The sequence below is a fragment of the Chiroxiphia lanceolata genome, chromosome 1 (assembly GCF_009829145.1).
Source record: "Chiroxiphia lanceolata isolate bChiLan1 chromosome 1, bChiLan1.pri, whole genome shotgun sequence".
Lineage (NCBI taxonomy): Eukaryota > Metazoa > Chordata > Aves > Passeriformes > Pipridae > Chiroxiphia > Chiroxiphia lanceolata.
Window position 1 is genome coordinate 139,478,507 of NC_045637.1, and position 243,793 is coordinate 139,722,299.

Consider the following 243,793-nt stretch of genomic DNA (forward strand, 5'->3'; position numbering starts at 1 on the left):
ATGGAAATACAGGCTGAGACTGCAGTAGAGGACAATTAGCCATCTGGACTCAGGTGTTACAGGTTGTCTGGAAAGCCAGACAACTGGAAAGCCAGTGCAGTGCAGATAACCTCCACACAGGAGCAGACAGGCCCTGTGGCTGCCCCAGTAACCTCTTCAGCTGCTAGCTCTAGCATCAGTAAATTGACTCTAAGCTTCTGCCAGAGTGAAATCAGGCACAGATCCTGGCAAATGAGTTCAGAAGTTACCTGTACTTCCACTGTGAGTATGCCATGACTGCAGTAGTCTAGCTTGATTTGCAGACAAAAGGAGACAAACTAAGTTACACAGTACTAGACTTACATAGCTGCATTTCAGTATTTGCACCAGTGTGTTCCGATGTGCAGCAGAGACACTGATTTTTCCCAGATGCCAGCCAGTGGAAGCACTGCAGGGACAGGACACAATCAGGGAGAAAAAAGGGCTCGTATTGCCTCTCAGCAGCCTCCTCCAACCTCCTGTGCTCAGCATGAAGTTGAGAGCAAAAGGTGGAAGACCCTCTAGTGTTTCTCTCCTGGGAGGACACTTGTCAGGAGATGAGGTTTGCGCCAGAGCTGAGAGGAAGCAACTTAACACAGATCAGTTTAGGTCACAGGAAACAATTTATGAACCTATCATGTTCTGCTTTTCACTAGATTGAATGCTGAGTACACAGACATTACCTGGTCAGGTTTCTTCACCAACACACATATTACACACCACTTGCTGCGATGGATGGTGACATGCCAGGCAGCTGGATTTCAGATGTGCAAATGTATAAAGCACAGATTAAAAAAAAAAAAAAAGATACTGTTTATACAGTGAAAGGTTCATTAGCTAGGACTAGAAAGAGTTTTAAAAGATAGGTTAGAAAAAGCCACATTACAATGCTTTAGATAAAAAGAAGTATCACAGACTTTACAGAATTAGGATGAAAAGCCCATGTACTTTTACTGAAATATTTTGTGTTGCATTTAATTTGTAATAAAACTAGAGTAACTATGGAAAAATGTCCATCCAGCCCTTGATTGCTTACTTAAGAATTTATATACAGACCATGTCTCATCTCAGACATCACATCTGTGGCATGATCAATATGTATGTTGAACCAGCTTTGGAAGAAAAGTGCAAAGTTTAAAAGCTGTAAAAACAATAAATAAAACATGACACTACCAGAAGATGACAATGCTTATTTTACTTTTTATCCATTCCTCAATTTTTCTCATTTTCCCCCTCAAGAGTTAAAAAAATTCAAGCAATTTCTATACTTTTAATACTCTTGAAGTCCTGCTGTATCAGAAAATAATCTGTGATCCTTTACAGAGGCTTGTTAGTTCAAAGATTCTGAATTTTGGATGCCTCCTAAACTTGAAATATTTAAATATTCAATGCAAAATTCCTCTTCTAACATCTGTTAGTAAAACAATAGTTAATGATCTAGTTCACAGTGGTGAGAAGTATCTATGTTCTCAGCAAATCATCAGACTTTATCAGTCTCTGAAGAATTTTTAGAAAAACTTTTCTTTCTTTCCTTAAACAATCTGGTTTTGACTTTGATTGTGTCAATCTCTATACCACCACTCAAGAAAAATTAAACTAGACAACAAGTTTGGAGTTATATATACCCCCAGAGTAATTTAAAAACAATGGAAGATTGTGTCACCTGTGGATATATGATCTGATGGTTATGAACTCCCAGGACACTGCAATGAGCCCAGTAGTGTATGTGATGTCTGGAGAAGATGTCAACCACTACCTGAAGCTGCTAGTTCCTGTTTCATGCACACAAGGGCATTATAAGGCAATATATTTTTGGTGATGTAATGTTTGCAATTTTGTATCCCATTTCCATAATGTTGGTGGGTGGAATTCCTAGACTGAAATTACCTTTATGTGGTTGAATTAATATCTCCCATTGAAAAGGTTGTTTTTATCAGTTGTCTGCAGAATCTAAGATAGTGGTACTCCAAGTAGATGGCTATCCTCCATGTTACAAGATAAATTCTGACTTACAGGTTCTGTTTATGAATCAAGACAGATCTTGGTGATACCTATTTGCTTGTATAAATATTTGCATAAATTTTCCAAGAAATAAAGCTAAACTAAAAATGGAAGAAAAGAGGTAGAGATAAAAAGTCCCTTTTTTCTGCTTAATTTACATAAATAATAATATTTACATAAATATTAGCTACTCTAATAGTAGCTTGCAGTGGAAATGAAGGTATTTTCTTACTGACTGTAGTGGGTTTCTGTGGCTGGGTCTTGGTAGCAGGGGGGCTACAGGGGTGGCTTCTGTTAGAAGCTGCTAGAGGCTTCCCCTGTTCAGTGGAGCCAATGCCAGCCAGGTCCAGGATGGGCTTCCTGCCGCTGGCCAAGGCCGAGCCAATTAGGAGTGATTGTAATGCCTCTGGGATAACATATTTAAGAACAGAAGGTTGTTGCGCAGAAATAAAATTCCAGCCAGGGACTGTGGGGGGACCCCCTCCTACCCTTTGGTTACATGCTCCTGCCCCTCCACCTGTGCCAGCTCTGCCCATGTAGTGCAGCCACAGGGAAATGAGAACAACTTGCTGATCTGACTGGAACTTTCCTTTTGCACAGTTTGTTTTCAATCACGAATTGGAGCTTTCCCACTGCTCATAAACAGGAGGCAGTGGGGCCATGCACCTGTGAGTGGGAATAAAGTCCCCACTTTTGGCAGCATTGTGGTTTCAGAGAGGCTTCTGTAGTGTGTGTGCTCCCTGGGTGCTGTGCTGTGGAGGATATGACATTGTTTGGGCATCTAATAAAGTCACCCCCTTACCTTTAGTCAAAATAAAATTGTAGATGCTATGCAAACTCTTTTCCTCCTATTGTAGCCCCTCAATCATGTAACTCACTTGTTTTATTGACAAGTATATTTCTTTCCTGAAAAAGCACTACTGAGTATTGATGGATTAGGAAGGAGGCCTTGGTTTTGAGAGGTGAGAGAATAATAACACTGCATGCTTCCTGTAATATAGATGGTTATAATCTCAACTTTTGCCCCAGACCTATTCAATCTCTTGTACAAATTAATAATTAAACCATGCTTTAGTTTTTGCTTAAGAGTCTATAACCCTTTAAAGCCTGTAGTTCCCTGTAACGTCCAGACAGAACGTGTCAGGTCCTTTCCTGATACATCTGAGTGTCTGAATTACAAAGCAGGATGAGGTTTATTTTGTTTATACCAGTTGAATTAATGGGATATTTTTACTAATAGCCACACATCTTAATTTACCACACATTTATGAGACAAAGAAGAACTCTTCTAATTTTGTTTCTTGAAAACCTTGTTCTGAAACCTCTACTCAGCCTGATCCCTCATCCTGGCACAAGGGCCTTTCCATGGAAGCTGTGGGGGAAAAAATGAACCTTTTCTATATTGCTCGTACAGTTGTAGGGTTACATTGGCTTGTACAGCTAATCTATTGCAACTCCATGGAATTAGTGAGGGAAGGCTGGCAGATCTGGGCTGCCCTGTTCTCCCTAGTAGTAATAGCTTCTGGCAGAGCGTGCCCCTGACCTGTCTGCTTCCAAAGCACCGAGACCATGTACAGTCTCCTTTTGCTGTTCCTCAGATGTCAAAGGCAGCACAGCAGGACTATGTCTTCATCTCGGATTAAGGAAGAGGTAGGATCTGACTGAATTTGGCTGGAATATGATCTTAGCAGACAATGCAACTTTAGAATAAAAAGAAGCCATGGAGTTGTAGCCAGTATGTCTATAATGCAGGAATTGCCTTTCACATGTCAGCTAGTAGCCATCTGCCAATATGCCCTGCAAGTAGAAAGCTTATGGTGTCTAAAGGTCAAAAGGAAGTTTTATAATATCAACTTTCTTTGCCTTTGTAGTCTTTATAAGACACAATGCAGCATACAGAGCTAAGGTTTCATGCTGTTTCTGCCTCACAGTAAGGTTCTATAGCAATATCTAGCTCTTTCATGATGCTTTCCATCGCTAGAAATGTTCTGTAAAGGACCTTGTTTTCCTGTACTGAATTTACAGATGAATAAAGGAAGGGGACAATAACATAAATACATAATGACATTTTTATAGGTCATCCAACCACCTGCCTCACAATTGCATCCTGGGCACCAAATCACCATGATGTGATCCAGCCACTACATAACAGGGCCTTGCCTGTGTGTACTCATCCAGAGTGGCACACCTATTGTTTGTATGGGAAGTCGTATATTATGAAACATCCTGTAGCCATAGTCAGGGAGAGATTGTTTATTTTAAACAGAAAGGGTAAAATAATAAGCTCTAAGCAAATTTAAGAGCTGTTGGCTTGCATATGTATATAAAAGATACTACTATAGAACCCGTGCTTCTTTATTTGGCTAGAAATTAGATTGCTGCATAGATTTCAAGGCAGCAGGAGTTTCTGATCTGTTCAGACCTTTCTATGGGGCTTAAAAGAATCCTCTGGTTTCCTGACTAGCCTTCTCTCTTTTATCTCCCCTTCACAGATTGATCTCCATGGTCACTCTTGTATCCTGACCTCAGGTCATAGCTGTCCCCATTTCCAAGATCCCTTCATCTAGATAAACTCTGCCAAGACTTCCCTGAGAACAGCTCTACACTAATTCTTTAACACATTCATGTTTCTTTGTACTAAGAAGTTGACATTTCCTGATAAATTACATCATTCTTCCTAGAAGAGTACAGGTAAATACTGGAGTATCTCAAATAGCTCAAGATGCTGACTGTTAGTTATCATTAATAAATGAATCTCCAGCTGTTTCTGTCTATATAAGTCCATGAACACATCCTGAATAGCAAAATATTATGTAAAAATACCTCCCTATGTATAGCATTGAACATTCTCCCTTCAACACAACACACTGAATCAGACTAAATAAACAAAAACTTACTGAAAATATATGCTTGCAACTGCTTGTTCAGAGAGTCTTAAAAAAACTAAGCAACATAAGGTGATGCTCTGAGAAATCACAGCTGCGATCCAAAAAAACGGAAAGAGACAAAACCAACAGAAGACACTTCAGAATGTGAAGGAAGCAGAGGGCGTGATTTATGAGAGGAAACCATTGTGACTTAGTTCTGCTTATACAGAAATCAGTGAGATTTATTAGCAGTTCTGCAGGAGCAGGACCAAACCCTGTATAAGTGAGTAGTGAATGAAAACAAGAGGTCTAATACTGCCTGCTAACAGTTTACATCCTCTTGTTGTCAGTGTGTGCATTCAGATATTACAACATATGTAGATTCAAAATAACAAAACCTCATGGTTGAATAGCTCTATAAAAAGTTGCCAGGTTCCTGGAAGGCAATTTAACATCAAAGGCTTTTTTCCCCTATGGGAAAAAAAGATCTACTAAGTTCTTAATACCATATGAAGAATTTCTCCAATTTCACAAACTACACTTGCATGTAAATGTATTGAAACAGACTGTAAAGCTCAGAAATGAAGTGCAAGTAGAAAACTGTATGAAACTTGTCGTGCTGACATTTCAGTGAAGATGAGACTAATTTCACTGATCTTAACAGGAGATGAGAAAAAGCTAAAATATGAAGTTATCAGAACTGTTTATATTCAGTAATAAAGATGAAAAAGCACCACTGTGTTGTCTACTAATAACTAATAACACTACGGATATGAAACTCATGGAAAAACCAACAGCCAAACAAACTCAAAAGTTCACAGAAGTCAAGAACCCTGCCTGCCTATGGAAAAGCCAAATAACATGTTTGCTGAAATGCAATAGCAATAAGTATTTGTGCATTGTCAAGTATTAGTCAAGACAGGGACACAGGTATTGCATGTTGAAAAAAATATTTTGTTTAAGGAAGTTGCACATATTATTCAGAAATCACAGAAAACAGGAAATTGCTCATATTATAGGACTTCAGAATCTCCTGCCACTTACAGGGGTGAACATACTGTGCCTCACCAGCTCAAATAGTAATGGAGGTGATTTAAAGCTGTATTATCTTATTAAAACAACTGTGAATGCAAAGGATACTTAAGATCAAAGGATCAAATATATATGAGATCTGCAAAATTGCTTCCAAAGTTCAGTGTACTTCTAGGACCTGAGGTGGAAAGCTCAAGTGACAAATGGAAACCAAAAGCTTTAAAGTCCTTAGCAAATACTAAGTATCAATTTGTAATTGAAACGCTTGTGGGAAAAACTGCTTTGACACAATGGATGGCAGATGATGGAACGAAAGATCTTAAAGGTTGAATACAAGACCTTGAGGCCTCTAGCAGTATATCCAAAGACTAAATGACAGATCTAAAAGCTGTAACTTCATTCAGGTTACCGGATGCTCCATAAACAGAGTGGAGCAGATGAAACCAGAGAGTCAAGGGGAAGTATTACAGTGACGCAGGAAACCCAGTGGAAAAGTAATCTTTTCAAACCCAGGGGAAACAAAAACTATGTGTAACTATATATACTGTATAACAGAGGAGGATTAGGTGAAAGACAAGGAATAATCCTTTCATGCCAGGAAAATTCAGTCATCTAATTCAAACTCCTGATCCAGAAGAAATTATTTTGGTTTGTTTGCAAGTGTTTTAGCTTACATGTTGTCACGAGATGATGGCAGATAATACTTTATATTGCTATCCAGGACATAAAGCCTGATCACTATTTGAAGACAGATGTCACCAAGAAAAACTCAATATGTTATAGGGAAAATTCCTGCCTGAATAACTAGGGCTAGTTTTCTCTTTCAACAGTTTCAGAACCCTGAATTGCAGAAATGAATACAGTTGGGCTCTGTTCTAATGAAAGTCTCCAGGCATTTGTGCAGTGGAAATACAGAAATAATAGGAAATCAGTACCTCAGCTTGGTATTAAGGAGATTTGCTCATTTACTGGCACTGTTCTGTATAAGATGAGAAGTAAGGAAAAAGATTACGAACTTGAGCTGTAGATTCCCATTGCAATTTTTGTAACAGTATAAGGGTACTATTAGTATCACTACACTTTGACTCTCTCCATATAAGTTTTGTCTTCAGTTTCAACTGGAGATTGTATTTTGCCTTGCTTTCTCTTCTAAACTGGTCTTTAAGGTTGACGCATCTCACAATTTCTGGCTTCTACCTCAAATAGCTGCACTTTAGTGGATGTTAAAGAGCCTTCTACAAAGTTTACAGATAACACTCAGGAAAAAGGGATTATACAAATATATTATATAACCACTGTATCTTTTTTCATAGACTTGACAGCAAGCTGAAATGGCTACCTGCACCTTTTCTTATAAGGGAGTTGCAATAGGTTATCAGCATGCCTCAACAGATTGTTTCATAATATTAGCATATTATAAGTGCAAAAGAAATGTGATGAAAGTGCAGTCATGTTACTGCAAATCCTTCCCAAACCCTGATGTGCTGCAGTTTTTATAAGGGAAGATCTAATGATACACAATGTTTGTTATCATGCTGCCATGGCCACCTAGTGAGGAACGTACTTAAAAAAATTCAAATTACACTGTCCTTGGCATAAGCCCCCTCTTGGACAAAGAAACAAGGGTCCTTTGCCAAATACATTGGTGGATGAAATAGAGGGATGAAATAAAGGCATTTCTATGTGGTTTCTCTCATAGGCTTTTAAGTTCCTATTGTATCAGCTGTCTTGTGTTCGAGCAACCTCTGAGCCACATGGATATTATTACTACTAGTATTAAGTCTTTTCCTGATTGGAAGCTGATTACTTAACATGCAAACAACAACCATGTAGGATTAGGAGTGTGAAACGGATGGCCTGACCAAGATGATCACAAGGCACAATGAGGTGACGAGCTTCTCAGCCATGGTGAGTCTCTCAGAGAGGCAGAGAGGACAAGAAAATCAATTAATAATGAAAACTACAGTTAGCTCTAAAATATCATGTCTGGACATGGTGCTAGGAATGAAGGCTTGGATTTAGAAAAATAACTTCTCCACTTGTTGGGAATGATTGGTTTAGATCACTTAAAGAATCTCCATCAAAGCTATTAGCAAAAGCAGGTTTAATATAAACTTGTGAAAGCACGACTTAACAAAGTTCAGTGGCAAGGTTCACTCTATTATTTACTACATGGCTGAAAAATACTAAGGAAAATTGGATTAGAATCGATTTAGAATGGTTTATATGGAGACCAAAGATGCAAAAGGACATGGATGTTTTCATCCATAGGAGTTAAAGGGGGTGGGGATTCACAAGTGGTATCTGAGAAGGAAGATGGTACTGAGGCCTAGGACGCACCATGTACCTTTCTGAACAAGGGGGATAGCAGAAGAGAATGCGGTTTGATTCTGCTGTTGCAGAATCATTCAGAAGAGTGAAGAGGAAGAATGAAGAAGAGTTGGAAGGATCTCGTACTATTGAGACATTGGGAGACACAATGGCTAGACAAAATTCAGCATACGTAGGTGAAAAGTAATTAATCCTGGGAGAAACTGCCACATGAACAGAAACGGAGAGCTGTGATTGTTTAGCCTGGAGAAGAGACCGTTATCAATGTGGATCTTATCAATGTGGATCAACACCTGATGGGAGCAGAGTGAAGAAGAGAGAGCCAGAGTCTTCTCAGTAGCGTCCAGTGACAAGAGGCAACAAACTACAAATGAGCCACAAATTAAAATGCAAAGAATTCTCTCCTTCTGCTCTGCGATCTCGTTTTAAACATATCCTAAAAGTACATTGGTAATGAAGAGCACTGACCTGGCTGTTACCACCCCAGAATGAATGAGAGGGCAGGATTTCAAACAGACAAATACTGTTTAAACTGTAGGAGTAAAAGGGTAGGAATAAATAGGCAAAGGAAGGATTTAGAAAACATTATAATGTACAGGTCTATAAAAAAAGTAACAAATAAAACAAATAGACTGTTAGAAAATATTAGAAAATTCTCATAGAACAAACCAGAAAACACCTCATTCTCAGTCCTAAGGGCACCCATTTTTTCTGCACTTTCTTTAGTTTTGTCCCCTCATCTGAAAGATGATACATCAGGAAAGCAACTGTACAGCAAAGTTTAAATACAATAATTAAAATTTTAATGGCTTCCATATGAGGAATGATTAAACAGATTCCTCTGACTGAAAAAATTAGAATTATGGGAGGGTATGCTGCAGATCTACAAAATCATGTGTGGCACAGACTAAGCAAATAGACAGTTGCTAATAGTTGTGCCTAATCTGAGAAGGGAAATCAAATCAAGGCAGAAAGTATAAAACAAAAATCATCATTCTGTGCAACTCTGCCACAGGAGGCTCTATGTGTTATTTTGGATTAAAAATACATGGATGAGAAACTCTCTTCTATGAAGACAAATATTGCCATTATTTAAGAGAAATACAGCTATCATATATGAAGCCACCATCACGATGGGCTCAAAAGGCCCTGGGTCACAAACTGCTGAAGTCTGCAGTAACATTGTGGTCAAGTGCCATTTCATGCTTGTCCTGCCTGTATGTTGTTGCCTAACCAAAGCTGCTGTCCCTGGTGACAGATGGACTTTGCTCTGACCCGATAAAACTGGTGCCATAGTAGGCCTTGGTTTGCCTCTATTTGAATTTACATTTCTGCATGCATTTCTTCCAATGATTGTTACAGATTTAATACAAATTGTTGTTTGGCTTACTTGGCATCTGCCTTAATGTTACGCCTCTGTCCCTTGCCCACTAGAGTCTCTGATTTATCAGGATTGCTTCACACAATGTTGTGCAAAGAGCAGGATACTGATGACAGTGGTTACTCAATCCACTCCGTCCCTTTCTAACGGCTAATCCTGCAGGCACGTGTGATCTAATGCTAGATGAGGTATGTTATCCCTTCAGAGGGGATTATGGATGAGATGGTCTCACAGCAGGGAAGGGGTTATTCCTTCCCTTCCCCCTTAACATTAACCATATTAAGTACTGAAAGCAACTGGAGAAGGAGAAGTGAATAAGGTCTTTATTAAATGCAAAAAAAATTCTTTACAGATTCCCCCCCCCCACCTTGAAATGATAATTTAAAGTACACTCTCTTTGAAAATGAGAAGAGTTCTTTCAGAACATCTGCTTTCTGAGAAGGAATCTGAGTTGCCTTGCTTGTGAGAAATACAGATCTTGCTAAAGTAGAAAGGTACTGTGCACAGATGTGTGCCTACTGTGCCTCCTTTAGCATGTTCACTGTATTCACAAAATGCATCTTCAGCTTTCCCACATAGGAAGTCCAAAGCAAATACTAAACTGGCCTTTGAAAAACTGAGGAACCAATGTGGAAATAGTAAGCTTGTATTACTACTTTTCATTTTGTTAAGACCGAGAGGAAACACTTCATATCAACATGGTCTGTCAAATATTTTGTGGAGTTTTTGTGATTTTTTTTGGTGACTTTTTTTCTATCTTCTGATCTTTTGGTGGGCCATCACAAGTGATGTTCCCCAGGGTACAGTATTGGGCCCAGTCCTGTTTAATATCTTTATTTATCAGGATGATATTTATTTATCAGGATGAGGGGATGAAGTTGTTTGTGGATGACACCAGGTTGGGTGGGAGTGTTGATCCGCTGAAGGGTAGGAAGGCTCTGTAGAGGGATCTGGACAGGCTGGATCAATGGCCCAAGGCCAGTGGTTTGAGGTTTAAAAAGGCCAAGTGCTAGATCCTGCCCTTGGGGCTCAACAACCCCGTGGGGCACTCCAGCCTTGGGGAAGAGTGGCTGGAAAGCGGCCCAGCAGAAAAGGACCCAGGGATGTTGGCAGCGGCTGAACATGAGCTGGCAGAGTACTCCAGTGGCCAGGAAGGCCAGTGGCATCCTGGCCTGTATCAGCAATAGTGTGGCCAGCAGGACTAGGGAAGTGATTGTCCCCCTGTACTCAGCACTGGTGAGGCCACAGCTTGAGTGCTGTGTCCAGTTCTAGGCCCCTCAGTGCAGGAGGGACATTGAGGGGCAGGAGTGGGTCCAGAGAAGGGCAACAAAGCTGATGAAGGGTCTAGAGGGTAAGTCCTATGAGGAGTGTCTGAGGGAGCTGGGATTGTTTAGCCTGGAGAAAAGGAGGCTTAGGAGAGAGCTCTTATCGCTCTCTAGAGCTGCCTGAAAGGAGGTTGTAGCCAGGTGGAGGTTGGTCTCTTCTCCCAGGTAACAGCAACAGGATGAGAGGACATAGCCTCAAGCTGCATCAGGGGAGGTTTAGGTTGGACATCAAGAGGAATTACTTAATAGAAAGGGTTTTTTAAACATTGAAATGGGCTGCCCAGGGAGGTGGTAGAATTACCATCCCCGCAGGTGTTCGAGAAACAACTGGATTTAGTGCCATGGTCTAGTTGACAAGGTGGTGACCAAAGGTTGGACTTGATGATCTCAGAGGTCTTTTCCAACTCACATGATTCTGTGATCTCAGTGGTAAATATATTATATATTGTGCTGCACTGGATACAATTACACTTGCTATGAAAAAAGAGAAATTCTCAGCACTGACTGTTCAGTATGTTCATGAAGTACAGGTGAAGTGCAACTGTAGGAAAACTTTAACATTGAAATATTGTTGTTCTTACTGCATCCCTTGAAATCTGTTGCCTCACCCTTTGTACATCATGTTGATGTACAGTAGACTTGATATTTTTTAATATAATATTTCTTATTATTTAAAACACAGTTAATGTTCTGTAAGGAATCTAACAATCCTAAAGACTAATCTACTCCTGTATCATTATTGTTTACAGATTTCAGTGGTTGCTTTAGAGACATTTAAAAAATAGTATTTAGGTCATCCAGCCTTAAAAGCTGTCCTTGGTTTAAAGGTTCATGACACAATGCAGAAAGATAAGCTGTTATTTTCAAGATTACTGCTTGCATTAGTTGGGATTAAATGATTAATCAATTTATCTGAAGAAAATTCAATGTGGCTAGCCTTTTTCACCATTTTCCAGCAAAGAAGCAAGACGTGCCTCTGGAGAGCTACGTCTCATATATAATAAAATAAAATTTCAAAGCACGTAACTAAGTTTTTCATATTATCTTCAGCAATCACAGTATTCTAGCACAAAATCATGAATCTACTCATGATTACTATGCAAAACTTGGTTAATGATCTTCAAATATATGTTGGTTTTCTCTGAAAAATACTAGTATATCACTCTCATATACAACCATGGCTTTTTGAGTGGCTGAAACAATATTTTTCTCGTTGTTCTTCCCCAAATAGCTAATTACAGCCCCAATGCTGTGTATAATCCACTTTTTTTAACTGTGTTGACTATAAGCAGTGTATTTTAATTGCCCAGAGCTAATGTGCTTATAGTCTTAAATCCCCCTTACTGTTCAAAGAAACCAAGCAGACACTGAAAGGATCAACAGATGGGAGTGTTCAGCTCTGGCTGCTGTTGGAAGGGCGAAGAAAAAGATTATTATGTAGTTTCTTCATAAAAATAGGCTGGATTCTTTAGAAAAGGAGGGGTCAGTCACAGCAGGATCATTTACATTGCAGTGTGGTCTCCAGAGAAATCCTGCCCCGAGTTCTGAGACTGCTGCAGCACTTTCACTTCTCGCTTTTATTTGCTCAATGTGAAATCTTATGGATGTGCTGACTGCGCTTAAGGATGTCATACAGAAAAGGAACCTCCCTTAATCTGACACACATAGCGTCACTTTTACAAACATTGCAAATTATTGCATGAAGCAGCAAAAAAGAATGAGTGTCTGTGTGTGTCACTTCTGCTGGGAGGGACTGGTGAGTTTAGAAATCATGTTTGTTTTACTGTGAATCATAACTCCTGACTCACTGCCCCAACAACATATGGGTCAGCCTCACAGCCTGGAAATCAGACAGTAGGATTGGCCTTTGCAACAGGAGACTGTAGATTGTTGTAAACTTCTCTCTGAAGTGGCTGAGCTTCTCAGCTTCTGCTGGACATTGTGCATGGCTGGCATAACTGAGAAAATCTTTGGAAGTACCAATGAACTAAGGACTTTAACACCTAGACAGGTGCATAATCCTGAGACTTTCATGTACCTAAACAGCCTAAAGATTTCAAGGCCTGATTTTACTTGTGATGGCATAGAGAGGGTAGCCATGTGGTTAAGGAGACACTCTCCCATCAAGAATTTCACAGCTTATGCTAACTAGGCAGTGCTGGCAGGGAAAACACAAACCCTTAGCTCCCTTGGCCTATCACCCCTTGCTGTTTCTGCAGTCTTTTATAGGAAATGCCATTATCCCCACATTTAAGCTCTGGAAGCTAAGGTAGATGGTGTGAGTTTACCAAAGGCTCCCAAGTGTCTTTCAGACACAGAATGAGACTGAGGGAGCTCTTTGTTGTTTATTCCAGATTGTCTCTCATGTTACTGACCTATTATTACTGACACACTCATCTCTGTTGCCAGGGTTACACTGCAGCTTGTTCAGCAGGAGCAAACTGGATGGAGGTCCTTCTGGCCTTTACTTGCTCTCAATGACTGCCTAAGGGCACTGCACTATGCAACTGGTCCAGAGCCCCCTTGAGGATGCATGAAGTGCAATTCATTATAGATCCCAACCCTAAGGGAGTGACTGTAAATAAATTCCCATCTTTTGAGAAAGGTATTCACAGTTATTCAATCCCAATGGCCTGTTTTCATGGTCAAGGATATAGCCAAGTCTGTAATACAGTCAACAGAGAACTTTAATGGTGAGAATACAGGAGCTATCATTGTCAAGATGTCTTTGCCTCTTTGTCACATCCCTGAAGTAATGAATCACTCGGGGACACTGAGTTGAGATAGACCTGACATTTTTCTACTTCTCTGAGCCCTGTATCATACCAGGAATCATGCAGCCTTCATGCAAGGCTGTAAAGGCATGAAGGGAAACTCTGAAGTGCAAATTTCATATCTCTCTCTCTCTCTCTCTCTCTCTCTCTCTCTCTCTCTCTGTATACATATACTTCTCCATACGTAGCAGTGACCTGCCTTGGAACCAGTTATGCTAGTTTTCCACCATCAGACTGCTTCCTTTAGCAATGTATGTAGAATAAGGAAAGCATATATGCATAATTATTTACAAATACCATATGCAGTCAAGTTGATCTGCTCAGTGCCTTCCTGTCAGAAATGCAGAGATCACTGAGAAGAAATCAAGAGGAAACAGCATAGTAAAAAAAAAAAAATAAAAAAAAATCTCCAGTATTCTTCTAGGAAGACTAATTATAAGGGAGGGCTAAGCAAGCTGCTATGGCTTGATGCTCCCACATCTGAGGTCAGGATCAAATGGGATAGTAAACGATAAAAAGAAAAAACCCTCCAGCCTTTTTCAAGGGATTGGGTTGGTTGTCATGAGTTAGTGAGGACTCCTGATGAATGCTGAAAGACAGGTAAGAAAAAAAACATGCACCTATGAATTTCAGCAGGCTAGATATTTCTCCTAATTCAGAGACAGCTTCACTGAAGAAACCCTAAAAAAGTCTGTTGAAAGATGTCCTGATTATTTTACGTCTTTCAGTGAATAAGTAATACTCTTGTTTCGAAGGAGCTAGGTCTGAGCTACTTTAATTATCCACTACCACTGGCTCCTGTAATAGGCCTGGCTTTCCAGAGTTAAAATAGATACATAGACAGCAAACAGGTTGACTGCAGCAGTCAGATCCAATCTCAGAGTAAGAGGACTACCTAGGTCCACCTGAGGGGGACAACATGGAGAAATACCTATTCTCACAGGGCATGCTTAGGAAAGTCTAAACCACCATATCTATAAGCTAGGGAATTGTTCATTTAGGGCAGGTTTTCCCTTCTTTCTTGCAGCTGCTCATCATTAAGGTCAAAGATCTGAATGCCATCCTGACCAACCCTTCCTTCTGGGTGAGATATAGAATTATGATCTAAATCAGGACTAATATCCATATTACATAGTTTGATTCTATGGCTTCAATAGAAAAAGTCAAATCTCCCTTGAACTCTCTGACTTCAAGGGATTCAGTAGCCTTAGTAGAATTCTTTGCTGCTTGGATACCTTCCAAATTAAAATCCTCATCCTGTTCCATGCTAAGATTCCACAGTTCTTGTACACTTCATCAAAAACTACAGAGTATAGAAACACTGCTTTCTTGTGTGACTGCAAAGCACAATCCAAACTACGAAAACCAAGTCACACTTTCAACAAATCTCAGATTATTCCTAATAAACAGGCACAGTCCTGTTGTAAACACAGCCAGCCATTTGCACATGTTTAAGTATAGAATATGTCTACATAATTTAATAGGATAATTACTGTTATTGTACTCATCCTGGGAGTTATTTTTGTAAGGTAAGAGTCAGGAGAGCTGACTGAGATCCTGGAAGTGGAAGGAGCCAGGCAACAAAGAGGTTTACCACAAAAACACAAGAGAACGGTTCCTGTGTTGACCCTGGAACTCAGTTGAAGGCAACTGCACAGCAGAATCAGGACTCTGCAGAAAGAACTGTTCCCTCTGCAGCCAGCATTCTGACAGAAACCACCACAGCCTCTCAGTGCACCTGCCTGGTGCAAACTGCTGACATAGCCTGATCTCTGTGTGACTGTGGAAGAGCCAGAGCTTGTTTATGTGTGTGATGGAGTCAGTCTCTGGCCTGCCCAGGGGCTGCCCAGCTGGGCCAAGGTCTGTAGCACAGGCCAAGGACAGTCTCAGACCCACACCTGTGATATACTCCATTAATTTTAGAAGGGTCGCACTTGCTTACACAAGGCCTGAGGTAGGTCTCAAGCCGTAACAGCAGGTTAGCTGAATTGGTTGGACTTTGTCACAGCAATCAGTTTTAGAAGAACATTTTGGGCTTTTAACGGACAACAAAAGATTCTGCTAGCAGAAAAATATTTAGTGTCCCATACTAACTGGTCTGCACTGCTGGTTTGTGACCAACAGAGCCCAATCCTTGGTCGGGGGCTCCTGACCAGCCGCTTTCCTCGGGAGGTGGCTGTTGGCTCTGCTCCCGCACAGGGCCCGGGCCGGCCGCCAGCGTGCAGAATCACAGAATCAATTAGCTTGGAAAAGACCTCTGAGATCATCGAGTCCAACCTATGAACCGAACACCACCGTGTCAAACAGACCATGGCACCGAATGCCACGTCCAGTCTTTCCTTAAACACCTCCAGGGGCGCCGACTCCACCACCTCCCTGGGTAGTTCGTTGCAATGCCTAATAACCCTGTGGCATTTTATCTGGCCTCCCGTCTCCCCACACCCCAACCGCGACCCCACGGGAACCCCTCTCCCGTCACCGCCGAGGGCGCGGGGCAGCCCCCGGCCGCTCCCCCACCCCGGGCCCCGCGCACGCGCATCCCGCGGGATCCCTCCCCGCGCGCTGTAAACAAACAGCGGGCGGCCCCGCGCAGGCGCAGTGGAGCCGCCGCAGCTGCGCAGGGAAGCGTCGGAGGGTCGGGGCAGGTCCGGGGGCGCCGCCGGGATGGACGAGGACGTGCTGACCACCCTCAAGATCCTCATCATCGGCGAGAGCGGCGTCGGCAAGTCCAGGTGAGGGGGCGTCCACCTCACCCAGCCTCTCCTAACCGCCCGGGCCCGGCCTAAGCCCCGCGTCGGACGGCGCCGGCTGGGCGCGGCCTGCGCTGCGCCGAGCGGGGCCCGCGGGGGGAGCGCCCGCGCCCCTTCCCGGCCGGCCCGCCGGCAGGACAGGGGTTATCCCTGCTTCCTCCGCAGCCGCCGACCCCGGTGTCTGCCGGGCCCAGCTGGAAACGGAGGCGCGGCGGAGGCTCTGCCGGCTCGGCCTGGGGCAGCTGGGCCGCCCTGTGCCCAGGGCACCATTGTTTCCTGGGGAGATGGGCAGCCTTGTACATCTCCATGGCGCTTTGGGGTTAATATCTAGTCCATAATGTTTACATACAGAGTCACAAGTGACCCAGCACTGGATGCGTGCGGGGGAGCACGGGGAGACAGCAGAGTAGTTCGACCACAGGTTACAAGGGATGTAAATGCAGGGCGTCTGGGAATGTGCCACACCGGTAATTTTAGATTTGGTATTTTTGTGGCAATAGTCTTGGTCTTCTACTGTGACCCTAAAGTACATAGAAGTTGCTGATTAGAAAAAAAAATCGTATTTGTTAAAAATTTGTCAATTACTCATTTGAGGTAGCTACTGAGTTGATAATTAGTGCAGTAGGCCTCTAGTGACAGGATCTGAGGAAATTTCTTGTTGTTGAGGTCATCTCTTATATATGAGTGGCCATATGGAAGAATTTTTCCTGAGGCATATAAAACACACAGTGGTTTTGTTTACCTATTTGTATACTCGTTTCTTCACATTGGAAAACTTGTTAAGAGAGGCATTATGTAGAGGAAATAAAATTGCTATTGAAAGACAACACTGCAATTGTTCAGGTACAGGAACTTAATATTGAACTGGTCCTGAATTTGTGCCCCTTACCTGTTACTTGCCTATGGAAGATCAGATGCTAAACTGGTACTAGCACAGTGTAGTAAATGGCTGGAGTCCTGACTTCTGAACAAATTCTGTCTTAAACCTGGTCCCTGTGAGTGTGCTGGACTTTGTAGAAGATGATAGCTACATATGAAAGAAAGATGGGGATGGTAGAAGCTGGCTGTACTTGGCATGCAGGACAGGTAAAATGATGATTTTATTCTAGTGGTAGTATAATGTTTCCACATTCTGTCTGTTTTGAATGAAACTAATTCTGTTTGTAACTAGGAATAGCTGCTTTTAAATAGCATCCCGATACAACCATCGGAAGGTACTGGTAAAAACCTATATGCTATGATTTATTTTAATTATTCTTTGGTAAATAAAGCTACCATTTGGTTTTGAGGTTCAGGAGTAGGGGAGAAAAAAGGATGATCTATGTTAACTTTAGAGTTGCCACCCAGTGTCATTGCAATAAAGGAATTTCAGTAGTCATTTTTTTTGTCAATGCAGGACTGTGTCCAGATGCTAAAAAGCGCTTGACTGCTGAATTCACTTGCAAAAAGAGGAGTAAAGAACAGGGGGGAGGGGGAAGACCAAAAAGTAAATAAGGTTTTGTGTCCAGCCTGGGAATGAGTAGAAGCTGCTGGGTCATAGCAAACAGCTGCCTGCCACGTGGTAATACACGCTTGCCACAGATGCCTAAGTCTGGTAATTTTAGAAACTATGCTGAGAATCTGTCTCTTGCAAAAATATTTACATTTGGCACAAGTAGAGTGGCATTATGGGCATTTGTTTAAGGGACCCTACACTACTACAGTGTGATGTGCTATTAAATCTTAGTTGTAACTGCTTTTCTATTGGTAGCAAACATACTCATCAGGATAGGGGGAAATGTGTGTGTGGAAGCCCTTATATACAAAAAGATACAAAATCATAAAACAATGGTAAGCTAATTCTACTCTTCAACTTCTGTGTCTTTATTTCTGGTGGGTGTTGTCCTTACTGTTCCCCTGTGTGCCCAATTCAAGGAGTTATTTCTGGGATGAAAAGCTGACTTGGAATTTTTTTCTCAAGCTTACAGAAATACTGTGAGGCAATATTGAAACAAAACAAAAAAAGAACTACTTTTGTACTGAATTCTGAGAGAAGAAGAATAGAGTAATGTAGAGGTAAAATGCTTTGAGAAGCCAATCATGTGACTGTTCAGGCAACTGATTAGACACCTTGTGTGGTACTTTGTTTTCAAAGGGGCATACTTGGGAACACATGCAGTGAGGAGTTGAGGGCTCAGGGAGCAGAGCATGTCTGCTGTATTCTTTCCGTGTTCCCTTCTTTTTTTCCGGAATTTCTCTCCTACGAGAGACAATGACCTGTATTTTTGTTTAGCTATGTGATCTTGCTGTTCCTTGCAGACTTGTGATTTGTAGGCTTCCAGCAAGCTATGGGTATGCTGCAGTAATAGTATCTCTTATTTTTCTTTCCTCCCTATCAGCCTTCTGCTGCGGTTCACAGATGATACATTCGACCCAGAACTTGCAGCAACAATTGGTAAGTATGTACTGATACTACCTTAGAAAAATTCATACCAGTTTCAACGGAAAACTGTAGTTTATTCAGGCATACCTGATGTGTAGTGAAGTTCAGACATGTCTGCCTTTCTGTAATGCAGGGATGACGTGGACACAGTTTTAGTATGTTGTGCTCATTGGTGTAGGGAATTGACTATACTGGCCTGTAGTTGTCCCCTTTATGCCAAAATTTATCCTTGACTGAAAAAGCAGATATGAGTGACACCCATCACCATGCAAATGGAGGTCAGAGGTGTGGTCAGGGAGAAGCTCCCGTGGAGTAACCTGCACTTCACCGTTTGCAGCATTTTGAGCTAAAATGGAAATGTAAGAGCTACTGTTAGGTCTCCTACTGATTTATCTCTGCAAGATAGCTGTAAAGTTATTTGAATAGTTGTGTTGCTGTCCAGACCTTGTGTTCTATGTAATATGATACTTAGTAGCTATCTTAAGACTGTTTAACAGGGGGTGTTAACTCTTGCAACTTCTGACAATACTAGGGTGTACTGCGCTCTGTGTGCCTTCTGCTTTTCCTCTGTAAGGAGGAAATTACAGTGTGCCTTTTTCTCTTCTACTTAGTAATCAGCTCCTTCCCAGCTAGGCTCTGAGAAAAGTGGAAGAGAGCCAAGAATCTAGAGCTGCTGGGAAAAAAGCAGTGATGTGTCATTGCTGTGCTGGTATGATACCTATCAGTGTAGGTCAGCTGTGCTGGAGGAGCGTGGCCCAGAATGCAGGACACCCTATGTAGATTGGTTGTCAAAGGAGCAATATGAAACTTTTTAAGAATGTGATGCAACTCTGTGCCAAAGTAATAACTGAAATAATGGAAAACATTGAAATTATATTTTGAATATTCTATTTTAAAAATGTATAATTCTTCAAATATTACTATTTTATTATATAATATCTAATACAATTAAATATTATATTTAAAATAGTATATAGTCAGATATATTGAAAATAATGAAAAAAGGGAGATACTTTTTCACACAGTGCATTTCTGTTGCATTTTTGGCTTTCTCTGTTGGAAGAGTTCTGTTCAAGAACTTATACAAAATTTTGTCTTTGAGTTCAGCTCTTGGTAAACAAATCCAGCTCTAATTGATTAAGAATTCTATAAATACATCTATTTTTCATTAATGTTAATAAAATACAGGAATACTATTTCATATAAAGCACTGAGCAACCAAGAGGAGGAACGTGGCCTATTTTTGTTCATTCCATTGCTTGTAAAAAATGAAGTTGTGCAAGGAGCCCCACCTCAGTTTATGAGGGAGGACAGCATGGAAGAAAACAGGAATGTTATAGATCAGGTGGTGAAGATGACAATCTTGTATTCTAATCTAATAGTTTTGACACTGTGTATACTTCATATCCTCTTACTTTCTTGATAAGTCAACCATGTGGGCCAGGAAGTTAGTACAGAATAGCTGCTTCAGCTTTCGTGATGTTTTGGATACCAGTAGGCTCAGTGTGGGCATCTTTATTGTTGGGGGTTTTTTGTTTGTTTTTTAACTGTGGGGTTTTTTTCATTCTGCTGTTTGCATGTGATATTTTTTACCACTGACATCCATACACTATTTGAGAAACAAAGGAATTATTTCTTGAAGTAATTCTTCCTCTTTGCGTTTGCCAAAATGCACAAGATCAAGTTTAGTAGCTAATCATTGGTTATTAAATAGCAACAATTCAAGGTTTACTGCTGGCAGGTCCTACCCTGCTCTGTTTCTGATGTGGAAAAGGAGGAAGTGTACTCAGTGTGAGCATTACTTCAGGTAGAGTTTGATTTCTGAAACAAATACATTAATCTGGAATGAATGTCATAATTTGGCAGGAAAAATCAGTTTCTAGAGACTGAGCAAAATGCTGGCGTAGATCACCCTGTTAGGCCCCTCTAGCTGATGTTTATAGTGTTGTGCAGTAGAGCTACTGTGACCCCAGCTGTGAAAGTCCCATAGCACGGTGTGTGGAGCACTCATTAGGGGTAGCAGATTAATTTTTTTTTTCCAGTTAACTGGAAGAGGACAGAATCTAGGTGGTTCTTACTTGTTTTCTTGTTTCCTGCAGTGGCATTGCCATTTTTCTGGTGAATGTATTTCTAAGAAGCAATATAGCAGCTTTAAATTCAGGATAGGATTTGTTGTTCATACAGATAAAGCAACTGGAGTGAGCTCTTAGAGGTAACTGTTCTGTGCTGAATGAAGACAGATCCTAGATGCCAAATTCAGGTACTTGCAAGATAGTGAAATGTCAAAACACCTTGTGAGTCTCAACTTGGAGTTCTTTTTTTGCTTAATTACACCCTACTTGTTTTGAGTTTGGTGACAGAAGAGGTTTTTAAGCCTTTCTTGTTGAAACTGAAGAGTATGGTGCTTTTCCAAAATCAAAGGACTACAAATAATGTCTTCTTTCAATTTGATCCACATACTGACTGCTGAACTGGTTAAAGGGACTATATTTTTTTATTTGGATTAGAAAGCGAAGTGATGACATGTCTGGTTTGCTTTTTTTTTTTTAACATATAGTAAGAACTGCACACAAAACCACAATACTGAGGGAAAGTCTTGACTGCAGTACAGTTGGATCCCTGAAATGACCTGTTGAGGTGTTCCTTATCTTCATGCATTGTGCAGACCTACTGGGTACAATTTAAATGAAACCCAAAATGATTGTTCTGTGTGGGCTTCTCTTCAGAACTTTGTAAAAATCCTGTGATATTCTGGGAAGAATAAGCTGCTTTGGGCAAATAGCTTCAGTTGGATTAACAGTGTTTTAGTCAACCTAGCAGATTACCTGTTCTCCTTGCATTCCTTGGAATGGCTTATTCATTCGGCTTCATCACATGGATCTTAGCAGAGTATATATACCCCAGTGTTTTCTGTTTTCCTTACTGCTCATGCTTGTCTTTACTTGCTTGCTCTTGGTATGAGAGATTCTAGATAAGTGTTCAGTGCAATCCCTGTTTCATAAATGAGGTGATGTATTGCACAGATCTGATGTCTCTTAACTTCTTAGCTTTCCTTGCATTTGGAGTCCTCTAGCTCTAAGCTGTCCGACTTGTCACTTACCTGTAACACAAATACTACACTCTAGCTCATTTTGCACTCCTATAAATCCAGCATGGCACACAGGCCTGTGTGTGAGAGCAGTATCAGTGACAAAGCTATTCCTTGTGGACTGGAAGTCCATAGTATGCTGGTGTGCAGTGCTGAGGCAGTAGGTGTTAACACACAGGAGTACAGTCTATAGTGCTGTCTTGTTTCTGGCTGCCTTCCAAGGCGTGGTGGAAAGCAGTGTCAGCTTTCTGCTTTCAGGGGTAGAAACATCACTCTTGGAAGCTCAGAACTGACACCTGTCACAAACGTGTCTGTATTTCACTGATGTATTTCGAAAACACAAGTACCGTGTTTGTTCAATTCAATAAGATTTTCTTGAGCCTTATTGTTTTCTACTTATCATCTTTTATGGCAGAATCACAATCAAAAACATAGTTATTTAAAAGTTTTCTTTTTGTTCATTGACTTATATATATGTTGAACTCCTTGGTTTGCTAGAATTATGTTTGACATGCCTTGATCACTTTAAAGGATATATCTTGCTGGGCTATTAGTTAATTTTCATGCTTTTGCTTTGCAATTACCAGTTTAACATGGGGTTTGTTAGCAATTTTAGTTTCTTATTTTACTTGCATCATTCATGCAAAATTAAAAGTAAATTTTAAGCTAGCAGCAAGGCTAACAGGAAGGTGTATATACACTTTCCATTAAATGAAAATTGCTGAGCTGTGCAAGCACAAGATACTGAATCTGTTTACTGAACGGGAGAAGGATACTGTGGCTTCAGAATACACCTAATAAGTTTATCCTAAGGAAAAAAGTTTTGTTTCTTGAAACTGCTTTGTAAAGTATCCAATAGACTTGTAATACCTGCAGTTACAAGTTCTGATGCCAGGCTAATGGATAAAAGAATGCACTGTGAACTCTGGGACATGTTGACTGAACAATAGTGATTTTTGCAGTTTAGGGGAAGAATTGTGCAATTACAGTGGAAGAAAGATTCTATTAGTCTAAAAGTTCCTGCTGAGTGCTGAAAAATGGACAGGACAGGATGTTCTTTGGGATCAATTTGTGTCAAATTGCTAGCATAGCAGTCTTCTGTGAACTAGGTAAAGTTCGAAGAACATATGTTTAAAATAAAGTTAATAGCATCTGTTCTTTTCTGTGAACATAACTCTAGAAGTCTTGTGCATGCCACTGAGCATTATATTACTGCTAAGTTGGGGACTAGGAGTCTTAGTCCCTGAAAAAAACAAAGCTCTGTTCAGTTACTGCAAAAGTTAGTGTACTTTGGGAAAATTTTGCTTGAAATAAAGAGTATGAGCTTCTTCCAGTGCAGAATGTTGTCTGAAAATCACCTGACATGTCTGGTAACACTAGTGAGCTGAAGCTGTGAAACAGTGGAATAAAAATTGTGTTTATATTTTTTTAAATAAAGCTCTTTTAAACTTCAGTGCAACATCCCAGTGCAACTAAGGTTTAAATCTGCTTATAATGTGCAGTTTCTTAGTCATCCTATATACTCTTTGTGACTTTAAGTTGAACATGTTTTGGCAGCTGTTTGCACTTTTTTGTAATCTGCATGACCTTGGGGATATAAATGCAGCACACTTATCACGAAGCGCTACTCATTTTGTGTTGGAATAGATAAATTCTTTTTCTGGTAGCAAGCGTGATGGCTGCCATTTTAATTTGGAGTGCAAAAAGGTTACTGTTGCATTTGAAAGTTGTTCTTATAAAGGTATCAGCTTTCCACAGTTATTTCACTTCAGGGCTGCTGCCTGGCGGGGAGTGAAAGTCCCTCCAAAATAGAAACATACTTCCAGTTAGTTACTTGCTATTAGTAACCTAAGGATTAAATTACAGCATAATGGATCATGACTGTACTCAGCCTCTCAAAGTGAGGTGTGTTGCTATATCCTTTAAATTTGCACAGTCACTAACGTCTTTTCCTCCTTAGCTTGAGTTTTCTGCAACTTGTCCTTGAGCAAGTAATAGGCTGCTACTTCCTGTGGGGGGAGGACACGTGAAAGGGGATGAATTTTTAAATGTCGAGGTAGATGATTGAACAGTAGAACTGTTATCATGTTGTCAGTTTGGTTTTTTTCTTGGTCACTGAGTGTGGTATTGGTGAGTTCATGGTGTTGCTGGAATCCCTGTAAGAGGTAAATAAATATCTCTTTAAATAAATAAACAAATAAGTGTTGAAATAATCCAAAGCTTATTTGACATGTTTCATAGAATCATAGAATTTTAGAATGTGCTGAGTTGGAAGGGACCCATCAGGATAATCAAGTCCAATTCCTGACCCTATGCAGGACACCCCAACAATCACACCATATGCGTGAGAGTATTGTCTGAACCCTTCTGAACTCTGTCAGGCTTGGTGCTGTGACCACTTCCCTGGGGAGCTTGTTCCAGTGCTCAGCCACCCCCTGGGTGAAAAACTTTTTCCTGATACCCAACCTAAACTGCCCCTGACTCAACTTCATAAGGAGAGAGACAGAGAGACCACATGGAGTCTTGTGTATTTATAGAGTTCAGTTTTCCCTCCCAGGCAGGATATCCGGGCAGTACCTTAAAGGCCAGAGTGAGTTGTGCTGTAGCCAGTCACAGGCTGCAGGAGTGTGGTGTGGGCGGGCTACCAGGCAGGTCTGCCTTGTCTGACAGTGTGGCAGCAGGGCCTTCAGCTCTGCATGGACTGCAGGCCTTGCCTTTTGGCTCTGCCCTGTGCCCTCAGCACAGGCCTTGTGTGCAGGCCTTACCATGTTCCTGCAGGTCTAGGCCCAGCCCTTCCCCATATGCACACACACACTCATGGTGAGTTGGTTCTGACCCATATCAGTAATTCAGTGAGATTCAGATCCAGGATCTCACATTCCACCCCTGGGTTGGGACAACCACTGGAATCATATTTAATTGGATTTTCTTCTTCTTGTAGCAGCAGCAGTAGGAGAACCTAGCTGACAGAAGAAGGAAAAGTACAGAAGAAAGAGGAAAGCAGTGGGCAATTGTTATACTACTAAGCAAAAAAAAAAAACCCAGGCATTCAATCAATATTGAAAATCCACTCTATGCAAATCCTTATCTCCCATCCCTTCAGTCTTCAATATTGCAAACGAGATGTAATTCAGAATGTGGGTAGAGAGTTCAGGAACTCAGTCTTGTCTGTTACAGTGACTGGAACAATTCTTTCACTTTCATCCATGGACAGCATCCTTTTTCGGTGATGTGCAGTGCTTCAGAGTCTTTGCTTACTTAATAATACACTCAGCATTAGACAATATCAGAAAACAAATAAATACACATATCCCAGACCACCCTTGTCCCTCCCAGAACAGGGACAGAAGACAAAAGAATCCACCTCCGCCCAGCCACGCGGAACCGGCAGTTTAAACCTTGCTGAGTCAGGGTGTATAGGTTCCCCGGCCGCAGTGAGTTAGGCCTCCACCCGGTTACTAAGCAACAAACGACTTAAGCTGTGTGACCGCTAACACCTTACCTCTTCCTTTGCAAAGACAGACTTTAGCAAGCGGGTTTTTTTTCTTTTCTCCTGGCAAAACCTGTTTTTTGCCAGGGGTTTTATTTTCTTTTGCCAAACTCTCTAATTTTTTGCTGAAAATACCAAATTTTGCCAGTTATTCCTCAGCACCTTTTCTGAGGGCTAGGATAACTTGGAAAGAGAAAACAAAACGTTTCCAAAGTTTTTGCAATTGTTGAAATATTGGCCGGAAGTTGACATAATTTAACAAAATAAGTTTCTCAGTCACGAGAGTGGAGAGATCAGTACCTGCCCCTCCTCTTCCCCTCATGACGGTGTTGAAGATCCCAATGATGTCTGCCCTCAGTCTCCTCTTCTCCAAGCTAAACACACCAAGTGACCTCGGCCAGTCCTCATGAGGCTTCCCCTTCAGACCCTTCACCATCCTTATGGCCCTCCTTTGGATGCTCCCTAATAGTTTAATGTCTTTTTGATATTGTGGTGCCCAAAACTGCACAGAATATTCAAGGTGGGGCCACCCCAGTGCAGAGCAGAGCAGGACAATCCCCTCCCTCGACTGGCTGGAGATGCTTTGCCTGATGCCCCCCGGACACGGTTGACCCTCCTGGCACCACTGACTCATATTCAACTTGCTGTCAACTAGGACCCTCAGGTCCCTTTCCACAGCTGCTCACCAGCTTTTCATTCCCCAGTCTGTATACACAACCAGGGACACCACATCCCAGTTGCAGAATCTGGCACTTGTTAAATTAGTGTAATCTAATGTTATTTCTCATAGGATAGCAGTCATGTACTACACGACTCTCTGCCTATATCAGTTTGCCAAGCTTGATGAGACCTGGTTTGAGATCGTGAAACAGAACAAATAGCTACCTAAATGCAGCTGCCTTCATTAGTTTTAAAGTATATTGTTGTTCCAGGCCAGGGGTGTAAAGAAAATATGTTTGTGAGTAATGAATAGAAAGTTAAATATGTGCTTTAATACAGGAAATGTAGTAGTTACCCTACTTCCATGAAATATTTTGAGTCAATGGCTTAAAGGCCCTTAGGCTTTTGCAAAAGCCTGTCAGCAACAAAATGTTGCATTTTGAGCAAGGTTCATAAATAGCTAATGAAACTTACTCTTCCTGCTTATGTCAAAACACAGCTTGTTTTCCGAGTTTGATTTTTTTTTTTCCCTTTCTCTTTCAAAGATAACTGTAGTATGTTTGAAGAACTAAAATAGTGTTCCTGTTCTAGGTGTGGACTTCAAGGTGAAAACTATTTCAGTTGATGGAAACAAAGCTAAACTGGCAATATGGGTAAGTCTCTCCCAAAGTTCTTAATGTATTGCTTTGCTTTAGGAATAGTGATGGTTTGTATAATGTACAGTTCATATAGAATTCTTTTCTATTAATAAGAAGGTGATTTGGAGAAGTGGGAGGTTAATACTGCACCATTCAAAAGGTAGAATGAACTGTGGGACAACTGGCTGGTGGGGTGGTTCTATTGCCTGTGAGCTACACTGACTCCAGGTCTAATTGGGATAGGAGAGAAGATAGATAAAATAGATAAGAAGATAGATAAGAGAAGGAATTAAATGGTACTAAATCAGTCAAACTTTATAAAAGTGAACGTGGCCATTCCTAAGTGTTTTTAATGAGTAATTTGTTGTTCAACGTCTAGAGAGTTGGCCCTCACTAATCTGAGGCATCCCTGTCTATATTGCTCTTGTCTGTACTTGACAGCTTTTAAAAGGGTGAACTTCTTTACTAAATTTTGCCTATAACGTTAGGTTGTGTATTAGGTTAGGAATTACTGTTGCATGCTCAAATGTTACCTCTATAAAACCATTTTTAGCCTAAACTTTGTAGCCCTCATACAAGGACATTTATAGGCTCAAGGTTAGAGTTATTTGTAGCAGATGCATCTGAAAGAGAGACAGTGTTTGTACTCATAGCTTTAGCGTATTCAACATCTACTTCAACTAAAAGTAGAATTTCTGCATTTATGGCCATGAAGAAAGAACAGGTACTTCCAAGCTATTTTTTAAATATTCTCCATAGGCCTGCAGACTTATGTAACTTGAAGCATCTCTTGAATATTCAGACCCAGTTGTGTTGTCTTGTAGCAAGAATAAAACCTTGTTTCTCGTATGAGCAAGATGCTGCACTTTTTCCTTTCTTGGGAAGTAGTAGTGAAACATGAAATATGTATTGCAATACTTGTATTGCTTTGAGGGTGGTTCATATCTCAAGTAACAAACAGGATTTATGTCTTAGTTACAATAGTAATGATCACTAAAATAAATGGGTTTGACAAGGAAAATAACTGAAATAGCTTGACAGAAAAAAAAGACACTCAGGAGGAAAACAAGACCGATAGCAGAATGAGGAATGATAACGGAATGGAAAATATTACATAGGACTAACTTAGGATTTATTTTTTTCCATATTGATAAATATAAAGAAATAATCCTGAGGTAAACTGGAAAAGAAAAGCTTGTAAATGTTCATCATTACACAGAAGCAGTTTGAGATGGGTGGGATTGACTGAGTGGTTTGTAGAATGTTGGAAGTCCAGTTTTGTTATTCAGGTTCTTTGTCACGGAATCCCGTGTTTCACATGTCACTTCTCACCTGGGTAAATTGATTAAATATTCTGTGCATAAAATCTGCAATAAGTGTGCTCTATAACTTAATCTCTGATAAGAAAACAGCAATATTTAGGGGTTTTTTTCAGAGCTTTTGGCACTTTAAATTTGAGGCTGTAAACTCAACTTTACTTAAAACCAGAGAAACCTGTTTCTCAGAGAAACCATATTTCTGCTTCTGCTCTGTCATAGTTTGTTAATGCATTTACCCTGGCACTCAATCAAATTTAATTGGAACAAGCAATTGAAGTGAGGGAACTGGTTTTGGTGCCATGGGTGTGATGCTTGTTACAAAATCTTAGTTAGTACTGCAGCTATGCTGCTCATGCTGGTTGCTGCATTACTAGGTGCAGAACAAATGCCCTTGCAGAAATGGCTATCTTACTGCCATGTAGTTCAGTTAGTTACTGCATTTAACAGTTAGAAAGTGTTTCTCAGGGTAGATTACGTAATGAAGTTAATGTGTAGTAAAACAGCAGGAGAAGGAATAAACTCAGCTAATCTGGTGGTGAAATATACACTTTAAGTCTTATTTTGTATGTTCATTAGAAGCAGAATACCTGAAAGCTAAACTAGATGGTGCTCAAATTCTGAATAATGGAACTTTCTGATTGACTTTTTAGGATACTGCAGGTCAGGAGCGGTTCAGAACATTAACGCCCAGTTACTACAGAGGTGCACAAGGTGTTATCCTAGGTAAGTATAGCCTTGCATGCTATTCTGAATGTTTGTGTTTTTCATGCATGGGAGTTACATAAACTCATATAACCTTTACATAATATCTAATTGGTATTAAAAATCATTGTATCTGTGTGGAACAGTTCATATGAAAGGATCTTGATGTCTGACTTCTTTCTCATGTAGTTAATCTGACCAGCGTGAGAACCTCTGATTTTTGCATGAGATTAAAATCTACTGCTGTTTGAAAGGATAGCTTGGAGCCGTGGTCCCTGTGCTGTCAGGAATTTGTCTTTTATTTATTTCTTTTTATTTTTACCTGTGTTTACTAAGTCCAATGTAAAAAAAAATATTCTCCTCAGTGTATTCTCTCTGTATCAGTATGTATACAGCTTTCTCCTCTCTGTTCTTTTTTTCCTAACGAAATTTATATAAACACTGTGGAGTCTGTGGAATTTTTTGTTATTTGTCTTCCTATTGATGTGATGTTACACAGTTGGAATCACTTTGAAAAGACTAGCTGGGCATATAGAAAGTGCCAATTTGTGTGGGTAAAACCCAGGCAAAATCCCTAATTGCAGCTTCAGAGTGAAGTCTCATTTGCTTTTCCTTTGTATATGGAAACCTGTTATGTAGGCATTGAGCTCTGAAGTTCTGCTTCTCCAGTGCTAGAAGTGAGGAGCTGACTAAAGTAAGGACAGGGAAGTTTAATTTTTTTGAAGGTGCACCTGACGAGAGAATTTTGGTGAGACATTGTGTCCAGTTAAATTGTTTAACTTGGAATAACCTCTGTCCTGTGACTTCTTGATAGGTTTTATTTTGTATGTACCTTTTCCCAAGTCTGAGTTGCATTGCATTCCTGTCAAGGCATGTCTTGTCAAGTCACCTAGTTTCTGGCACTGAAACTACCACTTACTGTTGAAAGCTGTGAAAGTTATGAAGCACTGTGGGAGTCAAAAGGTTCTTCTGTTGAGATTTGCCCTCCCATTTTATTAAATACCTCCCAACTATTTCTTTGTTATATTGCTTCCTAAAAATGCAAGACAAGTTGCAGATTTGATTGAAACAAACTGTTTATGCATGTCTGCACATGGGATGTGAAGGTGAAGGAAAAATACTTTCATAGCTATTGGGTAGTTGATTTTAGAGTTAGGTCTGCTTTTTTTTGTCTACCCTTTCTGCTTCTAGCATGGCTTACTGCTTATAATTCACACAAATACTAAATCATTGAAGACAGTAAAATACTGAAAACTCAGTAGTTCACCAGTATTTGTGAGGATTTGCTGATGTGTTTATTTTTTAGCTAAATTAGTAGCATTGCAGGGGTGTTAAAACAAGTCTTAATTATCGCTAATTAGTTCAGTGCTGGAGGTCATGCCATCCTTTTTGCATAGCTGTGGTATAGTGATGTTAGTAAGTATCCTATACTGGGATCTGCAAGTGCAGAATTCTTTGGAGAATGATAGTCTCTAGCCTGTAAGATGGGGTGTCTCAAGATAAATTAGTCTAAGCTCAGTAGTTGACTGAATGTTAGAGTTGCTCTGCATCAGTGATTTGAGCTGATGGATGTCTAACTTTTTCCAATTATTGGTGTAAAAAGTAGATTGGAATCCTTGGGACTCCTTCAATTTTCTAATTCAAAAAGCCGTAATTTTGCTCCTTTTATAACGTAAGCTGTCATTCTTGGAGAAATATTGTGGAAATAATATTGTTAATATCTTTCAGTTTATGATGTCACGAGAAGAGATACTTTTGTCAAGCTGGATAACTGGTTAAATGAATTGGAAACGTACTGCACAAGGAATGACATAGTGAAAATGTTAGTTGGAAACAAGATTGATAAGGTAAGCCAAATTCAACTGCAGTAAGTAAGTTGGTGTATTTTGTTAATAATACATATTAATGCTATGTCTTATTATAGGAAAACCATGAAGTTGACAGAAATGAAGGCCTCAAATTTGCAAGAAAACATTCCATGTTGTTCATAGGTATGTTATAGGTATTTGCAGAGATCTCACTTGATTTTTGTTACGAAATGAAAAATACCACTTCTGTAGGACTGTAGTCCTTGCACACAGTCCAGTTAATGATATTTCCCAGCTGCTGTAGGTACAAAGATGATGGGTATTCCCGTTTTTCAAAATTGTCCTTGAATATGTCCAGGTACCTATTCTAACTGTGAATGAGTATACTGAAATACACAAGGATTAAGGACAGAATACGGGCTGTGCCATAGCCTGATGAAACCTGTTTTGGGGTTTTGTCTGATTTCTTTTCCCAGCTGACTTGCTGAATAATAACAGAAGCAAAATGCAAGAGGGAAAACTGGCACTAGTAGCCAACCTTCAGTATAGAAAAATGGCTGGTAGCTGACAGAAATCTGTATTAGAACTGAGATGTTAAAAATAGTTAGGTATATCATTAACTTTTAAATGGTGGGTGGGATTGAATAAGGACATGATTATGACTGGAGCAAATATGTTGGTCTCATCTTGCTGCAAAATGAAATGGGTCTTGTAGGCAAGGCCTTGTAATGATAAATTAAAAAATGGTTGATGAACTGACTCTTTATGCGTATGTTTATTCCATGTTTCTCTTAAGGATCAGCAGGGATTATTTTATAGGATGATTCCAGTAGCAAAGCAGTTCATTGATGTGTCCTATACTTAGACTTATGTTCTTCATCTCTGACTGATGACATATTTTTGTTTAGTACCCTGCTGTGTTTCTTTTCAGCTACAGTGTCAGATGTGGAAATAGAAGTTCAAAGTTGAGGCACAAGCTGTTAAGTGCATGAAAGATGAAAAGCAAAATGAAAATTAGACTATAAATATATGTATATGTGTGTGAATGCATGATACATATATTAAGTATCTGCAAGGCTGTGTAGATGAACAGGGCAAGCCCTAATGGAACTGAATGGTTTTCAGTGGTGTCTGTTGCTCCATAACCTGTGAGCAGATTTCTTGGGCTTGGTCAAGTAAGGCTCCTGAATGAAATTACCTGGAATTCTACTAACTGCAGAAGAAATGAGATCCCTTATTGCTTTTTGTCAGATAGGTTTTATGACAGAGAATGGTCCAGAATCCTACAGTATGGATTCTTGCTTCTTACGGTATGGTGGTATTGCAGTTCTGACTAACATACAGAACAGCAACCAGGTTTATCAGACAAGAACCCTCCTTTTTCTTACTAGAGTGCTTTCCATGGAAGAATAAAGCTAAGCTATAGCTGCCTCCATATACTCTGGTGAAGTTCAACTTGAAAGCTCTTCTATTAAAAACTCTTTTGAGGTGCTGCCTTATGTGCTGACCTAAATCTGCATACCTGCTAATTTTGGCACTGTTATGTTTTTGTAGAATATATCGTAGAAGGTTGTAAGTGTAGGTCATAGGTTGAGACTTAACTAAAAGAGAACTACTAAAGAAGTTACACAAAGTTGTGCTAACACTTGACTTCTTGTGTCCCCTTTCCAGAGGCAAGTGCAAAAACATGCGATGGAGTACAGTGTGCCTTTGAAGAACTTGTTGAAAAAATCATTCAAACTCCTGGACTGTGGGAGAGTGAAAGCCAAAACAGAGGTGTAAAGTTATCAAACAAGGAAGAAGGATATGGAGGAGGAGGAGCATGTGGTGGATATTGTTCTATGTTATAAACTTGGGGAAGCTTATTCTTTGCATATTTAAACAGATAGTGACATCTTTCTGTACATGAAGTCATTAAATGCTATTTTTAGGGACCTTGCAGTTTGCACATATTTGTTTTGTATCATGGCAGTGAACACTTGTAGGAGAAATGTTCTGCAGCTTTCCCAGTTTGAAAATGTTATGGTAAGCATGCCCAATTTGCAATCTTCAGGTTTTTATAAGTAGCATAAATAACGTGCAAGAAAAAAATGCACTAAAAATTTTACAACTGTATACATTAATTGTGTAACTATTCTAAACAAATCCATCTAACAAACACATTACTGCATTGTCTGCTCTTTGTCTCATTTTTAAATTCTGTTGAAATTATAAAACTATATAGTGTGCACAGATCTTGCAAACAGTGTGAGCTATAAATGTTACATTTCATTTCTTCTAGTAAATGCTTTTTTTATGGTATTGAAACCAGCAGGATTATACAGTTTTTAGACAAACCTGCTAAACTTTCAGCAGAGCTGTCTGAAGTACAAATTGGCACAGGCCGTAGGTATCGGCACCTTCTTGAAGAAATGCTTTGAAAGCTTCCTTTGCAAAGCTGGAGAACGCCATGTTTTCCTTTTAATCATCACTTCAGTTGATGGCTTAACTGGAGTTTTAATCCTGTGATATTTATATGCTAAATTTGTGGTACTCTTGCATTCTAGTTTTTTATGATGCATTCTGCTCTAGACTCGCTGCAGAAAGTCTTCATTATTGGCAAGGGATCTGAGTGATGTCTTTGTTCTTTCATTGTGAATCAATTTGCTACACCTCAGTATGGATTCCTAATTTCCGAAATGTTTGTAATATAAGTTTATCTCAACTGTAGCTCACTGTGGCTGTGAGATCTCTATCACGTCTGCTTTATGCAGCTACTTGTTCAAAAATAAAACTTCCTGTCACAGACACTAAATGGGAAGCTATAGGGCTTCTTGATCTCTGTATGAAAAAATACTATTGCAATGAGTATTCACTTGAATTTACTGTATCAAAGCCAATGGTTTGTTTCAGAAGACTTGTATAGACTTAATAAATTTTTTTCCACAGTATTCGACTTTTTTAACCTCTTCCTATTGCGGAGTTGTATATATTCTAGCACATGTAGTTTAAACAGTGTCACTTCTTTCCTACAAATTATTTCTTATTTCTAAAGGACAAGACAAGGATGTGTTGTGTGCGCTTTCGGTTTTTTTAAATAATCACTGTAGTGCAGTTGATAACTGAACTATTAAGCAGTTTCTTGTAAATATAGTGAATGGCAGTACCTTTAATTACTGCAAGGTTTTGTCTGAATGTCAGCATACATGATCTGTGTTTTGCAACAGGTCTTGACTGCTTCTGTTAAAATACACATTATTCACATGGAGATTTTGTTTTCTATTCTGTTTTATACTTGATAGAAAACTACCAGAATTTGAAGACTTAACCATGCTAGTTGTTTTTACCAAATATTGTATCTAGTACTGTTAATGTAATAGGATAACTTAAATATGTAAATGTAATTAATATTAAATATACATAAATATTGTATTAAAATGCTAGATTTGCACTATTTCATGCAGAATATATGGGCTGAGTAAATCTTGTTTGTTAGCATTGAGGTCAAAGAATTTTGGGCTTTGTAGGCTAGCAGCAGAGGAAAGTTGTAGGAGCATTAAAATTCTGAGTAACTTTATTTTCTCATCAATAGTTGGCACATTCTGTAGTGCTGGCAGATGACTGTAATTTATTTCCATATTTGTTTGACCCCTAGTCTAGATGCATCCCTTTGTTGAGAAGAGACTTAACTTTCAGTTTCTCACAAAAGGTCCTTTTATCACAGGACCTGGATTCATCTTTAATTCTGTCTTTCCCAGATCTGGCAGCTTTTGTCAGAGAGAGGGAACAGCAGGGCACTCTGAATAGCGGGTATTGTTCTGCAAAAAAATTAAGTCATTTACTCCTTATTCCATTGCAGAATATTTCTGGGGAGAGGAGTGTTCTGAAACAGCATATTTACTGTGACTGTGAGCAGTTAGATTTTTTTTTTTTTAAGCAGATGTTTTCTAATTGACTTGCAACTAGCTTGTCTGTCTTCATCTTTTAAGCATGTTTGGTTACGTCCCTGAGGAATGGTTTTTCCTTTCATCATTGCTCTGTCGAGAAGCTGTGCAGTCAAATTCTAGAATTCCTGGGTCTTTGTGTTAGACGCTAAAAAAACCCCCCAAACTCAGAAGAAGACTTAAAATAGAAGTGTCTAATCGTGATTGGAAGGAAATGCTTCTAGTGTTTTCTGTGTTTCATTAGCTCTGGATTTACTTCTGGGAATATGTCTGCTTGGATCCTTTTGACAGAAGTGCTTGGTTCCCAGTTCTTAATGCTTGTCAGGAATTTCTGAGGAATGTGACTATCCAGATGTTCTTGACAGCATGAAACTTGTTCTTTAACACAGTAATGAGAATCTCCAGATCTAGCTACTCTAGGTTTAGGGAAGAACAGTAGCAGCCCCCCAGACTGTGAAGGCAGTTTTGGTAATACCTTTTATACACAAAATATAAAATAGAAATATTATAATGCACAGTATAGTAAGCATATCTAACTATCAAACACACTTTATTAATATACTTTAATAAAATACATAGCATAGAAATGTAATGTATAAATATTTTATATTGGTTAGAGGTTATATATCATCTCTGAATTTCAGTTTTAAACGTAACTGTTTTAATTCAGAGTAGGTATGAGAAAGATAACAAGCCTGTGGGCAAGTGTCATCCAGGAGGACAGAAGTAAGGATGCTTATGGAAGCAAGATGGAGGGAATTTGAGGGAATGGCCTTAAGTTGTTATGGGAGATTTAGGTTGGATATTAGACAAATGTTCTTCACCTAGTGGGTGGTTGGGCACTGGAACAGGCTCCCCATGGAAATGGTCACAGCACCAAGCCTGACAGAGTTCAAGAAGTGTTTGGACAATACTCTCAAGCACATTGTGTGATTCCTGGGCTTGTCCAGTGCAGGACCAGGAGTTGGACTTGATGATCTTTGTGGGTCCCTTCCAACTCAGAATATTCTATGAAGAGTTGAACCTTATATACTGGTAATGCCTGAGCTTGGTATGAAATGAGAAGCTGAAGTTCTACGTAGATTGGGTACTCAGGGTGCCCGAAATCAGCGATTACATTTGCCTAGATGTGATTTGACTTCTATTTTTCTCCTGAATAGAATGCTGAACACAGAGTGGTTGAGGTTGGATGGGGGCTCTGGTGGTCATCTGGTCCAACCCACCTGCTCAGGTAGGGCTACCTGACTCAGGACCATGTCCAGGCAGCTTCTGAGTATCTCCAAGGAGGGAGAGGAGACTCCACCACCTCCTTGGGCAACCAGTGCCAGTGCTCAGTCAGCCTCACAGTGAAAAAGTGTTTCCTGATCCTCAGCTGGAACCTTGTCTGTTCTGGTTTATGCCCATTGCCTCTGGTCCTTCCACTGGGCACCATTGAAAAGAACCTGGCACTATCTTCTTTATACCCTCCGTTCAGGTATTTATATATATTAATAAGATCCCCTGTGAGCCTTCTCCAGGCTGAACAGTCACAGACCATCATTTTTGTGGCTGTTCCTTTGGCCCTCTCCACTATGTCCATGTCTCTCTTGTACTAGGGAGCCCTGAACTGGACACAGCACTCAAGCTGTGGCCTCTCCAGTGCTGAGGAGAGACTAAAGATTGCTGCCCTTACCCTGCTGTCAGTCTGCCCTCTCACAAGGACACTTTGCTGGCTTGTGTTCACTCGGTGTCCGCCAGAACCCCCAGGTCCATTTCTGCCAAGCGGGGTGACCCCAGTATCTACTGGTGCCTGTCGTCGTTCCTTCCCAGAGATAGGACTTGGCACTTCCTCTCCTTGGGCTTTACAAGTTGGTTGTTGGTCCTTAAAAGGGAGTTCATCCGTCCCTGGGTGGGCTCGAACCACCAGCCTTTCAGTTAACAGCCGAACGCGCTCTCCGATTGCGCCACAGAGACTGATACAGAACACCTTTCAAGGAGCTGCATTCCTGACTCCGTGTGATAGCTGCTGGTGTCTGTACATGCTGAACAGCGAGAGACTGGTACTGCAGGCACACAACTGCAGCAAACCTGATGCGTCAGAATACAGGGGGAAGAAATGCTGTTACTCCTGGGGGGAGGTTCTTTTGGTTTGAAGTAGCTGTGCCTCACCACTTACCTCCCAAGGGACAGGAGGGCTTGGGGTCATGTGCTAGGCTGTCTGCTAGTGGTTCTGAGGTGGGTTAACAGCACTGTTTCTCTAGCCAAAGGTACAGAAAGGCCCTGCAGTACCCATGTGCATGTTAATGCAGTTAAAGCAAAACAGAGGTATGCTTCAAAATATGGATTGAGAGACATCCAAGATCCTGACTGCAGAATTCTTAGTGCATCTAGGAACTGGGGATTAGAGGTGAGAGAGCTGTTGGACAGGTCTTAACAAACAGGGAAGATTTCATAGTGAAACTTGCATTTTTATTGTAAGTTTCATACCTCAAACAAAGCACTGATAACTTCAGTGTGTAGAGGGCATATGAATTTTTTACTGTCATTAATCAACCAGGAAAAGATGGAGCCTTCTGATCTGTGTGCCCTTGTGTATTGATGGAAACCAAAGGATATAAAATACTGAGATACACGACAGGAGCTGAGTTCTGTTCAGCTAGTGAATCTGTGCTTGGTTGATATCTAGTTTCCTGACAGAAGGAAACTGTTTTAATATCCTAGCTTGTTGTTGTTGTTGTTGTTGTTCATTTGGTGAAGGAAACATAGCAAAATGTTGGTTTGAAATTGCTTTTAAAAGTTAGGAAACTTAATCTCTGCAAGGCTGTGCTTTGAAGTGCTGCTGACAGCATTTTTGGTTAAGTACTCTTGTCACTGAGCTGTGCAAGCGTAGAAGATGTGTGAACTTTAGAAGGAGCTGGAGCAATTTTCTTTTGGAGAGATAAGAACTGGTAAGTGGAGAAAAATGTACTTCCAGTAGCAGCAGCAGGTGGCTTCTCCTAGTATGGATTTTGACAGTGAGCTGCTTCCTTTCCTGTGCTGTTTTAAGCTGTACTGTAAGGGAGCATGTGCCATGGACCTCAAAGCTGTGGGGAAGGTCTGTCCTGTAGTGCACACTGGGGTTTTGTTCCTCCAGCTGCTTCCCTCAGCAGCTAAATGGGGTGGTACTCGACTGCTGTCTGGCCTGCACATCCTGGTGTCCTGCCAGGATCCCTGGTATGAGGCAAAGGTAAAGACCAGGTTTCATCCTGAGCTGAATTTGGAGGGTCGCTGGGCTGTATGGACCTGGGAGCTAAAATGTCCTCATGGGTAGAAAACTTTAAATGTTGTCATAGGGAACATAATGAGGAGTCCGGAAAGTTGCAGAGCCAAACTCATTCAGTGCTGGACCTTGAGCTTTTTAGTGGAGTGTTAGTAATGGCCTCTAAGTTTCCAACCATGATCTGTTGGAGCACTGACAGCATTCAAGCTTTGTCACGAATGTTTGAATTAACAAATGGTTGGTTTTAAGGACTGAAGCCATTACTGATACAGGCATTTCTGGAACTTGCTGTGTTTGAGTTAAGGCTTGTAGGAGAGGGAAAGAAGACTTACCAAATTAAGGCAGATGTGGTTAAAAAAGTGTTAAGACACAAGGATCCTTTTTCAGCTCTGTGAAATGGCTGCAGTAATACTGCTATTGCAGCATTTTGCTGTTTCTTGATGTGAACCAGAAGATATAACAGCAACTTTTTTTGTCAGATCTGAATGCCTGTGCCTCCCTCTACTTGTATACCAGTCCGGGTAGAAAGGTGGTAAATGAAGAAGGGCATGGAAAGCATCAATAGACTGTTGCTGTGTTACAGGTCAGGTGCCAGTGTCAGTCTGGCTGAGGCAATGCAGATCTTGATGGCTGACTGTACCCTTCCAGGAAGGAGCCTGTTTCCTGGGTCTTCTCTGGTTTGATGCTGCAGAGTGTGTTTGGGAATAGACCTGCTGTGACTATGAGGTTTGGTTGTTTGACCTTACTCTTGGGAGCAGGAGCATGTTCCTACCACGCTATTTCTTTCTCCTAAGATTATGTGCTAGCTGGCAAATGGAATGAAGGAAACTTCTGTTGTTTCACAGGGAAGTGTGGTGAAATATGATGGACTGGCTAACAGATTTCTATGGACTGAGCCAGCAGGTGAGCGGGGAATATCCTGTCTGCTTTCCTTCTCTCTTTAAACTGTAAGAAAAAGCTATCTGTTGATCTTGTAATTTCCTTTTGTCTAGAAAGGAGAGGCAAGCTGTGTAAGGCAGCAGCAATGAAAAAGAAGTGCAATGAAGTTTTCTATGTATGTTGCAGATGGATGGCAATGATACCTGAAGGCGTGCAAGGATATGCTTCCTTTCTCTTACACTCAAAATCTGAGTAGCAGCCTTCTCAGCATAGGGGCAATTATTTGCTATATATTTTACTGTGGTAGTCAGAAGCAATAAAAGCACTGAAATGTGTGTGCCATGTCCTCCAGATAAGTAAAATTTAATTGACAGTGTACAGATTGGAACATTTTATCGTGCTAGCTTGAAGTCTGAACACATTTTTGTTTGTAGATTTAGTCTTGTAAAACAGAGCAAGAAAGGACTAAGATACCACAGTAGTAGTTTTCTCTACACTAAGAAAGGATCAAATATGCTCAAAACATTCATGTATTTAAAACATTCTTACAAGAAATCCAACATTGTGGATTTTATTGCCCAACTTCTTCCACTGTTTTTGGAATCTTAATAATGTAAAGCTTGTCCTTCTGTTTAACCTTTAATTCCTTTGCTGTAATGAGAGCATGTTCCCTTACCTGGGGCTTTTACTGAAAACTGTGTTTGTGGTGCCTACATGCCTGGTGGAGCTGAGCTGAAGTTGGTTTAATTTATGATGGAAAATAAAGAAGCAGTTGCATTTCCCGTTGAACAGGATAGCTGCTTCTTGTCAAGTGATATTTATTCTTTTTTTTTTTCTTTTTGAGTAATAAATACAGAATTAGTAATATAGCAAGAGACTTTCTCTGAGCCTGAACCTCTAATGCATCATTGTCTGTGGAAGTGAACCAAAAAGCAAAAGCTTAAACCTAGCAATAGACTCAGTTCTCAGTGTGGCTCTGAGGACAGCAGCTTTGCTGCTCTGTGTCTCTCTCTATTTTGTTATACAGGAAAACGCCTCAAGGTTTTTTTTGTTCACTAAAACATGAGATTTTAGTTTAATGACCCTCTGGTTGTCCACGTATCTCAGAATGTCTACTTGAAAGTTTCTCTCCTAGCTGAGTCCTAAAAGGCTGTGATATTGTTAGTAGCTGCTTCTGAGCTGAGGAAAATCCTTGTGGATGATCAGCCCCAGTTGTGCCCTGCTGCAGCACAACAGGAATCAAGTCAGTGGACTTGGAAGTGTATGAAAGCATGTTAAGGCAAAACAAATGCTGAAGAGACCCTAATTTTTCTGGCAGATGGTGTTTGGGTGTTTTTGCTATCTCTAATTAAATCATGTAATCATAATAATATTTCAGTTCAGTTATTTAAATTCATGTTTTCTCATTTGCTCCATGCTTACCCTTCCGTCTTGATCCAGGCTTGTACTTGCTGTCTCCAATGTGTTTTCCTGCTGTGTTTAAGCCCTGGCAGTGCAGTGCAGGGCAGTTGAAATCATCCAGAGTGGCTATTATTAAAATGCTAGTGACCGCATGTAAGTGATTAACATTGGTGTGGTTTCCCTACACTGAGTGGAAAGTTCTGGATCTAATGTTAATTTAGTAATAAAAGGAGATTAGATTGGAAATATTTAGGGATGTTTAGTCCTTCGGGCATGGCTGAAAATGTGAAGGGAAGAGAGGTGGTGCTAGCAGCAACATAGTTTAATAGCAGCTGGTCCTAAAGTATACCATGATATTTTGTAACTACTTGCAAATGCTCACTGTCTGCATTGCAAGGATTACTTTGGTATCTCTAATAGGGGTTCTATTGCATAAAGCAGTTGCTATCTCCTAGTGAGGGCTTATGGACTTTCTGAATATTTTGCTGTTCAAATAACACTGTAGGAAACATGTACCATGTTGAAGGGGAGTGCTATCTTCTCCCACAAAAGAGACAGAAATCCATCCCACACTATCAGAGCTATCAGTGATGGTAGAGGGGCTGGAAAAGAAGAGCTCTGCAGCTTGACCTACATCTGTAGAGCAGGAAAAGTCTGTGGCCATCCTTGCAAGTAGAATGCACTTTTCATCCTCTTTAATCTCTAAATATTTTTACAGCATAACCAATATGGGGAAGTGAGGGAGCAAATTGGGAGTGGGACAGACTCTGGAATTAAAAAGTAGGCCTATGAATGTTAAAGAGAGGAGAATCTGATCCTTTTTACTTCCTCTACCCTCAAGCTGCTTGCAAGTCAAATGGACATAAAGGTCCCTCTTCTGCACTATGTCCTTTTTCAAGTGCATGTGTGCATTATATGACAAATTATACCTAATCATGTGTAAAATAACTTTAAGATGTGAGTTTGTGTGTGTTCTCATGCTTTGTAACTTCCTCCTCCCTTGCAGTCTCTACTGTAGGCTTTCAAGGGTTAGATGAGTTTGCCACTGAGCAGAACTCTTTTCTCCAGAGCTTTTATCTTTTAAATGACCTATTGAAAAAGTCCCCCTTTACCTGTACACAACTGATTTTTATGAAGTCTTATCAAATCTCCTAATCCTGTTTTCATCTTACGATGCAATTTACTTTTATCCCCAAACCCAGCTCTCCAGATTTGCCAAAGAAAACACTGGGCACTATAGAAAGACCATTTTAAATGAAGCTGTTTGGAGGAGCCTGTTCGGAAAGTAAAAAAAGTAAAAGAAAAGGAAAAAAAAGGCAATGTGTTTTTCATATCTTATATATATGTTAAAAAAATTCTTTCCTTTATGCTCTGATTAGAGACTAAGTGGACCCTTGAAACCACAGCCTCTCTTGTTATTGAAATTTTATATCTCTCAGTTAATAAGGGACCATGAAAGTGCTGGAATTTTTATTTAAAAGCCAATGTGAACATTATAATATGATCTTTTCAGACATAACTAAGAAATGCTGCTAAATGAGACTTCCTAAGCTGATATGAGAGAAAGAAGATAGTATATTTGTCTTGGACACCTGCAGCTGTCTGATACCATAGCCTGTGAGTTCTCATTAGCCCTCTACAGTGCTTAGCGATCAGCTTGCAGAGGCACTGCAAGATGGGTCTTGACTGCTGTGGAAGCATTTAGGTGGCAAACTCCCTTGGAGTATTTGGGCACAAATTATTTGTGTAAAATCTCTCAAGGACACAGAACTTGAACTAACATACCTGAGTTCCCACTTAGTGTCCTTGATGCCAGCCAGCTCTTTCCCCCTAGTTCAGTGGTTGTAGCTCCCCTTTGATAGCTCACTGATGCTCTGTGTAAGCTTCATTTAGATGGGCATATGAGGAAATAGGGATTATGGCCTGACCCAGGAGTAATCAGTTTGTGGACCCAGGGCTGGCTGTGCACTGTTGTTCTAGCACTGTTGGCTTTGGGAATGCTTCCCCTGGATTAGAGCAGATTTCAGTTACAGTTTTGCTCCTGGAAAGAATGATCTAGAGAGCATATGCTGGATGTATGTGTGCTTTCAATGGACTCATCTTACAGAGTTGTGCTACTGTCTGAGGTTCTTCGCTGACATTTATGTGGTAAGCAATGTCAGTTTAATTCATGGAGTGTGGTGCTTATGGATGCAATGTAGTGCAGACTTTTTCTTAGACTATCTGATGACAATTATGTCAAGCTCCTGAAAACTGCACCATTTCCCCCTCCAATTACTTTGTGTTTGACCCAAAAAAGGAAGGTAGATTTTCCTCATGCGACCCATTTCTAATGAATGGTGCTTAAAAATGTTTAATTCTGCCAGCTATTCTATCTTCTGGCCAACCTCATTTAAAGGCTTATGCTATTGATTCATCTCAGGTTGCCATTTGTCCTTCACCCCAAACATTTTGTGCAGTTACCTGCAACTCTGGAGGCTATAAAAGTCTTTCTCGGTCCTTTCAGACCCTGGCATAGTTCTGCTTTCCAGTTCATGCTTCGTATCAGCACAGTGATTAAAATATATTTTCATTCTTTATTAATGGCGTATCATCTTTCTACTGCATTGTCTGGGATTAATGTCTGTATAGCTCCAGATCTTATACTTTCCTTTTTGAATACGGATACAGGACCATAACTTCTCTCTTTTGTGGAATTTCAGTGGAATTGAGTATTTATTAGACATAGCTATCAAATGACCAGACATCATCTCAACTAAGTCTTGTAGGATCCTTGGATGCAAGTTAACTCAATATATAGCTTAAAAATGTAGGTTTAAAACATTGTAGCTGTTCCTTGCTAGTAGGAATTTTTTAACATTCGCCCTCATTACTAGTGGATTGAAAACTCCTTCATGAGGAGGAGGAAAAAGAAGAGCTCAGGTCAGATAAAAGGAAGTAAGTGTTTGACCAGTGATTGTATTTTACCTCTCAGTGCAAGCCCCAGAAGGGCTGGGGTGCTGAGGCTTGCTGGTAGAGTGTCAGTGTCAGCTGCTGTGAGGGGGACTCAAAGGACACTTGGCTTCTCTTGTGCTGATCATACTCCTTCCAAAAATGTTTATGATTTTTGAAATCTAATCATTTAGATGTTCAAGTTAAATATTGCGTCCTAGGTCATGACAAGAGCTGTGAACTTGCAGGAGTCCTGCGTTCACACAAATACAGTGTCTTGGCCTTGCTGATTGTTCTCCTTTCACAGGCAGTCCTTATCCGAAATCTTGCTTTTCTATCAAGCATAATGGGAAAACTTGTGGAAGGATTTCCGTTTCAGAACAAAAGCAAAATCTTTCAGCAAAGCTCCCTGGCATTCTGCAAATGTCTCTATTTATGCCTTACAGATGGAAAAATTGAATCTTTGTGAGTGTGTTGGCTTCAGGCTTAAGATGGCATATTTTCATTTATCTTAGCATGTTAAAAATCACACCTTAATTTAAACTGGTTCAAGCTGCAACGTAGAGAAGGCCAGAGGCGGAGCACACTGAATAACTGCCTTAAAACTGGGCAAAAATGGCTTTATCCTATAGTGGCTGAATGGCTCCAGCTGGCTTTTGTTGTATCTGTCTGGGGCAGTGTCAGGGTTAACAGCCTGCCTGGTTTGTTCCCTTTCTCAGAATGCTACTCCCTCTGTCTGACTTCTGGGATGCTCTGAAAATTACTATATGCTCATAGTAATTTTATATACGCTCATAAAATTACTATACGCTCATATTCTTTGTGAAAAAGTAACTTTCACAAAGAATAGCTCACCACAATAGGCAGACTTTTGCAAGGCAAGGAAATTCTTTAAAAAAAAAAGGTATTTATCACAGAGTAAACCAAGGGAGGTGAAGAAATGCAGGAAGGGAGGAAGAGCAGAATTGGTTTTGGACAAAGTGCTTTTCGAGGTCTCTTCCATAAGATGGCAGCAGCTTATTTTGTGAACTGGAATGGGAGACTGCTGTGAAAGGGTATCTGCTGGAAGCTTACAAAACAGACATTCAGTCTTAAGCTTTAACTCTATTTGATTGGTCCACATCCCTTATAATTGTCCCAGTATAGATCAGTTGTGAACCTTACTCTATGTGCAAATCTATTTTCAGTTGTTTGGTGCAGTGCTGATTTTATGTTATTTTTTTTCTAAATGCAGACCCAGATTCTAAGAGGCAAACTCATCAAGAGAGTTGTTAGTATCAAATGACACTTCTGCATTTGTAAGGGTTTAGTGTGCAGGATGTGGGGAGAGTGACAGGGTTGTTTGACATATTTTGATGGTTTTTAAGTGTTTCACTTTGTGCAGTTATTTTGCTAGTAACTGCCCAAAGCAACTTGAATTCTGTGAACAGAAGAGGTAGAAAAACAGCTGAGATTTTCTCTCCTCAAGGAAATGGAGATCAGTTTCATGACACTGAACTGTTTCAATGGAATCAGGCACACGTTTTTCTTTTGAAGAAGGAGACTGTGGAAAGGGGGGATTTTTTTTTTTTCCCTAACAGAAAACAGTGGAAGGAAAAACATTTGGGAAGAACTATTTTCTGAAGTCTTACGACATAAAGGATTTTTTATTTCAGCTATTTTCACTTTCCTTTCTAAATGTTTTCCACATTTTCAGTGACACCCACAGTGGTATGTGCAATACATTTATGCAGTTTGACTGCCTCCTGTTCTTTCACGCATTTTTCTCTGCAGATGAGTGTCAGACACTTATCCTACTAGTACCAAGTACTTAACAGTCGTAAGTTGCTGTGATACCCACTAATAGAAGATTCTGTTTAAGTGCAAATTATGACTAATTTTCTCAGTGTTTGTGTATATTCTGAATAGCTGGATAACATGGGAGGAGTGAAAAGCAGCCTGTTTTTGCTTTCCCTGGAGCTTATACTTACTAATGTTAGTCATCTGTTTTGGTTTCCTGTGGCCCATTAGGATCCAATCTATCAAATGTGCAGGAGTCACAGTAACAAAATTGTAAACTTGAAGAGTGGAAGGAATAAGACTCTTGTGGTATTTGCCTTTCATTAATTACTAAATTAAAGTGTTGAAGTTCCATGATTCTGATTTCTCTGTGTTACTGTATTGCAATACAGCCTAAATGGGGTCCAACACAAGCCAGTTCTGACATTGCTCCCCTGTCCTCTAGTTCATACTGTGGCTTGGTGAGGACCCCAGGGATGGATCTTGTCTGGAAGTGAATGGGCCGAACACAGCAAGTGTGAGTGGTTTCCACAGACATACTGGGAAAGAGATACACCCAAATTACCGACAGGAGTCTGATAGTTTTAGTCCTGGAGGACAACTTGGGTGTTTAGAGGCCAAGACCATCTCTTTCTTAACTGTTGGATCTGCTTTTCTACTGAAACCATCAACTGAGATGAGTTGCTTTAGCCCTTTCTTCTTTCTCTGAACTGTGCCCCAAGTTGAACTAGGAAAAGAAGGACTTTGAGCGCACAAATTTTGGCCAGTGGCTAAGTTTAAAGTCTTCAAAGAAGTTATGCTTGGCAAGAAATGCAGTATTTTAAGGGGTCATTTCATTGTTACTGGTGTGCAGTGTGTGCGTTGCCTGATTTATACCAAGGAGACTCCTGGAATGTGTGTCCTGGTGACTTCTTTCTTTCTTTCCAATTAACTTTAAAGAAATAAAAAGAGAGATGAAAGCAAGTTATTTGAATAATATTTGAAATGTATTTATTCTAGAAAGGTTCACATTCTTTCCAATAGTCCACTTTCTTTCACTTTCAGAATGGAGTCTTTTTCACCTCAAATTATTTGCATTGTGATAGCATCCAGAGACTCCGGTCAGGATGGCTCCAGAGGGCTTGGGGAGAAAAACTGGGTGAAATGAAAAGTAATGAGAGCACTTTGGAGTGTATGGGGAACAACTGCAGAGTTGGCTTGTGGCACTGAGCACAGGAACAAATCAACACAGAGCTGGCGTGTGGATGGGGAAGACCAAGTTCAAAGTGAAGTGTGCCTTGTTTATTCAGTTTAGGTGGAGTGAATGAGGTTGAGAGAGATGGCCCAACATGTAGCTGAGTGTTAGCCTAAGGATGGGGCTTTCCATGGCCTCATAAAGTGCTTTTGATTTTCTTTCCTGCAAAGTTTTGTTCCAGAACAAGTTAGTGGCAATAATTTGGTTAGTAACTAATTCCTTGGAGCAAATAGTTTTCAGTCAATTGAGTATCAGGTGTTGCCACATATTGCTTTGTTTTGGTGTTTAGCCACAAATAACTCATGACAATATTTTTGTGTTATAATACACCATAATTTACTGCTAGCAAGCATGTAATTCCTAAGAGACAGAGTGGCATTTGGCTTATATGTTCTTTGGTCTATTCTATATTGAATCCAGCACAATGGGTGCAGCTGAGTGATTTAATGCCATCCTGAAAGAATTTACACAGGCTGCTGCAAAAGAAAGCAGGCCATGGAAATAAATTGTAACTAAATGTGTTCTTAAATATAGGGATACAATGCACACAGAGAGTGTATAGTGCTATCACCTGCTGAACTTTTTCAACAGTCTTGAAGCCCTCCCCTCCTGTGGGATAAGAAAAAAAAGGCATCCACTGAAGTAAATTCCACTAAACAGTAAATTCCGTGAAATGCTTCTTTCATGTCAGACAGATGGAAGTTCAGGATTCCAGTACAGTCCAGGAGAAATGCAAAATGCATACTAAGCCTGAAGGTATTTTGTTTATTGGCACAATGGTTTAAGTAAGAGTGAGAAATCCAATAAATCTACTAAAATCTTCCTACTAGATGGAGGTAACTTTGGCAGTTTTCAAGCCTGCTGTGTATCAAAGCAGTTTGCTAGTTCACTGGCCATTCATGGGCTGAGTGAAAAAAAAGTCATGGAGCTGATCAATAGCTTTAAAATAAGTTGGCCTGCAGTGGCATGTGCCAGGGCTGGCACTTGGTACAAATATACCTGTTCCTGTGGCCGGATTCTGACAGAACACCAGCACTAGGTGCTGACTTGTGTAACAGCAAAACCAATAGAAATTCAGTGTTTTGCTTGATAAGACCAATTATCTGTGGAACACATAAAGGATTGATGCTTGTTTCATTAGAGAAATAGCTTATGCAGTCATCTCTGGCTTGCACCACTCTCAGCAAACTGACTGTTTTGATTTTGGAGAAGTTGTGTTTTAAAATTGTCAATATTCAACTCACAGAGGCTATTTACCTTTTATTTGCTGGAGAAACCATGTGATTCCTTGCATTAGGATGTTCATTAATTCTGCTCTGTTTCAACTATGTCAGAAACCTACTAAAAAGGGCTCAGAAAACTTCCGTGCCAGATATTTCAATGTACTTTAGATGATTTATTTTTTTCTATTTCTAGCTTGTTTTAAATAAAATTATGCTTGAATACTTTCCTGAACATTGGCCTAAATAAATAATTTTTATTTCAAAAACAATGGAAGTAACTTCAACCAATACACAGAAAGATATTGCTGAGCAAGTGTAATGCCTGCTACATGGATTTGTATGGTAACTCTAAATCAGATTCTTTTGGTACTATTGTCTCCAGTGCTGCAATAGGATCTGCTTGTTAGGAAGCTCACAGCCCTTGAATCCCATGGAGCTCTAGGGGGCTTTATGTGAGCTTGAGGATCTGCACCAGGATGAACTTTGTTGCAAAGTGGAGGCTGTGATGTTGAAAATGGAGTGACAAGATGGAGTTCAGAAAACACGAGTCCTCTTGTAGCATCTCCTGCCCAGGGGAATGACATTTTTATGGCTGCAAGGGTTTAAACAGGTTGCTATTTACTACTCTTCTACTATTTAGTTAAAAGATAGCTAAAAGTGGACTAAGGAGGAAAAAGGAACAGAAGTTTTCTTCGCCCTGTGGGTTGGTACAATCTGATGTCATTCTGTTTCTTGTAGAAACTGGTACCAATAAAATACGTACAAGTAAGAAGCCAATTTATGTACCAGAAATGACTACATGTGTTACATAATTAGAATACCTGTCGCAACTTCTGAAACCTATCGCTGCTGGGCCTGCTTTTAATCTAGCATCATCTCTTCAGCTTACAAGTTGAAATGTAGCTGGGGAGTGTTATGAGAACCAGATGGAAAGCTTGGCTGGCGGGGATGGAGACTACCTTGGCCTGCTCCAAGCCGAGTGTACTCTGTACCTTCGAATGATACCTTAATCCATGATAAAGACAGACAGCTCACTTTTCCAAAATCAAAACCATATTCATCAATGGTAGCCTCTTTCCAACACAGTACAGGCTACTGCTCAGAGAGATGCTGTCTGGAACAGCTTGATACAGGCAGAACTAGATGACTACACATGGATAAGATAAAGTCATTCAGCTACCTAATAAATAAATTTGAAAGATGTTCTAAGATGATACAAATTCAAGTACTAACTTGATTTATTATCCCAGAGGGATGTTTGCTCCACCTTTCAGTCACTGAATCCTGATTTATGGTACATGTTTTTAGGCTTGATTTTTTCCCCCCTTTTAAGAAAAAAGAAATTAAAAATATAGTTAGTTGATCCAGTGCTCTCTCTCCAGCTAGCTTCATGCTGCTAAAATTAATACAATTCATTCAAAAATGTAGTTGAATGGATGGGTTTTTAAGCCAGCAAGGATTCAGTTTTGGTAACTAAATGTTATTCCTACATGGTAGAATACCAGTAGAAGTAAAGTCAATAAACTCTAAAGGCAAATATATTAAAGAATTCTTATGCATCATGATTTGCCTCTTGCCATCGAGGGAAAAGATTGTATTTTATACAGGAACTGAGATGTTTCCCTTTCTGTGTTCCTATGTGGATTTAACTAAAGCAGCAATGAAGAGAAACAAGAGTTTCATAAAGAAAGCCTTGTTGATAATTATAGAGTGGTTGTAAGCGTATGTTCATAGCCTTTATTTTTCTTGTTCAGAACTTTATTATGGATCTTTAAGTTTCAAATGACTCTTGATACTTTGCATGTGTGAGACAGATTTTAGGTAAATAAACATAACTTATTATTTTGGGACAATACTTCAAATATACATTTTAAAGGGCGTGTTCTTTGTTTGACCACATATGACTCCTATAAATCTATAAACTAACTATTCTAAACCAGATTATCAGATTGTAAATAGGATAGGATGGAGCTAGAGGGAGAAATAAATACTTTTTCTAGTTAGCAGTTCTAGTTCAGCAAATTGCCTGTACATGAAGCACGTATAAATTATGAATTAGTTGTTCAAGGTTTTCATCATGGTTGGAATTAGAAAAATTAGCCACAAGACCATAAGAAGTTGTGTTCATTTGCTAAATCACAGGCCATATTTATGTTTGCAGAAAAGTAAGAATCTTTGACAGCCGTCTTTTAAACAGCATTATGTGTTTATCTTCTGTGTATTCCATCAGGAGCAGAAATTGATTGAGGAAAATGTGAATCTTAGTTTACCAAGTTCTGTCTACAAAGATAAAATATGTCTTTGGCTGGGATTTTGCCTGTTGCTTGTTTAATACCTTTTGAACTCCAATGGTGGATTTTTTATAGCCCTGCACATATGAAAAACTTGGTGGTACTCGTAACCTTCAAAAGTAAGGCATTCATTGATTTGGAAGAAAAACTTTATGTAACCTCTCTTCTTTCCAGGTAATGTTCTCCTTGGCAAACAATTTGTATTAAACTCACAGTGTCCTCAACACTAAGGCTATGATTGATACAGCCAGTACTCTGTGTTATATACCATAGTGTTTGAACCATTGTGTGTGTTGGTGAATTATTTTCACAAACCATTGATTCAAAAGGCTGTGGACCTCAGGACAGTATGTTTTGAAACTTTGAAGGCTTAACAAAAGACCCTCAATCCACCAGAAGAATGGGTCTTATGGGCACAGTTTGCACTGTTGCTGCCTATTTGATGGATATGCAGATATAAGCATCGTAGTTCTCTCTTCTCTGTAATATATTAGGTCCATGTTTTGCTGAAACTGGTAGCAAAATTAAGCATACCAGTCCTCTTTTTTTAAATATTTAAAAGGTTAAGATTTCAGGGAACCAGGCCTTCAGCTATATTCCCTCTGTTTTGAACTGGTAGTATCTCTATTTGCGTATGATATCATGAATTTCTTTGATTTATTCTTTTAGTCAAAGAAGAAGAAAAACATTCAAAGCCTACTGTAGGTTATGACAAATAAAATTCCTGATTTCTTACATCTGGAAAGCCAAGTACCACCATAGCCTGGCTGGTTCAGATTTGTTCTCTCCAAAGGTGTTATGCTGCTCCTTATTCATGCTTCATTTGAGATTCCAACCATTTAAAGAACGTTATCCTACTAGTATATACAATCCATTTATTTCATTGTACATACTTTGTTATTTAATGCCACCCAGAGTTTTCAAGGTGGCTTAGATTATGAGTAAAAGAGCAGTGTCAACTGTTAACATCTACAACTTAAACCAGACCTGATACAGTAAAGGGAAAAACATTAATCACAAGATGCTCGTGTGCCAGCAGTGGAACTTGTCCTTGCATGGTAAGACAAATTGTACAGGCTGATAGAGCTTTGCTCAGGTCTGACTCCTTGGAATGCCTTGAGCAGCAGCTGGCCAGCTGGTAATGCTGCACTGAGGAAAGTGGTGGCAGAGCATCTCTGGAAGGGTGGCTCTGACCCAAACCTGGCAATGGACAGGAGGAAGGGAGGGATGATGCCCTGTGGCAGAAGATCTAACAGTGGGGAGAGGCACGGTCCTGGGAGTAAGTTACACTTAAACCTGAGGTGGTGCAGAAAGGGGAGCTGTGAATGGCATTGGCTGTGGAGACTACCAGGGACAGAACTAAAAATGGTCTGATTTTTTATTTGTAGCTGTACTACCTGTGCCTCAAAAGGATGCTTTGCATGGCTTAAAGCAATGCTGAAATCAGGAGATGGTGAGGATATGAGCTAAGTCTCCTCTACGCCTGTGTCAATGTTCTCTGTCTGTCATTTGCTTCATATACAATGTGTTTCGGTATGAAGAACCCAGTTAGAGTGAATTGTTCCACAAAGAAGAAAGTTAAGTTTCACCACCTAAGTATTTCATGAAGAGTTGCCAATGTCTCCTGAGCAGAGTTATGATCTTTCTGCAATAAACCATGCCGTTACTGACCTTAAACCTTCCCTGCCCAAATGTCCTCTCTCCTGTCAAGTGACATTTCAAACAGGAATATTAGCATTTAGGACAAGGACAGTGTGTGCTACAAAGCACATTCTTGGGTGCTCTGCAGATAATAAACTCTGAGTTACTCATGATGAAAACTTTTGAGAATTTCAGAATGTCTCAGCAAATGTGCCAGATTCATGGATTTTGTCCGAGAGGGTATTATAAATAATAAACATCAGTATCATTGCCATCCACTGTAGCTGACTACTGTCTTGGATGCAGATTAGTTTGTGCACTTGTATTGCACCCAGACATATACAAAGTTTAGATTTCTCTTGAAAATGCTTGGTGTTTTGGTAACTAACTAAATGAATAAACATATAATCTTTCAGGAACTGGCAGAACAGCATTGAGTTCTCATTACCCTCTGTTTCTCTCCACCCTTTGGCTCTCACCGTAATTGAAGACAACTGCTCTGGCCACTCAGCTCAGCATCTGCAAGATGAAGTCCTACATCTTCCAGATGTGTCACCCAGTTGCCAGCATTTTCTTACCCTTTGGTGTGCTTTGGGCCTCTGCTTTGACCTGAGAGCTGTTTACCTGTCTCCAATGCTGCTGCTGATGCTCTTTTAGCCATGGTGCTTAATACTGGATTCCTGTGTTGCTCTATGCGATACTACGGAAAGGGAAAAGAATGGGGAATGCTGTGAGAGACAATTACATGGAGCTAACAGTAAGCTCATTTTACTTACAAACAGATCTGGAGCAATCTAGTTATTTCAGAGCTCATGTCTAGCTTTTTTCTGTGACATAGGTGCGAGCACTCTCTACCATCATGTCACAGTTCGGAGTACCTGCATATTTCTGTAAAAGCAACAGTTGATTTTCTATTTTAAACACAATGGTATTACCAGAAAATTGTTATTGTTAACATTTCTATAGAGCAGGTTAACTCTTTTAAGTGGCTTCATGCCATTAAGTATGAATGTAACAACTCCAGTATAGCAGTTTGTCCACAGAGAGGAAAAATAACCCTTCAGACCGATGGCACCAGTTTCACATTAGAGCTAAATTGCTGTAGCAGATTGAAATGACAAGACTCACATTTTTAAATGAGCATGTAAACAAGACATGCCCAAACTGGCATGGGACAGGAATCCTAATTTGCACATATGCCTTGGGATTTGTGCACACTTACAAAAACAATTAAAAAATAATCTGGCAAAGAATACATAATGGAAGACTGAAGGGATGAGTTTAATATTCTAATACAAGTAGTGTGTGAGAAGGCATAAACAGACTTTCAATATCCAGTATTTTCTTTAATAAGTAGTACTAGGACAGCTCATCATAAATGCCCAAGAAAACCTGTTACGGCATGTATATATAGATCATGCCTAGTCTAGAGTATTTATACATAAACATACTCTAGAGTAGAGGCCTATGAATTGACTTTTTTAGCTTTGTAGATGCAATGCAAGAGATTAGACATTTATCAGACAGGTCCTTTCCTGTCTCAGCAGGGATGTCATTTGTCCTGGACAGCAGCGGTGCGGTACATAAATAGAAACATTTCTTGTTCTCTGTTTCAGGTGATGTATCCAGTACCATTGTTCTATGAACAGCTCTTTAGGGGGTTGTGAGGTGCAGGCAGCCTCACTGTGCTTTCCTGCATGCTCCATGAGGGAAGCTGGGTATCCTCAGCGAGACTGAAGGTGGCTGGGCTGAGGCAGGATGTGCCCAGCTGAGGCCATGGTTTCCTGCTGCACACTGGGGAGTAGCAGGTTTGCTGCCACTTCAAAATAGCAAACTAAATTTGCTGGTTTCCTTGTGACTAGTAAATTCAGGCTTTGTAAAATTATTCTATTTTGGCAGCCATGAAAACAACCCATCTGTTTGAATGGCGGAGATCTGGTTGTCCTGGAGCACTGGGTGTGTGGTGGAGCGCAGTGACAGCTAAGGCTGGATGATCAAAGGGCTCAACCTGGCACCATGCTGCCACCACAGCCAGCCTCAGCTGCAATGAGTGCAGCAGTTATTTGGGCTGCAAGGCCAGTGCTGAGGCTGGCTGTGCAGCAGCCTCAAGTACTAATTAGTGTCCTAGAGCTAGTTGCAGAACTCCAATGTCTTGTTTCCACTCTGGTTTCGTATAATTGTTTTACATATCTGAAATTTTGATAACTGGCCAAGTTGAAAGCCCACTTTAAGGTGAAATCTATATGTTTCTCAATGAAAAGATCATGTTTTAATAGTTCCCTAACATCAGTCTGTCTGATATCATTATGCTTTATTGTTATACAGTAGCTGACTTTCAAACAATTGTGAAATAATTGTTTGTGTGACTTAGTAGAAAACTTAGTAGAAAAACTTAGTAGAAAACTATGAATAGAGGATAGAGGCTCCATCAATCTGTATCTAAGCACAGGTGAAGTGATGGACCCTGATCCTTTCATACATATGCCTTTTTTTTTTCTATTTTGAGGAAAACTGCACAGAAAGTCTTTGCTGTTGGTTATGTGTGTGTGCATTTATTCACTTCCAGCCCAACTGCTGGCAGTGTTACAACGCACCAAAAAATCACTTTTTTAAAAATTGCTTTTAAAACTGATATTAAAAACAAAACAAAAAAAAAAAAGAAAAAGAAAAAGAAAAAGTAAAAATCCTCCCCCCTACAAAACCATATAAAAAGTTGTGGGGCGGCTTTTCCAATAACATCTTGAACTTGTAATTGTAGTGTTGTCCCTGAGCCATTAATGAAATCCATATTGCAGGGATGGCCTTGAAGTAATGGAGGAAGGAAAAAGCAGCTGTATCCTGCGGCTCTGTGTTTTTCATTGCGCTCTCCCTTTTTTTTGTTTTGGGGTATATTTTCTGGAGCAAACAACCTCCCTGGGAATGGTCTGCTGCAGAGGCTAGGTTGAATTCCTGGTGCTGGCTCTCCAAGGGGTGTCAGATGTGTCACTGCAACCTGTTAAACGAAGCACCAAGGTGCTCATAAAGGAGGAGCAGCATTTTCTGTGGGTGAAAGTTCTGGCACAAGTATTTGACTGACTGACTGTGAGTATTATTACTGAAAAACCAAACCAACCAGCAAGATACTGCCAGAGTTAGCCTAATGATCCAATGAACACTTTACATAGCTGATGACCAGGACAGGTTTATCCCCTCTCAAAATGACACATTGGAATAATATTAGCTAACTGTCTGTAGCCTGGCTGGGGTGCCTCCTCCCAGACACGTAATTGGTACTGTCACCTCTCATGCTGTATGGTATGCAAAGCTGATGTCTATGAATTTTGCCCATATGTTTTTGAAGTGCAGTGGACACAGTCAGCCTTAAATTCTGAACAAATAGTGATGGCTTAACTAATAATGGACTGAAAAAGCACAAAATAGAAGCACGTTAAGAGTACATGCATTAGCAAGATGGTTTTTCAACAAGCTGTCAACCAGCATATGTAAGAAAAGTAAAGCTACTATAGTAGAGACAAAGAGGTTCCACTTAGATAACTAAAGTTCAACTCATCTTTGATCAGGTTTGCAAAACTGGATTTGCTTCATGCAATCAGAGTCTGTCCACAGACACTGTGGTTGGTGCTCATGAAGGTGAAAAGAGCCACAGAGAAGGGTTTACTGCCATTCAGCTCTCTTTAGTATGCAAACAAATCTTCTCCCTAATGAAAGACTGCAAAACTGAAATAGAATTATTAGACCTGGGCTACGTTTTTAAAGGATCAAAATAATATAGGCACATCGCTGCTTGATTTTTTGCTCTCTAGTAACTAATTTCTCCCAACCTGGATCTGCACATTGGTAATGCAAAATGTTTTACTTCACATTAAAGTAAGAGTGTTTATTTATGATGCTTCATTTCCAATAAAAGCTATACTTTACAGTGCATTATATGGAATGACAGCGGTGCACTGAATTGCAAGGTCACGCTATAGATCATACTCGCTCTGCCAAACACCCAGTCAGGAATTTTGGAGTAAGCTGTAAGAAGGGGCTGAGCAGTGAGCAGAGCCAGAAACAATACAGGTTAGAAAAATGTTTGGTTTACTTAGTGAAAGAAGAAAGAGTTTGACTGATTAGCAAGGCTTTTCCTACCGTATTCATTCTGATCCAGGTCCTGGAAAGAAAGTTTGGGATGGAACTTCCTGTAGTTGACCCTAATCTGTCCTCAGAGCCTCATGCGTCTTCCTCTAAGGTGAGGAGTATGGGGTGTGTTTGAAGATCTAACTAGCATTTATGCTCTGCATGTTACATTACCAGATCCTTGCCCTTTTCCATTTTGTAAGTGAGGCTACATGTCTGGTGAAAGGTAGAGAAGTGTCATCCTTTGCACACAGATTAGGTGTGTGCTACTGTGCAGCTGAAAGTTGTGGGTCTAAATAGTAAGAATGCCTTATTCCAGATGTTTGCAAGAGTAATTTGTCCTCCAGAAAAAAAATTTACCCTAAGACAGAGAAAGCGACAGAGATAACACTGCAGAGTGCAACCACTGTACGTGTTTGTGCATTTTCTGTCTATGGAAAAACATTTGAAGATAACTTAGCAGATGTCTGGAAGGCCAAGAAGTGCCAAAGCCAATGTGACAAATAGCCTCTTTTTTAAGACAAGTAAAGTTTTCAGGCCCTATTTCAGATGTGGGACAAGAGAAGCAGCACTAATCGTGAAAGTGCACAGGCACAAGAGCAGTTATTGTCACACCCACATGAAACACAGGAACAAAGTAGAATTTCAGTATTGAATAGGCTGTTCTCTGAATGTAGTTGGTGAGCTGCACCGAAAGCACTGAGGATGCCTATAGTAAACTGGCCTCTCAACAGAATCAGAGCCGAGCAACAACACATGGCATTCCTTAACAGACAGAGCTGATTATTTTTTTGGGGTATGTGACTTATTGATGTCTTTGTACTGCCTGAGGGGGGCACACTATGGACATCACAGAGGTGGTGGTGCCATTTTAGAAATCTTCCTTTTGACTTGGGATGCATCACGTTATTCCCTGCAGAAGAAAGTAATTGGTAATGGGGTGAGGAGAATCCTTGGTACAGACCAACTTATTTTATTTATTTATGTATTTGAATTCAAAGAAAGCACATGAAACTCTTTTGGGAATTGGCAGAAGAAGACATCTCTCTCTCACTTACTGACTTTGACAGAACTACCTGCTCTCTCAGACATACTTTTTTAGGGCTCTCATAGCACTGATTCTTGGACCAGAAGTTCAGTTTGTTATTGTCTCTTTGCCTCTGTCAGGAAACCACATCCCTCTGGGTGGTTGTTATCTTCAGGTACCATTGTAACATAGGATTGTTGGTCCCAGGACATTTGCCCCACTGTTGCAACACAAAACACTTCTCTGTTGGAGATCTCATCCAGATGACTTAGTACCTGCACTTAATGTAAGTTTTCTTGATGTATTTGCCTGAATATTGTCATCATTCTCAGATGAATCAAGGCCAAATAAGAGTGAAAAATGGAAAACTGGGATAGGGACAACCAAAATAGAATATTAAAGGACTGTTGATGGAAGTCCAAAAAAAAGATACCCTGAACTTCAGCAAACACAAGAAATAGTGATATCGGTGGCCCAAGATGAGGAGCTTTCATAAAAGTATGTTCTACCTCATCCTCTCTAGTTATTGAAGTTCTTCACACAGGCTGCACATTATATCTGTATGCTTCTGAACACAGCAGAGTCTCCAGGGTGTTACACCGGGTCAGTCTCTCATTCTCTCTGGTCAGTACACATCTCTGCTCCTCTTGCAGATGAAGTACTTGTGTTCTGTCCAAAGTCCTTCAGTCTCATGATGCAGAACGATTCTGTTCTTACCCAACTTAAGGGAACTTTGCAGTGCTATTGTTTTTATGGTGAGCTTTGCTGCCAACACTCTGATTCAAACTTTATTGACAGCTCTTCATGGAATCTGTCATGTTAGTTGTTCTTGTTCCAGCCTACCAGATGACTGAGAACCACAATATCAGGTCAGAGAAGTCACAACTTCGCTGTTTCAGCCCAGTTGTGCTCTGGCAGATCATCACTGTGCCCACCAAGATTTTACATGAAATAATATTTAGAGCTTCACACACTGAAGATATTATCCATGCTGTCTGGCAATACAAAAAGCTATTAAGAAAGGGCAACTGATGTGCAGAGCTGATGTCTCAGATCCAGGCTGCAAAAACAGCTGCAGTTCTTTCCTGGGCCAGATGAGCAGGCTGTGACATTGCTCTCTGTGCACTTGGCACTGTTGAGTCTGCCTCTCAAGTACTCTGTCCAGTTCTGGGCCCCTCAATTCAGGAAGGACATTGAGGTGCTGGAGCATGTCCAGAGAACGGCAACTAGGATGGTGAAGGTTCTAGAGAGTAAGTCATATGAGGAGCATACAAGGAGCAACTGAGGGGTTGTTTAGCCTGGAGAAAAGGAGGCTCGGGGTGACCTTATTGCTCTCTACAACTACCTGACAGGAGGTTGTATCGAGGTGGGGGTCAGCCTCTTCTCCCAGGTAAATAGAGACAAGAGGAAATGACCTCAAGCTGCTTCAGGGGATATCGGACATCAGGAGGAATTTCTTCACTGAAAGGGTGGTTAAGCTCTGGAACGGGCTACCTATGGAAGTGGGGAAGTCACTGGAAATGTCCAAGAAACGACTGGACATGGCACTTTGTGCTATGGTTTAGTTGAAAAGGTAGTGTTCAATCAAAGGTTGGACTTGGTGATCTTGGAGGTCTTTCCTAACCTTAATGATTCTGTGATTTTATGGGCAGTGCCCAGATGCAATGAGCATCCCAACGCTGAGCTGCCTATTAATGTGTTACCTATACAGATTAAGGCTGATATTAGGAGCAGCTGGAACCTAATCTGATTTCAAAAACAGTTGAAAAGTTATTATTAATGGGCTTGTCATCACGTACAGGGAAATGTCTGAACTTAACTGCTTTGCTGGGATCTGTGTTCTTGCACAATGTGTAAAGCAAAGGTAGTAAACATTACTGCCTTGGTGGACACCAGTCTGTGTACTGGTTAGGGATGGGTGGCTCTTGCTACTAGAAGTTTCCTTTTGAGGAAGACTTTCTCTGGATAGATTCATGTTTATGTCAGCGGTTACTGTTGTAATTTCATTAACTCCTCAGTAAGTGAAGAAAAAGTGGATCTGACTGAAGCAGAATAGATTGCTTTTATTGAATTCTTCTTTAATTAAAGCTTTTACTGGCTTCATGCTGTTTTGATGGCATAGTTTAGGTTTTTACGTTCAGTGACAGGAGAAGGGAGAAAAAATAGGAAATGTTTATTTAATTCATGCTATAGAATGTAATGACAAGAGATTGTTTCCATACGTACTGTTTTTGTTGACCTTTTAACATTTGGAAATGTCAGGAAATACCATTACTGTAGGTCTATCCAGCTTTAATGCTACAATAACTTTATAGCTATTCACAAGGGAAATTATTATACGTTGCCTGAAACAGTGAAGGTGTATGTAAGCATACACACAGATCTCTTTTTCTCCTTCCCTGCCAAGTAGATCTCTGTGGTTGCATGCAGTCTCTGTTAAAAATGTGACTTTCGTGTCCCTGAAATTTTGACTTTGCTTTCAAACTTGCAGGATTTACTGAGGCAGCAAAGAGGTATTTTCTGAGAAGTTTAAAGAAACTTAAAATAGTGTAGAATGTATTTTAATTTACTGTGATTAGGCATTGGCCAAAATTGTACAGGCTTTTCAACCTTTGCTTGGTTTGGGTTGTTTTGAGATTGGATTGTTAGGATTCAGAAAGGTTGAGAAGGTGCTACTTTGATCTATGCATGTTGTCTTGCCTTTAGAACTGAGGAAAAAGTTCCAGTCATGACTTTAGTATTTAAGTCTCCAAAACATGGAAGGGTCTTATGAAGCAATGCTCTTCCTGGCTGTATCCAGCAGTGTAGCACACAGTTGTGTCGTGTTGTGGTATGTCATGGAACAGCCCCCAGAGCAGTCGAGCATGGCAGGGCACCGTTACCTTGGACAGCACCAGGCGAGCCTCTGATTTATGACTGTCCCCCTGTCTACAACAGAAATAGATCAACAGAGGAAGTTATTGACATCAAACACACTATTTGTGAGATTCTGGCCTAGAAGCTGAACCATTAGTGATTTGAGAGGGATGGGGAATTTGTCCTTTTGCTAGAAAAAAAGAACAGCCACTGGTGGGAATTATTCTTTCCCCTTAAAATGTCAGCTGGGGGCTTCAAGTACAAAACAAGGGAAACTGAAAACAGCAAACACACATATATGTATTTAAAAATATTCTAAAGTGTTAAAATTAATACTCAGAATGGGTATTATTATTGCATGTTTTACAGAACGAAACCAATAAACTGTTAGGAAATTACCTCTAAGATTATAATTAACTTTACACTATCTGTCCAGAAATATTCTTGACCTTCCACTGGCTGGTGGAGAAAGCTCTTCTGTCTGCAGAAGAATCACAGTTGGTTGTGGATCTGGTTGATTTTACTTATTACACATAAAATTAAAAAACAGCAATCACCCAAAATACTCAAATAGAAATGCCCTACCTGAAAATTGTAATCTGGACTGATATTCTGTACTGATAAGGTGCAGTTGTCACTTCACAAGCTTAATTTGATTTTCAAACAAAGTAATGTTGAAATACAGCAAATGACAAGTAATTGTCAGGAGTGATTTATTACTTTGCAGAAGTTTGGAAATGAGAATTGTGAAAAATGTCTACCCTAGATTATCAACAAATCTCTTCTATTGGCTGAGGTCAAGTTGAAGTTTATATGGATTGTTCCAAAGAATACATAAAAAAGATTTAGATTTTGACAGAATTTATTGAGATTTATTTGTATGTAGCCTTTTAACTATATATATGTATGTGTTTTTATAAATATAATCTCATTCACACAGAGGAATCCAGCTACACTAAGTCTTCCTTTTCAATTCATTTGTATGATATCAGTATCAATAAATGTTACCTTCCAGATGTACTGAGAAATAAATTGAGTTTAAGTGTATCAGTCATAATTTGCTAAATGTGTTCTAAAACTATGAATATTATTCAAAATGGTAATGGATTATCCTGCTATGATTTAAACTACTTTGTTTGTTATTCATTACCTCAGTGAGAGAAAAATCTACATTACCTTTAGAAAGCATTGAAATTAAAAAATATCATTGGTGATCTTAGCATTTGTGCATATTTACACATACATGTGTATCTGTGGTATGGATACACACACAAATGCACATATGGGATTCAGCTCTGTTCTTGATCTCAGCCAGCAGAAGAAATTTCTGCTACTTGTGGATAGCCAGTTTTCACAGTTGTTGTTTCCAAAATCTTGCAAAGTTGTAAACTATACCTGACAGTTTGGACTGGTATAGTCATGCTGTCTCTAGGTTAGTAGCTTGCATGTACTTCATTACTTTGGCTATGTAATTATTTATGATCTTTAAATATAAACTCAGAGACTGTTACATGTGCGAATACTAACAGACATGCTTCATTTAGAGGTGTAATGTGCTTCCAAACTATTACATGTGATTGCTGGCAGTATCAGTTGTCTTTCTGACACCTTTTCCACCTACATATTAAAAAAGAACTTTCCATTTTTTTTTTTAATCTGGTAGATTTCTGATAAGTACAATTAAGCACAAAAATAGACTTTAATATATCTGATAATCAACCTAGTGGTGACCTATTTTGAGATAAGATTTTATTCAGGTTTTTCTGGACTATTTTGCATCTGTGAAGGACTGAAGATTTATTGGCCCAGGTTGTTGCTGCTAGTGCCTAAAGCAGAAATAGTGCTTCAGTGTGTTGGCCTGTTGAGAGTCCCCATGTGCTAGGACTGGAGTGATTCCCAGGGTGGGCCTCCTGCTGCAAGATGACCTAAAAGGAAGCTGTATAAAATAATTGCTTGGTATAGATGTCTGGTATTCTTGTGAGAGAAGCTAAAAGTCCTGGTAAGCCTCCGGAGCCCTCCAAATCAGTCGAGATTTGAAGTTGGGATGATTGCTAGGCTACAGACAGGGGAAAGGAGGAAAAGAAGACAAATCTATCTTCTGGGAGCCAGCTGATGAACCTTCTCTTCCACATCTGCCCAGGAGTTGCAGTAGATGTTTAATCACAAACTTGGCACTGTTTTGCTTGCTCCAAATCACGGGGCTCACTTTTCCTTTGTGATCTGCTGAATTGAACACCTGCTTAGCCATTTGTACATCCTTGGTAACAGTATTTGTTATTCTGTGTCCACTTTAAGTGATGTAACTGCAAAGCTCTTAATTGCATACAACAAGTACATATCAAGCCGCAGGTATATGGGTGAAGTTATCTAAATAGCAGTAGTCTTCAAAGGGTCACAAAAGCTAATATATTTGAGGTACTGAGGCCTCGGTTTTGCAAAAATGTCAACAAAGTCTGCAGCTGGCTGTGCTGGCAAGGACGAAAAATCAGCAATCCACAGCAAGGTACCAGTCATTAAACATGAGGTTTACTCCCTCCTCACCTGCACTCCCTTTGCTAGTGGAAAAGGCAAACAATACCTTTTCAGCAGAAGCTTTTGTCAAGACCAGAAAGGTCCTCAGGCACAAGTGGTAGGTGCTAAAAGAGAAAAATGTGCTTGATTTGATGCATATAGATTAGCAATGAGTGCAGTGTTGAAAATTCCTGGCTGTGGGGTCACTTTAGCAAAACATTGGGACAACATATCCCTGAACTTACGTTTCTTAGTCTGGAAATCCAAACTGGGGACAACAATTAGTTGTTCCCTTTTCTTCTGTCCTTAATTAGGAATCGAGGGTGGGGGTGTGTGGGGTAGGGTGGGGTGGGAAGGAAAAAATGAAAGACAATCAATCATTTTCAAACCTGTCAGAAGGTGAAGGTCACCTTAATTTTAATCCATGGCTTATGGTTGATTTGTATTTGATCTGAACCACCACACATCCCTCAGACTTTAATATATCCTGGCAATCAGACATTCCAGGGCTGCGTTTTTCCCATTACTTGCCAGACAGCGGCTGGGTGGCTCCTTGCAGAAGGCTCTAAGGAACAGAGAAAGATGGGAGGTCATCAGTGACCACTAAAGGATCAAAGACAGGGAAGCTGGGTGGTTTCATACAGTCAGTCTCTCATGGTAAATGATTTTATATGACTCAAAGTCCAAGTCTGGTGCAGTCCATTGTTACTGCTTTTCTGAATATCCTGACTTATTCAGAAATGCAGTAAAAAGCTTTCATCCCAGCCCATTCAACTTAAAAAATGGAAAACAAAATCCTCTTAATCCATCCTTGGATCAGCCTGCACAATGAAGTAGCCAAACTGGTAGTCACAGTATTGCTATGGTGCTCAGCCTGCTGTGATTCCTCCACTGTGTCCCTCTGAGATCACCAGTGGGATCAGTCATTCTCTATTAGGTTGGAAAAGCTCAGAAAATAAGAACAAGAAAAATGTTAAATGTGCTGTGGAATTTCATTCCACTTCTATAATAAGCTTAGCAAACCCTCAAGTAGAGAATACGTAATTTTAAACAGATTTTTAAACAGTTTTTTGTCAACTCTCTTAGAAGAGGAGCAGAGCCAGCTGACAATACTTTTTTAGGAGCAGAACTGGGGGCTTTCTGGGCTTGATCCCTATGGTGCTGACTGCCCCTGGCTTCTCCTACCATGGGCTGAACTGCACCTTGTGGGATCAGGACCTTTCAGGGGTTGGTAAGGGAGTTCCAGGGTGCTCTTACTCTCACCTGTAGTGCAGTGGTAGCAACAGAAGAAAGTGGTAATTGGGCATGGAGTCAGCCAGCTTGGCCTTGCAAATGAACTGGCTCCTTTTTAAGGGAGAATGACATTGCACAGCAGTAACTGTAGTTTCAATAATTCCTCCATCTTCTTCAGCTTTATTTAATTCCCCTCTTAACAAATGTCTGCTTTGAAGGAGAAGAGGCAAAAAGAGCTGTTCTATTATGGAATTTCTTTTGGGCATCTGAAGCAATGCCTATAAAGTAGAGGAGGAGGATCGCAAGCCAACACCATCACATCTCTCTCCAGAGTCCGTCTCTTTGTTCTTAATCTTGTTTGGCTGGTAACTGCTCAACAGAGCAATATGAAAAGCATTTGAAGAATCCCATCAATCCAACGCAGATTTTTAACACAGGCCAGTCCAATTAGACTATTATGGGTGGCCAAAATAAGATCCCCATGCTCTTGATAAGTCACAAGAATAAAATACTGGATGGTCATGCTGTAGTGAGCAATTTGAAGCTGAAAGCAAGAACATTTCTAGTCTCAGTTTCTGTCTAGAGAAGCAGATGACATGGAAAGGATCTGCTGCTCTCACTTTAAAAAAAATCAAGCTGGAAATGAAACAGATGAAACCATTAGTTTAATTCACTTGAAAGCTTCTGCTCTGAGAAGAGCTATGCCATATTGTTCTGTACAAGGACATCAGATTAATTGCCTTTTCTCTCCTTCACCTTTTATAGTGATGCTGCACAAATGGTATCAAGCTGACAGAGAAAATTATAAATATACTGTGTCTGCAATTTAACAGCATTAATCACACAAATTTAGTAGTTTTAGATGGTAGTAGGTCATCCATTAGCTGAAAAGTTGACAGTTGTAGCATAGAAGCCTGAGTTCAGGCCTCATCTTCCCCTTTCAGGCCATCTATTTCTTTCTCGGCAAAAACATCTGGTCATTTAAAAACTGTAATTTTCATACGTTTTAGCTAACAGTGGAATGTTGAAAAGCTGTTCTGAAAAACATAGTTCTTTCCTGTGCCAAACCAGTTGGCCTAGAGTTAGCAAATGTTGTTATAAATCTTCCCTTTGCTTTTTCAACAGCTCTAAAACTACAGAATTAAATGCTTCATAAAGACTAGCCAGTGGACGCAAGCTAGTATGCTAAGGAAGTTGATCATGCAAAGCCACCAAGACCTTTTGAATGCTGCCCCAGTCATCCCACAGAGCTCAAGCCCGCAGAATCCCCAACCCAAAGGAGATGAAGGATCCTTTTGATTTCTTTCCCTCCCTCCAGGCACAGCTTAGTATAAGCCACTGCGTATAGTTGCACAGAGTAGAGTCAGAAGGAAAATAACAAAGCAGAAAGCTTGCCTTCTGCCACATGTATCCTCTTTTCCATTAATGTGTGTCAGTAGAGATGGTCTTTCCCACTGCTTGTCCTCCAAAACTTACCCCAGCCTTGTGTGTACAGTCATAAGTAGTAGGCTGGAGGATTCCACCCCCCCTCATTTATTTGACAAAAAAGAAGAAAAAAACAGAGAGAAAAACAGCACAGCAGTCTTTATCAACCCAAAAGCACTAGCAATATGAAGTGATAAGATAATTTTTAACCTTTCCAAGTAAAATTTCATTCAGAGGGAACTGAGAACATCAGAGGCATGCCAGCTAGTTTGTATGTGCTGGTTTGTCCCACCAAACAACAACCCAAGAGCGTGGGAATGGCGAACTCAACTTCTTCCTCCTTCCACAGATATGTAATGGTATATGTCAAATACAAGCAGAGGGGGGAATCTGGAAGTGTTCTACCCGCCCTGATCCTACAGCACATGGCTAGGGTGTGCTGCACACAGACCTGCTTTGGTTGAAAACCCTGTTCTGAGTTAGACATGGGGATGTAAAATCCCCCTCCCCTCCCCATACAAATCCCCTGGCTTCTGTTGTGGAGGCTGATGCGGGAGAGATACCATCCCATATGCTGTGAAAGGTGCATGGATCTGTGGGCAAATCAATGGTTCTCTCTTAAGAAACACATAGGGAACTTGGATGACCCATTCAATCAGTGTAGGGTTCTTGGTTTGCTGAAAATTCAAGAAGTATTGAAACTCCAGGTCCGAGCCAAAGCAATTCTTTTTTTAATTATCATCCCGGTTTTGCAGTCCTGACAAGGACAGCAGGAATGGAATGTTCTCTGCTACCAAGTCCCAAGTGCTAAAAGCACTCGCCCAGAGCAGCAGCACTGGGATAAAGCAAGAGTAAAATACTCACCACATGGGATATCTTCCCAGAGCCACAAGGAAATTTCTTGTCAGAGGCAGGCAGCTGTATTTCAGAAGAGCCCAGCAGGGCATAATAGTTGTTGAACATATGGGGGAGGAAAGTTCAGATTGCTTGTCTGTGTGGTAAAGCCCAAACAAGTACTTGGCTGCCAGAAATGCTGGGATTCGCTCACTCCCATGCTCATCATCTGCAATTAAAGCTGTTCTGCTTTGTGTAAGGATTAACCAGAGTAAAGTTGAAAACCCAAGTGCTAAGCTGCAAGCTGAGTGTCTGTCTGTGTATCTGTTCACAAGAGTCACTAGCCAGCAAGCAACCATTCTCTTGCTCAGTAGAAGGAGGCAGATTTCAGAACCCTTTATTTGACAAAGAACAGGGACTTAGATATGTCTTCCTCAAAGCAGGCAAAACAGCCTCAATACTGGTGTCATGCATCAGACATCTTGCAGGCTCATTTTTTCTGTTTCCCTATAAAATGTATAATAACTATTTTTTCATTCTGAGAAAGACATTTTTAGATCTCCGTGAAGTAGTAGATGCTGGGAACATGAACAGGACTTTTTGTGGTCATAGAAGACAAGAACCAGTCACACATTATGTTAGGAAGAAGAAAAGTTATCTCTGGCTGCTTCTGCCAGTCCCTTATGTGATGTTTATCAGCCTGGTACCTAAACCACTGGCCTGGGATGCTCAGTACACAATAGTGAGATCACTCTTGCAGAGTACAGCACCAGCAACAAAGGTTGCCTGTTTCTTAACCCTGATACTATCATGTGCTTTCAGACAGATCCCCTCATCTCAGCCAAGGCTTTCTACAGTCTTAAAGCTATCAAACAGGCAGATAATACCCACCCTTGGCAGGACCAAGAAATAAAGGTACAGAAAGAAAGGTGTGAATCCCAGCTGTTGGCTGGACAAGCTTTCAGGCTCACGTTTCAATAGGGCCCATGTGGAAAAACACTTCTTATTTCCAAGTCCTTCAGCCAGTCATGGTTAAATTGCAAACTAGCTCCTTATGAGCCAATACCTCCTGTCATGTGCTGTCCAGGAATGTGGAAGCACATTCAATGTCTAATGGAAATGAATTGAGCAATGCTGTTTGCCTGCTTCCAGTCCAGGACTCTCAACACACTGATAATGATATGGGAGAAGGACTTCTTACCCTTCATTTCTTCTCAGTCTAAGTCCATGAAGCCCTTATGCCTGTATAAAATTTTATTTTGCTGGCATGGTGGTGTTTTATATCAAAACTACACAGATATATGGTGATTTTGCAAGCTGTAAACTAGATGGGAATCAGATTTTTGGTTACCTAAACAACACTTCAAGATCCTAGAAACAGACTGCCACTCTCCAGGTCTGACCATGCAGAATAGGGACAGGTATCTGTAAGACATCTGTCACCCAGTCTCCCCCGCAGCACATTCCGAGCCCTCCACTCTGAAGGCTGGTGTTCAAGGCAGTAGCAAAGTTATTTCAATACCGCAAAGAGATCTGGCTTTGGTTTTAACTTGCCACAAATTTAATTCCCTTATATCTGAACTAGTTACCCTGTTCTTTCTCACTGCTGGGCTTTCTGTCTGGGCATGTATACCTAAAGCATGATGACATTGAGGCTGATAGTTATTTTGTAAGAAAGGGTGTTCAGCTTGTCCATCTCACCTCTGCCTTTGCCAGCAGCAGCCACCAAGGCTTCCCTTCCTTTTCCACTCACTGGTCTTCTCTTAGAATTAAGTTTTCTGTGTGCTTTATAACCAGAGGACCTGTATTGAATTTTAGAAGCTGTGTTTGGGAAGCATGGACTTTTCCTCCCCGCTTCTCCAGGGGCTGTAACCAGCGGACCATTTATAGCTCTGTCTGTGCTGTAAGCCCCTTCTGGGCTGGGAGTGGGGTTTCCTGGCCGGCGCTCGAGGCTGGCAATCACACAGGCTGTGACTGGAAGAGCCAAGGAGCAAAAATTCAGAAAGCTAGTTAACAAAGAGGTTGCATATGTGTGGCTCGACCTGAGGAATGAACAATTACTTTCCTGACTGGTCTGAAAGGGGACTGCTTTATTTCAGTATCAGGAAAGAAATTCTGGCTTTCTCCCCAGTTACGGGCAGAGCAATACTTCATTAGTGACGCTGTGTGGAGACTTGCATCAGCCTCGGAGTAAGCTCAGCTCCTTCAGCTTCTTGAGCATGTCCTGGATCACTGTAGTTTTCTGTTAATGCTCTCCATGAGCATGAAACAGCTCTCACTGTTGGTGAGACACAACAGGGGAAGATGAGAGCCCTTGCTCACATGCCAGCACTGCCATCCAAGACGGTCCAGGAAAGGTGGTCTTGTGCATTGCAAGAAAGGTGTTGTCACTCCTTTCTCCCACTTTTTCAGCCATGACTCTTCAGTTTGGCTCTCCATACAATGCAAGAGAGAAAACTTTCCCTCCCCACATGGGCAGAGGGCACAAAAAAAAAATCTATGAAACTGAAGGAAATTAAATCCCTCTTTTTCATTACATTTAAACCTGTCACTTTTAAGATGTGCTGCTGCTTCTCCCCTCCCAGCTTTCTCTACTGCTCCTAAGGGCAGCATTTCACCTAGAGCAGGACACACAAGTGAAAGTGGACTCAAATCCCACCCAGAACTTAGCCGGAGTTAATGTAGCCCTTTGTTAGGTACATCCTTCACCTCTGAACCCCTTGCAGCAGAGAGCATCTGTTTTAAAGCTAATGCCCTGTGATGGGGTGTTGTTTATGGCCAAAGCTCCAAGAGACACTACTGTAATACATGTCAATGAGAAGGGGCCTGTGGTGGCTGCCAAAAAAGTTGTAAGAATATTCTCTCTGCAAGGGGTATCAGAAAGGATGGAAACAGTAAAGAAAGGACTGGAGGCTGAAGGGGAAGAGATAGATGAAGACGTGTATTCAGAAAGTGCTGGAGCCCTTGCAGTGAGCTCAGATTGCTTACAAGGCATCCTGTGCAAACTGTTTACAAAGGCCCAAGTTTAAATTATGGTAGTGTCAGCAACCATTAAAGTTTGCTGCACTGGAAGTATTTTATGCTTGTCAAAATTCACCTCCGCTCCAATACACTTGAAAGAATTATAGAAATAACGATAAAAGTAAGATGACTATATTCTTTTGGTTTTATTCCCCTGCCCACCCCTCCAAAAAAAAGAGAAAAAAACCACATCAAAGAGGTCCTGTAAAGGAGTTCCGTTTCATAGTCATGCTTTCACTGATGAATTGACATTTCCTGTAGTAATTAGGACAGGCTGTGCCACCCATAGCCTATACAGTTTTATACAAAAAGGAAGATAAGAGTATATAAGCACAAGTAGTATTCGTACCATGATAAAAGAGGTACATGATGCCCTCCCACCCCCCTGCAAGCATAAGGAAATTGTTACTTATCTGTGCTGAATGGAATTAAGCAAGAATTGTAACCCTGATGTTGTTTTATTCAGGCAGGATCCCCCACCAGAGGATTTAATTGATGTTTGAGCCTTACTGAGGAGAGACTGAAGGACTCACCCTGCGTCACAGAGGTTTTATTAGACCAATATAGTGGGGTCACTGTTGTTCAAGTCTTAATTTTATTCCACTCAAAACTGCTTGGGGCAGGAAACTTTAGGTCAGGTCTCACTGCAGTTTCCGAAAGGCAGAACTCAATTTGCCATCTGAGGCTACCCCCAAACTGTACAGCAGCACAGTTGGACTTGGAGCCCCTTTGTGAAGGGAACACACAGATGCTTTTCGAAACTGGTTCTCAGGTACCTGCCCTCTCCCACCTAACAAAAGCAATATTGTATTTCAATTGACTTGTCCTCCTTTTGTAGAGCTCCAAAGTAAACCTTCACTGTTACTGTTTTTTCCCCAGGTGGTAAACAAGCCTCTCAGAAAACAAACGTTTGTAATTATCCTCGGTTGCCACTGGATGTCAGTGATTGCTGGACTTTAGCAGTGAATTTGATTAAAAAAACATAAAGGACAACATTTTCAGACCTGCCTGAGCCAAACAGGATCAGAACCAGGCAGTACAAGTGCAACCAAATGATGGGGCAGCCAAGCTGAGGACCGGAGGAGCTGGTTTGTCTCAGGCTGCATTCTTGCCTTTGCACCCACACGTGAGTATGCATTCGTTTGTAAAAACATATTTTAAGACAGCTGGGAGACTGGTAAAAAAAGAGGTCCTCTTTGGGCTGATAGGCATGTTAGAGCTTAATGGTCTCCATTTGATTTGCTCAGCTTCAGGTTTATGAAAGCTTTTCAGAAGTTGTAGTCTGAAAACGTGGCATTGGCACATAGAAACAAGGAGCCCATCGAGAAAGAAAAGGCCATTTGTTCATGCTGAGTGACTCTCAAAGCAGAGTGAAGGAAGGCAGGAGGCACAACAGAGCAATACAAAGTTTTAGACAGGCATCCCCTGAGTTTTGCAGACGTAGACAGCAAAGGTATGTGGTAGCCTGCGTGTGCTGGGTGCAGCAAGCTGATGATTCCAAACTAAGTAGATCTGTTCTTACAGAGGAGCTGGTCACAGAAGCAATACTCTCCACTTTAATGTGCTTTACGGGCATACTGGATGTTTCCCCTATAGTCTGTAACCGGGGAAAAAATTCTGAATGGAAACACTTGAAGACAGATCCGTTAATAAGCTATAGCAGCTTCAAGAATGGGGAAAGAAAACCTGTAAAAGCAAACTGGATGACAGAAAGGAGGGAAGAAAGGTTGACATGCTCAATTTGTTCTGCTTCCATAGTTAAAATCTGAGGAACGTACACAAATGCATGAATGCTAAAGTAGATAATGATGTTGCACTGCAGAAGGCAGTTGCAGTGAGTAGTAGCTTCCCAGTGGTGTGGGGAGCTCTGAAGAGGCTGTCAGACAGTCCAGGCATGAGAAACAGCATGGGGCTCTGAGTCTGGAGCATCTTCTCTGAGGCATTTGCTGTCCCATAGGAAAGGTGCAGGCTACCAGCACTGGTTGGGACACTTTGCTGGGAGAAGGGCACGTAGGCTTCCCACCCTTCCCTCGCAAAGAACTTCCAGGGACAGGACCTGACCCTTCTTCTCCCAGAGCTGCTCGCTGTCTTCTGCTCCAGTTCCCTCCTGCCTTCCTGCATCTCTCCTTCACAGACCTCCATCCATACCTCCCTTTCACAAGAAATGCTCCATTTCAGCAAAATGAACAGAGCAACCCTCCCAGCAAGGTGACCACACAGCACTCTTGGTGGCCCTGTATACTCACAGGAGAGAATGTGAGAGCATTGAAGTCTGGTCCTCCAGTACCCAGCAAAATGCTCTAACCACTGGACTAGGTAGGAGTATCAAGGGTCATATCACAGGACGCATTTTAAGGAAAGGACTTTCCATGATTTCGTACTAAAGCATTATCTAGGATGCATATATGCTTTGTGAGCAAACCCAATCCTCTGGGGACTTTGAAAAAGAAAAAACTCAAATCCAGGATCCCAAGTGGTTTTAGGTATAAGATAGGACTGGCCTAAGTTGGTTCCAACCACTTTCCTTGGAGTACCAATAAAAACGAGTGGGAACTGAAGAGGAGACAGGCATTATGGGGTCTCCTCTTAATAAGGAAGCATTTTCAAGATAATCTGGTTTAGACTTAGCTATTTAAATCTTCTTTGGCTTTAGACTTTAAAATCATAAGGTAATAAAAAAATTCACCACAGATTTAGGTAAGTGTTTCAGTGAAAAAATAACCAAACACTTAAAAGGAAGGATATTTTAGTACCTTAAATACGTCTTCAGCAAATATCAATGGATTTCATGGCAGCTGGGTAGTAGAAGAAGAAAATGGTTTCATAGCATCAGCAGTAGAAGATGATGCTGGTGGCAGCCTACCTTTACAATTTATGGCATTTGAGCAGACCTATGAGATAAATAAATAAATCTACAAGGTTCTAGTCATGGTATTTCACTGTCCTTCACAGAAGCTGAAAACTGTGCACACCATGGGCCATGACTAGTAGAACACTGCAGTAGGTACCAGAGGCCAACTGCCGCTAAGAACGTGATGGAAGGATCCTACAACAAGTGCAATGAGTATGGTGAAGTAGCCCACATTCTATGTCAGCTACCTCCAGGAATTTCAACACAACAGGTACGGAAGCTTCCAAGTTGTTCCCATACTACAGAGAACCACATGTTTTTAGCAACTTTTAATGTGCTTCTTCTGGGACTACAGGAAAAGATGAAGCAAGCAGAGTGGCTGAAAGAACCTCAGGCCCTTGCAGCTCCTTTCTGAGCAGCTGCTTTTACCCTTGAGTGGTGGCCTTGCACTGTACCACAGGTTCCAGCCACATCCCATAGCACAGTGATACAGCCATGAGGAGCTGAGCCTGCTCCCCTGCATCCTCCCACAGCTGCAGCCTATCTGTGACTTTGGCAGCAGCATGTGCAACTCCCGTGGGTGAGGCAACGTGGTGGGGTGCTGCTGGCAGGCTCTGGGACCCCAGTACCAGGGCAGGGTCAGGGCTTGCTTTTGGATCCATGTGTGCTACCTCATTGGAAAACCAGCTCAGGCAGCACTGCTTGGCACTGCTGTCACTCAAGAGAAGGAGGTCCCAGAACAGCCCTTATGCTCCTGCTCTACCTAAAGAGAATATGTTCTTTCTGTTAGTTTTAGCTCATGCTGAAAAGACACCCGAAAGTCCATTACAAAGGAAGTCACTGGGGGTACCTGATGCGGGATAAATAAACCTTCCATAACAGGAATAGAGGGTAAAAGTCCTTTTCTCAAGCCTGTTCCTGAAAATAAAGACTTCTTTCACTCTATTGTTAATGTAAGTATTGAGACAGCCTTCTCTTCCTAGAGTGTGGTTTTCCCAGCCCATAGGGGCCTGCAATGGGTCAGCACCCTCCCTTTACCCACCCTCCCTTGACACCACATCTTTGATGCTGTCATTGGTAAGTGCTTTCATTAAATAAGAAACTGTTTGGATTATTTGCCACAATCACGTGCTCAGAATTGCTTGTTTTAGAACTAAAAATGATCCCTTGTCCTAGCTGTCATCATCTTGCTCGTGAACCATTTAGCCTGACTGTCATGGGATGTGAGTGAATGTTGGGCTTGACGGCAGTGCGAGCTCTGCAGAACTTTGTAGCCATGAGAAAACACTTCTGCACGGATGGTCAGCCCTCTCTCACACCAGGTACTGCAAACATAGCAAAATCAGTGGGGACACGTAGATTTCCAGCCTGCCATGCACAGGGTGTGACTGCTTTGCCTTGAAAAGATACCTGTAACAAATGAAGTAGTTTTCCTTCATGAGCGTATGCTTTCTGCTTTAATTTTTTGTGAGCAGTATTTTATATTTTCACATATATCCAGAGGCACACTTTAAAAGTCCATTGGAAAAATGACACACATACTTTATTTCAGACTCAGTAATTTAATGTCATGCTACACAGAAACTTTGGTACTTTATAGCAATCGTATTTCTCTGGATGCATTTACCATCACTATTAGTAGGTTAGGGAAAGAAGAGTGAAGAAAGCTGGCAGGTGTAAGGTTAAGAGGAACACATTTCAGAAAGTCTTTTTCAGACTACCAAGCAAAGTTGATATATAAACCCTAATCTTCAGGCTAAAACAGGCAGCACAAAAAAATTTCTCTCCCTTCTCCTCCAACATCTCCCAAATAGCCCAGTGTGATAATTACTGTCTTTAGCCTTATGGTCAGAGAGCTCTGACACTGGGCAGCAGATTAATTTTAGATCTGTCTACTCTGTCCTATTCAACAGCTCATAAAAAGTAAAGTTTCCTCTGAAAACTCTTGCACTCCCCAGCTCTCAGGCAGCTTTAGGAGGCAATATAACAAAAGGGGCTGCAAGCACTATTTCAGCAGTGATTGAGAAAGGTTTTTGGATAAGCTGTTTAACTCACAACAAGAAACATGCCCTAAACAAAGCCAAAGTCCCTAGGCTTAGCCTGATTCTCCATGTAAACTGATCACACAACCAGACAGCCACCCGGCATCTTCCAACCCGGGTGGCAGCACAGGTTTCCTGCTGCAGCCAGAGCCTGACAGCAGTGCCAGAGGGAGCTGGAGCAGGCAAGCCTGTGGTATTCACACAGCTAATTTATTATCTGCTGGGCACACACACGACTTCCTCTGCAAATAACAGACACTGCTGGCACCATGAGGGAGAATAGACTCCCAAAACTGCTGTTGCCTACTGATCTCACTGTATCCCATGTACCACTGTTGGTCTCCATCATATCCTGCTTAAGCACTTTGCAGTCATTATGGGCTTTATTCTCCACTCCTTCTCACCTTGTGCAGTCATTTGCCCCTGTGTAGAGTGAGTGCAAAAAGAGTTTACATTTACTTTGCACAGGTGTAAATGATTACACATCCATGGAAGCTAAGACTCTATATTGAAGCTGCTCTGGCCAGAAATGTCATCTCTGTTGAAGCATAAAGATCTGTAGAAGGCAGGTGATACAGTTACTCAGCAGGGGAGAATAATGAATATGCCATGAAGAGAGTATCCTTTTGTTTTAGCGTGAGCTTGCCACATCTTACAGCACACAATAGTTCTCAGAAGCACAAAGGTAATATGTAAGTTTGTATTTGATTTTTTAAAAGCAAATCTGACATGGTGTTTTGTTACAGGGGAAGAGAGGTGAAGCTGGAAATAAAAGAGCTTATTGAAAGAATTTCAGTGGCTTGAAAGAATTTCTAGATAACACAGTTACTGCTAGCACACAAATGTGCATCAACTCCTTTTGGACAAGGACAGGTTCCTGCCTTGTGTCTGTTAGTGCTACAGAAAAACAGGGTTTGGCAGTTCTTTTTGATGGGGAAAAAAAAAAAGAGTGGTAGTTCTGTCGGCAACAGGTTCACTGTGTAACAGAGATTAATTGGTTTGAGGGAATTTGACATTGAGTTATATAGGTGAAGACAATGTTATACATAAGTCTGCTGAATACTTACATGCAAAGTTCATGTATGTTAATGATACTCTCAAAAGTTTTAAGAAAAAAATAGGACTATTAATTTTTAACTTGAGTGGTTGCAACTCACAGTCCTGCAGGTGTGATTTGTTAGGAAGAGAAATTGCTCACTAAATAATATGGGATTTAGGCTACAGCCTGTTTATTCATCCAAAGTTTTTTCTCCTCAACACAGGAAGAATTAAACAGCAAGGGGTCATCATTCTGCTCATAGTTCCTTGTCCTTTTTACAGGATATTTGGTCAAAGAATTTGTCTTTTTTTGAGCTTTCCACCAAGCTTTTTGAGTCAAGATACTGAATTTCTTGTTCTTCTGCTATATGCTGTCCCTACTTCAGACACCCAAGTTTTACAAAATAAGACCAAGAGAGACATATCTTTCCACAGACACATGTGTAGTGTTGTTCATGGTTCATACTGAGGCTGTTGAAGTTGAGTTCTACAAAAATACTCAGTTCCTTCCAGTTAAAAGGCAGCAGTTATATTAGCTATATTTAATCCATTAAAAGCACCTTTGCATCATTCTCACCATCATGAGAATGTCTACTACAATGGTGGTAGTCTAAAGTGTAATTCCTACACATACAGCAAAATGGCATCTACCATAATCATATTTTAAATATAATTAAATACTGAATTATTACATAATTATGACATTCCCTCTTTTCAGAGTATTTTCATTTTGCTCTTCCACAGTTATTTTATTCCCATCCAAGCAGACTTGAAAATATACAAATAAAACTTTTACCCCACTGAGTGCTTCCATAACACAACAAATCATCTCAGAGGCCAGAAACTTTTGTTGCAATAAGGACACTTTCAGATCCCTTACGTTGCTGTAGCAATACTGTCTCTAAACTCAGTATCTCTTAACATCTGTTTCCTCTATGGTAAGCATTTTAAAATCCAGAAAAGCAAACTATGAATGGTCATAAGGGCCTTTGTAACTCCACAAATGCTAAATTATGTTCTGGTGAGAATTGCAATGGTTTTCTGCCGCAATGTCACCAAAGCTATCTGATGTTGTGCAGTATCTGCAAGCTTAGAAGTAAACTTCTTGTTAGGAACCAAAGTCCTTCCTGATCCTGGACATCTAGGAGGAGCAGCTATTTCAGGACAGCTCCACTGTCACTGTGTCAGCAGAAACTCCTCCTTCACTACCAATTGCCCCAAACAAACTGCTTTTTCATTAGGAAATACTCCCTTTCTTGGGAGTTTTATTGTAGCCTGATAGACTTAGACTTGTCTCAAGCCATCTGTAAAGCCACCAGGTAGAGATCATGGCTTTTGATGTGTGCAGCAGAACTGCCCCACCCAGGAGCCAGCGGGGGCAGTTCCCCCAGGGCACATCACCACAAGACCAATGCACCAGTGTCATGTTGAGATGCTTAAAAGCAGTGTGACTGTGTCTCTGCAGGGCTGTGCTCAAGGTATAACCCCTTGCCCCATGACAGCAGTGAAGCAGCCTCATTTAGTGGCCACTGAGGGCTTCATTCTGCCACTGTGAAACAGAGCTTTCTACTGAGGTCCACAGCTGTTTATCAGATCCAGAGAGGAAAACTAGGCTGCAGAGGTCCTTGCAGCCTTTAACAGGATGTGGGGCTCCCCTTCTTCCTCTGAACAATCAGTGATGCCCAAGGTGATGTGAGAACTCAGTCTCACCTTCCTGAAATTCCCAGTTGCCCAGAATATCTCTTGTACTTGGCTTCAGTTAAGAAGTGGCTCTGTGGCCACCTCTCTATACTTTAGTTCTGTGCTGCTTTGGCAGTGAGGGGGAGGACAACTTCAGAAGCCTTAGCAGCAGAGGTTTGTACACCATCCCCAGCACCAAACACCAAGCTCCCTGCCTTTGTCTCCACTCTTCTTTCCCTGCTAGTTTTCATCTACATATTTGCTACATCTGTTTACTTTATTGTGCTTTCTGTCCCTCATTCTTCTTTTCCTCTTTTATTTGCTCCTCATCAGAAATGTCTAGCACACAAGGGGGAACAGATTCCTGCTTCCCATATACCAACACTTGAGCAGGTAAAATCCCTTTGAGATCCTAGGTCTCAAAACCAGTTTCAGCCTGTGGGAAGTTATTTCTTTGTCTGAAAAGCTCCCATGGTATGTCACTTATAATGGTGCCATTCCCTGCTCTCTGCAAACCAATTGTCTACATGTCATTTTACTCATCTGTGACCCATATTTTGAAAGAATTTTCACAAGCAAGGTTTGTAAGACATGGTTTCCTGGCACTTACTCAGCTATTAGGCATAATGAAATCCAAACTGTTTATTAGCTCATCCACTATCCTGATTACCCAGAAATATAGCTCAAATTCCAGATGTCCAATTTGCAAACCCAAATTTCCCAACTGTTGGGCAAATGCGTGTTTCCCTGCCACTGTCTCCATTTGAGACCAATTAGTTGGTTCACTTTTGGACAGTCTACCCCTTACTGTTTTTAGCATGTCTGGTCTATTAATGGTTATCCTTTAGGCAGTGTCCACTTTTTCCATGCATTTCACAGATACCAGCAGATGATTTGTAACCAATCTCCTCCTCCTGTTGTTCAGCTGTAGGATCTGAACAAAAACCTGGGGCCTCATTTGTGTACCTCTGGGCTTCAGTGACATAATGGGGTGTCCTCGCAACTCTACAACTGGGAAAGAGGCTTTTTACTAGGCTCTGGTAATGTTTTGTTCTGGCCCAGACTCCTATTATAACAAGTTGACATTTTATAGCAAACTTTTTCACTGTACCAGCACTTAACTGCTTTCTTTAGTTTTTGCATTATTGCCAACTTCTCTTGTTTTACAAACCAAATCTATTACTTTTTCTAATTGTTCCAAAATGCCACAGACCAGACTAGAGTCACCTTTTCCATGTGACATATCTGTGCTTGTGGGGTTCCTGGCAATTAATGTCCATCTTGCTAGCAGCTGCTTCCTTTCCTGATTGGCTGCTGCACAGAAAAACTTAAATGATGGGGCAAATTCCCCAAGTCCTTGGGGTGTCTGATTTCCTTTTGCTGATCTGGCCCTGCAAGTCGAAGTCTAGCTAAATGTGTATAAGTTGTTCCACTGCCCATTTATCCTGGGAGTCCTTGTTTTAACCAGATTATGCCAAGAACAGGTCTTGTCTGGTCCTCAGCCAGGCCAGAGGATTCAGCTTTGCCCTTGATGCTAATTTTTTATCTGGCTCTTTCTGTCTGACGGCTGTCTGTGCACCACATCTCAACAGCTCCTGCAAACTTGGAGCACTTGGTTGTCTGTCATGGGCTGCTCTGTAGGACAGACAGAGCTGGTTTGTGCAGGCTGCCTGCTGGAAACTTCTTCCATTCCTCCTACTAGCCACTCGCTTGGGTGAGACACTGAGCAGAGCCAAGAAGCCTGTTAAGGAGTTTTCTCTCAAAGAAATCAGCTTTTGCATTATTCGAACTGGACAATCTCTCTTCTTCCTGACTGGCCTTTGAGGGTTACAAATGGAGTAGAAAATAGTTTTACTGAGGCCATTTGGCTAACCCACTTGTGCAGCCAGGTGGCTGAGTGAGGTCTGCTCCAACCTCTGCCTCTTTCATTGCTTTCTCAACACACTTTCTGAGATCTGTCATTCCTTACTGCTGCTCATGTCTATTAGCAGGTTTTGGGTTGTCAAGGCACCCTTAAGTCTCCCTGGCTCTGTGGAAATCCTCCTCATTCAGAGCAGACAGTTCTCTGCTTCCAACTATGGGGCTTCCCAGTCTGGCTAGACACTGTGCAGTTGTTGCTCAAAAAGCAATTCCATCTTTACCTACAAGTCATCTCTCCACCGTTATCGAGAGATTTCTGGATGCTTCTTCCTTTTTTTATGTGATGCATTCTCCATTACCGATGCCTCATTCTGATGGCTGTAGGTCATTGGAGTCCTTTTTCCTGGGGGAAGTTGAATGAGTTCAAACGTGCTGAGGGTTGTCCCAGTCCTTTCCCAGCACCATGCCAGCAACACAGGTAACAATGGCATGCTGACACACAACAGCTCTGTCTCACTGCCATAAGAGTGGAGGGAGAGAGGAGCACTGGGGAGAGGAGGAGGTGGAAACGCCATGGAGGGTGAGATGGAGGGACAGAGGTAGAGCAAGGACTTTGGTTGCCCGCAGGCTCTGCAGGATGCAGGTGCAGATCAGATGCAGCCTGTGAGCCTCATGATTCCCACTTGGCTTTCAGATTTGCTTCTGCCATGGTTGATTTTGAAGGTGTCTCCATTGCCCTATCTCTCTTGAGCTTGTGCACATACCTCTCAGTTTCTCTTCCTGGAGCCTGAATCTTGCTCCTGATATGCACAGTAATGCTTCGCACCCCAGGTCGCTCACCAAAATTCAGAGTGCTGTGGGCTATGTTGTTTAGGAGGTGGAGGTGATGATAGAATCAGGCTTCTTTTATTATGATACTCTGTCTACAAGGAATGTGCAGTGTGTAGTATCCCCAGACGTGGGAGGAATTAGGAGTCGCTTTTTTCAGGTTACAATTAGCTTTTAATCAGTTTAGCCAAAACCTCTCTCTTTCCCCACCCTACCTCTGTTCTTGGAGCCATAATCTTGATGCCTCTTTAGGCCGTGTCCTTAGCTTCTCTCATCTGCTCTGCCTTCTTTTCCATAAACACACAAAACTAATAACTAGTGAGATACGAGACATCTGTAAGTAGACATTATTTCTTTATATTATTTTTGCAAGAATGCATGTCTCTGCATGGAGGCCACTTTGCTTTTTGTGATTACACAAATCATCTTGAAGGCTTTTGTCTCTTGTATTTATCCTAAGGTAATGGTGGCTCCTACAGGCCCCTTTGACTCCTATGAGGATAATCTCAGTGCTTGCCTGGCTGTGCAATTGGCATCTCACTTTAAAGAAACAGCAGGGTTAGTTAGGTTTGTGTTATTGTAGGTTACAGCCATTTAGCCTCAGCATCACTAATTTGCTTTAGCACTAACTAAATGGGCACAAGATTACTGCACAGTCAGGTGTTTTCATGGTGGCCTTAGTCCAGCCCAGTCAGTTTGCTATCTGCAGACAAACTGCTGTCCTAGCTGAGAACTATTTTGGGACCATTAACAAAAAGTCACAACAACGTGTAGGTCTTGAAGGAGTATCCTCCTCTGCCTGTCTGAGATGGACTAGCATATCACCATCCAAAAGGCAGAGGCTTCTTGTGCCTGCTGTAGGCAGCAAATGGTGCCTTCAACCTCAAGAACAGTCTATCAAGGTACTTCTGCCAATGATAAATTCAAAAAGGTACTCACTGGAGACCTGTTCAAGTGCGATGCAAAGTAGCATGGAGGGGGAAAGAGGGATAGAGAACCAAAGAGTGGCTGGATCAAAGCTCTGACTTTGTAATTCAAACTGAACGAGCTCAAATCTTTTGAAAGTTACCCATTTGAAAACATCTCTGCTAACTTTTTCCTCACATCAATTTGCTTATAGATTCATTTTCATAAGCTTTCCATGGGGGGAAAATGATAATGTGACCCAAAATATTTCTTTTCAAAAAATGTCCAAGTTACAGTGGAAAAAAACAGTTCAGCCACATAAAGATGTGATAGTTATAAAAGCAATGTGAAGAACTTGCACAGCTCTCCACCTGCAGCAGCTAATTAAGAAGCAGTGGCTGAAGCCAGGTCTTTCCTCTTGCTTGGAAAGGACTGCTTCCTGTCCTCCAGCACAGCAAGAATTGGGGTTTGCTTCTGTGATTATCTACTGCCTCCAGCAGACTGTCATGGGAGAGATTCAAAAGCCCTTTCCCAGCAATGATTGCTCTTTCTTGGAGGCAGCAAATAAGTGCAGAATTAAGTCCTAATTCTGTTTTTCTTACAGGGTTGCAGACAGGTGAGTGGTCAATGGAGTAGAGTCTTAGGAAAGGGTTAGGTATTTACACAGTCAAATAAACTGTATAAAGAACACACACCAGCACTGCTGTGTTAGGTCTTCTACTTCCGTGTGGAGGGACAAAGGCAGCAGATTGTCCTTGGCCATGGCTCTCTTGTGGCTCAGTTCTTGCATCACAGCAACAGTGTCCAGGGTTTCACAGAATCATAGAATGGTTTGGGTTGGAAGGGACCTTAAAGTTCATTTAGCTTGAAGCCTCCTGCCATGGTCAGGAACACCCTCCACTAGACCAGGTTGCTCAATGCCCCATCCAGCTTGGCCTTGGACACTTCCAGGGATGGGGCATCCTCAACTTCTCTGGGCAACCTGTTCCAGTGCCTCACTAGCCTCATAGTAAAGAATTTCTTCTTAATACCTAATCTAAACCTATTCTCCTTCAGCTTAAGGACATTCTCCCTTGTCCTATCACTACACGACCTTGTAAAAAGTCCCTCTATGCCCTTCTTGCAGGGCCCCCTTTAGGTACTAGAAGGCTGCTATAAAGTCTTCTCAGAGCCTTTTCTTCTCCAGGCTGAACAAATCCAAATCTCTCAGCCTTTCCTCATAGGAGAGGTACCAATCCCTCTAATCACCTCCTCTGGACTCGTTCCAACAGGTCCAGGTCCAGGTCCAGGTCCGTCTTAAATCAGGGGCCCCAGAGCTGGATAAGGCACTCCAGGTGGGGTCTCACAAGAGTGGTGTAGAGCGGCAGAATCGCCTCCCTCGACCTGTTAGCTGTAATTGGTTTGATGCAGCCCAGGACATGAATGACTTTCTGGACTGCAAACACCCACTGACAGCTCAGTTCAGCCTCTCATTCGCTGGCACTCCCAAGTCCTCTCCCCATTCTCGGCTCAGCCTGTATTTGTGCTTGGGATTGCCCTGACCCAGGTGCAAGACCTTAGGGATCCATACGGTATCACATACCCCAGAACTACTGACATCTCTGGGTCTTGTCAGTGGTCACCTCTCACTGACTCCTCTCCACCCTTTGCTGCCTCTCTCTGCCCTGCCTACTCCACTGTGTTCATACTCTGGCACTCCCCAGGATCAGGCAGGCTGGAGAGGATGCTGAAATCTCTACTGAAAACTAGAAAGCCACCAGTGTTTGGGTACCAGCTATGCAGATTTTCTCATTGCCTGGGGTACATGCCAACATAAGCCATTTCAGATGGACTCAGAACTTAAGTAGCTGGGGCCATAGCCTCTTCTGGGGTTCACATTTGTGATTCATTTTTGCAGGGATCGAGGTATGGTCTATATTTGTCTGTGCATCACTAAATGTTGACCACTGCCGTGATTTATAAACAAAGACAAATGCTGGATTTGGAGACTGTGAGCACTGATGAGAGGAGTTGTGCTGCTCTCGTTAACTTTCCACTTATTGCACCTCTGTGCTGATGCCTTGCATTTTTCCCTCACACACCTTTAAGATCAAAGCCAAAATAGGTCTGCACATCTTTCCCCTTCTCTCCCTCTGCAACATACCTCAAGCTATAACCTAAAGATGGTCTCAGGGTACAACCACTAAATATCGATTATGATGCATCTTCTTATTTCTCAGCCAGGGTGACCTGAAATGGCTGAACTGAAACCACTTTGTAACTCTGAACACACAAAAATTTTGAGGAAGGTGTGCCAGTACCAGGAGGAAGGCTGACTGCTTCTTCCTGCCCTGCCCTGGGTGTTAATATTATCCCTTGCTTCTGTACCCAGCAGCACTCAGAGGACTTCTGCTTGTTGGATAGAGCTGGGCAGTGGTGGCAATTTGCTACCACAGTGTGATGGGCATGTCCCATCCAAGGGACAGCAGAGGTCTGAGCAGAGCAGCCAGCTAACAGCTGTGATAACAGACGTGTTGGAAATGGTCCGGTGCTGCTGTGCTTTACCTGTTATGCATCTCTAAGGGCAGGGTTTTACTGGTGACTGACAACTAAGTGGGGTTTTCTGAAGGTAGATGTCCACAACTGTCTGAGGTAAAGGGGAGGTGTAGGCAGTTTGACAAGGAAATTTTGCTTTAGAGGGGGTAGAATCTCTCTGTGGGCTCTCCTGGCAATTTTGGTGAGATCTCCATCACATCAATGGAGTTTAGCCGCTTGGTTCACATGAAAACCTGCATCTTTACTCACAGATTTTACGTCTTGAACTGAATCACATCTGCAGGGCTCAGCGGGATCTGCTCTCAGCAGGAGATGCTCATCCAGCTCTGGGCTGGTTCATGTACCCATAAGCCAGTCCCAAGAGTGCTGTGAAAGTCAGTCTACCCACAGTTTGCAGTTAACCTGCCTTCATAGCTGGGGTTTGGGGTATCTGTAGTCCCAGCTCCTTCTGGACATGTTCCTAGGAAAATCCTGATGGAGTATGCTCAGATGGTGCTCCAACCACTCAGTGAATGCCCTGTAAGACTAGCTGTGGCAACTCTATACGTTCCTGCAGGTAAACAACACGGGAAGGGATCAGATCCGGGCTGACTGTTCTATGCCAGCTGCTCTACATGGTAGACTGGTTCTACTAGGGCCAAAATCTGAGTCCATTCCCTGACTGAATCAAGCCACTCATTTGAACCTGGCCTTCTACCTCCTGGCTCTCTCCTGCAACCCTTAAACATCAGCATTCATTGCTACCTCTGTCATCGTCCCAATGACATTCAGTTGCCTCTCGACAGTCTCAAGAGAAAGATGTTACATGGTAGGCTAAGATATCAGGCTGAACCTGAGTAGTGTCTCACAGACACAGATTCAGCAGCTGGCCTCGGAGCTAAGTGTCACGTCTATTGCCAGCCTCTGCCTGGCAGCAAGAGAAAGCCTAGTGACAGCTTCCTCCTTCCTGTCTGGGGGTTGAGCCTCAAGTTCACCACATGCCCCTGAACTTAGATAGAGAAATTATTTCTGAAAGCTCCAACTCAACTGCCACGGCTGTGCATGAAACCAGTTGTCCTTTCTGGTTACTGCAGTTTCAGCATGCAGCACTAGTGTAGGTTTGTTCTTCACTGTCTGCAGGTGCTGTCCCAGTGCCTTCTGTGCCTTGCACAGAACCAGGCATGACCTCTGCCCAAAGGAATTCCATCAGGCAGCGAGATGTCTAGCTGCTAGAAAATCACCTGCAATTATTCACACCCTCGAAATTGCAGGAGCAAAATGAGAGCCTGCTTTTCAAAATCAGGTCCATTATGTGTCTGCAAAGTATATAATCTCCACATAATTCATCAACACCATTAATCTAAACTCCTAGGTACTGAGCTCAATAGCGCATGTGTTTTCCATGTGTGTGTAATATCAAACAAACCTGTGTTTAACTTGTCAGAATATAATCAACTTCCATTAATTACTTCAGTATGAAGTCTCCAGTACCAATGGTTCTTCATACAATCATTCAAAAAGCTTTTATTGGGGAGCTAAACAGCTCAATAACACTAATTAATTGTGTTTCTTGGACAACTGAGATTGTATAAGTGGAAAGGTGGTTTTGGTACATTTCCCACCACATTGATTTTCACATTTCTGGAACGCATTTCCCCATAATAGTCATTAGTGCACAGAGAGAAGAGTTGGAAAGGTGCGGTAGAAGCACAGCATTCCTAAAATATGATTTGAGATTTGTACTGGATCTGCACTGTTTGCCAGAAATTCTAACTCTGGCAAATAACTTAGCCTTTCTAGGCTGTTTGCCCAATAGGCTGAGTGAAAAAAACAGCAAACCTAAAAATCTGCCAATATTTATGTACCAGTGTGTTATTCAATTGTTTAATTGTAGAGTAAAAGTGACACAAGAAAAAGAGGAGGAGGACGGAAACCCAGCAGGTTTGGGGGAAAAATATGAAGCACTTGAATGTCAGCGTTAAAGAATTTTAAGACCTCTAATTAAACCACCCCAAAATTCACAAGTTCAACAAAACCAAAACAAGAAAGAGAAAGAGCGCAATTGCTCTCCTGGGGCTTGCAGGGCTTTACTTCTACACATATTTTTCTAATTCCACATAGAGGAACAAAGAATGTGCTTTTCCCACCTGAGAAGTGTTGTTTGGTGATTCATGAAGCTTTCTGCCTTGTCTGCAGCAGAGGTTTCTCAGTTACATGCCCCAGGGTTGCACCGCTGCAGAATGGTAGAGAACTGGCTGGGAGGAGGATTGCCAGTGGGGAGGGTGTGAGGCCTGGGGTACATTTTGGATCATCAGTATATTACTTGGTGTTGTGTGTGTATGAATTTATATATCAGGAGTAAATGAATTGTTGCTCTCAATAGCACAGAAAAATAAATAAAAAGCCTCTCTCAGCAGGATTGTGAATGCTGGTTGTGGGTTTGGATTCATGTTTCAAGGCTCCATTCACTACTGGGTTTTATGTTTGCAGGCCCTCTCTGCAGCTCCAGTGTTATCTCAAAAGCACCATCTTTTTGTCTACACAAAAAGAAGCACTCAAAATGCAAATCTGCTTATGCACAAGTTCATAGCTTTTTGCCTTAGAAGTGCTGGCTCCCCCCTCAACATAAAATACAGATTCCCTTCAATGGAAATGTGTGGCACAGCCAGCACCTTGGTAAATCAAGATCGAAGTGTCCTTAATCCCTACAAGATTATTCTTATTCTGTGCTGTCCTGTGCCCCATTGAGCCAGGCCCTGTAAAAGTCAACTCATCCCTGGAAAAGCTTAATTTACTAGATGTATTTACTAGGATGTATTAGGAACTGCAAGGAGGGAGGGATAAAAGTCGAAGACAAATGTATTGTAATGGTTTAGGACTTTATATTTTCCCTTGGTCTAAAGGGTAGAGTTAATTCCAACCTGGAATTAATTGAGGAATGAAGTCTGTATTTTAATTCTCTTTGAAGAAAATAATAAAATATTTAATAAGAATGATTATGAGAAACTGGAACATCCACTGCTGTGTTGCTTTTGCTGGTAACTTGAAAAATAGGAGAATTGGCAATTTTAAGAAATAGGGAAAAATCATATCTTTACATACAATCAGATTGTAATTTCTTAAAAGACCAGTTATAATTCTTGATGTTTCATGCTTTTTCATTTCGACTCTGGAGTTAATACTGCATTCTCCAGGCAGACCTCTCGAAAGCCATTTGATAAAAAGTTGCTGCCAACAGACAACAGTATCAGTATTATGCATTGCTCCTGCAAAGATCTCATGAGACTTTTCTGCCATTTCCTTAAGCAAGTATGTTTTCACAAGTCAGTTTTTGCAACTCTTGTTAAAGGAGCAGAATCTTAATACAAGAAAATAAATGTTGATCTAAATAAAGAACTAGACTTGTAGTCTCCCTGAAATATTGGCAAGTGACAATCAGAGGCTCTTTAATCCTTGACACCAGGTGAAGGTAGAGGGGGGAATTCATGTTCAGTTTCTAACAGGTAATGTATTATGTTGGCCAGATCTTTCAGGTTTAGGACATTTGACTGTTTTCCATCCTCTAGTGATCAGTAGTTTAATCCAGTAACCAGCTCCCATTAGCAGATATTCCTCTTTCCTACCTTGAGAGCCAAAGCCTATTCCTATCATGCTGTACTTGGATCCATTTCAGGTTTCATCATCCTCCTGAAAATTTCTGTCCAGATATGCGAGTTCTTTGCATCCAGAATAGCTCATTCAGCACACACAAACAGCCAGACTGTCAGTCTTGATAGTGAACACCTTGTGAATCATGTAGCTGGCAGAGAAAGGGGGTTGATTTTGCTATAGTCACTGGATTTGATACAATGGTAATAAAATTCTTGTCTCTTTTGTATCAAAAGTGACTTTGTCTCTCTTTGGCTAATGGAATTGCCCACGCTTGCAGAAAAAAAAATCTTATCATAGTGAATGTATGCAAGACTCTTAAATTCTGATTTACTTTCCCATTTTTTATTTCTGGCTCAGTCTCCATCTTTGTATATAGCTTAACTTTGCTTTGCCTCCTACTCCTAGTTTCCCTAGTTTTTTCCCTATCCCATAGTTTCTTTCTGAAGTGAGCTGCTCATACCTAGGAATGTATTCAAAATATCCCTTTGAGTCAACATACCGAGTCTTTACACTCCCAGCAGAGCTCTCCTTCTGAAAGATCCATCTTGTCACACAAGGAGCATTCCTGATGTTTTTTCGCAGATCCTGCCAGCCTGTGCACACTCACAGAGCAGCTCTGGGGATTCTCCAGCAGCAATTTTCTTGGCTTTGTGGCACGGAGTGTGAATCCCTGCTCAGACGACAGGCATTTGTTTTCCTGTTAGTTAGCAGCAGTGACCGCAAAGCAGCCTGTCAAAAGAGTGTCAGGTAACATGCTCAGCAACCCTTCCTGAAGCTTGAGGCAAACTGTGAAATAATTTCTTCCCCTATTGGCATCTTCTGTGAAACTAGAATTCCTCAACATTCACCAGATGCTCTGCAGCAAGTGTTATTTGCAGCAGCTTATAGGACCTGTTCCCGTGTTTTTCTTTGTGGTCTGTCTGCCTGTGTCAGGCTCCAGAAAACAGTGAAAACATTCAGTCTCCCATGACATTGAGTGGAGGGAACAAGGCCTAATCCTGCAACACAGCCTTCAGAAAGCTCTGTGCAGGAACTCCAGGTTCTGCTCAAAACAAACATACCTTCTGGAGGGTTTCTGCCCAAGTATTTTCTATGGAGGCCAAAAGCACTTACAGATCCTTCAGGAGCTGTTCCATTGCACCTAGCTGGAAATTTCCTTGCTTTTTTCTTCTGACAATTTGGACTTTCATGTTAAATATACATCCCTCTCTGTCAGCTTCCATGTTTTTCAAGTCTGTTGTCTTCCATCTGGGAGTCACCTTTGTCCTTTATGTTAGACTCTGAAAGGCTGTGAAAGTTAAACAGCGTCCGATGGATGGCTGCCCAGTCTCCTTTGCTGGCTGCCTGGTGGGATCAGAACTCACTGTCCTTCCCCTTCACTCTTAGGCCTGGAATGTAAACATACCTCACAAAAACAGAGGAATAAACCAGCTGCTATTCACTCTTTTAACCATCTATTGAGCAACAGACCTTCATGCCATGTTTATAAGGCAGACTGCTGAAATGGAAAATCAAGGTGGAGAGGCGACCTCGAGAGGCCATCCTGCCTCAAAGTAGGATCAATTACACCTATTTAATTCCTGATGAATATGTCTCTAATTTGTTCTTAAAAACGGCTTCAATGAGGGAAAGTCTGCCACCCACACAGATAATGTATTCCAGTACTTCCCTACCTGATCCCCCTTCTGTTGGCATGTTCTACCCAGGAACTCACCTACCACCTCCTTTGCTGCAATTAAAACCCATTACTACTCAATTGTACTATGGTACAAAGAACAGATTATTCTCTTTGTGTCTCTGCTGACCACATATACCTGAAGATCATTATCTTTACTACACTTAATAACTCCAGATCAATCAGTTTTCCCTTCCAGAACGTTTGCTCCTAATCTAATAACTGGGTGCCAACTAGGTTGGTCCTTATCTCTTGTAACTGTGGCCCCAACAAAGCTCAACTGAGCAGGAGACATTCACTTCCATTTCATATAGTACAACACCTACACATACAACCCAGTGTGTAATTTCTTTTTTCTCAATAACAGAATGGTTTTGGATCATCTTCACCTTGTGATCAGTCTTCATCTTCTGCAGAACTCCCAGCTACCCTCACCATGCTCTGTGCATGATGAATTCTGTTATTTTTCAGGCCATTTCTCCAATGTATCAAGGTAACTTTGAATTCTAACCCTGGCCTCCGAAATACTTAAAAGAACACCAATTGACAACAAAAAATGTAACAGGATTCTACAATGCAAGAGCTCTGCTTTTTCCTGCTCAAGACCACCATGGAGAACAGTGGAAAGGGGGAGCATGCCCCAGCAGCAGCAGCCAGAGGCCTTTTCCAGGCTATATGCCCTGTAGGAACTGGTTGCATGAAGCTAACAGCACATATTGTACAGCTGGGGAACCTTTACTTTATTCCTTCAGACAAGCTAGTGATGAAAATACCGAACACAAGCCACCAAGGACAGACCTCAGTGGAAGTCCTGGATGTATACTTCCATTTTGACAATGAATACCTAATAACTTCTCTGAGTTTTCCATTTGTTTTATACACTCTCAATGGCAATTTCAGCTCCATGATATTTCCTCTGCTTATTTATAAGATAGTCATATAAGATGTTGCCAAAAGCCTGAGTCCCAGTAGCTTTCTGATCTACTGCGAATCTTCCACACATGCAGTTTGCTCTACTGTCACAGAAGGAAATCAAATTGATTTTTGTGATTTCTTTATAAGAAGTCCATGTTGACTGTTACTTTCCATACCTTCTTGCCTTATGCACAGCTTGACTGGCTGTTCCTGCAGATCCCTGAGATGTCAGCCAACATTCTGGACTTTGCCAGTTTGTCCCTCATATGGATGGGCAGCACATGTTTTGGAGGATCAATTGACACCCTTGTATACTGCAAACAGCCAGATATGGGGCTGTTTATCCTGCCCTACAGGATCAAGAGCAGCTGTGTCTCTTACTGCCCCACTATTGTGAAGAAGGTGTGGCCAGGATCAGGGCACAGGTGAGCCTTCAATGTTTGTTCTGGTGGTTTCCTGGTTGATCTGCAGGGACTGAAGAAGTGGGTGAAACACAGATGAAGGTGATGTGGCTGCATCTTAGGCCACTCTGCCCTCCTGTCTGGGTCAGTGCAGCAGTGCCTCAGGCTAGAGTGATGATGAATCACCAGCACCCGAGGGCTCAGTGTGTCTCTGAGCTGCAGCTTCTCTGAAGTATAGTTCCTCCCTGAGCAATGGAAGCTATCAAAGAAACTACTGAAAGCAAGACATAGAAGCACTTTGCCAGAATTCTCAGTAAACGGTGAAAAATGGAGTCTCTGGGATCTTTCATGCTCAAATGGAAACCAGTATCAAAGCTCCATTGGTTTTGATGAAAGGAGAATTCAGGCCAGAGGCTGTGACATTTAAGACTTCACAGATGAAAAAATAATGACTCCTCCTGGTTCTACATGGGACTGGTTTTCTTTTCTTTTTCATAGAACAAGCAGAAAAAATTACACTTGGCCTTTGGTTTCCATGCTACTATTTTGTTGCTGTTAAGGGAATGCAGTAAGAAGTAGCTCAAGATTAGTTTACATAATAATGTTTCCACATGCCTGTATTTAATTTCTAGTTGTAAATCCAGGTTCTACCAAATCCTACTCTCATGTTGGTACATGTCCTTGTGAAACAGATATAGGGAATATTTGGTGTTATAAATTGGGTATAGAGTTCCCACCCCAGCTGCCCATTAGGAAATCTCAAAAAGACTGCAACCTTCTTGTATTTTTATTCCTGAAGGGGAATCTGATTGATACTTCTTAGAAGATGTTTGATATTGACTGCATTATACAGCAATGCCTATATAGCTGTTTTCACAGTAAACACTTGTCACAAGTAGCATTGTTTGAGATTGCAGTAAGAGAAATGTGGTCTTCCAGGAACTCAGACCATAAAGGAAAAGCTTTTAAATAAAAAGGTGAAAGAAGGTGGATAAATATGACTTCTAACTGTGTAACACTTCACATACTTCTAAGTGACAAAAGCACCAGACTTTCCAACTGAGTCTCTTCCAATTTGGCCCTGGGCATGGCTTGATGGGGTTATGCCAGTCTGGGCAGGCTGCTCTCAAGAAGACCTTTCTGCTGTCCACCTACAGACACCCTTCTCAGCAGATGACAGCTTAAGGACTGTAGTCAGGGGTTTAAGAGACTGGAATTGACTAAGATTTTCTTTGCTCTACACCCTGAAGCATTGTGAGACACTGTTGGCTATCTGTTGTGGTTTTTTTCCTCACTTTTTTTGCCTGTGGTTTCACTGCCAGTGAAAGGTTGGTGCAAATCTTGGAGCACTCTTGAGTTTTCTGGTTGCTATTACACTGCTCACCAAGAAATACATTTATTATTCCTGTTGCAGTCTCTTTTTAAGAGATGGGGATGCCTTCTTCAGTCTGATACCCTTGCTTTCTCTTGCTTTCTCTATTATTTGTAATCAACGTGCATGAACATCACATGGGTTCTTCCATTACCACAGTGGGTGTCTGCTCTCCAAGGTTGGGAAGTATTAGCAAATGCTGTGCTCACTATCTTAATTTTCTGTCTGAATGCAAATTAATTTCAATATCCCAGACTGCAGCAAAAGTCTCACAGTTTCTCTTAAACCTGACGTTTTTTGAAGGCAACGGGACACTGATACAAAAGTGACCTACAGCAAAAGCAGCACTGTGCTTGCTGAAATGATTCAGCATAAAACTAGTACTCTCAAAATGAAGTACTGAGATACAGACTTTTATATCCACAGGTCAGCACGCAAAAGTGCTCTCATTTTCAAGACACTGAGCATTAGAAGTTCTTCCATGTAACTCTGGAGGGTGTATTTTCCCATCCTGTACATATTTTTGAGATGGTAAACCCCTTTTTTGTTGTTTTAAAATGGGTTATATGAATATATAAACAAATTAATATAAATAGCCAAAAGGACGTTTTTAAAAAGTCAGTAAACACAATTTGGAAACCTCAATATTTTAGTAAGTTTCAATGATTTCTATTTTGGTGTTGATGTTAATCTTTTTTACTATAATTATCTTACATTTTAGGACAACAAAAGTAAATCTGAAAAACTAGACTTCATTAAAAAAAAAAAAAAGAATTGGGGATTTGATCATCTCCAAGCTTTCTAAAAAGAAATCCAAAGAAATTAAACACGGTTGTCCTGTTCCACAAAATGTTTCCAGTTTGCTGACCTGGCATCTAATTTACAAAGACCTAGCTGAAATACTGCTGACCATTTTTCATGACTACACTGGCTGCCACTGAGTACTTGGAACATTTTAAAATCCGGCCACATATTTTGTGGCCATTTCACAAGATTCCCAAAGTTAAGATTCCCATTTTAAGAGCTGCCCAAAGCATGTACTTCAGTTACACACTCTCACTCCTTCCTATGAACAGAATTTTTCTCTGTATGTGAAGAGAGCAAACAGGAATCTACCATTGAAGAGGAGCCCATCTGTGCAGTCCAGTGAAGGCACTGAAGACCCCAGTGTGGTGCCTTTTGTTTGTTGGTCCTCTCTCAACAGGACAGCACAGGGCGGGGTGGTCTTGTGCTGCATCACTTCTGGATTTCTTCTGATTGTGATGAGCACATTCTTTCCAGTTTTCAGGCCTGGTAGAAAAATTCTTTAAAAGGTGCAAGAAAGGAGCTTAAAACCTCTTAGAGTGAAGATTCTCTTCCTCACACCTGTTAGTATGAGGAAGGTCAGGCAGCTTTGCTGAACATTCTCAAGTCACAGGGTAATGAAACACCTTATCTTATGCCTGAACGTGTACATCCACAAATTCCTGGACAGCAAGAAGTCTTTCTTAAAGACACATTTCATGCTTCCTATGTGCTTCAGTGTGCTCCTCAGCTGATGTTTCAAATGAAGGCAGGTAGTGGTGGTCTGAGTGCACTAAATCTCTTCGTGGTTTTGGTCCTAATGTCTTGTTTCTTGAGAGTGTGGTTTCTCTTCCTCAACTTTACCTGTGTCAGATTTGGGTATCTGGTCTCAGTAGCTCATTCTCCTGCTGCAGTCAGTGAAGAGATGGAAGTGCTGCAGAAGGTGATACCTGCTCTGGGACACATGACTGAGATGAAATTTTAAATTATACTTAACATCAGATACCTACAGTTCCTTAAGTGCATCAAACTGAGTGTGCCACTTACAAAACTGCACTTCTCTCTCCTATCATAGCAGCAGGGTGAGACAGTGAGGGACATCTCAAGATGGGACTCCCATCCCATATTCCCTGGTGTTTAGAGCATCCCCAATGAAGAGTCAGCTTTTCTGCTTAGACTAAACTCAGGATGAGGCTTGCCTGGGCTCCCACAGGAAACCTGTAGCAGAAAAGGGCCTACACTCCAATTCTTCACCAACAATCTTTCTTATGCTCAAGATAATGTGCCTTTACTGTAAAGAAAGAAATGTCCCTAATTTGTGGTTATTTACAGCACTGTAAATCAGGCACATGCCACAAAGTACCAATAAAAATTGCTTAAAATCAGCCTTAAATAGCTAAACTCTCAACAGCAGCTCATAAAATGAGACTTGGCAGTTCTTAGGTAGTTATGGTTAAATTGACAGTCCTTTGGGGAATTAAGATAGCCAAAAGCAGTAGTAGTTAGGAGTGAAGTGATAGATGGTGGAAATTGTTGGTTGAAGAGCCTCTATTGCACACCCTTGAAGCTTCATATGTTCACTGGCCCTAGACTGGGAGAAGGGAGATACCAGACTTTGCCACTGAACACCAGCTTGAATCATGTATCCTTCACCTGTATGGCCCTAGAAACTGCAAAGCCAGAAGAATGAGCTTTGGCGTGAAGGATTCCATTGCTGCCCGCATGTAACAGGAGACTTTTCAGGCGGGAAGAAAGATAGAAGGACAGTCAAGTCCAAAGCAGGATGAAAGGAAAGAAAATCTGGAAAAGGGACCAACACCATGAACAAAAAAAGCCCATCCATAAAGAAACCAGATCTCAGCTCCTTTTAAAAAGTCAGGTGCACAAGTTATATTAGCCTCAAGCCAGGTCTAACTTCCGCTGCCAATAACCACTTCCACTGCCAATAACCCAAGCTGACATAACAGCAACATTAAGGAGGTTTGGGGTTTTTTCTCTGTTGCATTAGGCATTCATGTCTCTTTTCCACTTCTTTTTTTTTTCTTTTTTTTTTTTTTTTTCCTCAAGGTACTTGTATTTTAGCCAACCACCTCCCTTCTTGTTAAACAAGAGGAGTTTCAAGATGGGGCCCAAACCTAAACACTGGCTCAGCAACCCAGCACTATGAAAGCTGTGGGTTTGGGTTGCAATTCTGCTGCTAATGAGAATCAAGCGCACCCGGGCACTGGCAAATCAGCTCGTAAAACAGGAGCTCCCATCCAGGCTGGATTTCTGTAGCCTTCCTTGCAGTGTGTCAATGCAGCACTTTCATGCAATTCAGCCCTTTGTATCACGCTTCATCTCCCTTTCCTGCCCTAGCTAGCTAGGTTGGCTGGGTGTTTCACCAGAGCAGCTCCCAACTATTAACGTCCTCCTACACACAACAGCTCAGCCACACAAAGCTGTATTGCTGTTCTCTTTGAAATGCTGCACCAAAGCACAGAGAAATTTGTGGACATTGTGAACAAGTGAAGGCATAGAACAAGCAATGGACCAAAAGCTGCACAGAAATATTCACACCATGCTGAGTCCAGTCCATGCTCTGCTGGGGACCTTGGTGTAGCAGCTCAGGCTTGAAGACAAACTTGGTTACCGAGTTTCTGAACCAGGCCAAGTTTCTGTCCAGATGCCTCAGAGTAGGCACGCACTTCTGCCTGCACTTGGCCATGGAAACATGACTTGGCCCTTGGCTCTTCAGAAGTACTTGGACTTGTTAGGTTAGGAGTCTGTAAGCACCCTTTGAGGTGCTTTCTGATTCTCCAAGAGTCTCATAGTTTGTTCGCAGTAACACAGGAATGAAAACAGGGGCCTATCATGCTTAAAGCTATCACTGTGACCACTGAACTGGTGCCCACTGGACTTCATAGCTGCTTGTGGAGTACTGGAGGATCTGGTATTCTCAGTTTATGCCAAATCTCTATTTTCCTGCAAATAACAGGCCCAGTTTTAAGAAAGCGTGGTCACACTGAGTGGGTGCACACTTGTGTTGGAGGTTTCACAGCAGAATGTGGGGTTTCGCAGCAAGAAACATTGGCATGTGTGAGAAGGTCAACCACGATAGAAGACAGCTGCACCCTTCCCTTTGCCATGCACCAAGGGGGCATCTGGGGCAGTGCCCAGCCCCAGGAGCAGAGACAAGCTTTGCTGTTCTGCTTTTCTCTTGTGGCAGTATAGGGATAATGGCTCTGCCAGGGTTGCTCTGAGGTCCTCAGAGCTGTTTTGAATGCAGAAATTACAAATAAGACTTGTATAGTCCTAGTGGAGCTTGATTTATAGGAGCTATTCTGCAGCTTTGGAAAGGTCCATGACTACATACATTTACTCTCATCTTCAACCCCACACAGGGGATTCACCAACAGACAAACCTATCTCGCCCAGCCTTTGAAAGCCATGCAGGGGAATATGGCTTGGGACTTTCTCAAGACTGAAAGAAACAGAGGCAATATGGAACCTGAAAGTCTTTGGAAGGATTCATGAAGGAGGATCTGAGCTTGGTCGCCGCAGTCCCACTATTAGGTAGTGCCTTGGTAGGGAGGATACAGTGTGCCCCACTGGCACGCTTCCTGACCAGCTTCGAGTGATTCCTCATGCCAGTATTCACTCACTGTGGTGAAGTAGGAGAGAAGGCAGTTCCCTGGTACTTCAGAGATCCCCAGGGCAGCCACAAACTCCTTTCTGAGGTGCAGGGCTACTTTCTACTAATGCAGAATGATTCCCACACTCTCTCCTATTGCTGGGGATGACACAGGGGTACAAAGAAGGACTTTCTGAGCATTAAGAGTACAGTGAATTCAAGAAGCTCATGATTATTTTTATAATCAAAGATGCTTCCTGTAATAGCATCTCACATTTGGTTCTCCACTGATGGATCTTCACTGAGAGTATTGTGGATCTCCACTGATGGATAGTTTAGGTAGATAAAAATATAATTCATTAAAGTCAGAGAACATAATCAAAATCTATCAAAGAGATAATTAAGAAACAGGTTTAAGTCCACATAGCCTCTCCCCTAGCCAAAGCTAAATCCATTCTTCCTAGCACAGTACAGACATTCTATGAACCTCCTTTCCCTATCTTCTCCTTCTAGCCTATAGTGCAGTTGTTACTTCATGCACTTGCATGTGGGCATCCAAGTCTAGTTGCCATCCTTTGTCAAACTCCAAGTTAAAACTTAAGCCACCAAGTTATCAAATATCCTCAAAATGGCCTGTGTGTTGTCCTGGGATAGTGTCCCTGCTGGAACTGCTTCACTTGACATACATATTTATACATTAGCCCACCAACAGAGGTTGCAGCTCTTGTATGGTGCTAGAAGGGGAGACTGTAATCCTGATCCCAATGTATATTCTAACTACTGGAGCTCCCCTTACTCTCAGTGGTTTATAAGGGGTTGCGAGTCCTTTACAAATGATATGACAGAGCAGATGGGAGCAGATTGAGTTCTTTTTTCATGTCAGACTCAGGTACAAAGTAGATGCCAAGTATCTCAGCATCATTAGTATGTGGGTGCTTTTACAGATCCCCAAAAGCAAAAGTCAGGCTGTACATATCAACTCACATATCAACAGAATATCCAGATCTTCACTGATATCTGGGATGTCCCCAGATGTTACAGCAGTGTACAAAGATCACAGATCAGCAGGAAAGAAAACCTGAAAGTGCTGACTGCCCACCAAACCTTAGCTATCACCCCTCTCACGCAAGCGGAGCAATTTTAAGTTAGGAGACCACTTGCACTGGGTTTCTACTATGACCACTGAGCTTCTGGATGGGTTGATTGCATCTCCTTCTCCACAGAGTTTCCACAGCTAAGTATCCACACAGGGTAATGTAGGCAAATGCAGTCTGTACTCCCACAAAAACCTAAATGACCAAAGTTTTTCCCAACTGATGGACCTTCTGCAGTGACTCAGGTCCGTGATTAGATAGGGCTTCCCTCTGCACTCCTCCAGTGTGGAGAATTTATGAGCATCATGCCACGTTGTCATTAGCAGTCACTACCCTAACCTTGCCGCAGTCGTTTTCATCAGGGATGCACTAAACCACTTCACAAAACTGCATAGACAAGGTGTGTTAATCAGAAAACTAATATTTCTGTTTCGTCTTTGTCTGTCACATGCTTGTATCTCAGTACAGAGAAACCCTGACTATTACAGGAATCCAGAAATGCAAATGCCTAAGGACAGATAAATGAATATTTAATTCAAAACAGCAAGATGTTGTTTGCAGTTATTTATTTTACTAAAATGGTTACATATGTTGAAACAAAGAAGAGCAATAGTAATAATGTTTGGTTTTCCAGTATCATAAATAATTACTGAGTTTTCATTAGCTGTTGGCTCAGCACTGATCATGACTTTTGTTATTTAAAAAAAGACACACATAATTCACTAGAATTTGTGTTTTCAGAAAACTCTAAAGCAGCAGTAGAAAAAAATAAATTAAAGGAAACGGTAACAAGAAATTAGGCCAAGTATTTCTTAAATTTAAAACCCACTTGATGTGTTATACAGTTATTCTTGTGCTTTGATCATTTGAAAAAAGAACCATTAACAAGTTGTTTACACAATGACTTGTCTTCTCCAGTTTTACTTCAGAGAAGTCCCCAAAAGTACCTTTTTACACGACAAATTTTGTTGTTGTTTATACAGAAAAAAACACTGAATATTTCTAACAGAAAAGTTTGTCAAAACCATGAATTTATTGTCACAAAATATTTAATACCAGAATAACTTATAATAGTATGAACAAAAGTGAAGTATTAACTCTCTGCTATTAGTTATAAACTCACATTATTATGTCAAAATCCAGTAAAGTATCAAAAATTAATGTCATGGAATCTTAGACACATAATGATGCAAGTCAGTAAAACATATACTTCAACTGTTCATACAGTCACAACATACATTTCTTGCTTGGCACTTTAATGCAAATCAGCAATTTAGAAAACAAAGTAAAAATATATATGTACAAAATATTTTCATATCAAATAATTTTCATTGTACACTAAATAAACCCAACAATGTTATGTTACATCAAGAAGTTTCCTAAGAAGTCACACCAAGGCTGATATTTGCAATGTATCTTGACTATTTTAGTGCAACTGAAACAGCCTCTACTTGGAAGTTAGTTTCATCATTAGCATAGTCCTGCTTCCATTGAAGTGGGAGTTCTGCCACTAAACTCAGTAGGAGCAGAACTAAAGTCTCATCTTGTTCATTGATGGCTCACCAAAAAGAGAAACAAGGAAAGGGATAACTAGGAAAAAACCCGACAGGATACCCACAGGAAAAAATCCAAATCCTAGCAACAATCAGCTCTTTTCCAGTTTTCTATAACCGATTCAGTATAAATTGGTTTTGACTTTGCCACTGTTTATTCAAGCACTGTAAACCTCATTAGACTATTGTTATATGATTTAAGAATAACCTGTACACCTCCAAATAAAATTTAAAAATAAACCTGGTTTTATGCTAGTTATTACACTCAATAGCAGTCAACTTTAGAGACATGACATTTAATACACAGTTTAGTATCTTCTTAAAATGTTTCTGCCTTAAACGCTGAGATTTTTCAACATTTCAGTTCCCACTGTGATTCTACCTTGGGCGTTGATAGTTTATATTACAGATTTTTCTCACTGAAATATGAAATGTCAATCAACTGTCCTCATTTATGCAGTACATACAAAATAAAAATGTTTAAACCACATTAAAGGAATATATTCCACCATGGAAACATTTTCGAATTCCATTGCAAATAATAAATGGCACTATAGATTTGGTTTTGTACAAGAAGAAAAAATCAATTTTACTTCTATCAAAATTTCAGTAAGTCACTAGTAAAGCTTTAAAATTATAGAAATTTGACTTGAATTTATAGCTAGTCTGGCTAACACCTTCTCAACTAGAAATCTTTAATGAGCAACACAGCTGGGTGCATAAGTTCAAAAGAATCTGAACAATTAACTTATTTCCTAAATTTTTTGTGTTCTAGAGTATTGCACTTTTCAAAGGAATGATTTTGGTATTTTAATATACTGCATATACAGGTAAGAAACATGCATAACAACCTCATTGTCACTTTGACAAAACATACTGTACAATTTTTATAACACTGTTGATTAAAAAAAGAGAGGATGATGTAACAATTTCATTAAGACTCATCAATTTGTACAAGTCAAATAAGCACAACTCTCCAGGGCCTTCAGCAGTAATGTGTTTAGCCCTCGGCTGCTTAAGCCCACTTGGAATAATATACAAAGTTTAAGCATTATGGCATTGTCATTTTGAGGCATAACACTGTTGTACTATGCCCACGTTATAGCTTATTTTTTCAAAGCAAGGCACTTACTGTAATAGCAATGCAAACATCTTATGCGCACTTTGATTAACATAAAATAAGTTAATGTTCTGATAAAAACAGTTTTTTTATAATTTACATGCCTTTTATAGAAGCAATTGAACATTTCATTTAATACAATGGAAACGTCTGAGTCAGAAGGGACCTTATTTTTTTTAACTGACCATCCTATAAAAGGGGACCTATTTTCCACATTTGCCTCATATCTGTGAATCTGATTTTGCTGAAAACCAATCTTGTGAGGAAAATGTCCATTTGGCGTAAAAAAGAAAAAGGACCCATCTCTCAAAACTGCTGAACTAATGGCACTTTAACAGTCTTTACTTCTGATATATGTGATGATTTCTGAATGATGCAGCTGGTAGTTCCCTGCAGTTTATCCTTCCCCTGGGCAAGGTTTGTTAGGGCCATAGCTGCGTTGATCTCCTTCCAGTATGTTTCATCTTTGCTGGTTCCTTTTCTGTTAGCTGCACTAGATTCAAGCAATAACAAATATTTACACATACAGCTTACATAGCTACATGATATCAGGAAAACCATAATAACAGCAATCATTTTGGAAAACTGTGAAGTCCCTTACCTTTCACACTTATTTGGTCCATTCTCCAGATTTTCTGCAAACAGGAAAAAAAAGTCTATTTTATTTTATTAGTTTTAAAAACAAGAACGTTCAGGGAACAGGCATATTGAAAAAGGACCCAAGATTTATTAAAAAACTGATGCCAGATTTAAAATAAAATTTTGCTTTGACACATAAAAAGGACAATGGTCTAGTAACCTCGGTGGTAGTGGATCGAGGGTTGGACTTGATGATCTCGGAGGTCCTTTCCAACCCGGCTGATTCTGTGATTCTATGACAAGCTTCATGGAAGCATCTGCCTGGGGAAGGCTACACTGAGCTTGGAGCAGGGCACATGCCAACCAAAAATGCTGTGGAGAGGTTACCAAGACATGACTTTACAAAAATAGGCTTTTGTGAAGCAGAACCTCACTAAACCTCACTGTGAACCAGAACTGCACTGGTAGAACTGGTACTGAACCTTGCCCAGCATATCCCCCACCAGACTATGTCGAGGAAAAAGTTATCTTGGCAATAGTGAGAATAAAGCTGGTCTTAAAGGTTCACCGACATTTTCCAGGGTGATAAAGCAGTTTTTAAAAACATAAATCCCAGGGATGTAAGGAATTGCAAAATCTAAAAATAAAAATCAGCTTCACTGCCCTTCAGTGAATGCCTTCTTGTATGCACTAAAAATAGGACTCTCACCCACGCACACATGATGTGTGTGAGTTTTAATGTGCCCCTGCCCAGAGGCAGTCCCAGAGGCAGTCCCAGAGGCAGCCTGACAAGGATACAAGTAACAAGCACACCTTGGTGTGTTAACCCCTGAAGGTTAACAGCCTTCAGACGAAATTGCATCACAGGCATAAGCTACATTTTCTCATCAAGAGTAACATTTGTTCATTCATTAAATCCTCACATCGCAGAGAAGCCAGAAATATTTAGCAGGCAGAAATGCCTAAGCTTTATTCAGTGGGTTTGCTATCCTGACACAGAAACACATTATAGAGGAACAAGAAGCTGATGCCCAACTGCAATATGCAGGAAAACAAGTCAAACAAAAGGAACAGCAACAGCATTGAGCACTCACGGCTACAAGACCCCAAAAGCCTCTAAATACAGCATAAATCTCATAAAGTAATGCACATCTTTATGAGATCAGATTCCCAGCTACAAATCAACGTTACTGCTAGATTTCCATTAGATTATTAATTAAAAGTTGATCTTGTCCTTAAACAGAGCTTCCAGTGGAATAGGTGCCAAAGCACATGGCATCCCTTGGTCGTCTTCCACTTATGAGCAACCTTGCCCACCACAGCCAGCAGTCCCATTGTCTTATACAGCCAATAACTCAGCCCAGCCACACTGCCCAGCACATGCAGGTGATCACTGGAGACCACAGTCTCACCAAAGAAATGCAGGGAGGCCACCTGTAATTTCAGAGGTCAGCTGTTTGCCAAGCTGTTTGGCTTAGCAGGCTTCCATGCTTTCGCAAAACAGCTTTATAAAAAAATGTTCACAGGTGACCAAAGTTTGTTTTGTTTTAAAAGCACACATCTTAAATCAGTATCTCTTAAGCATTCCTAGATCAATGCTTGAATGGGATTCAAAAAGGGGAAGTTGAATCTATGCAGAGGAAAACGAACGAAGGAAAAAAGAAACATTTCATCCAGAAAGAGGTACTGAATGACACCAAAAGTCTTCTTCTTAACACTGTACTTGACTACAAAGAATTTTTCAGCCCTGCTTCATTGTTTTTTAATTAGAGACAATTTTCAAGGAAAGGTTTGGACTGAATAGGTCAGTAGGCATAGAAATGGAAATGGCATGTAATAGAGAACATCACTGCCAGAGCAAACCTAGATATAAATACACCTCTCTCCAGCATCTGTCAGTTTCTTTCACTGTTGGAAAATATTTCCTATGAACAAAAAAATTGCTTGTACAAACTTCTGAGGAAAGTAGGTGTGAATGGTGACACACATTCCAATTCCAGCATTTATTTGAAGGAGTATTTGCAAATATTTTTTACTGGTGTTTAGCCAGCTCTAAATGAAAGCTGCCTGCCCACGGTATATAAAAGCAGTAGAAAAACTAAAAAATAAAATCCAGGAGGAAAGAGCTGCCCATTCTTTAACTTTGCTGAAGATGCTTCCTGAATGACAAGTCTTTTCTTATTCCGTTCAGATTTTACGTTTTTTCAAATAAATAATTTACGTCAAAGAAACTTGAAATTGAGTTACAATAAAACCATCATTGATAATTTGCAAAGCTCTTGCTAATAACAGCTGTAAAACCACATTAGTACAACGAAGTCTGAAAATCCATCATTTCGAAGCACAGGTCCCCTTTTTCTTGCCAAAAATTCTTTTCTGTTATACCAAACCTCTGACAGCATACCCCAGTTTGCACTACCATAGCATCCAAGCAGCTCACATCTGTCTGAATCACCCTTAGTGAAGGAAATAAGCATTATCATCATTTTCTGGTTGGGGATAACCACACTGAGAGAGACAAAGACCATTCCTTATGTGCTCCTTGACATGTTGCCAGCCAAACCAACTTGATCCAACTCAAAGCAGAAGTGGGGTTCACCTCATATGCCATGAAACTGCCATCTAAGTCATGCATCTTTACCCAGGCTCCATTCATAAACAACAGAGATGTCCCCTAAGAAGTGGTTTCAGTCCATTTATCTAACACCGCAGTCCAACATCCCCGAATGCTGCTGCAAAGCCAGACCACTAAGCAAGACCTCTTCTGTGGCCACTCCTCACACACTTTCCCTTTGGACAGTATTATCATTCATGTGAATATGGTATGAACTGGGTGAGAGAGGACCACATCTCTCTTTTGGATATTTAGTACATCCATAATCCATATCTGTATTTGTATATAGATATTTAGTACACTGGTAGTATAACTACAGCCTTAATGGTTTAACTCAGCCTGGAAGAAAGGCAGTCTGGTCATGTCTGGCTCTCCATCCACGAGAGAAAGAAGACAGATGACAAAATTTTATTGAATTTATAACAATAACAAAAAAAGTGAATCTTACCTAACATTCCCAACATTTTGCTTTTTGTTCACATTTTGTAATCTATCTGGTCTACCCTCAACTACTTATTAAAGTTTTTGATAATTAAAGCTTTTAATATTTGACATATCTGCACAAGAATTGCAAAGTATGTTTCAACTGTAAAAGCAACATTTTGGTGAGATCGTTTCATGAAAATAATCAAAGAACAGCATTCTCAAAATGGAAAGTGTTCAGTTTCTTGACCATCACACAACATGTTCCTAGATTTCTTCTCCGAGGCAATGAGGAAATGGCACTGGGGCCGGGTAACTTCTCTGGAAATGGTGACAGAAGGAATGGAAAAATGATGCCGCACACTGAATCTCACTGAGCAGCCTCCACTAAGGACTCACCCCAGAGCAAGTGCTGATGGGCGCTTAACTCATGAGCCCTCTCTCAGTACACCAGAAGCAGCACTTTATAGGAGGTACCAAGGATGCACCACAGCTGTCATATGCCACCAAGCGCTCATACGCCTTAGGTGGCAGCCACCTCTGCTCTCTTCTGAAGGAGTGTCACCATCTCACTTGGATCAAGGCAGGCTGTCACACAAACTTAAAACCCTACACACTTGTCAAGCTTAGATCAATGTGTCAAGTGGCTCCAGGGAAGGCCAATGCTGATGAATTATTGTATTCCACACTGTTCTCAAGACTTATTTGAAAGGGTAAACAATGGCATTTATGCTACATACATACATACATACGTAAATACAACTCAACAGCATAGAACTGGCCAGCACAAATAACTTTACTGAACAAACCAAGTTGTGTTCAACAGCATATTTATTAACTGAAACCCAAAAGAAGCTGCTGCCGAAGGTGTTTTGTTTTGTCTCAGAAAGGATTATGCTTCTTGTCAAAGGACGTTTGTAGGCTTTCAGCATATACTGAGATCCTACAATAAATCTACTTAATATTAAACATCAGAAATATCTTTTTGTAACAAGTTCAGAAATCACTTAAAACAGCGATCACTTGTTCTACAACCAGAAAGTTTTAAACACTGTGAAAATGGAAACTCAATCGTTTATAATCAGGGATTGTCATTTATACCTCACTTTCTGGTGCTTCATTCTGCTCCCAGTTACAGGCATCCACAGAATCAGCTTTTGCCCAGCCAGGAATGTCTCATTCTGCTCTCAACATCCGCCCAAAGAAACCAGCTAGGTGGGATATTTGTTCCCTCTTGTTTATAATAGGAAGTCACTATAAATCACTTACCAATGGAATCCTGTATACCTTTCCATTAGTATGAGTTTTCAGTATACAGTTTACTGTAGGATGCAGTGCCAAGAGTGTAGATACCAGACAATACCAGCTTTGTGATACAGCATGGCATTTTTCAAGACTCACATAATTATTAATAATATAAATGGCTTTTTTTAATCATGAAATTTTGTCGTAAATATTCACTGGCTGATACTGACAACTCTCTTGCAAGGTAGCCTGCATCCCATTTTAGTAGAGATGGAAATGAGCCTCAGAAGTCTAAAGACAACATGCCTAGGCAATATTTTGACCTTTTAAAAATCATTTAAGAACACAATTTTCCAGGATTTCTCTTATATTTAAAATATAATTTTCTTTTGTTCTTCTGCTATCAGAAAGGCCTACCCAAAGGAAGTAAACTCCAGGGTTCTTGCAGGCAAACCATCCTTAAACTGCACAGTGGCATCACTTACCTCCAAAGTACTATGTACAAAGGTACTCTGGCTACATGGTGTTTGTGGCACATTCAAATGCTTCAGAACAATTCAGATCCTTACAGTTCGCCACATCCAAACTAATAACTTTCATATACTTGGACGACTTCAGAGGTGTGCTAAATAATGTTAATTACAGTTACATTTTATTCTTTGGATATAGGAATTATAGCCTAAGAATATCACGTGTGCGGTGACAAACTGACTTTACCTAAAGGCCCTGCTGAGAACAGCAAAGGCAAGACTGACCACTTATGTAGGACGAAGAAGTATCCACATTGCTCCCCTCTTGCTGTTATATCCAGCTCAAGCTGAACTGCAACAACTGGCTTAAACACTGCTTTGTGTTATCAGATAACACTGACAAAGCAAAGATGGCTTGAAACCAACAGGGGAAAGAATGTGTGAATGAGGGAATGAGACAGAGAGAAAAGGGTACAGAACATTATGTAGCAGAGGAAAAATGGACATGGAAGGCAAGACACAGCACGTCAGTCTCACATGACTGTCATATTTCTTGAAGCTACCTAAACATGTACAGATTCCTGATGAATTACGCACCTTCTATTTTAGCTCCAAATAGGGGAAAAACATAAAAAAGAACTGCTGGCCTCAAACAGTGAAACTATAAAATATTTGTGGGTTCAATAAAAGGTCCTGTATAACTTATTTTCATTTTAAAATTGGTAACGTTATTCAGTTGTTACTCTTGCTACTTCTCCTGAACTTTCTATTGTTGGTTTTGGAGACTCTGGCTTAACATGTGTTGACCAGCATTTTCAAAACAAGCAAGCAGAGGAAAAAGAGGGAGGAACAGGAAATAAACTGGGGTAGCTGAAAGAAAAATGAAGTTTACACGTGTGAGTAAATTAGTAGTGAGATGAGGTATTTCTGTAGGTCACATACTCACACACGCACACCTTGATTCCAGAAGTTTCAGATCTCTGTGTCTCCAAGAAAAAAAATCAGGTTAATTGGAGTTCCTGTATTCTTCTACATTGCCACAGCTCCTTTGCCCACAAAGGATCCCAAAGTAAACCACGAACAACACCACTAACTTGCACTCATATCTGGGGAGGGAAGGTGGCTTAGCCCAGGCTACTCAGCAATGCAAGAGAGGGGAAATTGTAGCCCAAAGCACCAGGTCAGGCTCTTCTCTCTTATAAGAAATGTCATTTTATCTTAGTGCAAACACTGTAGCATCTTTAGAAAAACAAGAAAACCTCAGCTTCTCTTACTTGAATTGGAGGAAGCAGGAGTTGGCCACCCCATGATTACACTTGCTGGCTCCTATTCTGAGCCTGATATAATCAGACAAATGAATTTCTAATCATGCTCAGCCAGCGACCCACACTACCACAGGCCTTCTACACACAGATAGGACTCATCTCATCCAGCACTGAAACTCTTAAACTCTTTTCCCTTTGCACCATCCTACCAGGTTTCCTCAGGGACAACAGATCTATTAAGGATGAATTATGGAGAAGTGTAGACAGGAAAGCTCATGCTGGAAACAACTTCAAACAGAGCCTCCTACAGAAATATTCCCCAAACTCGCTCTGGTGGCGGATCTCCTGCAGACCATGGGCCACCTCTACGTGGGATCCATTCAGTGTTGTCCCTTGTGAGGCCACTCCTGCCCAAACTAGGTGCCAGACTGGGAAGGTCTGTGTGAAACTGCCCAGGTGGGGCTGGCAGTGCTCATGCAGCAGAGCCTTTTGGCGGAGGGATGAAAGTCCCTATTGGAGTTTCAGGTGACCTGTGGCTGCAGACACAGCGAGGCAGTGTGACCTGGGAGAGCACATGATACCAATCACAGCTGGTCTGATCTCAGGGGGCTACTGGATTTCTACTGACAAAGATTTATTACTATATCCTTTAGTTGGGTGGGAGGAGGAATGCTGTCAGAAACTTGCAGGAACGAGCTCTCAGCCCCGGCTCTAGAGAAAGCTTCTTTTCAGTAAAACTTTGTTTTACCACTGCTCTCTCTTTCTTCCAGGAGGAGGTTACAGAGCAGCTTGTAATGAAGTCAGCCCCACAACCCCGTTACCTCACTCCTTTGGCTTCACAGTGACAGCAAGTATAACAACTGACTTGTCATCAGCTGTTATGTCCTTTCAGATGAACAAACTGCATAATGACAATTTATGTTCACAGTGACAGCTAGAGTGAATATTTTCCCCTGTTCACCCAGTGTTTTTTTTAAGAACAGCTATAGCTCTGGTCTGACATCTTCTACTAAGGCCCATAGGTTGGGTCTTGCCAATGTTAGAAATAGCCCTTTGCCATCATGCCCTAGGACCAAGCCTTTTCTGTGAAAATCTTTCACTGAAATTTGCTTCTTGCACCAAACTTTCAGATATAAGCTTTAACTGTGAAGGACTGCTACCACTCAAGATTTTTTCCTGAATACCTGGGAACCCAAAGATTTTTTTATACTATGCAGCCTAGAGCCTGCTGCAGTGGGAGTAGGCATCTAGTTACATTTTAATACATGTGATTTTTATAAAATGAGTATACATGCCCACAGAGACTGCGATAGGTGTATTTTATAAATCATAAAAGAGAACTGAGTTTGCAAGTCTATATTAATATTTGCATTAATAAGTGCACTGAAAGCTCCACATAATAGTAAGCATGGTGCAAATGGTCTTACAGTCTTAGACTATGCACATGAATGTAAGAATTTATGAGCTAGCAAACTAGATAAAAACCTAGCGTAAATCACTTTATTGTTCAGGCTGTCATGGCTGGCTGTAAATTTCCCATGACCAGTGACAGTGTGTTCTCCTTGGTGTGGTGCAGGGCACTGTGTGACACTTGTTTTCTTAGCCAGATCTTAGCAGAGCTTAAAATGGGAGCTAGGGCTGTGGAGTGTTGAGGCAAGCTGTTAACAAACTGACGGTTATGTGGTATTATTTTCTTTTCAAGTTTGCTGCAAAGCTGGCGGAAATCAAATCTTTTCTCATTGAGTTGGCATCTAATTAGTAGTGTAATGTTGTCAGATTCCTTGGTGATAGTCTCCCACACGCATTTCACAATGCATAAACAAACATCTGACCTAGGCTTCTTTTTGTGTGTGTGTCATTTACGAAGGGATTTACAGCGTGTGCTGTGCTGACTGACCAGATAAAGTCGAACACTCTCCTGTTGCAAATCATTAGGGCTTAACTGTGAAAATCATGTTTGGCAGAAGGTAAGCAGGAGGGTGAAATAAAGAAAAGAGGAGAAAGGGGAAGAGAAAGAGAAAAAAAGAAATAAAGGAAAGAGTATGGGAGACGTGACAAAAATGAGAAAATGGCAAATGAAGATTCATCAGGAAAAAGAAGAGTAAGGAATATGAAGGGAGAAGACAGACCACCGTGTCAATTTTCTTTAGTTTTAACACAAAAAATATCCCTTTTCCCACCCAGGAAACTTGCTGTTGTGCAGGCAGGCACGTTCAGGCTTTCACTCTGGATCTAAAGAGTTTAATTGGGAGCTCTTAAAGCCTAAAATAAGGCTTTAAAAATAAAAAGCTGAAGTAAAATGCAGCCAGGATAAGCACTATTACAATCCAGCACGATTGTTTTTCATTTAAAAAGTGGGGTGAAAGGGAGGGTTTCAAAGCCATATTTCAACCCTAGGCTGACACTACAGCAGTAAAATCTGATTTTGTTATGCTAGTTGGCTGTGGGTTTGGGAGCAGACCCTACATATGCGGTGTAACATTATGATATGAATCCCTGCACACAGGATATTTTCAGAAGCCACTTGCAGAATTTGGAGAAATGTGCCCCCCACTCCTGCGGCCCCGTTTGCAGGAGCCAGCTCCTCTCCTGTCCCTGGGAGCCAAAGAGGCTCAGACATGGCATATGCTGCAGAAAGGCAATTTAAATTACAAGGTGCTGTATTTTCAGGCAAGTGGAGGAACTTCTAAGTCAATGCCAGAACCGATTTCCACGGTGTGTTTAGCCAGAAGCATGGAGTAAAGAATGGGTAAGTCTGTCAGAAAGAGGAAATTCACAGCTTCTTTCACTCGCCTGTAAGATAAAGAACTGACTGACAAATACGATCTCTTTAAACACAGCTACTTCCATTCACTGCATGGGGTAGTCAGATGTGCACAATACTTACCACAGAATCATAGAATATCCTGAGTTGGAAGGGACCCACAAGGATCATCAAAATCCAACTCCTGGCCCTGCACAGGACAGCCAAAGAATCCATGTGCCTAGAGTGTTGTCCAAATGCTTTCTGAATTCTGTTAGGCTTGGTACTTCGACCACTTCCCTGTGCCCAAACACCATCTGGGTGAAGAACCTTTCCCTAATATCTAACCTAACACATGTGCAAATACTAAACCCCAGTGATGTCCCTAACTGATGTCCCAAACTTAATGCATTCTGTGAGATCATAAGCATAAAAATTCAAGAAGCTTGTAAGAAAAGTGTATCAGCAGGGCTTCAACAATCAAACAGCCATAAAAATGCTGTAAGCTACAAAAGAGCCTCACAGTAACCCAGACAACTTTTGTACAACAAATCCTGCAAATCCAGGGATTACATATAAAATTAAAAAAATTATTTATATCTCTAAGAAGATACAGATATTTTCAAATATATACATACCTGAATCTGCTTGTACATTATGTGTGCATAAAAACAGGAAAGACTAAGCAGTTTGCCTTCACGCTAAATATACCATGAGATAAAGCAGCAGAGTCACACGTGGTATTTTCTGTGGTCATTGCTTCCCAATGGCACAGGACAGAACTGTGCCAGGGCCAAACCCACGACAGTAGATGAGACCTTTCCCCACACAACTTCAGTGCCATGACTCTGAGGCTGTTGCAGGAAAAGGACATAAGAAAAGCCTGTCAGATGGATATGGCACCACCAAGTAAATCATGTTAGTGACTGACAGTCTCTCTGCTTGTGCTACAGGTTTATGTGGGGCTCAATTAGTTGTTCTAACAGAGCTTTTCACAGGTGCCACAGTACATTCCCTGGTCTCTAGACTCCGACTGGAGAGCCTGGGTTTTCAACTTCAGCAGTGCTGAGAACTCACAGGTGTAAGTAAGGTCAACAAGAGTGTTGCTCTGCATGTACATAAAGCCATGAAATCATGAGCATCCACAAGGTCTTATGTATCTAACATTACTTCAAATTGTAATGGTTTGGTGCCCAGATTCCCCATTTGTGAAATCCTACAGATGTCTTATGAAAACACCTTTATTAAAGTTTGCAAAGGACCACATGGAATGTATCAAATGGCACTGAACAGCATATCATGAAATTAATCATCCTGTCCTCAGAGGTGCTCAGCTGCGTTCACATTACTGCTTTGGTGGTACAGAAGCAGCAAAGAGCACTCAATGAGGATATGAGCTGGGTTTTGAGGCATCTTTCAAAGTGATTTTAGTGTTTGATTGCATTATTTTTGAATCAACTGTTTAGTTCTGATTCCTTTGCTTTCTCTGCTGAAGCTATTGCAGTCTTCATGCTCCTACTCACTTACAACTTGCACTATTATTATTTCCATTACAGGATTTCTTCCCGAACCTAAATATTCCCAGACATCTTCTAAACAGGCCCTCAGAGATTCTAGTAAGTATGGGAGGTATGTCAAGAAGGGCTGTGTTTTCAGTTTTCCTATTCACTGAGCAAGTGAGAGGCAGTGTAGCAAAGCAGGCAAAAAGGGAAAGGCTCTTGGAGCAGTTATTCAGGAAGACCTGCCTATTTGCCAAGGGCTTTTGAAGAAGCAGAAACATCTCCTTCTACTCCAGACATCATCTTGTGTTTAAAACAGTTTGAGTCCTAGTGCAGTGCAATTCTAGTAACTCTGCAGGAGAATCATACTTAGAAGAGCTTAGGGCCTATCCTGGCTACTGTTTCACGAGAGAGATTGCTGCAGTGTAATAGTTCAGCCAGACTGAGCTTGAATCCTCAAGGAGCAGCAAAACCTTAACACTGCAGATGCTCACAAATTGAAAGTTGCAAGCAAATTTCACAGCAGAGTCTTTGCCTAAGACAGATGCAGCTCCTGCACTCTGCAGAAGCACGTGTGTGAGGTCCTGAAACAGTAGTAGGCCGGTACTTAACATTGCAAAGGCCTTGAATGTGAACCACTCTGTGGAAGAAGATGGAATTGCTCCTCTGGCAAAACATATGAAACTGTCTGTGATAACGGGAATGAGAGCAAGGATGACTGAACAAATATTTGCACTGAATGCCTTGTCAGGACAGGGGAATCGCTACTGATATGATCTTTACTTTAAACGTTACTGTTTCTGACAGTCTTACAGACTTCGCAGATGTTTATTGGCCACTATATCATTCTTCAAGAATGTTGGCTCTTATCCAAAACCTGAAGAGTCTGAATGTGAAGGGGTTTGTTATTCAACACACATTGCTGCTTTTGGAGACAGCGATTTTCAAGAAACCAGCAGGGAAGCGTCGTCAACTGATAACAGCACAGGGGCTGGATTCAGACTTCTCAGCACTCAGGGCCTCAGCCATTAAGGCAGGCTCCAGTAAATGTGCACCACGTAGCAGAGGATGTGTATCCACGTGGCAGAGAACGCTGCCTGAGCCGTGACAGCAACGCTGCGCCACATTAATGGACCTATATCATAGCAAAGATTGGTGCAGAGAGACAGGGCTTACTAGCTCATCCTGACCTTGATACACTGCCTGCAATTCTTGGTATAGCACAATTGCATGAATTTTAGAGCCTCTGTGAAACTCACTCCATGATGCTGCAGAGATTAGTTCTGTTCCATTCGGCTCCTCTAACCGCAGGACACACTGCATAACAATGAGGCTCATTCATACCCCTTTGCCATTCATCTCAGGAAGAGCAGCTCGCAAAGACGCAATTGCTGAGCTGCAGAGGACTCTAAGCCATAATTTTCAAGACAAACAGATTTGCTTTCAAATAGAGAGTTTTTGAACCATGGGCAATATGCCCAGGCTGTTTCTCTGAGTGAAGATGCCGATTCTCTGAGATCATTGCAAACAGCTCTCACGTGAAAAAGCTACCATGGCCCCTGCAAGCTGTACCTAAATAGAGACTACACTAAAATAGTAATAATAATAATTGTGACAGTAATAACACATATCTTTTAAATAATGAGTGATAAAAAACAATCCATTCCCTTTGTGCTGATAAAATTATGAATTATTGAAACACAGCATATTATTACCACAGGAAAAATGTACTATCCAGAAGTATTAAACGTATTTCTCCCAAACAGGCACTGACACCTTGACCAGTGTAGCCCAAATTGCAATAGTGGACATGATCTAAAAGCAGTTAAAGCCAATAACCTTCTCTACAACCTAACTGAATTGCTGGCTATCAGCTTCCAAGATCAAAAACAACATTATCTAAAGTAGCCCCTTGTAACATTTTCCCACGAAATATGGTTAATACTGTTTAAAAATGTCAGGCCGATGCAGAGATAATGTGCTTCAAAAATATGCAAGACAGGTGCAGAAGGCATTATTGTCATATTTACTACATATTTGTTTTACGTTAGCTCATACATGTTTTCCTGGAAGCCAGGAGATTTCTGTCAGGGAATTCTCTCTTGCAACAGTTTGCTATATCAGACTTAAAACACATATGCATATTTATGGTAAAGCCATATGGTATTTATGGTTAAATCAACTGACATACTTCAAAAAAAATGAATTTTTATTAGTTTGGAAGCTCTGTACATCAAAAACAACTCAGAAGCTTTACCAGCATGTATAAATAACTAGCCTTCTCTCCTGTTACCATAAATAAATAAAAAATCCCTTCACCCAGCAGGGCTTGCAATCAGGGGAACCTGAACTACATATATGTGAATAAAAGTATGGAAAATACCTGCATTCATAGAATGCAATTTCTTACTCAGCTGCAGTTGGAAATCATTGTGGACTTTTTGTTCAAGAAGCAATCAAATTAATGTTATCTCAGAGTAATTCACACTTCTGGAATTTGTTTATGCGTCTTCCCTGACCTGCTCAGGTACTTTCCTAAGGGTAAGCAGCATCTGCAACAGACGTATTTGTACAGATAGCCTTGCATCCTCACCTCCCTTTTAAGAATTAAGATCCTGAATTTCCACTTTTACAGAGAAAATCAATGAGACAGGAAGCCATGGATCCAGACATAGAGAACATTCGTGTTTTTAGGAAATAACTATGGTGAAAAAAGAGAGTTCCTTTGGTGTCTCCAACACAGTTTAACTCTAGACTTGGACCTTTTGGATGGAGGATAAGAGAAGGACTTTCAGCAGCCACACAAGCCAGGCAGCTACCACATAAAGGCTTTAAGCTCTGTGAACTGTTGCATGTTCTCTAATTAACTTGCTGCTATTATTAGTAGCACTTCTGTTTCCACTTTTATAACAACAAAAGCTTTTTCTTTCATTTTGCAAGAACTTTTACTTTTCATTTTTGCCCGTGAGCCAAAGCTTTGTCGTAGAGCCAAAGGCCATACATCACAAATTGTGAAGTTTATGAAGACCTGCAAAGGGCCTGCAAAGCAGACACAGCAAATCCCACAGGCAGACAGGGCCTGCATTCCTGCCCACTCTCCTTTTCCAACAATGGGCAAACAGACACCACCAGCAAACACTGTAGATGATGGTCAGGATGCACAAAGAACTGACACAACCAACTTAGTTGGCTGGCACCAACTGTTTTACTTCAGAGGAACAAACTAGTAAGGTGTTGGCAAAATCAGCCCCTCAGATCACCACTGGGAGTGGTTCCCCCAGCCTGCAGGCAGGGCTGGGCTAGTGCTGGCAGACACTATCAGCCATACTGCAATTGCAAGTTCAGTATTTCTTTATAAAATACTGTCTGGATAGCACTTCCTAGACAACTATCACCTCAGGTAGGAGTATCTTGAGAGCTGCTCAATGCACCCTGAAGGCTGCTGACCACTCTTAGCCTCATCTTCAGTGAGGCTTCTGCCTTCCTCTCACACCTCAAACACAACTGGCTGCCGCAAACTGTTATAACTCAAGGAAAGTTCTGCCTGATGGTCCTAAGCTTGCAATCAGTACTTGTCTTGCACCCTTCAAACACCCAGAGGACCACTTTGGCAGTCTCATCAGCATTTGTGGTGAAGCAGATATCCCAGAATACAAAGCAGGACACTGACACTATGAGTATCTGTACCCTTAGATTCCAAGAAGCAGCTGCCCGAAAGAAACAACAAAGTCTCTAAAAACCCTGGCATCAAGGCCTTTTTCAGATTACTTTGTTTAATATTAAGAAGCCATATTGCTCAGATAGGCCTGGGAGCAACACCTCCTGCTTTTATTTCTGAAGTCTGCCTTTTAGTAGAGAGAATAAAGTATAGGAATATATAGGAAAGGATAGCCACATCCGTTGAATGCAATTCTCAATCAAAATAACTTCTCAGTCATGTTATCTTCTTTTCTATCATCTCCTTTTCTACTTCCTCCCCATTTCCACTCGGATCCTCATTTTTCTTTTGCTACTATGACAGGGAAAGAGAAAACCGAAGCAAGAAGAGACTTTGTCGAGGTTGTTTCAAAAAACACCCAAGACTACCTGTTGGAATGGCACTTGGCTTGCAAAGTCAAAGTCACACTGTAGTAACCCATCAAATACAAGGTGATGTGTATGTTTGGCTGCTGGTAGTAAACTGTTGCTGCTGTAAGAATTGGTCAGAAATTTGAAAACGGTAATTGCTGCCCCCAAAAAAGGCAGATTGGGAAATTATGACTTGTGAACATGAGGCACAGGGACTTTGGGAAAGTTCCTCCTGGCCACAACACTTTGCACGTGTCCTACCCGTGAGTTTGGTGTGTAAGCTGGTTTCTATATGGCACTTAAAATGAAAAAAAGAATCCCTTTGAAAGAATCGCCTTGAAACACAGATATTGGCAATGGATGAGACTCAGTTTCTGTAACTACTGAAAGGCAAATTTTTGATCAGGACTCCTATCTGAATTCTCTCCAAAGCCTCTCCAAGCTCCAAATGCTGTGATCTTTAAAATCAAGGGAGCAAAATGTTCTCTGTTCAAATAACTGGTACTGTAAAAGCAGAAAATCCGCATGTTAAAACTAAGGTTTAAATAGTAGTCCTATTTTGCAATAAAATCAGACTTGTTCCTTTTTGTATCTCAGAGAAAAACAGGGTCTCTAGAAAATGTTTAGAAGGAGACTAAGCTACATTCACTTGCACAGAACATTAAAAAAAAAAAGCATTTAAGTTTCAAGGAAACAACAGAAAATTTTCTCTGATTATATAATGAAGTTTCAGCTGAGTTCACAGCTCTAACTGTTGTTCATGTCACAGACACAAGCAGAAAATATTTCTGTACAAAAAATCTCTACTTTCTAAGCAGCAGAAAGGATGCCCTCCTTCAGACAAATACACACTTTTCATTTATTTGGACAAAAAAAAATTAAAATTAAACAGAACAAATTTTCAATCAACACTTGTTAATTTGAAACACTAAAAATTTTCCTATATTGAAAGCAGATTGCTCTGAAGAAACATTCATTTTCAAGGTCATAACAGCGCTGGCAAAACTCAAAAAATTGTAGTCCAACTTGCTTGTGTTCAGCTGTGTTTACTTAGCCTCAATTTGACAAAAGTCTGCCTCTGATTATACATAGCAGTCATCTGCCCACAGATAAATAGATATTACACAAATGTTTGGAGGGAATGACATTTGGCTACCATTATTTTTGGAATAATTTACTCTGCATCCTGAACTTAAAACACCAAAATGATTCATAATGGTTTTTGGGCCCAATTATTTCCATTTAATAGATAAATTTACCTCTATGACCTTTGTGGACTTTATATTGTACATGTTCATAGATGAAAAACAAAAAGACAATTTATTGTTAAATATTCTGTATGCTTGGGAAAGATGGATTTATACAGAATTCAGACCAAAGTCAGTGGCAAATCTGAGTGGCAGATGCACTCATTGCAGCAGCTCAGAGCCCAGCAAAGGACTCAGGGTGGTGCTATAGAAGGGGCTCCAACTCAGCTCTACAAGACATCCCACCCCACCAAAACCTGCAAGCACAGGTTCATTGCTCAGCTCTCTGCTGAGCACACACCTGCAGTGGAAGCCTGCAGGAGAAGAAACCGTAATGCAGTGCCTAAGATATAAACATGTTTTCTATTTCAAATGTACCTACCTCAAATGTAAATTTAATAGTTTTCTGCCCATTATTTGTAGGAGGGAAAATTAATACATATTCGATGTCAAACTGAAATTTTGCTTTACCCAAGGGAAGTAGTTGTTTAATGAAATTTTAGAATAGTTTATATTTCAAAGCAGACATACAGTATTTCTCTGATGCGTACAGAAGTCTTGTCCATTTAAAAATATTACTTATCTTAGAGCATTTTGTGTCCAGGAGTAAAGCAAAAATTCATGAATAAATTATAATCCCTACTTCCATTCCTTCCCTGATGCCTCCTCCTAATTCTCTCCCCTTTAAGCCCTGGTCAGTTCCCCAACATCAGCAACTGCAAACCATACTTCCACACCACCCACTGGAAGTATCGAGGGCCGTTCAAAGTCCATGAGGGATGTTGTTGCTGCTGCACATTTAAAGTGGAAAATGTTTCCAGAGTGTTGTGATGGATGGAAGAATAAAACCTAGACCTGACAGAGTCGGATAGATTAGTTTCTGTAAAGTTAGCATGCTTTCAAAAATGTCTCTTCAATTAGAATACCAAAATTAAAAAAGCCTCTGATGCAATAGGAACCATATGTGTTTGACGTACCCAGCTTTCCTCTTTAACATCTAAATACTCAGTTTAAAGAAAATTAAGAGACTTGTTTACAAAGAACTAGTTTATGTGTTTACAAGACTAAGCTGATTGTTTTTAGATGGAACGATTATATACAAGTCATTTCCCCTCATTCTCCCTTGTTTCAGGAAGGAATATTACTGTGAAGAAGGAATGTGTTTTCAATGTGGACAGCTGGAGGTACAAAAAACAGATTTCTGTCACGTGGAACAAATGCAGTGAATTCCTTCTTTACAGGCTGTTTCCTTACAGAGATTAAGTATTAGAGCTCATTACACTATGATGCAAAGCCCCACTCATTCAGGAGTGCGCTAACGGCTGTGACCCAAAGAAGAGTTAATTCAGATGGAATCCAGGAAAATGAGGCAGCATAGAAACTTCATCAGCAGTCCAATCACATGACAAAATATGAAGCATCTCCAAAGCCACTGCCTGCCAAAAAAAGAAAGGCTGCTGCAAGAAAAATACTTTCACAGCTTGATATCTGGGTCTTGTGACTGCTATCCAAACAAGGAGTAAAAGTGGTACTATATAATGTGGTAGGGTAAACAGAACCACCCACTCACCATCACCAATCATGTTTTTAATTCAGATAAATTCTGTTTCTTTAAAAAATTATGGGGGAAAAAGAAACAAAACCTTTTGCTGAACTTGAAAATTATATGTATAATCAGATCTGGCATGACATATTTTAGGTTCATATATACCATGAACTGTACAGGAATGCATGTTTTGACATGCAGGATCAAACTATCGGTCCATCCCAGGTGATGTCCTTTCTACACAACTGACAGATGCTCATCTCAGAGAAGGACAAAGACACTGCCCTCAGCCAACTATGCAAGGCTAAGAAGATTTTCTATCCGTAGCTTACAGATGGTGACCTGAAAAATTTTTAAACAGAATATCTGATCTGAAAAATTTACAGAAAGGAGCAGACACAGAAATTCAAACTTTCAGGAATGCTGGGTCAGGGAAGCCTCTACACTTGGCCAAATTGTCTCACAGTAGCCTGAAAACTACTTAGAGTTTTCGAAACAGGTCTTGGTCAATTCGGCAAAGTCTGGGATGGGTATGATTATGCCAAAATATGAAAAGTATTCTATACTTTTGCGTCCAGCTTAGTCAGGGATTGTGGATGCACAAAGAAACTGACAAACTAATAACCACACACCCCACATGAATAGACACCCCTACCACCAGCAGGCTTGGTTAGCCCCAGGCTAAGTTGTGCTTTTGCCCTAAGTTGTAGAGCAACAGTTTGGATTAATTTGCTTTGTATTCTAAGTTAGGTTCATATTCTTTTCTGGAAGTGTATTTGCTGTTAGTCTGTGCAGTATGGAAAAAAAATGCCAAGACATATTAATTAGATTCAAAGGTGCCTTCCAAGAAGGGTGGCAATATCTTGAATGCTTATGCATCCTAGTTTCTCAAACACTTTGAAAAGGAAAATGTCAAACTTCTCATTTTCGACTGTGAAAAATGCTAATATCTCCTACGCTTCTCTAATGTATTCTAGAGTCCTTCTCTGTTACACTCCAGATTCCTACCAGTATCTCCATATCTGTTTCCCCAGTATTTTATCTTCTTACCTTCATCCCTTTGATCTCTTCTTTCGTCTTCCTTTTCATGCCTGTCCTTAATTCTGCACTCCCCTTGTCCTCTCCCAGCACTGTCTTCTCTTTACAATCTTCCAAAAGTTTCTGTTCTTTATTGTCCCACCTGTATTTATTTCCTGGCTGTGAGTTTTCCTTTTCCCCCTTCATTCCCCATCCTTTCTTCTATCTTTTCCCTCCTACAGCTAAAATGATACTCCAGTCATGACCCACCTGAAAAAAGAGGTACATCTTTTAAGTCCACTGTCAGTACTAAAGGGATGGAAAATGTCTCAAAAAGAGCTAAATGACTATTCCAGTTACTATCCTGAAGAAAGAAGTGTAACTCCCATCAACAGCTGGAGGAGTTCTGCACCTGAGTCAAGTTATTCCCCATTTGCCACCAGTGACTGTTTGGCGTGGGAGTCCTGCTATAGCAATCTGTCCTCACACCAGGGCATGCAGAGACAGACAGAATTTCATGCAGTGGCTACAGGGTGTTGGTGATGAGAAAAACAACTCTGATAAGTCCTTTCCTCACTCTTAACTGAGAACAGCACTAACATAAGCAAAAACTTTGTTGTAAAAAGTAAGGAAGAGGGCTGTATAAATACGGAGACAGCTATGCACCGCTTCACCCCTGTGTTCTGCGGGATCTCTAAGAAGACACTGAAACACGCCACAAAGTTCCTTGTATGGCATGCATCATGTAATCAGTATCACTAGTAATTAAAGTCTTTCTGTTGGCTTCAAATGAAGTGGTGTAACATCCTGTGAAAGGACAGAATTGCACCACACAAACAGTTAGGTCAAGAGGATAAAAAGACTAAGAAGCATTCATTTCCTGAACTTCTTAAGATCTGCCCATCAAAACAGTAAATGTTTGCTTTCCAAGACAAAACAAGCTAATAGAAACATGCACTAGAAATCATCTTCATGGCCAACAGTACAGAGAAAATACTGAGGAACATTTCTGTTTTCCATGGTGAATGTATTGCTCCTGTTAACACTCCCCTGTTGAAAGCTCAGTTCTCCCTCCAACTGGTGCTGTCTGGGCAAGCTAGAGCTGCCTATGCACAGCCCAATCCAACTTGCACACCTGATCTTACAAAATTTTCTCTGTTTTCTTTGTCTCACTCTTTTTATATTGCTTCTGATGTTTTTTGGTGTGGGTTTTTGTGGCTGCTTGCTTCCCCACCCTTACTACTCTCCAACTGCTTGCTGGGCAGGCACAGCAATTCCATGTAAGGAATGCAGGGAAGAGAAGCATTCCTTGATTTTTCTGTGCACAGTAACTTGCATGACATTTGATCATAGACAGAGATTAAGTCATTCATGAATAGGGCCCAAAGGGAGGAACAACTCCAGAAAAACAACCCTCTTCACTGGTAGTGAAGCATCCAGGACTCCACAGTCATTACTGCCACACTTACAGCTCGTAGCCGATCTGGCAAAGCAAGGAATCCAATTGCAGGCTCTGTGGTTTAAATAAAATGTATCTACAGCAGCTTGGATCAATGTTTAAAAATGTTCCATGTTATTTTAGTCCAAGGACAAGCTTTTAAAATTAAAAGAAAACTTTGGCTTTAATTACAAATTAAAAGTGAAAGTTGTTTAAAAAGAATGCATATTCTGAGAAGAACAGTAACAGAAATGATTTAAAATTTAAAACTGATTCTTCTCTCTCCCAGCATGTGATAAGTCTCCTTGTAAATATTTAAATCACAAGTCTGAAAGCTATTAAATTATGGACAATATTTAGGGTGCTTCTGCCTTGCTGTTGTGGATCTTTGGCATAGCTTGACTTTTTCCTACATTTATACTTTCAAGCTAAAATAAGTGTCAGATTTTGGTGGATGTTGCAATGGCCAAAAAATAACCACAACTGTAACTTTTACCTCCTTTTCCCCTAAATTTTGTTACTCCATACGTGAGATGCACCAAATGTCACCACCCTATATATAAATGCAAAGGGTTTATTCCAGAGCAGCTATGAGCAATGGGATCCCAAAGTGGTTAGGTGCTACAGCGGAGAAGCTGCTGCTCTTGGGATGATTTTCAGCAACAATTGCCCATCTGAAAATCATTAGTGCATAGCAGTGGATTTTCCACATGTTCATATGCTGGACAAGCAGGTTGCCCTTGAAGTATGGTTCCCCAGGGGAAGAAGGAAAACCCACAGAAAAGTATTCTATTGTCAGCTCACGGTTTCGCTAGAGCCAGACAAAAATATGGTCAAGCATTCACTTGGCTGCACTGCTGGCAAAACGATAGGGTACCGAAATGGAGACAGCTAATGAGGAAGGCAAAGAATGAAGTTCAGGAAGAAGAAGATCTTAAAGGAGTACAGATTTTATTTTCTTTTTTAATTTAAAAAATCAGAAATAGGCGTAAGTCTCAGATCACTGACCTTTATTTTTATAAGGCCAAAAAGGTTTAGAAATAGTAGTCTTTTCCCAATAAAATATCTCATCTTCTAATTCAGCTGTTTGAAACACCAAAGTGTTTCAAAAAATACAAGAAAGTATTGAAGGAGCCGAAATAAAAAAGGGTATAATTCTAACTAGGCAGTATTTTCTATTTAATGCCCCATTAATCGATAATTTGGCTTGAAGGAAGAAAAAAAGTTGGCAAAAGGGAATGGAATTCTTTAGCTCCTTGTTTTACTTAAGAAAAATTCCCAACGGGCTTCACTTAAACAAAGAACTTTAGTTTTCCACTGGAAAGACAAAAAGAAAATCTTGGTCTAGCATGTCCTGCCACATGCTTTAACTACACAGTAAAAGAGTATGTACTTGGATCCCAGGCACATTTCAAACGTGTAGTATTTATTAGCTGCTCTGTTGCCAAGTTCCACTATTATCATTTTATTATAACTAAGCTATATTTTTACTAACTAAATTATATTTAGGTTTTTAGTTTAAGCATTTGAAGGTCCCAGAGTGTCATGTACAGATGACATACAATATATCAAAGGCATTTGTTGATTTTCTCCCTCCTCTCCTCTACAAACAGTTACCCTGTATTTGTGATCTCAGGGCATCTGACTTACCTAAACCCATAATCCAGCTGTAAAGATATGCAGGAGCCAAGGGAGTAAAATCCTTGGATGAAGCAGAGCTCGCCAAGGACAAACCCTGTCACTGGATAACCCACCGCATGCATGTCCCTCACACCCTGAGGGGTCCAGCACAAACCCACCTCTCCCCTCTACCCCCTTCAGACACCTTGCTCCAACACTCCTCTCCTGCCCTTCTCCCAGCTCACCCAGACCTGTTTTTTTTGCTGAGATGTGCTGTTCCCAGCTGGGGCTGTGGGATGGTTTTTCATATGCAGCAAGTGTTTTGTGGTGGGACACAGGCTCCCCACAAATGAGGGTGGGCAGGAACCAGTGGCTCATGGAGAGTTTACCCCAGCAGAGCCATGTCCTGCACCTCCTGTAAAAGGATTTTTGGTCTTGTAGGGAGTGTGGAGCTGCTGCCTCGAGGCTGTCCAGAGGGGATGGAAAGAGGACATGGCCATGAGGCAGGAGAGGGCTTTGGTGGGCTCATATCAGGCTGTGTACTGCCACTGCTCTGGACAGAGAAGGAGTGTTTCTGAGCAACCATGAAGCTCACAGAGAGATGACAGAGCTCCTCAAACCTCAGCAAATGCAGCAGTACTGTGGCACTGAATACAGCCTTTATTTTTCCTATTTTGTGCAAGGAATGAAGGATGAACCGAACCCAAATACGAGCACTTACTTTCTCTGAGGGTCACAGTCTTTGATCTGTGAGCAAAGGTCCCACTGAAAGCAGCTGGAGTTCAACAGACGAAATTTGGAAAGCTTTGCAAACACATGAACATTGCATGTCAAACCATGTAGCATGCTTTGAGGCCAAAACACTCAAAAACCAGACCAGATCTTGGCAAATTGGATGTTTGCTTTGTCCAATATAAAGCACTTCCAAAGGCTTAGTTTTAAAACATATCTGAGTGCCTGCCCATCTATTATCAGGTGAAGGTAAAGGCACTTTGAGTTGGATATCAGATGTAATTATTGGCCCCTTCTGGAGTTAGAGGGCAGAGAAACAGAGATGTGAATCTGTGAGTGGAATGAGGTATAGAGGAATGAGCAATATTAATGACCTTTTTCCTACATAGATCCACAGCAAATGTAATAAACACAAATGAATGCTTATGTGCACTTGTAGTCAGGAGAAACTATTACTGCTCACAGTCTCATTAGATGAGGAGTGAAAACAGCACCAGAAAGCCTTGTGACACAACACTAAAAGGAAAACAGGCTTATAAAGATACCCGACATTTTTATAGATTTAAAATGTTTAAGTAAGCATTTCTTTACTTCAGTTTAGCCAGCAAAAATAGGCCTTTGCATAAAACAAAGGATCACTGGGACCTGATACCTGCAGGTCAGCCTTGTCTTCTTTTCTGACCTCTGTGAAAAGAATTCTCAGTTTTTCTAGGCAATCTGGAGTAAGCACTTCAGTGAGATATGTGATTTAAAAGAGAGATATCTCATTGTTTGTGGACAATACAGTTGAGAGCCTCTTTTCCTCTGTCTTTGCAAAGTTCACTGCCATGGTGAATTACTGCACAGCTCTGGGCTGAAGGAGTAAGAACGGCAAAACAGAAAGACGGCAGGCTTGAATTCCACAGATATCATCATCATAATAGAGCAGGGAGTATGTGCACGTGTGTGTATGTATATATATCTGAAAGACTGTATGTCTTACAAACTGGTCTCAGGTGCTGGCCAGAGCAGGACAGCTTTTTTTGTTTCTCCTCACTTCAAAAAGTGTCTCTAAGCATCCAGTTTCAATAAGAGGTTCGATAATTAGGAATAATAATTAGGAAGCCCAGAGCTACTACAGTTATGATACCACGGACAGAGAAAGGCTCCAGGCTTTACACAGCATCCCTGCTCCCCCAGCAGACACAAGTCTCCCAGGCTACACTGGGCTCTCACTGACACTGCTAACACAAACAGTGCTGCAGACACACAGAGCTTTCCCTGACCAAGGAACAAAGGCTGTTGTCTTCTGGAAGAAGCTTTTATTTGAAGATGATCCTGGGGAAATGAATTAGTGATGCAGTAACCAACAGCTACAACAGCTAAACAGTATAAGAGGGAGAAAAGAAGAACAATGAATTTTAGTGTGTCCATTTAATGGACAATCCACCACTCCTCCTGTTCAAAGCTGCCATAAATAGCCAGGAGCAGACCACTTAATTTACACACCAGCTCCAGAAACTGATCCCTGAGCAGCTGCCAGTACAGACTCCCCATGGTGTAGCTCACAATGGGGTAAAGCTAGACCCTACTCCTTGGGGTAGGAAGAGCAATTAGACAAAGAGGAACCCGGGGTGAAAGTCTCCCTGAAGTCAACATCCGAGACAAATTCTCCAGCACACCAAGATGTCATTAAAACTGCCCGCAGTGTCTATCCCACAGAGTACATCTAGTGCAAGGAGAGCAATCCTGCTGCTGTTTTGCAATGCATTACAAAATACCTTGGCTAGCAGAAAGAATTTGAGGCAATTTGCTCCTGAAGAGCCAGGTCGTGAAGAGCCTTCATTTTTCCAGCAAACTGGATTTAAGTTGACAAATAGTAACTGAGAGAGAAAAAAATCCCTGACAAAGTAAGGGGAGATGGAGAAACCAACAGCATTTAACTTGATCTTTGAGGGTGTAAATCTGTCAATACCCACAAATGACCACAAGGCCTCATGCCAGTTTTCACTCTGAGATACCATAACTAAGACATTTGGCTGGTACCTCACATTGGAAAGAAAGTTTTTACATTTAGAAATGTAAAACATTGTAACATTTAAGGAATTTTGGCTACAGCCCACTAGCCAGCCTTCCCCCAGCTTCAGCTAAGGGATTATTTTGAATGTTGCTTTGCTTTTCATGCATCTGTTGCCTAAATCAATGTGGAGGCATGAGGGAGTGACTGAAAATTGGCCCTAGAAATACGGTATATTTTAGTGTCATAATTGAGAGTCTTGGCAATCCCTTTTAATTTGAAATGTCAGTGCCATACCAAACGATCTGGTCATCATAACCTCAACTTCTGGCCATCACTGAAAGAACAGAGATAGAGTCTCCAACATCAGGTTTCAAGGCCATTGTGAAAAATTAAGGAAAACACATTTCATGGCCCATTGGAATTTTGCTTTACCTATTTTTGTGTGTTTCTTTTCAGCTGTTCCAGCTTCAGCTGTGTATCTGATCTCTTTCTGTTTGAATTCTTTTTACTTTTTCCAGATTTTCTACAATGCAGTTTACCTCTCCAACTTACTTTCCTGCTTTAAACTCCTGATTCTTTTTTTTTTTTTTTTTTTTTTTAGCTCACATAAAACTCACTTATACAAGCCTTTTGCATGCCTTGACTGTTAGGATATATTTCTCCTTTAACAGATCTAAAGTGGTGATCTGATGCCAATTTAATGCCATAAAGCATAAAAGACCTCAATAGGTCTTTAGCAATCACTGGTAATTTCCACATCTGGCTCTTTATCTCATACCCAAATTTTTAAGTTTGTAGTGAAGTGGATTAAATAAAACTGAATACAAATCTGCTTTTCTGGATAATTAGAAATTGAACTTTACAGATGACCACGAGGGAAGGTTTTCCAGAACAGTTGTTTTTATGAGCACTTCCCTTCCTCCATCAAGATGGCAAAAATCTTATACACAAACGATAACCGACAGGTTCCTGACATTTTCCAAATAGTGGGTATAAAGTCTTTCACAGCCCCACATTAATCCACGCAGAGATCCCTTCAGTCCACTTCTCAAATTGTGTCAAAACCCTCCCAAAAGCTCCTCTGTGAATATACATGGAAGATCAGAAGTCTGGTCTCACCAAACTGCTTTCATCATTATGTTTCTGGTATGCACATTATGGACAAATGACCTAAAGAATTTCAGTTAAACACATAAAGGAGTGTTTTTAAATTACAGAATTACTTTCAAAAACCACAAACCTGGAAAGGGAAATAGGATTTGCTGGATCAGATAAGATTACTAGTCTATCTGGTCAGACACATTCAACGTGTAGCTTTTTAGAAAAGAAAATTAAAATGGGAGGAAGCAACAGTGAATAAAACTAATTTTGCATTACTAATTTTCAATACTGTACAGCTTTGACAGTATTTTAAGAAGAATCCAATAAAAAAAATCTCACTCTAAAGAAAATAATCTGGTCTTCTTATTTCCCTAATTTTTTCTATTATGATCAATAGATAAATTCAACCACTTGCACCAGCATGAATACAATTTCTTAGCCTACTTGAGAGTCATCAGACACTGCTTTGATGCAAGACTCTGAAGAGTTTCAAGTGTTTGCCACTCATATCAAAATATTACCATGGTAAGGAAAATGCATGTGCTTGCACAAACGTAGAAAGATCCCAAAACATTTTCTTTATTTACAGCTATATCACTGAATACAAACAGCAAGCTGCTTTTTAATATTCTCACCACAGGCATAAAATATTTCAAACTCCAGGACTACTGAGAAGCTCACAGTTTTATTCACCAGTCATCATGCTCCAAATTTACAAGCCTAACTCAGATGGTTATTACGGGGATGTACCTGCTTAAATCCCTTCCACAGATGGAAGAAGGAACACTGTTCAGGCCAAGTTTCAGTCTGGATTGAATTTTTACAGCTGGGTCATAAATTTGCAGATTAAAAGGGTTCTAATGGAAACACAGGTACAGCCTTAACTACAGCAACATGAACAGCAGCAATGTAACACTGCACGAGGGACAGTCTGCGCTACAAGCAGAACCTACCAGGAGTTACCCAAAGTTGCATTATTTCTCTCCAGCAGCGGAAGGAGGCTGGGACATGCAGGAACCCCAGGCCAGATATGAAGTTTCAATTCAGACTTTTTCCAGAAAGAAGTGAAACTTTTATGGGCCTGCCATTCCTTTAAGTTTACTACCCCACAGTATGAAAAGTCCATCTGTTGTTCCCCTCTGGCTACTACCCCATCCCACCTGTGCCTGCACCCTGTCCCCCTCCTGGTCACACTTTTTTGCACTACACACAGATTAGTGTGTTAGTAAGAATGACCAAAACCAGTGGTTACTAGTGACGAAGATGACAGATTTTGTATGTAAAAATAATTAACTGGGCAAAAAGGAAGAGGTTTGTCCCTGTAATTTCTCTTTCTTCACCCAGGTGCCACAGACAGATGTCTCAGTGCAGGAGCAGAATCAGCTGGAGTGCCCCGAGAAGCAGAACATGCACATTTCAGTGTTGGAGCCTTGCTCGCAAGCCCCTGATCTGCCTCCAGCCATGGCTTTGTGTGCTCAAACACCTCTCCATCAATGACATGTAAAGTTAAATGTGTGACTTCAAAGCCACTTCTGAGGGGGTGACAGGACACATCTCTGTGTTTCTGTCTTTGCAAATCATCCTGTGTTTTGTTGCTCTTTTTCACTTTTCCGTATATAAAATAGTGCCATATATTTTGAGTTCATTGGCCTACATCCCTTCTTTAGCACAAACAGCTGATAGTCACATTTTGCTGCTGGGTTTCCTGGGCAAAGGACAGAGCAGACACACCATCCTTTGTGCCCTCAGAAGCATATTGGGGTACAGGTGCAGTGGCAGAGCCACTCTGCATGCACATCAAGGCAGTACGGGGCATCATAAGGCAACCAGGCTATGGGGACAACCCATGGGATGCAAAACATTTCTTCTGCCTGGTGCTGCCCCACTCCATCCCTGGCTGTTGAAGCAGGGCTGTTGCACCAGTGTCCAGGGCTTTCTGCTGCTCTGCTCGAGCTGGTGTATTGCTTGGATACCTCATTTCATTATCCCCCCCCCGAGCCCCGAGCCCCTCTCTGCCCTGCTCGTTTGAACAGTGTTTCCTTTTGCAACACATGCAGCCATTCACAGAGGCAGTGGTGGTAGCTGGCCGGTGTTTGAAGGGCTGAGGAACCCCTAAATCAGTGCAGAAGCCATGACAAGGCACCATGGGAGCCTGGCATTTCTGCTGTTTCTCATCGGCACACAAATTTGGCTACTGGGGATAATCCTGCTCAGGCAGTGGAAGGGGAGACAGAATCACATTCATTTCACTAAACGAGTTTTCCCAAGCTGTAGTTTCACACACTCTTTAAATACTCCTCAAATTAACTGCTAATTTTCTAACTAATTTCCCTATTATATTCATTACTAACTATGCAGTCTACAGCTAAAACTGGAAAACAGTCTGATTTATGATCATGTGCTTTTTCATGCACATAATTTCCTGAAACATTCACATTTGGGCCGGCACCAGGTTTTAAGACCAAGCATAATTCTGAAGACGTTTAGAACAATGGGAAAATGGGGATAAATATTTTTTTCCCTTTTAAAACACCTTCACTAAACGAATGAGGCTTGAGGTTGGCCAGGGAACAGCCTTTGCTGAGGCCTGGAGCATTGACTAACTCTAAAGAGGAGTATAAAAATATATAGTTGTTAGCAATCGGTGACAGCACCACACATTTTCCCTGCTGTGTCTGAGAGAGGTCTTGGGCAAGCACAGGGGTCTGCTGCTTTTTTGGCCGCTGATGTGAACATTTGCATTGGGAAAATTTTAATGGTCCTGGAGAAAGAAAGGCAGGCTTGCTGCACCAGCACGGGCAGCGACAACATGTGGCCATGGAAACATGGCTGATGCCTTGATTTTTCTGGTGTTTCTGATTTTTCGGTCAGATGTTGTAAACTTTTCCATTTCAAATCATTCATGCAAGAACATCTAATTCTCTGCGATGATAAAGCTGTCAGGAGTCCTGAGACGTGCTGCTCTGAAGCAAGCTGATTTCATGAAAATCCTCTGCAGCCAAACAACTGTCTCCAGACAGTTTTTACTGAAGTATGCAGAAAATTTGCCATGACATCAACAGAAGCAAAGCCAGAAGAGGTGCCCACAGCCTCCCTCTGCTCTGTGGGGTCTCCATAGCAATTATACCTGAATTATAGAATAGCCACAAACATGCTGTTACTTGAAGCACATCTGGCCTGCACAGAGCCCAGCCTCTGGAATCTTTAACATTTTGGGGTTAAAGGAAAAAAAAAAATAAAATCCCCAAACATTCATAGTCATTTGCATCTGAAAATAAACAGGCAAAACAAGGATGCACAGTTTTTGCACCCAGCACCTGTGAGAAAACAAATACTCTCTTTTCCCACAAAACAAACCACTAAAAGCAGGAAGTGGAGAGAAATGACACAGAAAATTGACAGTGCTGGGAGCGTCGCTTCCCCTCCCAGCACGGCTGGCTCCAGGCAATGCTCTTCCTTGACTGCTGGCAGTCCCTGGGTGCCCAGGCTTTTGGGAGAGTGCTCTGCCCCCAACTGTTGTTGTTCCCAGCCTGCTCAATGCTGTCTTCCTTCATTGCCCCACCTGAGAGAGGTCAGAAGTGCTACCTCCCCACAAAAAAGATTCAGTTTTGATAAAGAACTGTTTTCCAGGGTCCTGTGGAAATAATCCTGACTCATTCCCCTTGCAGCTCAAATACTGAGAAACTAAAGATAATTAAACCCCATTTTGCTGTTCAAACTGAAAGAAATGCAAAACATGAACAAAACTTAACTAGCAGGGAGCAGGTAGGATCCTTAAATTCTCCAAGTTTGGGCTATCACATCTGGTATATTAAACCTGACACTTCCTGCGTAGTAAAGCCATTTCCTTTTAATCTTTCTTTAGAAAAAACAACAGAACAGTAAATTAAACACAATCTTCTCCTCAATTCTCAATTCCATGCTATTTTAGTGTTGACGAATCAGGTCATGTAATAATAAAATTCCTGCAGAAATACGATCCTAACTCTGTAACCTTCAAATTGCAGTTATGCTGCTGTGTGCATTTAATACTGTACTTGACATTCACCTTTTCCATTTCACTTCTGGATGACATTAGGATCTGCAACAACGACCTCCTTCAGCTCTCCCAGGTTACCATTTATTTCAAAGCATCCCCAAGGCCTCCAGCACCATTTAGATCAAACTTGCAAAAGTCACTGGTATGAGCAGCTCTTGCGAGTCCCTTGAGTTGTTTCTGAAAACAGGTTCCATTGTGTTCATATTATGCTTTCAAACTTTATAGTTCATTTTTAAATTACATGTTAATTTCTAAAAATGTTAAATTGCAAGGAAAAGTTGGCAAGGACCACACAAAATCATAGCACTGTTCTGCAGCTTGTATGTGTCTCTCTATAGCACTTATGTGCACGGCTACACCCTTACATTTAAGTGCTCTGTAGGAATGTGGGCCTGATCCTACAGTGTGCTGAGGGCCTCATCAGAGGTGCTCAGCGTGCTGTCATAAACGACCCAGGATCATGCTTTATAAATCACCAACTTTGCAGGCTTCAAATGGAGGAAAGAAAGGAAGGCAAGAGGAAAGAAAAAGGCAGTAGCAATGAAAACATCAGAAACAGAGCACACTCCTGAGTATGAACATCTAAAAATAGAGATCAAACACCTTCAAAAATCAGCCAGTCATTCAAGAGTTTGTTTAAAAGCCATCCTCCTTTCCAGGCCTGCAAGTCTTTACTTTCCTCACCGTTTTTATTTGTTCTGGCTTTTCTACTGTGCTAAGTAACATAAAAAGTGAAATCAATGAAAAATCTGCCTACAGAAAAAGGACTCCCCATCCTGCCATTTTGTCTCTTTTTCTTGTTTTAATTTTTGCTTTCTTCACTAGACAGCGATAATCCAGAAAGTTGGGAATTTTTCATTTCCTTGTGCTGTAACGATGCAGAACATTTTGTTCCTGCAGGTGACTGGCGTTAGGGTACTCAGGGAGCACTGCAGCGTGATTACAGAACAGTCAGCATTTTAGTGATCCGTAAACCAAAGACTGACGCTGCTGCTTTAGATTCATGGTCAGCCTCACTACAAACATTATTAGATTTTTTTCCTGGTAGATTTCTGGAGTGCTTGTTGCAGTCAGACTGCTGTTTCTGTGAGCATTTGTACAACAAATACGGATAGGCAATCTGGTTTCAGTTATTCCTGTCACACAGAGAACCTGCTGTGAGTGACAGCATGACAAGGAGTTAATAAAAACTAGTTCTCCAACATGGATCTTTAACTAAACAAAAATACTGAACCAAGCCTTTCAGTGGTGAGTTTAAGACATGTATTTGACCAATTATATAAATTTATATATTATACCTGCACTAGGATTAACCTGAACTGTAATTTTCTGACTTAAGTGAACAGATTTGTGTATGCCATAAGCGTATCAGCTTACGACAGAAACACTCACATGTGTGACATATCTGAGTACACTTTCACTCTTTCCAGACTGCTCTGTTCTCCTTGCTCCGTCCACCCACACTGCCTCCCGCTCCCCAGGCCAGAGGCTGGGGGAAATGGCAGCGTGGGCACTGCACCTGCAAGAGCTCCAACTCAGGGTTTGCTGCTCCTGCCCCAGCACTGAAGCCACTTCCCACGACCTCACAATAGTTGTGTGGAGGTATAAAATGAGGCCACTCTGCCGACAGTCAGTTATATAGCTCGTCCTTGATCTTTATGTGGGATTTCCCAGTTGCATGAAGCTGGAGTAGCATATGGTCCCGTGTTTATAAGCACGTTAATGACTGAAATGGGAAACTCTACATCCCATTTTCCTTATAAAATTTAAACAGCAATTTCTTGTTTTTGTTATTGGACACTGCACTTGCATCCTGTTAATTTGGCGCAGGCTATTGAGACACACGTGGCCACTCTGACCCTGGGCACTGGGAGAGTGAAGTAGCTCCAGACACACTGATGTACCTGGGCCCGTAACCAGAACCAGACACAACTTTCTACTCATGATCTGCTACGAAAAGTTGCTTTTCCAGGGAAACACAATAAAGAATTTGCTTCAACTCTGATGACTGCCAGTCCTTAGGAACACAACAACCTTGCCAAACATTTCTCAAAAATAAAACATCAACCATTTTTCACTCTGTGCTTTTTGAAATACTGCTTAAAATGTCTTCATAAACTAAAACATCCAGTAGGAATTTCACAATCCTGCATCACCTCCTTTGTGTTAAAAATTAGCTGTTTCATTCAACAAAAAATTGCAGTGGGGAGCTCCTTGCAAGTGGTGACATCCCACTTAAAAATACACTTGCCACTTTCAGGAAGGTAAGAGTGGTACAGTCAGACTCTGTTATTTTGCTTAACCAAAATGGATTACAGCTATTTTTGAGAACACAGATACAGGTCTGCTACACGACTGCACTGAGAACTCCTATCCCAGGTATTCAAGTTACAGAGAAAAAACATTAAAAAAAAAAATCATCCTTATTTATCTCTCCTTACCTAACAATCGTGGATAATTTAATCTGTTTGAAAGTAGGTTTCATAAACAGATGATAACTTGAAAATATATGCTTTGTTCATGAAGGGCTTAATTCCTGCACGTTACAATATCATCAGAAAATCATTAATGGGAGTGTAATCTTGTAGCTGCAAAAAGCCCATTTGTACCTATTATTTCCTGAATGTACACAGATGCATAGGAAGGATAGAGCAAATAATATTGTGTATACACATGATCTTTTTCTTTCTATATGCAGATTACTGCTTGTCTGCTTTTGAAGTGCAAAACCAATAAAACAATATCTTGAGAGCTGGTGGTGTGTTCTCATAAAAGGCAATAGCACTTCCAAACTTTAAGGAAGCTATTTAGGAACTGACTTAAATACGATCTCAAGAGGAGTTCCAGGAATGTCACTTATGAACTTTAAGGACAAATACACTAGTTTTTAGTCATTACAGCACAGCTTGTGAACTTACACAGTTACAGTGCGCCTGTTTCAGCCTTCACATTAATGACCATATTTTTCAGTGCAGCTTGAAACTTGTCAAGAACAACTTAATACAGTGGCGAATTTATTACAAATTTTAAAAAGTCATTGTGTCCATTGTGTCCATTTTTAGGTTACAGTATAAAGTACAGAAAAACATAAGTTTACATATCTGAGCTGCTGCATCTGTTCTTGAGTAACTTTTCACTTAAAAATAAAACTTGGCAGACGAGACGCCTGTAATGCAGACCAAATGTATTTGGTATGTTGAGAAAAAAAAGTTAAATGAACAGAGAGAGTTAATTTTGAAACTTATTAATCGTGCATGCACTATTCTTGCTCCCCAAGAGATCCCATTTCTTTATGAGACCCCCACTCGCTCCTTGGTCATCCCCGACAACCTACATGCACAAATGTCCTCCTACCCCCATCATGAAACTCAGCCTCCTGAAATCATTGTGGCCCCTCCACATGGACAAAAACAAAAAAAATGACAGGAAATGTGCCAGAAAAAAGAGAGCAAAGGCTGCAAACTTGAGAAGTTGCAAAGGCACTCGAACCTGCCGGCCGGGGAAGCCAAGGGGAACCAAGTACAAAATCTAATCTGTATTCACTTCAGTGCAAAGTCCTCCAGTACTTTTCATCAATATCAATCCCACCCTGCTCACAGGGTGGCACCTGGCAGAATAACATGCCAAGAAAGCCCCCAGGACAACACGTAGGACTACTGCAATGAGTTGAAACCCTGAGACGCTCATGGAAACCCTCGGAGACTGGGATGCAAAACTTCATTTTTTTCAAAATTAAAATTTTATTTTGCCTTACGTCTCAAGGAAACACAGAAGAGGAGCTTTCCAGTACTCCCTGTCCCACATGGACCTGAGCAAATCCTGATTTAGAGCAATTTACTGGCATGAACCAGGCACCCCATGTGCCTTCCTCTGCGTGGTAACATAGCAGATGATATTAAATCACATTTTTAAGTTTTTATTGATAAGACTAAAATAATAAAGTATGTGTGACCCTTCAAAAAAACATCAAGACAAGGTATTTAACGGCCACGTCTGTGGCCCCTTAGCTCAGTGCACAGTGTCTGGAGAGCAATGCCAAAATTAGTGTAATCCATGTATTCAAGAGATGCATGAGCAGCAAGGGGCCACACACCAGCCAAGCACTCTGAGGACAGAACAGATGCTGTACAACAGGAAGAGGTGTTTACCTGCACTCCATCGAGGGACATATGACTCATGTAAGTGTCACAAACAGCCACCTTGAAATTTCAAAGCCCTTCTCTTCCTCCCAGCTGGGGCCATGGAGTGCTTCAGTCCTCCCCTAGTCCTCCCTTATTGTAATAGAATGCTCAAGAGTTTTCTCCTTCTTTAGGATTGTCTTAGTGCTGACAAAAAATGGACTGTGTCATTTCAAAAATCATACCCATTGCTCCACTCAAAAAGCGAACCAGCTTCACTAATGGTCAATAACAGAACTTAACTGTTATCTGCAGGCAGAACTTCTCCAGAGAATGAAAGGGTGGACAGGATTTATCCACCCTGATACCAGAGGACAGACAGGAGTGACCTACTCTCATGCAAGAGGATAGCCAGAAATTATCCACTGCCATATGAGAGGATGGACAGAAGCCTCTTAAAAGGCACAATCATGTGACACTCATTCCAGGTAACACCATCTACTAAAGCTGGTTGTATTAGAAATGAGGTAGAAAAAAATCCCTTACCTGTCCGATAAACAAAATTGCCTTCTGTCTCTGATGATGACGGAGACACCAGTTCTTCCTCAAATTCATTGGAACTAAACGAGCCGGAGTGATTCCTTTGCCTTGTTTTTTCCATCATAGCTGCATTAGTAGCCATGACATGTCTCAGTGAGTCATTTAGGTAACGATTCAATAAGCTGCTTTTGTATTTGGGGGGTGACACATAATCCTCATTGGCACTTGTTTCTGGTCTCACTCCTGTTTTTATTACTGAACTTTCAGTTTTAATCACAGCGTGATGAACTGGTTTGTTATATCCCCCTTCATTCATATGGTTTCTTGGAGGATTTTCTCCATCTGAAACAAAAGAACAAAGATACAGTAATACACTGAATACCTAATATTTAACACAAGGCCTTCTCTACATGTTTTGAATTGTGATAAATATAACTGAGACAACAACTTCAGCATTGGACATTGATTTTCATTTTCTTCTTTTCACACATTGCTCATAGTAGTTCCCGTGGTTCTCAGATGTTCCAGCTATTCTAAATTAATTAGCTGTACAAAACAGTCTTTGAGTCTAATTCGTTCATGAGTAACACAAGGCAAGCAGAAAAAAACTGAAAAGTGCCCTAAACAATGACAAGTGTTTAAAAATATGTGTAAACAAAATGAATTCTTACTATCATTACTTGAAATTTGGTTTTCCTGAATACCATATCATATTTAGGTGTATTTGCCTAAACTGTACTCTTTTAATTGCCCTGCAACCAATCTTTTCACGGGAAGTGTATACAAAAGAAATGCGAGTACAGACTGAAACTGGAACAAAGATATTTGGAACTGAGTGCAAATTGACATGTATTCTTCTAAAAATTCACATACAGATTTCTGACAACGTTCTGTATCATTTGTTCCTGTCATTGGATCTCCGTGTCACAACTGCCTCATAAAAGTACCTATAGACCTAATTAATACAAATGTTCTATAAGAAATACAGGGTATTTTAAAAAAGTAAATCTTGCATTTGCTAACTTGAATAAGAAAGAATTTCAGTGCGTCTTTTATGGAAAACATTTGCTGGCAAAATACATAAAATAAATAACAGTAATATTCAGTCTACCATCTAATAAGCTCCATCAAAGTTAATCAGATTCTGTTGTTAATCAGATTCTCCTGTTAATGGCATGATATTGCTATAGCCCTCCCATCAAGGAAAGTAACAGTCAAGTGATTTCTCATTTCTTTATACTAATAAATGTAATTAAATTTTTCCTTCAATGCAGGTTAAAGGAATAGACTAGTAGAATCTAATGAACTAACAATTATCTGTCTAGTAACAATGAAATATAATAACATGCAGCCAGATTGCCACCTTGAATAACTTATACAATCCCGCTTTGCAAGGCTGCATAGTAGGCGGGATCCAAAAAAGGCACCTAATTCTCAAGAAAAGTAAAGGTGGATCCACTAAGGGTGTTTTGTGATTAAAAATTAGAGCTAACTTAGGGTATCTGATACTTTCTAAATATATTTTAGTCCACTTAAAATCGATAAAAAGAGCATCAACAAACCTTCAGAGCATGAGTCATCGCTGCTCACGCTGAGTCGTTCAGCATTTCCTTGAACATATTTGTTGTACAGTTTTATTCGTAAAGCCCAGCTAAGGTCTGGTTGCCTGACAGTGTTCTTCAGGCGACGTCTTGCATTGGCAAACCAGTTTGATACCTGCATACAAATGAGTGTATTAGTTTCCTTTGAAAATTACACAAATAAACAAATCCAACCCTTAGAATTTTCATGAGGTTTATGTATGCTTCAAGGAAATGGCAAACAAGAGAAATAAGAAAAAAAGTCCATGAAACGATCACTGAGTAGAGCAGGAATTTCAAACAAGAAGGCAGGTTCAGGCTTCTCATCCTTCACAAGTGTTAGCAAAACCACATTATTGCAACGTTTCAATTAAGGAGTCATAAATACTAAGTTTATATTCATATTTAATTTTTTTTTATTTTAAAGATAATGCCTTGAACTTTCAATATGAACCTTCAATATACTACTAACATCCTAAATTAAAACTAATATCTAATATTTAGTAATTTCCTTTGACATTTATATAGGTTACAATAAGGCTGTTGAACAGAAAAACTCATTCTGATTTTGTATACATAAAAGCCCAAATTCTTCCTTGTACTGTATGCCTGACAAGCAGGGGGTATCAGGAAAGTCTTACACAGAGTACAACGTACTTAAGAGTCACTGCAGAAATCAACCATATGCTCTTCAGAGCAGCAGGTTTTATTAACTCTTTTTGTTGTGTACACCCTAAAAAACAGTGAAGATGCAGATTCCTCAGAAGGTGACTACTAAACAATAGTCTGGTTTGTCTTCCTTCCCAGCTGCAGAGAGTTTTCTGGAGTTTGACAGAGCAAAATGGATATATGTTAGTATCCTTTTAGCATACAGGGTCACCACAAAGTCGGGCTCAGACACAAGGATTTCAGAGTGTTTTAGGCACTGAACAAGCAAAAAGGCACAGTCTACTCTTCTGTGCCAGCAATACTAATCAAACCACCAAAGAGGATGCATGTACTCACAGTGACTTTGCACGAAAGCACACCTAAGAAAATGCTGGCCTTGATTCTACTGTAACTTAAAATTATATAAAATAGAAAATACTGACACAGTGACATTACCATAACTTTACTACCAGCAAGAGCAGAGGCAAGCTACTTACACTCTAACGATATTTGTTTAATGATAAATCAAGTCTTAAAAGTGCTATCTACTCCTTGAAGGAATAAGTGTATTTTGACATGACCTCTGCAAGGAGGCAGAGTAGCATTACTTGCAGTGGAGAATGTAAAGAACGTCAGGAGCCTATAGCCCCACTCACATCTTTGTGTTGTGAACATGCACACAGAGAAATCAAGACCACTACCATCATATTCTGACCTGGGAATGATCATATAATTTAATTTGCAATAACCCGCAAAGCAAGTTAACACATGTTTTATTAATACATGCTACCCCACCGAACAGAGAGCCAAACTGTAGACCTCACTGTTGGATTTTGGCCATAGTATTGTCATCTGTCTATTGTAGCTAAGATTGTATAAATCACACAGAAGTATCTCTCTAATGATTCTGGATCGATCAATAACCCCTTCTAGGGCGATTAGGACAAAAATAAGCACTATCTGCTTGAAGGAAAAACAAGGCTTCAGCTCAGAGTCACACTCAGAACTCAGCAGTGGTGCCCTAAGCCTGTCACTTGGATTTTACTTTAAATCATGTTTATATGAAACAGGGTTCCACTGAAAATACAGTGAGCCCTGGATCAGCGCTTGGATGCCAAACACATAACTTTACAAGCCATGTAGTTTACTATGACAGGTTAGAAGACCAAAACGGTAGCTGGCAGAGTAAGCAATTTTCATTCTCTTCCAAGGCTACTTGCTTATATTCATCATATTGACACAGTAATTTTTATAGTAAATGAGAAAGGGTGAGCTGGAATCCATGCACTTTCTGGTGCTCTTAACAAACTCACTCCAGACTGCTTAGCTGAAGCAGCAGTCACCTGGCTACCATATGACTTAGTGTAACTCTGAAATCGAGTACTAACAATAGAGATGGATCAACCCAGGGTCTCACTGAACACGATAGCAGTTACTGCAGCATTTTACAAAACTGACAGCTTTCCAATCTCTCACAAGAAAGATTTCATTATGCTGTATTTCATTACAGATGGAAATATTTCATCAGCGAAGTGCCATGTACAGAGAAGAAAGATAGGGTAGTATTAGCATGACTCATACATAAAAGCAATTAAATTTAGCAGAGTGATTTCTGCATGGTACTCTTAGTTTATTTTGGGCTCATTCTTCCCATGCCAATGCTTTGCTTTCTGCATATCAGTATGAAAAGATGAGTCATATTTTAAGTCTTCTGCCGTGAGAGAAGGAAATAGTAGTATTTGATCATTATCTCATAATGAGACAAATATACTGCACCTTGTCCTCCTGCTCTTTATGAAGCAGATCATCTTAAGTGCCATCACATAGCACGTACAGGACAATCATGGGATCAGGCTCAGCCAGCATGGGTTTGTGAAAGGAAGGTCCTCCTTGACCAACCTGACCTTCTGTGACAAGGGGACCCACTTAGTGGACGAGGGAAAGGCTGTGAATATGTCTGCCTGGACCTTAGTAAAGCCTTTGACACAGTTTCCCACGGTGTTCTCCTGGAGAAACTGGCTGCTCATGGCTTGGCAGGGGGTGCTCTTTCCTGGGTAGAAAACTGGATGGCCAAGCCCAGAGTGTGTTGGTGAATGGAGTTACATTCAGCTGGTGGCCGGTCACCAGTGATGTTCCCTTGGACTCAGTTTGGGCCAGTTCTGTTTAATATCTTTATCAATGATATGGACAAGGGGATCAGGGGCACCCTCAGTCAGTTTGCAGACACACCAAGTTGGGTGGGAGGGTTGATGTTCTGGAGGGTAGGAGGGCTCTGCAGTGGGACATGAAAAGGCTGGATCCATGGGCCAAGGCCAATGGTAGGAGGTTCAAGAAGGTTAAGTTCCCTTCAGTCACAACAACCCCAGGCAGCACTACAGGCTGGGGGAAGAGTGGCTGGAAAAGGATCTCAGGGCGCTGGTTGACAGCAGCTGAACATGAGCCCAGGGAGCCAAGAAGGTCAGTGATTGTTCCCTTGTACTCAGCACTGGTGAGCCTGCACCTCAAATCCTGTGTTCAGTTCTGGGCCCCTCACTTCAAGAAAGACATTGAGGTGCTGGAGCATCTCCAGAGAAGGGCAATAGTGCTGGTGAAGGGTCTGGAGCACAGGTCTGATGAGGAGCAGCTGAGAGAGCTGAGAGTGTCTATTCTGGAGAAAAGTAGGCTCAGGGGAGACCTATTGCTCTTTACAACTACTTGAAAGGAGACTGTAGCAAGGTGGAGGTTGGTCTCTTCTCCCAAGTGACAAGTCATAGGACAAGAGAAAATGGCCTTAGGTTGAATCATGGGAGGTTTAGACTGGATATTATGAAAAATTTCTTTACAGAAAGGGTTCTCAGACACTGGAATAGGCTGCCTAGGGAAGTTACCATGGTCGAATCACCATTCCTGGAGATATTTAACAGAAGTACAGACATGGTGCTTAAGGACATGGTTTAGCAGTGGACTTGGCAGTGCTGGGTTAACAGCTGGGCTTGATGATCTTAAAGGTCTTTTCCAACCTAAATGATTCTATGATTCTGAAAGAACCCCAAGTCAGTTTTTAGAAGAGAAGCCTTCTTCTAAAGCACAAAGCCGCAAATTCATTCCAGATACTCTTATCCCAAATGCAATTACAACAAGGCCCAATAAAGCTGGAGGAAACTTAGGTAAATCCATTTAAGAGATTTTTTGACTAAATCTATGATGTAGTACCTCTGGGTGCTTTCCTGCTCTTGGGCACTGTTATATGTTGCTGGAAGATCTCGGTTTTTAAGACATCACGAGATTCAATACCTCTCCCACTCTTCAGTAGGGGAATACCTCCAGCCATGCAAACTGGAAGAGGCTGTACCAGACAGCACGTTCATTCTGACCCCCAGATACCACCTGGGTTATTATAGGCTATTCCTGGCTCCTTTAAAGCCAAGAACAGTTTTGTCACTAATTTCAAAATGTTACATTGTCTATCCATGTAGTCTTTTAAAAGCTGCATGCCTACGCTGTAGTTTCCACTCACAACAAATGCCTGTTTGCACCACATTTACCTAAACTATTGCAAAAAGAAACAACCAAGCTACCAAAAATGTCCATCCTTTACTACAGTCACAAGTTACATTACTGTGACCTCCAAAAATAATAAAACCCCCAAAACAATGATTTACATACAAGCCAGTGAGAAAATCTTTGTCATAGAAACCTCCCAAGAATCAAGTATCTTGAAAAACACATAAGATGAAATTCACTATTCCGGTAAAGTAAGGATCATATAGTTCTTCAAGAAGTAAAAAGACAAAAGCCAAGAGGAATGACAATAGATGTTCTTTCCAGCATTCATTTTTTTACAGTAACTCAGTTGTTCCCAAAGAGCATCAGGTACTTACATCGGCATTGTGAAATATTGACCCTTTGGCTTTACTTCAGAAGAGACTTCTTAATTTTTATTGTAATTTGTTCTGCTTCACTGCTTAAGAGTAGCCAAAGGTTCAATAAAGGAACAGACATCAAGTGATTCTCCTCCTCCAGTAATCCAGATATACTTTTATAAATCTGAATACTATTAAATCCATAGCAGCACATGACCAATAGATTAATCCTCATATTGAAAAACTTTCTCTTCAACAATACACCCATTCATATTTCTTTCTGGAAGGAATATACAGCCATTTTTCTTTTTTATTTCCCAAGAATATCTAAACTAAAATTTAAAATGAAATAAATCAAGCACTGTGGTAATAATACAAATGAAAATGTAGCATATTAATAGGACAAATTATTGGATTCTGAATTGGAATCTAATTGTAGTAAAACATAAAATGCCTTTTCAAACTATATTGCTTTTTTGGTTTCCTGCTTTGGCAGTTATAGAAGTAGAAAACTTTGGACTGTTGGACTAAAATCTGCAATAACATTCGCCTTGAGGACTCCCAAAGACCTTGTTGGCCTGCACAGGAGTAAGTCGGCCCAGAATTTGCCCCAGGTTTTGCTACTACAACTTAAGAAACAAGATGATTTATGATTTCTGCAAAATCCTACCTCCTTGAAAGACTCTGACTTTTCTTCAGCAGTGCAGTCGGACATGCAGCTGGAATAGTCCACTTGCTGTCCCATTGCACCCAGGAACAGAAGGGTAAGCCAAAGTATTAGAGAGGTAGAATAAATTAGTTTAAAATCGGCCAACCGGGTGATAGCAAAACTGATGCAAATAAAGTTGCGGAAGATTTGACATGCAAATACTGTCCTAATAACAAAAGTAAAAAACAAGGCTGGATGTTCACCTCTTCATCTCACAGAAGAATTGGTTTTATCTTTGCCATGGTCCTGCAAAAGCTCCTTTGCACTGATGGTACATAATGGAATAAGGTTCATTAGCACAGGGAGAAGAGTTACAGCTATATTATCAAAATCACTATGATCAACCTCATCTTCCAGGCAGCTGCTGAAGACCTTTTCCAAGGTCATCAGTCAGGAGAAAAACAAAATAACCCAACCATTCATTCTCTAAACAGCATTGTGGCAGAAACTTAAAGGGATTTTCAACAGCATCTTTTGCCTCCCCTAGGGCTTGCAACGGCAATCAGAACACAAGGGATGCTGAAAAGAGGAAGGAGCTGTCAGCAGACAACTGCCTCCACAGGAGTAGAAAGCTGTGGGAAAAAACACCACAGGACAGCACCAAGAAATGGAAAAAGAGTAAGAAATATGGGACATGAAGTCATGTAACCCAGATAAAGCATCATACACTGACTTCTGGTTCTTCAACAGTGTCCAATGATGTTACTTGATTAGAAAAGCAATTTGCAGGCAACCCTGGTTGATGCTTTTGCAAAATGCCCCTCCTGGGATGGAACCAAAACTTTCCAAGAGACACTGAAGCCAGCCCAATCCCAGCCTGTTCTTGGTTATACTAATCATCTGAAAGAGCACAGCCTCCAGGGAAGCTGTTTCAGATGTACCCTGTGTGACTGAGATCACAGCCAGCCATGCTCTTTCTTATTCTCTGAGAAGAAAAATTTTGATCTGGATTACAGTCTTGTTCTTTCTGGGCATCCAAAAAGTAGGTGTGTTGTTTTGTCCTTCCAGGTTCTGGAATTACTGCTGGTGCCAGACATATGTATTTACATCTCATATAGATGCGATAGTATTCCTGAGTTAAAAGAGCACTGTACCCAAATGATGGAAGAAACACCTGGGGTTTCTTTTTGATGGTGTGCTTCTTTAAATGAAGATAGATGTGCCTGTTTGCACAACTCTTTCAAATATTACAGTACAGAGAAACGAGGCTCGTCAAATTCAGCTTGAGTGATGAGGGGGTCTCAGAGAGCTAAATGTAACCCTCCTTGATTCCTTTTAATTTTAGTCTACACCTTATGTAGATCATAAAACTCTGTTGAGTAATGGCCATGGCACACTTTATGCTTTTATAGAGGCTAATACAGCTTATCCCCATCAGGATTTATCAAAGCTGCCATGAGAGAAATGCTGCAAAAACCCATCATTTTTTTTCCCACTGTCTCTTTGTTCCGAGGCATTCATATAAGAGCAGCAGAACTTCTCAGGATGATATTACTGTCTCCCAACATGGATGTATGTTTTAAATCCCACGTAAAAATAAAGGAATATTCTAAAAGCCATGGTCCAATAAAGTACTCCTATTGAATTGTGCCATTGAAAGTATAGTCTTTATGCGATCATATTTTTAAAAGTCTGAACAAACCTTTCATGTATATTTTTTAAAAGCAAGAGAAGTTGTTTTAATTACATCTTCTGAGACATTAATATTATTTTTGTCAAAGCTATAGTGTTTTTTCTAGTGTAGCAGTTTTATAGTGAGATACTAAAGTGTAAAAGTTTTTAATTTTTCCATTGCTAGAATTGAAGTTCATAGCATAGGTTTTTTTGAAGGACCACTCAAAAAAGCACTCCACTTTTTCTAATACTTTGTGCTATTTTGATCTCTTTGTGTCCTTTGCAAAGTGACATAAGGTGTTAGGCAGAGTGCCGAGGACCCAATCCTGCAAACACGTGGGTTTTATTTTATGCACCTAGCAGTAACTTGCAGTAAGAAAATCTGATTATTCACAATGCATAAATCTTTTCAGCATCCAGATCTGAGATAGCATCACTCGGCAACTGATAGCATTTAACCACATATTTCAACAGAGTGCCAGATGGCAAAGAGAAAAAAGAACTAAGATTTATGAACATTTGCAGCAAACTTTATGCCTCTTACAGTAAGACAACTGTCAGTCATTTCAGGGGAGTATTACCTGAGAGCAAAACAATTACTCTCCGTATCTAATTACACTGCAATGATAATTCCTGCAAGACTGTGAAGCGCAGTCAGTGTGTGCTGAGCCGCTGAACACAGCATGTATGGTAACGCTAATGTCTGCGCAACAGGTGATGACAATTATTATCAGAACAATAGAACAGTTTTCATCCTAGCCCATTTTCGAAAGGGAAAATAGTAGCTTCCTATAATTTCCTCAGCAATTCCTATTCTGTGCTAAAATCTCCCATCACTGCTTTTTTTTTTTAACTGAAGATTTTTAAAGACTAAGCAAAAGTATTTTCACTGCACTTATGAATGAGCTGAAAGGATGAGAGTATCTATTCCTAGGAGGGCGAGCTGATTGTCTTTAGCACTTCCCCAGCCAGGATAGCTCAGATGTGGTAATTCTTACTTGGGAGAGACATTCCCCCTGGGCCAGAGGAGCCCTGGGCAGGGTGGAGGAGGGATGCACACAAGACCCTTGGTCTTGCTGGCTGCACCAATGGTCCCCGATACCCAGTGCTGCCCCTTGCTCAGCTCACAGAGGAGCTTTGGCTGATGCAGTCTCTCCCGTCCATGAAATGCCCGAGAGCAGCCTCCAAAGGTGGTGGTAGAGGTTTCCTTACCTGCACCAGGGTCATCTGGGAGCCGAGGGCCAGCAGAATCTTCTCGGTCTTGGTGGGGTATGGGTTGTCGCGGTGCTTGTAGAGCCACTGCTTGAGTGGCCGTGCCATGTCCTGCAGCGCCTGCCGCTTGTGCCGCACCTTCCCGCCGCTCTGCCGCGCCCTGCCGCGGAGAAGGGGCGCTGAGGGCCGGGGCTAAGGGGCACCTGCCCGCTCCCCCCGTCTGGACCCGGGCTCCTCTGCGCGGCCGCTCCGGCGAGGGCGGTGGGAGCGCCCTGTATGCGGGGTGCCCCAGCCCCGGGGTGCGTCCTACCCGGGGGATCCGAGCCCCGTCCTCACGAGGTGCTCGGGGACTTTGACGGCCGCACCTCTCGTCCCGGCCGGCTGCTAGGAGAAGGCGATGCCCACAGCTCCCCAAACTCCCCGTGGAAGGTCTGAGAGAGCAGAATGGCCGCGATAATGCCGCGGGCCCGGGCGCCTGCCCTGCGGGGATTTCGGCGGGGCCAGGGCTCCGCCGGTGCAAAGTGGTGCCCAGCACCTGCCAGGCGTGTGGTCAGTCTGCTTACAGAGGGGCTTTCCTCGCACAGCCCGGCCGCGCACTCCACGGCTGCGGTGCGCGCTACCCCGGGGCCAGCCGAGCCTGACCACCCGCCCGGATTTATTTGCTGGTGATATTCAGAGATACCCGCGGCACCGAGTAGTTCCCGGGTCATTTGTCTCCTCGGTGTTCCTGGGGGAACCGGCGTGCAGTTGCCAACGCCGCCGGCAGCGACGCGAGGCAGCCCGCTGAGCCCCGCGCCTGCCGAGGGAAACGGCGTGTACCGGGGGGAACGAAACACAGGCTCCGTTAAAAAAAAAAAAAAAAATTAAAAAGGGGCAAAGGTGTCTCTCTGTAAAAAACAGCCTAAAATAAAAAGTGAGCGAACAAAACCGGGGGAATCCGAAGGGAAAGACAGGGGAGGGCTCGGGCCGGCGGCAGCGCCGCGCGGGACGGAGGGGCCTCCGTGCGGCGGCGGCAGGGGGCGCCCCGGGGCTGTGCGGGGCCGTGCGGAGCTGTGCGGTGCGGGGCTGGGCCGTGCGGGGCCGGGCCGTGCGGGGCCGGGCCGAACGGCCGCAGGCGCTGCCCCGCCCGGGGCTCCCTCGGCAGCCCCGCTCCGCCGCGACCGGCTGCAGTGACATTGCGGTGAAACACAACCCGCGTCCTCCCGGCCAGCACCGCCGGTAAAACGTGGTGGGACAGCTGATGCAATCGCTAAGGTGGAAATTCGGCAGTAAAAGCAGCTCCCCGGGGCTCCTCGCTTTCTGAGCCGCCTGACTGCGCTCCTCGGTCTTTACTTTGTGACACTGACCCGAAATGTCTGGTCAGCACTCGCCAATTCAACCCTCCGAGCTACGGCTCACAACGCGCCGAAGCTTGCACGTCCTCTGATCACCGTCTATTTCACCTGTTCCAGCACCAAAAAAAAAAGGAAAGAAAAAAAAAAAGGCAAAAAAAGCGCGAGCAGCCGCAGGCAGCTCAGCCACAGCTGCTGTTTTAGCAAAACCGATCCTAACATCACCTAACAGCTCCTGACTGGCATCGCGCTAGTCTGTTCTAAATCCCATCCCTGGGAACGAACTGACAATGCAGCTCCTTCCTGCCCGTTCGCTCGGCGCGCTGCGAACCCGCGGGGACGGCGGAACAAGTGCCGGGGCCGCACAGCGCCCGCCCTCCCCAGCCCCGAACGCGAACCGCGGCCACGGCACCGCCGCCGCCTCGTCCCCCAAGTCCCACACGTCCCGCCTGGTGCCTCTGTTTTGGAGACTTTAATTTCCTGAAGCGCCCGAAAAAGCCGGTGGAGCCCCGCTGTCCCCGGTTTGTTTTTGCTGGGAGGCAGAGGGGGAGGTCAAGCGCTCCAGGACAGGAGAGCTCTGTCTGGCACATTCCAGCCCGATCGGACGCCCCTGCATCACCTATTGCCGGAATTTCCCACTATAGCTGCGGAATGAGAGTCCCAGAGAGTACGGATCGGGGGACGGGGGGGAGGACCCAGCCAGAAACCCATCTCGCAACCCCACATCGGCGGTGCGGTGGCCGGGAGCGCCGGCAGGCAGGGCCACCCCCGAAGCCGGTGCGCGGCGCGGAGACGAGCGGTCGGCATACCCTGTCCGCCGGTTGCGCAGGCTGAGGCTCTCCTTGATGGACGGGCTGTCGGGAAGCAGCACCTCGGCGTGGTGTGGGCCCTCCACCACCCCCACGTAGGGCCGGCCGCTCCGCTCCCGCTCCTTGGCGTCCTCCTCGAAAAGCACCTGGCCGCTGAGCTTGCTGAAGACGATGGTGTTCATGGTGGGGGGCTGGGGGCCGCCGTCGTGCTGGCTGCCGTCTCCGAGGTGCGGGGACTCGCTGTGCGCTGCGGGGAGGCGGCAGCGGTGACCGGGCAGCCGCGCCGAACCGCCGAGACCCGCCCGGCGCGGCCGGCGGGGGGGCAGCGCGGAGGCACTGGGCGCCGCCTGTCCACCCACAGGGGGGAGGCGGCCCGCCCCTCCCACGGCCCGGCCCGCTCCCACGGCCCCCCACCCAACCCCAACCCGCTCCCTCGACCCGGCCCGCTCCCACTCGCACCTCGCCGCCGGCCACCGTCGCGCTCCTCGCTCCGTGTCGCAATAGTTCGGAGCGCGGGTTTTCTGTGGGTTTGGTGCTTCTCTCTCTCTTGCTCTCTCTCTCACTCCTTTTTTTCCCCCCTTCCCCTCCCCTCCCCCGGAATGATTTTCCCCTTCCCCCTCCCCAAGCGGGAAGGGAAACAAATTGTTTTTAACGACCACTAAATGCGCAGAGCCGGCTCCTGGAGGCACAGCCGCCGCGCAGCCACTCACACTGTCGGGACCGCCGCTCCCCATCCCCGGGGAGAGTCACTGCCGACGAAGGGACCCCAGCAGCCCCAGCAAGGGCACGGGGCCCGCCCGGGCAGCGCGGCGTCGAGGGGCGGTGCGTCGAGGGGCGGTAGGAGTCCGGCCAGGGGCATCCGAGGGGATGGCAGTGCACGGCTGGGCAGTCCACCGTCTGTATGGGGGCGTCTCCCGGGGAAGGCGGCTGAGGACACCCGTTAGTGTCACGCTGGTCGCGGGAGAGACTCTTGTTGGGGACGCGGGGAGCAGCCGCAGCCCTGTGCCACTCATTAACGCCGGCGTTTAATGAAGCCATACCAGGAAACATCTCCCCCCACGCTTCTCCGTCTTCTCTTGTGTGTCGTCTCTCCCCCCTTCTCCCCGCCCAAGGATTATAAATTAGCCCACAGCCCAAGCGGGGAGACAGCCCGCTGCCTTTAGCATCCTCGGCGCGGCCAGCGCGCTCTCGCAACAGATGCGATGCTCGGTAGCCGGAGATGTCTGCGGGGGCCCCGTCCCGCTCCCACGGATTTGCCCCGGCTCCCCCGGCCCTGCTGCTCCACACCCCGCACCCCGCGCCTCCCTCCGGCGGAGCAGCCCGGCCCCGGCCCCGGCCCCGGCGGGCTTAACATTTCGGTTTTCTGTGCGCAGAAACGAAGAAGACGGCCACAGTCAATATTTACAAGGATGTAATTCAGACGTTATTTGACCGCCGCGGGTGAACAGGGAGCAGCCGTCTGTGCCCGCGGGCCCGGCAGGATGTGCGCGGCGCGGACCCCCCGTGCGTGCACCACGCGCGACCCCGCGGTGTCCGTGGCACATCGCTGTCCCTGTCCTTGTCCTCGCAAGTGTGACAGCAAAGGACCTGAATCGGCATAGCTGCTACCTCTTGTATTCCCTCGCCCCCTCCCATCACCCTGGCCTTGTCCCCGCCCGTCTTCCCGGGCTGCAGAGGCCACTGCTGAGGGGTGCGCGGTTCTCCATGGGCGCGGCGCCGGAGCGGTGGGGACGAAGGGGGCAGGTACCTGCTGCGGGCGCGGCAGCTCTAGTTCGAGAACCCCCGCTCGCCCCCCCGTCCCGGGCTCAGCCGCACCGTTTCTGCCCCACCGTGGGGTGTTTTCTGGGACTCACTCCCATCCCCGCACTCCTTCTCATAGGGGCGTGACGTCACGGACTCTCTCTGCGACGTCACACAGCCACACGTACTGGGGAAAGGGTCGCTGGAAGAGAGAGGCACCTTGGCGTCGGGGATCACCGACCCGACTGTAATTTCTCCATTTGCTGAAGGGAAGCAGGAGGGAGGGTGGAGAAGGGCAATGCACTAAAGAGACCTCATCATTCAGGGAGAAAAATTGCTATCCCCAGGGTGGGAGAAAAAAAACACGAAAAACTTGCTGCCAGTGCCCTGATGAGAAAACAAAGGGTAGAAAGAGGTGTAAATGACCACAGGAGTGCTTCTCTGTAGGCCATGTATCCCACACTTCCACTGACCTTTGGGCAAGGCCCTGGTAAGGTTGCCCCACAGTGCCCTGGCCAGAGAACTCAGAAACAGCCCGGGGAGAAGGGGGCATAGGAAAGCACTGTGGGTTGAACATCTCCTGTTAGTCTGTGCTAATATGCTGTTTAGGGGCTTCCTGCAAAACACACTGCTCCAATCATGCCCAGCTGAACTGTTTTAAGAGCTGGGAAGTATTGTTATAATTATATCACAGCTAAAGGAGTCTGAGAAAGTGACAGGTTTGATCAAAAACAAGATCCTGAGGGCTCCTGCTCACTCTTGTGAAACAGGAAGGTGATCTCAATTGTTTGCAGCCTCAGAAAAGTGTTCACCCTGTTGTCTTCCCACTCCCCTCTTCCAGGCTCTCTGGCACAGCAGGGGTGATCTTCTCTGGCGAGGCAGGTGCAAGCTCTGGTCCCCAGCTCCTGAGAGGAGGCTCAGATGGGGCACAGCAGGGTCCTGTGGGCCCTGCAGACTGAGGCAGCCTCTGGAGCAGTGGCAGGGTACTGCAGGGTACTAAGCAAGTGCCCTTGGAAGCCCCTTCTCTCCTGCCTGTACACCATAGTGGAATGGATGCTCATTCAGGATGCTCAGGAGGATTTGGGAGGGCAAAGGTATTCCTTCCCTGTATCTACTGATGATGGTGCTGCTTGGGCATGGGCTGGGGGGATCGTTATCTGTGCTGGCAGGGTATCTGGCTGGCCTCAAGGACATCCGTGGTCCTCAGGAGCATGGTACTGTGTGGTACTCACCTGCCTGCCCATCCGGAGCTGAGCAGGGCACAGGCAACCAGGGCAGCAGGTTGCTGAGGGCCTGGCAGGTCCCACACCCACACCCAGAATAAATCACAGCAACAAGAGCCGATGGCAGAAATCAGCATTTGGAAAGCGGCTCTGGAAAAAACCAAAAGTCTGTGTGGGGCAGGCGTTGCCAAACGCGGTGAGGCAGTGGCAGGAGCAGTTGGCACTGCGGCGCCTTACAAGCCTCTAAAGCAGTGAGATCTCCCAAATCATCACATGTAAATCTCACACATGCCCGCCCCCTCCATATTTTATTACTTAGATCACAGTTGAAAAGCTTAAATGAAAACAGTGTTTCTATTTCCAGAGCTTGTTTAACATCGTGAATGTGATACAAACTGTGGGCTTCATGTTTTTAATTAAGGTTACTTACCCGGCCATGCACGGAAAAATAAGTCAATAGTTGCAAGCCGCATACCACGGCCTGCAGCCGGCTCCCCTGAGGATGGTGCAGTGCCGACTGACAGAACCACTGTGGCTCCCATGCATCCCACAGAGGGGTGGGGGCCCTGGGGCGCAGCAGGAGTTCAGGCACCTGCCAGGCTGGAGTTGCAAGAAGCTCATTGCCATTCTTTGCAACAGCCCTCTCCCAGCCCAGGCTTGCGTGCCCAGCTTCAGACAGCTGGTAGGCCAGGTTAGCATGCCAGAAAGTGGCAGCAAGGCACATTTCCAAGGGATATCGTGCAGAAAGAGCCTAAAAGAGGTGCTTTGGGGCCTAATGTGTCTCACTGGAAGAGCCAGGAAAAAATCAACTGTGCTGTCAAGCTGAGAGGAGAAATTGCTCCTGAGGCTGCAACTGATGGAGCTTCTCAGTGCCAGCCCTGCTCCAGACAGCAGAGAAGCTGCAGCCCCAACCCCACCGCCTGCAGTAAGCAGATACCCTGCAGAGCCCCACTGGGACTGCCTGCTCTTCCTTCTCTGACCATGAGCAGAGGACAATCCAAAACCAGTTCACAGAATCATAGAACATGCGAGTTGGAAGTGACTCATCAGATCACTGAGTCCTGTGCAGTCCTATTTGCCCTGTGCAGGACACCCCAATAATCACGCCATGGGCCTGAGAGCATTGTCTGAATGCTTCTTGAACTCTGTCAGACTTGGTGCTGTGTGATCACTTTCCTGGGGATCCTGTTCCAGTGTTCAGCCACCCTTTGGGTGAAGAACTTTTTCCTGATATCTAACCTAAACCTCCCCCAACTCAGCTTCAGTTCTCTAAAGTCACATCTATGCTCCTAAATACAGTCCTCATTTCTGGTCTGCACTTTCAGTATAATGTTGCTTTTTGTCCCTTGCTTTGTGCTCTGGTTATTTTTTAAATGCTTTCAGCAAACATTTCCTTAGCGTTGCATTCTCACAGCTCCTCCCTCCAGCTGCAGATTCCTTCACAGTAAACATATATGTTCAAAATTCAAAGAATTTCCTCATGGCCCTGGTACACTCTGCGCTATGGCAGGCTGGGTGGCTAAATAACTACAGCCATGTACGTTGAAGGGCCTGAGAAGTCAAATAGGTGAGATTTTGGTTAGGATTATGCAGAATGGGGTGTTATCTACATAGTCACACTCACAGGGAGAGCAGCTGCAGAGACCTGTTGCCATCCCTGTCAGCAGCTGGATCAGTGCTGAGCAAAGTCCCGAGGCACATGTAGACAAGGATGAACCTGCTTAACCAAGCTGGAGATTTTGTTGGATCAATACCTAGAATAGCCACTGGCTTAGAGTAAGGGGGGCTCTGTGCTCCATCCTTAGAACAGTGAGGTCATCATACTGGACATACAAAATCTGAGGGGGGACATAATTATGTTGGGCTACTAGAAAGCAAAGACAAGCTCTGAAGTTACCAGCTGATTACAGGCCTTTTTGCATGCAAAGACCTGTGGAGGAATGAGTGTTGGAAGGTTTCTCAACAGCAGTGAAGGACCACCTGAAAGGCAAAATGTGTACTTATGTCTTTTCTTGATGGGTGTTTGGTTTGATGGAACTGGTAAGAAGATATTGTGAAGTGGAACCAAGTATACAGGAAGCAAATACACCAACATTGTCTGTGACTATTCTTAAAGCAACTTTGGTGGTGCTGCTGCAGCAGGTAATATTGTTAAACTGAAGAGTCAAAGGGAGTTCTGTGAGCAGGGAGTGCAACAACAGCACAAAGGTGAAATGAGGAGGCTGTCAAGAGGATGTTCTGAAACCTGGAAGATGTGACCATTAACCAAACCCTGGTTTCAATTCCAGATACAGCAAGACCGGACTGAGACAAAATGTTAGACTGTAGCTACAGTGTAGGCTTCAGCTCAACTCAGATATTTCCTTACCGTGTACACCCAGGAAGGGTGTTCATTAAGGGACCTGCTCTGCTGTCTGCAGGCTGCTGAATGCTGCAGAACAGTGGACCAGACATCATGTGCCGAGAAAGCCGAAAACAAGAATTGCACCATGCTCTGCACAAATGTAGGGGATGACCTTATGTAAAGGTCCAGTTCTTGCCTTCCACAAATCAGGAAGAGTACCATGCTGTCTGTGTTTAGAGGAGTAGGCTGAGGGCATGGGTCGGGTTGTAGAGTGGACTCGTGCTACAACACAATATTTTGTGATCTGGCTTCTAGCTCAGTTCAGCGATGAAACCTAGAGCCAGGGTGGTGGCATGGCAAGGGGAAGTGGCTGTGCCTTGGACTTGGCCTTAGTCATGGCTGTCAGGAGTGGGGGGACCAAGACCACTTCGAAGGCAGGGAGCTGGGCTTGCAAACCTGAGGAAGGGGCAGGTGCCTCTTTGTGAGCTGCAGCAGGCAGTTGCTGGCCCCTGTTTCTTTTAAGAAGGACAGGGTCCTGTGGGTGGCCTCCGTGGTGGCACCTTCAAAGTGGGGTTAGTGGCGGCAAAAGCCCCAGACAAACTGCAGATCTAGAAACCCCCAACACTTAGCTGTTGCTTCATCTAGGAGGGTGGAAGACCCAGTTCCATTCTGCATCTTCATTATATGATTTGTCTTAAGAATTAATAAACGAAAAATTAAAAAACAAAACAAGGTCTCCAACCAATGATCTCAGTTATTTCTATTTCCATGTGAACCTACCCCCAAAGAGTCAGAAAAACAATCTTCTGACTGGTGCTCAGGATCTTTTTTTTACTCACTGCTCTGTTCCACCTCCATTTTCTATTGCATTTTTTAGGTTTCCATCCCCTTGGGCCATGTAAAACAAAATTCTTTCCATAGGGCCTCTGTTGTCCATCTGGTGCTGTGTGCAGTGGGCACAAGTAGGAGGAGGAGGGCCATGGTGTTTGCAGGTGTTTTCCCAGTGTCACTTAGCTCAGGTTCTGTTGGAACTCTGTGACAAGCCAAAAGGACAAAAGGGCTCCAGAGAGGAGCCAGATTGTTTCCCTAGGAATGAAAATTATGTGTAATGCAGTGTTAATTAGGAGGAAACGTGGTCAGCAGGAGAAACTCTGCAGTTTGTCCTGGGATAGAGTCGGTGTCTCAAGATCAGGCCTCTTGGTTATTAAGCTTCATTTATGTGTGTGAACTGGTCTCCATTTCCATGCTCCTAGGACCCAGGTGGGATCTGCATGTGCCCCATAGGAGACTCCACTCATGGCACTTATGGCCTGCCTGTTTTCTTCAGTTCTCTGCCCTTTATGGAGTCAAGATGTGTGGGTTGCTCCGGTCTGTGCCATTCCTCCTCGGCTGCTCTTTTTTGCTTAACCCCAAGGAATACAAAGCCAGAGACTCAAGCCTTAAATATGTACAGGAGCCCTTTTGTCTGTACCAATACCAGGTGAAATATCCCAAAAGAGGATGATTTTCTTAATTATGTGTAATGTATCAACATAATCAAAATTAGTTCTTTTGCTATGCTTTTATACATTTTATTCATTTAATAATCCTGTTTCTTTTAAAAGAGTTTTAAATTCTGTATTTAATATTCCCAGAGGAAAATCACATCCTTGGTGTCTTTACTGGCCAGGGAGTGACTCAGTTTCATTTAATGTAGTCTCTCAGATGGTGATGTCTGCTCTACATTTGGAAACTGCATTTGTGGATTTGTTTGGATTTACCATTAACATTGCAGGTCACATTGCAGGAATCACTGTTTTGAAAAGCTAAGCATAAAGGTTGAACAGTTGATAACACTTATAATTATAAATCTAATTTTTCTTAGGTCACCTGTGCAAAAATAAACACATCACACTGTGTTATTGAATTCCCTACTATTTATTCCTGTTCTAGTTCCACTGGAAAGCATGAAGCTAAGTAATTTTGAAATTATTATCTGCAGAATGGTTCAAACAATGAGGAATTTTTGCTCAAGTCTGTCTTTTTTGGGCAGGAAGAGAAGAGGGTGTGCATGTGGGTGAGAGCAAAGGTGGTGCAGTAATGCACAAGGACTCCTGTGGCATCTGCCTGGGACCTGTCCTCTCTACCAGCCCCAACTCTCAAGCATCCCCAAATACTCGAAAATGTGAACCAATCCAGCAAGACAGGGAGACATGCATGGGCTGAGGGGACGGAAGGGGCAGCTGTGAGGGGCTGACTCCATTCCCTGCTTGAGCCGCATGCGGCTTTGTGTGACCTCGAGGATTTCACAATCCCCATGCCTCTCTCCTGCAGCTGTAACATAGGAATAATAACGCTTCCTCCCCTTTCTCTGCTTCCTACTCTGCTTTTGGCACACGGCTAATACAAGAGAGCTTGATCTCAGTTGGAATCTATCACTGCTACTGACATGTTAATAATACCAGAAGAAACGTTTCCTCTTTCCTTTGTACTGACAGAGCTCTGCACTGGGTAGCAGCTCCCAACACGTCAGCCCAGAGCATATTCACTTTCAACCCCAAATCTAAGGCGTTTTCCGGAGACAAGACAGAGAAGATGCAAGATTCAGGCTGACTTTTAGGATTTTAAACAGGGAGAAGTAGTCATAACATGCTTCATTTTGATGGCCCTCCAGTTATTGCATAAAAAACCTCCGAATTATCCTCAGCCTCTTGGCTGCTTACACAGTGTTAAACCTCGTGCGGTTGAGTCAGGGTTTCTACGATTTTCTGTCTAGAAGCTCCTCTGGTAGATATCAAGTCCTGGAGAGGACAGGCAGAGTCAGAACGTGTTGCCTTGGCAACATGGATGTGATTGAGGAGATTCTGGATCTTGAAGGAAAACCCCAAAGTTTATGCCGGTTTTTCTAAAGACTGTGTGGGGTCAGGCATCAGAAGCTACCTGGGGAGAGTTCCCTGCGGGACTCAGGATCCTGCTCTCTCTGACTCTGCTTGGGAGTCACACAGCGGTGGGTTGGTTTTCCGCAAAGGAAGCCTGAGAAAATCTGAGGATAAAATAGGTTTGCGGGAAGATTCTTCTAAAGATGACTTGCAATTAATGTTTTTGGCCTGAGTTTGAAAATGTCCTTCCTTACTGCTTGCAGTCATATAAAAATGTGTCCCTAGATGCTCTAGCTCTTACTTAATTGATAATTTATAAATCTCTGATGATTTAAAAGTTTTCACAAAGTTGTCCAATAATAATAAATACGTTTATTCAAGCAGATCAAAAGGTCAGGCCAATCCTATTAATCTGTTTAACCAGTTCTGATAGCTGTATTATCTCCTTTTTAGTAGAACTAAGATTAAACCTCTGTAAATAGCTTTAAAACACACAATTCTATTTTAGCAGAGGCTAAAGCCAGAGGCTCAAAACGCAGTTTGGCTTTGATAGCTATTGCCAGCCTCGGATGTGGATACCCAAGGAAAGGCAACAAACTCATACTCTGTCTGTGCTTTCCTGCTTATGTACAGAATAGATGGGTTCTGCAGGGTGCAAAACATGAGGTGTAGCAGCATAATTCATGTAAACACTGCTACTATTTATTATTGGTGAGGCTGAGGCATGCAAGCCAGTGAAGGAAATAGCTGGCACATCTTCATTAATTCCTTCTGGTTCTAAAGTAAGTAGTTTTCAGGAAATAATTCTCCAAGACCTTGGCTGCACACACAGCATATTTATTCGGAGTTGGCAGGGGCACCAGAAAACATATAGTTCATAGAGCCCTTGTTTCTTTGGATCCTGAAGGTATTTATCAAAAATGATTTTTAGACAGATTAGGGCCACACACATGCACAGAATCAGGCCTATGACAGTTGCTGGTGTCTTCAAGCACTTTAGGTTTAATCATACCCTATGAACAAACTTCAGAAATTCCCCAATGTCATTAAGGGTTATTTTGAGAATGAGTAGCCATCCACCTTAGCTTGGCAAGTGAATATTGGCTTCACAGGTTTTTCCTCCAAGTTACTTGAATATAACTATTATATTTTCTTCTGGATTGTGACTATTTGACTTGTGACCTCAGGAATACTTTACTTGTTGCTTTGAGATCTAGCCATGACTAAACCCAGAAATTTAGATATATATTCAGACTTTTTTATCTGAAAAATAGACTGAAAATCTTGAATATCAGTCTCTCTCATGAGATGTCCTGATTTCATGCATTACAGCAGGGCCAGAAATAACATGAGAACAGCTTTTCTCACAGTATTTCAGTAGTTCTTTTCTGGCCACTGCCAAAAGCAGGATGTGAAGACATGCACGAACATTAAAGCAAACTCTTATTAGAATAGTTCAAGTTCCTTTTGCATTGTGGTAAAAATTTGTGTCAGTTTTTATTCTAGTCAGACTATTTCAACCCTTTCAGTACTTCAAAAATCCGTCAGTGTTTTTTCTTAATAAATCATTCTGCTAGCTTAAATGTGATTTGTGGGTTTTCATCTTTTTTTCTTTTTCTTTTTAAACACAGGCCAAGAATATGACAAAGTGCTCAGACCCAAATTGCACATTTGATTGTACGCATAAATGTTGGCTATCCCGCTGGCTACTCCATTCCTCATTGGTGTAATATTAAGCCTCCAGTGTTTGCTGGACTGGGACAGAAGGTGCCCTCAGATGCCCAAGGGAAGACTGCAACTGCCATCAGTGGGGATGTGCCCCAGCAATAAGGACAGAGTAGTTTCAGGTTTGCATAATTAAATTGTTTCCTTCAAAGCTTTCAACAAAATCAGGTGCCGGTCACCTCACAGTCTTTCCACAAAATGATGAAATGGTATAAAGTTACCTGCTTCAGCTGCCAGGGTAAACACTGGGAATAAGTGCAAGCACAAAGCAGGGTCATAGCCTGCTCCCGTGGGCTCCTCCAGTGTAGGATGTGCACTGGGCTGACAGCTCTGGCAGGGACAGGGCACAACTTGGTGCTGTGCCTGCCCCTGTTCCTGGCAGTGCCTGTACAGTACTTGCTCCCGCTCCTTTTCAGAGTGATAGGCTAAACATGTGCTCTGCCCAGACAGCAGTTTGACCTCTCCTGGAGTGAGGCTCTCCACCCACACTGGAGTCATGGTGGCATCAGGTGGGGTTACAGACCTCTCTGCAAAGTAGGGCTTTCCAGATGTCTAAACCAGGGCGCAGAGGAAGTCAGCTAAACCTTTTGGACTTCACCTTCTCCATGAGGCATATTCCAGCCTGTTTTAATAGACCAGGGTGTCCCTTACTTGCCTATGTTTTCTCTTCACCAGTTCAGTAAGGAAAGAAGCACAGGGATGTGGTGAGCAGCTTGTCCACGCAGCACCTGCAGGGACACCCTGCTGTCACTGGCAGGCTTGTCCTGATGAGGAGCCAAGCACCTCGACCATGAACTAGTCTCCAACTGGAGGGAAAATGAACAGAGTTCTGGACTGCCCAGGGCATCAGTGAAGGCCCAGATCTCCTCAACTGATCTGTTCACTAGCTGCAAACTTCAGATCACCATATGACATCAGGTGGTTGGCTTAAACACTTGGTCTCCTCAGAAAAGCTGTCACCCTGCCTGGTCCTGGATGGAGAGGGTCAAGTCATGGTTACACATAAAGAGGAGATCTCTACTTTTTTCCTGACACCTCTCCAAGGACAGCTGAGATGTAGTGTCTTACTCCAGACAGGTGAATCAGAGCATGAAAATACCTGCCTGGCAAACCAAGAACTGTCAGGCCATTTACAGGATATAGTTCAGGGTTTGCAGATCCAGCCCTGCAATTATGAATCCCAGGATCTCAAATCAAGAGGGCACTTCAGGAGCAGTCAAATCCTACTAGAGGCTTTTGCTGTTCACCTTTCTACAGACAATATCAAGACTAAAACCAGCCTGCTACATAGCATTTGAATTGATTGAAGGAAATTGATTTCCTTCTCCACATTTGCTGATTCTCCTTCAGTAGCCTGATATAATATCTGTCCCTGTTGGTTGGGATGCAGATATCTGGGGAGGAACAGATGACCTTTTGCAGTGCACAAGTGACACACTGCTGGTTTTATTGAAGAAGCCTTTCAGGAGGACACCCACTGGGCCTCTGAAGTTCAGAGACTGAGACCTTTTTCAGTGTTGTCACAGCCACTGTCCTGTAAAAGGCTGTGCCTGAGATGCCTGGGCCCACTTGGAGTGCTCTCTCCAAAAAAAAGGCACTTTGATTTGTGCCTGTGTTTATGTGGGAGACTCTCCATGGATTGAGCCATAAAGTCCCAGTTAAGGTAATTCTGTCTGGCAGCAGCACTAGATAGTTTGCAATGAGCATTTACAAACCATCCAAGAATATGATTTCTTACACAAAAGATCCAGCTTTTTAAGGCTTTTACCCATGGGAGCTACTTCAAGCAGTCCTCATACCTCAGTCCTCCCTTGGATGGACTCTGCAGCCCTGGACCAGGCAGCTGATAATACAGAAATGCTTGAAATGCCTGGAAAGGACACAGTCATGTCAATTGTCTCCAATGAAGGTAGCAGTCACAAACACATGAGTTTGCCAGGAGTCCCTGGCTGGTTCCAAGACGCTTTCGTTTGTTTGCATTGCTAATCTACCAGAGACTGAGACTGCTCAAAGAGATACCAAACCTTTTGTGAGCTTTCTTTCACCCTGCTTCTGTTGGGATCTGCCGGACAGCAGCCATCTGAGAAGGTTTTGGGAGACTGTACAGTTATCAGACTGAGACAGAAGGAAATAGTCTGAGCTGAAGGCAGGACAGCCTGTACACATATTCATTCTTTAAGTCCTCTTGCTTTCCCTGTGGCTTAGCTGCTTGTCAGGGCAGTCAAACTCAAGGTCTCACCGCAGCAGGGTCTGGACAGGCTGGAGGAATGTCCTCTTGAGATGCATCCCCATAAAATTCAGTTAATGCCGTAACACATGGAGGGCATTTGGCTCACATATCATGATGGGATCCCACTGTAAGAAAAATGTCTTTAAGGCTTTTTGAAGCTTTCTTCTCTTAGCAGAGTGCTGTGTACTTGTATTTATGGAAAGGGAAGCAGTATGAGGGTAGGATAGGGTGTATAGGGCACATGTCCCTTTTCCAAGTAGATGTAGCATTGTTTCATGCCCCTTGTTGGCCAGAATGATTTCCCAAAAGAGAGGCTGGCTTTGTATCCTGGCAGCCTGGGTTGCCACTCCACTGTGCAGGATCCCAAAATCTGTGTTTATAAGCTAACACACTAAATCATCTTTCTTTGCTTCTTACTAAAGTCCTTCCCTAATAAAACCTTTCTTTCCACCTCACTTCCTTCCACACAGTGATGTGACTAACCAGCACCTCCCCTGCAGCTGAGGATGCAGCTGCACTCACCTGGGCCCTCCAGCAAAGAGCAAGGTGAGAAGTAGAGAGTGAGTGCAACTGTGCTACCCTGGTGCTCCCAGGGCTGGAGCATGTTGGGTACCTGCACATCAGTGAGAATCACTGAAAGTGACTTCTCCATCCTTCTCCTTAAATTTTCCTTGGGCAGGAGTGATATCCTACACAATCCACGTTTGAAATTTTTGTGCTGTTACTAATCGCCCAGAGCTGCCCAAGCACAGTGTTCCTCATCACAGTAGGCTGGGTTTACAGCACATCCTCAGCTGTTGGGAGCTCTCCAGGGGTAGCCTGCAGCCCCCTTCAGCTCTCACTCAGCTGTTTTGCCATCATTTTGTTTGCAGTTACTCGAGACATATTTGCCCAAATCACACTTGCGACTGGCCAAGGCAAAATGTTACCTCTCTCAGCAAAGTGAGATTTCACTTATTTTTCCACATATTTTACTGACTGAAACCTTAAAGGGGTATCTGCAGGTGGCAGCCACATTTTGTAACCAAATTCCCTCTGCATTCTTACTACTTTGTAAAACTGCTACTAGTTGATTACAGAAGCACAGTCTCATTACTTCGTTGGCCTGTTTAATTTAGAAATGTAAATCTCATGAACTTCTGACAATTGCTAACTTTCTCATTGGATTAAATTCTTAGACAGTTTTATTGATTCATTCTGTGGGGTTTTCCAAGGTTTTCTTTGGCTGGGTCAACTTTTCTAAACTGCCACTTAGATTTGCTATGAAAATATATGCCTCTGCATCCAGCGCACACCCTGTCAGATACACAGTGGAAGCCCTGAGCCCAGGTTCCTTATCAGCCCCCTGCCCAATGCTGCAGGGTGCTAACATCTCCAGTGGGGCTGGTGGTACTGGGCAGAGAGGCTCTGTGCTTGATCTCAGCCCTCTCAGGACTTACACGCTTACTTGAGGCTGCAAAAAGATGCTTCACATCCCTAAAGCTGCTAAAAAGCCAGCACTTTCTGAGGCCCCAGCAGCACAGTTGTGTTTTGTCCTAGTTGTAATGGTTGCCCATGACATGGAATAGCTTTTCCAATGCCACGAGGGTCCTTTCTCATGTTTGCTTTCTCTGATGGAGACTCTTTGAGACTTGCAGGGTTTCTGAGGGTGCTGTGGAGCACTTGAGCTTGCATTTCCCATCTCCCATAGCAAGAACATACATGGTAGAGTACAGAGTATTTTCCTCTTAAAGCTGAAATGTATTTCAGCTCTTTGGGATGGCGGGTGTAGATGTGGCAGTCTTGTAGGAGAGGGGACACATGATTCAAATTCAGTTCTAGCAAAAGTTATAGTGGTTTCTATTACACATTCCTACAAAGTTCAGAACAGATTAAGTGGTAATTAGATATCAGTAATTGCCAGTGGAACTAAAATCATAACATAGATCTCAGTAACTGTTGATTTAGAAATGTCCACAATAATGAGTCTACACCCATACTTGTAAAACCCCAAGACTGGTGGAAAGAGCACGCCCACACAATGGAAGTGTCTTAAAGATATGCAAAAATCTGAATAGCAATGTGAGTGGACTGAAAAGAGTTCTGTTTTGGTTTGTCACTTTTTTTTAATATTGAGTTTGGAAATAATTAGGCCTCAGTTTCGTCAGACAAATCACTCTTCTTTGTTTTGTACCTCTTCACGCCACATCAGATCCAGTGCTTGGCAGTCACCTATATTCCTTAGTTGCTGTGCTGAAAAACATTCACCTAGTCATTACATTCTGGGAAGCATACCAAAGCTGTCCGCTTTTCCAAATATTTTTCCTTTTACATGACACCCCACCACAGACAGTTGTGGAACGGGTTGGAAGGAGGCATCAATCTGACCATAACTTCTGTTTCTGAACATATTTTACCCCTCATCCTCAAGTGCATATGGAATATTTCTCTCTAAGAGTTGCTCCAGCTCTACTTTGAATATTTTCCTGCCTGACCTCACACAGGGGTAAAGACTAGATAGTCTGCTTTCCAAATGGTGCAATTAAAAAAAAGTCAACCGTAAGTGAGTTCAATGAAGGTCTACAGAGCAAGACTGGCAGCCATGGAGACAGAGATTTTCCCTATACTGGGCAGACACAGCACAAAAAATGGCAATCTTAGAGCCTCTGACTATTGCACCCATTGGGACTGAGTGCAGTTATCAAGGACAGTGTGACTTTGGTTATTAGCGTGAAGCAACACTGATCTCTCAGAACATTAGGAGCTGCTTTTCTTTTGGGCTGATCGCCCCCTGGAAAGCGGACAGAGAAGAGCCACTGGTTTAATACATGGTGTTGTACTCCAGTGGGTCTCAGCTTGGCCCTGATCAACCCCAGTCCCATAACCGAGGTTTACATAACTGCTGACCATCCACCACCAGCCTCCTTCTCCTCTTTCTTTTTGACTCTCTGAGTGTCTGTTTGTCCCAATATGTGTTCCCCCACCCTTCCGTCATTGGAAGGTTTAATGCTGAGTGAAAAACCACGAACAGCCTTTGAACGTGTTCTGCCAAGTCTCTTTACAGTACAATACTGGCAGAAGTAAAACACTGGAGCCAGGCAAATATGCAAGCTTCATCACATTAAAGGAAGCAGAGCAGTACGGTTATTGCATCATTCTATGGCTTCCCAGACGTTGTTGTTATGTTTTCATTAGAGCAACAGAACTGCACTTGGTGCTTTCTGCTGAGGAGCCAAGGAGGCCCCAGAAGGCTGTCAACTGGGGAAGAGAATGCGGCAACTGGAAAGATGAGTGGTTTATTGCACTAATTTTATAGCACAGCCTTTACCAGTTAGTGGTAGAGGGAACCAGCAACATGATCTGTGTTCGCTTTTTTTTATAAAAAAAGACACGTAGCCAAATACTTATAACCATTTGCTTGTTCAAGACAAGTTATTTGGAAGTTTAACTACTACTGAATCAACCAACGTTTTTCAACACTAAATCATTTTGACTTCATATCATATGTTTTTAATTTTATCAGCATCTGTATTTTTTTAATTACCATTTTTATTAAAGCTTTTTTTTATTTTTTTTTATCAGAAGCAGGACACAAATCCCTAGCTATTTAATCTGGGTATTAGAAGGTGCAGTTCAAAGTTCAGCCATTGAAAGTATAATTCTGCTGCCAGATGCACCCACTGGACCACAGGTGCTCGGTATTACTTTCCTTCATTCACCAAGCCCCTTGGAGAATTGGGGTGTGACACAGCACGGCTGGACAAAAACTTATCACCATTAACAATTTCAAAGAACAAGCAGCATTAAAAGCATCCAGGATCCTAATGCAAAGGGGAGTTGACTGAAAACTGTTGGTTAGGACCTTGTTTCCTGGTTCACCATTAGTGTAATCCCATTCTTCTGGTCCTTCTCCAACACACACTCAAAAGCAATAACAAGCAAAGGTTTTGACTGGCCAACTGTATCTTGTCACCACGTCAGGATTCCCAAATGATGGAAGAAAACATGTAAAATTAGTGAAGATGGCTTTGTGTCACTGCAGAACTACAAAAGTAGCAGGATTAGGCCACATCGCATTATATGGTAGCCAAAATCAATGCTTCCTTGCATGAGTTCACGAGCCTTTCAGAAAGAAAACATTTGTGTTCAAAGTAGAATTGATTGCAGTTGTAAAAGATCAAGCAACTGAAGGGTACTGTGCTCCATGCAGACCAGGATAAAAACACATAACTTGCCAATGACAACAAATGGAAAAGAGAAAGGAACTTGCCAACTGAAAGGTGTCTGGCAGATAACATAGAAACAAGTTGAGAGGATAAACACAAGCCATGGTGATGTTGTCCATGGAAATACTTCCCAGCAAGTCATACTACTGAACTGATAACTAGGCAAAGCACATGTTACAATGAAAATTGCATCCAAAGAAAAGGTTCATGAAAATGGCTGGCTTCAATAGCCAAAGCAGCAAGATATTAAACACTGAGGAACAACGCTGTTTAAGCAGGAGAGGGAGCAGTAATTGGTAAAATTAATTCCTTCAGAAGTGGTGTAATGTAACTTGCTGCTGCAATGGCTGTGACTGCAAACACGCTTTTCCTGGCCTGTGTCAGGTCACCGAACAGCCTGTGATTAGGCTGTCTGAGTTGAAGAGTGGCCAAGGTGCAGCACTGCTTCTTTCTGTTGTTCTGGATCCTGAGCAGTGTGTGGCAAAGCCTACTACAATTTGCAGTTGGTGAACAGTCAGCTTCTGACTCTGAAATAAGCTCTGCAAACAGCCTGCATGGAAACTTGAATTCCACTGCTGAAGAAACACATTACATATTTCCATCGTAGTCATCCTGCTGTCATGTGTAAAACGATGATTATGTTGGTGGAAATGTGCAAGGAACAACCATTTAATTTATTATGAGATGAAAGTCTTAAACTAACATATTATCTGTTTCAGCCTCCTGGGATGATTCACATCTGACCACCAGGGTCAGCAGCTCATTCAACTCACTTTAGGATATGTGGAATGAAAGAGGTACCACGCTTTCACAAAAAGTGATCAGTTAGCCTAAAGCAAATTAGTGAATCAAATCTCAAGACAGCCCTATGAGTTTCAAGCTCATTTATTTGCCAAAGGAAAGATCTGATGATGGAGCAGAAAAACAAAACCCCTAATACATCTCAGATTCATTGCACCCAGGCCGTGAAGTTTGTATTTCTCTAACAACTTGGAGACAATATCATGTGTCAGAGCATATGCACTTGTCATTAGCATGCATAAGAGGAAATGAACATAAATCCCAGATTCAAATGTGTAGTTTGAACATCCTGGGACAATTAAATTATTGATAATGGTTATCTGTCACCAAGCAATAAATCATAAAGTCATGGAGTGGTAGAAGAAAAGCTATCTTGGTGCTGACAGATGTGCAGACTGAAAGATGTGGTGGGCCTTTAAGGTTCCAGAAATAATTGCATAAAGGTGAAAGATTTCTTCTTTTACTCTTTTTCTCATCAACTCTAGCATTTCCATACTCAGAACAACACTTTCTCGTGACAACTTTTCTTACTTGGACTCTATGTTTTCTGACATTTTAATGTAATTGATGAACAAAACTGACAATGAGCAGCCGGTGAAAAGCAGGACTGGCTTTATGGCTGCCAGTTGGAGCACATTGCTCTGTGCAGACCTGGGAGCTGGCTCCCAAAATTGTGAAAAGTGATGACAGTAACAACCATGTAAATAAACTGGAAAACCTCCCATATTACAAGAGTGTGAAAACAGAGGAATCGCATAGAGGGAGCAGACGATGGCACATGAACAGGACAGAGGCTGACTCCCCCTTCTAAATCACTACATTTTTGCAACTAAAATGATTTGTACATCAAATTGCTCTGCGCTGAAGGTCATATCAAGGTCCCATACTCGGCATAACCATATTTCCTAAGAGGCTACAGGTTTACATGGACAAGTAGCAGCTGGCAGGACGGGCAAGGAGTGAAGGCATTTCCCTTCCAGGCATGGGAGCTGGGAAGTAGGAGCTGGCTGGTGCCTGGGTAAACGCGGTGGGAATGCTGGGCCTGGGTGGCGGTGGCTGCTTGGGTTGGTGCCAGGGCTTGAATAGGATGGTGGGCACTGCCAGGAGGGCTGTGTGAGCAGCAAGTGGGACCCAGCTTTGTGAGGATCCCTTTTCAGAGAGCTGCAGTGCTGGGAAACTCAGCGCAGTTCTGTGGACAAAGTGGAAGCTTTTCAAATGTACACGTTGTACTGCACCGCTCAGAGGGGCCAGGGATCACACTCATTTATTCATTTTCCAACAACTAAATCTCTTTATATTAATTACATGGAACCCACCAGTTTTGGCCAAAAAAAGATGTATTTTTTTAATACTGGTCCTTTGTCTGTGTGGCGATCTGTATCGATTTCAAGAATTCTTCTCCCTGTACAGAACTTAAAAAACTGCAGGCATGGTAAAGGAAAAGAAAACAGCACAAGTAAGTCAGCTTAAGTCTGGGATTAACTGTCTGAGGTCTTAAAACAAAGGTTTCAGAACTATTCGGAGGCATAAGGGCTACCAGTGGGAGTGAGAGTGGCAAGCTGAGGCCATTTCATTGTCAGGAACATGACATTTATTGCCCTGACACCTGTATCATAAAATTAAGCTTACTTCAGAACTTATTCCATTTGAAATCCATGCTAAACAGTTAAGTGTGCCTTGAGAGGTCATGTTAAGGACAGCAGTTATTTTCAGGGAGGTTTTTTTTTTCCCTTAACAGTTAGAAAAATAAGCCACCATTTTACGTGTTATTCATAAGTGAGACTGTGATAAACTATTTGTATCTACAGCTTTTCTCACAGAAAAGACAAAAATAAAATCAAGCCTCTCCTCTTCCAAATGAATTTTGCAATCAGCATTTATTTTAGAAGTATTTTTGGGTATAGTGCTGAAGCATATGATACTACTATAGCTGTGACATCAGTGTAATAATATAGACATGTTTATTTAAAATAACATACCAGGCCTGTGGAATAGAGTTGGAAAATACCTAAAATAACATTTGCTTGGTCACTGGTTGCTGACTGAACTTGTGACAACCCCATGATTATGTTGGTGTTTGCACTGATCAAAAAATACTACTTGGATTAACATTTTGATCTCCACACTATTATATTAGCACCTGTCAGTAGCTGGTTTCCTTTAAAATAGTCTCTACAGCTTCCCTAAGGGCCCAGTGCAATTCCCCTTTTTCAGAATTCCATGAGTCTTCTAAAATGAAATTTTAAATAAGCCTTCATGTCTGCTTCAGAGAAAACAAAATAAAAAGGTGGATTTGCATTATGTCTTCCTTAGAAGTTTCTGTCAGCAGGAGAATTAGTTGCCTTGAGAAGTCATGCTAGTTAGAACAAATATGGTGAAATTACAAAATGCTTCCAACCAAGAAAATTGTTAATTATTAAGTGAAGTGAAAAGAAATCATTCAGAAGCGAGTCCTTGACAAAGGCAAGTTATTTAAACATTTGCTTTTTTCAGTTTTGTCGGCAGTCTTTGCTTGTAATTAAGACATTACTGCTCTCAAAGAAATGCCTTAGTATTATTTGTTAAGCATGGTATGTACAGTTGGTCTGTAATTTATAATATCAATAATTTCTGTGCTTTTTTGAAAGCAACTCTAATTCTGAACATAACTTTATGCAGAAAAATAAAGTAACTCCACCAATACAACGTTGTCTTCACTTTAAGAATGAAAAAACAGGAAGATAATGTGCAAATGTAAACACAATATCCTGATCTTCATTTAGAGCTGGTAAATTTTAATCTGAGTTAAACACATGTTAATTAAAACACATTTCACCAGCTACTTGGAAAATTGAGTGCTATTTTGTTTGATGTTGGTAGAAATGGGAAATCTGGAGTGATGTCTATTGCTACAGCTGTTTGCAGTCCTCATATAACACCAGATGTGAGATAGATGTATCTGCATTTTCTGCTCTCCTGTGACTCACAAGTGATCAAACATGCAAAAACATCATGAAAGGATGACTGGACAAGTTTATAATGCAGGGAACTGTTCAAGACATTCATAAATTGCTGCACAACCACACACACAGTGAAGGAAAATTTATTGTAACATCACAGACAAGCAAAACCATTTATATCGACAGTGAATTAAAATACAAGCATATTAATTGTAGAAGGTGTCTTTGACATATCTCAACTGTCTTTAAAAAGATATAATGCTAAAAGACACCCAAAATCAGGTCTGAGTGTTTTATCAAACCTAGGTGTGACAAACCAATAATGTAAAAACAAATGTAAGTTTCCACAGATTTGTTTTTATTAAAGTATCCTCATATAAATGAGCTCTGCTATGAAATACAGATGCTGGAAGGAATAATCATGTATTTAAATGTAGCTGTATTGCTAAACAAGTGCGTTGGTAAAAGCTGCTAAAGCATCAGCCATACTTTGCTTTTTCTGTTGCTAGAGCCAATCTGCGTATGTTTGCTATGCAACCAGCTGCTGCCTCCTGCAGAGGGTCATCTGTAGAGCCTACCATAACCAGTAGGAGCTAGCAAAAATACAAAAGAGAAATGGCATGAGAAAAACAAATAAGTGTGCTATTGTTTCAATAATGTTCAAATCATATCTGGAACCACTGCATGAATTTACCCACACACATAATAAATAAAATACTAACAATCATATTAACAACACTGTATTATATATGTATATATATATATGTATACTGTTACATGCATACTTTTGTACACATATATGTATTAACATCCACATAAGAGTGCAATGCCTTATATTTTATCATATTTGTACCTGTGAATTGGCATTTTCATGTCTTATTTTCTGGTTATTGTACCATGTCTGTCTATTGGTTGTACTTGGATTTTTTTATTTTAAGTAGAAATTGCACGTTCTATTTGAGTCATGGTTTTCCCCCCAAGGTATACCAGTGTAATTGTACATGCTCAAGGTTTTTAATAAACAAAGCCATGCTTTTTTTTCCCGGTGTTGATCATGGAACTGGATCCATGTGAATGGGCCCTTGTGTCCCATTGACTGCAGTAGGTTTCTTTATTGTCATAGCAAACCACTCATGTTAAACTGCTTGAGGGATATAGATCTGGGCATATCAGTCTTAAACATTTGCAAGTGAAAAACAAAAGCTCAAGAAAGGCACCAAACTTTTGGAGTTGATTCAGCTTTTCAGTCATGTGCAGTAAACCCTCTACTCTGGAAGTCATTCAAATTTTTCAGTGGAAATTCCTTGGGAGTAAGGTACTGTTCAACATGAGTAAGACACAAGACAGGCCTTGATGATAAAACATTTTTACATATCAGAAAACCATTAATAATGGGTTTGGATCTCATTTTACTGTGTTGTAAGTCAGTGATGCAACTGCAAATGCAATATAGCTGGAAAAGAGAAGATTCTTGCTTAGCTCAGATCAGCTCCACACAACCTCCAGATTTCTGAAAATTTGCCAGGCCTAATGTGCGTTCAGGTATTTTGAAGCTCAGACAGCTCTAATTAAAATCTATATTTTCAGTCTGCAATACTTAGGAATCTGTATTCACCCAAACAATGTTGAGTCAAACCACAGAGAAATCTGTTATCACTCAACTCTGGTGCATATTTTTCATACAGCTAAAATATTACACAAAATTATGAACTGCTAAATATAAAAGCATAAATTGAATGCAGACATCAAATTCATATGCTACCTTTTTCTAACCTTCCAGCAGTTGTGAGGCATGGGCCACAGCTGCACACATATGGCATTTGCTTAGAGAGATCAAAGCACTTTGAACTTGAGGAAGTAGTTGCGTTAGCCAAATGTACAAAACAAGCATCTTGCCAGTCACCTATCACCCTTTGACCCCTACATGCAACTTGTATCACAGTGCCTGCGATAGGCCTGAATTAAGTCAGAAAGAGTATTGTGTCAATTAAGCATCAATGATATTTTTTTCTAGCAATTCTTCTTATAATTTCCATTACTGTAATCAGATGTCTAGGCCCAAGTAGCTAGGTAGTAGAATTCTTAAAGTATGAACACTCCTGAAAGGATATGCCAGAGTTAAAATGACATGAGAAGAAATTATATGGGAAAGTTTTATGTTACTCTACTTTATTTGGATGCAAAACCTGGGCCAAGATCAGCAACCAGAGAAGTCAGTGGAAGGTACCACTGGCTTCAAGTGGATCTAAGATTAAGGAGCATGTCTATGTGTACTGATAAAACTGCTCTACAAAGCACAAAGACCAGAGTGCAAGCCTTATCAAATGACTTCTATTTTTTGATTCTGAAATATTGCTGGATGAAGATCTTTCTGCCTTGCCTTTTGCCATGAGCTGATTTCTCATCAGCTTAAATTATCTAGTGATTCTTTAGGTGCCTCACAACTTTCTTGTGTAACTTACAGAAAAAAACTGTTATAAATCCCTTATATCCCTGACTCAAACCCAAAAGTATGCATGCACATACTGTTCATATGGTGGTTTTCGTAAAGCTCTAAGTTTCAAATTTGGGGGCAAGGAAACTATATGCCTTATGTGATTATTCACTTCACAGATCTAATGCAAGGCCTTTCCAGTGTACTGAGTGTGGAACTCAAACTCCCATAATAATTTCAGATAAGACTTGTTATCAATGTATAAGAGCAGAAGTTCATTACAAAAATAATATTTTGGAGATACATTATCTAGTAGGAATATAGCAAAAAGAGAAAATCAACCCTTGCCTACATGTTAGATAGGACTCAATTCAAGGTGAATTACCTTTTATTTTAGCCATCACTTCTTTCTAGGCCCAGAAGACTTAGGAAAATAGGTATTTTTCTGTCACTTCCCATGGAGAGCTCAATATTAAGCAATGACAAGAGCTGTAGGGGAGGGTCCATGCTCTTTGCTGCACGTGCATTTTGGAAGACAAGGGTTAGGCATCAAGGAACAGAATGCTACACAACACTGGTTCCAAGTATCCAAACAGATGCCTAAAGAATTAGTGGTACGAATGCAACCAACGCAAACAGCAATTTTTATAAAGGTATCAAATACTGATTTTTCTCCTTCTGAGTTCAGGGGATCAGAGATCAGTCGTGCTCCAATTTGTTGTTTTTCTAAATCACTTGCCAGTGGTAACATCTGTAAGAACTGCCACATCATACAAAATCCTGCACTATACTGTGTCTCAGGATTTTTACAATACGACTTCAAAGGAATATTCTTGGAAACACTGTCCAATACAGTAGCTGCCTCTAAGGACTGAGGATATACAGCAACATTTGTCAGTTAACTTACTCCTTTTGTGCTAACAAAAAGACAGCTGAAGAGAAGATTATCAAAAATGCAAAATATTTCATTTAGAAGTAGGTAATTCTGTATTTAGAAATCCAACTTTGAAGATTTTGATATAAATCCTGCCTTAAATGAAATAAAAACTTATTAAACTTATTCTTTTTTTTTATAAACCAAGACATTTATCATTCTTTCACTTCCTGACTGTCACTCCTTGACCCTTTCATGTGTTCAGTTCAATTTACTGGCAATTCGGGTCATCCAGTTGAGGTATGGGAATATATTCATAGATAGTATACATAAACTACACCCACATATTAGATATATTTGACAAGTCCAAGAAATATTTTTTTTTTAATTCCAATGCACTAGTGCAATGTAACGTCATTTTTCTTGATGCAATGCCCTTGAACTTCATGTATCCCTTCCCTTTACTGTTCAGGTATTGTTTTCTGACACATATAAATGCTAACAGATGTGAGGTGCAGTAAAAAAAGCATGTGGTATAAATGCTTCTTTCTGGCACATAAAAGGCACTTTCCATAGACAGGGAAAGCATCTGCAGCACCATGTAGCCTTCATTTTCTGTTGGCAGGTATCTATATTCTAAGGCAAGAGTCCAATATTTTTTGCACAGTTAGCACGTCACACCAGCAAATAAGCACAAATACAAGCTGTTTGGAGACTGTACAGAGCATATGTGGCATTTCTGGATTCCAAAAGGAAGAGTAATGCACAGCCAAATCATTTAAATATTCAGAACAATTAAGATTTTGCTATTGCTATCCCATCTTCAAAATAGCACAAAATTGTGATACTATATTAGGAGTGCACAATCATAGAATAATTCAGAATTCTGAGGGGATCTCAGGAGGTCTCTAGTCTAATGTCCTGCTCAAGGCAGAGTCAGATATGAGGTTAGACCAGGTAGCTCAGTTTTATCCAGTCTGATCTTGAAAAACTCCAAGCATAGAAATGGCACAACCTCTTTCAGCAACCTATTGCAGTGTTTGACTGACCTAGTAGAGAAAAAGGTTTTCCCTGTGTTCAGTTACTCTTGTTTTAGTTTATGCTCATTGTTTCTCATCCTCTTGCCATGCTTCACTGTGGAAAGCCTAGATCCATTCTTTTGATGACTGCCCTGTAGGCACACCATTGACCATCCTGGTGGTCCTCTGCTGAATCTATTGTGGTTTACCCATGTCTTCCCCACATCAGAGGCCAAAGCTGGGTGCAGTATTTCAGGTGTGATCTAATGAGTACTAAGGGGTACAAGCACTTTCCTCAACCTCCTGGCTGTGCTCCTGCTATAAGCCCAGTGTTTTGATTTCTTTGCTGTCAGAACATATTGCTGGCTAATGTTCTGCTTGCTATCTACCAAAACCTCTATATCCTTTTTAGTAAAACTGCTCCTCAGCCAGTCAGTCTCTAGCATTCCCTTCATAAACTCTCCAGAGAGGAATGTGAGGTGACCAGTCTGTGGTGCTCCAGACCGGAAGGTGGAATTGCAGCTCTGAAGACACGCTTTGCAAACTCTTATTGTTGGGTCTTATGCTCTCTGGCAAAGGTGTAACAAAAACAGAAATTCCTTTATTCCTCAAGGCATTAGTAAGAGGTAAGGGGATAGATATAATATTGGTGGCTAATGATGCCACCTACCACTGCCTGAAAGCACATCCTCCTTCTATTTAGTATCTTTACCATCACAAAATAACCAACTGAAAAAGTGTTATTTCAAACAAGATAACACAAGCACCAACAGCAGAACTTGTCCGAAGTCCCATTACCCTGGATGAGTAAGACAGTTATAAAAATGGACTAGCAATTCTCTTTCCCATGAACATATCTTTCTAGAATTTTTCACTTCTACAAAAGAAGTAGCCCAAGGGGATTTTAAAGCTGAAAAAGATAGGTACGTTTTATACCAACAAACCCTAAACCTGACAAAATCTCAAATGGTCTCGATGTACTGGTTACCATAACTTAGAATTACTCACTTTCCTTCAGTCACAATCACTGCAGCTTTCAGACTCAGAGGAGGGAAGCAGGAAGCATAGGATGTCATGTTTTCAGAAGAATAGAGGTTTGCATGTAATAATCTTTAAATAACAAGTTAGTTATGCGATGTTTCCACAACAAGTTTTCCAAAACAGTGGAAAGTGTAGAACAACACTGTTGGAAAGAGGCTGCCTTGCTCATAAACAGATAAAAGATCAGACTATTCAATACTCTGGAGTCTTGTGAATGTGAAAGAAAATTATGAATAAAGAATAACTGTAAAAAAATATTTAATGCCCCTTTTTATTCTGACTTCTTTAGGTTTTCAACCCTGTAAAACAAATCTTATTTGATTTTTTTCTAATCAGAAGGAAATATGGACAAACTCCTTCAACAAGATTCATATCTGTACTGGGAAGCTAGTCAGAGTTCACATAATGCTTAAAATTCCTGGAACTAAAGACATTTGCCTCAGTACAACATCTTGTAGATTGATATAGCATTTCCAGTTGATGGTAGGACTTGCCTTTTTTCCCCTTAAATTTAGATTTAGTGTCTGACTTCTTTTACATGCAACATTTCCTGAAGGATGCTAAATTCCTAGCACTGTGATTTTCTAATTGTGTAACACTTCTTTTCAAAAAAAAAAATTTTTTTTCACATGTTTTTTATAAATCTAACATAAAAGAAGAAAATACTTTAAATAAAAGCATATGGTAGAACCTTATCCAAGAAAGTATCAGTCTAGATCCAGCCTGCATTTTCTAACTTTCAACACCATATTGCACACTGGAAAATATTAAAGCACCTAGTTTGAGTGTTACGTTACACATATTCCTACAAAAATACTTTAATAAAATTAAATGATAAATAATAAAACACTCCACAATCAAAGTATAATGAAGGCTAAGCCAAGTCACTGCTTCTAAACTAAAATTCAGGCAAATTTCCTGATTTCCCCTTTCAGCTGAATGAAAGGGTAAGACGACAATGTACCATACCCAGACTCCTAAGAAGAAGATGCTCATGTAAGTTCTGGGGTGTTTTCTGTTAATTTTTTTTTTCTCAGGTGGCACAAATAGAATAGATTTCAAACATAAAGACCTATGCACCAGGGAACACTGAGCTAGCAGCCATACAAAATCCAGTACCAAGAAATTCCAGTAACGGCAGAAGATGGGCAGGACAGACACTCACTGTGCTGAGCTGATTCCCTCTTTTATAGGGTCTCTCCTCCCTGGGACTGAAGTCGGAGTAACCCTTGGTGCAGTCTAGTTCACTTGTTCTGAATGTAAAGAGGTGAGAATTAAAGCTCTCTGGCTGGGGTGGAAGAAATCCTAGGAAGATTACACCTGGTTTCTTTTCATTTCTTGTCTTCTTTCTGTCTTTTCTCTCTCCCATGAAACTCATATACATCCTGGCAGCCATGGGAAAAGGACGACAACCTTCTGGAGTCACTCAAGAATGGAGGGAGGGGCTGAGGAGGTTGAAAGGATGCAACTTGGGCTAAGGTACACCTGAATGTGGTGGTGGTCTCTTCCTTCTCATCTTTCCCTTCCTCCCTCAGAAAATTAGGGAAAGATTACAGAAGCTGGAAAACCTGTGCACTTTCTACAAAGAGGTACAGGACTTTAAGTCAGGATGAGAACAAATTTTTCTGCAGTTTGTTGTGCACTTAAACCATCTCACCTATCTCAGGACTTAGGACAGGTGACTTGTCCTTGGCAAGTCATTTTTCCTATGTGACTGCATGTGACAAAATGTCTGTTGGCAAGATGAATCCTACAAAATGCTGGGAAAGACGGGAAGAAGACAAGTAGGACTTGATAGTTTCAGTGAAGTATTCTGAACATATGGTTACTGGTACCTTACCATGAGATGTTTACTCTTTCTTTAGAATACACAGCTTACTGAGCTTCAACTGATTTTACACCATGACAGATTCAAAGTTTAAAATCTTTCTGGGTACAGTGTCATTTTTTCATTTTTCCTGCCTGCTGTCAGTCCTTTTTTTCTGTTTTGTTTAGTCACCTCCTGTACTACAGAAGGTATTTGGGATAAGGACCATATTTCTCCAATACATCTGAATGGGAACAGCACTCTTCAAAAGAAGTCCTCTTGAGCACACAATAATAACATACGAAATAAGAATATAGTTCTCATATTCTCCAGTAAAGTTAAATGTTGCATTGCATTACTTTGGAGAAATATATACAGCCTGAATGCCTAAAGGGAATTATAATATGGTACACACACATACTTGCAAATGCTTATATAGCTACAAAATATGAATAAACCCTACAGCTCTCTCTCCACCTCATCTGTTTCATTGTCTATTTCGTACATAGTTATTTAGAGAAGGATGCCCTCCTTCTCTGTAAAGACATAATAAATGGGCAAAGAACTGTGAATATCAGTGACAAGGAGAAATTGACCAAAATGCTAAATGGTGAAATGTAAAATAGTTTAAAAACTGTAAATTTGCAGACAACTTTAAATTACACTAAGTTTAAAGGTTTTCTTATCTCACGTTGCAACTTACAGGACTTCAGAGGAATATTTACAACAATTTCAGATGTAAATCTAACTAAATATAAACATATAATGCAATGCTAAAGGTGCTTAATAAAACCGGTAATAAAAGTTATTTCTTATCTTTGTTTAAAGATATGTAACCTATTGGAGTCCTTAGAGGCAGACAGATTGAATCTACATTCAGCTGTAAGATGTTTGGTGCAATATTAAGAAAGAATTCAATCACCGTGAACATTCCAATGTACAAAAAGTCTTATAGGATATGAAATTCATCCCACAAAAAACAACAGGTAGATCTGATAATCCAGAAGTGATGAAGCCCAGGGTCTCACAGCATATTTTAATTTGAACCACTTTTTCTATTTTATTTTTGTTTCATTGTAGTTTTCAAAAGAAGATTAACATATAAAAGGTTTTTGGTGGGATAGGGAATAAAAAACTTTTTGTCATCTCAACAGAGTGACATTTCAAAGAAGTTTTTTTCAATTCATTGGAAACTAATTTTATTAAAATTAAAACATGAACCTGTTTACTTACATGTAATGGACATTCAAAGCAGTGAACTTATGTCATGGATGTTCCTTTCCTTTCATAGAATCATAGAATCAACTGGATTGAAAAGACCTCCGAGATCATCAAGTCCAATTCTTGATCCAACACTGCCGTGGTTACTAGACCGTGGCACTAAGTGCCACATCCAGTCTCATCTTAAAAACCTCCAGGGATGGTGAATCCACCACCTCCCTGGACAGCCCATTTCAATGTCTGATTACTCTCTCTGTAAAAAATTTCTTCCTAATATCCAACCTAAACCTCCCCTGGCAGAGTTTAAGATCGTGCCCTCTTGTCCTACTGCTGGTTGCCTGGGAGAAGAGACCGACGCCCAGCTGGCTACATAATTTACTTTGGCTCAGTAACATGCTGGGGACTACCCTTCCTTTATATCACTGCCAGCCTGATCAATCTTTCTTCTTTGTATTTCTTGCTCTTTATCCATACTTACCTGCTTTTTCACGCTTTCCTTTCCTTTTCACTTTACAGGAGCATGACTTTTACCTTGCTTTTCCTTCTCAAATATTACTGAGAAGATAGAATAGGAAATTGAGAAAGAATTCAGTTTTGGTTTTCAAATTTGTTACTATGACTATGAATATGAGTATTTTGTCTGTTTGTCCCTAGCAATCATATGAAGATTATATGACAGCTAATCAGGGGCAGTTGCAAATAAACTATCATCAGCAAATCAGAGGAAAAAACCTGAAGGGTTCTGCTTGACTTCTCAGCAATAACCTGAAAACATGCTGTGGGGTTTTTTTAACTCTGATATTCCTGAAATGCACTCTAACTAGTCTGTCTGTGAAGACAACATTGAACTGCAGTAAAGAGACACCACCGTTTCCAGACTTGTGACAAATTTTGCAGTGTTTACTGCAAGGGCATCTTATCCTGAGAACAGGGTATAAAATCTGACTGCACTAGTATTTTAAAAGTATGTTAGATCTACTGGTGTTCGTGAACTGACTTCAAATTCTCTTCTGTACTCATTTCCAAGTACTTATTTTGATCTCGAAGGTTAATATAGATTTAGGTCCAATAGTCTAAGTGTCTGTCTCTCTTCCTACATATGATCATTATAATCAAAAACAGTGAGGTGCTTTTGCTAGTAAACCTTACATATCAAAGTCTGGGGATAAAAGCAGGATGTGGATCCATACAAGAGAATTTATTTCAAATAAGGAGCCAGGGTATTTCAAAGTTCTTTTTTTTGTGGCACACATGAAGACTGTTCTATAATCTTATGTTTTAATACATGTGGGTGGCAACAGTGCATACATTTACATAAACTGGAAGATGAGTGGTACTGTTCAACTTATAGTCCAGTTTTAGACTACTAAATGTAGTAGAAAATGTTCAATTAGAACACAGGGTAAATAAATGTACAGATGGCATGAACACAGCTCAGCTTTATTCACACAAATATGCAACTGAATGTGATGAAGCAAAAAAGGAGCTGGGGCTCTCATGGGCAAAGGTCCATGTACAGTCCACATGTTCATTCATATTGGTAGATTTAAATGTATGATATCAGAACACTAAATGTATGCTATCCATTACTTCTCAAGAATCTCAAACTGCTTTTCTTGTTATCAGAGAAAAACATATGGAATAAATTAATTTAAACTGAGGAGTCAACTTCCAATAATCAACCCAAATTTCTGAGTCACTTGAGCATTTCTTTATGAACAGAGTCTGATTCAGTGCTCATAAAATATATTTACAAGTGCTGGAAATTTGTGTGCTTTTTTACAGTCTGTGTTGTGGAAAAACATTACCATGTACACTTAATGTGACAGATAAACACTTTGGGTTTTGGTGAAGAAAACACAGGGAGTGGCTTGAATTAGTGCTCCACTCAGGTCATATTCAACCAAAGTACTTGTGATTTGCATACATTTATCTAGAGGGGAGTTAGGTATTTTTTTTAAAATAAGCAAAAAGTCTCTCCAAAACCACTCAAAGACTCTGGCCACAAAGTGCTTGATTGATTGCTGGATTTTGGAAGCTTTGTGAGATCAGAGACTTTTAAAAACACTGTGTAGCCTGCAAGCAAGCAGGCAATAATACCTGCCTGCCTGATTTTTGTATGTCAGCCAGGAAACACTAGAGGCCTTGATCTGCTTCCTTCCCTCTCTGAAGATGTAACTATGAAGTAATGAATGAAAAATTAATTAATAAAAGCTAAATTTAAAACTTTTCTCTAATTGAAGCAAAAGCCTGTTCCTCAACTTTTTTATTAACTGCTCAACTTCAGTTCCAAGCTTCAAGTTTTGGAGATCTTTTTGGCTTATTCATTTGCTTGGGCTTTTTCAGTTTTATAAAAAGAAAGTTATAGTTGTGCTTGGGCAAGTGGAGGTTGTACCACATGCATAAAAGCTCTGCTAAAGCTGGTTAAAGCATGCGGGGGAAGATGTGAAAATTAATTTTCTAAACCCATGCAACTCTCTGCTTTAGTATAGAAAGAAAAAAAAATCATGTGGACCTTCTAGCTGAATGCTATCACTGCAAAAGGTAAAAAAAGAATCACAATTAATACTCTAAACCTGTTATGGCAGTTACTTTGTCTCTCAGGTAGGATGAAATGGCTGGAAAGGTTAGTTAGTTAACTAGCTACCCAAAATATAATTTCACAACACTAATGCTAGCACAGGAACATCATTAACCACATATTGGACATTCTTGGGTGAGTATGTTTGCCACCTAATTAAAACAACATGTGGAGCTGGTTTGAGACAAAGTACTACTCCTACATGGGGAATGTACTCTCTTCTTCATCAGTTCCCCACTCAAACAGGCTACTATTTCAATAAAACAGTGTATCATGGGCTTGATTCATGACAAAAATTAAGGAACTAAACATCCTTCCCCGAAGAGGAGCATCTTTATGAAGAATATTGACATCTGTAAAAGAGTGGTTTCTCAAAATACAATTCTCTCATACGCATTTCTGAGTCTGAAGAATTAAACAGACTATCAATTTTCCCCCTCACACTTCCCAGGATGTCAATACAAATTTAAAGACAAATAACTCCTACATTTAGCTGCAAATTTTATGAGAATTCTTGGATTATGAGACCAAGAACAGAAAGATTAATGGAAAGAGCCTGAACAAACAGAAGCAAAGTCAGGGCTTCAGGGTGACCCTAACTGTATGTTACATTGAATTTTTTTCTGTCCAAATTGTTTGCAAGGACTTTATTGCCTCATCCAAATATATATGGACATCTTTTCAGTTCTAACACACAGTTACTGTGAGTCCCTTTGGATCTGCTGCACATGTAGTGTGCAATACTGCTCAGTGTAGTAAATCCAACACTTCCATGAAAAGGAAAAACTGCAATGAGCTGTGACATATTTGCACAGGAGATTTGACCTCCATAGCTCAGTACTGCGAATTGCAGTTTGCAATTGTCTCTGTCTCTACTACCATGAAGAACTGTATTGTCAGCAAAGTTTGCAACCTTACCACTTGCTACCCTTTCCCATTATCATTTATGAAACATTGAATGGCAAGATCCTGTGGCTCCAAAACTTCATCCTATTTCCTACACTTTGGTTCCTCATTTTTAATCAATTATTTATCCTCTCTAGGACTTTGCTTTTTCATCACATAGCACTTTAACTTCTTTAAGCATTTTTGGTGAAGAGTGCTGCTGAACGTTGTCTTGAAATCAACTGTCAATTCCACCCTTCCAAATAGCAACAGGATTATTGCACACAAATAGAATGATCAACTGATGAAAAGACAAAATGCTCTGAGGAGCAAAAGACTAATAAAATATTCTTTATACAATGAATGTACAGCAAATGCAGTGCAAAAGTATGACAGACCTCCTTTAGATATATATACACTCCATTGACCTATAATGCACCTGGAGTTTAGCGATTGTGTCTCTTTGGAATTCTGAGAAGGAGCTAATCCAGTCTAATGACTGTTGGATTTGACCAGATTGCACAGATACAATATAAGAGATAAAAAGAGCAAATAAACCTGAATTCATCCCACATACCTGTGGTCAGGGTAGACAATAGGCAAGAACTGGTGAAAGACAGGATTTCTGGAAGGGCAAAGTTCTAAGGACTTTCTGGATATTTTTAACTTTTCTATGTTGCCACAGAGCCCTAAATTATCTTAGTCCAAGTCCATACTGTCATACCTGTATGGCAGTATGATAGCACCTTTATGAGTTCCTGGTTTCTCAATCCTATGTCATGGAGATATTTTTTTTTAATTTTATCTATACCTTTAATGCAAATGCAATGAGTAAACTAAAATCAACCTAAAGGCACCTTATATCTAGTTTTACAGTTTCTGTAAATTCAAAGATAACATATAACTTGCAGTGTATCAGACTCCTTTGGTAAATAAATAGTGTTACTGGCTAATCTCTTACTTTAACACTATGTTTTTTCTTCAAAGCTTCTTGAAATGAAAAATTATCCTAAACCATGGCAAGAAATTCTGCACTGATTAGCAGCTGATAAATACAGTCAACAATCATTCTTGTTGATAAGTGCAAAATTAAATAAAATCAAATTTTCAATAAAATAAAATTGTATGGACTTTCACTCATAGTCTAGAAGATACATTTTAGCTTTTACATACAATTGATTGTTAAATAAGCATCATTGCAGCAGCAATTCATAACCTTTCCCTACTCTCACTCAAGTCAGGACAGAATTCTCATCAGCCTCCTGCTGCCTGGCAGCCTCGTCAGCTCTTTAGAACTGATGCCAAAGTGTGCAGAACACTGACCAGGAACATTAACACGAGAGCCCATCTCATTATCCCCACATTGCAAATGGACTTTCCCTCAGCATCTTTACCCTGAAAGTGACATCAATAAGATGTGCCATATTACTTGAAAGATACCATAGAGCGCTCTTTGAAATGGCAACATGAAAGAGATTACAACAACTAGGGCTTGAAGCCAAACTGAAGTGATTGATTTTACAGGAAGAACTTTGTTCTTGGTATTTCTTATGTTCAGCTTCTTTGAATAGCTCCTTACATACAAGGAAACTATTTTTGATTAGTTGAATGTCAAAAATAATTACCTGGTATTGTGTTCTTACACATTAAGCCTTATATCTCTCAATTAAGTAAACTAATTTAATATCTGACAGTTTAGCTAAGACATTATTCCATAAACATAAAAATATTTTAATATTCTTCTTTCAGATTGTTGCCAAATTAGAAAGAAATGATTCACACAGTCACAAGGATAAGTCTGGTGCAGGGAGCTAAACAATTGCAAGAAGCTGCTCTGTGTATTTCTGTGGTTTGGAAATAGTGCCAAGTCGGAAGGAAAAGACATTCTCTGCATTTTCTAAAGCAAGATAAATACAGAAAAGAAATATAGATGAAAGATGGAACTGCTATCTGTGGACTCTGCCAGATTCCTTGGCTTTTTGGCACACCTATTGAAGCTGGCAGACTTAGCCAGTAGCAATCTTTTCCATTAAAAGGAGCAGCATATATTTGGATTTAACATACTTTGTTTGTGCATTTTTAAGCTTCAAAAATGTCTATTTAAATTTTTTTTAATGATTCCTTCTGCACAGTTGGCTGCAATTGCACTTATTTGAAATGGCTCATTTATCACTAAAAGAGCTGCAGGGCACAGCTACTGTTAAACAGCTCCAACAAACCTACAGCTTAGTGGGACAAGCTTCTTTTTATAAGACCAAAAGATGTTTAAAATGTGCCAAGAGGAGCTTTATGCCAGCCTCTAGGTTTGTTATCCAAATGTTACGAAATTAGAGATCTCCTGAAGCACAGTTTGTGCAACGATAAGCTGATCTCTCTTAGGCTGCTGTTTTTTCCCATCCATGATCAGACAGATTTTAACAGAACACTTGCTATGTATCATAAACTTTAGTAATGCAAAATTTTGAAAAAAATAATCTAAAATCTGAGGCTTAACCTATACTGAAGCCACACTTCATTACCTTTATCAATGGTGCAAAAGCAAAATGTTTTACATGTAAGCACCTCTACTTTATGAATGGTGAAATTTTGCTTATTATGAAGGGAAAGGTTTACTGGTTCCTGTTTCCTGGAGCTGAAACCCTAAGAAAAATGTTCATACCTGGCAGTTGCTAGCACAATAGAAATTGCACTGGTGTAACACCGACAACTTTCATTAATTCTTTTGAAATGAGACAAAATATGTGAGTACTGGACTTCGTTTATGCAACTCTTATATCCAAAATTTGAGTGTGATGTGATCAATACGTTTGTGGGTGAAGGGATTTGTCATACTTTCTGTAGACAACAGACATGCAGAAATTTTGGAATCTATTGCCCTCTTTCTTGATGTCCAAGAACTGTAACAACTAATTTATAAAAAGCAACAGGCATCAGCTTGGAGTATGTGCCAAACACGCCATATCTCCAGCCTGAACTGTGGAGCCTGAATAGAGTGAACCACTACAGTTAAAAAGGGGATTCTTCTAAACTTAAAATAACCATATAAATATGTAAATTTCAACTACACACTATTATACCCTAATAATACTATTGTATATATATATTACACTGAATACTTTGGATTGATTTATGAAGATATTATCTTAAAATTTGTTTGATAATGTAAAACTCCTTATTCTTTATACAGTGTTCTCACCAAAGGCCCCCCACAAGAAAACAACCAATCACATTGCCAAATACTCCTAAAGAAGTAGGTTCCAGTGCTTTTGCATTTCATTTTCTATACTCCAGATATGTAAAGTATGTGATAAAAGGTTGGGTTTAGAATGTTTGCAGTAGAGATTACTAGTAATTGTCTTCCATATTTTGTAATTCACATTTATTTATTTCACAAAGATGGTCTTATGAAAATCCTTGCACATAAAATGGTTAGCCAAAACTTCTTGTAGGGATTTATGACTTTAGCAAATAATGACCAGTTCTCTGGAAGCTCTGCACAATAAGTTACAGAAAATATATTTTTTAATACAGTTGTTATAAAGAAGCATAAAAAACCTTCCAAATATGAAAACTACATTTCATATAGCTTTCAGAAATCATTGTTAAACAAACTGTTTTTATATGTTGGATTCTAACAAGGGAATGGATGAGCCTAACCTTTTTCCATTAAGAACTGAACTCAAAAAGCACAAATATCTCCTATTAATTCAACACAGAATTCCGAAAATGCACTACAACTGTTATGCCTTCTTTGCCAAAACAACAAAACCAACCAACCAACAATCCAATATGGAACACACCCACCCTCTCCCACCTTCACCCAGAGGCATCTCTGTAGGCTGTAACCTGATGAAAAGACATGAACAAATCTGATGAATTAATTAAAAAATATTAAAATCTATGATTATACAAATCAAGTCCCCTTCTTAGGAGCATGAGTCTCTGCTTTTCTCACCTTATTGTACCAAGCAGTTGAAATGCAGTTTTCAGCACCCCTGGTGACCTTCTTATAAGATAGAACAATTGATATTCTAGAAGGCATCTATTAATGTTTTGTAATATTAAGAAAACAGAGCACTTCCATGCTGGGCAAATAATACCATAAACCAGACCACAGAGTAAGGCTAAAGATCAGTTCTATGCATGGGTAGGTTGATTAGGCACTTTCAATATTAAAAAATATTAGAACATAAATGGAAAGTCTGATCTTGTGCATTTCAGGTATGTACTTTAATCATTAAGTTAATGGTTCCTCTAGCCCAAAAATAATTAGTTCTCCATGTACAATGGAATAAGAAGAGGAGAAAATGGATTTGTTCATACTGCCGCACAGAATACTATCTTTAAATAAATCTGTTTGGAAAATAAAAGCAGCTCAGAACAATGCAAAGCTCAACGGAGACTAATTTACTTTGACTTCATGTAGCCTTCAGTGCAGACACACACACACAAAAACCTGCCAACAGCACCAGTTATGGTTCCCATATGTTGCAAGTGCCTTAAAGTCTGGGTGACTGGGTACTATCCAGTGGTTCTAGGTTTTTACAAAAAGCTTATAGGCAGTATTTGATATGTATGTTTTACTTTAGATAACTAAGTTGCAGCTATGAATCAGCAGTAGTTGCATCCCAGTTTGCTCAACCTATCAAATGTAATCACACCTGCCCAGTGCTGCATCCAGTTGGCGGCCGGTCACTAGTGTGTCCCCCAGGGATCAGTGTTGGGCCCAGTCCTGTTTAGTATCTTTACTGATGATCTGGACGAGGGGATTGAGTCCACCACCAGCAAATTTGCAGATGACACCAAGTTGGGGTGAAGTGTCAATCTGCTGTAGGAGGGCTCTGCAGAGGGAACTAGACAGGCTGGATAAATGGGCTGAATCCAATGGTATGATGTCTAACAAGATCAAGTGCCAGATCCTGCACTTTGGCCACAATAAACCCTGCAACGCTACAGGCTGGGGAGAGAACGGCTGGAGAACAACCAGGTGAAGAGGGATCCTGGGGTTCTAATCAACAGGAAGCTGAACATGAGCCAGCAGTGTGCCCAAGTGGCCAAGAAGGCCAATGGCATCCTGGCCTGGATCAGGAACAGTGTGGCCAGCAGGACCAAGGAAGTGATTCTTCCCCTGGACTCAGCACTGGTGAGGCTGCACCTTGAGTGCTGTGTCCAGTTCTGGGCCCCTCGGTTCAGGAAGGACATTGAGGTGCTGGAGCAGGTCCAGAGAAGAGCAACAAGACTGGTGAAGGGACTGGAGCACAAGTCCTGTGAGGAGAGGCTGAGGGAGCTGGGGTTGTTCAGCCTGGAGAAGAGGAGGCTCAGGGGAGACCTCATCACTCTCTACAACTCCCTGAAAGGAGGTTGTAGCCAGGTGGGGGTTGGTCTCTTGTCCCAGGCAACCAGCAGCAGGACAAGAGGGCATGGTCTTAAGGTGTGCCAGGGGAGGTTTAGGTTAGACATTAGAAAGAAATTCTTTACAGAGAGAGTGATCAGACATTGGAATGGGCTGCCCAGGGAGGTGGTGGAGTCGCTGTCCCTGGAGGTGTTTAAGAAGAGACTGGATGTAGCACTTAGTGCCATGATTTAGTTAACGGGGTGGTGTTGGGCCATGGGTTGGACTTGATAAGAGGTCTTTTCCAACCTTGTTGATTCTGTGAAATATTTTTACATATTTTTTTTCTGCCATTCCATTCCTATCAGTCTGTTCACCTCCACCCCGTTGTGTGTTACATTTAAATTGAAAGTTTACCTTACATAGGTACTATCACTCCCTAGTAAAGTCAACTACTTATCTGTGGTCAATGACTTTAAGCATCATCACAGTACACAGAAATAAATGCTAAACAGAAAACTCAGTACTTTTAATATTTCTTAGTTAGTTAGTTTGGAATTCAAGCAGAAAGTTTAAGTCAAAACATCAAGAGATCCTCATATGAGATACTGGAAATTACCTCACTGCAGAGATCTCCCTAAATGTTTCAAAATATTTATGTATTATCTGAATGTGTACTTGCAAAGGTAGAATTTCATTGGCAGGCAGAAAAGGCATTTTTTAGCTTTACACTTTACAATCAAAGTCACTTGTATTCTTTTCACGGGACTTAATCCGCTTGTATCTACATAATTCAAAAGTATGTACCACTTTCTCAGCCAGTGAACTCTTTCAGTTTTCTAATGAATCTTATTTCTGCCAAGGCCGAAATCCTCTACTATGGAAAGGCAAAATTTTGCTTTAAAGGTATGACAAAAAGAGTCAGTATGTTGGTCTCTTAAAATTTTCCTCTCTAAAACAATAAAATGCTTGAATACATTTCGTAGCTGCTTTTAAATTGCAAATTATTCTTACAAAAATGAGAGCTAAGTCATCTGACATCTATAAAGTGTACTGACAACAATTAAAATCTGAGACAAACTCCTGGGAAAAAAAATCAGCTTATATCACAAGGTCTAAATTCACTGGTGATTTTTACTCCTGCTCATGAAGGCCAACATTATAGCATGTGAAGGTTTAACCTGAGGAACAGTTTCCAAAAAGACATGGAAATCAAAGTAGAAAATCGGCCAAATAGGAACTTTGAGGGCAATACTGTGGCCAAATAGAATAATGAAAATCTCTGATGTTCAAACAGAGCTTGCACAGAAACAGGGAAGTTATTTTACCTGTTTTAAGTATTCATACAGATATTACTGGAATACTGAGTTCTGCTCTGAAGTATGTTGCAATTCAGTCCAAAAAGAAAGTTCAAAAAATAAAAAAATCAGAACTGACACACAAGTGCAATTAAAAAAATAAAAAATATAGAAATTTCATCATTGATTACACTTGCTTAGCTAATTAAAAATATGACCATAAGACCAGCAATTTGATCCTTTTAGTAAGAATTTATATGAAAACAGAAGTTATGTAGGGCTTTTCAGTTTACCAAGCAACAGTATCATACATGCAATTGCATAAGATAAAGCTAGAGAAACCTTAGGCTACAAATAAGGTGCAAATGTTTTTATGGGGAAGGTATTTAACTATTGGAACAAGTTATGATGGCTCTGGTGGATTTTCCATCGCTGGAATTTTTTAAGTAAAGAGTCAATGTTTTTCTAAAAGATATACTCTATTCCAAGCAGAAAAAAATGAAGCAATGTCTCTGGTTTGCATGACCAGGACATTAAAATGATCCTTCTAGTATTATAAGGTATGTACCTATGATTATTTAACATAATGTCCAGTTTAAAGGACTATAATCTTATTCAGGCTTTTTAAATATTGGCACATTACCATTCTTCCAGCACTGCAACTTCCCCTGTACCACAAGCTTGTTGAAAATCAACATTCGGGAGGATATTAATTTAAATTCAGCTGTCTGAATGCTAGCTGTTTAGTCTGAGCTAGTCACCTAGGTCCTTTCTATACTCAGTAGAGAAAATTATGCACTTTCATGAGTCTATTCCTTGCAGATATCTTGGGCATCTATTTTCAGCTAGGACAAGTCTGCAGGTGTCTCTCTCTTTCCATTGACTACAGAAGGTGTCTTAGTTTAGACTGCTTTAAACTCAATACCTAAAAGTGGCCAAAGTTAGATGAAAGGAATCCATCCTTAATACTCCAAAGATCTCCTTCAAAATCCTCGTTTTCAAGTCAGTTAGATCCACTAATTTAAAACATCTGGCATTATTAGATCATATACAAAGTGTGCTTCAGTTATTGCTGGGCAGATTGAGTTTCATCACCATCATAGCATATAAATTCAACTCATCTGTACTCTTCTAGGAAAAGAAAAATTATTTTTTTTAATAGCTCTTTCTTATTGCACTATTATTCAGAATTCTGTCATTCATATCGAATAATGGACTGGACTGTATATTCATTTTAAAAAGTTCTCCACTGCCTTGGGATGGGATTCACCCCACTAAACATAGATACCTACAGTGTAGATATGCAGATCTGACCTTTAAACCTGCACTCCCATTATAGCCAAAAGAGACCAGAAAACATTGCCTCAGTAGAAACTGAGGTGCCTTATCTTTGCATAAATGTCCAGATTAAGAGAGATGAAACACAGTAAAGAATCAATTCCTCTTCCTTGACTATTGTAAAATTTGGGATGACTATTTCAGTTTGGCGGGTGCAAAATGTAAACATTTAAAGTTAAGATGAATTATTAATTTGATTAATTTTGTTTTTCCACAGCCTGACTTTGACTGCTTTTTTCCCCTTGTTCTTACTGTTTAAATTACTATAATAATCTCCTCAGAGGTCTCATTATGCTCATAATAAAAAACTGGCCCCAACTCTTGTAGGCAATCAGGCCATTCAAACTTCCTAGGCCTTCTTTACACAGATATAATAGTGATATTCCACATAAACGAATCCTTTGTATCACTTACAAAGTCAGAAATTAACTTCCACAATAACAGAAATTCCACAATAGATTTCCTTTTATCTTTCTCCACTTGCAAAGGAAGAATGACCAGGAATAATCAGTTGACAGTCTGAGATCTTTTCATGAATGAACTTGATTGTTCTAAGGTTTCAGCAGCAGTCAAATATAGGTAGACATCTTTGTTCCTCTTCAAACGCTTTAAGGGAGATTTTCTGCTGTTTCCACAAAGAATGTGGTCATGGCTTCCTGTTGCTTGTGAATTTTGCTATTTCTCTTCCCTATGATTGTGACAGACTCCAAGTGGGAAGAGCGTTGCCTGCTATTCCTGCTTTTCTTGGCTATAAACTGCCAAATCCCCACTGGATTTCTCTTCTCCTTTGGTCTGTGGATAGCTATCTCCAATCTTGAATTCAGATTGATACTTGTTTGATGTCTAACATAATTTCTCTTGCCCTCTAGTGTCCCACAACATGTCATTATTGGGTCTTTGAAAATAGAAATCTATTTTTCAGCACAGTCATGAATTTTTACTTCAGAAAGAGGAAATATTTTCTGGTGCTTTGTAGAAAGAAAGCATTGATTCATCTGTCACAGGTCATAACCATTGTTCCATTTCCAGTCATAAGAACATTGAGCATGGTATTGAGCATAAAAGAAAAACCTCATAAACTGCCTTTCTAAACTTCCTCCAAAATTACCCTGTTTGTCTAATCAGAATTTCACATGACAGCTGACATACACCAGTGATTTCCCAAGCTTTTTATCATACAGACTCGCTTGAGAAAACTGAATGTATTTTGGGTGCAGTTAGAAATAGGTGAAAACTTAGAACACGGGTTTTTTTCTCACAACTGTGTGCATACACCTGTTGTTTGGTGATAAGCAAATACTGTCTGAAGCAGTGGCAAAATGTGAAATACAAGAATCTGGTTGAAATTACTTTCCTTATATAATTTTATTCCTGGTTTCCTGGACAAAAACATGTATATACACATTGGATAAGGAATGGTCAGAAAGTCTAATGCTTTTAAAAGGCTCTGACCAACTGTTCAAGCACTCAGCAATTACAGGGTAAATGTTTCCCTGAAGCATCAGACTTTCTGTGCATGCGAACGAACACAGCACATGAATGCGTGCTGAAGAACACCTGGGATTATGCATGTATTGCAACCTAGTCAGAACTACAGCAGCTGTGACGTTAATCCAACTGGGCATGATTACTGAAATACCAGATATCTGGAAAAAGGATGAAAAAATATCAAAGGAACCCAAACAAATTTTCCAGTAAAAATAATTGGTCCTGGAAAAACCTGTACATAACAACCCCTATTTAAATACAAAGTATGCTTTCAGTCACTGGAGAGGCTAGAAGAATGAAAACACACAGACATTCTGTCATCACTGAGAAGCGCGGAGCAAAAATATCCAATATCACAGACAACAGTGCTGCAACTACTGTCTCACCTGTGCTGGGCAGATGAACTGAATAGACCAGGCAAGATTCAGCACTGTACTCTTGTATTTGAGCATCTAAATCTCCTCCACCCACTGTCTTGCCATCTGGAATTGCCTCTCTAGCCTTTCTGAAACTTCAGTAATTGATTCTTGATGGCAATTCCAACAGTGCCACCACAGAAGTCAAGCTCATAAGTTTTGGCCATCTGTGCCCTGAGTTGTCATGGTGCACGTGTTGATTTGCTTCATGATCTGCTCAGCTCTGGCAACACAGAACAAAAGCACTTGGACTAGCACATCTGGAGAAACTATCAAAGGTCCAACGGAACATAGTTTCTCAGACTGCCCAACATGTTTCAGTCATTTATCCTCACTGGATAGGAAACACTGTCTCACCAGTCTGATGTGTCTTCCAAAAAGACCTATTGGTTCCTTCACTTTGTTTTGCCATTCTAGGTATAAGACAACAAATAAGCATCATAAAGTGTTTGGAAACAACACAGCAGGGTAATTGCTAATTAAATCAGACTTTATTTAGGGTTAGAAACTCTAGATGACCACAGGTATTATCCTTTTGTGGGTAGGAGAATTACATACCCTGAAAAATAAGGGCAAAACCAAACTACATCCTTTCTAAAAAAAGGGTATGTGCTGCAGTCATAGTACTAGAATAAGGCAAATCATCTGACACTGATCTCCATGCTACCAAAGCTAGACAGGTAAGAAAGCTCAAGACAGCTTAAGAGAGTTCTGATGACCTCTCACTGCACTTTTGTCACTTTATGGCCTAGGGAGAAGACACCATGGTCTAGGTTTTTCATGGTTTATTAACATGAATCTCTGAACTCCTGACCTACTGGCTATGCTCCCTGTAACACAGCCGAGGATCCTTCACTTCTCCCGGGGCACTAGGTTCATATTCAACTTGCTTAAACTACACTCCAGGTCTTTTTCAGCAGAACTTCTACCCTGGCTGATAGTCTCAATATGGACCAAAATGCAGCTGCTTCCTGTCATACTACTAATGCTCATCTGCTTGTATGACACAAATACATTTGTGTGCTGGCTCACATGATGAGATTCAGTCACATATCTCTTGTGTTCAGGCCATCCATCAGTTATAAGATGAGAGGTACCTCCACTTTGGTTCTGTAATGAACCAAATGCAAACCCACATTCAAACACTTATCCACTGTACTACAAAAATACAAGTTTCTGGTACATGAGAAGGGAAGTGCACCCTGGAATAAAAGTCTAGATGCAATAAATATAATCCAAGTTTCCTTATTTTGCAGTTTTGGTCTTTCTTTTATCAGTTCTATTTTCTCTCCCTTAACATATTATATTCAATCCAGAATATTGTGAATAATAAAAAAACTAAACCCTTGCAATATTTTTTTGTACATCCCTATTCATTTTTAAGTTCAAATTAATGTTTTTAATTAGTTTAAACACTTTAACTAGGACTGAAAAATAAAGATGAACCTAGACAGAGATGGAATTATTGTAAAAGTGCATCATCAGAATGGCCTTTATGTTCATTGTTCCACAACTTAAAACCTAAAATCTGCATAATAAAATAAATGAAAACAACAGATGACAGGAGGTCAGAAAATGGGTTGTGTGAGTTGAATGGAGAGATAAGCAACATTAAAAACTCAACAAGTGCTCGTGCTGCAGTACTGTATATATCCCGTATATGTGCTATATATATCTTATATGTGCTATTTAACCTGTATAATGCAACTGTGATAAGAAGGTGTTAGCTTCCAGCACTGAAAGCGTAGCTTAGATTTGAGTAAGTCCAAGTACTGGCATTTAAACTGAGCCTTTAAATATTTTTGACCAGTGGATCCTTTGAAGCCAACTACAGATAAATGTATGATAATGCAGGACCATTAAATGTGCCAGAACTGAAACCGCTCACAATAAAGTGCACTATCAGAAGTGCAGGCATAAAATCAACATTAATAATAACACTGCATCATAAGTGAACTCTTCCTGTCAATACATTTACCTGAACATCAAGTAAAATGAAAAGTCTGCATACAATTAATCTTTCAGGGAATTTATGACAACTGAGAACTCCTGCTATCTCCATCTCTACAGTCATAATGTTCATCTCTCCTGTGCCAAAGGAATAACTCTTCTGGCTTCAACTAGTGAGATAAAACTTTGCTAGAAAAATCTTTTTGAGACAAAAATTCTTTGTACGGTAAGGTCTTAGCAGAATGTGCTCATGCTTAACTCCTAAAATAAGAATTTTTATAAGTAAATGCAGAATTCATTGAAACAGCTCAAGTCGAACTAAGCCTTTGTATTATTCTATCTTAATTTGTCCCCAAATGCATTTACACTCCCTTTCTACGTGACTTTCTGCCATATTAGGCAGCTATCCGTTAGAGATAACCCAGCTTCTTTTGCAAATGTCACTTGAGAATGACAAAATGGTGATGTGTGATGTCACTGCCAGCCTAAGTCAGAGTTAAGTAAATGTCCACATTGTACTTCCATTCCCAACAACAACTTAGCTGAAATATCTTTAGCACTAAAATCCCTAATTCACTAATTGGCTACTAACTGACCAGGTCAAACCTCTTCAATAATTTGAGCCCCAAATAAGAAAAACCTTCCATCTCACCTTCACCACTCCACCTTCATGCATTATGATACAGTTGCTAGCCTCCTCTGAAAGCTGATATAAAGCCAGAGCTGCAGCTCTCTGAACTGACGGATCATTTGCCTTCATGTAACGTACTAAAGGACCCACAGCCTTGTACTCTCCGAAGGCAGCTCTATTGCTGCCCCACATGCAACAGTTGCAAACAGCCTCTGCTAAGTGACGTTTTAATTTGTTATCATTCTGGAGAAGACAAAAACATAAGAAATTAAAGTCAACAAAATACAACAGAAAATTCATAGGAAAACAGAATTATATTCTCAAATATCATTAAGGCGTCCCAATTTAACTGTTGGAGACAGCTGTAAGGCACAGAGCTAGGAGAGTCTCTTTAATATTCTTTTTGTAGGAAATGCTGTGACTTTTTACATTATTTCAAAGGTACTTTTGTACTGACTGGAAACTAGATAAGATAGCATTAAAATGTAAAATATAGACCCATCACTGAGATTCTCTGCATGTTTAGACTTGTTGTGTTCTCAACCCTTTGTGCTTTCTTCATATGGCAGCTGCACCTCTCAAAAGCAATATTCCACAACAAAAACTATTAAAATGAAGCTCATCTTCCAAAACAATTTTAGTACCAGACACAGAGTGTTTTCATGCCCAATATACATCTCATACAGGAAGGATTCTACATCTCTTCCTTGTAGCTGCTGCAAAAGCTACTGCTGTTATCATAACCTTTTCGTTGGGCACAATGCAGTCTGATGTAAGAAATTCAGATACTTTGTATAATATATTTAGATGTTACTTACTGTGTTTGCTAGTTTGGACAACAGAGGGACGACTCCATGATCTGTCATAACAGCTAAATTTTCTTCATCTTTAGCTATATTTGCAATGGCTGCACATACACTAGTTAAAACTTCTTTATTCTTTGATTTTAGAAGACTGACTATCAGTTCCAAACCACCAACAAAGGATCGAACCATCTCCCCAGAATCCTAAATGAGAATCAAAATAAGTATTGTTTTTAAATATTCAATCCATATTTATATGCAAATCTTTAAAAAAAGAGATTGGCATGACATATTTATTCAAAACTGCAGCTATTGCTGTGTTGCCTTCACCAAGAAATATGGCTAATTTGGAACTCAAAATTCTTTTGATTGACATATCAGAGTTTGACTGTTTTACACACCACCATCTAGGCAGAAACCCAATGCCTAAATAAAGGTATCTATCATTTTTTTATACCACAAGGTATAGCTGTCACTTCAGAAGGGTACAAATCTCCTTTATCGGTTGTTATCATATTGGTCAGACAGATCAATAACATATCTAACACAGCAACAGGCACTCCTGTTTACTCTCATAGTGTCTTCTATTTCCTACGTTAAGTCTGACAGCTAAGACAAAGGAGTGGTAATATTATTTTCTTGTACCTATGCGAACGAGTATTTAGGTATATTTAAGAGGGGAAGTTACAAAAGTCATGACAGTTACTCTGGAAGAGCTATGGTGCACCTCAGAGTATGAAAAGTCAATGTAAAATATGACTAAAGGACACAAAAATTACACTGGAAAAAGTCTAAGTTTGCCCTTAGAAATTATATAGAAAAGAGTGTGTCTTGAGTTTGAATACAGTGGTCAGATCTGGTCCATTTTTTCCATCTTGAAAAAGTTATAATAAAATCAGAAAAGATTTAGAGAAAAACAAGAATAATCAGGGTAGGGAACTGCTCTGTAGAAGGAATGACTAACCAACTAGGACACTCAAGGTGATAAAAGAGAAAAAGGAGGAGCAGTGTGATACAGGTGTACAGAATCTTAAGCAGAGTGAAACGGCACACTGGGATCTCTCTTCTTGGAGAAGAACTGGGAGCATCAGACGAAATTAGCAGGTGGCATGTTCAGAATCAAAGTTATCTTTAGACAAAGCACAGTTGAGAAGTTGGAAGTCCTTGGAGCAGGACTGCAGTGGCTCGTAGAAGTTTACATGTTAGACAAATTACAGGGAAAAAAAATCCATTAACAGTTATTCAATATGAAAGTATTCCCTCTGATTTAGAAATTTCCTGAGCCACAGATTTCTTGAAGGCGGAAGAGCAGCCTTGGGAAGGGAACCAAGACTACAAGTTTGCCCTGTTCTACCTTTTCTTAGCCATCCCTTGTGGGCTAGTATAAGAAACAGAATACTGTGTTAGTGAACCTTTAGTCTGACACATCATTGCCTGCTCTCATGCTCTTGTGTTTATTAGTGAACTCATATTATCAAGCACATCTTTACATGTCATATGTAAATTAGAAATCAGTAGTTTTGGCACTGTGAGACTGAACTAACAGGTCTGGCATTCACTTGGTTGCCTCAAGCAAAGAGGAACTGGTAGTATGTGATGAAGTGACATGCAGCACATAAGGTACTTCATGTACCTTAAAAGCACATTGGGAATAAATCTAAATTTTGTTTAAGCACAGATTCTGAACGTTACGTTACACAGTCACTGACCAATGCTGTACACAAAGATTCATTGCACTCTGTTAAACAGAGATGCTTGAAAAAAAATATATCTCTCTCTGTGGTAAGATGTTCCACCATTTAAGATTACATTATTTTAGATCTATTTTCAGTTTCTTTGTGGACAGAACCAATGCCATAGTGGGAAAATATCTACTACTTTGAATGATTTTTAACATGTTTACTCAATCTGTGGGTAACACTAAGCAAGATATTGCCAGCAACCATCTACAAGGGGTTCTCAGGATGCCTAGTTATACAGAACCTGAAAGACAACACTGTAAAATGCAAGCAGCATTTTCAGAAACTTCATTGTAAATATAATAATTAACAAATGGTTGGATGGAAATTCCAGTATTGCAACATAACCTAGAGAAATAACCATTTTTACTTCAAAGGGCCCATCAGTGGGGTGGACCTCTATAGTAAGCATAGATACCTGTGTTTTATCAGAACTTCTTTTTACAAGCTATAATCTAGCCAGACATTTTCTGTTAGATTTTCAACCTTTCAGATGTGGATCTGGAAAGATGACTAGTTCTTTTAAAGTTCTTTGTCCAATAAATACAAAAACTAGCGAATTACTTAATTCTGGCTAACTTAAGTCTTCTGTTCCTACAGGAATCCTTAAGAAAATATATCAACTATTGACTACAAAATAGATATAGAGTAGGGTCCAACTGTAATGCGTTAGCTTTGCTGAGCAAATCTATCAAATTACTCATGGACTTGGTAAATAAAGATTTCATAAGATGCTGCAGCTCATCTTCTTTTAGTTCTGGGGCTAAACATGAAACAGAACTCTTAGCTGTGATGTTTCCTTCTCACAGAAAGCAAAAACAGTGGGTAGGCATGTTGGGAATGAAACATTTTCACACAAGCAGTACAAATCTTGAGACTGCAAGGGAGAGGTTAAAGCCATACAGTGTGAGGGTAAAAACCAGACACCACGGCATATGGAAAAAGGGCAGTATCCAAGAGAAAACTTAAGCTGAAGTCCTTAAAAAACCCAGAATGAACAAATAACAGAAATCCTTATAGAAATTAAAATAGAATCAAAATGCAGGAGAAGGACAATACAGTTTTGTGGCTCAGAAAAGCAACTGAGAGAAACAGAGAAGGAAAGGCAATGCTCTGCCATTTCTATTACCATGTGAGCTGCACGTAAAGGCAGGTGGGCTTAAAGCAGGTTTCCCACACATACACTAACATAAATGTTCCTCTGTCATTGCTAGTGTATGCATACCACCATGTAAATGCATCTACAGACAATCACTTGAATAAAACCACTGTTTCTCGGTATCAGTTTTCATATTTGTCTTGAAATTTTAAAATTTGACCAAAGGAGGCAGAGTTACAGAGAAAGTTTTCTACATGCACAAATTTCTTATCTATATGTATTCAAGGGCTAGGCAGCTAAGTGACCAGACACAGGAGAAGGAAAGAAAATGAGATGTTTTATATATACTTACATTCCTTGAAAGTCACTACAGAAGTGCGCGTTACCTTGTGCATAAGTACTGGCTCAGCAGATGAGAAAGGCTTCTGTTCAACAGGTAAATGCCCCAGTACAGTGTCTAAGATTTGAAAGGGGCCCTGAAGATTATTCTGCTTTTTTGCACAGCTCAGATATTTGTCTATCATTATTCCTGCTTTTGAGAGATGTTCCATGAAGAGGTAAGATAGCCTGTATCTCATCTTAATGAACCAATATGTATATTTTGTATTTTCCTACCTGTACACATTTTTTCCAGGTGATTATAACCCTATTTGTTAAACTTTTCTTCTCACAAGCTTATACTTTCCACATTTTGTAAAGGAGTACAGTCCAACTGAAGTGATGGGATAATATATAAACAATCCAGTAGTAAGTAAAAGAAAAGAGTTTTAATAATCATCTGTGAAACCAGCTAAACACGAGGATAGAACCTTCTACCAGTGAAGAAAAGCAGAGGGAAACTGCAGAAACCACATGTCCGGAAAGTTTCCCAAATGTGACTGTGGATGTAGTCTGGTGGTCTGTGCAAGACAAAAGAGAAAAGCAAAATGGCAAGAAATTCGAAGAACAATGAGCTGAAAGAAAGACTGAAGTGAGAGCTTCAAAGTCCATTATGTTATGTACAAGATTTCTTTTTTTTCAAAGAAATTTAAACAACTAATGTAATCTCTTTTTTGTATCATTTGGTAACACCACATACTTGTTTTGTACAGTAAATTTCTACTTTTTTTTTTAAACTGAAATATGTGTATTTGTTATATACAATTGCCATACGTCAAATACAATTAAAGGAGAAATTATATGAAGTTGTGCCCATAATTGCAGAGTTCTGGACTTAATTCTTTTGAATCTATGTTCTTTGAGTATACCTGTATTAATGATCAGATAGCTGCTCATAGTATAAAGTCTAAAGTAACTTCGTGACTTTAGTTTCCAAGTGCTGTCAGGTATTTTCATCTATACCTTTTTTATTATCATAAGAGAAGAAAAATAATATACTACAATAATATATTACCTCAGAAATAGTTTTTTACTTTGTGCTTCAAATAGAAATAAATACAATCTTTAAATTCTATCTTCTATATTAATTGACAAACAACTTACTCTGTCTGATAACCCAAAGGGTTTGTAATGTCCAGCTATTAGTGTGTGTTAAGCCTTCATATTTACCCATAGTACGTTTTATCCAGGTGCCCCCCTCCCTTACCTATTGTGACAAAATCTTATTTCTTAGTTGTCCTAACAAGGCTTCTCAGGTAGAATTAGGCAGGAAAAAAACTGGCATGGTAAGAATAAAATCTAAGACACAGTCTTTCTAGAGAAAAATATTGATAAAATCACTGATAAGCAATAAAATAGATAATTTTATTGTATACATCTGAGTGCATGTGTTAATGATAGGTTGAATACATCTGTTTTAACAATAATATTTCCTGAGCTGAACAAAGTAAATGGCCAAATGCAAAGACATTCAAAGAAGCAATAAAAATGTTAAAAAAAATTGAAAAGGGGAAGAAGGCTTTACTGCATTAACAGCAAATAACTTAATTTTAAATGTTCATCACTGTTATACCTTCTAATGTAATATTTAACCTGAGGTGACATATAAGAAGTATGGATTGTTAAATTATATTTTAAGTGGCTGAAGAAGACAGGAAGAGATAATAGAATTTTTCATGACTTCATATGACCACATCTAACTAGCTGACTGCAAAATTTTTATCCTCAGAAAGTGTGATACATACTATTTTAAAACTGGATACATAGGGAGGATTTTGCAATCTCAAGCAGTAAAAAAAGATAATCTATCTGGCATAGATGCTGAGGCCAGTAAAGTTACCTGCTGTGTTAATAAAAGCCTCATCCCGCTACTCTAATCACATATTTTCATCTTGCTGAACTGCATGACTATTAACAAAACTTAGTTACTAACTTTCCCTTTTCACTTTTTTCTATATTGGCTTCAGCCAAAAGCAGAAATATTGTGAGACAGACCAGCTTTCCACATTTTTTTTAATTAAGAGCAGAAACTATCATGGTATTCACAGAAAAACAGATTTGGAAAAATCACTTGATTTTGCAGTATTTATACAAGGAGAACATTTGGGATTTTTGAGTTCCCTCATCATCATATTATATGGTTTTTTGTGTTTATTTTCATTAAGTAAATAAAGTTCATCAGTCTTAAGCTGAGACATACAGCTCTTGTAGAAGAACTACTGGATTCTTTTGTAACTTATTTCCATTCTTATTTCTTCCAAAGTGAATACTGTTTTCTTTATTTGAAAGATTTAAACACTGTATTACAAAAACACATTGTGTTTATCTTTAAAAATATTTCCCTTGAAAGATAAAAGTTTCTCTACTAAAAACAAGTAGTATTTCACTCTTAGAACAACATAAAAAGCTTAAGGTGTCAAAGTTAATTTGTCAAATTGAATTGCTTTTGCACAAAAAAGTGATGGCATGGCTGTGCAAACAAACTTCAGTTATCAAGAGCCATCTTTAAACTACCTTTCCTTTAATGAAGGAAGCTGTCTATTTCCATTCACTATTGCCAACTGAATAACTTCTCATCCTATTGCACAAACCAATTTAAAATTCAAATTAAAGAAATGCAACAGAAGTTTCTATATTATAGCTGCTCAATGAAAATAAACACAGTTTATATAGGCAAGCTTCTATCAAATTTTCTTATTAAATAACTCTACAGTAATATTAATCATACTATTTTATATTTAGAGGTTAATTTTATTCCTGTTTATACAGTACAGAGGCTTCCACTGTAGCAGAACAGATGAAGAAACATCTTGTAAGATGAGACCACTACATCTCATAACTTTTCTTCTGTGTTGAACAAATGCAATGTATTGGGAAAACAAGAGTGGACAACAAAAAGAATTTTCTTGTCCTCTTTACCTCACTGAAGCAGCTAAAGCCATAGCAACAAAGCAGAGTCACTTTAAGATCATTCCAATACTACTCTATACCTGTAAGAGCAAAATTCCTCACTCCTGGCTCTTTAGGGATTTAATCATAGCACAGTCAAATGCTTTGCAAGTGTATTTCTGTTGACAGTTTCAACAATAGTCAAGTCTACATAGCCAATAATGCAACTTTTAGTAGTCCTTTGGTCTACTGTTTTCTTTACTTTTTAATCTGGCAGACTACACCTGAAATTCAGTCCTGGGTAAATGCCAAAATCCTAATTTTTTTTTCACCGAAGCAGTGGAACTACTAATATCAAAGTCTTTTGAGGCCACAATTCTTTTAGATTATCTTGGGGAGCATTTAAATAATCAAAGTATGAGAAACAACTAATGTTGAATAACCGGAAAAACTAAAGATTGTTTCCATTGGTTTTGGATTGAATTGAATTCAAACACATCTAAAAAAGCTTTGTATAATTATTAATATGTTTATGAGATAGTCATCACTGCTATGTAGTTTTGTATTGTAGAGGTGTAAGACAGCATTATTGGAATGTTCTGAGGATGGTCTATCTAAACAATCAATGCAGTGACAACACAAACTAATAAACTGTTATAACAGTTACTCTTTGTGTCTTTGCAACTCTGGCATGGTTCCATGAAATAGAGTGGCACTTAAGAAGGCAATCATATCATATTTTACCACTCACCATCACAGACCAGTAAGAATGTGAACAAGCAGCATGGAGTAAAACATATGTTTTAGTTCAATCAAAAGCTTCAGCACTAGATAAAATGATTGCTTTAAATTTTATGGTTTATATTATGCAGCAAATGAAACAATAATCTCCATGCTCTTTTCTTGCCTAAAGATATATGGAAGTTCCATGTGGCAAGAGAGAGGGTAAAGACAGGAAAAGAATGAGATGGACAAAAAGGAAAAACAGAGAAGGAAGGAGAAAAAGAATTGGAGGTGGATGGGGTTTAAGCCTTTTCTAGACTTATAAAATCCAATTAGCAAGCCTGATTTAAAAGTACAGAAGCTACATGACAAGCTGTTGACTAGCATGTGTAGCTGTTATAAACTAAGCTACAAGAAAAGCTGGTCAAATATTTTCCAGTGGAACAGTATTCCATCAGAAAATGCTAATGGAATGGAACCAAAACCTTCCATAAGAACACAACGACTTCTTGAAAAGTTTTGACAGAAACCAGGCAGAAAGGCAGGCTAAATTACCAGTGTGTCTCTTCATCTTTTCTCTTGTCAGCCAGATGGCTGGTGAGTAGCCTGCCAGGCTGCTTGGCTTCTAGTTTTCATAGAACCCCTGACTTCTTGCCTGATGGGCTGCCAAACAGCTGGAAAGCCAGGTCTCCAGGAGCTCCTGAGCTTTTTGGCTTCTCATGGTCTCCAAGCTCTCAGGCAGCGGCTTTGCATGGAACTTGGGACCCAAGGTTCCTCTGTGAGGGAGATACAGGCTAGACCCTTATTTTCCCTTTGCTTCGCAGCTTTCAGTTTATGTGTTTTACAGAAATTGAACTCCTGTATTTGTAGACATTAAGGACCTCAGAGCAATTTATGCCTGTCCATTTAGGATCTCCAACGTGTCTACAGGAGGCCCAGACAACTCCTGATAGCTGGTTCACTAAACTAGGTAGCCTGTGTCAAGAACCACTGGATGGGCTGCTTCTGCATGTACCCTGCAGGCATGGCAGTCAGATATGGACTCACCAAGCCAGGTCTGGCTTCCTGGGTGTCCTAAATCTCCAAGGACCCTGGTTCTCAGGAAGGTTTGAGGGGTAACCCAAAAGTTTCTTTTTCTCTCCCTTCTAGTATGCTTTTAAAGTTTAGTTCATAACAAATTCTTATAATTTGGAAGGTCTAAATCCAGATATCAGGGGTTAAAAACTGCATAAAATGAGAGCAAATATAGAGAAGTAGGGATGATTGAAGTAAAAAAACTATACTCCTAGAGAAAACAAATAGGAAAATGGAAAGAGAGCAGTAAGAGCAGTAACCTTGAACTGCCAAGGTTTCTGTATAGAATTGCAAGAAGCATAGTAAGGAAAACAAAGAAACTGTACATATGCAAATAGGGAATTTTTACATTATAGGCTTAACGAAAAAATCGCAAGTAAACAAAACTGTATTGGCACTGCTAAAGCAAAATTTTAAAAATATAAAACAAATTAACAGCAGTGTGCAGTATGGAGCATGATTATCTTTTTACGCTACAGTTTTAAATCAGTAAAATGTGTAAAGAAAGCATCTTAATTAAAACAGCAAATAATTTTACTATTTGTTATGTATTAGAAGAATTTCCAAGTTCAAGTACATTTCTTTGTTACTTTTAGTAAAGAAATGCTCTCTGCAGTTTCATACATATGGTTACGCTAAAATTTCCATAACAAGCAAAATCTTTGTAAGAATCCTACATAGCATAGGTCATCAGCAGCATATTTTCCACCCACAGGTTAACTCCAGACTGCTGGCTGCAGAAGTCACTTCCTCAGAATATAATACTGTTGCAAGACTGAAGACTAATTGACCTTCACACATACCCATCTCATTACCCTTCCCTATTAAACTCGGTTTAGTTTTGATTGAGTTTTGGTTTCTCATGTGTCAGCATGGACATTCTCTTTCCCTGTATGAATGAAATTCACAGGCAACTTCAGATGGCTGATCATCTTTCATCACACCCATGATATTCCACTGCAGAGCTGAAATCACGATTTATTAGAAAAGTGTGAGATGTCATTTTACAAGTACATTTTAAGAAAACAGAATAAGTTTCTAGTCTCTCAAACCCCCAGTTTCTGTCTGTTTACTTACATTACTTTGACAGACTCTATACATAGATGGCTTCCTGAGGTTCTTTAAGAAAGCCTTACAGCTGTAGCTATAAAAAGGCTAAAACTGAAAGTTGAAAGCTGATATGCAAGTAGAAAAGGACAGAAAAACTCGATGCCTGACGTTACCATTCCTATTCTAACGTTTGCACCCAAAACTCTACTAAATATGAGGACAGAAAATAAACCTTTGAACTTTTTTTTCTTTATTTTTTCTTTTTTTTTTTTTTAATTTATTTAAAGATTCTAGTAGAAGGTTACTCCACAAGGAAATAGGTATTTTCATACAAACTCAAGTTGGCAGTATTCCTCTTATTGGCGCAATGCCTTTGGATGATTTTTATAATAGCCCAAACAACATTTTTGTAGAATTTCTCTAAATGTTTCTGTTTGGGCTGATGTACGTTGGGAGAACGTTACAAATACTGTTTTTCAAAGAAGCATCATAACCAAATATTGCTGTTCCAACATCAACAGAGTTCAGTAGACTTCTCCTAGCCATTTTTCATAATCATTTGTGTTTCTTGGACAGTGCACTTACACTTTGTCACTACCAATGTGCCTACAGTAGTAATGTTTCCTTTTGGAAGTAAGGAACTAATTAATAAGAATCTGCTTCTATGAAGATAATTCCTTTGAATAAATTACATTCTTGTCTCTTTATGTCTTAGATTTTAAAGAAATGTATGAACTACTTTATCCAAAACTGTGACATATTTGTCTAAAACTCACATTTAGCACTTTCAGGTGCTATGCAAATTTTCTCAGGAGAGGTCTACCAAACAAATTGTATCACTGACAGTAAGATCTTCACCCTATAAGAAATTCTTCAGGCTAAACATATCTAGAACTAATGCTGGCATATGAAGTGATGATTGATGTCAAACTAATATTACAGTTGTCAGAGCTACAGTTTATGTACTAGAGTGTACAATTTACATCCTCTATTTAAAAAGTCATAGATCTGCTATGGACCAAATATCACTGAACTTTATCATATTGCTGTAACAAACAACATCACTTAGCTATATCATACTGATACAATTCTATTCCATGGGAAGCACTCTGAAACAGCTACCACGATGTGACTGTCAACACATACAATCTAGGTCTATGGGAACTTGGATTCTTCTCCTTTTGCAATTAATTGCCTAACAGCAGGCAAACCAGTTAGACCCAAAAGCTCAAAACTGACAAACATCTAAACATCTTGAGAATTCAAGCCTTGGTCTTTTGTGACTCTTATCCCCTAATGGTAAAACAGCAATGACGGACCCCCCAGTCTTAAACAGATTATAACGAGAGTAAGTGCATGAGAGAGAAACACGTACTCATGCGCTGTGACAATAACCACCCTATTAGAAAGATTGATTGGCTTCTAAGATTTTATAAATATCAAAAATAACTTTTAAATTGCTTGTACAGAAAATGTCTATGTGGGAAAACGGACATTATGTTATAAAAATTTGTTTCTGATCCTATTAACAAGTTCAGTTTCATCTGCGAGCCTCCATAACACAGAAGAGAACCACTACAGCTGCCACAAAAGAACACAGAAAGAAAACAAATCCAGATTCCATGCTCACAGCTATTTGAAACACAGTTTGCAGTCCCAAGTACAGGCTTGGAAGAGCCAGAATGCACATAATCCTTTAAAGTCATACACTTATTACTGGTTTTGAATCAAGCACTGCGTAAACCAAACTGCTTCTTGGAAGATCATGCAAATTGTTGAATAATATTAACCCTGAACAAAAAATAAAAAGTTTTCTTTAGATAGAAATAGCTGCTGTACTTCCACACTGTGGCTATAATCACTGCTTTATACATATTTCTTTCTATTCAGTGTCAGCGGAAAGGGTATTATTGGTAGGCTTGTTTCAGTGTGCCACTGGGCCGCAGGCTCACACAAAGAACTCTTTGTGGGGTCACAGATTAGCATTTGGGCAGGCAGCCAAGAGAGATGAAAGGAGGATAGCTACACTAAGGATGTACATAGCTTGCACTCATCAAGTATCCTGGGGAAAAAACCAAGAAAAAAATCCATGTAATCTATAATTTCAGTAGCTGTCCTCTATTCCCTTAGTTTCTGAAAAAGTGCTTTTAGCGGAGAAACTCTAGCAATGTGCAGTTCTATTCTGATTCTGCAGGTCACAGAATCTTATACATAGTAAGTATTACCTTAGTACGGAGATCAAGTAGTATTTTAACATTCAGTTATAGCAATATTGTTCAAGAGAGAGGTAGGTATATTTAGATACCAAAAAAACTTTATTATACTAGAGTGTACATTTAGAAAAAAAAAAGATGAAAATATAATTCAGAGTAACCAGCATGTCTGAAAAACGGCAAGCTGCCATTGCAGAAATCATTGTGAAGAAATACAAAATTCTTCAGTTATAAAAATCAAGAACAAATATTCTCACAATACTTTTATTCATACATCTGTATCTACATCAAATCATCTATATAAATTAATAGCAGCCAAACAGTGCTCAATTCCAAACAGGAAATACTGCCTTCAAAGGATGCTAAGGATATCTAGCACTTTGAAGGAATATTCACTCTTTACATAGTCAAGATCTCAAATTATATGTAGAAGGATATATATTTGTGGTAGAATAGATAGTAGATGCTAAAGTTGCATCAATTATGGAGCAAATTAGAAATGGAAACTATTATTGTACAAGGATTAAGGAATAAAGTTGGTATTCTAGGAAACTTCTAACGGGAAACAAAACCTTGCCCATTTATTCTACCGCAGGTCAGTAGTGAGGATTCACAGAAGATGACCTGCAGCTTATACTCACCATTTTATCTCTACTTGGAAACTGACATAAAATACATGAATAGCTCAGTTTTCTGTGCACAACTGACCTGCACAACCACCACTATTCACAACTGGCACTTTTTGTTGGCAGTCTCAGCAGAAAACCTAAGGATTACATTGGCACTGAGTCTGAAATATGCTCTGAAATCAAATGATGGTCTCTTGAGGACATAGCTGAAGTACCTCATAGTGGAGAACAACTAGAACTACCTGTGCTATTCATAGCCTGTGAGTAGAAGCTTTCTGTTTTCAGCATGCTTTATTTGGGAACAGTAAGTTAGATCCTGGTAAGTTATTAAAATATATTTTCCAAATACCATAAACACTGTAAAGGCAAAACATATTATATAATGAGCACTAGATGGAGGACTATTCACTTTTGAAAAGTGAATATGTATGTTTTTTAAGCAGTTAACAGAAAGAAATAAGGAGAGTCTAAGTAGCAAACAGCAAACTATTGCTGGAAATGATCCAAATATAAAAATTGTATGTGCGTGTATATATATAACAAATCTGTTACTTTCAATACTTTCTCACCTTAGCATTTTCAACGCAAGGACAAAGAGCCCAAGCTGCACTTGCTTGAACATCTGGGTTAGGATTTTTCAACAGTGACCATAACAAGCGAACTCCATCTAGACTGTCAATTATCCTATTGCAGAACAGAACAAAAAAGAGATAATTAATTATGGAGTGGACAATGTTGAATCTCAAATTACATCAGTTTGTTTGGAACACTGCTTTAACAAACACTGTCATGATCTTAACATACTGTTTTGCTTTATGCAAGTGCTTGTGTTTTATTGTCAGCTAATCACCATCAACATATTCAGTAAACAGTGCTTACTATAGCAGATGAGCATGAACAAATAAAGACAGAATGTTTTCTACATAAATCTCATTAATGTTTTCTTTTTTCCAGCACTGTCATTCAAAATTCTTACAGAAGATAAAGTAAACTACATTATAACCAGAACTCATAAACATGAAAACAAGCATGTGACTTTTTAACGATCTGCATGTAAAGTGAAATCTGAATTCCAGCATACTGGCTTCTTTCATATAGTAACAAATACTTTCCAAAACAAATATTTGTGCCCAAAACTATGTACTTAACTTTTTATTCAGTCTGTGTTTAATGTATTTACCTTGCTCTATGACATATTTTAAAACACTATGTTTCTAATCTAGCATTAGAAATTAAAATGGTCACACCACAGAGCATCCTTTGTTGGGCACGAATAATGTGTAACTTGTTTCCCATGTGCTCCTTACTAACAAGACCAACACTGAACGCTATGTTATAATTACTTAAACACACTGTAATCAAAGTATCTTCATGAGTAGCTGAGAAATGAATTATCAGCAGAATCATCTCTACACCATCTGCATTATGTTTACATATCAATCAGGCTTGGGGATCATAACTTCACATTAGGTTCCAGTGAATACCCTAAATGGAAAGGAAGGTCAACCAAAACTTAATAACCTTTACTAACATACCTTTTTTTAAAAAAAGCTGTGTTAAACTCAAAGTAGATGAGTTGGAGATGAAGAAAACCAAGTACACCTTCACTGTCTAACCTCAAAAGTAAAAAATTCAGCTGCATACAATGTGTTTACATCTTTCATTGTAAATGTGAGATAAATTGAAATACAGATCGAGCTTCAAAACAGCAGATAAAACGTCTCATTTGTGTTCATTATATATGGTTTGTCAGGAAATTTTAAAACTAATTATAAAATGAACTTTGTATGTAATCCTATCACCATTTGGAGCAGAAAAAATAATTAAGGACATGTGATCCGTCTAAAATAAGAAAGGATTTTATTCATAACATTTTCAGGCAAACTGGTTAAACAACTATGTTTTTCAAAATAAGACTTTTTGTACAAAGCTATGGTTAAACTAAGACTAAATTTTAAGTCTTATGGTTAAACTAAGACTAAACTAAATTTTTTAAGGTCTGTCAATTTTAGTACAGCTTATTTTACATGCTCAGCTCCAAATCAACTGCAAGAAAATCATGCAAAGGACAAATTCAGAAGTCTTAACACAACAAAATAAAACAGCATAATCATGAACTACACAATTACACATATATGCTCACATAGTAAGGATGACTCAAGTAAAAGCTTCAAAACAAACTTTTAAATCCCTCCAAACCCCAAAGACTTTTAAGGAATTTTAACATTAGTCTCCTGTCATTTCAGACAGCACAAGGCATTTTTTCCTATATTGTAATTAATTAAAAAAAGAACCCATGAATCTCTCCTCTAGTCAAGTGAGTACTGATCATATACCAACATGAGGTACTTCCTCCCAAGAGGGGCTAAATATAAATGACCCAGCTCCAACCAGTATATAAAAATCAAGAGATAGAAGCCAAACACTGAGCTCAGATTTTTCCACCACACTTAAAAAAACAACCTCTAGGCTGATTTACCTTTCCTTTCCATTTTTTTAAAGCTTCCTTTTCAATTTACTTTCATTTTCTCTTCAGTGTTTCAAGGTAAACTAGCCTCACCCTATTGTCATTTTCTGAAGAAAAATGTTGCCTTTTGCTTGAAGACCAGAAAGACCAGTTGTCTTAGATGCAACACAACCCATCTCAGAATATCTCTAAGTGTAGTTCTCTGACTATTCAACATGTATAAAATCAAACCAGAAAACACTACAGACAAAACAAAAGAATCTCCAAATTACATTGTTCATCACTGAGTACTGCTTTCTCACAGCTACACTAGATTAACTCAAAAAGAACGACGCTCTTAAATTCTCATTCTGGAAGAATTATCATTGTGTAATCACTATGCAAGTACAAACCCTTTTATTTTCATCTTGTTGAGAGCATATATTTGCCAATTAAGAAAGCATTGCTAAAGAGTTCAATACTTTATCTTTCTGTGGTTTCACTGCACACCCAGCAGTTGAAGAAAATGGGTGTTGAATGAGCGTATCTGCCTTAACAGCAAAGGGAACACTAAAATAAATGGTCCTGAAAAATGTTTCCTCTATAAAAGTGCTTAGACATTAGTTTCCTTCCTATGTGAAAATTCCTTTTTAAAGCTGACAAAAATACACATTCAGGTTTCTTTACAAATAAACAAGAAAGAGAGAAGAAAATAGACCCGTAATCTTGAAAATTTCAGCTCTGATGGCATAATGCTAAACAGTATTCTGATTTGGTTTTGTAAACAGTTTTCGTATCTAATTTTCTTCCCAAAATGTATTATAATAATTAGGAAGATGCTTACTGCAATAAATACAAGCAAATATACCATAAAATATACTTTGGTTGGCATTCAATTCTGTATTCATCCATAGCTAGCACATTATTCACTCTCTGGTTTCACTCACTTAAATTATATATTTCATAATAATTTGTCGACATTCTGATGATAAAATTAAACTACAGTTAAATCCAGAGTAAGCAACCACTCATGGGACTGTTAAAACACAGGTTTTTTAATAAAAATGCATAACATTTTCTTTGAAAGTTGAATGGAAACTCATAAAATTTGATATAATATGATATTTAGTTGATATAAAAATCTTAATGTTTAACACTTAATTATTCAGATATTTAAGTGCTTTATAGAATAGCTGATCATCATGTATGTAATGTATCTAATGTACAGGACACTATCATTAATAGTCAAAATCTTAACAGGCATGAAACTCATCCAAAATAGAAATATAAACTTTATTGTAAGTAATTGCTGTCTGGTGCTTCACTATAAGTACATAACAATATATAAATATGTGGAGCTCCAGTGCAAGAGCCCACTGTTGTGGTTCTATTCCTTCACACAGCTGAGCCATCTCACAAGAGAACTGGACCAGTTCTTGTAATTCAAAGCTCTGTACTTCATCATATATTGATCTGATTTGATCACTGATACAATTTAGAACAGGTGTAGATTATTCTGCTCCTCAGAATAACCAAAAGTAGTTGCACTGGCAGTTAGAAATGGCTGGAGTGAAGAGGCACTCCTGTGCTGGCCAGACACCATTAGAGCAGAGGTGAAGGGATAGGCAGCTGGCATCACTCCTACCAAAAGGCAACTGCAAGGTGTATGACCAAAACATCTTCCTGCTTTCCACACAGAACCACTGATGTATGGTGTACATAGAATAGGTCTTATGGGCAAAAAATTTTAATGTGGTTAAACTCTTTCAGAGATTAGTGGAATGTTTAGTATTGCAGTGAATTGGTATTTGCTATCTGACCAGAGCAGATAACTTAACAAGATATTTTTTGTTGACTTCTGTTGTCTATTCACAGGCAAAAGTTGCTTAACACAGGCTTTTTAAATTATTTAAGAATTTTGATATCATGAAAACATTGAACATCATGAGCAAGACATGGGTCACAATTCTAACAATTTACTTTGCTTTTTTAAATATATCTGAAACTAGCAAAGCTGTTAATCCTAAATAATACTTATCTTTCAAATTAAAACTTAATATTGAACATTTCCAGTAGTAACATTGACATGAATTGCTTAAATACACATACATACACGCAGCTTAGACATCTGTTTGTCATATCTATCATCTTTCTCTGTTACAATGTTGTTTGCCAAAACTTTGAGAACTCTAGTTTAATTGCCTGCCAATTAAGACCACAAACGCAAATGTAAATAAACAAAGTTATACTGACTCTGTATTGTGCTCACTGGTAAGATTACAGGGTTTAAATCTGGCAGAATGTAATCTCGTCTTTTTTGAAACCACAATTTAGCATTTTCCTTAAAACTTTCACTAGTTGCTGTGGACTGCTTTGATAAATAGTATTGTATACCAGTGACTCAAACTCCATCTGTTTGGCTAAAATAACTGTACGTTTCAGTTTCTAATATTCTAAATCCTCAGTTTAGAACACTAGCAATGAAGTCTATGGGTTTTCAAATGGAGAAGGCAAATGAAAATAAAGTGGCAGTCAAAGAATAAGCACCAGACCTTTGGTTTTAGTAAGAGAAAAAGAATAATTACAAAAAGTTCCTCAAAAAGATAAATATACATTAAAAAAAGTACTGCAGCATCTCTGTCATGGCAGTGTAGCATGGAGAACAGCTTCACGCTGTCCACAAAGAAGTAAGAAAGTTCAGTCACATAATTATGCTTTTTTTAAGATAAGTCAGCTTATTTTTGGCTCTGATGGAAGCTGGCTGCTATTCTTTATTTTAAATAGCTCAATAGAGCCAATAAGAATCACTTAATTGCTTGAAGTTGCCTTGAAGTAAAGGATTGGTGCAGAAAAGTAACACTAGTGTATTTTCCATTCAGTAGTTGTAGAAGTTATAGTGTCAGCCAGAAATGGCTGCAATAAATGGCAGAAATAAAATACACAAAACACACGTAGATGTAGATTCACTTATGCTTATCTACTAGTCTCTCTTCATCAGTGCAGGCTTCCTCCATGGAACATAAGAAAATTGTACAGCATTTCCCTCAGAATTTAACTCCACTGCTTCATAGAACACTCTCAGGTTTTATAATCCATAATAATATTTTTTTCTTATAATAAACCCATCCTCTTCATAACACATCCTTGAATCATTCACAGAAATTATGTGAGCCCTACACTTGGTCTCTATGGTTTCCACATACCTACTGCTGCAAGAATAACCACATTCAAAATAGAAGACTGCTCAACTGAATATTTAGTTTCTAACCCACACTTTGTTAAACATACATGAAATGTAAGAATATATCTGAAAATTCTAAATCGTTATGAGATCCTACTTTTATATTTGTCTGCTTTTTTTCCTAGGTTTCTAGTACCTATGGAAGTCAATGATAGCAGAATTCAGAAAAATCATCATAGTTTTCAAAATTTCTGTAATGCCAAACTAAAAAAGTAACCCTATAAACAGAGCCTGTCTGTACCACATGACAAAGAAAACAAGTCTCAAAACCAGCCAAATTTGTCAACATAAAGCCTAACAGTAGAGCAGAACTGCTCACCTAGAACCCGTCAAGACATTCTGAGAAATAAGTGATTATGAAATGAGGAATATAATGGGGTTCCATCTAGATGAGTAAGAAAGACCATAAACAGCTAAGTATCAACCTGCAATGGAAAGTTCTCATCACCTATATACACTTGCAGGCTTCAAGTGGCTTTGCTTTGCTTCTTTTTAGAAGATAATCTTGGCACATCTCCATATCCTTGTTCAGATGTGCCTTTTTGGTTAAAAACTTCAGAAAACGTTTACAGAAAGAGACTGAACTCCACAGCAGTTTCTAACAAGGCTGCTTATTGTTTTGGGCCCAAATTCTGTAAACGGAAAAAAGTCATACTACAGACTGTGTGTGTATATCCTTCATGTCCTTGGTGACTCATTCTTCCCCAAAAGGAGAACACATTGGATGAGGAGATACAATTTCAGCTTCTGTTGTACTGGTCTGAGAGGTGGAGAAAGGAGAGGAATAGATGTACTTTTTTTCGTTGTTGCTTTTAAGTGCTCTCAACCCTGTGAGAGGTAGAGCACTCAAGCAAATCATTTAAACATGTGAACAGTTACACTGCTGTCAATGTTTTAGTTAAGCATTGTTTTTAAAAAATTTGCTGGGTTGGTATCAAACTTATCCCCATTGGGATGAATCACACTTCGGGAGAAGAGAGCAGCATTATCTCTTCTAGTACTACAAGCCTAGCTAGCCCAACGTGCCACAGGCTTGCTAGTAATAATAAATTTTGTGTAACAGGTTTTTTGTAGTAGTAAAAAGTATATTCTACTCTTGGAATATACTCAAGATCTTGCTTACTTGTTAATGTTTTAAGATACTTTTAAAAAGCCTTCTAGAGTTGAGAACTTCAACAGAGAATTTTTTATACGAACCAAATTTTATTCCTTTGTTCACTCTTCACAAAGTCTGTAAAATTTTGTCCCAAACAACCTGTACTCTCTCTTTCTTAAAAATAAGATGGACTTTGTTCTATCACAATTTTAACAGCAACTTGTATTCTTTTTTATGCTTATACTGAACACGTTCCAGTATGAAGCTATCCATACTGGATACTACAAGTGACAGTTCTGAGTACTAGAGTATGTCTGAGGTTTTATAAATATCAATTTATATTTATTGGCATTTAAGTTTTTCAGTATTTGCAATGCTAATTCTGTTAAGTTTTCCAGTATTTGCAATGCTAATTCTGTTAGGTTAATACATTACACTAAAGGCTGATTTTTAGTGAGATGTCATGAAAGTGATTTCATTTATTTATAGTTTTATGCTACATGGCTAACTGCTCATACAACCCATGTTTACAGTTGTGTACCATCCAGCCTTTTGCCACTGGGTGACAGCCAAAGCATGAAAACAAAAGCCCTATTCAGGAAAAGAATCCCCTGCACTGCTATATGAATATCAAGTGAATTATGCAAATCAGGACAGGAGGAGCTTAATAAAACTCTCTTTCTGACCTTCCTTATGTATATGGAGGGAAATATGCCGAGAATCTTGAAGTAAATATCCCTGTAAGGGAACTGTAAGTGCAGTAAATGCTGACCTCAACATTTAATTGGAACACTTAATCATAAAACTCAAGAATCTTTGTAACTTATACAAATCTATACCACAAAATCAAAGACAGGAACAACTCTCTCAGTAAAAAGACATCCTTTTTCTTTGGTTTTGCAAAGGAATAAGAGGTGAGAAAATGGTCCAAAACTGTCCAAGTTCACAAAACGAACGATGGAAGAGGACAAAAAACAAAATACTAGAAGTGTGCTACTTCAAAAAATTTATTTTCATGACAGTAAATGGGCACATTTCCTTTTTAGAATAACTTTCTCTAATTTAGCCTTTGTGATTATTATTTATGATTTGATAACAGACGTAAAAGGACAAGGCAAAATACATACCTATCATGCAGCACTTCAAAATGGTGCTTTGTAATTTTGAATTTTAAGTTTAATAAAAATCAATTTAATAAAGGTTAAATTGGTTTTCCTCAAAATGCAAAAGATATATATATATATATATATAATATACGTATTTCCTTAATAATGTTTTTATACAGTACATTCACAGGAGGCTGTAACTAACCCACAGAATCCTGAAAAAAAACCAAAAAGTAAAATATCCTTTTAGGTCAGATTAGAATTGACTATATTTGCATCAGAATTACTAATTTTTTTTTAAATATTTAAAATGCTATATATAGTAATAACTCACATCATATTTTCAGTTTCTGTTGCACATGCTCCTACTGCTTTGTTGACATTCACAAGTAGTGCCTGATCCGTTGCAGTTAGCAACTTCACTAAAGGTGGTATTCCACCACATCTGCGGATAGTACCTCGATTTATTTGCTCTTGGCAACATTCTCCCAGTGCTCCAACGACATTTATAAGGACTTCTTCAGGCTGATCAGTAAGCAGTCCTACCAGAGTTTCTATGGTTTGATATTCCCGAAATCTAAAAGACAGCAATAAACCCTAAGTTATTATTTTCAGTATGTTACCATTATATATTTAATTTTATAATTAAAGTATCATTATTATTGAAGTACAATGTTTAATTTCTGTATGTAAAATCATCTTGCTGAAGAAATCCTAATACAGGTAAGCCATTCCAATCACTCAGAATAAGTGTGACATAGAACCTACTTTTCTCATGACATTTCTCTAATTTAGTTATCTAGGAATCTCTTGAGTAGTTTGAGGGTTTTCTAAACCTTGATGTGTGGATGCAACATCTATAAATAGCTGAAACAAACCAGAGGACTGGCAATTACTATGCTATCTTGACCTCAGTATTTTTCCTGCTATGTTAACAATAGCTAGAGTAGTGGTCTACCAGACCCTTCTCCACCTCTGTGAACCAAAGGATCACGAGCCTTTAGAGAGTTTGCCCTGAGCAGTTCTATACTTAGTTCAGGCCTAATACATTGCATTTTCCTAAGGTCAGACTCATAGGTCTAGTACACCTCTACTGTACTATGTTAGATTCCAATCTGAAATTAAGAAATAAGGTGACAGAAATTTGATTTGATTGCTGTATTAATACTTTCCTCATTCTTCATAAAACTTTTGGTACTGTAAATCAAAAATATGGTTTTTAAAAATCCTGGAGGTCCTATCCTACAAAGAGATGTGTGCTAAACCTCAGAAGTCCATCTTTCAGAACAGGATGTTTTCCTCAGTGCTAGAATCATCTTCTAAGTTTGTTTTGTTCAAAACTTAAGAGAATTATTTACACTTAAATACTGTATCTTCCTTTCATACATTTTCTGACACACCTTGACAGTTTCACTTGGTATATCAAGCTAGATCTAACATGTATCTAATCTAATTATCAGAGATAATTTCTCTGAGGGTACTGAGTTCTCATTTGTGCTTCCCTCCCAGCCCCTACCTTTTGGGAGTATCTACTTGAGCTACAAAAACTGTATTTTCCAAGAATCAGTTGCACATGTGGCTTTTCTTTCATACAAAAAAAAAAATTTAATATTTCTGAGATTTTTATGGCAGACTGGAGCTGTTTCAATAAAAATTAATCTTTCCAAGCTGGATTATCAGCATAATAATTAAAGTAACTGAGAAATGAGAAACTTTCTTTTTTGGTTATCCAAACCTTTGCTTAAAGGGAAATCTTCCTTTCTTTGTTCACTATAACTTGGAAGTATCCCTATAATCATTTTTTTTCCAGAGTAAACATCAACAGCATGAATAAAAGAGCAATAACGTAAGCAAGTAATTTAAAAAAAAAAGAAAAACAAAGCAAAACAAAAAACCACCAAACTGATTTTCTCTGGCTACTTTTTCTGCGTTGCACATCAACTGCTTCACAGATGGAACGACAGGAGCTGGCTCTGCCACAGGCAGGCTGCACTCTGACAGAGCTGCTGGCTCGGGCCATCTTGTGTCCAGAAGCAGAACGGCTCCTTGCACACAAACTGCAATCTGAGCTGGACAGGTTTAGGCACCTGTATCAGCTCACTGCTGAGTCAGCACATCACCTCAGCAATGTGCTTCAGGTATAGGAAATCCTGTGGAGCACTTTGAAGGTAATTAAGTGTCCCCGCAGGAACCAGCAGGATTTGTTAGTGCCAGACTCAAGCTCATCCCTCCAGATCTACTTAGCTGTTTTCATATCGACCTCACTCCCTTTTCTTTAGTGCCCTCCCATCTTGAGTCTGGACACAGTTTTAATGCTTCAGACTCAGCACTACATAATACATGAATTCAGCTGGAGCTGTGCCTGGCTAGTAACCTTTGTGGAGCACCAAGCACTTGCCAAAGATATGTGAGTAGCCCAACAAAAATCTGTTTGCATTTGGACAGAATTATTGGCTACAGCTATACTAATAAATAAAACAGGCAAGGGCTCATTCTCTAGCCCTGAGGACGAGAAGTACAACATAGCATCCATATGGCTAAAACCTCTTCTCCTCACAACTCAGGGCGGCCTCGCCCATTCTGCCTAATGGAAACAATCTGTTGCCTGCACTGTTCCCAAGGAGTGTCTGGGCATTGTCTGGGACAGTGCTTGCTGGCACAGGCCAAACTGTGTAAGGGACTGTGCTGGCAGTTGAACAGTATGGATAGTTCCTGAACCCTGAAAGATTTGGCCCTGTTCAGTTTACTAGTAGAGAGAGAGCCATTCAGTCTGTCTCATCATTGATTGATCCAAAATCAGGATACCTCTGTGCAGATACCCAAAGCCCACAGAAAAGAAGGATATACCCTTCTGCAAAGTTAGGTTACCATACAATCAAAAATGCAAAAAGCAGTAGGACAGCAGTAGAAGATGTAAAGACTGTGGGTTTGGGAACTCAACAAAGACAGTAAAAAAGCCAGAATGTAAACACTTAGAGTGGAAATCTTCCTAATTTTTATCTAGCCTTTATCTATATTTGTGCTTAGTACACTAAAATAAGGGCTGCAGGAAGAGCTTACCTCTTATTTATACTCTTTCTAACATATGAATCTTGCATTCTTTTGTACAGAACAGCATAACTTCTAGGAAACCTAACACATATGCAGCAGAGCCAGCTTTTTTTAGAGGTAAGGTGCATGAATATGGTAAATTAATTTTAGATGAGGACATCAAGTATTCTCAATCATGAAGCTGTTCCATGAAAGGTGGAGGGTGATAACTCATGCTGTCACATTCTCAGACAATTACTCAGGACCTTGGTACAGAGAGGTTGTAGGTACCTATGGTAGGACTCTCATCAGTTAATTCCACTCATTTAGAAGCTGGGTCTCCAGACTAAGCTACTTTCCTGAGACCCTTCTGTAGTCAACAAAAGCAGCATCGAGACTAACTATCCTAAACTCCAATATATTTCTAATACGTATTAGACATCTACCCTAGAATGACACCATTTGCTCTCTGTCTCTCTTGATGTAAGACATTAAAGTGTACTAAGAACTCTGTCTACCATGCAGCAGTGATTCCAGCTTGTAAGCTACATGGAGGAGAGAGGATATCAGATATGTCCATGTATCAAATGTTTAGTATGCGCTAGTACACCTCCCGACTCAGTGTCCTATGTCTTAGCTATTCTTTAGAGGCATTGCTTGTCTCCATTGACTCTTGACATTCTAGGATCTGAACACTGTCCACCGTGCCCTGATGAGGTCAGGTGGCAGTTTTTTAAGTACTATGAAACCTAAGCTGAAAGTCCAACTGATTATAAAGAATGTTTTTGAAGAACCATGACACAACAATTCTGAAAAAAATAGAGGCCCATAAAATCAAAACACAATCATGTAATAAATGCTTGTAAAATTAAACTGTTACTTTGACACGTTTTCTATACTGATAGCACATTTCCAGATTGCTCCTGTCACAGCTGCCAGAAGTTTCTTGTTTTCAGAGTTATCAAGCAGAATAGAGAGTGGTTGTAGACCTCCATGTTGTCTAACCAGGTCACGTATTTGTTTATCTTCTGCACACTATACAAAACAATTAAACATATACATTATATAAAAATGTGTAAAATTATGTCTTCAAAAGCTAGCTGTATTACATTGTAACTAGTAAAATCTAATACAGAATAAAACAAATATTGTATTAAAGTACCTGAAAATGCTAACAACTCACTAAGAGAGTTTGACAGTAAACTGCTACTGTATATGCAGCAGTGCTTATACTGTCACATTGTCCACTTTATGAGCAAACAAACATAAAAAATCCAAAGAGGCTTCTCTCCATTGGCTACCTGTGCAATTTAGGACTTGCACAAAAGAAGAGCAAGTAGGAACTTAACTACAATATTAAATATGCAGTTAAAATATTCACAACATTTTTATAAAGTAATTTCTTACATATTAGAGAAATAGTGAAATTAAGAAATATTAAAACCGACAACCACATGAAAACAAGGGGCTAATCCTGGCTCTGATCTACTGATTATAATAAAATTACCTTAAATATGGCACTTGCACAATGCATCTGAAGCTCCTCATGTTCACTACTCAAATTTTTCACCAGGTTCTCAATCATTCCCTCTGTCTTTATTGCAAGCCTGTAACTTGGCTAAAAAGATAAACTGCATCTTTTAAATCCAGTATATTAATAGTTAATAGGTCACAATAATAATATAGTGCTACAATTCTAGGGTTTGGTATTGAGAAGTCTTGTACTTTGTAAAAAGCACAAGTAATCATTGCCTTGAAAATACTACTCAGGATCTCAAAGGTAAGCAAGTATAGAAATTCTCCGTAGTGCTCTTCCAATCACCTGTAAAACCAGGTGCTGCAATGCCTATTGTGTAGCCACTTGGCTTAAAGAGAATGCAGAATATTGTGAAAGGTGTCCAGACTCCCTGCTCAGAGACAAGAAAGTAAAAGGTGCTTCAGAACGGGATCAAGAAGTACCCACCCACTTCATTGATAACCAACAGATCTATACCTAGAACAAGGTTACAAAAACAGGCATTGTAACAGGGGATCATTGTTCAAGAGAGGGGAAATATCATTTTAAGAGATGCATTTAGTATTCTTTCCAAGTTAGGCCAGACACGAACCCTCAAAAATGTCACCTTCTCAATATAGACTTATTTAACCTGAAACCTGCCAGGTTTGTGTCTCATGCAACATGCCTAAATTTGTGTAATTCAAGAAACTAATTTTTAAATTCAAGAAACTAAATTTTTACAGCATTCAATAATGTAAACTCTTTTGAAAACTCATGTCTTCCGTGTCTCGAATTCTCCAAGAGAACGTATTTATATTTTTTACCTGAAGTGCAACACACCCTACTTTCAAATATGATTCTACAAATGGAGGTATAGAATCATAAAAAATTAGAATAATTTAGATTGGAAAAGACCTTCAAGACCTTTGAGTCCAACCATTAACCCAGCACTGCCAAGTCCACCTCTAAACTATGTCCCTAAGTGCCACATCTACGTGTCTTTTGAACAGGTCCAGGGATGGTGACTCAACTACTTCCCTGGGCAGCCCGTTCCAACGCTTGACAACCCTTTCAGTGAAAAAATTTTTCCTAATACCCCAACTAAACCTCCTCTGATTCAATCTGAGGCCATTTTCTCTGGTCCTATTGCTTGTTAGCTGGGAGAAGAGACCAATCCCTATGTCGCTACAACCTCCTTTCAGGCAGCTGCATGGAGTTATCAGATCCTCCTTATCTCCTTTTCTCCAGGCTAAACAACCCCAGCTCCCTCAGCTGCTCCTCATCAGACTGGTGCTCCAGATCCTTCTCTAGCTCTGCTGTCCTTCTCTGGACTCCAGCACCTCAAAGTCTCTCTTGAAGTGAGGGGCCCAGAACTGACAGGATTTGAGGCGCAGCATCAGTAGTGCCGAGAGGGGGTGATCACTGCCCTGGTCCTGCTGGCCACGCTATTGCTGATACAGGCCAGGATGCCACTGACCTTCTTGGCCACCTGGGCACAATCTAGCTCATGTTCAGTCACTGTCAACCAGCACCCCGAGGTCCTTTTCTGCCAGGTAGTTTTCCAACAACTGTTCCCCCAGTCTGTAGCACTGCCTGGGGTTGTTGTGACCCAAGTGCAGGACCCGGCATTTTGCCTTGTTGAACCTCATACCATTGGCCTCAGCCCATGGATCCAGCCTGCCCAGATCCCTCTGCAGAGCCTTCCTGCCCTCCAGCAATTCAACATTCCCACCCTACTTGGTGTTGTCTGCAAACTGACTGAGGGTGCCCTTGATCTCGTTGTCCCCATCACTGATAAAGATATTAAACAGAACTGTCCCAGTCACGTAATCACATATATGGTCGTGGTAAAAAATATTTGTATTTGAATTTAAAAACTGAATATACTCAAAGCTGTGAAATCTGCCGTGGTTCACATACTACTCCCAGCCATTTAAATAAAAAATACATGGCCTTTACTTCATTACAAGCTGTGACCTTCTCAAAAACACTTCGATCACACAAAGCATCTACTTCCTGATGGGATAACTGCCCCGATTTAAGTGACATTAAAATGTAATACTTCCTTTTAGTAGGCAATTGTTTTAATGCTTAGAAATAACTTAGCTATACGTGTTTACTTACCTCTGAGGCACATTCTTGTAGTGTTCCCACTACTGGGATTAAGATGTTTGCATCTGAGCATTTGAGCCATGTAGCTAACAATGGAATGCCACCAGCTTTACGGATTGCTTTCTTATTTTTGGTGCTTTTGCTGCAGCTCCAGAGTGCCAAAGCACTACAGCGTGCTATTTCAGTATCTTTGGCTTGGTATGGTGTTCCCACTGAAACACACTCCAACAGCCCAACCTAAAAAAACCCATATTTTTTAATATCTAAAGGGAAGTTTGATATTATACTGCTTTTTAATTATGGTAAGTACTACCACAATAATCACGTATATAACACATGATGTATTTTTTTAACAAAAATACACATATGACAAGGGTACAAATTTTAATGTCTGCTTACCAATTTCCTGATTCCTCCATATTGCCTTACTGTCTTTCGTGCTCGTTTAAATCTAGCAACATGAGCAATTGTTTCAGCTGCCAAACATTTTAGATCTTTATCTGGAGAGTCCAGTATTTTCACCATGATCTCTAAGCCCCCAAGATCTGCAATTGCATGTCTGATCAGTATATTTTGACTAATTTCCTTCAGGATTTTTAATGAACCAGTCTAAATAATGGGAAAAAACAGATGTTAAACATTATTTAATTATAAAAAACATTACCACTGTTTAAAATGCTGGGTTATCTAAAACATCTTATCTTTCATATTTAAGAAACTGAAAGTCAAAGAAATTGATTTCTTTCTCAAAAATATGAAGAAAAAAGAAAATAGAGGAATGAGTAAAGAAAGAAATCAATTTTCTTTACACTCTATAACTTTGAAAATTGAAACAATATTCTAATAGAAAGGGCATATTCATAGATCTATTTGACAAAGCTGCTTACCTGACAGTTAGTTTCTTCTGTATCAAGTAAATTAATTAACACTTCAAGACATCCAGTGTCTTTGAAAGCCAGCTGACACGATTCTTGAGCCATATTGAAATCTCTCATTGAACACAGTGCGATTACAGTAGCCGTTGGATCACCTGCCTAAAATAAAGCAAATAATTAACAAATCTGTAAAGTGCTCTTATTATAAAACGTAATCACTTCCACTCATACTACTAAAATCACTACTAAAGAAGAAACATGTTAGAGTATTTTGATTCTATTGTGTTAAAAAACACAGACATAGAAAGAAAGGGAATTATTGATAAAGTCTGTAAATGTCATAAAGATTCAAGTGAGTGAATAGCTCAGGTGACAAATGACTAATATGGCTTTCTGTGAATGGACCAGTAAAATAGGCAGTCAAGTATTGTGAGCTTTGTACAAGTGTTTGCAGATAGCAAAAGAACACTGAGTGAAGATACAGACATTTCAGAGATCCTGTCTGCATTTTTGCATTGGTATTCCAGAGACTCCAACAGGAATCTTTCATTGTGGATATTTCAGAGGATTTTCTTTCCGAGACTGAAGCCCCTGTAGAAAGTGTTTATTAAAAAACCCTGACATTTATGAACAATAACAAATTGCCACTATTAGATAATATTCAGCTGAGTTATAAAGGAAACAGTATAACAGTTGATTCAGCAGAGGTGGCACATGTCCCCTCACTTCAAACTGCCCTGTTACTGTCCTGTGAAACAACAAATGTTATGTCAACTTCGGAAACAGCTCAAATGTTATCCAAGGCCTTTTAGCCAAAAATATGCGCTGGACAAATTGGTAGATTGTAATAAAGAACAGAATTAGCAGTCAGTGAATATAATATTCTTGCAACAATATGATATACTTAGAGCTACAGAGAATCTCTTGCAAAAGTCACCAAGCTGTGGCAATGGAGATCCAGTTGATATATCCAAGCGGACTCCATAAGGATTTTGACAAAGTCAAAAAAGGAAAGACCTAAGAAAAGAAACTAAGCCACTGTATTATAATAGGAAAGACCATTATTTGGATTGGAAAGAATGACTGAAGGACAGGAAACTGAGGATAGGAGCAAAAAGTCAGTTCAATAAAGGGATGTGATTTAGTGGAGTTTCGTGGATCCATGTTGAAGTTATGTGATTCAACGTACTCGTAAACACCCAGAGAAATGGAAGGACTAGTTAAGTGACAAAGTTTGTTGACAATATTATAATTCAGGACCTGTTGTGACAAGCTGCTAAAAAAATTACTAGGACTAAGAGGGCAGTAAAACAGCAAATGAGAAAATGAGAAATTATGCACATCAGAAAAAGTAATCCTAACTCCACAGATGAAATGATAGTTTTTCAGCTGACCATTAAAAATTAGAAATGATATCTTGAGGCTGGGGGAGATGGAAAACAAATAAACAGAATATTGGGACTTATTTGGCAACAAATATGGAACAGAGAATGTCACTATACCACAGTATAAATCTACAGTTCACATACAACTTAAAAACTTCATGCAATTCTACAGCTTCCCCCTCAGGAAGGTTACTATAGCACTGGAAAACTTTCAGAAAAGAGCAGCTAAGACAATCCAAAATTTTTTTAGTCTAAGAGAAGGACACCTGAAGGGATACCATAGAGATTGACAGTGTTAGGGATGGCCTTGAATAGGACAGAGGGGTTGACTGTCCTATGTTTCTTTTAATACAATCTCCTTTCATAATGAGGTATAATAGGGTTAAGGTAGCTGGTTCTTCAAATAAGGTAAAAGACTAGTGGAAGTAGTTGTGAAATGATTCTGTGAAAGTTAAAAATTTTTACTGAAGGTCAATAAAAACATAAATATGTCATTCAATTCTTAACCTCCCGCGTTAAAAACAAGTGGCAGCTTGAGAGTATTAGAAAGCTGTGTTTGCCCTGGGCAATCTTTGGTGGTACTGGGTTTCTTCTGCCTTGATGGACTATGATAAGAACAGTGTTTCACACTGCTATAGGTTATATAGTCAAGTTTCCCACATTTGTGAAAATCAGAAGTCAGGACATCAGAATGCAAAAGATGAACTTTAACCACAGAAAACTTCCATCCTGATCATCATGTCTCCCCTCCTGTTGCAGTCAGGTTATTGGGATACATTGCCTTTTGATCTGCCCAATACAGGGGGGTTTGAAGGTCACACAAATAATGAAAACAGGATATAACTTGAAGAGTTCTGTTTTGGAAACAGTATATAAAACAGACTAGGGATGTTGGATATGAATTTGAGATTACAGTGTAATATTTGATTAAAAGGATGAATTTTGGGATATATAATTGGAAGAACTGCATAGGAACATACATATTCTCTCTTTTTAGGCACTTAGGCACTTGTGCAATTACCACTGAAATTCTGTGTCTAATTTTCCTTTTAACTGTTCTAGAAGGAAAGTGAAAAGTTGGAGATGATTCAGAAAAGAAAAATTCAAATTATTGTAAGCCTGGAAAACAGTTGCATTAAGAGAGACACGAGGAATACTATTTAGTTTATTAAAAAGTAAATTAAGGTATGAATCATTCATAGTGACTAAATAAATCTATTACGAATAGGAGCGTGATCATAGAGAGCTCTACATTCTAGCACAGAGATTTGATGATTTGAAGTTAAAGGTACTAAAACTTAGATGAGGAGCAAAGTGCAAGTTTTCCATTGTGTGGTTAATTATCCTTTGGAAGAAATTATTTAGGAGTGATGATAAGTTTTCCATCAGTGGAAATTTTTCAGTCAAGATTGGAAGATTTTCTAAACAATAAGCTCTATTTCAGTCACTGCTACTAGACTTAAAGCAAGGAAAAGATCAAAGAACACAACACAGAGAGTTAAACCATATGACAGTGGATTCTTTTGAACCTATAATAAAGGTTTAGTGTTAACAAAATCAGGGATGGACCAAGCTGAATGGAAATTAGGAGGGCTGAGCTACCATGTAGCTGCAACAGAAGCTGAAGCACATGAACAATGCCAACTGTGGAAGTTACAATTTGGAATACCTAGTAAAACAAATTACAGTATCCACCTTCTGCATGCCTCTGAATTCTAGGGAAGCTTTGGATCCCACCCAGATCTGAACTGTGCTGCCCAAGCCCATCTCTTCTAAATGACACTTTTGAATCTGTAAAGGACTTTTAGCCAACCCCTTCCAGTTGTGCACATCATAATGAAATACAGAATACTGAAAAACTGAGTAAAGTTTGCTAATATGAAACAAGTAGATCTAGCAAAAACCAAATATTTAAATTCAACATGCTCTTCCTACAGTTAGGATAAATGTAGTAGAGAATCGCAAGTGAAAAAATCCAAAAAGAATGTAAGAACTACTTCATAAAGTTTGAGACCAGTAACTCACATCAGACAAAACACTTCTGCTAATCAACAAAGTGTATGCTGATAGTACTTCATAATTTTTACTTAAATGTCTCATAGCTATAGATATATACAGAATTTCCCCACAAAAAAATATTTAAATATAAAGGTAATTTTTAAACATCTGTAGCATATAGTGTGCTAAAGGAAGATGCCCACAACTTTTTTAAGTTATCTTTTTTTAATCATCGTTATCATCTTGACTTCAGAAGAATGAAATGTGTCTTGCTTTAATAACATATTTTCATCTAATTTGAAAATATGTCCCAGGGTATGAAATAGTGTAAGAATTTCCCAAATGTTTTCATAGGGAAATCAGTTTATCCACACAAACAAAACTAAATTATTTTTTTAAAAATCCATATGATATGATTTAAAGACTATATTGAATATCTTACAGATCAAAAAAACTAACAGCTCTGCTTTTATGAAATTTGTGGTCATTTCACATATCTTAGGCCTTGTTATTTACTTCGCTTTGTATAATAAAAACTTTGCAGCAGGTGTTTTAAGAGAAAACTTATCTTTTTATTATTTTACATAAATGCAGAAGTATATCACTAACCTGAAAAGTGATGTCTCTTCTTTTGCAGACTGCTTCTCCTACAGTGAAACTCCACTTATATCTAACATAATAAGCCATAATTCCCTTATCTTACATGAATAATAGTTGGCATATGATATTTAATATAGACCAGATTTTTAAAAAATAAACAACTTTTATTTTTCTTATACTAAATAAAAAATAGAACTGTATATAAAATACATATATATGCATTTTATTTTTTTGGCTTCAAAAATGAACACACCACTTAAAGTGTTTTTAATGTAAAACCACAATAAAATATTTCTCATATGTGCTGAAGCATCAGTTCCATAAAATAAGAAATATAAGTGACGGTTTCAACAATTCTTTTTTTGTTTCTTGAAGTTATCATTACAGTAAGTACTGCAGTAGTTACAAAATAGATTTTAACATGCATGGAAATAGTTACCTCTCCATTAAGTTGACATAAAATCTGCATCATGTTGTTATACCATTTGAAATCTGATATGTTGGATGCAAATAGACTCTACTGGCAGATCAACAATCAATTTTAAGGCTTGAAATTAAACACAGACTTAGTTAAAAATGTGCCTCTCTTTCTATATATTGGTATAACATATATATCCATAAATTAAACGAAAATAAACCAGTATCACCATTACACTATCAGTAAAACATCTTCTGTGCAATGTATGTGTAATGTCTCTGTTATGATACTCAGAGCTTGCAAATGACAATTACATAACTACTGACAAGATCAAATAAGAACGAAAATAAAAGAAAAACACAAGCAAATAAGGACACAAACTAAAATACAGTTACCAAGGAACACATAAGTTCAAACCATCATTTTGTTTGATATTTCTGTAATAATCAAGAGGAAAAAACCTGTTAGTCAATGGCAAGCTTTCAACAAATGAAACTAAGAAAGCTAAAAGCATTAAGGGGTCTTTTTTATGCATTAACTTTTACTGTTTTCTACTAATGTTTACTTAATGTCAGTGATGGCATAGTGAACACTGCCTATGCTAAGGACATAATTAACTAGTCAGTAAGTACTTAGATAACTTAGATGTTTTCATACTAGATGAGCTTAATAAATTCTGCTCTTTGGTGCTGAGAGAATTGGCTGATGCCATGACGAGCTTGCAGAACTGCAGATAAAAATCTGTTGCTATTAATGGAACACAATATAATCTACCAATATCACAGTGTTGCCAAACAAAAAAAGCAAACTTTACAGAGAGGCTTACACCCAGACTTGTAAGATACAAGAAATCATCCTTCTTTGGTTTGGCACTGATTAAGTGCTGTGTTCATTCTAGGTATCACACTTCAAAAAAGATACTGATAAAGTTGATAAAGACCAGAGGACATCGAAATATCTCAAAAGTATGATCTTCACAGAAAAACTGAAGGAACTGGAGCAGTTTACCCTGAGGTAGGAGGTGGTTTAAAGGACAGCTACAACGGCAATCATGCGTTCACCAGATCCAGTGTGAGTAAGACAAGAAATAATTGGGTTAAATGGCATCAGGGCTGATCTATGCTAGGAAAATAAATAAATAAATAAATAAAGGTAAGGATATTTGAATTTTTTAATATATTGCTTGCAGCACTTATGAAATCTCCACAACATGAAAGAAAAGATAGAGAGCTATTTGTCCAGAAGACACACAAAGAATTGATGCTGTTTCGGAGGCAAACAGATGGAGTCAATGACCTCCTGCATTCTGCTCTAGTCCTATTTTCTGTTGTTTATTTTTTGTGAACTTTTACTACCCTTAAATTTTGTAAATATTAAATGTTTTTGATATTTCCTTCTTTTCTTTAAAAAGAGGATTGACCCATAATAGATAATACGATTAAATACAGAGAATAGATAGTAAAATAGGCTTAAGATTTCAATAGCCCATGTCCCATCCCAATTAAACCCTTCCCAGTCAATACAAGGCTTTAAGTGTTGAAATGATGATCTCAGTTCAGCGGGCTAGGAAAGAAAGATACAAAATTTCCTTTAGAGTCATCTCTGGAAGGGATAAACACTACTAAAGTTTTTTTGCAGAGGATCTGCCAGCAGGCAGAAGCATTAGCTCTACAGGCAGTTGAGACTGCACAGGAGCTGTGCAGGAGACTGCAGGGTATCTAACCCACTCTATGGCACTCCTACCCTCCCTGTTCCTTCTGCTTGAACACTCTGACATCATAAGTGGTATAATTAGGCCACTTTGGGTGACCTACAGCAGAGATCTGCATCAGAGTTCAGAACTGTCACAATTGCCACTAGGGAAAGGACAGTTTTAAGAAAAAGGCACCACTTATACCTGGACTCAGGATACCAATGATCTTTGAGTCCTTTGACAAAATTGCTTCCTGCTACTGACCAGATGCCTTTTCCCAGTATCCCTCTTCCCCTCTTTCAACTGAAACCTGAAGGCATTATTGGAGTACAAGTAATAAAAGTACTAACAAGATTATAAAGAAGATTATTCCAAATTTGTTGCTCAATTTGTAGTAAAATGAACCTCCATGCATGGAAATATATAAACATTACAATAAAGTTACAGTGCATTTCAGTTTCTTCAGAGAAAGCAAGATTAAATAAAAAGACAATTATACAGTTTTTGGCTCACAAACATCTCTATAAATATGGTACCTATTTGAAGGGTGTTTTAATTAATTTATTTAATTTGTATTACGATTTAGAGTGAACATGACTGAATGCAACCAGAAAATGAAATATTGTTTTACTTTGCATGGCAATGTCAAGAACAGGGTTTTTTTGTTTAGATCTATGTTTGATATTTATTTTTCCAGTGTAAAAGTTTATTTCATTTACTGTATTAAGTAATTCCTGGATAGACAGAATAATGTGCCTGTCTGTGATAGCATGTCCATGACTGAGTAACAAGAAAGTAAATTGCTGTTTGTGGGCAGTTTTGTCATTCTTCTGTATAATAACACCTAGTTTTGATTACGAGTATATGTAATCAGAATGGCAATTACCATAAATTTGACAAAACTGAGACCAAACATACCAAGTCAACACATTTTTAGAAAATACTGAACAAACAAAATAGCATAATGTGATATCCAAAAGACAGTAGGTCAAATGATATTGTTATACCAGAAAATTTTCAATTAAAATTCATTAATGGAATGAAAAAACTTCTAGAACAAAAACATTGTTTAAGTGGAATCCCAGCCTAAAATATTATTAAAATACTGTCATTTTTATAAAACGAGGAGTCCAAAATAAGTAGTAAAGTATGAAACAGAATTCTTAGTTTAATACTTTGTCAGTTTTTTATTTTCTGTTAAACTTGACGCTCTCAAATCACAGGCCCTTTTGTAATTTTCTCCTGGAAAATAATTCAAAATTTAAATAAATTTTGATAAAGCATAATGAAAGACTGAGTATTGCAGTACAACATGAATAATATGCTTCAGCAAGGCAGTTTTTCTACGCTAGTGAATCTCTAAACACTCTGAGTTTTGTTATGGTTTATATATTAGTTCCAATATTTCATTTCAGTTTATAAAACATACAAGCTGCAACTTGTTAAGACATGAGTTATGGACAAGTATAACTGAGTTATGGAATAATTCCCTGACCCACTTCCTGAATCTTCTGGCGTTCTTTAGCTACAGCCTGGCAGTATGTAAACCATACAGATTAATATAAGTAAAGCCAGTGGAAAATCACAGGCATCATGAAGTCTTAAAATCCAAAACATTCACACTGGACTACAACAATGCACAGAAGCTGCAGTTTTAATTGCAGATTAATATCTTGACCCTGACCCTACACAGTGGCAGAAGTGACATATATCTCATGACCCAGATACAGTGAATATAAATTGTTGTATTTTATGAAATTGAAAAGAGTTTCCAAACAAAAGAATAAGTCCATTATTTTCTGCACGAACCAGAAGGTTTTGTTAGGCAACCGTTGATTCTGTCTTGAAAACTCTTCCAAGAAATGTATCCATCCCCTTAGCTTTCCTTTTCTGATTCATAGTAATTGGATTCTACTATAGAGAAGGCAAGACTCTAACAGTTCATGTGCAAACATATGAACTTTTACTTCACTGGACTAGGAATAATAGATTTCCTAGTAACTTCTCAAACCTCAAACTTGGAAGGAAGTGAAATGGTGACCCCAAAACCACAGAAAACCTGGCCAAGGTAATATATAATATCTCTAACAGTGCAAGTTTATCTTCTACTTTTTTGTGAAAGTTTCAGTTTAGGAGTGTATTTCTTCCCCAGTTGCATCTGGGCAATTTTGTTAAGATGCTTCATCTAAGGAAAATAAAGCATATATGTTTTTAAAAAGAACATGCTAAAATTAGAAGGAAATAGAATTGAATGAGAAAAGGGTCTAGGATTAAATTTTAAAAAGAAAAAATCCTACACAAACAGCACTACTGTTACCAGTATTTTAACACTGAATTTAACATTGTAAACCCTGACTGGAGGCTTTGAGATGAGACATATGCTGTCCATAATACAGATGTACTATTGACCTTGTGTGACAGTATCAGACCTGCCTAAGCAATTTTGATTTTGCCTAGTACTTGGCTCACAAAGAGGATAAAAGCCTTGATGTTATTACAGCTATTTTAATTTTATGTATCCAACTAATTTGGGAAACCAGTGGAAGTGAATCTGAGGAGAAAATTTAATGAGGTTGAACTAGGAAGGATCTGTGCCTCTACAGACTACTGGAGAGCTAACACACTGTTGAAACAGAAAAGACATTTTAAGCTAGCAAAAAAAAAAGATTTTGCAAGAAAAACAAAATGATAGCAATAGTTTATGAAGAACTAAGAGACAGATGTCCTCTGGAGAAATAAAACAAAAACAGGGCTTAGTGAGAGAATAGGAAAAACAAATATAGATGAAGACATGGCTGAAGCAGAGGCTTGCCTCTGAAATAACTGTGTGTATAGTGAGCTGTGATTAAATTGAGCCTAGTCAATGTGGAACACCTAAAAACAATGAAGAATATTGTTCTGTCTACTTAAAACTCTTTGTAGCTTTCAGACATAATTCTTTAGGAAAGATAATGATTCGATTATCTACTTTGTGAATATAAAGCCTGAAGTCACATTCAGACAGCTCTGGCAATTTACTATTATTTTAAAGGTACTATAGTTACAGTGTCAAAACCATAGTTCATTAATTTAATTACCTGCTTTTAAAATAGAATACAATCCTGCAGAAAGAGGAGAATCAAACATCAGTTATTTTACATTCTTTTCCTCAGTCCTTAATGTTTGACATATCATCTCTTTTTTCTCATCTTTTATAGAATTTCACTTTTTGTTTGCTTTTTTGCCCTTTTATTTCTAAATTGTCTTTCATCTCATCAGCTATGAAACTCTTGGGAATGTGTGACCCTCTCAACATTAATTAAACCTCCACTACACAGAAATTCATCAGAGTTGTTGTTAATGGTCAAAATTCAATTGGCTGTTATGAATTTTATATGTCTCTTGTGATGAGGAATGATTGTTTGTACTGTATTTTGAGGAGAGAGCTATTCGAGTGCTTCAGAGTTGCCAATTATAATAATAATTTGAGAGTTCACCATTTGCCAATATTTCCTACCTAGTAAATTTATCATAAAAGTATTTCTTTTTCCTGATCAGCACAATCTAGGTTGTTAGAAAATACATATCTTAACTATAATATGCAGTTTTCCTATATTTTTATTTCTTTTTTTTTCAGTAATCACATTCTTTACTGAAATTTAAAATAAAATCTTGGCTAATACTGGAAGATGAGAGCAAGAGACGTTCATGAACAGTAGAGAAGAGAGTGATATGAAGGCTGACAGGTTAGCCAAGGCTGACAGGTTAGCCTAACATGTGCCTAGAAACACTAGCAGGTGGCACATGATTCTGTCAGATACATTTGGTATTTTCTGAAAAATAACAGTCTACCACTTAGCCAAACTACAGGAAAATTTATTTTCATTTGAATAACCTTCAATTTACTCCACCAAATACTTTCATGATGGAAGGGGGAAGATTTATTTTTAGACATTCTACTAATAAGATCAGGTAAACTACCTGCAAAGTTGGTCAGTCCTGAAAAAAAAGTATTACACAGTGTCAAAAGTATTTTACATACAAAAATATTTTACATGCACTTATATGTGCTTATTTTGTATTTAACAGCTAAAATATAATCTCATGCAAGTCCGACTAATATGATATTATAAAGAAAAACATGCTCTTATCCACAGATTGTGGAAAAGACAGCATGATGTGCAATATATGTTCTACACAGATTAGGTACTTTTACTCCTGCTATTAGATTCTGACATTTGCACCTATTACACATATAGGGCCAGATTTCAAGACTACAGACTTTGTACTTGCAGTTCTCTGTGCAGTTTGCTATTCAGGAACATCCATAAACACCAGAGATTTTTTTCTATGACTATCAAAAAAATGTTGAGCAGTATTACAATGTGCAAAATAAGCAAACAAATGTTTGGTACTTGAGCAGGTACATTGTAACACTAGCACTACTTTTTTCTTGTCTTACTAAATTTGAAATTACTTTTTTGAAACTTTAAAGTTTCACTTTAAAGAATCAGTATTTGAAGACCCATTTTATTCCTTAAGCTGGGATGTTCATGCCTTTTTTTGAGGTTCTGCATTTTGGAATAAAATAGAATTACTTTTCTACTACTCCCAAAATACAACTGATTTCTTAACCCATTGTTCATGAAGCTGATTTAAATTTTTATAATGAGTATTAGTGTAACTTTTCATTTGCACAAGAAAGTAATAATTTTTTGAAAGGCTGGATGTTTTCTATCACAACATTTTATGAGGAAGATATCTATTTTTCAGGTATCTAAAATCTTACACCTCAAGTACAAGTCTCATCTTAGACATAAACTGTGACTGACATTATATTAAGGCATAGTAGGGAAGTGTGCAAGCATTCAATTATTGACTGCCTCCTGCTTACCCTTGATACAGAAAAAAGTCACACTGCAAACCTTGCATAGAGAGTGCAAAATAACTCCCCACACACATCCAACTGCAATTTAAGATTTGGTCATCAAATGTTCCAAAATATGCTCCCTGTTACTGTAATAGTTTAGATCCTCCTTGTCCACATCCTGAACTTCAGGCATTCATGGATTTCCTGTACCTTGGTTTGCCCCAAGTCCCTTAATCCCAACTTCCAGATGTTTCCATGTTTTTTCCTGAGAAATAAAACTACTCCATACAGTTTATCAACAATATCTACAAGAATCTCTGATTTGAGATCCTCTTAGCTCCTAGCAGAGTCTCCCTGCATCATTTCACTTTCTATTTGACTTTCTGCACTTTTAATCTGCACCTTTCTTCCCCAAGAATGTAGGACCCACCACTCCTTCCTGCAAACCAATACACAGTTGCATGTTGCTAACTGATAAATTTGAGCTTTCTGAGACCTGGCTCAGGTCTGCCCGTATTGTAAAGGGGAAGCAGAAGTGATGGGCAGTAGGTCTTGTCCAGCCAACAATCACTGCAATGCAGTGAAAAGAAAGAGAGAGAAAAACAAGAGAAGAAAGAAAGAATGGAGAGAAAGAAAAGGAAAGAGGCAAAGGCCAGAAGGAATATTCCTGTACATTCCTGCCTCCCTGGTCTGTTTGACATCTTTATGTAAGCCCACTACAGAGGGGCCTCCTGCCAGCTACAAAACTGTTGCTTGAACACAGCAGCCTTCCAAAGGTTCTGCCAAAATTCAGCTGTGTAGCAGCCCTGAATACACCCAGTGTATCCTGCAGGTTTTGTACCTTTTCCTTGTCCAGTGAATGAGATTTCATTGAGTCATGTGATAGATGTCCTTCCTTCCCAACCATCCACTGCTATGCAGCACCAGGGCACATGGGCACCTGGGAGCTGGTGCTCAATGCCACAGTCAGGGCACATCCTCTGTGGCTCCTGTGAAGTGCCATAGCATTTCCCCAGCTCCTGGACCTGGCACAGGATGGGAAGAGACATCAGATTTGTCCACCTATGATTCCGAATTAGAAAAGAAACACAATGCTGTTCTGGGAATGAGGTCTTTTGCACTGGAGTAATTACAAATAGATATGAAATTCATGGATATTTTACGTGAAGTGTGAGATTTGACTGGTTTCACCAGTGAATCCCTGAAATATAGCCAAAAGCAGAACGACTTTCCACATAAGAAACTGAAGGATGAATTCTGTAACTGCCATGGTCCTGCAGAACTCTATCCAGAGCTAACCCTGGCATAGGTGTACACATAAATCACACCCTTACAAGGAACCAAGATCAAGCAGCACAGGGGCTTAAGGGATTACAGACCTATTCTAGAGATCGGAGTTATTACTGGCACAGTCACCAGCCCCAATTCACCTCTCAACATCTCAGTTTTATCTCAATAACTGGCAATAGCCAGTGCTCAACCGTGGGCAGCACAAAACCCAGCTCTCACACTTTTTCTTTTTGTTTTTTTTTTTTTTTTTTTTTTTTTAGTGACCGGCCACAAAGAAGATTCTGTATTTCTACCTGATGTTCCCTGTTTCTAGCAAAACGATAATAAAAAAAGATGATCCCTTCATCCTATTCCTAAAATTTTTCTTAAAATTTCCTCTAGAAATCCAATACTTCAGAAGCACAAATTTAATGTCAAATATAACGTCAAATCTGAAGTAGGCACTTCTGGGTGAATCACACTGTTACAAACATCAACAGAGCACTTCATTCCAGTTTCATCTACTCTGGCCCTAAAAGACACCTAACACAAGGTACTAACCAAGCTCACTGATCTATCTTCGCTGCTCGCTGCTAAGTCGATGGGGAGACATGGAGAGAACACACATATTCTGTCTTCTGTTTCACAGCCCTGGGAAGCTTGAAGGTAGGACAAGGAGCCAGACCACAGAAGCAGCTGCTTCCCAGCGGAACAATTCCAACATGGATACTCTTTCCCAGAAAGGAAGGGGAGTGGAGAAGGGCAAAAAGTCAGAAGGGAATTTCCCCTGCACTGGAATTTTCTCTCCATGAAGAGGTATACAAGTACAGAGCCTACAGGCATAACTCATAGGATCTAGCAAGTTTGCTTTATACAAAAAGCAATTGCCTTTTTAACATATAATGACAATCTAACATTGGTATAAAAACTAGGTATCTTTCAGGTTTTATGGAAGTTTTTTGTCTGCAAATTCATCTTTATAGAGTCTTGCTGAATTGTGATTCACATCTACTTTAGTAGACATTAAAAAATGGTTGCATCTACAAATTATTATATCTTCCTGGTATCTCAAACACCTATCATTTAAGGCATTTTATTCATTTTTCCAGATGTGCAAACAAGGTATACAACCTTTGAAGATGCACAAGCCCTCTGAAATTTGTGCTTCTATATAAATAGGCTTGTAGACAGTCATAAATATATTTTCTCTTATGTTGCATCTGCCATGAACACTTGCCTACATGAACAACAAGAATGCCAAAAAATCTCCTAAGTCTGGCCAGAAGTGCAGTATTTATTCTTGAATTAAAACGAATTCCATGTGCAAGCTAAAGTAGCACTCCATCAATAAAACATTTCAACCACTGTCTGTGGTATGGCACTGAGGCATCTCTTTTCAGCTTTATCTGACCCCAGGGAGTTCTTGCTTTACGTAGCTAAGAATCAACACAGAATTATTTTAAGTATATATTCAAATACTTTGTTTAATTTATACCTAATTTAAAGAACTATTTGGTGACTCGGGTGTGCATGAATACATGAACAAGAATACATCTGAATTTTCAGAACAAAACTTTTTCATATTATGGAATTTTGTATTATAAACTTCTTAACAAGTACTCGCAATTTGATCAGAAATGCTCCCCTTTCTTTTTCTAGTTCCAAAACATTTTGTAATTTTCCTTGTTGACAGCTGGAACGAAAAAATACCAATTTCTGAAAGAGAGGTGCTTGAAAAATACATTTTCCTATTTGCCATTATCAGTCTTCATTCAGAATGGTTTCATGCAAATGTAGATATGAATTTCAATACTGGATAAAGTCCAATACCAAAATCTAAACATGACTATATGAAGAACCTAGAGAGGAAAGGGAGTTTGAGAATTATGTAATCAGGAGACAAGAGCCTTGTCGGTAAAGAGGGTGGTACATAAATGGGCCAAAGAAAAGATTACTGTGAGTTCATCAACAGTAATTCATTTCAAATCTCCTCTCTAGGAGGACCTTGGGTGTTTACTAAAAAGCAGCATGGTTGTTTCTCTGAGTTCTCAGAAAGGCAAAAAGAGATGCTTCATACATAGACCAAAGCAAGTTATTAACAAACTGAAAGATTTGAAAACAGTATCTTGAACTATAATTCCATGCAAAAAGGAAGATTCATGCAAAATCTATACATTATGTGTTCAGCATTAGAAATAGCTGAGCAAGTTACATGCTCAGTGTTATACCAGATTACATTTGCAAAGTGTTATTTTACCACAGCCAAAATGACAAAAATATAGAGGTCCAACCTAGAAAAGATAATTTTAGCGAGATTTGTATTATCCATGTTTGTCTGTGTCTCTTTGGCTACAACCACTAGCAAGGCTCCACGTACCCGAAATGAGAACAAGCAGTGTGACTACTCTGAATACAGTTTAAAAGACTGAGTTACTCTTCTACAATGGTCAAACGACTGGGAGGAGCCAAAGCTTTGCTTATTCCTCATAAATGTTTAATTGTAGAATCATAAAATCATTAAGGTTGGAAAAGATCTCCAAGATCATCGAGTCCAACCTGTGACTGAACACCATCATGTCAACTAAACTATAGCATGAAGTGCCACATCCATTATTTCCTGAATACTTCTACAGATGGTGACTTCATCTCTTCCCTGGGCAGCCCATTGAATCAATAAACAACCCTTTTAGTGAAAGAATTCTTCCTGATGTCCAGCCTGAACCTCCCCTGGCACAGCCTGAGGCTATGTCCTGTCATCCTGTCTCCAGTTGCCTGGGAGAAGTGACCGACCCCCACCTGGCTACAACCTCCTTTCAGGCAGGTTGTAGAGAGCGATGAGATCTCCCCTGAGCCTCCTCTTCTCCAGGCTAAACACCCTCAGCTCCCTCAGCTGCTCCTCATAGGACTTACACTTTTTTTGCTTTACCAAATGGCAGCACCATCATTTTATCAGTCGGATGTGTGTGCTCTGTACTCAAAAAAATAAACAAGCCAGCGCTTTTATTAGTAACTTCACAGAACATAAATTCCACTACAAACTTGTAAAGGAATTTCTCCTGAGGGAAAAACATAATTAGAGTTTTCCAGAATAGTAGAGGGTTGCTGGGGTTTTGATGTGTTTCAGACATATTCAGAATTTTAACTGTGTATATTTATAGGTTCCAAAAGATTTTCACCAAGTCTGTGTAAAAACCTTTCTTTTTCGTTTGTTTTAGAGGATGCCTGTTTATCATACATTTTCTTGTCCACTAAAGCATCTATCCAGACACAAGACCATGTTAGAATTACTTCAGTCATGCATTAATCATAGTTGATGAAAGACTTTAGGCAACTATTCAGTTTTAATAAAAACTCTTGAAAGTTATTATCCACATAAAGAAATAGCTTGGAACATTTCATACAAAAAGCAAAACAGAAACCCAATAATTAATAAAGAGATTATACCATCTTAAGTTTTAAATAACACTGAACAGATGGTTTAATCTAAAGGTCTATATAAGCCAAAAATAGCAGATAAAAAAAAAAGTGCATGATAGGAAAGTCCACAGTTCCAGGATTTGAACATACTGCATAGCAGGGCTATTCTAAAATATATGGAAGGTAGAAAGGATGAGGAGCTGTCCCTCAACTGTATCTTTTTTATTTTTTATAAAATTTATCAACACTTCTTAATTACCTTTACATATTTTGAAAGTTTCTGAATTCCCCAGTATTCAGGTGATAAATCAGTGGTTCCTTCCTGACGACGTACAGGCTGTTCATCCTCCTCAGCGTCTGAGGAACTGTCACTAACATCTTCTAAACTGCTTGATGTTTTACTAAAAATAAATAAACAGAATCACCAATTTTAAACAGCTAGAAGCTAATAGGGACAAGCACATTTCAAACAGGTATTACAACAGTGCCTAATAAAAGAATTAGAAAAACACAACTGACATTACTGAACAGTAAATATGGTGATAATTACTGTAGATAGGGAAAATAATTTTTTTTTTTAAATGAAGAAAGAAAAATAAGTAACCCATACCTTCCTGGGGCTCGATTAATTTTAAGAGATTTAGGACTGGCACTGGATTTCTTTTTCATTTTCGAAGATACAGTACTACTTCTCCCTTCTTCTTCAGTATCTTTTTTTGAAGCCTTGTCACTAGATTTGGGTTTATTAAAAAAAAATAAATAAAAAAAAAAAAACCCAACAAAAAAACAGAAATCATTTTTTCCAGAACATTCTTCAGCAGATTGTGACTCAGAGAACTCCTGATTGCCCATGCATTAACAGTTTTGGATGGATTCTTCTTCAATGAATGTGTCTGGTTGCTTTTTGTACTCACATAAACAAATGAATTTACTATCCTCTGGCAAAGACTTTGAGTGCTTAGCTATGTGGTGCATGAAGAAGTCTCTCTCTCTGTTCTGAACTGATCTCACTGGCTCATTTTCATTTGACGCCCTTTATTCTTGTCCTAGAACAGACAGTGACTAAATGTTCCCTGTTTATCATCTCCAGTCATGATTTTCTGTATCTTTCTTCTTCTCCTCTAGTCATTATTTTCCAGGCAAAAGAGTTCTAGTCTGCCTAGTTCTTCCATGCACTGACATGTTCCATAGCTTTGATCATGCTGAATACAATATATCTTGCTTTCCTTATATTCCAAAAGATTCCTAGGCCTAGTTGAGTACAATAACTGGTGCTTTTTTGTCCCTAACTTACAATATTATGAAAGCAAAATTTTTTTTCAAGCCTGGATTGGTCAGCCTGTCACAGTCACAACAATAAAAGAGAATACTACTCATGATTACAGCCCATTTCACTACCTCTAGACTTTAACAGACTGGGGAAAAAGGTTAGCTCTTGCCCTGGGAAACCATTTTTTTTAATTGATGACTGTAGGTCAAATCTTAAATCTCTTAAAATGTTTCTTGCAACGTCAAATTGGAGGACTTGAGAAGATACTATTTTTTGTAGGATGGCAATCAAAGTTTTTTCTTCAGATATTCTTCTTCCTCCAGAGGAAGCAGAGATAGAAAAGTGGTTCGTATAATATGAAATCATTAAAAATTGGTAGTAACAAGTAAGAGTCATTCTGATTTTCCATCATGAAAGTATGGTTTAGATAAGATTTTTCTACTCTGTCTTGCTTTAAAAGGCATTTGAAACCAAAAATATGATGATAAACCAGTACTGCGTAGAATTGCAAGACATTTCCCTGCCTTGCTGCGGAAATGATGTAACATTAAAGTTGTTGCATGAGAGAAAAAACGTGAGAACTCTCTTCTTAGAAATTAACATGTAGTAAGCTTTGTTTCATTGCTCTTAAGACAATAATGCAGACTGCAACATGCAGTCCAACCATTAGCACAGTTTACAGAGACCTACAGGAAAATTCAGTTATAAAGATAACTACTTATCTTTGGGAAGCAGAAAGCCCAGTATTTTTCCACTGCATAGTTGGTTGTAACTTCTTGCCAGTGGATCTTCTCCCTGCTGCAGAACTTTTCACTTTCTTTTCTGTAGAGTCATAACGGTTCTGGGATCGGTCAGAAACCTCAGCATCAACACCTTCCACATACTGACAATTCTTCTCATATGCTGGTTCTTTAAAAAAAGTATATTCCTAATAAAAGGAGACATGGTTTGTCAGTTATATTGCTATACGAATAATGCATATGAAGTTATAAGCACTTATAAGCACAATTCCAGGATTCTGTGCTTAAAAATTGTATGCATTATACGTAGAATTAGATTCTAAACACAAAGTTGTATTGTCTTTAAAAGAAAAAAAATTAATTTTGAAAGCAGCAGTTACCATGTGCAAATTAAAGTTTTTTAAGTAATGGAAGTAGCTAAATTTGAAACTTTCTGAACATACTTGAAAATTTGGTGTTGTTCAGTTTCTAATATGTCCAATAATTTGTGACACAAGCACTTTTATAGAACCTAATTCCAAATGAGTTTTAAGATCCAGAATTGCAAAATCAAGTCACTGTGTTTCCAGTGTATCATTTACATAAAATCCTTCTATAAAGGATTTACAAAAAATTCCCACAAAAAAAGTAATGAAGAAAATAGGCTATCATAAACTGCTAGACTTCAGTTCCAAGTAATTTCATTTGATATAGTTTAGAATTAATATAAACACATTCCTTTTCATTTTTTTCATGTTCCGTCTCTCAGGACAAAACGTTGAACAAGTCACACACAAGAACTGAGCTGAGTAGCACCCACCAATCCTTCAGCTGTCTGTGTCTAGTACCATGGCTGATCAAAAACATACAGAACAGAAAAGACTCTTGTCAACTCCTATTCTCCATTGGAACATATTCAATTTTTACAGGAGAGACAGCATACAATCGTTACTTATTATTATTATTATTGCAGCTGTCACTACCAGATAGGTGAAGACATCCCTTTATGTATCTGATTCAGGGCACTTTTAAGGAGGCTGTCACAGTGTGGTCTGCTTTTGACCAGTCCCTGATGTGAATCAGCTGTTCCAGGCTTGCCGACCCAACTGTCCCATTCCACACTAACTCTTGCTAATTCTCTCATTCTGAAAATGTGCTCCAGACAAGGCAATTTAGCACACGATAAACTAGATGAATCACAGGGAACTGGTGCTGTAGCTTGACCAGCTAAGCATACATTAAAAAGTATGTTTCCTACAGCACTATATACCAACAGAGGAATTCTGAATGTTAGCTTAAACAAGGCCAGGCAGATATTATAAAAGTTAATTGGTTTTGCAATATATGTGTATGTAACAAGCTTTTTGAAGCTCTCCTCTCCTCAGAAAATAAGTCAAAACTATTTCCAGTCATATTTTACTTCATATAGGCAAACTTGGAAATATGGCTTTTCTCTGCTTTTGAGAGTTCTAAACCAGAGATTTTCCCTCAGGTTTACAGTATTAACTTGTTTACATTCTAGTTTTAGAAAGGAGAAAGTACTAAACCAGCTTTTCATCATGGCAGGATGATATGCTATTCCTAAACCATTAAAAGGAATAATGCATACTCTTCTACATAAACATATTTACATAGCCAGGCACTACTCAGTGCGTGATTTATGTGATAACGGAAGGAAAACAGTATAAATTCTATTTATTTACTCTTATTTAATAAGTGTACACATTTCTTGAATAGTTACATTATCTTTATAAGGGCAGAAAACCAGTAAAGATATATTATCTCTGTTATCAACAGTATCATTATTCTACATTAACATTTAGGATTAGAAATGTAAAAACTATTAAAATATTCCCTTGAACACCAAATTAAGCCAAATCACTGCAAACACATTAAACCAGTAATTATGTCTAAAACCATTCATATGTTATTCCATTTATAAGTGTAAACCAGTATGTAGGTATAACATTTAAAAACTTGCCTGCAATATAAATGAAAATTTTTTTAACTTATTACTCTTTCAAACAGAATGACTCACAGATTTAATTCCATTACTGTAAGCTATTGTATTTATCTGTACAAGTTGAAATGTTCTGTTCTTTCAGAACTGCCAAATACCTGTATCTCAGAAGAATAAATATCACCCCTACGTCACAAAAAATCATAACTAAAGGATAAGAAAATGTCTTAATCCCTTCCTTCTTTGAATAAATAAAGTTGCATATAAATAATCACGATAAAATTTATGGCAGGTTTTGGCCTGTAATTGATTTTACCACCAAGTTATTAATTGGTTATAACCACACTAGAAATCTAAAAAAAAAAAGAGTTTTTGTCAGGAATGATGAAACAACTAAAACTGTAGTGGCACTGTGTGGTTCTAGCTAAAATAGAACTCTAAATTAAAGCCAAAACACTTGCATTTTATAGTGGCTGAAGCAAGACATAGTGTGTAAGCTGGATGTTTAACTCCCGACTCTGATACTTAAATCAGACAGTTCTCATTAAAAAAAAGTTAAGCTATTGTTTATCTTTAGGTTACAAAGTACGAAGATAAAAGTTTAAGTGGTTTTGATAACAGAAAAATATTGTCATAAAAAGTTGACTTTTTCCATAAGGATATCATATTTTTCTGCTTTAGTATTTCCAGTGCTCCATAGAGAACAATACCAGAAGACCAGTAAAACATTTCAAGCAAAATTAGAGGCTGGCCTCACATGTAATTCAAACCCCACCATAAGGTACGACAGAACAATACATGAATGGTGTATTATTTGCTATTTACAAAAGAAACATATTTCACAGAACCTGAAACAAATAAAAAAAAAATATAATACATGCATTTCAGCCATTAAAATTCTTCATTTAATCATCTTTGATAAAGAACATAAATGTTCAGACAGGTTTATAATTTAATTCTTAACAATGTACACTTGTACAAAGTAGAAGATACACCCAGTATCAGTAAATACATACCTGTTTAGCCATATTTTCTACAAATCTAGGTGATCTCTCTCTTAAAAATGTGACTATATCTTTATATACATCACTTTTTCTTTCATAGTCAAGCTCTTTACCCTTTAGCTGACCCTTAAAAAAAGAATACATTTTAAATTATTAACAGTTTTGCCCTACACAGGTAATTTAATCTGCATCACAAAATAGTGCTAAAGCACAAAGGTCATACTGTAATGAATTAGGTACAGAAGACTCATGCTCAGCAGAGTCCATCAAATTTCACCAATGCTTTGTAAAGATGTATGGATCATCTCCATGGATCCCTACATATGATGAAGATCTCACATGGAATTTTGCAGGCAATTATCAGTAAATTGTACCGTGTGTAGTTTCACTGAAAAGAATTTACGGCTTATGGCAAACAACCAACTAAATACGAGCTTCCAGTGCAGCATGGCAGATGTCTAAACAGATTAGAAAATTATGTGACCTGACTGACTGCGCTTTATAAGCTTCATTTATTAATAATGTGCCAAGTCAAAATTTCCCTGGATTTTTTAACTCTTAGGAAATCAATTTGTGGAGTTACGCCTGACGGACATCAGTCCGTCTTCAAAATGAATGTAAGAGCTCTGGTCGCTGCTTAACACACATAAGGGGCTAATATGCCTAAATAAAACCCAACTGAAAGGAAAAAGGTAACCAAAATGAAAAGGAGAAGAGATAAATAATTTCTAAAAAGCTTCCACTGACAGGAGAAAGAACTGCTTTATCATTTATAAAAAGACAAAAGCAAGCTCTATTAGCCACACACAACAATACCACACTTCAGATCAAGAGCAATGAGGCACTAAAGAGGCATCGAGTCCCCCAGTACCTGTAAACAGGAACACTGTGAAGAACTGCTTGAGTACATTTAAAGGTCAATCAAACACTGTTAGGAAAGAGTGCAGAATACACTCCTGGTATAAAACTTTTTGAAAAAGCACTCAAAACACACTTATTACTGTGGCTTCTCTTTCTGTACCAAAACATGAGCTCTGCAGGTCTTAGAGCCCCAATACCACTACCCCAAACCTGATTGAGCTTTGATTTTAGCACAAAAAAATAATCATTACTGCATGGTGTCCTTTATTATTACTTACCCCATTTAAAAACACTCCTGCTGTGTTGCAAGTGATATACAAAGGATCAGTGTCATGTGGTTTGATGACTAAATAACAAATGTCTCCATGCACTTGTCTCCAGGGAGGAGCTCGGCATCCATTAGCAAACACGTAATCTGTAACCAATTAGCATTAGTGTTTTTATCCAGTTTAAAAGTATTTTTTAATAGTTATGCTTGATGATTAATGTAAGACGTATACAAATAAAATCCCCAAACAATTTGTTACTCTTAAGAATTCATGCTGTTAGGTGTTAATTGTGCAAAACTCTGTCACCCTTGGTCCAATCCAACCAAGAACCACAACTGTGTTTAGCACTTTTCAGGATCAGGGAGTCAGTTCACTTCCTCTGCTTCCACTGAAGATATTCACATAACTGGGACTTTATTTCTGTATGTAAAGGCTGAAGAACACCATTGCATGTCTGAAAATACTTTTTATTTTACTTCATAACTTTATGGTAGAAAGAAACTCTTTAAATGTGTTACTGAAATTAATCCAAAAAATTTCACACAGAAATCAAGTACTTTAATAATGGTATATGTAAACATGAGATATGATCTAGACCTGATGTGTATTCCAGTGATTCCAGTACTGTATCTTCTCCTTTCCCAGAGAAATTCTTGAGAAGACTCACTTCACTGTTTACAGCAGCTGGATTTAGTCTAACACCTCTGCAATTAATAGAAAATAGTTTAAAATGTATTCATCAAAAGGATGCACTCAGAGAAATGAAGAGAATATTGCACAATTTTTTTATTTTACATTGAGTCTTACTGGTAGCAACAAAAATATAAAAATGGGTCATCTTTCATAGTGTTTCTTAATTTTTTCTATAGTTCAGTGAAATTTTCATTCCACACCTAATACAAAATCCTTGTAACTATGAAACAGACTCAATGTAATACTTAATACAGTTCCATGAAGAAATAAACAGTTCCTTGAAAATATTTGACTGTAACTTTGTTATTTGTACAAATGACTTCAATTTGCTAACAAAATGCAAAACATATGCAATAAAAAAAACACACTTGTGGGCACACACTTGCATACCCACACCTACAGAAAAATCTTCATGAAAAATTGTTTTTTTCAATAACTTAGTGAATAGTGAAAGTCATTTCCATAAATTTCTTTATATCACACCAAAAACACATGCTGTGGGTTGAAACCAATCTGATTTAACAATAAAACAAAAAAATGCACTGGCTCAGATGCTTAGCTTCCATTTGAAATGCACTTACTGTGAAATCTGTTTCAAAGAACTATTAAGCAGTTGCAAATCCAGCTGATGAAGAAGAAGAATGATTTTCATTTTCGTCTCTGTTTCAGGGTCATAACCTCTTTTCACTTTGTCAAATAAATGCAAGATGGACGTATCTTCTCCTTCAACAGTCGCATATTCAGGGCCAAGAATTTTCACTATAGGATCTCTGTTAGCTGTAAACATGAAACAGAATCATGTAATGTGCAACTATGTTTAAAATGATTGGATGAGACAAACACCTTTTGTTTCAATTGCTGCATGATTTCGATGCTATTAATTTACAGTAAGAACTTTATAATGTTCATAGTTATTCATCAAACATTACTGTCTCATTTATTCTTTCATATCCCTCTACTGCAATTTTAAATGTACTTTTAAGAACACGATAACACTAAGAATAAAAAGAAATTTTTCTTAACAAACCAACTGCTTTTTACAGCAAATATAAAGATTCATTCAACCAAGGGATGAATATTAAATAGTTCCCTTTATCAACAGTCCCGTTTCCCAAAAATATGCCTGGCTGATTCCCAAAACAGGAAATCAATGGGCTTAACTCACTGAAAATTGATCATTTTGGAAATATGATTTAGTGTAAAGAACATCTTTAAGCTTTTCTAGCAGCATTCCCAATGGCCCCATTACTTCCTCAGCTATGCCAGCTGTTCTTTTTGGTAAACAGTGACATAACTACATGTCAATGTATTTTACAAATCCATTTTGCTCTGTTGCTGCAAATGAAGTCCCATGCATCTCTGAATGGCTCTGCATGATTCACTGGTCATATTATTCTTCCCTAGTATTCATGGTTAACCACTGTCAGTGACAGGGCCCCAGATCAGATGGATCTGAAGCTTGATCCAGTACACGCATTTATATTTTAGTACTGCAGATGCAATTTCTAATAATATCACAATATATCACTGATCTCTTCTACCTCCAGGTAGGAGGAGGATATCCAGTTTAGCATATCAAGAGTCTTCTTGTCAGTTTGAAAATCTAGGTCTTGAAGATGACACAGCAGAAGTGCTCAGACCTATATTTTAAACCCATTGTGAGAAGGAGGAATCTGGAAATGCTCATTGTGAACCTTGTACAGGTAAGAATGTCTTAAACATATAATTGTTTCTTGGCCATTTTTTAAGGGTGTAACATTTTAAAGGCATATTAAACTACATAGGTAGGAAAAATTATTATTAGCCTCAAAGAAGACTTTTTTTTCCAGAAATTTAAGCCTACTGTCATCGCTGGGAAATTGCTCAGTATACACAAATTTGTATATAAGATTCAACAACATTATTTTAACTTTATTCCAGATTTCTCTGTTATTAATTTCTGTGTAAATAAAACAAGAAATAGAAACTTCATTAAGGTCTGGATCAGCACCTTTAGCCACCTTCATGAATTAGTACCTTCTCACATACTTAAAATGAAGGCATACATTTCTTTCTGCACATTTCATAAATTGCTGAAAACATTTTAAGAATGAGGAAAGACTTAAAAAAAAAAAAAAAAGAAAAGAAACCTTCGAGGCATGCTTGTGCTTCCTTTAACTTTTTTTCCATAGCAATTTGTAGCAAACGAGACAGCTGGTCAAAACTGCGAACTCTGAGAGTTGATGCCGAGAGAAGAAGCAATGGTTGGCCATCTCTGCTTGTGGCTTCAGACTGAACAGCTGCTTCACTAGAAAAATTAAATTATATCTTTTTAAAATAATAACTGTAATTGAGAAGAATCTTAAATGTTATTCGAGTTTTACATGATAAAGCATATACAATTTCTTTAAACAATACTTTTAAAAAACTTCCAAGGTAAACCAATTCATTCATTGCAAATCAGCAGGTGGATAGGCCCAAAGGAAGCTGTGACCCCATGGGAAGCCTGTACTAGAACAGGCTCCTGGCAGGACCCGTGGACCCACAGAGGGAGAAGCCTATGATGGAGCAGGTTTGCTGGCAGGATGTGTGACCCTGTGGGAGACCCATGCTGGAGCAGAGGGTGCCTGAAGGACTGCATGGAAGGAATCCATGGAAGGGATCCATGCTGGAGCAGGTCATGAAGACCTGCAGCCTGTGGGAAGGACTCATGTTGCAGAAGTTTGGGAAGGACTGTTCTGTGGGGGGGACCCCAGACTGGAGCAGGGGAAGAGTGTGAGAAGGAAGGAGTATCAGGGAAAAATGTGTAATGAACTGATCGCAATCCTTATCCCCCATCCCCCTGTGCCACTCAGGAATGAGGAGATAGAGAAAATCAGAAGTGAGGTTGAGCCTGAGAACAGGTAGGTGTGGGAAGAAGAGGTTTTATTTCTCATTATCCTACTCTGACTTTTAATTGGTAGTAAATTTAATTTCCGCGAGTCAAGTCTGGTTTGCCAAAGACAGTGACTGGTGAGTGATCTCTCCCAGTCCTTATCTCAACCAATGAGCCTTTTGTTGTTTCTTTCTCCCCTGTCTAGTGTAGAAGAGGGAGTGATAGAGCAGCTTGCTGGGCACCTGGCAACCAACCAAGGGCAACTCAGCACATGGGAGTCACTCCTAACACAAAGAGAAATCGTATGGTTAATCACAGTTAGACATATGTTGCGAAAAGTCTTAGGAATAGACAGTTCAAGTTTTAAGAATCACTAACTTACCAGGTCTGCATCACAAATGAGACAGAATAGTCTCAAACTCAAAAAGAAACACTTCAAATTTTAGCTCAAAATTTTCAATACATATCAATAAAAATCCCACCCATAGCCACTAAGGCTTGCTTTATGCTAAGTGAGCACAATTTTGCTTCATAGTTCACCTTCTGCATTTGAAAACGCACTGCAATTCACTTACTTGATCACATAACCCTTTCCAAATACTGAAGAGTCCAACTGCGTTTTCCACTCAAGGGGCTCTCTGAAGACAAACGCTGCTTCCTCGGGATGCTTACTGCTGAATTCCTCTGCAAACTTAATAATCTGATTTAAAAGAGATTCGTTCAAAGGGGTGATTTCGAGCGTGCCGGTTCCAGAGCCAGCAGCAGTCCACTGAGCCGCCCTCTCCAATGCCGCTCCCATGGTCTCGGACACTTATCACAGGAGTCCACCTGGGCAAAGAGACACCACCAGAGAAGGGCAAAACTGAGCTCTCAAATGGTAAATGCCGCTGTAATTTGAAACAAACATATCCAGTAATTATTAGATTCATTTAACTCGTTCAAATCCCCGAAGTGGGGAAGGGGGACTTGAAGAAGCCAACTCGCAAATTTTAAAGAAATAGGGAAGTCAGGTGCAAGCACAGTTTATTTCACCTTAATTAATTCCGGGTGCTATGGAAATGCTGGGAGCAGAGAGCAGAAGGCCCCTGTTGAGGCTGTAACAAAAGGTTTCCCCCCCGTTAAAACCCCCTGTGCAGGCAGACAGACCCAAGCCCACCATGACCCCCCGGCACCGTCTCTGAACGGCGGAAAGGAGGGTGTGGGACCACCCCGACCAGCCTGGAGAGCCCGAGGGCCGCCGCAGTGCCCGGGCCTGGGGCCGCCTCGGCCCTGCGGGGAGCCCGGGGCAAGGGCTGGGGAGGGAGCGGGAGGGAGCAGGGAGCCCGAAGCCGGGAGCCCGGGGGTCGCACGGAGCCCGCCCGAGGTCGCCCCTCACCTCGGCCCCGGCGGACGTGGCCGCGCCCCGCCATGGCCGGCGGCGTTGCCGTGGGGACGGGCCGGCGTCACCGGGACAGCGGCAGGAGCCGCGGCCCCGGCGGACGTTCCCCCTCGGACGGGAAGAGGAGCAGTATTTAAAATAATAAAGCAGGCTTATATGGTTTTTTGGTGCGGAATTAAATAATGTAGTAACTAGAGTTACTTCGCACCAGAGGTTAGAGGGAGACCACCGACTGGTTTTTAGCTTGAATTTTAGCCTGGACAGCTCAAACCTTTCACTGGCTGTCAGCTGTTATGAGAAAACAGCTTTAATTAATAATGGTTAAGATTGACCACTTTTAGTTCTTGAGACAGTGTGACAGATTATGCTTGAAATCCTTTTTGTTAAAGGAAATGTAATGTGAAATTATTGTTCCTTGAAAGAAGTAAAGGAAATAGGTATGGGCAGAAGCAAGGAATAAAATCCTTTCACATACTGAGTACTACACAACACTATACACATGCAAATAGAAAGCTCTAAACACAGAATGGAAATTAATACTATTCCCCTAATCCTATTATAGATCCATATGTTGTTGGATGAGCCATCGCTCTGGATAAATTTTTAGGTTATAAAGTTTTTACTGTGCTCATCTCATCACGTACTGTCTCAACTTTTGT

The 243,793-nt window shown here is 40.0% G+C and overlaps 3 protein-coding genes, 1 long non-coding RNA gene and 1 other non-coding gene across 8 annotated transcripts; 1 reads left to right on the forward strand and 4 right to left on the reverse strand.

Moving 5' to 3' along the window:
• The first annotated feature begins 16,316 nt into the window (after positions 1-16,316).
• Positions 16,317-33,536, forward strand: RAB18 (RAB18, member RAS oncogene family). The gene is made up of 7 exons (XM_032690915.1): positions 16,317-16,461; positions 18,858-18,913; positions 26,731-26,792; positions 28,747-28,819; positions 30,527-30,645; positions 30,723-30,789; positions 32,278-33,536. Exons 1-7 carry the CDS (start codon positions 16,394-16,396, stop codon positions 32,454-32,456), a joined length of 624 nt encoding a protein of 207 aa, XP_032546806.1. The 5' UTR covers positions 16,317-16,393; the 3' UTR covers positions 32,457-33,536.
• On the reverse strand, positions 23,662-24,658 carry LOC116788255. The gene is made up of 2 exons (XR_004357580.1): positions 24,567-24,658; positions 23,662-24,145 (listed from the first exon to the last, which is right to left on the reverse strand). It is a non-coding gene; the product is annotated as an uncharacterized LOC116788255 (long non-coding RNA).
• A 2,872-nt stretch (positions 33,537-36,408) lies between the features above and the next one.
• Positions 36,409-36,482, reverse strand: TRNAN-GUU. Its single transcript has one exon. It is a non-coding gene; the product is annotated as a tRNA-Asn (tRNA).
• Positions 36,483-95,946: 59,464 nt separating this feature from the next.
• Positions 95,947-144,413, reverse strand: MKX (mohawk homeobox). Of its 2 annotated transcripts, XM_032713165.1 has the most exons (6): positions 144,117-144,413; positions 141,977-142,136; positions 133,934-134,087; positions 132,378-132,713; positions 98,670-98,703; positions 95,947-98,561 (listed from the first exon to the last, which is right to left on the reverse strand). In XM_032713165.1, exons 1-6 carry the CDS (start codon positions 144,296-144,298, stop codon positions 98,375-98,377), a joined length of 1,053 nt encoding a protein of 350 aa, XP_032569056.1. In that variant the 5' UTR covers positions 144,299-144,413; the 3' UTR covers positions 95,947-98,374. The 2 variants fall into 2 exon arrangements, with proteins under 2 accessions (XP_032569056.1, XP_032569064.1); XM_032713173.1 differs by lacking the exons at positions 95,947-98,561; positions 98,670-98,703 and adding an exon at positions 115,543-115,657.
• A 20,105-nt stretch (positions 144,414-164,518) lies between these two features.
• On the reverse strand, positions 164,519-243,231 carry ARMC4 (armadillo repeat containing 4). 3 transcript variants are annotated; one of them, XM_032705521.1, is made up of 20 exons: positions 243,132-243,231; positions 242,332-242,643; positions 241,032-241,189; positions 239,484-239,679; positions 238,807-238,913; positions 238,219-238,355; positions 237,092-237,205; positions 234,119-234,324; positions 232,737-232,868; positions 232,386-232,527; positions 216,510-216,656; positions 216,022-216,231; positions 215,635-215,859; positions 213,520-213,630; positions 212,893-213,047; positions 209,317-209,559; positions 201,663-201,777; positions 189,315-189,503; positions 188,518-188,739; positions 164,519-164,774 (listed from the first exon to the last, which is right to left on the reverse strand). In XM_032705521.1, the coding sequence occupies exons 2-20, from the start codon at positions 242,553-242,555 to the stop codon at positions 164,661-164,663; spliced, it is 3,147 nt and encodes a 1,048-aa protein (XP_032561412.1). In that variant the 5' UTR covers positions 242,556-242,643; positions 243,132-243,231; the 3' UTR covers positions 164,519-164,660. The 3 variants fall into 3 exon arrangements, with proteins under 3 accessions (XP_032561412.1, XP_032561431.1, XP_032561421.1); XM_032705540.1 differs by having other exon boundaries at positions 242,332-242,584; positions 243,132-243,182; XM_032705530.1 differs by lacking the exon at positions 243,132-243,231 and adding an exon at positions 242,789-242,850.
• Positions 243,232-243,793: the final 562 nt, after the last annotated feature.

Coding starts and splice junctions, on each gene's coding strand:
- RAB18 (XM_032690915.1), top strand. CDS start 16,394: ATGGACGAGGACGTGCTGACCACCCTCAAGATCCTCATCATCGGCGAG. Junction 28,820..30,526: donor TGCACAAGGTGTTATCCTAG/GTAAGTATAGCC, acceptor AATATCTTTCAG/TTTATGATGTCACGAGAAGA. Junction 30,790..32,277: donor ACATTCCATGTTGTTCATAG/GTATGTTATAGG, acceptor TCCCCTTTCCAG/AGGCAAGTGCAAAAACATGC.
- MKX (XM_032713165.1), bottom strand. CDS start 144,298: ATGAACACCATCGTCTTCAGCAAGCTCAGCGGCCAGGTGCTTTTCGAG. Junction 134,088..141,976: donor CCCAGATGACCCTGGTGCAG/GTAAGGAAACCT, acceptor ATTTGTATGCAG/GTATCAAACTGGTTTGCCAA. Junction 132,714..133,933: donor CGATGACTCATGCTCTGAAG/GTTTGTTGATGC, acceptor CTTTTGTTTCAG/ATGGAGAAAATCCTCCAAGA.
- ARMC4 (XM_032705521.1), bottom strand. CDS start 242,555: ATGGGAGCGGCATTGGAGAGGGCGGCTCAGTGGACTGCTGCTGGCTCT. Junction 232,869..234,118: donor GGGCTTTCTGCTTCCCAAAG/ATAAGTAGTTAT, acceptor TTTTTTTAATAA/ACCCAAATCTAGTGACAAGG. Junction 189,504..201,662: donor CTTGCGTTGAAAATGCTAAG/GTGAGAAAGTAT, acceptor ATTCTCATTTAG/GATTCTGGGGAGATGGTTCG.